The 257,122-nt window shown below is 50.7% G+C and overlaps 1 protein-coding gene across 1 annotated transcript; it reads left to right on the top strand.

The window, feature by feature from the left end:
* The first annotated feature begins 26,859 nt into the window (after positions 1 to 26,859).
* GALNT14 (polypeptide N-acetylgalactosaminyltransferase 14) lies at positions 26,860 to 217,480 on the top strand. The gene is made up of 15 exons (XM_028516309.2): positions 26,860 to 27,535; positions 143,398 to 143,567; positions 170,479 to 170,577; positions 177,944 to 178,011; positions 179,691 to 179,756; positions 179,930 to 180,051; positions 186,820 to 186,907; positions 187,620 to 187,704; positions 188,801 to 188,904; positions 198,807 to 198,933; positions 201,150 to 201,242; positions 205,619 to 205,702; positions 206,186 to 206,330; positions 215,498 to 215,617; positions 216,907 to 217,480. Exons 1-15 carry the CDS (start codon positions 27,407 to 27,409, stop codon positions 217,063 to 217,065), a joined length of 1,659 nt encoding a protein of 552 aa, XP_028372110.1. The 5' UTR covers positions 26,860 to 27,406; the 3' UTR covers positions 217,066 to 217,480.
* The last annotated feature ends 39,642 nt before the right edge of the window (positions 217,481 to 257,122 follow it).

Raw genomic sequence — 257,122 nt, 5'->3', positions numbered from 1 at the left:
CCCTGCAGGGCATGGGGCGTGCGGGGCAGGGTAGACTGGGACAGGGTCGGGGCCGAGTTGTGCTGAAGGCCTGAGTGGCAGGCATCGGCAATCCCACGGCCGAGACAAGCGCGGCATGTGCACACCAGAAGCCCAGCTGGAGGAGCGAGGAATCGGTCCTCAGGTGCCAGCACAGGTGAGGTCAGGGCATCTGGGAGGTCAGCTTGACCACCGTCCAGGCGAGCAGGCAGAACATACCAGGGTGAGCCCTGTCCTAGGCTTTCAAAACCCCGGGGGACAAAAATGACTCTCGCTGGTAAAAGAAAAGGACAGTACAAGAGTGGCTAAAATACAGCCCTGTTCAGCCCTGCTTTAAAATTTTTTTGTCCTTCTTTCATGTTTTATGTAAAAACCCAGTCACCTCAGAGAACCTTCCAGATTGCAGGCGGGGCCCGGGCAGGGCAGTCAGCAGCTGACTGCGAACAGCAGGGCTCTCCTGCTGCCAAAACGCTGGGCTGGAGAAATGGTTTTAGCCTCCAGGATTTCCAACCTGACGTTTCCCCAGTGCAGTAGAGGCCTTTGTATGCATAATGGACAAAGGAGGGAAGGCGTTTCCTGAGTCACCAGCAGGCAGACGCGGGCCTGCTCTGCCTGGCTTCAAGGAGGAGCAACCCCTGTGTCCCACTCTGGGAGCTCCGGGAGCTCTGGGAAGACAACCCCTGGGGTCACTGGCCCGGCCTGAGGTACCACCTCGTGGCCAGTGTCCTGAGGACAGAGCGCATGTAGAATCCAGCAGCAATGAAAGCCAGGAGAGCTTGGGAAGAAACATTCTGGCCGTGCGACCGTGGACCTCAGTTCACTCACTTGTAACCTGGAGCCCCCTGTGTCTGCCTCTTCGGGTCATTGTGAAGATTGGGTAACGCTGACATGCTGTCCACACTCGCTACAGGAAGCTCCCCTTTCTTCCCTCAGGCAGCATGGGGTTTCCAACAACTCGTGTTACTTTTACTTTTATTTTTTTAAAGAACATGGTCACTCACAGTGAGCGCTCCTCCGGAACACGCAAAGGCTTCATACTCCATTTATACTTTCCTCTTCTTCCTCCGCGTCTCCTCTCCTAAACGTGTGACCCCAGAAGGGCTGTCCCAGCCTCCAGTGTCAGGGACCCAGCTCCAGGGACCTCGGAGACACGGGCCATCTTGTTATGAATGCTCCTTTTAAGTCAAACAGACAAGGGACCCTGCACTCTGCTCACCGCGAACCTCAGAAGCAGCAGTAGCTTTAGTCATCAGGGCCCCAGGTGGCTAACGAGGGGCTCGGTGTCAGAAACATACTGAGAGCGATACTGCTCTCTCAGGGTATCGTGTGATAACACAGGCTTTGATTCTGCCACGTGTCAGTGTACCTACTGTGAGTTCAACCTGATTCCTCCCGGGGAGGGAGGGCACCTTCCTTTCCGCGTCTGTGGCAAGTGCTGAGGCTGTGCCACCAGTAGATGGCGCTCTGTCCCCACAGAAGGACGCCTTCAAGGCCAGCGGACTTGAAGTGACAGCTTTAGCCCTCAGCCTGGTAAACCTGGGCTAATTCGTGTCCTGACTCAGCTCAAAGGCCAGCTGCAGGCCCACACAGACTACCCTTTCCTTTCCTGGCCTCTTTTTTTTCTCCTTAGTCTGTAATCGATGCATGGCTCTTTATTCCATGCAGTGCGTCTCTGGAAAAGCGTAGACTACGTTTTGAAGCCTTGTTCTAAATGCGTCTCCTTGAGGGATACATCTGCACCCAGCCCACTCGCTCCTGCACCCCAGTGCCTAGTTTAGTCCCCGCTCACGTCTGGGATTTATTGACTGAATGAAATTTTTTTAAAGTAATTCACATGAATCCTGTCATCTGAAAAGTCAGGATTCAGTCAGTAGCTATTTGACTTGCTAAGTGAAAGTATTACAGAGACATATGACTTTCCTTAAAAAACAAAATCGTCTGATGTTGCATAAGGTCTCTCCTCACTGTGAAGCCTATTGCCGTGCCCTGGCCGAGCGGTGGGTCAGACCACCGCTGAAAGGCTCATCTGACTCCATCTGAAGACAGGTTTCAGGTCTTGAGACCCCAGGGACCTGGGCACCCTTTTCTCTTACACATTCAGAGTTCCTCCTCCCAGGAGTTCGAACCAGTGGGCCAAGCCCCAGAGCCTTTTGCTTTCAGGTTGTGAGCAGTGGAAGGTGACTCACCTTGGGCCAGACCCAGACCAAGGGTGGGGGGGTCCTGGTTAAGTCCTCGTGTCCCTCCTAAGCCTCAGTGGGCGCAGCATCTGCTGCTTGCACGAGACAAGGCCGGCTGCCACGCGGTCCCAAAGGCAGTGGGGGCGGTGGAGGCGTCGGGCCTCACCTTGTCAGGGAGTCTGGGCATTTTGGGTTCTCCAGAAAAGCTGTTCATGGAGACTTAGGCCAGCTCCCGCACTTCCCTCTCTCTCTCCCTTTTCATCGGACTTATTGGGGTGACTCAGTTCTACTCTTGAAGAGGGTTGTGTGTGCAGTTGGAGAGACTGGACTGTAGAATGTCTATATCTGCCTTTGACCGGAGACCGGCGTGCCGAGGGCACAGGGTGGCCTCAAGGGAAGATGCCTGTTTCAGTCCGTTTCCTCGTCTTAAGTCACCACGGGCAAGTCTCCCGTGTGCGTGTCTGTGGGTCCAGAGGACACAGTGTGGATCGGGTGTGATCACACGCATGAGCCTTGGCACTGAACCAGGCTCTGCTGGGGCTTGCTGTCACCTTCCACAGCCACGCTGACCCGCAGGAGGAGCCGCTCTGCAACAGCCCGGGACTCCATCAGGGCAGAAGCCGGGTGGTTTCCGAACCAGAGCAAACCAGAGGCCAGAAGGCTCTGTCGCCTGGAACCCAAGTTTCAGTTCTGCTTGGAAAACATCTATTGGAGGGCCTTTGCACAAAGGATTCATTTCCCAGACTCATTTTCATTTTGGCTGAATAAAATGCTCAAAATGATCGTTGCCTTTGTTTTGACTTTCCATTGGCCTCCCATCAAGTCTCCCCCAAGAGGGAACTTCACCACGCTTGGCGCTCCGCTCACTCAGCGGCAGGCGATCTGCTCCCCCGCAGTAACCGGAGAGAGAGGCAGCCTCACAGCCTCGGGCCGTACACGTGCTCAGCGGAGCCCCGGGACCAAGCTGTGGGCCCTTGGCCGCCCTTCCCACCCTTCCACCCAGGTGGCTACCGCACACACTCGGAGACGGACCGGTTCAGGCCCTGCAGCAAGGCCTGTGAACTGCCCCACTCCCGTCTGTGCAGCCTGGGTTCCCTGGGTGCAGCTCTGAGGGGCGACACGGAACTTTCTCTTCCTGACCTTTGGCTTCCTTGGGAAGGGAGAAGTCAGAGATTGTTAGAGTGCCCTTGGTGGTGGTGGGGTGGGGGTAGGGGGCTGGGGGTGGGAGGTGTTCAGGTTGAGAGGACTCGGTGTTCTCAGGGTGCAGAAGCTTCTCCCCTGAAACTGCTACGGCTCTGCGTGAGCTGCCCGGAGGCCCCTGTGGGCGCCATCCGGTGGTGAACATGCAGGTAGGTTTGCAGGTTTTGCCTAGAAATGGTCCTACGACCAGACTGTTGTTCAGGCCGGCTCCTTGCCGCAAGTCCTTACTCTGTAGGGTGTGTGTGCCCGACAGCCAGGCCTCCCAAGTGCAGGGTCTTCAGGTCGGGCTGTGCCAGCCCAGGAGGTGAGGGCTGCATTCCCCACGTCTTGCTGTGAGCACTGGGGTCTTACAGGGAGTGAAACTGATCCAGATGACTCGAGCTTACATCCCCTCTGCCACCAATGGGTGTGTGATTGTGTGGCCTCGGGAAAGTCACTTAACCTCTCCGAGCATCAGTGTCCTCATCCTCTGCTTTGGGACGTAACCCCTGCCTCGCAGTGTGGTGGCAACGATTTGATGGGATTGTGAATGTGAAGGAGCTTTGCAAATTGTAAAGAGGGGTTCACAGTTGGGGGTCACCGTCCCAGCAGCACACCTGACGTCATGTGCACTTGCTGGACTATTCGAGACCATGTGATTCTGCTCCGAAAACAGGAGACACCAACGAGTATGGAGGATGAATTGAACTGAGTGGAAGCAAACAGCTTGAAGGAGGCGAGACAGAGAGAAGGTGAACCATGTGCACTGGCACTGCAAGGGAGAGGAGCGGAGTGGCCCCAAGTGTTCGTGATTCACCCTAAATACACAGGAGCACGGGAAGCACCAACTGGATACATTAAACACACCTGAGTCCCACGAGGCTCTCAGTCTTCAAAGCCTCCCACTGGGGATGCCCAAATGGCCTCATTAACCCCTAGAAATGCAAATACAGCCAGGGCCTTCAGCCAACTCGTTAGGAAGCTGCAGCTGTGGCCAGCTGTCCTTGCCCCGTTGTCTCTCTGAGAGAGCACCTGTGAGGATGGGCCCTGGAACCTTCTGTCTTCTGGGCTCCTTGCCGAAGCCTTCCCTCAGGTGCTGGTGATCACAGCATTAGCAGGAAGGGCTGATGTGACAGAGGGTGGGGACACGAGCATTGCACACTCAGGATTTAGTCGTGTGGCGCCTCCACCCCCCCGCCCACACACAATATTCTAAGTGTGTTTGCTACCCCATCTCCATGATCAGAGGCTCTGTGTTCTGAGCCTCTTGTTTTGGGCTATGAGCTCTTCTGTTTGGGGGCTGGAATGATTCTCTGGTAGTGGACGTGGAGGCTACCGCTGCAACAAGGTAACTTCCCCCAGGACACCTGGGGCCAGGGTGGGGGTGCTGAAGCTACAAACCCTGGAGCTTGGCTCCTGAGGGGTGGGTGCTGTGCCCACATGCATGGTGGGTGAAGGGGGCCCTCAGGTGCCCCACCCCACCAGCCTTCAGCAGGTAGACTAGCTGCCCACAGCACGCTGGGCATGGGGCTGTCAGCATTGTTTACCCCCAGGAGGCAGAGGACAGGGCAGAGCATGGTCAGTTACCCCTAAACCAGCTAAGTCTCTCGTCCTTGGTAAAACAGGGAAGAAGCCCAGCCTGAGATTAGGGTCCTCAGATGCTTATGGCCCCCGCTTTCCACAACTGAGATGTCGTCCTTCCATCCCTTCCCCACATTCATACCCTTAGTGTAGCCAGTCAAGGACAGTCTCCTTGGACCCAGTTCCCAGGACTTCCCGTCATTTCTTAGACATGCTCAGCACCCTTCCTAAGGCCTTTGCAAGTGATCGGATGAGTATTTTTTTAGACAAATAAAGCATGTTGGAAATCCCCTCATTAGGAGGCAGTGGGAGGCGAGAGAAGCAGGCTAGCATTCTGGCTGGGCCTCCCAGGGGCTGAACCCTACGGGACCGTCACTGTTCAAGGCTGAGCTGGTCAGAATCTCCAGAAGTGACCAGTCCTGGGAGACTGGGTCACCACCAGTCATGTCATGGGCTTATAATGTGTCCTGGGAATCCAGTCCATCACTTGTCATTGCAAGATGCCCCTTTGGAGTGACCAGATGCTTACGTCCGCCCTCCAAGAATGGCCACCTCTGGGCTCCTGGAAGAGCAAACAAGTCATTAGGTGGCTGAACAGACTTACAGTCCAGGGAGTGGGACGAGCCTGGGCCGCTGCAGCATGGGCCTTCCTAGTGATTAAATGTCTGTGCTGCCAGATGCGCCCTCCTCTGTCCCCCTGGACCGCCCTCCCGACAGTGGCGGGCTCTGCTTCCTGACTGTGCCGTGATCAGCTGTCGGTTCCTTTCACCCATCTGCCTGCACATGTATGACATCACCTTCTTAGTGGGAACACATGGGGCTCTCACGGCAGGCCCCGCTGTCCAAGTTCACAGATGGGTTTATGTTGATTACGTTTTTGAGTGGCTGCTTCCTTGAGTGTGCAGGGAGGGCCCCTGCTCACCAGGGGGCGCTCACTCCCACAGTCACTCCCACAGCCCAATTTCCTCCTGGAAGGATTTCTGGTTTAGACAGTTAATCCCCATCAGGAGTTTGGATTCCCATTGGGCCTGATTATAGGGACTCCCTGTGATCTGCCCTTCCCTGAAAGCATCACATGTTTTGGTTTATTTAGCTAATAGGTGCTGCCTTTAATGTTGTTAGGAGCTCATGGGAGCTTATATAAATATCTTTTGAGCCAAAAACAATAGGGAGTGTGCAGGGGCCTTCAGCAGAGCCAACCTTTGAGTTTAAGAGTTTGGGATTTTGAAACTGAATCCTTTCCTCCCCTTACAATTAAAAACAAACAAACAAACAACAAACGTTTGTTAACAGGCATTTAAAAGAGAATTTTCCCTAAGAAACAGAAGTCTTTATCTTCGAGGGTGACTTCCCCCCTCAGCACCCACAGTTCTGAATTTCATTTGGGGACTGTCCGTCTGTGCCCAGTGGCTTGGGCTCTTCATTGTTTGGAAGATGTCTCACTTTAGAGCCCGTTTCTAAGGACACAGATCTTTAAAGGAGGCAGTTTGCCTCAAAATCGAGGTTCTTAACTCAATTGTTTACTTGATTTAAAAGAGTTGAGTCCTCTGGGGGCTTGAGTCTTTGATGGGGCACCGGGGTACCACCTCCTCGGTGCGTCTGTCCGGTGGGACTTTACGTCAGAATGAGCCGAGACAGTGCTCGACACACAGCTCCCGGGGTCCCATAGATCGCCGTCTTCATTTTAACACGCGGCACATTCGTGGCGTGTCTTGTGCATCACGTTTACAGGTGGTTCTGGGTTGGTTGCGTTTTAGAGTGGCTGCTTCTCGGCGGGTGCAGGGAGGCACCCCAGTTCTGCACTGAAATCTGAAATTCTGGGTCCAAGACATGAAGAGCTCACATGTTCACAAACGAATCTATAACATGAGTTTGATGTGTGCGCAGGTCATTATTTCAGTGCCTACCAACTTCTCTTGGTCACGTTTCATTCATTCCGTCTCTCTCCCAGACGATTCCTGTCATAGGCTTCCAGGACATACTAGACTCATACAAGGTAGCCAGCAGATGGGCACCGGCAACCCTGACCTTGGGGCGTAATGGAGAATGCCAGGGGGGGTTATACATTTCTGCATCCTTCCCCCACCCCCATACGCTGCTCTCTCAGATCCACACTTTCTCCTGAGCTCCCCAACCTCACGGGGATCTGAAGATGCTGAATCTGATCTGCTGGCAATAGGGGTACCTTGTTGAGAAGAGAGTGAGCTTTGGTTTACTGTTGCTGATGTACACACATTAACTTTAGGGTCTTCATCTGCTTTGGTAGATAAATCACAAACATTTCCATGAATAACCGCGACTGTTATGTAAATTGGTTTCTGTCTGCTGGTCTGCCGAGAATGATGTTCCATAATTACAACAGTTATTTACTTATGGGCAAATAGCTTCCTTATCACCTTCTTCATTTGAGAGATGCCTCCAACTGCTGCGAGAGCCCGTGTGTCTAGAAGGGCTGAGGCCTGAGCTTGCATGTTCCAGGGGAGAGGAGGGTCTGATACCTTTGGCCAGCGTGTGGGGACTGGGCACCCTCTTGGCTTCTCTGCGCTCAGATGTCTAGGATTCACTCCGTAATGGTTTTACAGCTAGGAAACAAATGTTATGGAACAAGCGGAAGAGAATTAAGCCCTGTAATGTGTGGTTCTGCTTAGGATCAATGCAGTAAGTATCCAGCGAGGAAGAAATTGGTGTGGCCTGAAGAATTCTGAGATAGCTTCCTGGAGAGGAGTTGTCCTGGGCTTGGGGAGACGGGGAGGATCCCTGGAGAGACCTCAGGTGGAAAGGCATTCCAGGTGCAGAGCCGAGGCCGGAGAAGACAGCTAATGTAACACGGCCTGTCTGAGCACAGGGAGGTGGGCCTCCCAGCCGGGAAGTAGCTGACATGGGTTAATTGAGCCAGGAGTCTCTTGCCGCTGTCCTGTCAGGTTCACTTAGTTAGGTGCCTGCTGACAATAGTGAGGGAGGTGGGAGCACCTCCAGATAGGAAAGCCCCGGCGGGGAGACATTCAAGTAGATTGCCTTGCATCGCAGAGCCAGAAAAGACTGGGCTGGAGAGGGAGGCAGGGCTGGGAGACCACGGAAGTGCTGGGATCCCAGGGACTGGCACCGGGACACACTCTCTCCGTGGGATTTGATCCGCGGTGAAGTGTAAACGACGTGGGGACGATGAGTCAGAGCAGAGCTGCTGGGGCGTGGGGACGGCGGTCATGCTTTCTCCTCTGGATCTTTGATTTTTCCCTCCCCAAAATGGCTTTTTCGCCTTGATTTTGTAAATTGAACCCAGTAAGAATATTATCCATATTGGTAGTTGTTATTTTTCACAGACGAGGAAAATGAGGCCAAGAAACCGTGTGGCACCAGGTATTCGCTCGTTTTCGCGAGTTAGCCGCGGAACGCCGACTCTCCTGGGATGGGGCCTGGTCACCCTGCCTTATAATTCATAATGCCACTGATGTCCGTCCCATAGTTTCAGCGCTTCCTGGGGCCCCTGGTAGAACATAGTCCTTGTCTTCACACAGCTTCCACTCCAACGTGAAAGTATTCCAAGGGTTTGTTGGACAGGGACATAGGCCAGCTTTGGGTCGCATGCTGAAGAGCCTCCTCATTTACCTGGCTGCCCTCTTGGTGGGAAAGGGTCAGGCATCTGAGAGGCTGAGTAACCCAGACAGCATGAGCTATTCAAAGAGCCTGCCAACAGATAAAACTCAAATTTGAACTTGCGGACCAGATACAGTATTTCCCCTTCACTGTCTAGTAGACGGAGGGCAGGACTTTGAAGGGAAGGGGAGGCCGGAGAGAAGGATCAGATCAGCTATGGAAAACTGAGGACAGTAGGTATAATATCAATAACTTAGTGGCCTAAGGACAGATGCTTGAATAATAGCCCTGCACCCAAAGGAAGGGCTTTTTTTTATGATTTATAATTGTCATAGAGCTTGAAAATCTTCCAGGTCTTATAGTTCTTAATTATGCTCTCATGCATATGCATCAATTACCCACACGCTCCTTACCTAGCTTGTTACAGAAAAGATATAAAAGAAATATATTTGGAACCGTTTCCTCTGCATGCATCTCCCTCTGCAAATATCCTATGAAATATTTCACCTCCGCCGCAATAATCTGCTCCGGTTGGGACCTGCTTGCCAATCTTCCCCTGCAGGACGGAATTAAACCTGACTGTCATCTGCTGTGGTCTCAGTGTCTGCTCATTCTACCTGGCAATTCTCTCCTCATTAACTCCCCGTGGCTTAATTGCAGGCCTGATTCTCTGGGTTTGTGTCTGCTTTGCTGGGGATGGTCTGCACTCCAGGAAGGACCAGGAGGTTGTGTTCGAATGGCAGTGGAGGGGAACACAGGGTGTTGATATTTTGGCTTGCTGTGTCTCCCTGTCAGAAGTGGCTCTGCAGGGTCTGCACTTCGGGCCCAAGGACTTTCCGCTGAGTCTTAGCACTGGAAAGGCAGTTTTATCTGCAAATCAAGATTGGCTGAGTGATATAGCATGTGAATTCCCCAGGGTGCCCTTGGGCGATTCCCAGTCCCAACTGGCTTAGTTGACTAATCTACAAGTTAATTTTCTTCTTCCCTGGTCCCTCCTCTTCCTCTATTCCTTCTCTCTCTGACCACCACCCCCCTCCCTTCTAGAGATGCCCATAGGAACTACACCTGCTTGTTTCTGTTGGGAAAATGACAGAACTGCATGGGCATTTTCATCAGATGGACTGATGTCATTCTACTGGGGAGCTAACAGGCGGTGGTCTGCCTCAACCTTTGACAGTCAGGCTGAACTTACAAATTTCATCTTGTGAAGAGCTTCCCTAGTATATAACACGTAAGTTGTATCCTTAAGTAAATTCCTTTAACCTCTGCATCTCCGTCTCCCTACCTGTGAAATGGAGATAATGATATAAATGTGGTTGTGTCCTGGGGAGGACTAAATGAATTAGTGTGTACAATGCTCGTCGCGTATGGAATACTGTCCCTCAAAAAGTACTCCTTCCCTCCTCTGCCCCCTCACTTCATTTGTACTCAAGAGATGCATATATTGTCCCTGCCCCCCGTCCCGTGTGCTTGCTTTAAAGAAAGATTCTGAGGTCTTAGTATGGAGAGTCAGATTCGGTTAGTCATGGGGAATCTGCATTTTGAGCAAGCTTCCCAGGTAACATGCGGGATGCAAGTGTCCTCGGCTCTGCTTGTAGAGACGGCCCCTTGGGCTGTGAAGAAGGTGAGCTTGGGGGAAGCATCCTGAGGACAGCACCTGTGTGGTGTCCGCTATGTATGATCACAGTGCCCATCACAAAGGACACAGCCAGTGCACATCGGCCAGTGTTAAATGAATACCTCTGAGCACCTTCAACATTACCTGATTGATTTTTTTAATTAGTCAGGCCATATAGGGCAATTAGAAGGCTGTGTATAAACTACAGTAGTGCAAAAACCCATCCCCTGAACCCTGAGACATGTCCCAGGGGTCGTCTGGAGCGCCTGTGCTCCCCGCCCCCCCAGCATGTCCAAGTCTAACCCTCTTTCAGTAAGTCCCAGGTCAGTGTCTACGATGCCTTCCCCAGTTAAAGCTAACACTGCCCTTCTCTTCAAGCAGTTTCTCCACGTCATTTAAAACAGGGGAACTCCACTGTGTTTTATGTATGTGCATTCGCTCTCTCAGCAGATTGCCTCCTCCTGGTGGTTTTCCCTCACCCCTTCTCAAATCCACACCCTTCTCCCACCCCCGACATGTCGGCCCAGTCCCAGCCCCATCATCTTGCTTTTTTGTGCTGTAGCAGCTGCTGCTTTGGTCTGTCCACCCACTCTGGCCCTCACCAAATTGCTCTCATCGTTGAAGCCAAAGGAGACTTTTGCACACAGGAGGCTGATCACATCATCCCTCTGCAGCTCCGTTTCACCAGCCCCGCCACGTAGAATCCTCTCATGGTCTACTTCTCTGTGCTCCTGGGATAAAACTCCACAACTAGAGCATGACCTCAAATGCCCTTTGGGGCCTGGCCGCCCTCCACCCCTCCGGCCTCCTCTTGTATTATCATCCCCTCATGCTGATCTTCTTGCAGTTCCCGAAATGCAACACGCTGCCCCTGCCTTTAGCCTAGGTAACTTTGTTTTCGGGACTGAGTACAAATCTCACTTCCTCAGGAAAGCCTTCAGTTGGGCCCCCAGTCTAAGTAAAGTTCCTCCGTTATACGATATTCTCATATCACTGTGTTCCTTTTCCTCCTTGCCCCCATCTTACTTATAATTATATACCAGGTGCTTTACTATTGGTCTCCAGGAGAGCAGGGGCTTGTCTGCTCTCGTTTACCTGTGTCTTCTTAGCCTTGGAAGGTAAGACATAACAACACACACCAGGTGCTCAGTGTGTATTTGGTGAATAAAAGAAGGAGTAAACGCATGAATGAGGAATGTGCAGATTTTACTTCCAGTGGGGGCTGTTTTGAACCTGCCTAGAAAGTGCCTGGTTTCACTAAGTCCTAGGAATCCGAATTAAGCAGTAGGCCTCTGAAAAATAAGTCCGAATTGAAAAATTTGTGAAAACTGGTTTATGGCTTAACTTGGCCTCAGGGACTGTGCTGATTGATTATGCTGTGACTATATCACATGCTCTAAGGAAGCAGGTTTTGCTGACTAAATCACTTACGGAACAGACTTTGGTTAGACAGATGGTTGTAGAGTACTATGTCTGTGTGAGTTTTGGAGACCATCGTTTCCGATGAGCAAGAAGGTGACCGTTGTGATTGGGTAAGTGGAGAGTGGGTGGCTGAGGGGGGACGGAAGCTGTGGGCTCTCTGGATTGAGATCCTATGCCGTCATATACCCTCCATCCCAAACTGAGTCTGGAATATCATGCTGGAGTAGATATGGCTGAGGGTGGGTGATGGGAAAGTAAAGGTCACGGTCAGGAAAAGGACAAGAACAAGAAGACACGTGGAATGAAGGGCAGCAGTGCACGGAACTGTGGGAAATAAAAAAGGCTCAGGAGATTTTGATCGTGGGAGCTGCGGTCATGTAGCCTGAGGTTCCTGCCTCCTCCCGAAGCTCTCCTCTCAGGCAATTAATTGCTCCCAGCTCAGGCTGGCCAAGGCAGCCATAACTGTCACCTGCAACCTGCTCTTAGCCCCTTAACTTCTCATACAATTGTTGGGTCTGGGGCAGTTTTCTGAGCAGAGCTGAGCCAATCAGGCCGTTTTCTTGAAATTTGGAAGTGGAATAGTGAGGGCCTGGGTCGTTTGTCAGAACCTGAGCCCAGGGTGTCTGTAGAGATGGGGTCAGGGTTACCCCAACACAAGCCAGAGCTGACATTACGGGAGCAGAAACCACGGGTGAGGAAGCAGGCATGCAGAGGGGAGAAGGCAGCACAAGCTAGAGGGAGGCAGAGATGCAAGACTGTTTGTGTCAGAATCACAGAGAGGAACTGCTACGTCCCTGCGCCTGCCAATCATGAGACTGGCCAAAAAGACCACTTAGCTTTTTTCTGTGAAATCAAAAACAGGTTTTTCATTTTTGCCAATAACTTTATTGGTTTGGATATTTTGAATATGTGTGTTTTCTTCCATTTTCAATATTAAAATGGCTACACAAAAATTCACCAATTTTGACAATTTTTTAAAAATGCACGCTGATATGACAGCTGTCACAATACAATGTAACAAAATTGTTTCAAATGAAGTTAAAGACAACTAACCCTAACTCCTTTTTAAGGGCTAACATAAGTGGGTCTCCCTCCATTCTCTATATTCAAAAGAAACATGGGAAGCCATCGGTGAGTGAGTATATCATGGAGTGAACCGTTTCTATCGGAATTTGAGAGGTACCCGGAAGGACCCAACTCCCCTGGAGAATGGAGCCACAAACACAGCCTCAGTAGAAATAAGGTGGGAAGGTCATGCTTGTCTGTAACTAAGCCGGAAGCTAGCTCTGTGTCTACGTGTACAGTCAGCGTTCCCTGGGATCACACCTGAGTGAGGGAGGTGTTCCTCACTGCTCATCTGACCCACCTGGAGCTGGGCTAATGTCCTGCTATGATGGAGCCCCCAAGACTGAGGTCCAAAGTGAAGAGTCTGCTGTGTTGCCTTGGGAGATGATAGTGGAAATGACAGGCGGAGAAGGAATCCGTCTAGCTTTTCCCTCTTCCCCTTCAGTAGTAGCCTGCCCTAGCAAAAGGCCTGTGGTCCCTTCCCTGCTCTTCTACATTATTTCTAAGGTGTTAGCACCATGCCGATGCCCTTTTAAATCACACTGGCCGCTGCTCCCCTTGGGCGGTGTCTCTGCCACCAGCTCTAAATGCCTTCCGATGTTCAAGTCAGCACACTCAGCACCTCCTCATGGCCTAGGTGTTGTCAGCTAGTCAGCAAGTGTGTGCCGAGCACCCCCTGGGTGCCCCTCTCTGCACCAGGTGCTCGGTGAACTTGGCTTATATGTGTGAAGTAAACAGTTAATTGACTGCTGTATGTGCTGCTTTGTTGGAAGAGTTCTGATGCTTTGGTGATCATTGCTAGGGCAACTGTACCAAGGGCCTGTTAATTAATTAATACTGCAATGAATGCACCCAACTCGAGCTACAGATCAGAGGAAACTGGTTGGGATGATTTTCTTGCTTGAGAAGGACAAGTAGAGGAAAAAAACACAACATGAATGTCACAGCATAGAACACTAGGTCCCATTTTAAACTGGGAAAAAGTTTAACTGAGAAAACTGGTGTGTGTGGGAGGGGGTGCGGAGGTTGTTGTGTATGAAAATAGTTCAACTCATAATCAAATGAATGACCAGCAAAAAACTAATTGAAGGTTTTCTTAGGAAGGAAGAGAACCACAGCATGAGGCTCTATCAAGGGAGAAGCTCAATTACCGAGTTAGGGTTCAGGTTCCATGTGAAGGCTCACTCTGATGAGGGCTTGTGAGAAGTTCCACTTGGAAGGGCTTTTATAAAAAGTTAGGAATTTATACAGAAAGTCATATATACATATGTTTTGTGTAATTTTTGGTTTTCTTTTGTGTGCATGTATGCAATAACAAAAAACTTAGTGATTTTCCAAGTTCCCCATGGGAAGGGAGCGAGAAAGACAGGGAGAGAAACATCAGTGTGAGAGAGAAACATTGATTGGTTGCCTTCTGTTCGCGCCCCAACTAGGAACCAAACTTGTAACCCAGACATGTGCCCTGACTGAGAATCGAACCGACATTTTGTTTTTTGGGACCACACCCAACCAACACCAGCTGGGGCAACTAACTGTTTTTTGATTTTACATATACGCATATGAGATTAAACAAAACAAAGACCGTGCACTACTGGTTTTTGGCTTGGGTATACAAATCCTTTCTTTCCACAGTCTTGGCTACCTTTCTGTACTTTGGGCCCCATTCTGTCACCAAAGGTCTTTGGACATAGGATGGACTCGAAAGCAATTCATGGGCAGGTTGGACTGAATCAATCAGATTCTCTCTCTCTTCAAAAATTTCACTAAAGAACTAAATTAGTCAATAATTAAGAGTTTGAATCGGAGTGGGGGTGTCCCAGAGACCTGGTTCTGGGCAGCCATTTTCTCCCATGACCTCCCAGAAGCACCTGGAAGCAGGGAACAAGACTGGAGAGAGAAGGAGAATTCATTCATTCTTCACTCATTCAGAACTACTTATTGAGCACCTTCTATGCATCATGCTCTCTTCTGGGACCAGATGATGCCATGGTGATTAAAACAAAGTCCCTCTCCTCACAGAGACAAAGGAGAGACAGAAAATAAATATATATGGTAGGCTCAGACAATAATAAGTGCTAAGAAGGAAAAGCAAGACACTAAGCCACAGAGATTGAGAGGCTGCCATTGTAGGTGAGGAGGGCAGGATGGGAGAACAAGGGTACCAGCCATGCAGCTATCCAGGGAGAAAGAGCAAAGCAGGTCGTTGAGAGGCTTGGGGACAAGGCTTCATGTGGCCCTAGAGAAACAAAGAAAGGGATTTTGGTTTTTTTGGTGATCCAGCTGTGCTTACTGTCCTTGGGTTCTGTGAGATGCCTGCTACTATCCAATGAATTATCCCTTTTTGCTTAAGTCAGTTTGAGTAGTTTTCCTTTCTTTTGTAGATAACAGATATCGAAGTCATCTACAAATCCTTGGGATGGGTCTAACACTGTTATAAACTACCTAGAATTTCTGTCAAGGCTGGGTAGGCAGAGCATGTGACTCTTTATCGCCCCCTATTGGCAATACCCTTAAGGTGCAGGGGCCTTAACAAAGGCGCCAAACACGACCAGTGAGCAAACCAGATTGTCAAGAGACAATAATTTTGCAACTGTTTTACTCCAGTTATAGCAAATTTTTAAAGTGGTAGAAATTATTCTTTTGAAAGCATTAAAAAGTATTTATTCATATCAAGATGATCCTATTTCACTTGGGGGATTTGGGGAAATATGGAGGTATGAGTCATGATCTCTTGGAGCTGTGGACCAGAGGTGGTCCCCATACTGGATTCAGTTCATACAGATCACTCTTGATGGCTCTGAGTGATTCTGCATGTAAACCTGGGGCATGGTTACCCCTGGCTCTCACTGTAGCTAAAGAATCAGCCGAAACAGTGGGATCTCTCTAGAAAATGTGTGGATTCCTGAGGCAGGCAAATACTCAAACGTCAAAAAGGAGTGTAAGTAACACAGTACTTTGAGGCTATGATGGCTGCTAGACTTGTGTTTGAGGCAAATGATATTTACTGAGTACTCTGATGCCAGACACCTGGCATCTATTTTCTTCTTCTATCCTTGAAGAATTAACCTTACTCTGAGGATGAGGAAACAGACCTGCAGAGACATGAAGGGCCTTGCCGGATCAGTCAAAATCTGGGTTCCATGCTACAGAAGGTCTTTGACTGATAAAATCAAAACAGAATATTAAAGGGATTTGGGAAGCTCTCAGCAAGCCAGGGCTAAGCTTCCAGAGGTGTTCTGAACCTCACACTGCAGAATCGGTTTCTTGCAGAGAGCTGGATGCCCGTATTTGCAGCACTGCCATTTCCATACCCCAGGTTTGCATGTAGGTACTCAGCTGGGCTGCTCCTGCTACTGCTGCCAGCACCATTCTGCTTTTGTACCAGGGATTCAGCCTTTTAGCTGTCACTGCTTCCACTGCTCTCTGTCCTCTCTTGTCCCATCAGCTCCCAGGTAAAATCTGGCTCTGGGGTCTGATTGGGAAAGCATAAATCTGGGTTCTAGCTGCAAGGGAGGCAAGGAAAGGAAGTAGCTAGCATTTCCAACTCCTTTGGGAGAGGTGTTTAGTCCCTCATTAAGGGAGAAATTCCTCAAAGAAAGAAAGTGGTTCAGATGTAGGCAACCAAACAAAAGTCACGTGCCTACCAGAGTTGCCAACATGATGTACATATCCATTATGGGGTGCAATTGGTACTCTATCTCCAGGGCCCATCACTTCACATTCCCTATTGTGGGGTGCCAATCAAGTGAAAGGAGATGCTCACTTCAAAATATTCATCGACCAAGCACAGTGTTGAGTATTTTCAATGTACTCATTATGTCACTAAGTGGTGAGGTACAAAGGTACTAAAGATGCGGTCCTTGCCCTCAAGGTGAGAGCCTTACCCATCATCACATGGTCATGAGCAGCAATAATGGATGACAAATATATTGATTACCTTCTGTATCCGATGCTTTGAATCCATTGTCTGTAAATTTTGACAAGTTTTCTGCAAGAACATATTCTTAATGCCATTTTTTTTTCAAATGATGGCACTGAGGCTCAGAAAGACTACACAACACGTAAGTTACACAAATAAGAAGCCACATGTTCTAGAGGTCTGTCTCACCAAGTCCCACCTGGGGACACTGGGAGACCGAAGGATGCGGTAGCTTGGCAGAAGTCTGCAGCTGATGGGAGAGCTGGGATTTGAACACAGGCCTCTGACTCCAGCACCCAGGAGACTAACCACTAAACTAAACTGGCTCCATATCAGCTCTGCTCACTTCACGCTGGGTGTCGGCTGGCCTACCCCTTTTTGCCTACATTGCTCTGGATGCCTTTTATTCAGTCTGAAGGTTTTTAAACTTGACCTTTCCAGTTTTGGTTTGGTGAGGGATAATGACCACTGATGATGCAGCTGATTCTAGGATGGGGTGTGTGTCAGTAGCACCAAACCACCCAGAGACCCTCTGAAGGCAGGATGGAGAGAATCAGGGCATCACCAGCTGATCTTGAAGGGCACCTCTTGGTCCAGTTCTCCATTAGGAGGGCTTGCTCCTAGGGTCTGTGACTCCTTCAGGATGAAAGCACTAGATTTTGACTCCCGTTCGTGAGACTGCTGAGCTGTCTGAGCTCAGGCTGGTCACCCTGTCCACTGGTGAGTTCCTTCCCTAAAGGACAAGGACAGACTGCTGATGGTGATTAGCTTCCTAATGAGGAAAAATGTCTTTAGAAGAAGAAGAAGCACACTTTGGTAGGGGACATAGTGAGTGACTTCACGAGGACATGCCTCCCAACGGGACAGATCTGGCAGAGCTGCGGTGAAGAAGACAGCATATTCTGAAAGAGGTCACATGAGGTTGAGAGAGACAGAGACGGACAGAATTAGAGAAACTGGTTCTTTACTCCACATCTTTCCAGACCACCTTTCTTCACTGGTCCAGGTTCCACTACGGTTATCTAGCCTTAGTTTTCATGTTGCCCTTTGAGGTGCACGGGGTCCGTAGAGAAGTGCTTAACCATGATTATTGTTACTGTGTTAGCATTATCGGGCCATTTCCACTCAGTTCCTGTAAATGGGAGTTGATGCCGCTTCCCCGCCCCCAACTCCTCCCCACACACACCAGTGAGAATCTCAGAGCTATTTGCCGTACCCTAGAGACCGCTTTATCGGAGAGTCCAAAAAGAAAAACCGATCAAGCTGTCAAGGATTTTTAATTATTTATTTTTAATTATACAAGCAATACATGGATATGTTCAGGTTGTAAAAAATTCACACAATACAATCCCTATAAAATTAAAGTGTTCCCCAAGCAAAGAATTTTAACTAGCTCTGGTGCTCGTGTGTCAGACCTCGGCTCTGCCGTGGACCAGTTCAGGAAATGTGGGTGAGCCTGGTGGGGAGTGGGGGGGGGGCAGGTTAAGGAAGCACAGAGCCTTTGTGACACTGGGAAGAATGAGGAGCTGCGGTCAACTGTAAAGTGGAATGGGAGTCTCAAGCTGAACTTCCTCCTGCGAGCCCCCATCCCATCTGACTTCCTGAAAGAGCCCCTCAGAGTTGGCTCACACCTTCCTCAGTTTCAGGGGCCTGGGCACAATTGGCCACAGCAAGTGGAGAGATGTTTGTCAAATTGATTTCTTTCTCAGCCACATTCCATTAGTCTTTCCCTATGGCTCAGTAAGCCCCCATGTCAATTTGTACAGAACTACATGGAGATGAATAAAGGGTTTTGGAGGAGGAGTCAGAAATGCATTGAATCAAGGAAAGATTGACGTGGAAAAGACCTTAGAGACCGCCAATTTAGTCCTTCACTTTTCAGATGAAGACATTGAAGACCGGAGAAGCTTGGCCCCATGTCCCAAGTCATACAGAGAGCCGGATGCAGAGTGAGCACCGGCACTCCCACGTGCAGACTCCCACCTCAGTGCTCACCCAGTACACCGGCGCCGGAACCCAAGCTGTCTCGGTGATCTCGCTGCAGGACCTGAGCAGGTCGCAATAATTCTCGGCCCCAGTTGCCTTGTCACTCTTATGGACCTTAGAGTGGTAGTGCTAACAGCATCAGATGACATAATGACTAAGTGCCATGCAAATCACCAAGCAATTTTCAAGTACAAAAGTAAACTGCATTTCAGTTATTAGGAAGACAAGCATTCTTAATTAGTCAGTCATCTACAGTAGCATTTCTCAAAGCATGATCATTACCTAAATGAACAAACATTTTTGGGAATCTGGCCAGAAAGCTCTGCCTTTTTATTTTCGTTTGTCTTTTTAAGTCTCCTAGAAACTCGATTATGGGCTGAGAGTTGTATGATCTTAGGAACTGATTTTTAACTGAGTCAGGTGTGATAATGGTGTTGTAGTTATGTCCAGAAGGTCATTAATTTGGGGGAATGTGTGCTGCGGGGGGGAGTATTTCTGGGTAATTTAAGTTTACTATTTAGGCGTGATGTGTCATGATTTCTATAATTGGTTTGGCAATTGTAGATGCATGCGTGCATGTGCCAACACATACATGGCAAAATGTTAACAAGTCTTGAATTTAGGTGGAAGGTGCATTACATGTGTGGATATTGAGCAGACTATCATTCTACCTTTCTGTATGCTTGAACTTTTTGATGATGAAAGTATGTGGAATACATTTTCTCCAGGTGATTCCGATTCTTTCTAGCTGTTCGAGATCCAGTTACCTAGAGCTGTGAACCCCTGATGAATGCCAATGTGTGAGTGGAGAAAGCTTTTAATCCCCTCTTTGACGTCTCATAAGAACTGGAGCCAGCTTTCCTTAGCAATGCTGGTGAGGTTCTGTTCCTCCTTGCTTCGTTTTGCCTGAGTTGTCGGTAAGACCAAAATCTCAAAATAGTGGACCACCTTCCTCATTTGCAGACAGGCCTAGAAGTGACAATGACTCAACTTGATTAGACCAAGGGTTCCCAAACTTGGGTGCCTGGAAGCACGAGTCATGGAATCTCAGCAGGCTTAGGGTGAGACACGATCATCTAATTTAACAGCAGTCAGAGGTATATCTAATGCACATCCAGGTTTGAGGCCCATTGTTTTCCACTATCATGATCATAAGGCCAAGGTCATGGGTTTGATTCCCAACTTAAGAGCTATTGAACTTTGCCGGACATTCTCTTCTTTAATGACACCCTGCACCTCTGACCTTGTTCTACCATTTTGAAACAGGGGTCTCACTGGGAAAAATGGAAAAATTCAAAAGAAGCAGGAGAAAGAAGGTATGTGGATCTGAGAAATTTACTATTGTGAATACATACATGACTTCCCCCCCCTTCGTATGAGAACCTGCTACCATACTTTCAATTGCAGAGGTGGCTGTGTTGTATGGATGGGTGAAAGGAGACCTTTATTCGTCGCTCTCTGATTATGAAACGTATCAACTACCGCAGAAATTTTGGATGAAGAGGTAAAAATGTTTTGTCAGCATCAGTGAATTATGATCAAAATGAATGATGTTTTTAATGAAAAACACTTGATGAACACTTACCCAGCAAGCCTGAAAGGGGAAATTGAAGCTCAGGGAACAGAAAAATTAAACACTCCCCCCTACCCGACCGTTTTTATTACCAACACTTTGGAGCTTCTTATGCTTGTTGTAGAGCAGGGGTGTCCAACCTTTCGGCGTCTCTCTGCCACACTGGAAGAAGAGTTGTCTTGGGCCACACATTCAACACGCTGCGACACATAATCACACACATGCAAAATCTCATAATGTTTTAAGTAAATTTACGATTTTGTGTTGGGCCACATTCACAGCCATGCTGGGCTGCGGGTGGGCCGCAGGTTGGACACCCCTGTGAGGGGAAGACAGGACCAGCCCGCGGATGGAGCCCCGGTTTCTGCAGCAGGAGGCAGGCTCACCATGTGGCGGCTTCCCTGGTTCTTATGTAATACGTCTTTGCAGCTTAAACCTTTAATTAACCAGCGATGTCATCAGGAAAAGTTTGCCAAGGGAGAGGATGCCTGGTTTAATTAAAAAGATCTTTAATAGTTATTAAGGAAATCAATTTGGAATTGAGGCCTGAGAGCGGTGATAGGGGAAGGAATCCCGGGGAGGAGCCTGGCCGTCTCTCCCGGGAATGGAGGTTAACCCTGGGCTCTGCATTGCCGCAAAGCCTCCGGGGTGGTGGCGCAGCGGGTGGAGGGCGCGCTTATCTTGACTCCACGCTTTTGAATCTACATTCCGGTTCCCAGAGGCGAGCCTGTCTTACACGCGAGAAGCCTAACCTTCTGGAATGCAGTTATCCGGGCAATCAAAGGCAACAGGAAACCTTTATAAATTGGAAATCACCTACCACATAAGTATAAGCTATTTTTCCCCCCAAAGAGATGCATTACTTCTCCCTGAGGATCTGTGCTTGGACTCCTTTCCATTAGCGCTGCAACCCGCCTTCTTCGGAGCCAGCCAGAGACAGGCATTCGGCTCTTTGAAGCACAAGAGAAATATTATCTTCACTTGTCTCCTGAAAATAATGACACAAAAGGTGAAGTAGCCAGAGGATGGGCAAAATAAATAGTCTGCACGGGGGAACACTGCAAAAGGGAAGGGGTTTTTATTTTAAAAAACAGCTTCCCGCCACAGGCGATAGTCTCCTGTTCCCCTGCCGGCGCAGCCCGGTTGAGTGCAGATGCTGAAAGCAAGCGCCTTTCAAGTCATCTATGTTTAATTAATATGTTTACAGCACTTAGAGAGGGAAACCGAAGACAGGAGCAGAGTGTGGCTACACGAAGGACTTTCCTGTTCCAACGTAGCTGTTTCTCAGGCGGACTGAAGCACGTCCACCTGAGACTCAGATCATTACTCAATGGAAACTCCAAAGAGAGGAGGGACCAGGTCCTTTCACACTGGACTGTGCATCCTAATCACCGGCTCACACTTTCTTGAAGAGCTGGAAATAGGCCTTATATCTATTTGTACCCTTCACAGCAAATTGCCCAGAATCTGTGCTCACAATGTATTTGTTGATTGCTTTGCTGATTACTTGGAAACTTCTGGGCATAATAGTCCCCCAGAATGTCTCAGCTTCCTGTTTCATTTGGTCCGTTAAACCTAGTAGGGAATGTCGCTTGGCGAATTGGGGTATCTGGGGAGATGAATTATAACTCGAGCGTCACTTTGTGGTTAGAAGCATGAGGGCACACAGGGAGTCTCAGTGCTTATTAAAACATTTGTGGCAGAAGCAGGGGTTGTAAACCGGCAAGCAGCAGGCAGGATCCAGAGTGCAGACGTGTTTGGTTGAGCCCACCTGATTTGGGGGGTGGGGGGTAGGAACTGAATTAGTTAACAACAGTTAAAATGCAAGAGGTCTCATAGTTATCTTGACTTGGGCTTCTGTTGAGGAGCAGGGCAACTCTGGCACCACTTTGTCTACCCTGGCAGCGGTCCGTTGGAACTCCCTCCTAGTGAGTCCTACATGGACCCCACCAATCCCTACTGTGTCCTCGACACGAAGGCTGCGTTTCAGCTCCTTCGTTATCATGGGTTTATCCCTGATCCAGTCTCATTTCACACAACCGTGTGACTTCCACAGCCTGAGTAGGTATGTGGGTGAGAGGAAGAGATGGTTGGAGAGATGATGTCAGGAGCTGCCTGCCCTCTGGAGAGACCTCTGCCGGGAACGTGACTGCTTCCTGGGGCGTGCGAGCTGCTTGGTGGGTAACACGCCTTCAGTTGGGTGGATGGGGTCAGATAGCCATTGACCGATGTGGGCAACACAATCCTTTCCTATTTAAAGCTGGCTCAGATTGTCCACATGGTCTCTTCTTTGAGTGAATGTCTTTTTTTAAAGATTTTATTTATTTATTTCTAGAGAGGGAAGGGAGGGAGAGAGAGAGAGAGAGAGAGAGAGAGAGAGAGAGAGAGAGAGAGAGAGAGGGAGAGACGGCACATCAATGTGCGGTTGCTGGGGGCTGTGGCCTGCAACCCAGGCATGTGCCCTTACTGGGAATCGAACCTGCGATGCTTTGGTTCCCAGCCCGCACTCAATCCACTGAGCTACGCCAGCCAGGGCTTGAATGAATGTCTTAAATGTCACACAGATCAGTGCCCCACACAAACATACAGGCCATCTCAAACTTGGCACATGCTCAGAAGAACTTTAACAGCAAAGATTTTTTAGTAATCATTGGAGTGGCCATGAAGTTTGTTGCCTAAATTAGAACATTTTTTAGAAGTCAAAGGGGACATTATTCATATTGATGCAGGAAAACAGGAATAAACCAGCAAGTGAACTGGGGCGTGTGGTCACTCTGCTGAATAGGCCGCATCCACGAATGACTGATTACCGAGTCCGCCACTGGCCACGGGGCATTGTTCTGGGAACCAGGTTTGTCCCATTTCCATCCCTGGCACACGCCTGGCTCCTCTCACTGTTGAAGTTCTCACCACGTTGGAGAGGACCCAGGACAGCTCTGTCCCTTCCAGAATTTCGCTCTCCTGCCCTCTCTACCTTTCGCCTCTGCCTCTAAGCCGAAGCCTACCAGGAAAGACTGCCTTTTCGGCTCTCAGAGGTGATGCAGGTGGCTGTCAGAGTCGGCTGTCTGAAACTTGGGACCTGGGAAGTAAATGACATCTGCCTTTGGGTCCTTCCCTTTCTTCTTCTGCTGTGCTCCCCTCTTTGAGAGACCCTTCTAGGTAATTCGTTCAGGACACACAAATTTCCTCTACTTTTCCTTAAACTAACTGGGTCACCCCTTCCTGCTACTAGACATTTGCATTTTCTAAGGGGGAGGGGTGGTTGTGGCTCAGGTCACTGCAGGACACCGCCATCGAAGATCAAACCACTTTCCGCAGCCATCGAAGATCAAACCACTTTCCGCAACCAGCACAGGCCTATCATGGCGGCAGTAGTAAGCTTCACACTTGGCATTTGGGGGAGGAACAAAGGAAGTCTGGGGGCATTTCAAATATCGGAAGAAAGAGGCAGGTTTTAGAAATGCAAAGATATGAGTCCCTTTCCAGGAGGCAAATTATACAGTAGTAGCTAAGATAAAAAAGGGTGGAGGGGTAGAGGGTATCGGGGTGGTGAAAGAAATTGTTTAATGGCTAGAGAACGGATCAGAAAGGTGACTCTCAGATCCCTTAGATAAAGCCACCCAGCTACTCGTCAAAGATAAGAGGAAAAGCTGGCTGGCTTTATTCTTTTGACAAAGATGCACCAAGGTGGCAGAGAGAGGAGGTTAGAAGGTTGGTAATAGCTCATTCTCATTTACAATGCATCCTAAACTATTCTATCATTCTTTATAAGAAGGCCTTGCAGGAGACTCGGACATGAGGTTTTGACAGAATTTACAGTGGCAAAGAAAAGGGGGAGAGACGAAGAGAGAGGGGGGGCCTGGTGTGTTATTTACAATTGGAGAACTTGCACAGAGCAGACTGCAAGGGCCCGCCCAAAGACTCGTGTCTGTATGACTGTGGAATAAAGACAGACATGTCTGAATTCTCACCAGGGCCATGCTGGGCCAGCCTGCGGGTGTCTCATCACTGTGCTACAGCCTGCCCTGCTACTGGTTACCTTTCCCGGTGGTCTAGAAGGGCAAAGATCTCAACAGAATGCTGCTCAGGCCTCTGGGGGTGAAATCTCATTAGGCTGGCATGGAGGGCATCTTGCTGGTGGTGACAGGTCTAATAAGCATGCGGATGGTAGACACACGCACACACACTCTTACTGAAGTCACCGCACAGTGGGCAGAGAGGAGGGATGTGGGGAATCTGATCCGAAAGGCACAAAAAAGCTGCAGCCTCTGCAGTGAGCTGAGAGAGAGTGACAGGAGGACGGCACAAGGAAACAAGAAGCAAAGTGTGAAACCCCACAGCAAAAGCCGCTGGAGAGCATATGCATTGGACTTCACAGCTTCCCCCCGTTTCCAGCTTACATTTGCTCCATATGCTGCTTTACACGGCTTTCCAGAGCCATAACGGGTTTTATTCCGTAGTTTTTATACTAACACGAATGACTCACATCTGCTCCAATACCCAATTCACTCTCTAATGTCTTCGGCTGCGCGGAGAGAACAGCTTACACAGAACTTGCCAACGACAGGAGTGGCGAAAGGAATCCTAATTCAGGGACACGGAAGGTTAGAACCCTGTGTGAGCTGGAGGGTCTGTGAGAGGGCATGGCACGACGGATGAGAAAACGGAGACCTAGGGAAATGTTCAACTAGCTCAAGAATATCAAGACCAGTGAGGTCAACTCATGCTCCAGCACCAGGATATACCTAATTAAGAGGGCACTCACTATTATTTTTTTTCTTATTTTGTGCCATGTTAAATCTTTTGCTGGGAGATTTTCCTGCCCACATAGGCTGTGATGAGAAAAAAAGTAACATGGATTAATCGCTAATGATAGCTAATCCCCAACTGGGATCAACTGTGCTCTGTGTTACTCAGGCTGGTTATTAAAGTTTTAAATATCCGCCAGAGCATGGCGGTCCCCTGGATAGACTGTGTTCTGGGGGAGACCTATGGGGCTGGGCTCGGTTGGGGTGGAGCGTCACTTGGCTTCCAGATGCTTTAAATCCCATCTGAAGTTGATTTCAATCCTAGTAACACTTGCTGGTGTGACAGCCCAGACTAATATGCCCTTTGGCCAAGATCAGGTAATGGCACTCTGTGAAACTGGATTCCCTCGAGGGCTTCCGGAGGCCGGGGAAATCTCCATCAGACTGGGGGACAAAACAGCTACCTGAGAGGCAAGCGCCTTCAAAGGCAATCCCTGCTGCCCCAGGCATGGCAGGCCTTGCATGGAGCTTCCGTGGGAATGCCAGGGCCTCAGTTTCCCCAGATGCTAAACAGTTAGAAGGAAGCACCTAGAACTTCAGCAGCAGGAAGTGCGGTGCTGCACTATCTCAAAAGCTTGGCGGTGGTGTTGTATAACTCCCCGCCATCTGTTACTCAGAAGCAGTAGTATCACAAAGCGCTGAGCAATGGACTACGGTACAGCAGCTCCTGCCTGGAGCTGACAGCGGCTCAGCCTCAGCGGCGCGCCTGGGGGTCCCCTGCAGAGTCTGCCGCAGACACTTTGCAGGCCCGAGCCTGCAGGTCCAGGGTGAGGCTCCTGGAAGAGATCCAGGCAGCTCAAGATGCCGCAGGGATGGGTTCTCTTGCTGCCATCACCCCGCCCCTCCTCACCTCATGACTACGGTCTACCTGGACCTTTGCTGGGCCAAAGGCCAAAGCGATGGCTGGGAAGCCTACACCAACCTTTCAGCATACAGAGTGCTAATGGAGGCGAGTCCTGGGGTCACCCCCAGGGTTCTGTGTGGTGGTCCGAGAGCTCCGCGAAATCTGGGGAGGAGCTGGCAAGAGCGCTCAGCTTTTCTGGGCTGTTTGATTTCCACCCCTGTTCCCACCCCAAAACTTCTGATTTACAGCCTGGCCGAGCACTTTCAGAGACGTGAGGCAGGGCTGCCGTGCTGCTGAAAGACAAGGTAGTAAACACAGTGGCCTTCGGCAGATTCCTCCATTTCAGACTCTTCCTGGGGGCCTCCATCGTATTGGAGAATGAATTCCGGAACCCCGCTTTCCGAGTGTATGGTGCTTCCCTGGTGCTGAGCTCCATGGGGAGAAGCAGGAGGATGGTGGCTACATTGGTAGGTACATCAGTCTTACGTCCTTGTGAAAGGTAACCCTCTACATCCAGTATCCGCTCCCCCCCCCCCCCCCCCCCCCCCCCCCCGGCCCAGGGTCACTTTCCAAGAACTCCATGTGGTTGGCTTAACTTCCGGCCTCCTCCCTATAAACATCCGCAAATACAGAGCTCTGATGCTTCATAAAAAATACTTAAGGGAGATAACTGCTCCTTAATTTTTAAAAGGAGTTCTTTAAAGTTAAATTTAGACCAACTCAGAGTTCCATTAAGCAGAAAAAGTTGCCAGCCACCTGCATGCAGGTAGAGAAACAAACACCCTGGGGGAGCTGGCTGAACTCAGCCTTGGCCCTGAGCTGCCAGGAGCAGGTCCAGCGTCCCAGGGCCGGCGCCGGGGGTGAGGGGCGAATGCATTGAGGGCGGGACTCGGGTTTGAGCGCCACGTGCAGCCCTCTGCTGTGAAAAGGAAAGTCTTCCTAGGCACAGCTCTGCAAGGCGCAGCCTGCCCCTTCAGTCCCAAAATGAAGCTGGCGTTGGCGGGCTCCTGAGTGCACCGTTCCCCCCCCGCCCCGCCCCAACCCAGGATGGCCCTGGAGCTGCGTCCTGTGTTCGGCGCCGTCGTCTTCAGAACAGCACCATGCGCCTCGGTCGGCGGGCGGCGGTAGCGCCCCCTGTCAGAACCCCCTGGCTCCCACCCCGGCTCCCTCCGAGTCTGTCTGTCGTGCCTTCCTTCTCCGTACTCTCCCTCCTCCCCTTCCTCCCTCGTGTTCCTGTTGGGGTGCCGGGCACAGCCTCGGATTCCTCCCTCCCCGCAGCTCGAGTCAGTTTCCCCCGCGGCGGCAGCGGCGGCGGCGGCGGCAGCGGCGAGCGAGGCGGCCGCGGTGGCGCGGGGACCATCTCGGCTGCCACCGCGCTTGTCCAGCTTGGCTGCCCTTCGGCCCTTTCCTGCTGTGCCTCAGAGGCGCCGCTCCCCCACCCCTGCTCTCTTCACTCCCGAGCGGGCGGGGCGCTTTGCAGGATCCTGCCGCCTTTGCACCGCGTTCCCGGGCTAGCGCTCCACGGAGCAAGGTGCTCTCCGAGACTCCTGCCCCGCGGACCCTGACCACCAGGGGGTGCCCCAGGGACGTAGCTCCGCTGAGAGGAAAAGGCAAAGGGGACCATGCGGTGCCTGTCTCGCCGCCTGGTACTGCCGATCTTCGGGGTGCTCTGGATCACCGTGCTGCTGTTCTTCTGGGTAAACAAGAAGAAGTTGGAGGTGTCGACGGGACCTGAAGTGCAGACCCCCAAGGTATGGGGTTTGGCGGCGCGCCGGGCACGGGGCAGCGGTTTGCAGGAGGGCGCGCCGCTCGCGCGCTGGGTTTGCGGGCTCCCGGGAAGCTAGGTCCGGGGTCTGGGTGTTGTGAGCAGGTAACCGGCAGCCGGATGAGGCTACAGGGTGTTATTTCTGGATTAAAAAAAAGCTCGGGGTTATCTCCAGACCCGCAGTGTGTGTAAGTGGGATTGGGTGTGGGTAGGGGGCAAGCGTCGCGGGCAAAGCAGAGCTGTCAACTTGGGCAACGCGCCGGGGTCCCGGGGCGAAGGAGGCGCTGCAGACCAGTGGCCCAGAGGGTGGCAGTCTGTGGACTCCTCAAGAGAGTTGCCGGTGTTTGGGTTGAGTGGCGGGGCCGGCCAGTGCTGGCGCCCGGGAGAAGTCTGGCGGCTGCGCTGACCTCCTTCTTCCCCGTAGCTGTGGGCCCCACCACCCGAGGCAAGAGGCCGGGGGTGCGCCGCGAGCGGGTGCTTCTCCCGCGAATGCCCTGCAGCCTCCCAGGGCGGTTGCAGCCGGTGCTCATCTGGCCTGCTGCCACCCCTGCTTTGTAATTGTCCCTGAACCCTTAAGCTGCATTGGAAATTGAACGCCAGTAAAGAGTCTGTAAAACAAACTCCCTGGTATTGGTGGGGAGTTGGGGAAATGAGAATTCAAGTGGCTTTTCAAACTCCTCTTGCCCAGTTGGTTCATCTGAACAGAGCCAGAAGGTTCTCTCCACAGGCTCTCTTCTACCTCTCATTCAGAGCCCCCATTCCTCGGTCTCTTTCATTTCCGCGCACCTGGCCACGGGCCAGAGAAGGAGGCCTCCGGGTTTCCTGACCAGTGAGGCAAAATTTATGAACTGGGTCCAGAGCAGAGACAAGGAAAAGCCCTCGGAAGAACTTAAGGTCCAAAGCAGAAGGCTGAAAAGAGTGGGGAGTCCGTCCCCCCAGTAGGTACAGTACAGAGGACCGCGATTTTCCAGGTGACATAGTGGGCGTTTCTTTATAAGGAGTTGTGTGAGTTGGGTGGTACTATCCTTACTTCATAGATTAGGAGGCTGGCTCAGTCTTTGAATGCCTTGCCTGAGGTCACTTTTCTGACTTGAACTCAGACCTCAGATGTTGAGGACCTTTCTCCTGTACCCAGGTTCCTTTCAGATCCCCTTCTAAGTAAGCCTTCTGGCGATATGTTTTGGAATCTTGCCCGTTTTCAGTTGTGTTTCACAAGCATTTTTTTGTGTGTGTGGATGGGCCATGCGCCATCGCTATGGGCACAGAGATGCAGAACGTACACTCTGGGGTGGGATTAACTCATCAATGGGCAGACCATACAGCGCGCTGAGGGCCAGTAGGGTCTCCGTGCTCTTGGTGGTGTTGCAGGAGCCCGGGGACTTCCTGGAGGAGGACGTCACAGAACTGAGTTGAGAAGGACAAACAGTAGGGCAGGGAGGGCATTCCAGGTAGCGGTCAGCTGCACGGAGCAGGCTCAGAGGAATGACACAGCACCTTGTGTGAGTTCGGCACAACTGGGGCGTAAAGCAGGTGGCAGACGCCAGGGATGAGGCTGGGGAGGGAGGTATATATGGGTCATGTTGGGGAGCACCTTGCAGGTGCTAGGGGGGCCTTGGAGGAGCACTAAGCAGGGAATTGTCAAGGTCGGACTCACAACTTCAAACAGCCTTCAGAGCACAGGATCAATTTTCTTACTCACCTCAGACCTGCCCCTAGGTCTAGAGAGCATTTCTCCTTTTTCCTCGGGTGGTTCTGCTCCTGGTGGTGCTGCTAATGATGCCTGTGGGGACGTGAACTGTCTTTTGCATTGGAACTCATTGCCTGAAGTTCACTTATTCTTGGTTTCCACCAGGGAGGGATCTGGGACAAGGGATATTTCCTTCTTTGTGCACCTTGTCCTCCTTCCTTATCTGTCTGTTCTCATCCTGGCGTGCGCCAGACACACACTTACAGAACAGATGCCACTACGGTCCAGGCTCTGCGCCAGGGCTGGGGGCTGCCCTTTGTGAGGGGGGGGCCGGCTCTCACAGTTCCTGGTTGAGGCCGAATCGCAAACCAATGAGTGGACAAGTAGCATTGGGAGTGGTCAGCCGCCAAGTCTGACATTGTGCTGTGTCGTCACAGAAGCGGGGGATTCCAGTTTTGAGCACTTGCTCTTTGTCTTAACATTCTATTTTTTTCTCCCCCCCTTTTCTGTATCCTTTATAACTGCAAATTCCATACACTTTAACAATCTGGGTACTTTTATTAGGTGCCTTTCTGTTTTTGTTAGTGTATTTCTCCTTCCTGTTTTTCACGTGGGTGTCCGACTGCACATCTGCATAGCTGTGTGTGTGTGTGTGTTTGTGGGTGTGTTTGTGTCTGGAGGATGCTCTCGCCCTCTGTAGCTTAGTGTGTCTGTGTCTGAGAACAGAGGTGGAGAGACAGAGAGAGAACTCATCTTAGCCCCAGAGCAATTTTAGGCCCATGATGGATCTATACACGATAGGAAATTTGCTCATCTTGCCTGAGGAAGTGCAGCTGGTTCCCAAACCTGACTGCGTGTTGGAATCACCTGGAGAGCCGGTTTACCATACTCATTTTGGGGGTTGTGACCCTGTGCGTTTGGGAGAAGGTCCTAGAGTCAGTATCTTTGCAAGTGCTCCGTGTGAGTTGGAAGCAGCCTACTGATGGATTGCCACTGGGGAGCTTGATGAGGAATACCGAGTGTGTGGATTTTTCTACAATTCCGTTGGTCCTCTGTAAAGTGTGCCCGAGTGACTTCATTCTTCTTGAGTTGCTGGTGGACTGAGCTCGTGTGAGAGGGTGCACTCACGAGAAATAACCACAGCGAGGCTTCGGACGGTACTTTCCAAATTCACAAGCCCCATTTTATGTATATTCATTATCTCTTTTAATCTTCACAGCCACCACATAAAGCAGATAATACTTCCATGCAGATAAGGTTGACTAGTGAAGTTATACAAGTTGGCCCGTGATAACAAGGCTATTCTTAGGTGGCTGCATCAGGGACAAGGGTGGAACAGGATCATTCTGGGAACTGCGCACCCATGTGCCCCTTCCATGCCACTATGCTGCGTGGACCGCCCGGGTCCACACTTGTGGGTGGTGGGGTGGGGCTAGGGATATTTATAGAGTATACTCCCCAATTCGCTTTCCAGCGCCTTCCTGCCTCATCCCTGGATGCTGGCCTTTGGAGGGCTGCAGCAGGGGTCGCTGTGACTTGTGAGGGAACCACTTCAGAGGGAAATGCCGCTCAGCCCCAGGAGGAGGCCATCTGGGGCAGGGGAGGCTCCTGTGGCTGGTCGGAGTCCGCCCTGGTGGAGAAGGGCCAATGGGAGGTCATACCCGAAAGCTGCAGATGGTTGGGGCACCTTTGGTTTAGAAATCATTTGCCAGGGCAGGGATCGTTTCCTCAACGGTAGGAATTTGGACACATCCTGAGGTATTTGAAGATTGCAGGAAACAAACACAAAAAACCCTCCTATTTTTGAGTGAGTTCCGCCGTACCCTAGGTTTTCCTAGGAAATGCCTATGCATGGCCACGCAGAGAGCTCTTGCCTTGGACACGTCAAGGCCTCGGGAAACTTTTCCCCCTGCCTGGGCCTCTTCTCGCTGTGGCAGAGGGGTCCGCCTGTTTTCTGGGGCAGGGGCAGTGGGCTCCTGGCCCTTCAGAGTCTTTACAAAAGTTGGGAATGCCAGTTGGAGAGGAGAAGGCTGTTGTGAGGGCTCCGGGGCTGGGGACCTCCCGAAATTCAGGTTCCATGCAGCAAAGAGCCTCCCTGGGGGCTGCTGCAGGCTCCAGCCCCTGGTCTCCGTTCTCCACCTTGTCGGGGAACATCCACATTCACCCAGAGGTGGGGTCTCCGAAGGGGGCCTGGTAATAAAATAAAACCCACGCCTGGTCACACTCCGCAGGGGACGGGGAAGGCGTGCTGTACTACCGGTGGAAGAAAATTAATTGAGTTTTTTTTCCCCTTCGTTTCAAGAAGGGCTTGGTTCTATTAATAGCTCGAGTAAAGATTTTTTTTTTAAGTTTGACTTTTTAATGTTGATTCTGTTCTTTTACCAGGTCCCCTACCACCGAATCCAGCAAGCTCTAATTCCTAATTGGAAATTCTGTAACAAGTCTGATGTCTTAATTCAAACTGCGTTTTAGTGATAAATATGGTACCAAAAAATACCCCCCAAATGTTTCTATTTCTTCTCTCCCCTATCACGTGTTTGCCGTTTGGAGAATTCTACAATAAACGACAGAATTGGAAAAGATAGGAAACCAGCAAATTTGTCTTCTATTTCCTAGAACTACATTTAGTCCAGGGGTTAGGCTTTAATAAAAGCAACAAAATATGTATATTTTTTGAGGCCTGAGGGTACTTTCTGAGGGAAGTATTGGAACTGTAACGGCTTTGAACGGAGTGCCTCGGGCCCGGGTGAGTGTGTTTGTGCTGCCCTGGAAATACAACACACGCTCTGAGAAAAGAACTTGCCTTTCTGTAACATTTACATAGCGCCCATGCCTTCGGTAGATGATACCGTTATTTTTCCCAGTTAGTAGGTAATTTCTTCCATTAAAAAAATAATGACTTTTAGGGAGAGACCCTATTAATCTGCTAACGCTCCGTGCATGCCTATCAGACTCTATCCAGGGAATGTTGACTCTGGCGTGACCAGAAGTAGCTCATTAGCACAAGAATGTTTATCCTCTCATTGACGCCCACGCCTGAGCTCAACGGGGGCTGTGTTTTCCCCACAAGCAGGTTCCTGGAGCAGGTGGGGAAATGGCCCAGCAGTGGCTGCTGTGAGAGCCTGGGAAGGATGCAAGTAGGAGGTTGGAACCTCAGGTATTTGAGAAATAGCATGTCTTTGCTTTCTAGAGATCAAGAAGCTTTTTAAACAAACAAACAAACAAACACACAAATCTGAGTTTACCCCTACTCTCTTACAATCCCATCAAGCTGGGGGAATGTCTCCTGGGTCATTTGGGGCCGCTCTGGGTTGTGCCCATGTTCTAGCTCCCTTTCCCAGCCAGCACTCCCCCCCAGGTCTTGGCAGGAGGTCCTGTCCCAGGGACCCACAGATCTAATTTAAGGGACTCTCTTTAATTCAGTGTGTGGAGCTCTCTCCCTCCCTAAGTCCTTATTGCCCTAATTGGCCTGGTGCTTCTGGAGACAAAGACTAGGAACCCCTGCCTCCAGTGTTCCTGCAGGTACAGAATGATACCTGCTCAAATCCGAGAAGACAAACGGGCAAAACCAGGAAGGAAAGAGAAATTAATGTCTCTGTCACAAGCCTCCCCAGCCTGTTGAGGGACTGCCCTTTCTCAAGGTTGCTCATCTGTTTGTATCATTCGGAAGTGTTAATTTCCACTCATCAGAGGTCACCGATAAACTGAACAGGGTCAGAGTGGGGCTGCGTTGGCCGATGCCCTCGGCCCAGGATTTCCACCCACCCCGTTCACCGGCCATATCACTTGCGATGTCTGCCTGTGCCCTTCCCCACACCTGTCCCTTCACAAATTCCCCAGGCAGCCTTGTCCATGACCAGGCATCCATGAGCACATTCAGAAGGTAGGTGTTGCTCTGCCCTGGTGTAGTTTCTAATGCACACAGTTCTGTCTCGGTTCCAGAGCATCTCACAGTTCCCCGTGCTTTTACTTACTTATTTATTTTTTTTGGGGGGGGGGGCAGATTTGAATTAGAAAGCAGGAACAAAGTCCCAGTACCACTCTTGCAGGGGGGGGGGACTGTGAATCCTGCTGTGGCTTTTGCACATTCCACCCCAGAGACCAGCATTCTAGACCTGCCATCTGGTTGGGGAAGTGAGTCTGGCCCTGCCCGTGCCTTCTGAAGCTGGCTGCTGCCTCTTCCACTTGCCTGAGCTGGGCGGTCAGCCTTCCTCCTCGCGTGGACCTCAGAGTTCCACACTGTCCATGAGGGGCAAGGATAGAGAGCCTGACCCTCTCCCGGTCACCCACGTGGTGTCATAATCAAGCGAGCTTTCACCTTCTGGGTTTTCTTACACACGAGGCAGCCCGGGCGTCTCTTCTTGGCATTGGGAGTGCCAGGGACAGCCCAGCTCCCCTCCTCCAGCTCAGTGACCTCAACTGTGACCTGGGAGCTGTGTGAGACAGCACTGCCCGTCTCCCGCCTGCCCTGCCCAGCAGGCTGAGGCATTTCAGGTCGCCTGTGAATGACTCTGAAGTGAGACCTCGTGGCGATCCATAATTACACCACAGATACTCTGCGTCTATTACTTATCTTTTAATTATTTTACCAGAAATGCTAGATTAACCAAAAAATAAATCAGCCTCTGAGTTCTCAGATGTTGAGCTGATTAAAAAAGAAGCCCTTTGGGATACTTACAGGCGAGCACACACACACACACACACACACACATCCACACTCATGCACGCACGGGTACGCACACTGCTACCCTGGGGAATTCTTGCAGAAGCTCCTGAAATTTGCTGGCTCTGGTATTTTGGTGTTTCAGAATAAATGGCCCGGTGTGACCTTCTGGGGCAGCAGTCTGCACTTGGCAGCAGCTGCCGCCGTCATAGGACCTCATGAGCACTAGGAAGCGGGCAGGGAGAGAGAAAGAGATCTCCACGGTGTGAGAGACTATGTGCCGCCCAGGAGTCCTCTTTCCTCCTGTTTTCTTTCCACGTGCCCCTCCTTTCTTCATCACGTGCCTCCTCCTTATTCACATCCCCCGCCAAGCTAGTGGGGTTTAGAGCAGAGCTCCCCAGAGCACTTGGCCAGGAGCTCTAGGGAGAAGTCTGGAGGGACAGGAGCCCAGAGCGTCCCTGTCCCAGAGCAGACTCCAACCAAGGGCAGGAGCAGCCTGCCTAGCTGCTGCTCTGGACACAAGGGCACTTCTTTCTGCAGGAGGAAGGCAGCCACCCCCAGCCATTCTGCTCCGATGCCCGGAGACCAGCAGGAGCCCGTATCGGAGGAATTAAGGAGTCATTTGACCCACTGCCTCCTGGGAGATGCTGATGTTCGAGCACAAAGGCTCTTCTGCATACCATTTCCGGGAGATGAGATTAGGCACTTAAAAAAAATAATTAAATTCTCCCTGTGTCACTTGTCTTCTTAACCGTAAGCGTAAGCACTACAGAGATCTTTCAAGGAAATGCAGGGCAGAGAGACACACTCCCGTGTCCCTGCCTCGGATTTGAGTACCAAGAGGAAGAAAACTCCCCCAGCTGTCTCCTTTCCAATGATCCTGTTGTTTAAGCCCAATGTGCATCTCATTCCAGTTCAGGAGAGAGGGGGAAACACCCATCAGACTGGAATGACCACCCCATCCTGACCAGCTCTCTCCAGAGAGGTGCTGTCCCTTTTCTCGGTCCTCACGAAGGCTTAGAAATTAGGATTTTCTTCCCTAGGGTCCAGGCTGGAGATTTATGTACCTTCTCTTGTTCCTTTGAGAACATTCTAATCATTCATCTCCTCCCCCCAGCCACAGAGGCTGGCCTAATCAATATTTATGCGCCCATCACTCGCAGCTGCAACATGCAGGGATAATGGACGCCCAATTCCTTGGTGGCCATTGAAAAATTAGCTGGCGCCTGTATTTCAGCCTCATTGTTTCCTAGGATCTGGGGAGCCCAGACCACGTGGATTAATTAAGCCACCCAGATAATTGCCTGTTAATAGATGGCCAACTGGTGGCTGCCAGCTGGGTGCTGAGTGGACTCCGGTCTTGCTGTTGGGCTGTGGTCCTCTGCAGGAGAGGGACGGGCGAGGAGACTTGACTGATGACAGGTGAATCAGGTTGGGAAGGTGAGAGGTAGCTTCTTTTCTCCACCACTTCATGTGATGTTTTTTTACAGTTCGCAAAGTGTTTTTCTTCACAAATACCTCATCTGAGCCTTCCTGCCACCCTGTGAGGCAGGTGTTATCACTATTCTCATTTTCTGAAGTGCGATGAGTCTGAGGTGACACAGGGAGGAGACTGGCAGGCTGGCCTAACGGGTGGGTGGCTTGGACTCGCTCATTGGGCTGTTTGCATTAGGCCAGGCTCAGCTTTCCTGCTCCAGGGAAAGCAAACCTATTTTATCTAGGTCTGTACTACATGCAAACTTTCATGTGGACAGAAAGTGAGCAAGCAGTCTTGCTGAGAAATGGCTCCTGGCCCCCCGACGAAACACCAGAATTGCCTTTCTGCCCAGTAAGGGGAACTGGGGAGTGAATTAAGGGAAATATAGAGCCTGTCTCTGGAGGGCCACTGGGGGTCCAGGAAGACCTTAGATTTTCCTCCAGGATAGGCCAAGTTTAACCATCCCCTGCAGGCCTTAGAGAGATGTCCCACGGGTCACTGCCTTGGGCTGTAGGAAGATGCTGGGCAGGAAGATGCTGTAGGAAGTGGCAGACTTGGGGTCTCGGGGGGCAAGGGAGAGAGGCTCTCCCATCCGCTCAGTCCTGTGGTGGGCACTGACTCTGCCCTCGAGTGGTGAGCCTGCGCTGGGCAGCCACGCAGTCCCGCCTGGCCGGTGGGCGGGGGGGGGGGGGGGCGGTTGACAGCAGGAAATGAGGCTGCTCAACTCTTAAGTGAACAGGATTGTGCAATTAACGCAGAAACTGTTGATTGGAATCCCTTTCATGATGAATGTGGTCCTTACAGAATCAGAAGCAATTTCTCTCCAAGAAGAAAAATGTCATTGAAGGAACTTAATGCAGCCTGTTTGAAATGCAAGGCAGGTGTGTGTGTGGGGGGGTGGGTTGGGGGAATGACTCTAGGGAGTTAATTACCTTTAGACCTAGACACTCAGCAGCATCACTTGAGAGTCTCCTTCCTGCTCAACGGCAGAGGGCGCTCTGCCTGAGTCTTGCTGTTGAGCCTTGAATGTCCACTGGGGACCGCTCAGTTCAGTCCTTTCCATGTCAGGGTGTCCACCCTGCCGCAGCCCAGAATGTCTACGAATGCGGCCCAATGCAAAATCGTAAGTTTACTTAAAACATTATGAGGTTCTTTTGTGATTACGTGTCACAATGCATTTCATGCGTGGCCCAAGACAACTCTCCTTCCGGTGTGGTGCAGAGATGCCAAAAGGCTGGCCACCCCCGGTAGATGAACTGCTGGTTCTGCCCAGTGCAGGGCACAGACGCTTCCTGGCTGCTGTGGTGGCTGGGCGTGACTTAAAAGCTGACGCTCGTGTATGTACTTAACCTTATGAAAGTGTGAAGTCAGGAGGCTGCTTATGTCTTCACGGCATTTTGTCTGCAATTCAGATAAAACTACCGAAGGGCTCACGTTCCCTGACCTGAATGGCAGAGTCGGTCTCTCCTGCAAGACCCGCAGCGGAAGTGTGACTTTTTCACTCTTGTCCACTTCTACCGATAACGGCAACGTTAAAGGGGACTGCATTTTTAGAGTGTGCTTGGAGTAGGAACGGAAGAAGTATAAACCTAGACAACCCTGGTATTTTACCTCTCTGCTTGGAGGCCCTGATGGTTTTCTAATCACTTGCTCCATTTGGGCTCAGATCAGCTCCCCACAGTCCTCCCTGTTTATTGTTACGTGAGATTAGGGTTTTAGCTGTTCTCTTAAGACCGAGCCTATCTTTTTGGAAAACTTCCTCGTGATGTCTACTAAAGCTGAACATATGTAAATGACATTGCAATGCACTCCCAGCCCCAACCCAGGAGAGATGCACACACCGTGCACTGGAATTGGAGTCGGCAAACTTTTCCTGTGAAGGGTTTTTAGGTTTGGCAGCTTCTGTGGCAAGTAGTCAGCACTGCTGCTGGAGAGAGGAAGACGACCTGGGAAGGAATGAGGGGATGTGTTCCAATAAAGCTTTATTTATGCACACTCAAATGTGAATTTCATATATTTTTCATGTCTCGTGAAATATTATTCTTCTTCTGGTATTATTTTCAAATATTTATAAATGTAAAATCCATTCTTAGTTTGCAGGCTGTGCTAGAGCAAGCGGCATGCCAGATTCAGCCCAAGGGCCATGGGGTTCCCTTTATCCGCGAGAACAAGGAGAACTAAGCTGTGGTGTTGGGGGTCAGTTCACGGTGACCCCTGGTAGGGGTGAGAGACCGGAAGGGAGCAGCGGGTGCTTTGGTGGGGAAGCTGGCACTGTTCAGTTTCTTAATCTGGGTGCTGGTGATGTAGCCCCTGCGTGAACATTCATTCAGGACATGCTCTTTTCTGTTTGTACACCGCATTCCGCTCTAATGAAAAGTTCAGAAAGAAAACATCCGAACTGTGTGTGGCTTCTGACTCCGGGTTTAAGCACCCCATTTGGGGTTAAAGTGTAGCAGTTTTCATTCTTTTTATAGCCACTGCTTTCTGTTTCCTAATAAGAGAGTCTTTGAAGAAAGGTCTGATATGTCTTTCCAATTTCCCAGATCTTATTTCCTTTTATAGACCGGGAGACACTTAACAACCAGTGTGGTACAGGCACCAGCCAACCCAAGTAGGAGTATGGTGATGAGTGTTAACCCTTTAGTCGCCGGATCACAGGAAGATGGGGGAGGCTGGGGAGAGAGCAGGGGCAGAGGGAGGGCCCTCAGGACCACGGGAACCATGAGCAGGACTTCAGCTGGTATGGCTGCCCCCAGAGTGAATCGGCACAGAAATCTCCCGATGCTGATCGGTAAGAGGCGGAGGCTTAATTGAAGAGCATGGAATTATATGGCACAAGTGCTTGGCTTGTAGAAAACCAGCTTCTATTTTTTATTTTTTTTGCATTTTGTTGGGGGGGGGGAAGCAGAGAACTAACCGTCAGAACCCCTGATCGGTGTCAGGTGCCTCCTATGTATTTCAGTCACCTATTCTGCACAGCAACCCTGGGCAGGGGGCCTTCCTCACTTTGTTTTTCAGGTGAGGAACAGGGAGGCTCGAGGAAGGGACGTGACTTTCCCAAGGTCGTGCTGCTCAGACGAGGCTGAGCTGGCTTCCCAGCCCGATCTGTCCTGCTCCAAAGCCCCCTTCCTCCCACGTCACCATACTCACCCTGCGCTTCCTTCCCTCTCCTCACAGTCGCACAGAGCCTGGTCTCTTGGAAGCGATGGCCTCAATATATTTTCCCCTGAGCAGCCAGCCTTTACAGGCCGCCTGTGTTCTGCTCCCCAGAATTGCACACACTTGTTTAGACGAGAGCTGTTGAATGAAACGGTTTTATATCGGCAGCTATCTCTTCTAGGGCAAGTCCTTTCTAAAACTACAGTCAGAGAGAAAACTTTACAGCATTTTCAAAGAGAAATATATTGGGCTTTCAGCACCATTTGACATCTCTTAGGAATACTTCTCTCCTGCAGGCGACCAGGAATGTCTCTGGCCCCTGGGTTAAATTTTAAAGAAGCCTCCATGAGTTCACATTCTGAGGAGTGTTAAGGTGCTTTGGGCACGCCTCAAGACTGACTCAAGAGGGGACAACGAGGAATTGATCCACAGATACGGAAAGTGCAAAGGCTGTAGCATGGTAAACACTCCCCACATCACCATTCGGAGAGGAATAGTCTTGTATCTATTATAGCATAATAGCACCAATTATTTGGTTGTTTGTGCTGAGGAGTTGAAAGCTATCATGTGCCGGGGAAAATACTCAGCATGGAGCAGTAATTATGGATCAGCTGATGATAACGGATGCATTGGATTGACTGCTAATTAGATTATTAGCAACAAAAACAAATACCTGCTATTAACCATAAATAAACTGCCTTTATGATATTTTCTACTTTTTAATGCATATTTTTTTGGGTAATGTGCAATTTGCTGTTTTCTTTTTCTGTGCCAAGACCTCCCAGGCTCCCCAGTCATATTAAGCGTATTTGTTTATTGAGCTGTAATCAAGTCGTTCTCTTGTTTCCTTCCAGTCTCACAGGGGGCTGAGAGAGCTGACATGTCCTGAGTGCCACACATCAGGCTCCCTGTGATGTGCGCTGGGTCTTCTCAGGCTTCTCAGGGAAGGAGTCGGGGCTATTCCAGCACCGGATCCAGGTCTTCCCAAGGGCACAGGGTCTTTGTTAAGGGTAAGGAATGGTAGGGTTTCCTGGATCGAGAGTTCATTGTCGAAGACATGACCTGGTTGCTCTTTTGTGGCACTTTGAGGTTACATCCTTTTTGTTCTGGATTCAAGGAGAAGGGGATGGGCATTTGGGGCCGCAGGTGACTGTACCTCCATTTCCTCCCCTCCAAATCGGCCATCTTCCTACAAGCAGGTTGACTGTGTCCCCAGCAGTGTGGGAGTCCTGCTGTCTTCCTGCCCAGGTGGCTATGAGTCCTGTGAGTAGGACCAGCTGGAAGAGCACTTGGGAACTCCCTGGGTTATCTGGGGAGAGAGAAGCCAGCATCATGCAGGGGCACCTCTGGCCATGACCTTGATAATTGATGTCAGTCACTGTCAGGAGTCCTGAGGAGCTTGAGTTGGAACTGTTTGTGGCCACCATTATATGCCAGGAGTGTATGTGGGGAGTGGAGGTTTCCATGGGGAGAGGGGCATGTGACTGCCTTTTGAGAGAAATGGGAGGCACTCCATGGGTGTTAAGTCATTCATTCTTTACCACCACCTCGTGAGGTAGGCGGGCTGAGAGTTAGCTGGTGCTTCCCAGTGTTTAAGGCCAGCGCCTTTCTGATTAGACCGTGCCTGAGCCATGCGGGCTGTCAAAATGTTGTCTGATGAATATTATCTCTGGATGACATGTTAATGATCCACATTTTACCAATGGGGAACTTGAGGCTCATAAGCATCCAATAATTTGCCCAAGTCTGTTGAGCTAACTAGTGGCAGAAGTAAGACAGGCCTGTGTGATGCTGGTGCCCATGCCGGAGCCACTGGGTCACTGCCAAGTGAGAAAGACGGTAAGCTCCTTGAAGGAGTTTCTCCCGTTGCGTGTCTACCCAGTGGGCAAATTCCCCCGCACAGGGCCATTGGGTCAAGCTCATCAGTTCATCCAGCACGCTGATGTGGCCATGCAGTGTGGGAAGCTCTGTGTGGGAGGCCTGGGCTCTGTTCTCTTTGCCCAGGGTGGATTCTGGGAGTGCGGGAGTGAGAGGCAGTGCTGGCCCCTGGCCACTTCTGCCTCTAGAACTCTGTCTTCCTCTTGGATGTGAAGACGTGTTGCTTTTCTCCCGAGAAAGATGTAACTGTGCCACCAGGATGTCTGTGTAATGGTGAAAGGGACTTCGAGATGGACTGAAGTCTTTTCTCTTTTGAGTCACGGTGGAAAGTGAGGCCGAGGGGATGGAAAGAATCTTTACTCGGGCTCATGGGATAAAAGTTGGAGACAATTGCTTCTGAATTTCCTAGGAGTCGTTCTGCAAGGTTGAGTTTCTTCCCCTGATCATGCCACTCTTCTGTTAGCTCAGAACACAGTGGTTGAAGTTTAATCTTCTCCTGAAAGCTGTTTCACTATAACAGGGCCCTGTTATTCCACAGGGCCTTTTATTAGAAGAGGAAGGATTTCGGGCGGTCTTTTAAAGTCAGTGATTTTTGAAGAAGTATATTTGCTGGAATCCACTCGTCCCCAAAGTGCCTGCCGTTTGAAAAGCATAGCGCTAGTGGAAGAATAACAGGAAAGGAGAACCAGCTTCGGGGTAGAAAATAGGCTGACGGAACAACCGACTTACATTTAATTAGTGTGGGCGGGAGCTGGGGGAGGCCGTTGCAGGTTCTGTACTGTTTGGGGCATCCTAGGTCAGGGCTGGCCCAGGGCAAATCCAGACGCCCTTCCTCCTGGGGTTCATATATGGCTGGTGAGCTAAGAATAATTTTTCATAGTTTTACTGCAGATTACATGAGATTCAAATTTCAGTGTCCACGGGTGATAAGGGAACGCAGTCCCGCCCATTCCTTTAGGTGCTGCCTGTGTCTGCTGTCTCACCACTGTGAGTTGGACCAGTGGAGACGGCTAGCTGGCCTACACAGCCAGAACCTGAGCTGGCCCTTTATACAAAAAGTGTGCTAATTCCTGCCCTAGACCTTTGCTCCTCAAAGCGTGCCCTCCCTTTCCACCCCCTAGGCCCCATATCCTGGTGCTGGCTTCCTTCCCCAAGGAAACTGTCCATTCCAGGACTTTCCCTCTTCCTCTTTGCTCACTTCTATGGCTGTTCTTACTCATCCTAATCTCTAGGCAACAGGCACTAAATTAAAAAGCATCTTGAGAAGCCCCTCCCCCCATTGGCCCACCAGTCCTAGCTCCTCCCTCTCTCTCCCCAACTGTCCCTAAATAAACCCCATGTCCATGGGGAAAAAAAAATTTTTTTTTAACAGGCAGTACCTGTCTATTTTGTCAGGGGCACTGACCCCTCTTCCCTTAGATTGTCAAATTAAAAAATGACAATAGCCAACACAACAATAGCCGTCCAGTGTGAATGAGTCAAAATTATACCTATTTTGGGGGGTCAGGTCAGCAGCAGAGATAATACATTTTTTGGTGTGGCACAGAGTTTCCGTAATTGCTTTATGTGTGTCAGGAGATGAAAAAGGTTGAAAATCGCTGTTCCGCCGTGTGGATGTGACATCTTGTTTAATCATTTCCTTCTGATGGGTATCCGACTTGTCTCTTATCTCTTGTCACTGCACACAGCGCTGCACTAAATATCTGTGTGCACGGATTTTTACATGTTGGTGCCTGTACGTCTGTAGAATGGATGTTGAGGAGTGGGAATTCTGGGTCAAAGGGCTTTCCTCACTCACAGACACATGTGAGGGCTGCTTTTCAAACAGGGTGGTACTGCCCGTTTCTATTAGCGAAGTATGAGAGTACTCTTTTCCTCCCGGCATCCCCTCGAGCGTAAAGTGGTCATTTTCATTTTCCCTAGTAAAGGGCATAAAATGGAACCCTATTGTAATTTTATATTCCTCTGACTACCAGAGTGGTCCTCCTGTGTTTATTGCCTTAAAGGAACTGCTCTTCTGTGAAGCGTCTATTCTCAGCCTCCGCCCGTTTTTCCACGGGGCTGTTTATCTCTTTGTTGTCAATTTTATAACATACAGAGCTCTTTAGTGGTCATAACTATTGCAGATATATCCCCCTAATCAGTTGTTATGCTGTTGACTTCATGCTATATATTGCCATGTAATTTTTTTGCTTATTTTTATATAGTTAAATGTGTCTGTTAAGAAATAGCTAACGAGCACTCTGTCTTATTAAAAATATCATCCTAACTGCTAGAGTGTGTATAAGGCATCCTAAATTTCCTCTTCTTTATGACCTTAAAAACACTTTTAAACCTTAACTCCATCTGGGTTTTATTTTCATATCTAGTGTGAGGTAGGGATTTAACTCCATTTCATTCCAAACAGATATCTATTTGTGTCAAAGCCTTTAATTAAATAAACCATCTTTCCCTCCATTAGCTGAAATACCATCTTTGTCATGTATTTATTTTCCATAAACATCGGGTTTTCGTTCTGGAAGCTCCATTTAATTCTGTTGACCTATTTACCTCTCACTATGCCAATATCATATGTTTTAGGAGAATTTTCTTATTAAATCTAGTAGTTCTTAATGAGTCCATTGGTTTTATTCAGTACAAAGTTATATCATGATCAAAATGAGTTAAATTTATCTCATTTTTTTGAGTACTTATCTTGATTATTTCATTATCTTGTTTGTCACATTCATAAGAACATTCCAAACAAATTGCAATGGCCATATAGGGCTGTTTCTTGATTTTGATGCAGTGGCTGTAGTGTTTCACTATTTACTGTTCGCTTTTATGAAATCTTCTTTAATATTTCTGTAGATTTCTTTTCCTGTATTACTTCAAATTTTTATTAGAAACTATGTTGGATTTTTATCATACTTTGATTGAATCATAGATATAGCTTTTCTCTTGTATTGATACAGTGAATTATTTTGATTTCCATACTTTGAACCAACCTTGTATTCCCGAGATAAGCCCTATTCAGTTATATTTTATTTTTATTTATGCTTCTGTATTTTATCTGTTGTAATTTATTTGGAATTTTAACATCTATATTCATGAATTAGGCTGATTTATAGTTATTTGGTACTCATTAGAGTTTAGATTTAATCATATACTGCTACCGTAATTAGGGAAAATGAATGAATTAGGGAGGTGTTTTTTTTTTTTGAACACGTGGGAAGACTTTGAATAACTCCGGCACTTCTGTTCTTTGGTGGCCACGTACAGCTGCGCCCTGGGAACACCGACCCCGTTGGCTTCTCCGGTGGTGGGGGCCTGTGGCTGTCTTAAATCCCCGTTTTTATTGTTCAGTCCAATCTGATACTGTTTGTATTCTAATAGCACTATTCAGCACATCATGATCAGTAAAATAATTGAGATATTGAATATTCACTATTTATGTTCCTTTATCTTTTTATTCCCCTCAGTATGGCCAATTACTATGTGAACTCCTTGTTTAAAAAAAAAGTTGGATCTCTTACTATAATATCAACACCGTTACCTTCCTTTTCAGGACGTTTAAATACCTATGTCTATAAAAACAAGACATCAACGAGTTTTAAAAACCTGCCAAGGTGTTAACTCATCTACCCATTATTGACTGGATAAACCGAGCCTTTCAGCACTTGACTTCCTTCCTCCTTCTCACACTGAAAGCGGGCAGATGTTTAGAAGACCTATACTCCCTCTGCCTTCCACCACTCCTAATTTCTGTGTTTTGCTAAGATAATTTAACACTTCTAGAACCTTTTGTCAGGTTTTTCTTTGCTGGATGCTTCTTCTTTGAAGCATTCTTGCTTGTCACTTCCATGTTTCCAGAATGTTCACACACTCTATTAGAGCCATCCGCGCAAACCGTGAGGTTCATCCCGCACCACAGCATTCTGTTCATCTCTCCCATGTCAGGCTTTCTTTCTGTTGGAATTCCTATTTGTACATGTACGTTAATTGGTTGATTTAAACATTTCCAATTATAGTTGGCATACAATATTATATTAGTTTCGAGGGTCAGGGTGACATTTTCTATGGACCCTTGTATATCCACAAATGCGGATACCATGTGGCTTGGGTACCTGGTCGTCTGTGGATGGTTTTCTATTGTCTTCTAGACGCCACTTTTGCAGATGGCAGGTCTACTTGAAGGCTAATTACTTTCCTTGGTAAGTGACTTATTTTTTCTGTTGGGGGGCTTACAAGGTCATTCTTGGGACTTAGAAACACCCCTTGGGCTGTGTCCTTTCCCACAACTCCTGCGAGGAGCTCAGTTCCATTTGTAGATGGTAAATGCCTGTGGACCGGGTGGATTCATGAGCTGACCGGGAAGCCGGACTCGGAGGGGAGAGTGTTGTTGGAGAGCGTAGGCTTTGGCCCAGGAGTTTCTCAGACGGCGCTCAGAGTGGGAGAGCCGCAGTGGTGTCTCTGCCCCCCGGTGCCCGGGGGCTGGCTGACTGCCCTCTGGGAGGGCACTTGTGCTGAATGGCCAGGAGTGGGGCTGTTGGCCTTGAGCTCCTGTCTGTGGAACAAGGAGAGGTACAAAGAAGAAAACAGAAGTAGCAAATACAAAGTTGTAGAGTGAGAAGGCGGCCAGCCCCTTCATCAGAGGTGACAGCTGCCTGTCGACTGTTCTGTTGGTGCTTCGGGTGGCTTACCTAAAACGTGAAAAGGTAAATAAGATATGAGGGGGTAGCAAAATCAAGGTAGTAAAAGGAGGAAAGGACCCAATGGTGACTCATCTTGCATAGAAAAAGTGACTAAAATCAGAGAGGGACCTTTGCCTGAAAGCAAGTTGTAGGCAAGTATCTACTAAAACTTCGTTTTCACGAGGCAAAGTGTGCTTATGGTGCGCCTCAGAGTCGCCGGCCCTCTGCAAGGCTGGACTCAGGGGTGGGCCCTGTGCAGTGTGTGGTGGCTTGTTGTAGATTATTTTCAGTTTGGTGGGTTGTAGTTTGATACCTTGGATGAAAGCCGCACCGGCGGCTTATAGGGCAGCTCTTCCGGCCAAAGCAGGCTGGGGGACAAGCAGATAGGGCCCTTCTCCCTGTTGCTTTTGTGAGCAAGTTAAAGTCTACACATGCTTAACAAGTATCTGCTGTGCGTCTGGCACTGCACTCATCATTGCGGACATGAAAGTATTGGGTTGGCCAAAAAGTCTGCATGGTTTTCCCCATAAAATAAGAGACACATTTTTCATTTTCGCCAATAACTTTATTGATTTGGATATTTTGAGTATGTCGGCTATCTCCCACGTGGTATAATGTCGATTGTTCTCAGTTAATGTCTCAATTTGATCGCTATCAACTCTAACTGGTCTACCCAACCGTGCAGCATTGTCCAGTGAGAAATCTCCGGCACTAAACTTCACAGACCACCTCTGAAATGTTTAGTCAGTCACAGCACCTTCTCCGTACACTGCAGAAGTCTTTTTTTTTTTTTTTTGCATTTCAGTTGTGTTTTTACCTTTCTTGAAATAATAAAGCATAACATGCTCCAAATGATGTGCAATTCCTTTCATCTTCAACATTAAATTGACTACACAAAAATTCACCAATTTTGGTAAGTTTTTTTAGAATGTGTGCTGTATGACGACTGTCACAATATGGTCTAACAAAATTGTGTCGGATGCAGTTCAAGATAACTAAGCATTACTACAGCCACCTTATGGGGAAAGAAAAAAAACAAATGAACTTTTTGGCTAACCCACTAGAAACCCTGGCCATGAGCCCTGGAGACGGGTGAAGTTTGGGGGGGTCATCACTGTGGGAGGCCCTGTCCTGGTGTCCAGGTAATGCAGACCCGTAATGCAGAACCGCGGGTCAACATGCTCAGCAGAGGCATCTCCCCAGCCACAGCTGGACACTCTCCTGCCATCCTCCGCATGATATCTTTGATGCTCGGGAGTGCTGCTGCTGCTGCTTTAAATCCTCTGAGTGTGCAGGGAGACCACAGGGGTGAGGGACGGTTTTCTAACTCTCTCTCACAAATGGGGCACGTCAGTGCGGGAACACTGAAGTGCTTGACCCCCAGGCCATTCAGGGATTTGGAGCTGGAGTCCCAGTTTCTGCCTTTTCCCTTAACCTCCTCCGACTCAGGTTCAGTCGCATCTTTGAACATCAGGCTTGAAGGATTCTTTCGCTTCAGTCGAGTGCCTGTGGGAGAGTTGATACAAGTCTTGCAGACTCAGTGTTTCCCACTCAGGGAAAAAGACCAATCCGCTTGATGTGAATTCCGTGAAAAATTAGAACAGATGGTTTTGTAAGCACTTCGGGGAAAAAACGTGGTAATTGCCAGGCTCCCCTAAAAGCAAAGCGCGTCTTCTTTTCTGTGGTCGCGCCCCGGGGGGGTCGGGAGAGAGCTGGCCGACGCCTGGCCCGTGTGCGGGCACTCCCACCCCTGGCACTCCGAGAGACGGCATGCAGTGTCCCGTGTGTCAGCATCCGTCCGCGGTTCTCATGGAAGCCAGCAACCGTGCTTGGCATTCCCCGGTACACTTTGATTTTGCTCACTAAAGATTGCCTTCTGGGTGAGAAACAGGGCTCTTTCTTTTTGTGACTTTTGAAATCCTGGGCCTGTTCAATTTCTAGGATGCCTAGTGTTTGGAAGACCTGTTCCTTGGAATCAGTACAGGTAGGACCCCCTTTGAATTGACGAACCAGTGAATCGAGTGCCCAGAAGCGGGGGCCATGGGGAATCTGTGTGCGTCTTGCCTTTGTAGGGGATGCAGAGATTTAGGAGGTAAGGGAAGAAGAAGGATATCCTATTCAGAGACCTGGCACATTGTTCCAAAGAAAGGCAATGCAGAAATTAAACCATTTTCTTTGGAAAAATGGGTCTCAAAGACAAGGAAAGAATGGATTTGTTCTTAACGATTTCAAGTAGAATTGAGCCTGTTCCTGTGATTGTTGGAAATAAAATTGGTTAGAAAATGATGTCAGCGGAGAGCGGGGATTGTGAACCAGGAAAATAAATGAGCTCTGAAATCACCTTCTATTTTATAAATATTGTTTCTGGAGCCGAGAAAATTGAGACAGATTATTCCTTTTTCTCTCTCCCAAGCTATGGGTGGAAGAAGCCCTGAGTACCCCATTTGGACCTTGTGAGGAGCGTCTCATCTTGTCCTGGCGCGCTAAGTGGCTTTGTCTGCATTTAGATACACTCCATTTCCCTTTCAAGGACCACTATCAGCAGCAGCCAATTACAAACACACCTCATAACACATTATTGAGAGACACACTGCACACAAATAAGCTGCAGAGATGTTTAATGATTGGACCGCACCAGGCCCGTTACAATCTGTCCGCAGCCCCGTGGATGAGGGGCCCAGGTCTCGGGTGTGAGTGTCTCTGGGTGTGTGTGTTTATGTAGATTTCATTGTCACTGTGTCTCAATTAGACCTAATTTGAGCCAAATCGGTTTACACTTTAAAGGAAGAGAAAAGGGCATCACTTCGCATTCTGACAGGCCCCTTTTAAGCCCGAGGTTCCTTGTCTTTGGTTTTCTGAAAATATCAGCACTATTAGCAGCCTGAATTCATCTGAGAACAAGGGCTGATGCATTTTCCGACTCAATGGGTGGCTTCCCTCTGTTATCTGTTTCTCGTGGAGAGGCGAAAGGTGGGCAATTTAGGGAAATGTTACTTAGGCTGTCACTTCCTCCACTCTTTCATCTGCTGGCTTGGTTTTGCAGTAAAAGTTTGCTGTATTTTATTTTACTGGCCATTTGCCATTGCCGTTGGTTTTGAAGTAATGACTGCATCTTGCCCCAGTACCAGCCGTGTTCCAGGCCTGGATGAAGTGGCGGCTCATTCACAAACACAACGCCTTCCCTTACAGTGTGTGCGGTGTGGGACCTAGGGATGAGATGTCAGTCAGGCTCAGGGGGCTAAACCGGAATCTCCACTTGTTGAGGCAAGAAGCCTTTTTTATTTTTTCCACCCCCAAGGACATTTTTTTTTTATTGCTTTTAGAGAGGGATAAAGGGAGAGAGAGAGAAACATCAATGTGAGAGAGAAACACCGATTTGTTGCCTTCCATATGTGCCCGGATCAGGGATTGAACCTGCAACCTTGGTATGTGCCCTGACTGGGAATCGAACCTGCAGCCTTTCGGTTCCAGGATGATGATGTTGCAACCAACTGAGACACACTGGCCAGGGTAGAGCAGGAAGCCTACGAGTTCCTCAGACCTGCTTGCTCTCTCTATATCTGAGGGTGCTGAGGCTAAGGAGAGGGAGTTACTTTCTTAAGAGAACACAGCTGGCTAGTGAAAGAACTTATCTGGAACCTGGCCTCTTGGCCCCTAGTCCAAGCTCGTTGCCCTCTGCCTGTTCTGAGCTGGCCGTGTTCTCTTCTGTGAAACGCAGAGTTCAGCGGGGAGCTGGGAGCTCCCAACAGGAAAGCTGGGGAGCCTGTGGACCCTCTGCCACGAAAACCATCACAGGGCATGCAACTGCTTAACACCTGTATCGTGCTCCTGCCCCAAGGAAACTTCACATTCTGCAGAGCATCCTGAATGAGGGCATATGATTTTAAAGGATTCTTTTTTTTAAAAAATTATTTCTTTTTAGAGAGAGAAGAAGGGAGGGAGGAAGAGAGGGAGAAAACATCAGTGTGTGGCTGCTTCGTGAGCGCCTCCCACCGAGGACCTGGCCCACAACTCAGGCATGTGCCCTGACTGGGAATTGAACTGGCGACCCTTTGGTTTGCAGGCTGGCACTCAGTCCACCCAGCCACATCAGCCAGGGTCAAAGGATTCTTTTATCAAAGGTTTGGCTTTATCTTCATTCTGTTGGGAAAATGAATGCTCCGTGCACCTACCTATGTTGTCTTTCTTGAGATTTGCTCCTGTGGTTCTGGGCTTTCCTGGAAGAGGTAGCAGAGGAAAGAGAGAACACACCCTTAAGTCGGCCAGAAACATTTTCAGCTGGACAGAAAACGCGGCTGGGTCTTCTAGAGCCTGTTTGTGTAGTTGAGCGGGTGACATGTCCAGCCTTCTAAACTTGGAAAAATTTACTGTTCACACTTCATTCGTATGTTCCCTAGTCCTTGGCAAATGAATTGCTTTTGAAGAATTTATGTTCCATCTGCCACTTCTGTTAGTGGGAGTGGCATTTGTGACTGATGTGGTGATGGTGGCGTCCTGGGGCTTTGGCGATTTGATGTCAGCCATCTGCAGCCTGAAATTCTGGGGTCGAGGGGTCAGAGGCAGCAGTGTGGGTTTGTCATTCCCCGAATCACACTGCCTGGCTGAGGGAGTGGTGCTTGCTCACAGCCAGGTGTTTGGTGCCAAGTAGTGGCACATTCCTACTGCTACTTTGCAGCCAGCAAGAGAAATGAGACAGGGCAGCCAGCAAGTTGGTATTTTGAAGAATCTGCTCTGTCTTTGGGTGGGAGTGTGGGTGTTCTGGGGGAGGCGGCGAGAGTCTGAAGTGTGGAGTGTGATTCTGTCCAAAAGAGCCAGCTGTTTCCCAGCTGGTGGACTCTAGAAGTGCAGGTGCCAACAGAGGAACTGGATGAGAGGTAAAGCGGTCAGCACCATGGAAAGCACCAGTTTTGTCGGGGGTTTTTTGCCATTTAGGACATTTTTCCTGATTGCAATGAGACATGCCGTATGTCTGTGCTTTCCATACTTTGCTTTTATTACCTTCAGAGGGAGCTGGGAGGACAGCAGTTCCTTCTGCCTAGTCTGCTATCAGGGAGCCTGAGGCTCAAGGGGTGACTGGTTTGAGATTGTGGTGAGCCGGTAGGCTCACAGGTAAATAGGACTTCCAGTATGATATGGTTGTGCCAGTCAACCTCTGCCACTTCCTGATCTTGTATAGCACACAAAAAACAACAAGGAGAACAACTGGAAAAATTTAAATGTCCTTTTCAGTGGATTTAAAGAGTAGATATAATCTGTGGGGTTTGAATTATGTGCAAGGGCTGCCCAGTCGGCCGGGTTAGGGAGAGGCCACTAGGGGGATGGGAAGAGGGTTAGAAGAGTGGCAGGAGGGCCTCAGAGCAGCAGGTGGCAGAACGCCTGTGAAATGTGTGTCCCAGAGGTGCAGGGGTGTCCCGAGGAGTCCCCAGCTACATCATTTATTTGCCAGCATTGGGCAGGGACTGGCAGGAGCACGCCTGAAGGAAGGCATCTCTCGGGCCTGTTTTGCTTCAGAGAAGCAGAGGCAGTGGGTTCGTACAGGAGACGTGTTTGCAGGAAGTCATGTCTGTGGCAGCACAAAACAAATCCTCCTTCTCTCCCTCCCTCCATTCTTCCTCCTGTTAACATTTTTCTTGAGGTATAGCATACATACAGTAAAATACACAATTACGTTTAGCTTGACAAACTTATATATGTGTACACTTATGCCACCACCATCCAGATCAAGACCTAGAGTAGTTTTGGCACCCCAAAGTCTCCTGGTGACTGCTCCCAGCCCTTACCCCTTCCCACGAAGAGAGCTTTTTGTAAACAAAGGCTACCCTGCGTCCCCCTCCCACCTCGCAGGAACTTCCTCCAAAAATCTGGTCCAAGAAAGGCCACCCTGTACAATGGTAAGGCGTAAAGGAGAAATTGAGAGTATTGGTAGGAAAGAAGCAAAGATATTCTAGTGAAACATGTCAACAGTAGCCACAAAAATTACCTGCCAAATAAGGAATATACCCAGGAAAATGTTCATAGGGAACAGATGAAAATTGTAATCAAGCATTTCACACTGAATTTAAAGAACTCAATGAAGCAATGATCTTTAGAAGAAAAACTACAATGCAGAAAAGAGAATTCTGGAAGGGATGACAAGGCAGCAAGAGGTGGTGAAACGTGAGCTATGAGAACTCAAGGAGGAAATCGGATTAAAAAGGCAAATTTATCTCAGAAATGAAGATAAAGTTGGAAGGTCCTCAAGGGAAAATAGACACTGGAAAATACAGTGTAGGATCTAGACAATGGAAATGAGACAAGCAAATAAATATGACTGAAATAAGGGAAACATTAATAAAAATTAGGGAGAACGTGATAGATATAGAAGACTGGCAATGGAAAACCACCATAAACTTAATTTTAGTCCCTGAAGGAAAACACAAAATAATTTAATAGAATGAATATTTAAAATATAAATTAGAAAAGTTTTCATGATATAAAGCAGGCTTAAATCTACATGTTGAAAGAACTCAATTTAGGTATAAAGGAAAAACCCAGAAGAGTTAACACCAAGATACGGCGTTGTATAGTTTTAGACACTAAAGACAGGGAATGGTTCTTCTCTCCTCTCCTCTCTGTCCGCCCCCTTTCCGGTGCTTTCCCCTCTTCCCTCCCCTCTCTCCTTCCCTCATCTCCTCTGTCTTCCTCTTCTCTCCCCAGCAGGGTAGTGGGCATGTGTGCAAGTGGCAGACACAGAAGGTGGCTGGAATGATTGAAAGACTAGTTACAGAGGGCAAATAAGTCACTTGATGGAGCAAGTAAATAAATATGTAGAGCATAACAGGACCCATGTTGCTCACTATTTGAAAAGAGATTTATAAACATGGAAAGTGGGAAGGCTAGGAAGAACCTGAGTGTTAGAGTGGAATTAGAGGCAGTGGCCTGTGTGTAGACATACATGTATTTCCTGACTCATCCCACTGAGATGGTCTGGAAGCAGTGGAATGGCAGTAGCAATGAGTATGCATCGAGTATTCAGACCCTGGTTTCTTAATGCTGTGTTCCACTAACTGTTACTGGGGCTCCTCAGAGAAATGGCTGATTTATGGGATAGGGCCAAGAAAGTGTAAAATGAACCCAAAATATTTAATTTTACCAGAAAGTCAGGAAAAGATTGGAACGTGTGAAAAGGACACAGAAGCCAGCTTGATGGAGTTTCCATGGGCCAAATTGAGGACAGTATGGGCATCAGAGTAAATAGTGGGTGTCAGATTATCACCTATTGAATAAAATAGGAATCCATGAGCTCATACTGTTATAAGTGGATGAGTAAATAAATAAATAAATAAATAAGTGAGTTAGTTGGGTAGAGGGAAAACTCTTCTTTATAGTAGAGTGCCAACTGGTCAATGTAGAGGGGATGATGGAAAAACATATTCACCACTTGCCAACCATTGTAGTTGGTACAGGCAAGAGTTGTCATGGATGCTAAGTGTTGTAGGTGGAGGTTTCATAAGGATCAATATATTGGTACCATATTGGAATAGTGTCCCACAAGATTGTAATCAAAGACAACGGAAACATGGGGAATTGTCAGTGGTGAAACCTGGCAGACACCAACTTGGCCAGATGATCAAAGTTAACCTCACTAGTGGGATGGGTTGACCTAAGGTGCCCCTAGACATGATGCACTGAGAGCATGATATCATTTCCATTATAGTCCTGCCTAGAATGTGTGGCTTCTGTCTGGTCATGAGGTAACACCAGATGGACTCAGGCCCTGCAGAGGGCCTGAGAAAGGTCTGCAGCTTTGAGAAACTTGAAAAACAGAGAGAAAAACTGAGGAACTCTCTCGGACCGAAGGAGACTGATGAGACTTGATAACTAAGTGCAACCTATGTTGGTGGATAGGATCCTGGACTGGGAAGAGAAAGGTGACATTGTTAGGACAATTGGAGAAATTTGAATGGGTCTGTGGATCAGGTGTGTGCTATTTGGTAGATACAGGAGAAGGGAGGCATTCACAGGAATACTTAGAGGTGGTAGACATCATGTGAAAAGGAAAATCTCGAAGTCTCATTAAAATATCATCACCTAGAGAATTTGTGTAGAGGGAGTGGAGGAGTTTGCACTAAACTTTCAGCTTTTTCTTAGGTTTGAAATTACTTCAAAATTAATAAGAGGGCCATGAATAAGAACAATACATGGAAGGAAGGAAGGAAGGAAGGAAGGAAGGAAGGAAGGAAGGAAGGAAGGATGGATGGATGGATGCAGGTAAAGAAATCAAGTTATGAGGAGAAAAATATCAGGTCAGCCCTGGTTTTCTCTGCAGCAACATTCAATGCCCAGAAGACAGTGAAACATCTACAAGATAACCCAGGAAAGCACGTGTGAGCCAAAGATTCATATCCATCCTAGCTGCCTTTGAAGTATAAAGACAATTTTGAGCATGTGATATCTCAGGGATTATTGTTCCCAGGAGCCTTTCCTGAGCAAACTAGTAGGGGATGAACTTCAGCCAACACAGAGAAGACTGAGGGTGAACACTAAATACTCCCAACTGTCAAAGCAAACTAAAACAAATATAAGGATTAGAGCAGCAGAGGAGAATGCAAATGCTCTGTGCCCTGATGCTGCAGAAAGGACACAACCAACAACTATTGGGAGGGGTAGGCGGAAAGAAGGATAAGTTCTCTCCATGCCTCACTCTGTAATGTCAGGAAGTCAAACTATATAATTTGGAGCTGACAAATACAGCAATGTAAGCATAATTATATTTAAAAATAAATGGTAAACATTAGGAAAGATAACATTGTTGACTAAAATCAGGTGGTAGAAGAGATGCAGCACAGCCAGAGTAAGTGGTCCCTAGGGACTGTGTAATGTGTTTGTCATCTCCCTGTGTGCAGCTGCCACTGTGTTAACGTCTCCATGCACTTTCAGAACTGGCATCCGGGGACACGTGCCTCTTTCTCTCTCCACCCAAGCCAAGCCTTTGCTATGCCTCTGTGGGAAGGAAGGGACATAAAGGGGAAGAAGAGAAAGCGTACCAATTTTATCTTTGCTTGTAGTATAGGATTAATAATGATGTCTAAACACATGTGTTACGATTATTACATAGCATTGTGGGTATGAATGCAACCACTAGAATAAAAACATGAACCTTCCCAGAAGAACTACCCATCAGAAACAATCACAGAAAGACTAAAAATAATGCCAAGAAACCAGAGAACATGATATAAAACGAGAACTAGGAACAAATGCATTTGTTATATTGCTAAGTATAAATGAGTGTAACTCACCCTTTAGAAAGATTTTCAGATTGGATCACAAATCACAGTGCAGTCCTTTCTCATTTGTAGAAATGCCCCTAAAAGAAAGTGATACAGAAAGGTTGAAAATACAGGAAGTAATGAATAAAGGAACACCAGGAAAATGCTTTAAAAAGTTAATGAAAAGTAAATGTAGAAATAAAAAGTAGTAATTATGAGCTGGCATCACACAAAGTTGAATTCAGACTAAAATGCATTAAATAAAATAAAGAAAGGAGCTTCCTAATGCCAAAGTGTACATTTCAGAATGAAAAAACATAGCAGCAATACTGAAAAAAAAAATGCAAGGGAAAATGGAACAAAGCACACTAGTAACAGATCACTTTAATTTACATGTTTCAGGTAAGCGGACAAAGAATAAAAATCAATATTGAAGACCTAATTAACATAAGTAATAAAGCTGATCTGATTGATAAATAGCAAACCCTGTAGACTAATGAAAAGAATGCATCTTTCAAGGGCCCATGAAACATTTACAAATATTGACCACCTATTAGGGCACAAAGATAACCTCCATAAATCCCCAGAGGTAGAACAACATAAAAAGTATTCTCTGATTACAGTCCAATTAAAGTAGAAATTAACACTGAAGCAGAAAACTGAAAGACCATTTTACTGAAAGAAAAAACAAAACAACAATAACAAGGAAGCACTCAATGCCTGGCTCATAAAAATGCAAACTGCAGATTTTCTGGAAAAAACGACTAATGAAAACACAATCAGAACAGATGTGACACAGCTAAAGCAGTGCCCAGAGGAAATGATAGAGCTAAAGCAGCACCCAGAGGAAAAATGATGGACTTAAATATTTACGCAAAAGAATGACAGCGTGTGAATTCGTTATGTAAGGCAAGGAGTTATAATAATAGAACAGATTATAGCAGAGTGAAAGCAGAAGGAAGAAGTAGATAAAAGTAAAAATTAATGCCTTAGAACACGAAACAGTTAAAATAGATTTCAGAACTGGCTTGGGGGCAAAAAACCACCATAACATAGCTAAGCTACTAATTAACCTAACCAAGAGAATGTGGGAGCAAGTATAGACACGTGAAATAAGAAATGACATGTGGGAAGTAATGATACAACAAGAAATTAAGGGACTCACGAAAGACTTCTTTCCTCAGCTCCATGCAAATACATTGGAAAGCCTTGAATGAACTATATTTTTCAAGAAAATAAAATTTACTCCGCTGACCCCAGAAAAGAATTCAGATTTTCCAAGGTGGAAATTTAAAAACAGAAACAAAACCCCAAAACTGCTCAGACATGCCTCAAAGAAGAAAGCACCAGTCCTGAGGGCCTTACAGGGAAAGTGCTACCAAACATGCGAGGAACAAGTGCACTGGGAATGGTCTTACATGTGTTAAACACATACTCAACCTTATGTCATCAAAAATCAAATTAAAACTATGTATAAATGCAACCAGATTTCATCAGACTGCCAAATTAAAAAAAGATGCAGAACAGTGTGTATACAATACTAATTTTGTATAGAAGGTGGTGGAATGGGGGTGGGGGCAGCATTCGAATGTATATTTATATTTGCATCTACATGCGTGAGAAATTCCAGAAGGATACACAGCAAGCTAACAGTGGTTTGCCTTTACAGGTGGTGTGAACTAGGGATGGACAGGGTAGAAGGGAGGCTTTTCACTGTATGCTTTTCTTCAACCACGTACATTCCTTTATTTTGGAAAGGGGTTATTATGTTAAGGTGATTCTGATGTATTCACTGACGTTTTTATATCAACAAGATGATGCACACCCTTTCCCCCCCACCTACAGAAATGGGTACAAGTGCTTCTACTTCAACAAAATATAATTTGCTCAAACTCTCCCGCCGTAATAAACCATGAAGGATAGAGACAGAGCTTCTCAGCGTCCGCTGTGAGTTTTTCAGGTAAAATCAGCATCTTCTCGAATCACTGACTTTTATTGGGCTCTGGAGTGTTTGTTTGCAGAACACAGTGCATCTGCTGAGTGTGCGGTTTGCGTCTCCCCTGGCGACGGCATGGATCTGGATCAAGTGTTACATGCTTGTTTTGCAGCTTTTTAATGGAGATGTACATTGGTGATTGATACTAGTTTGAGATTCCTCAGTTTCCAATTATAATGGGTGTTTGAGCAGCTCTGACCATGTAGAGCATGAGACACAAATTGCAGAAGTGGAATGGATTCTATTGTTTTGTGACACTCCCTCATTTCATTGGTGAGGAAACCTTCCAGCCCAGGGAGCGGGAACTCAGCTAGTCGGTGCTCAGGGAGGAGCTAGGTGGAGCCTGAGTTTCTAAGCTGGAACCTACTAGTTGTGGGGTCTTTCTCATTGCCCATTTCCCATGATCACAAAGGTCTTGGCTGGGTCAGCACAGCGTGATGCTGTGGACAGGACAGTACTAGGGAGGCTCAGTATTAGCGGGGTAAATGCCATCTGTGTTAGGATACTTTGGTGTGAACAAGGGGGGCCTGATCCAATGAACTTAAACAAAAGGAAATTAGCTAACATAGTGGAAAAGAAGTCCAGTTAATACCTTTGGTGTCTCCCTGTAACAAAAACCCTATTTCATTTTTTCATAGTCCATAACACTCCTGAAAAAGTATCTGCTTAGATGCTTTAGTTTTACTGATTTATTTATTTGGTAGCTCCATGACAGCAGGGAGCTCACCTACTCTTGTAACTTGTCTACCCTTGTATTTCCCATGCCTAGAGTACATATTAGGTGCTCGGTAAACACTTGTGGTTGGAGTTCATTTTTGACCCTTGGAGTGGAGGCTGGAGAATAGATCAGGTGCATGGTCTGAGAGTAGGGAGTGAGATTGTCGCCAGAACACTTTGATGTGACAATGGATACTAGGGGCCAAAACGTAGCAAATGTCTACTGTCCCCCAAAGACTATCAGATGATCTTTCCTCCCTCCTCCTTCCTTGTTTCCTAGAAAACGTCTTCACTGTTCCTGTTTCTCCTTGCACTGGGTTTGGCTTAAGAAGACAGGGAGAAGAATTCATAATGGCGCTTAGCTGTCCTGTCTCACTTAAGCCGCAGAGTCTCATGTCCCCAGCACTGCACAAAGGACATGAGACCCTCCCCCAATCCCAGCTAGAGGCTCATGACTTCCCCTTCATTTAGACCGAGGACTGTGCTGATAATCTCATGGCAAGGAAGGAGGAATAGGGACTAGGAGGACACTTTCAACAGACACAATCTGACAGAGTACAGGAATCTAAAGTGGCAGACCCAGAGTCCTGAGTTATCTTCAGAGATCACTTTAAAGACTTGATCCTGCTGTCGATTGTCAGCATGTCATTTGCACTCATAGTGACTGAGTTGGAATACGCCCATTGATTCCACCCCAAGCTTGATATTTACTTGGCCATTCTTTTGTATCAGTTCTTGGCCTTTCTCATTTTGATCTTGATGCTCCTGCCTTGTGGCTCTGACCTGGCTCCTGGTCCAGTCTGCTCATTGGACCCATGAGCCACTAGGGCCAGACAGGAGAAATTACCTGGATGGGGCCAAGTATCACTGGGACAGCAGTGGGACCAGAGCTCAGTGTCCCTCATTCTATTCTTTGCCCCCTCCAGTCCACCCCCTATAGTGAGTATTTAGAGGCATCGTTGCTAAACAAGATGTGCCTGTGCTTTCTAATATTAAGACTGGCCTCATGTTCTTTGGAAAAATTACTTAAACATGAACTTTCATTTTCCATATGCAAAATAGAGCAGAGAAGATGCTGAGAGACATCTGGGGAATGGTGAAGTCTGGCATGTGGAATAAGCTGGATCAAGGTAGGCCCGAGGCTATCCTATTGCCAGAGCAAAGAGTAATGGGCATGTAGCCATATATTGCCCATATCCAGTTTCTAGGACTGTCTGATCACACAGTAGCTTTGGCCTCCAAATGCGGCCAGGTTAAAGCCTACAGCTGGGGTAGATCTCATTGCACCAAAATGAATGTAAATGACCTGGATTCAGTGGGTTTTCTAGCCTATCAACATCCTTGAGAGGGGCTTCTCAAGTCCTGCTCGGGGTAGTTCAGTCTAGGATATGGAGGAACCTGGCAGCTTTTCTGTTCTGTGCTCACAGCTGCTTTTCTGGAGACTGCTAGTCTGCAAAAATGTTTTTTCAGTCCATTTGCATTCATCACCTGCTGGATGCTACAGAAATAAGGTGATGTATACATGATAGATAATAATAAGAAATGTAGCACTTGTCATTTGTTAACGGTGCTATTCATTATTCTTCATAGCAGCATGATGTGATAGATTCACATTATCCTCTCCCTAAAGAGGAGAGACTCAGGCACGGTGGATGGGAATTGATCTACCATGTCTGTTGTTCCTGCTCAGGATGCTCGGTGGCAGACTCCACAGGAACTGCTTCTAGAGGTTGTGTGGCCTCTCTTCTAGGTGGGCAAACAGGCTCTTAAATCCCCCGCACTATTATCAATATTTGAGTCTCCCTCACCCCAAAACTACACTATTTAAAGTTTCTGAGCTGTGAGTCAGAGAATCCATTTCAAGCTGGCTTCTGAAAAATGAGATTTTTTAAAAATTTTAAAACATTTCCTTTTCTTTTCTTACAAATATATTTTATTGATTATGCTGTTACAGTTGCCCCAATTTTCCCCCTTTGCCTCCCTCCGTGTGATACCCCCATTCCCTCTAGCAATCCCCCTGTTAAATCCTGTCCGCGGGTTGTGCATGTAAGTTCTTTGGCTCCTCCATTTCCTATACTATTCTTAATATCCCCCTGTCTATTTTGTTCCTACCAATTATGCTTCTTAATCCCTGCACATTTTGACCCATTCTTCCCCTTCCCTCTCCCTGCTGATAACCCTCCAAATGACCTCCATGTTTATGATTCTGTTCCTGTTGTGGTTGTTTGCCTAGTTTGTTTTTTTAGATTCAGTTGTTGATAGTTGTGAATTTGTTGCCATTTTAATGTTCATAGTTTTGATCTTCTTTTTCTGAAATAAGTCCCTTAACATTTTATGTAATACTGGCTCGGTGATGATGAACTCCTTTAGCTCTACCTTACCTGGGAAGCACTTGATCTGCCCTTCCATTCTAAATGATAGCTTTGCTGGATAGAGCAATCTAGGTTGTAGGTCCTTGCTTTTCATCACTTTCATCACTTCTTGCCTGTCCCTTCTTGCCTGGAAAGTTTCTTTTGAGAAGTTGGCTGACAGTCTTATGGAAACTCCTTTGTAGGTAATCATCTGCTTTTCTCTTGCTGCTTTTAAGATTTTCTCTTTACCTTTAACCTTTGGCATTTTAATTATGATGTGCCTTGGTGTGGTTCTCTTTGGTCTAACTTGTTTGGAACTCTCTGTGCTTCTTGAACGTGTACATCTGTCTCCTTTCCAAATTAGGAAAGTTTTCTTTCATTATTTTTTCAAATACGTTTTCAATTTCTTGCTCTTCCTCTTCTCCTTTTGGCATCCCTATGATTTGGATGTTGGGACATTTGGAGATGTCCCAGAAGCACTTTATACTATCCTTATTTTTAAAAAATTCTTTTTTCTTCTTGCTGTTCTGGTTGAATGCTTATTTCTTCCTCATGTTCCAAATCATTGATTTCAATCCTGGCTTCATCCCCTCCACTGTTGGTTCTCTGTAGATTTTTCTTTATTTCACTTAGTGTACCTTTCATTTCTTCCAGGGTCTTTTTTATTCTGTTGCGTGCTCAGTGAGTTCTTTGAGCATCCTGATCACCAGTGTTTTGAATCTGCACCTGGTAGGTTAGTTTTCTCCATTACATTTAATTCTTTTCTGTGGTTTTGTTCTTCTCCTCATTTGGGCCATATTGCTTTGTCTCCTCAACTTGGAAGCCTCCCTGTGTTTGTTTCTGTGTATTAGGTAGAGCTGCTTTGACTCCCTACGTTAGTAGCATGGCCTATTGTTGAAAAGGAACCTGTAAATTGTGTGGGGTGGAGTCTCAGGTAATCACTAGGGTAGGGCAACCTGCTTCACTGCTTTTTGGCTCTGTGTGGGGGGAGGGCTCAGAGACAGGACAGTGCTGCTGCCTGGCTTCTGGAGGTTTGCCCAGCACTCACTCTGTGTGACTGGTGCCCTTCCAGCTGTTGCCCTGGTGCTGACTCTCAGAGGGGTGGGTCTGCATACATTTAAATCCATGAGGGCCCTTTAAACAGTCTCCTGCAAACCTGGCAGTTTCTTCTGTGGCCCCAACCCCCACTGGTTTTTATAGCCAGAAGTTTGGGGATTTAGCTTCCTGGCACTTGAATACTGGGCTGTGTGCTTGGGCCTGGGGCTGGGATTGCTGTCTCCTAAGATATCCCTCTAATTTTTGTCCATCACATGCGAATGTGGGACTGCCCATGCTTCCTCTGCTGCCACTTCTACAGGTCACACCGCTTCTCTGTGCCCCTCCATCCCTCCTACCTGTCTGGATGAATATGGCTTCTTTAAATCCTTGGTTGTTGGACTTCCATACAGCCTGATTTTATGACAGTTCTGGGTGTCACTGTAGTTTATTATGTATAATGTATACCCATGGTTTTGGCCCCAACTTTCAGTTAATCTTTTGTTTTAATTTTTTAATTCAATTATTTATTTGTTTATATTTAGATACTAATTTTTTGTAAAGGAACCATAAAGAAATTTTAGCATTTATTTTTGAACACATTATGGTACAAGAAATTTTGTGTAACAAATACTTAGAAAACATGAGAATAGATGCAAGGTATGAGAAATTTTATGTACCAGTAACAAATTTACAATATTTACACAGCATAGAAGGCCAAGAACTCACCACTGTCAATGCCAGAAGTATCATCTTCTTCATTCTACATTACCAGTGTCTTCTGAAGAGTCATTTTCTGAAGAGCAACATAAATAAAAGAATTTAAAATATTTATATAGATACAGAATTAATACTACCCATGTATGATGTGCACCCTTATTTTCCCTCAAACATTTGGGCAAAAAGTGCATATTATACATGGCAAAATATGGTATTTGTTTTGAGGTCTAGTTGTAATTCTTCCTGTGACTGTGGGAGGAGGCGAAGCACGTTTGCCTACGTCTCCGTCACGGCCGGCATTTGAAGAACGAGATTCTAGTAGTGACCCAGGAGTGTGGTCATGGAAGCCAGGCCTCACGAAGAGTTTGGAGGCCAGGACACAAAACTGTTGGGAGCCCTGGGAGCATGCTTTCTCTCTCTCATTCCTCTCCTGCTCTCTGGATACCTGCTTTATTCTTCTTTCCTTGTAGTCCAACCTTCTCTGCTCCTGAGCCCACGTGGCGGATGAAAAGGTTACCCTCCCAGCCACACAGAGCACCCTCGTCCTCTCTCTCTTCCCCACCATGACCTGATCTCAAGTTCTAAGGTGAGGGAACCCCATGGGCCCAGCCCCAGACAGGAGCCATGTCTGGCCCAATAAACTGTGGTTGAATCACATCATACAAACACGGCATCCAGGGACATCCTATCCTGTGGATGCTTGTGGTGGAGTTAAGGAGGCCTTTGCAAGATAAGTAGTCTTCTAAAAGATGAACAGGTGCCGGTCATTGCACACTGCATTTTATATTCACGCCATTGTACATCCACCGCTTGGAATGGCTGCAATGACAGGGAACTCGTCACCTGAGACAGTTCAGGCAGCTGGGACGCTTCCTTATACTGAACTGAGATTGTCCTTCAGTCCTAAGTGTACTTCTTGCAGCCACAGAGAATTATCCTTGTCTTCCTTCTTCATGACAGCTCTTGGGTAATTGAAGGCAGCCTCTGAATTACCTCCCTAACCGTTCTTCCCATAGTGTGTCTGAGTCCTAGCACATCCCTGGTTGAACCCCTGAATAGGACCCATTTTTTCTACATCTCTCTTAAAGTAGAATCCTTATCAATCAATCCCTTACTCATTCTAGATCCTTCTCTAGGAGCAGCCTTGATGTTAGTACAGAAATGGAGCTACATCTGGGGCTGGTGAATTTTTTCATTAAAAAACCAATGAGTAAATAATTTGGCTTTACAGGCTACATGGCCTCTGTAGCATCTACTCAGCTGTGCTGGTGCAGAGTGAAAGCAGCCATAGGCAATGTGTCAACAGGTGACACGGCTGTGTTTCAATAAAACTTATTTATGAACACTGTAATTTGAATTTCACATAATTTTAGTGTCACAGAATACTCTTCTTTTGACTTTTTTTTGACCATTTAAAAATGTACCAACCACTGAGCCCCCCGGTCCTGATCAGTGTGGCTCAGTTGGTTGAGCATCATCCTGTAAAGTCAAGGGTCACCGGTCTGATTCCCAGCTGGGTTCATGCCTAGGTTACGGGTTCAGTCCCTGGTTGGGGCTCATACAAGTGGCAACAGATGAATATTTCTCTCTTACGTTGATGTGTCTCACCCTGTCTTCCTCCCTCCTTTTCCCTCTCTCTAAAAATAAATAAATAAAAATCTTTTTTTAAAAAAACTGTTCTTAGCTCACCGGCCATACAAAAAACAAGTGATGGGTCAGATTTGGGGAGTGGGACACAGTTTGCTGACCTTTGGGAATTAAGGGCCTTGAGCACTTCCATCGGTCAAAACAAATCCATTCCCTTTGCCCACACCCACAACACAGCTGCTGCTGAGGGAAGAAAACAGGGCTCTCCACAGAGGAGGGGAAGGGAGGTCAGAAGGTCTGTTTATAAAGTGAAAATACTCTGGCAGAGATAGTACCACCTTTATAACTTTAGTATGAATTGGTGTTAATGACTTAACCTTTGTAAAACATTTGCCAGTTTGTGAAACAATGCATTATTTAATTCTGCCTTCACAGCACCTGGGAGGTAGCTATTTCAGTGTTCCCTTCACTGGCAAGGAGAAAGCCCCTTGAAGATAATCTGACTTCCCCAGGCTCCACAGTGCAGGCCGAGCTGAGGCTTATTACAGGCAGGTCCAGCTCTCTGCCCGCCGCTGCTGCGAGAGGATAACGGAGCCTTTATTGGGCGCTCGCTCACTTGTTCCTGCTGGAGGAGGAAATACAGGTGTACGCCATACATCTCCAGTTCCCGAGAGCTCAGTGTCTCATGAGGGAAGTCACTAATGTCCTCTGATGTCCCTGGCAGCGCCTCCCTGGAAGTGAGGACATAGTGTTCCCAGGAGCTCGGAAGAGGGGACCCTGAGCTCCACGGTGGACTGGGGACTTCTCAAGGGATACTTTGCTCCAGCAGAGGAGGAGGGTGGGCTGGCTTGATGATTCTGGTGTCTGGAAATGATGCGAACTGGTGTGTGTGCGTGTGTGTGTGTGTGTGTGTGTGTGTACTGTAGTCTTTTGGGGAGGGAAGGTAAGTTCCCTCATGAGTTTGCCTGCGGCCATGCTGCAGCCAGGCAGGTGCTCTGTGGGTCAGTCCTCTGCTCACATATAACTGGTGCTGCTGGAGACGGTGGTGCAGGACCTCCCGAAACTCTCAGGTTCTTTGAACTGAGACTTCAAGGTACTCTTAGCCACCTTGGTTCAGGCTGGGGAGTCAGTCCCTTGAGAGCTCCCTCCGCTCTTGATCCGCATCGCTGGGATGGAGAGAGCATGCCGGCTGCTTGTTATTTCTGGGACCCCTTGCATGAAATACAGGCTCCCTAGCATCACCTGTCAGATACGGCGCTTTTTTGTTTCATTAAAAATAAAACAGAAAGCCCTCTGAGCAATGGCATTAAAGAACATCTGGAAAAGAACCCTTCTGCTTTCCCAGGGAAGTGTCAGTGTGTCCAAGGCAGGATGGATGAAAGAATTTTTGAAGTGCTCAAGAAAATGGATCAGGCTTTGGGGATATTGGCATAAGAAGTGAGAAGAAAATAACCCTAAACTAGATTACATGTCTGCCTCCAAAAACAATAGTTCTGGTGGCTAACTCTTCACAGCTGGTCTTGCCTGATTTGCTTTGGTCCCAGTCAGCTCTTCTGGAAGAGGAAAAAGTGACAGACAAATACTTTTTTTTTTCTCAAACTAGTTACCAAGTAATTTTTAAGCCTCTTCAGCATGATCCTCACTGTTGCACGGGCACTGTGGGGATTTCAAAAGAAGCAGACGGCATGTTCTCACCCTCCACCTCACCCCCATTTCACCAAGCTCAAGTTCAGCAAAGGGAAGATATGTGGGTCCTGCATCTCACAATGAGAAGGCTAATAGCGTATTGGGCTAGGGTGGAGATTAGGGATGCCGTAGGAAAAGTGAGGGGTCAGGGTAGGCTGAATGAGTGAGCAAAGGCTTTCCAAGAGAAAGTGAGGCTTATCAGGATTTAATTTGGTGGAGAAAATTGGAAAGACACATTTAAGGAAGGGCAAACGACAGGCAATGGGGTCCCCCTCACCACTGCCAACAATATTCTCCTGATGATCTTGCCTCTCCATTTCTTGAGAAGTTCAAGTCCATCCAATCTGAGCTCATCTTTCCTCTAGCAGACTTTAAATCTTAGGATGTCTGGAACCATCTCTTTTATTCAGCTTTCTTGACGTTGCCATCGGGGTGTCATGGTAACCCCTAAACTTAATACATCCAGATGGGATTATTTTCCCTCCATAATTTGCCCCCCTCAATGCCCACCCCTCCCTCATTCCCCCCCCCCCCACCGCTTAGCCTTAAAGGTCCTAAACAGACTGTGTTGGCCGCTCTCACAGGGCCTTTGGAAAGGCCATCCCTTCTGCCTGGAAAGCTCTGTGACCTTCTCCTCCCCACGCCAGCTCTCTGATGACTGGTGTCTCGTCATCACCCTGGTCATATGGTCAACTGTCTCTAACCCAGAGAAGCCTTCCCTAACCATATTCTCTGAAGGAGGCCATGTTCTCTATGGCTTCTCACTCTTTTTTTTTGATGTTAGGCCTATGTTTTCTACCAGTTACCATCATTGGGCATTCTTTTATTTGTTCTCTTGGATGTTTTCTGCCTCCTTAACTGGAATGTACCCTTCCTAGCAGGCACTCAGTAAATATCTGCTGAGTGAATCAGCGACCTTGAAAAGCCAGTGGAAGTGGTCAAGTGCGCTGTTTGCCAATCTGCAGGCTTGGACTCCGAGGGACTGTGGAGTTATTACTGTGGGCCCAAGAGTGTGCAATGCACTAATCATTGCCTCGCTGTCGGAGAACTGAAGGATACATCTCACACATGTGTGCACTCTTGTTTTTCAGATGATGGTGTTGCAATGAATAAAATACAAATTCATTTGAAGGTAATACTAAATTCATAGGGCCTTTTTATCTCACCTACTAGAATAATTTGTATAACTCCTATCTTTCTAGTGTAGATACAGCTCCAGAGGGAGGACAGTCCTTGCTCAAGGTCAGGTTCTTCAGCAGCAGCAAGGCCTGGAGGGGGTGGAGAGGGAAGGTCAGGGGACTGGGGAGCTACCCAGGCTGGTGATTAAGAGCACGGCCGTGGGGCAGACACTCTGAAGGTACCTGCTGTGGGGGCCGGTCCCACGTCCCTGGGCCTGAGCTGATTTGTGGGGTTGAAAGCCTGTGACTTGGAGGCAATGACTTGGAGTAGCAGGTGGACGGGTGGAAGAGCTAGCAACTCTCTGTGCGTGAAAACTGAGGTTTAGCCTGGAGACTGGGCCAGCCCAGACATCTGGGGATGTAGTGAAGGCCTGATGGCCAGGGTGGGGGTGACAGCGGCAGATCAAGGGTCACACGTGGGCAGGAACTGAGCATTTCAATTTGAGAGGCATCAAGAAAGCACAAGAGAGCCAAGGGGTCCCGGCAACGCACAGAAAGGAAATGAGTGAGTTCTGATGAGGGAGAAGGGGAGGTGAGACTGAGGTAGCCGAGGTCAGCGTGGGGTTTCCCCCGAGCGTACGTCAGTGCCCAAGCCAGGGAGCCGCGGAGCTGACTTCCCGCCTCGCCCAGGGCCCCCTACCCCCTCCTCACTGCCTTCCTGTGGCTAAGGCTGCCTCCTGTCTCCTGCTGGAAGCTGAACTCGTCTATGGCTGTTCTTGGGAGCATCTTCTTGAGACCCTGAGGGTCATGCTTGAGGGAAGAGAGGGAGCAAGGAATGGAGACTTTGAGTCAGGCTCCTAGTTAGACGAGTCTGTTGGCATAGTTACATGCCATCAATGGGGAGCAGGATAGCTTCTGTTTGGCTTGTGGGCCTGGCACCCTGGCAGTTAGTAAAGGTTTGCCTAAGATAATGTTCCTTGTGTGTGTGGGGGGGCTACCTGCACCCCATGCAATGCAAAGTGTGTCACACTTGCTGTCTATCTCTGATACACCAGCTCTGGGTAAGCCCGGTTCTAAACGAAGAGACTGAGGTTCAGGGAGGTTAAGTGACTCGCTGAAGTCTGCTCGGCTACCATGGAGCAGAGCCACTATTGCAGTCCTGGTTTGTGGGTGTCTAAACCTTTACCATCCCACCTGAGCAGTGTTTCCAAGGACGAGACCCCTGCCCCTGTGACCCTGACATGCTGAGCATCAGGTTAGGGCACTGAAGTCTTAATAAAGGTGGAGGAGCTAGACACATCAACCTAGGGCCTCGAACGCCACAACGGACGGCTTGCCCAGAGGAGGCCCTTCGGGTCCTGACATGGCTGGTGTCTGGCATCAGCCATCACCCGCTCGGTGAACATTGCCGGACCCGACCCACATCTTCAAGTTTGCAAAATCGGCTGCTTCAGCTTTAGCCAACAGCGAACCACCAGCAAAATAGCTTTGTTGTCTTGTATAGTTCGCCTCTCGTAGCCTCAGATATCTGCTTTCTTAAACTGATTTTTTCATAAAAAAAGCGGGGGGAGGCCTAGCAGTGCTCATGTTGCAGTTTTGTGGTGAGGATTAGAGGAGGACAAACTCCGAGAAAGCGCCTTGTGCAGGAGCCGCTCCCAGCGCCCGGCTGGCAGGGGTTTGGTGAAGCCGAAATAGGAGGGTGTGAGGCAGGCAGGTTCTGACGGCAAATCCAGCACACTTGTTCCCCTGCTGCGCTCTACATCTGCAGCCTCTAGAAGCCGTTTACCTCAATCCAGCCCCAAATCCAAATGTCCTGTGGGCCCTTCTTGCTCCTAGTTTTAAGACTCACCAGCAGCAGAAGAGGGAGTAGGAACCCAAGGCTGTGTAACTGCCCTTCCCTTGGGTCAGGGTTATGGGCGAGGCCTTTGGCCTGGGCCACCTGGGACAGGGAGCAGGACCTTCCCACTGAACCACGGCTCCCTGGTAATAATCCCAGCCAAGCGCCTAGGCATTTCTGCAGACACACGTCCGAGGAGGTGGCAGATTGGGATCCCAGCCCCACCACCAGCTTACCAGATGCGGGTACACATGGGCTGAGTGCCCGCCTGCTGTGCTCCTGAGTGAGGCACTGGGTGGAGGTTCAAACTTGGTGAAGGGTGAGGATTTCCAGCTGAAACGCAGTGATTCCTGGCACGGCCAGGCCTGGCTTCCTCACCATCCCCTCCTAACCCTTTGTTCTGTTTTGTTTAACTGGAAGTGACTGGAGGAAACGATTAGCCTAGACAGCTCGTTAATGGTCATCGATTCACTATGTTCCTTTCACCAGGTGAGGAGAAAAGCCAGACCGTGATCCTTGAATACCTGTCCACCTAAGGGGTTGTGGTGCCCTGCTCGCTGCCTCCACTGACCTCTGCTCCCCAGAGCTCAAAGCTCGTAAGCCCACCTGTAGTGTCTGTCCCACCCCCTGGCTCTGTGATCAGTCTGGGCACAGTGCAGAGAGAGAAGGACCAGCCATCCTCATTTGCCTTACTAGTTTTAGCACTGAATATCCTGAATCCTGGGAAACCCATCAATCCTGGACAGACTGGACACCCAGCACCCCCAGCTCATGATTTTAGCATCCAGTCAGCCTCCTACAGGGACTCCTCTAACCCTGTGGCTCTAAAACCTGGTTTCTCCCACACTACTGCCTTGTCCTGATCTCCGGCTCTCCACCTCTCTTGTGGCTAGGACCCACTGAGTCCTGCAGTCCCCTGTGGCTGAGGCCAGTCAGCCTTGTTCCTGACCTCCACTCCAGACTTCTACAAGAGCCTGGCGTGTTGCACTTGAATTTGTGTCGCTGAGGCTTCGCCTTTGCACCCTCACTCTGGATCCCTTCTGGCTGCCTTGACTTGGGCCTGCTCAGTTGCTTGGTAATTACAGTTGGTGCTTGGTCGGCCTTACTGGGATTATCTGCAACTGGCCCAAGTCTGCAGAAGCCTCTGCTCCTTGCTCTGTTGGTATGGCAAGGGGAACACCGTTCTATTCATATCCGTCCAAGCATTCTGTAACTAGGAAGACAAGTAGAGCACGGAAAGTAACAGCAGGCACTGCGAAGGCATGTATCTGTGACTTTTGGATAGGGTGGGGTCCATTAAAGTCAAATTGATTCAGATCATGATTTGAATCACTAGTCAGGAAGAGTCGATTAAATCAATATTTTCCCTTCAAAAATGCATTTATTTTTGATATAATTTTAATGCACGGCCTCCACAACTCTGACAGAGATAGATGTGGTTTTCATTTTTAGGAGTCACATACCATGCATTTTTAAGCTGTGATTTATTTTGACATTTCGTTGAATCAATTTTGCAGCCACATCTGAGCCTTGAGTGATGACTTGGTTTATTTTATTTACCAAAGCTAATCAAACAAATGTGTATAATTTTCCCAACAAAATAAGCATGTGCACTTTTGAATGTTTAAGTATTTGAGGTTTTTGGATTTTTTTTTTTTGCTGTAAATGTAAAAATGTGTTTTTGCTGAAATGAGTTAGACTGTTTGGGGCAGATTCAACTCAAAACACTTAAAATATTCTATTTTGGAGTTAACAAGAGTCTTTACCTTTTATTTCTGCTTAATTATATATTAGAAAAGAAAGGTAAGCTTTTCTGCTTTCATAGCTGCCAAATCATTTTTTAAATTTAGACTGAACTAATCTTCTTTGGAAGACACTCTTGCATGTATAGAAAAGGAATAGCTGTGATCATACCACCCTGATATTCCTCTTAATCATCGTTGAGAATCCATGTGCCTGGCTCTGCCAGGCAGTGGTGGGAACTTTCGGAAGCCTTATCAGCATCTTTTGTGATTAATTGGGCCTCACTATGTATCTGAGGCCAATTGTCTTCACAAGGATCAGTGGATTGTAGTTTAAGAAAATATTTTCACAACAACAAAATCTTTTAAGACTCAACATTTGGAATGGGTCACAGTCTCAGCTATGGTTGTCTTATGGAAAGACAGCTTCTCTTTCCCTCTCCCAGCTTCAGAATATTTGAGACGGACCCCATGCCGAGTTAGAGCTCCAAATAGCATACTTGGGTTAATGAGTTTACCTCGTTCCTTTCGGAGCCTGTTTCTGGCTTGACCATGACATCACCTCCACAGACATCTTTTGCCTGCTGGGAAGTCAAGTCATTGTCTATAGACGAATGGATACAGAGAATGTCAAATCGATCCATGCACACATACACACACTGGAATATTATTCAGCCTTTAAAAATAAGGAGATCCTGCCCTTTGTGACAACGTGGACGAACCCGGGGGCCTTAGGCTGAGGGAGACAAGCCAGACGCAGGAAGAGAAAGAAGTACAGCGTCATCTCACTTTCACGTGGGATCTAAAGCAGTCAAACGCACAGCAGCAGAGAGTGGAATGCTGGTTGCCAGGGCCGGCTGGGGGAGGTGGAAATGGGGTGACTTTGGCCAAAGTGTCAGTTAGGAAGGATGAGTGCATGTTGGAAAGCTAACGTACAGCCTGGTGACTATAGAGATAATACTATATTGCATGCCTGAAATTGGCTAAGAGAGTAGATCCTAATTGTTCTCACCAAAAAATAAAAAAGTAACAACGTGAGGTGATTTGTTTAAAAAGATAAAATAGTACCTGCATCTTTCAGGTGCCCCCTAGTATTTTTAGGACTTGGAACATAAATACATTTGTGTTTACCCTGTTCATATAGTTCTAGTTGAAAAGAAAATTATACCATTTTAAGGTTGGAAGGAACATAATAATTTCCTTGTCCCATCCTCAAAATAACTCTTTAATGTGAAAATAAAGTGACTTGCATATATCCCAAGCCTGGGACAAAAAAACCATGTACTCTGAGGCCCTGGAACAGGGCTTTCCCTGTAATAAATCATGCCCGGATTTGGATATTTTCTCCTTGTAGTCTTCGTCTTCTGGAAAATAGTGATTTTTTTTCCCAAACATCTTTAAACAAACAGCTAACTTTTGTTCACTTACAGCTCTCCTTTTCTGGGCTTCCTCAGAGCTGCTGTCAGGGTCCAGGTGTGGACTGGGCCCCACCCGCTTCTCTAGCAGGGATGCCAGAGTTAGCGAATGGGAACAGAGGACACCCAGGTAAATCTGAATTTCAGATAGACAGCAAATGCGTTCTTGGCATAAGTATGTCCCAAATATTGCAGGAGACATACTTATACTAAAAACTTAACTGGGCATCCTGCTGTATATCTGGTAATCCCGTTCCCCCTCTTATCCAGGGTAATGTGTTGTGTTTGGTTTCTCATGTGTTTTTAAGGTGTCAGGTCATGTACATAATTCACCCTATAGGTGGCCAGATGCGCCTGAGTTATAATTGCACTGTATACTTTACTTCTCTGTTTCTGTTTCATTAAATATACATACACACGCACATTAAATACACACACATGTCTCATTTTAGCTGTGATTTTGCCCCATGCACCATTTTCATTAACACACACACACTGCATCCTCTTCGAGAAAGGATCCTATGTTTACAGAGCTCATGCCTTCCTAAGCCAGCCTGTGCAGCACCAGGTTGCAGGGGACTGGCCAAATCCCGGACTGCTGGAGGCTGGAGTGGAGCCCTGAATGCACAGGTGACCACCAGAGGGAATAGCTGGGATGGGGGCTGAGAGACAGGAGCCTCACTGTGCCCAGAATGGGACATGTAGACCCTGTGTGACTAAGGAAGCCTGTGCAACCCTCCTGAGGATGCTGCCACTTTGCTGGTTGGTGGCAGCCTCACCCAGAGGCCAGTTATCCCTAGATGTGTGGCTTTCTAATTGGCTGGAGCAGTTCCTCCTGTCCGCCGGCTTCCCTCCTGACATGGAGCCTGGGCTATGGCTCTTGGTTCCTACAAGCTGGTTTCCCAAATATCATGGCATGCACTTCTTATTTTCTTATTTCTTTGTTTTCTAGAAGTGAGAAAGGCCTGCAGCAGCAGTCTGGGCCCACCCATGTCACTCAGAGCCCAGCCCCAGTACTCCAGCGTAGCTCCCCTGCCCCCCCACTGAGGCCCTGAGATGGGCTGGTGCAGCAGGGGTCCTGCCTACCCCGCTTCCTGCTCCCGTGGGCCCGACGGTGCCTGGGTCGGTGGCCCTGGTCTCCTCTGGTCTACAAACCAACGTTGCCCTGAAATCTCTCTGCACTCAAGTTCTCCCAGGCCCGTGTCTTGTGCTTGTCTTGATCTCACGCGCCTGTGTCTTTCCCTGTTGCTTATCTCGGTGGCCTCGCCATGCTGTCCAGCTTGAGTGACCACTCTGTCCCGAGTGGGAGGCACAACCCCCAGGAGCCAGGCCTGCAGTCTCCCTGGTTTTGGCAAACCTGCAGGCCTGGGCCAAGAGCGCTCACGGCAGCCAGGTGTGGCACAGGGTGGGGGTGGGGGGGGACTGGTTTGAACAGGGTCCAATTGGGGAAGAGGAGTCTCTAGTGGGCTGAACCCTCCCAGGACCGCTTGGATGAGAGATTCAGACTTAGATGTTTTCTCCTAAAGGCATTTAGTTGGCTTTAATCCTGGACACAATTTTCTGGTAACCTTTAAAACAATGAGGTTTTCTTGTCAGTTCGTGTTCCTTTATTAGGGGATGGGCTGATTTAGACGGGAGTCCGGGGCAGACCAGGGGAATGTATGATGGTCTAACATTATCAAACCTAATTACCATTTGCACGGCCTTGCCGACACCCTGCACGTTGTTGAGCGGGATCATTACCACGCCAGTTCTCCCTTTCTAATGAGCCTGAACTTTCGCTTCCCTTTGCCTCCATCGCTTCTGCCCGACGCTTTCCGGCGGTTGTCCCCATTGACTAATGACCAGAGTTGGTCCTGGCCCTCTTCCCTGCCTCCTCATTTCAGAGTGAGCTCCGTCTCCCCTGGAGCCCGTCTGATCTCAGGATGACGCTTCCTTTCGCTTTTTCTTTTTTGGCGTTGTCACCTCTGGCATGACAGAGCAATGGCCTCAACTCCTGACTTGAATTGTTTGCTTCCTTGTTGCCCCAGCCTCTCGGCCGGCTCCCCATCTCTCCTGACCCCTGGTACGCATCTCCCTATGGTCGCAATGTGAGAAATCTTGATAGGGCTCCTCGGCCGGTCTTCCGCAGCCTGTCCACCTGGGCCGCACCTGGGGCGCGGTGCTTGTGCAATGGGAAAGAGGCGGTGACGCGGCCCCCCCCTGGAGATTGTGGGGAGGAAGCCAAAGGTGATGAAACTGAGTGAGAAATGTGTCTGTGTTGCTGGGACTCAGGGAAAAGTCAGTTTAATTAAAAACAGATAAAGAGGTAAAGATTTCTGGGGATGGTGAAAGGGGACTTCTGGGCACATTTTATGTCATTATCGAATGGTATAACTGTTTATTATTTTAAATTTAATTTTGCAACTTAAAGCTTTCATTTGCTTACATAGAGGAAGCCTTAGGCTTACCCAACAGGATTAGCTAGCGTCTCTGGAGGTTTGAAACAAGAATGGAGATGGGGAAAGAAATACTCAGCGAGAAGGACAAGTATATTCTGCGATAACTGAAGGGGAAACGGACAGATGTTAAAGAGGGAGATGCGCGTGACCACGGAGAGAGAGGGGAGCTGCCTGAGACGGCAGATGAGCTGTGCGTGGTGAAAGGCGGGGGTGTGTGCTGGATTCAAGGCCTCCTCCTGGGACGCAGCTGAGCGCAGACAGTGAGAGGACTGACAGTTTGCAATGAAGACGAGGTCCTTCAAATTCAGTCCTAGCTTCGAAGACCCGCTCTTGTGGCCACTGATCATGTCGCTTAACCTAAGCTCTTTGTACCCTGTTTTTACTCGTCTGTGAACTGGGTTTAATAATGCTCCCCTCTTACCGTCGGTGAGGACGGAATGAGATTATGTTTTTAATGGCTCAGTGGAGTGCCTGGAATCACCAATCAACAGAAGCTGCAGTTATTGTTAAGATTGTTACTATAGTAATGCAAGGAACATGAGTGATCGTTAGTGCTGATGTCACAAGGCACAGGGCGGCACCTGCAGGAGTGAGCACTTGCATAGGACAGGTGGCAGCTGAGTCTGCATAAGGTCGGCTGGGGCTTATGACCTTCTAGCTACCTTAGGCGACCTTATGTCCTGGGTCACCTTGGCCAGTCGCACTGACATCTACTGTCCCAGGGCAGTGGTGGGCAGTGCCTGCTTTCCTTCCTAAGCGTGTTCCAGTTTGGGTGACAGATCACACAGTTACCCGGCATATGGTTCTTAATGTCTAAGTCAGTAAGACAGCATTATTGCATTATTTATTTCCCTATTTCTCAAATACACTGAGTTTCCTGAGGCCACTGTGTATGTGTGTGTGTAGAAATCTGTGTGAGTATGCACTTGCATGTGCGGGCACACACACACCCAGCACTTCTTTTGCATTTACATCAGTCCTTCACAAAGAGATGTGGTGACCTCCTCCTACGTGTTCATCTGTACAGAACCCATCCCCTCCCACCGTCTGCTACGCAATGGGCCTCTCACAGAAAGGGGGTCACCAGGGGATGGCGAGCTAAGGGAAGAGGTGAGGGGAGGGTGTTCATAGGGGCAGAACTGGTTCTGAGTTGCGGAGCTGCGGACAGACCCTGAGTCTGCATCCTCGCCTCTCACCTGGAGCTCCGTGCTCTTGGGGCACTCACTGAACTTCTTTGTGCTCGTACGGAAAAGTGGGTAAAAGATACATCTCGAAGGGAAGGATTGCATTGCAAGGGGCCTGACTGTAGTGGGCGCTCAATGGATGGGAGCCTTGAAAAGGACAGTCTTCTAAATAGATGTGGGTGGCACCAGGGCCCTGCCTGCTCCTCCTCAGCTCCTCCTCCCTCTTGTTTGTCCAGCTGTTCTTTGTACACCGTGGTTTTCAGGTCTTTTGGTGACCCCAGTATGCTTGAGTTCAATGGCCAGGTGGATGGACAGACCAATGCATTCATTCAGGAAGTATTTATTGGAGGCTAGGCACCGTGCCAGGCACGGGGAATTCCCTGGTGGATGCCAGATGCCGTCCTGGTCCCGCGGAGCCGGTGGCTGCCGGAGCTGTTTGCGGACTGCTTTAGAAAGATTTCCCTCCGCTCTCATGAAAGCGCGTGTAGAACCTGCCAGAGTCCCAGAGCCCAGAGTCCTCTGAGAGAGGTGTTTCTACCATGGGCTTTGAACTTCCTGCCTGCCTTGAAGTTAAATCATGTTATTCAAATGGGATATTTGTGATTCAATAATCAATTCAACAGCGAAAGGCAGAGGCGCAGCCTGCCAGTCCTGGCTGAGTAAATCATCCCGGAAGCATATGAAGAGCAGCAGCCCTAATAGCTCTTGTAAACATGCTGTCACTCTCGGGGCTGGGCCCGGTCCAGCCCACCCTCTCCCTGGTGTTCATTTCCATTTCTCGGAAACCGTGCGAGAGCCAGCTGTGGCACACATCCCGCAGCAGCCCAGGAACACTGTTCAGAGATCGGTTCTGAAGTTTGCATACCAATCAGCGAGTCTTGTTGGAGTAGCTTCTCGGTGGGTGGGTGGGGGGGCGGGGTGGAGAGTGGAGGCTCAAAGATTCAGTGAGACACATTTGCAAGTGAAAGAGGTGTGGGGATGGTGGAACCCCTGCTCTGTACCAAGTTCTGCATACCTGCTGTCACTAATGCTCATAGCAGCTGTCCCTTGTGGCTTTGTTTTATAGATCAAGAAGCTCAGACTTGGGCAGGGGTGGGGTTAAGTGACTTCTCCAAGGCCACACAGGGGAGGGTTGGCCCCAGAACTGAGTGCTGGCTGTGTTCTCTGCTCAGTATAGCAGGAGCTGAAAGTCTCCATTAGACTTCTGTCCTCCCCGCAAGTGACATGTGGCCCTCCCTTACCTGCTTCCCCTGCAGCTTGGTGTCATTCCTCACCCACGTTTACCTCTTCCAAGTCCGAACCTCACAGGCAGCTGTTTGCAGTGTGAACCCCAATGGATTCTTATGTGCAGAAAACTCAGATAACTTACAGGTAAGTACGTAACCAGCCTGGGGTAAGGCAGAGGGCCCTGTGTGGCCATGGAAAGAGGGGGTTACACCCCAGCCAGATGTTGCCTCTCCTTTGCACGCTAGCCCCCGAATTTGCTTTATTTTTCTTCGTAGCAGAAACAATTTATCCATGATTTGTCTGTCTCCTCCAGTGCATTGCAAGCTCCAAGAGGGCAGGGTCTTTGTCGGCTTTCTTGACCACTCTGTCCCCCATGTCTGGGTCAACACCTGCACTGGCGTGCAACACTCGTACTTATTGCACCCCCTTCTCTGTAAGTAACAGGTGGTGAGGGCGTGTACTGTGCCAGGCACGGGGGGAGTTATTTATGTTATCTAAGCCTCGTATGAATCCCACAGAGCAAGTCCTATTAACATTCCCTTTGGCAGATGAGGAGTCTAAAGCAGAGAGTGCTTAAATATTTTGTCCAAGATCGTGCAGCTGGTTAGTGTTGGAGCCAGGGCTGATTGGCTCCTGATCAGAAGCCCAGAGACACTATTCTTGAGCAACCACTTGCTGCCGTCACTCAAGCAATTGGGGGAGGGCCTCTCCCAGCAAAATATTGCCTGGCCTCTGCAGTTTCTGGTATTTCCTATGAACTTGACTGTTTTCCTTAACCACATCTCCCATGTTCCTAACACTCAGCTGTTTCAGAACAGAAGCCCGTTTATGATTCTGTGTTGAGAATTTAGGGCTTAAATAAGACATAGAGACAACAGTGATGCGCGGTGCAGGGCGGAGGCCACCCGTGGTCATGGAAGGAAGCCCAGGATAGACTCTGGTGGCCTGTGTCACCCCGTCCAGGAGGCACACATCTCTCTGCATGGTGTCCTAGCGTGCATAGTTTCCCTCACCCTCTTGCCCCATCTAGAGGGCGGAGAAGGAAGTCCCTTTGTCCCTGTGCACTGAGGTGAGGGATCCTGCTGGAGGGACGGCTGTGTCAGTGTGTACTGGGACCCATGCCCTCCAGGTCTCCTTCAGCTCCGGGAGGCCCAGTCTGTGAGCCCGTGAGTGCAGTAAGGGAAAAGCAAAAGAAGGCAGAACTTCCCGAGCAAACAAAAGCAAGGGGTTGTGTAAGGAAAAGAGAGAAGAGGCAGGGCAGAGAGAGGACAAAGAGAGGCCAGGCCAGGGGACCAGAGGAGGGTGAGAATGAAAGACAGAAGAAAGCAATGAAAGAACAAAGAAAAAAGAATGGGACCAGGAAGGGGAAAAATGTGTATTTGACATGTATGTATGTATATGCAGGGGTGTGTGTGTGTAAAATAAACGTGGTGGAGGAAGGAGACCAGAAGTCCGGGATGGGGAGTGAGCTCCTAGCCTGAGCTGCACCCCTGCTCCTCCTCCCTCCACCCAAGCCGCTCTGCACAGCACGTGCTCAAGACCTGCCTCCGGTGCTTCCATCCTGAAATGCTCCCCTCTGCCCGGGTTCACTGTGTTCTTCCGTGTGTCTCCGTCATACCTCCCTTTCTGGCCCCTCCCCCATACCCTCTCCTTCCTCCCCCACACGGTGGTGGCCCCCCTCTGCCCACACCCCACACGGCTGCAGTCCTTGCTGTCCCCTGGGCACTGTCTCTGCTGGTGGTTGCTGATCAGCACCTCCAGTCCCCAGAGTGTCAGGGCAGCCCCCAGAGCGCACGACACCTGGGCAGGCGGCTCCTGCATTTGCACGGTGCTTGGTCTCATGTCTGCTGTTGCCGTATTGAAATTCTTCAGGAATGTTGAACAAGGAGCCTGCATTTTCATTTTGCACTGGGCCCTATCAGTTATGTAGCCAGTCCTGACTCAGAGTCCAGAGACCCTCTGGGGGGTCTGAAGAGAGAAGGAAGGAGATTGCAGAATTCAGAGGACGGCAGGGGTGAGAGGGAGGGGGACGCAGACAAGTCAGGTCAGGCAAAGAGAAGGTAGACCTTGGCTGCTGTGGGGAGCCTTCTGGGACCAGGTGACCCAGGGAATCAGGTGAGGCAGGAGAGGCCAGCTAGGGATGCAGAGTCGGCCTTCAGGGCCTTGATCACTGAGGCGATGCTGCTACTTTGGGTCCGGCTGCAGGGACCCCTCCCTGCCTGGGGGACAGGGAAAAGAACAGCCGTCATGAGTGGCGATGTCACTTGACACCAGTTTCTGAACAAAGCTGCTCTGTCCACCCTTGATTTCAGACCCGAGTGGCTCTCCATTATGCTGTAGTGTCCTCTGGATGTTGTTCAAGAAAGAGCCGTAGAAAGTCCTGTCCAGGGAGAACTCAGACTCATGATGGGCATCCTTGGTTGACCCTGGTTCCACCTTTCTTCAAGTCCAAGGACACCCTGCTAGCTCGCTGCTAGTAATGACCTCTCTTACTGCTCCCGCAAGCCCAGTGCCCAGCCCCATGTGGGGCCAGCCTCCCTGTGTCCCTCCAACATCAAATTACCCAGACTTCCAAATCTGCGTTTCTGCAGCTGGACCAAGGATCTCAGATTGCCTCGCCATCTCCATGATTTGGGCAATGGCTGCACCCTAGATTGTGGATGCAGCTGAAAGAAATTCAGACTTCAGGATGTAGGACTTCACATTAAAATAGGAAGTATGGTTCCCATCATGGCTTGTTTTGGCTACGCTGGCTCGTGCCTGGCAGCCGCCTCCCCTCCAGCACACTGACAAATGGCGACTGAGCATTTTTTCAGGCTGGTAGAAATGAATGGGTTGCAGGGCTCCAGGAGCCTAACTACAAGCTCGCTGGAAAGTTCAGCATAAAACGGGCGGATGGAAGAGATGGCTTTGGGGTCAGGGGCCCACTGGGGGTCTAGAGGCGTCTGTTCCTGAGGACAGGACAGCCTGGGCAAGGCCTGCGTGGCGTTGCCATTTCTAGGTTCCTTCCTTCTTCAGAGGAACTTGGGTCTTAAATGACCCTATTTATCACATCCAAACCGGTCTCCTAGGTGTGTTCAGGATGCTGGGCAATGCTGCGTGCAAGCCGAGCTCCTGGCAGGTGCTTGCAAATGAGTGGGTGGGCGGGGCGGGTCCTGGCTCACCCAGGGAGGAAGCACTTGGGGTCAGCCTGGCACCCTGCCGTGGAGTGGCAGGGCCTTTCTGGGACTTCACTCAGGTGGTGGCTTACGGTTCATCTCTTTCCTCCCGGAGGTTCTTGGAGGATGCTTTGCAGCATTCAGGGGAGGTGCAGGAGGGTGGAGGGAAAGCAGTGGCTTTGCGTTGGCCGGTTGATTAAGCCATCTCCTTCTCGTCACCCTGGTTCTGGCCAGCGCTGATGGATTCCTCGCCTCCCTGTCACAGCGCCTGCTCCTCACGGAGTGAGGCAGTTCATCACCCCCATCGGGATGGGGAGACAAATGACAGCAGTAACGGGAACTGAGGAGGATTAGATAAAACCAAAGAGCTATCACACACAACAGCGGACAGTCATTTAAAAGGAAATCCATCTCGTTGTTGCCTGAGGCCTCTCGGGGAGAAAAAGACATCTTCCCTATGGTGGGTTCAGTGTTTACTGCCGGGGTCAGCCCCCAGGAAGCTCGGGCCCTGCTCTGGCAGGGCAGGTTGGCTCGGCCCCGAGGTTGCCCCGTGTGAACTCTCCCAGGGTCGGGGCAGGGAGAGGAGGGAAAGTTCTGGAGAGAACTTTCTGGAGAGAACGATGACCGAGTTCGCATCCCAGCACCAGCCTTCGGGGTCTGCCTGTCCTCGGAAGAGGAATCGCAGTCAATCTCTCCGTGAGTCCATTCTCTCATTTGGAAAGGGTGGGTAATGAAAGCATTTCCTTCACACAGACACTGTGGAGAATAAATGAGGAGATGCATGCAAAGCGCTTGCACATAACCAGGATGCCGTACACGGTGAGTGTGGTGATCACAGGGCAGGAGCAGGCTGCCTGGCCTGCACACAGACAGACGCCCACTGGCACCGACTCCCCGCCGCCCCCCCCCCCGACCCCCTGTGGCCGTGCGGGAAATAACAAAGAGGATGTTTAGCTCTACTTCTGAGATGCTCGCCTTCTCCCTGGCCCTCTCTGAAAAGGAAGATGAAGGGGATAACCCTAGCATCTTATTTTTTCAAGACAGCTCTTCTGAGACACCACTTACGTACCATGCAATCCACCCCTCTGAAGCGAGCGGCTCGGTGGCTGTAGTGTGTTCATGGGGCTGAGCAACCGTCGCCATAACCCAGTTTCAGAGCTTCTTCATCCTCCCAGAAGAAACCCCGTACCCACCGGCCGCCACTCCCCAGGCCCCTTACCCAGTCCCCGGCACCCACTCATCTACCTTCCGTCTGTGGACTTGCCTATTCTGTGCGTTTCATATACATGGAATCGTCCAGTAGTCGTCCTTTTGGGTCCGGCTTCTTTCACTCAGCATAATGTTTTCCGGGCCCACCCGTGTTGTGGCATGCATCTCTCCTTTTAATTGGCCGATCATAGTCTCTTGTATGGATGTGCCTCCTTTTGCTCCCCCATTCGTCAGCTGGTTGGGTGTTTTGTTGTTTCCACTTTATGATGAATAATCCAGCATCGCCTCAAACCCCTAAGGGCCCCACTGCTGTGCTGGCGCGGGGGCCCGAGGTGCTGCTCTGTGCTGCTCTGTGCTGGATAGTGACCCCTGCCTGCCTCCAGAGTGGGCCCTCTGGGTTGGGAGGGCAGCGCTGGGGGCGGGCGGGGGGAGCTCTGCACTTTCTGTTACTACTGAAGCGGTTTGCCATCAGTTGGGGGCCTTCCTTGGAGCATAGCCTTCTGTCTCCCTTCTAAGCAGCCAGAACACAGGTGCCTGTGGGGCCGGGTCCCTGGGTCTAACCAGAGATTCTAGTTTGGGGAACGACCTGGAATCCCTTTCTGGGCAGAGCTGGGTGCAGGCTGGGAGGTGGAGGCCCCCGAGCTCGGTGGCTGGTGTGGACGGGGAGAACCCACACCCACAGGAGGGGAGAGCAGGCTCGGGGTGAAGGAGCTGCACCCACAGCCCTTCTGCCTGCGTCTCCCGGGGCTGTAGCTCCTGGGAGGAGTGCTCCAGTAGTCCCCTCCTATCCTTAGCTTCCCGCTCCGCCGTTTCAGTTACCTGTGGTCAACTGCAGTCTGAAGGTATTAAGTGGAAAACTCTAGAAATAAACAATTCCTAAGTTCCAAATCACTGCACTGTTCTGAGTAGTGTGATGAAATCTTGCGCCGACACACTGTGTCGCACGGGACGTGAGTCAATATGCCTTTGTCCGGCATCTCCACGCGGCATACATGTCCGGCCCGTCAGTTACTTCCTGGCCGTCTCAGATATCAGATCTGTTATTGGGGGGGGGGGGGGGACAGAGAGAGAGGAAAGACCATGTGCACATAACTTCCATTACAGTACATTGGTAGAAGCGTTCCATTTTGTTATTAGTTATTGTTACTCTCTTCCTGTGCCTAGTTTATACATTGAGGGAAAACATAGTATTGACATTTATAGGGTTCAGTACTGTCCAAGGTTTCAGGCATCCGTGGGGGGGTCTTGGAATGTATTTCTCTCAGAGGGGGGATGACTGGACTGCGCATGTCCAGAAGGCCTGGATTCGGCTCGTCCACATGGAGCAGGTCACTGTGCACCCCTGGGCCGGTCATTGTCTGAAAACTGGGGGGGGGGGGGGGGGGGGGGGGGGGTGCTCACTTCGTGAAATGTTTACGGGAACTTAGCAAGTGGATGGCACTGGAAGCAGAGCTTTGCCTCTGGACAAAGGTCATTTTTATTGCACGAGAAGTTCGGACTCCTGAGCCCTCTGCCTGTGAAGCTGGGTAAACTGAGGCATGGCAAGCAACCTCAGTGTCATGGCCATGCGGGGCAGAGCTGGGGACCCCGCCCAGTTTCATAACAGGTCCAGTCACCTGCGGACACCCCGCTTTCCTGTGGTGTCGGCCCCTCCCAAAACCTGCGGGGAGGAGAACTCCAGGCGAAGCCCCTGTGTCTGAAAGCCCTCGGGGTGTGGGGTAGAAAGTTGGGCCCTGTGATTGGGTGCCTCCTGTGGGGTTTCAGGGCGGGCCTCTGCCTCGGCGGGGACACATGCCCCTGCGTTGGGACTTGCTGTGCGGTCACAAGGCCTGCGCTCCTTCCTGCCCTTTCTCTCCTTGGCACCCCTCCGTAGGTCTGGAGCTGTCTCCCCACTTGCCTCCCTTGTTCTCGTTTGTGTGACACAGGAGGGACCCAGGCCAGGGAGGCCCGGTGGCTGGGCGAAGGGGACAGGGCACCTGGCTGGCCTGGGGCCGGAGGGAGGTAGTGTCAGAGCAGGTGGGGAGCCCCTGAGGGAGCGGTGATGCCGGGACTGTGTGGGGGGGGCAGGATGAGGGGATGCCTGATTGAGCAGGCCCAGCGCCGTCCCACTGCACCACGGGTGCAGCTGGGGTGGGTGTCCCCGGCCCCCCGTGTGTAGGGCTGGTGTCTGGGCACCCTGAGCAGCAGGGGTGTGGGTAAGGTAGATGCTCCTCCCCCGCCCCCCACTTCTCATCCTGCCTGGGCCTGGGACTTGGGTTTTCCACGCTCGCGGCAGCTTCCTGCTATGATGCGATTTCCCTTCTGTTGCTGGAGAGTCGGTCAGCCTTTGGGGGGATGGCAGTATGTAGCACCAGTGGCTAGGCTGGCCTGGGAAGGGCCAGCTGGCCTCGAACAGGTGTCTGGGGCAGCAACAGGGTGGCTCCCTGCCCCACCTGCACCAGGCCCTGCAGGCTGCTCTGTGTCCTTCCCGCATTTGCAGCCGATGTTATTGTCCCGCTGGGATCCCGGGGATGATGATGTTCTGGCAGAGATGTAGTTCCAGTCCAACCCACGTCAGCATTTCTGAGGGAAGAGCTCTAATAACAGGCTTCCCTGCGTGGCCCCCTCCCTGCTTGCTCAGCTCCAGTGACATAAATAAGCCCCTTGTTTCTCTTTCACAGGCAAACAGGGACCCTTAATGGTGGCTGGACGCCACTTCCCCACCCCCCGCCCCTCGCAGCCCCTGGGAGTCCTTGGGCAGAGCCGGTGAATAACAGCTGCTGTCGAAGTGGCAGCCTCGCTCCTGTAGCTTCTGACAGGGTCCTGGGTGCTTTACGGCGGGGAAGGGCTTTATGAATTCTTCTTCCATCTCCCCCTGATGCTGGTGCTTTGGACCCTGGGGCGGCCTCGAAACAGCTCAGCTGAGCAGCCAATGAATGAAGAGCAGGTAGCAGGGGCTCTCACACAGTGGGACCTCCAGAGGGAAGCAAAGGGGAAAGGGCTCCAGGGGAGGGGGCACCTGCTGCGTGCTGTCCTGCCCTGAGCTCAGCACCTTGCAGCGATCATCTCCTCTCTCCTGCGTAACAGCCCTGTGTGCAAGCTGAGGGAAGTAAGCCTCAGAGACGTTGAGCCACTTGCTCTAGGTCACACAGCTTGAGAGAGGATGGGGCAGGGTTTTGAACCCTGAACTGAAGGCCTATACCCTGGCAATAGGCCGGTGTTCTACTGACTTCCCATGGGCTGAATATTGGGGTGGTTTGTGGGGATATTTGAGGAAGTTACAAGGCATAGATGTATCAAAGCTGGAACCCAAAACCCACATCTGCCTGCTGCCTTGGCCCTGCTGCTGGGCTGTGCCTGGGAACCCGGGGAAGACCCAGGGTGTGTTGGGTCCCTAGGGAGGACTCAGAGGAGAGTTTGTTCTAGTCTTTCTCAGAGTGGGAAGCCCGCAGTGCAACTGGGAGGTGATTTCTTTCACAACGTTCCAATCCACATGTCATTTTTAAAGTCCCAAATAGTGAGCGGTGCCTGTCAATCTGAGACCCTGGAAGGTCTGTTACCAGGTCGATAGGGCTGAAAGGGGTGTAGTAGCATCCATCCATCCATCCCAGGGCCTTTCTTCTGACCCTGAACTTGTCTGCCAACCCCACCCACCACTGTGCTGGTTACTCCCTTGTCTTGTCCTCTAGGATTTGCCAGGTACCGAACCGTGCGGTTTACCGAAAGCATCTGTGTCACCTTCATCCTCACCACTCTCCTAAAAAGTGTTCTCCCCACTCTTCCAGTGCAGAAAATGGAGCTCGGAGGGTGTCAGTGACTTGTCAAAAATCACATGGCTGTGACATAGACAGGAGGGATTTGGATTGACTCGCCATCCCCACGATGGTCTCAGCCTTCCGTGGCGGGAGGAGACAGGGAGGGGGAGGCCCGAAGGCAGACTGTGAAACATCAGACGTAGTCTCTGCCCTCAAGGTCCCAGGAACTCCGTGCATCCGTGCAATAGTTAAAAGGATAAAACGAAAGAGTAGATAAAGGACCAAGACAGAAGCATAGACTAGAAATTCTGTGCGGACCCAGAGCTGGGAGGTCTCCAGGGCTGATCTGGAAAGGAGAGGTCAGTCTGGGCCTTGCTTCCAGCCACTCCTCCATCATCCCCGCTGCTCCCCTCTCCCCCCAGGAGGAGTGCAGCCAGCCTGAAAGTGTAAGCACTTAACGTGCCGGCAGTGGAGGAGGAGACGAATCTCTTCAGCTGTATAACAGTTTTTCACCACTGTCTCCCTCCTCGTCCCTGTTTATTCTGGAGATCAATATGAAGGAGAAGTTATTCCCAGGAGAGGACCTGGCTATGTAGCTTCTTAAAATATATATTTTATTGATTATGCTATCACACTTGTCCCAATTTTCCCCCTTTGCCCTCCTCCACCTGGTACCCCCCTTCCCTTCAGCAATCCCCTGCCTTAGTTCATGTTCATGGGTCATGCATATCAGTTCTTTGGCTTCTCTACTTCCCATACTATTCTTAACACCCCCCTTCCATCTATTTTGCACCTACAAAAATATCTTTAGTCCTTCCCTGGTCCTGCTTGCCTTTCCCCATCACACAGAGCAGCGCAATTTCTGGGGACGGACTCTGGGTGGGGGTGCTGAACTGGACAGCTCTACTGCTGCGTGACTGGCGGGGGACCGGAAGCCTGACCTGCACAGACACCCAGCGCGAGACACTCATCTCTCTTGTTTAGACAGGAATGTTGACTTCCTGAGCCGGAACCCTGTGCAGCAGAGGGGACCCAGAGGCAGAGGAGACCCAGTGGTGAGTGGGACGGCGGCATGAGTGACCTCCCACTTTCAGAGTTCACAATACAGGAGTGTCTGGCAAGATCCAACAGGACCTAAATCTAAAGCCTGCCACTCCAGTAGAAGCCAGGGTCCTCTGTGCCACTGACACGAAAACATACAGTCTTGGCTGTCGTCTAGTTGAATGACCTCGGGAACCAGATGTTAACTTTCAGACATTTCCCCCAGTGGAATCCTTACAGTTTGATTGAAATCTGTGCCCGGTCCCGTACATGAACTGGGTGAAAGCAGAGCTCTGGTTTTCGGGGGCCAGGGTTTGGGGTAGACTCTACCTCCTTAGTCGCTCTCTACACCTCCCTAGGATCTGGGGGTCCCACCCGGGTCAGGAAAGCCCGGAGGGTTTGGCTCTGGACTTGTTTCAGATCTAACATTCTAGAAGTGGCCTATCTTGCCTTCCTCTCCTCTCAGTGTTGTGCCTGAGTTTGGACTCTCCAGGGACTCGGTGAAAGCTGTGGTGCAGACACACTACCTTCCATTTGTGTCCTTGCACACAGTAGGGACATGAAGGCGGATGTGTGCACAGTTGGGTTTCCATCTCTATTCCCACTAAACTCAAGTGCTTGCAGCACGTTATCTGGGGAAGCTGGCCACTCGCCACCAATCCAGACGTGACGTCCACCCTGAGTCCCGGTGGAGTTGGCTGGGAGCCTGGCCATTTCTCATCTTGCAATCAGTAAAAGAGGACGCTGCCCATTAGGATAAAACGAGAAGGAAATCCTCATTTTGGAGGTCCCCTCCTGTAGAATTGTCTTTTCAAATCTTTTTCATTCAGGCAAAATTATTCTTACTTACTATGTCAGGGATTCAATTCATTGTCAAGATCCTATTGAAACCATTTGGCTCTGGCTCTGCATTAAATGCTGGGGTATGAGTAAGCTTAAACTATGATCCTATTTTCGAGGACTATTCAATGTGGGTGGTGACAGTAGGCACCGGTGGGCAGATGACAGGGTGATAAGATGTAGTGACAGGAAGTCGGAAAAGAGGAAGGTGTAGAGTAAATTGCAAGACTTTATTCTGAAAGGGCCAGGGCACCAGGCTTAAAAGGTGAGGAATGAGGGAAAGAACACTCTAGGCAGGGGAAAGCAGGAGTGAACACTCGCAGGCATTGCGATGCTGTTTTCTGGAGGTTGCGTGGTCGTCTGGGGCAGTTGGAACATCAAGTTTAATGGGGAAACTTGCTCGAGGCGAGACTAGCCAGAGAGTTTGGGTCCCAAGGAGAAAAGGCCATACAAGCTACAGGACAGAGAGTTGGTTTCCGGGAGGAGACAACTCGTGGTCATTACTCAGTTTGGGGGAAGTCCCCTGATGACAGTTTAGAGGCTGCGCATTGTCCTTGGGCGTAATGATGGAAGCACAGACTGAGATGAGATGATCCCATTTAAAATGAGCGCGGAAGGAGATGGGCACCAGAGGTATCTGGTAGTAGAGTTAATCAGCCCAGCAGTGGGTATGAGGGTTGAGAAAGAGAGATTAAGGAAGAAGCCAGATGTTTGTTTTGAGAAACTGGGTGCAGAAAGGAAATTGCTCTTGAGATGGGAGGTGAGGGGAGAAAGAGCACATTGGGTGTGGGAGGTGGAGAGAAGGTCGTAGCTGCGTGGAGTGTGAGGGGTCTGCGGGACATTCAGGAGGGATGCTGGGTGGGCGGTCTGGGCTCGGAAGAGAGGCCTGGTGGAGTCTGGGACCCTTGGCCTGGGGATGACGGTTGATTGCCTAGGTGTGAACAAGTGATGAGGGACCCCATGAAGGGTAGGGAGAAAAATACCAACACTTAAGAAGCCATGGGAAAGGAAGATAAGAAATGCAGCAAGAGAGCTGGAGGAAGGCCTGCCTTCCTTTAAAAGCCCACTGGGAAGAAAGTCTGCAGTTCCTACAGCAGACGCCTCTGTTTCTCAGAGACCTGTCCCATGGTGGCAGAAGCCCTGGGGCTTTCCCACGAAGGTCCTGGCTGGGTGGAGTGCGGTCACGACTCGTGACACAGCAGAGCCAGGTGGTCCTACAGAATTGGTCGTCTTCCAGGCTTCTCCGACTTCCCTTGGAGGGGGGTGACCCGCTGGGCCCAAAGCACCGAAACTAATCGAGAGAGCTGTTTAACTTAAACATATCACCCCGGCTGTGCTGGCTGGGCCCCAGGTGTCACGTTGACAAGCCGCTGGCCCGTTAAAGATGCAGCTAGCCTGATGAGGCACAGTTCTGAGGAGCTGCTATTAACAGCATTTAATAGCAGCAGTGTAGTTAATGGTTAGCAAATGTTTTATGAACAGGTTCCCTCATGCTCTGGGAAGGAGGATTCAATTATTCAGAATGGATTTGCTTTCCCCTATTAAGCTCCAGAGTGTATAATCAGCTCCATTCCTCCAGCAAGGGCTTTCTCTCCGGTAGGAGTGAGGTCTGTTTGACTGTGGTCCTCCTTAGGGTCACTAAGAGGCTCTGGGTGGTCAGCCTGTGCGGACTGTTGGCAAAGTGGCGACCTGACAGACTGGTTTATGGTGGGTGGAGAAAGGCATTCTGGAAAAGCTATGTGGTCATAATAGAGTCTTCCAAGACTGGTAGAAGACCCCCTGACTTGGGAGCTCCTTAGGGACTCCCGGCTGGGACACTGTTGCCCTTGTCACTCTTGGGCGAGCCGTTTAACCTTTCTGCTTCTGCTCTCTTCATCTGTGAAGTGCACCCCATAACACCCCTCTTCCTCTCTGGAGTGCTGGGGGAACTAGTGACTCTGAAGCATTTCAGGGTTGGGGGCGGGAAAGGGCCTGGGGTAGTGTCCACGCTAAGCAATCGAGGAGACTCGGGAAGTCCCATTAAGGGGAAGGGAAAGACAAGTTGGCCTTTCTGATAAATCGTACGTTCAATTCAATTTCTGATAGTTGTTTGTTCAGGGCAAGTCACATTTTAGAACAACAGATAACATGAGGTGTTGATCTGTTTTTGTCCAGAATGGAAGTGGGCTGTGGCTTTTGTTTTTAATTCAAAGAAAACCTAACACTGTTTTGTTTGTTTATTTATTTTTTCATTAATGCCGGACAGGCAAGGAGGAGGGCAAGGCCCCCAGCCTGGCTTCGCCTTTTAAGGCACAGCGGAAGAAAATGTTGTCTCTCGGGAAATGAGGATGTCGAGATGACACTCCAGCTCTCTTACTTTTACTTAAATGAAAGATGTTTCTTGTATTTCTCTTTTTTCCCTAAAACCAATTCTCTAGATGACACAATGAAACACGCACACTCAATGACCAGTGGACAAACGACTGTCCCTTCGACGCCAGTCCTGCTTCTCAGTGGCAGGGCCTGTCTCTCCAGCCCAAAGACCACGGCAGCAGGAGGGTTTCATCGAGTCATTTGCACCTGCTTTCTTAGGTCTACCTCCTGGGCTGGGATTTGAGACGTTGTTTAGGCTATTGGAGAACTAGGCCTGGTTCTGGCACTTAACAGATATATAACTCTGAATAAGTCTCCCAATATCTCTGAACTTTGTCTCATCCAAAAACTAAGTAGTGTAATAAGGCCCAGTTTCGTAATATCATGAAGATCAAGTGGGATTGTCCCCTTGCATCTCTGTGCACCTGTCAGGTGTGGTGGTTCACTGCCAAAGTAGGAAAGAAGAGGCAGACGAAGAGGAAATCTAGAGGGTGTTGTCCCTTAAGCCAGATGGCTCTCCGGGGCCAGCCTGGCCTCCTTGCTCCTCCGGGGAACGGCCCCCAGCTGCTGAGTGCCCCCACAGAACAAGAGGCCTCCGAGTGCCTGGTGCTACTGGAAGACCTGCCCTAGAGCGATTCTGGCCGTTCTGGACAAGGGACCTGCTGGGGCTGTTGACCAAGAACAAGGCACAGAACAACTTGTCTGCAGAGTTCATCACCAGCTCCAAGACAAAAGGAGACTTTGCGACAGCTCCCAGAGATGGGACCCCGCTAATCCCTGTATGCACGCTGACCACTGAACCCTCGCAGCCCCTGCTGGCCAGGGGGGAGCTCTGGCTCCCCTTCCACGGATGAGGAGGCTCTGATTGGCGGGGTCACCTTGCTCAAGGTCACATGGCTAGGGAGCGGTCATATTGGTAGGACTCTGGCAAGAAATGGCTGGCACACAGAGTGGGGCTGAGGAGACCTTAGTGAAGAGAGGTTATAAAGGTCTGTGGGCAGTGGGGAAGGAGCCAGCAGGGCAGAGAGAGCCCCTCGGGGACTAGTGAAAGCAGGAAGCCATTACCCACAGGCCTGGAGGGGCAGGGGAGGGATGTTATTGCTGGAGTAGGGGGCCACTGTGGAGCCCTGGCAGAGCATGGCTTGGTGTGGTCGGCTCCCAGGGCGCAGAGCAGGATGGGGAAAGTCAGAGGCAGTATATCTGGCGGAGAGATGGAGAGTAATCAGGGCACAAACCCGAGCCTCTGACATCAAACTCAGGGCTCATTACTACTTTGCCAAGCTGAACGGGAGTTACACCCAGGCTCCCACATGCAGGGATGTGCCATGTGACCTAGGGCTCAGGGACAGGAAAGTGAAGCACCTGGTGATAGCTGTTCCTGGTGACCGTAAGAGGGCTGTTGCCTCTCCTTCGGTTCCAGAGCCTGGCCCAGGGCCGCAGCAGCCAAGCTGGGTTCCTAGCGTGGCCCCAGCTGTACCCTTAAATGTGTAGCCGGTATTTTAAAATAGGTATTTAAAAATTTTTTTCATTTTTCATCTTGTTACTACCATGAAATGATAAGTTATTAGCCTGCTGCTAGATCTTGTTGCTGAAGATATTAATAAATGTATTATTATATAATTGTTTTTAAATTTTGAAAAACTATTTGAATATAATTATTCTTTGTAATACTATGCATTTTGTTTTATGCATTTATAAACATTACTCCGAGAAGGGCTTCCCCATGGCTCGTACGCACACGGAATGTTCAGGATCCCTGGACGGCCCGGTGTTGACCCCATGCACATTGGTATGACCACAGGTGCTGGATTGTGGCAGGTGACGCCTCGGAGGTCTGGGTCGCGGGGCCTGGCCAGGGGCTCCCCAAGGCCAAGGCCCTTGGTCTGAGTTCCAGGAGTGTCCCTGGTATTGTTTTCACTCTTCCTACCTCTGGATTCAGGGACTTAAACACCGATCCTTTCTGAGGATCGTGCCTCTGAGGCTGGTGCCCTGGAAAGCAGCGTGGGGACAGGTCAGTCTGACCCACCGAGTGGACCAGGGCAAACGGGAAGACCATCCCCTTCCACGTGGAGTTTCCCCACGGTGCGGTTCATTCATCCCTGCCTGCCTCGGAATCGCTTGGGGAGCTTATGAAACTGGAGACTCCCAAGACCCCACCTCAGGGCAACTGAATCAGAATTTTGGGGGGGGGGCAGGGCCTGGGAATCTGGGTTCCACGAGCTTCTTGGGTGGTGTGCAGGCATGCTGACATTTGAGGCCCGGGACCACTGCTTTAGAGTCTTGGGCTCTTAATTTGACCTGAAGTTCAAAACTTTTTTAAATCATTTTTTTATTGCTCTTCTATTACAGTTGTCCCAATTTTTCCCCCTTTGCCCTCCTCTGCCCCCCACCCCATCCCCCATTCCCACAATCAATCCCCGCCCTGTTGTCCATGTCCATGGGTCATTCATACGTTCGTACTTCGGTCCCTTCCCCTTCCTTCCACTGTTATCCCCTTCCCCTCCCCTTCCGGTCACTGTCAGTCTCTTCCATGTTTCCATGCCTGTGGTTCTGTTTCGTTCATTAGTTTAGATTCCTCTTATAAGTGAGATCATATGGTACTTGTCTCTCACCACCTGGCTTATTTCACTTAATTTTAACTGAATTTTCAAAAAGACGTCTAATCTCTAAACCAAGCTACATTTGGTTTGGATGAAAGCGTGCAAGTTAGGAAACCCCTGGCAAAATTCTCACAGTGTACGTACAGGTCTCCTCTTGCTCTGTCTGGCAGAACTAGAGGTCTTCTTGCCAGGCTAGGCTCCCCTGTCTGGCTGGGCCGCTGTTTGTCAGTGAAATAAAAAAGCCAGTCACTGTACCAGCAGCCCGTCCGTCACTGTACCAGCAGGCTGCCTCATTCCCCGCTGTCCTGCAAGGCAGGCGAAGTACCAGACCCACTGGACAGCCCTGCAAGCGGCCCCTGTTAGCCACGGCCTGGCCAGTGGGGAGCCTGTTTGCTTGGCTGTGGACCTGCCTGAAGCCCCCCTTACACAGGAAGCCCCTCCCGGGACCCAGTGCACTGCAGATGGGCGGCAGGTGCTCGGTGTCAGGGGCAGGCCAGGGCTCAGAGAGCAGATAATGGCATAATGGCCCCTTTGGCCTCCAGCAGCTGGAATCCCAGCTGACCTGGGACTGTTGTATGTTGACCCCGAAGCCTTGCCAGGCAGTTGATCAAGTGAAATGACAAGTCTGTGGTTTATCCGGCACCTTTAGTCCCAGCATTTAAAGCACTATTCAAAGGTCAGCTTCCAAGGGGTAAGTGCCCATGTCATTTACGCGTTTAAAATATTAGAATAATGAAAAGCAGTGCGTTAGCGCCTCGCTAATGGGTGTGCCCTTTCCAAATTTTCATTAGCCTTTCTGAAGATTGCCAGTGTTATGTGGATGATCTATTTGATAGCAGTGAGCCTGAAGATACTGTGTATCTGTGCTGTGAATAATAATTTTTGCTTTTATTTAAATCACTCCTTTTCCAGAGCGTGATTTCTTCTATGAGCAATATTTTCATGGCTGAGTCTCACCCTTTTTCGCTCCAATGCTATACAGTTTTTTTTTTTTACCGATGGCTCTGTGTGGCCTCTCACCTCAGTCTTACCACCCAGAAAATAGACGGGTACCCCAGAAAATAGGAGAGGTTTTGCCAGTCTCCCCTTCCACCGTGAGATCCTCGAGTGCTTTTTATTTTGCTCCATGGTCTCTAGTCTTGAAAGATGTTATTCACTAAATAAATGGCTCTGATGTTATAATGTTTTGTTTTCCCACTTTTAATATCCAAAATATACTTACTAATGAAGAGCGTCTGATTAGCATGGGGGCCAGTAATACTGCGTTCATATCATTCTAGTCAACGGCAAAGAAATACGACATTTTATTTCTCCTGTGGGGCTTTATCAAGGGTAAGCAAACACATAAAGACTGTTAGGCTCTGGAATATATTAGGATAGCTCGCAGTGCCTTGTTATTCCATTCAAGGGCCCCTGGAGCTTGGGAAGCAGTGGTTGTTATTCTTTCCATTCATTTAATTGTTCATTCATCTGTGCAGTAAACATCGGTGGAGTGGGCACTGTGGTGCTGGGCGCTGGGGGTGCAGCACCGCACGAGACAGACAAGAGTCTGTTCTGGGCGGAGGATGGATTAACAAATCAGGAGAGGTCGGGCAGAGATAAATGTTGTCACAGCAGCAAAACAGCATGATGGGAGGGAGGACGACGGGGCCGCCTCCGATCCGACAGTTGCGGAAAGCCTCTCAGAGGAGGGGGCGTTTCCGGTGGGACCCCAAGGACAGGGAGGAGCCAGCCACACCAAGATCACCCCTGATCACGCTGACGCCATGGCCAGAGTAAGTTCGCACACATGCAGATATGACCAGTCTTAAACTATTTTGAAAAAAAAAAATCAGAACAGCCATTAAGTTGACAGCTCACTCCGGGGGATTGAAGGACTTGCCACACTTCCTGGCAGTGGCCAGCGTACTTGTCTCTCTCTCCCTAAGTAACGTGTGATTTCCTTGGAGGCAGGGATGCTGACTTGCCTCTGCCGTGTCCACGGGGCTGGAAGCAGTGCCCGGCTTAGGGGAGGCCTGCAGTGAGCTCAGCGGGTGGATGGATGAATGAAGGAGTGAGTGATGTCTGTTGTCACTCTCCTCAGGCTTTGCGGGACTACAAGTTGGTGGGGTTGTTGCCGAGAATTGACAGGGCTCAAAAGTGGGCAAGAACTGGTAAGAGGGGTCTTCCTAGCCTTGATCTGATCCGCAAGCCCCTCAAACACTAGGATCTGAAGACCACAAGAGAAGGAAAGGTTTGGTCCTTAGTAAAACAGTTCTCTTTGTTATGCTTCTTGTGAAGAAAGCACGGATGCCAGGACAGCCATGAAGCCAGTCCACTCGGAAGCACCGTTGTTTTTGGACCAGGCTACCAGTTGGAACAGGGGCCTCAGGGGAAGCCGTGGGGGTTCTGGTGGGAGCCCGCTCAGGGACGCCACCTGGCTAAGATCCCATCCATGGCTCTCAGACTCGGTCATTGGCCGAACAGCCGGGCGTGACAGGGCACGTGGGGAAAGGCGGGCTGAGAAGGTTCTCACTCCCCTGGGTGCAGAGCTCGCCCAGCTGCAGGTGCTTCGTGGGCGAGTTGACACCGACGGCCGCTGTAGGGGTTGGGGCTGCAGCTGCCTTCAGTCACAGACCCACCAGGGAGCGTGGTGGTGCCCGAGGGAAGGGGCTGACGATCCTGATTACCCTCCCATGGTGCTGGGGTGCAGGCCCTGGATCTGAGGACAGGCGAAGGGCCTGACATCATCAGGCAGGTCCTCAGGTTTCGGAGTGGTGCCAGGCAGAACACAGCCCAGGCAGGCGGTACAAGTGGCATGTAAGCCTAGGGGCTGGGGCTGGGCAAGGGCTGGGTGAGGGCTGGGACCTGGTGAGGGCTGGCTGGGAGCACTGGGGCTCGCCTTTGGTGTGTGCCTGGAGCTGGTTAAACCCCTCTTGCCTCGGGCTGGGGCTGGGCCTGAGCTGAGTGCGTGGGCTCCGCTGTGAGGAGCAGGATGGAAGGCCCAGATGGAGGCCGGTGACCACACAGGCCCTGATGCCGCAGCTCTCACGGATCTCCGCTGTTGGCAGTGGGGTGCCAGATGAGATACAGGGTGCCCAGTTACATTTGAATTTCAGAGAAACAATTTTTAAATTATAAGCATGTTCTACTTCTTACATGAGAGGTATTTGCAGTTGATATGAAATTCAAATTTAACAGGGCATCCTGTCTTTTTAAAGATTTTATTTATTTTTAGAGAGAGGGGAAGGGAGGGAGAAAGAGAGGGAGAGAAACACCAATAGCAACCTATTGTTTCTCGTGTGCCCCCAACCGGGGACCTGGTCCGCAGCTCAGGCATGTGCCTTGACTGGGAATTGAACTGGCGACCTTCCACCTTATGAGTTGATGCCCAACCCACTGAGCTACACCAGTCAGGGTGGGCATCCTGTATTTTTATTTGCTAAGCCTGGCAACCCTAATTTGAAGGCAAAAGTCAGAAGCTGCCGAAGAGGCCACTGATTTCTCAAGCATCGGCTGTCTGGCTCATCCTCTGCAGTCGAAGCCGACGGGGCCGCTGTTCCCCTCCCCCTCCCCCAGCACGTGTTCTCTGGGTTGGCAGCTGAGCTGAAGGAAGGAGCTGGCGTGGCCGGACTGGAGGCAGATGGCAGGGGTGTCGTGGGTGGATAGAGGAGGGATGCCCCGGTGTGTCCCAGGAGGCCAGGATTCCACAGACAGTAGGCCGTTGCTCCCTGCTTCTCCTTCCTGAAAAGTGTCCCAAGTAAAAATGCCCAACTTTCTACCTTGTTGCTTGACCTTGAGGATGTTCTCTATTGACACCTAGGATGTGGCCCCTAGGACGTGACCCACCCAAATGGATGGGTCACCAACGTTTCTGTTGGGTCACAGAGCGGGGGACCCAAGGCTCACAGGAGTACGGGGGGATGGGTGTCTTGGTGTTGTGTGGGGTGCTGGGGATGCCACCCAGATCCGTAGATTCCCGTTCAGCTGAGAGCCCACAGGCCCTGGGCTGCTCCACAGATGCTGTTCTTGTCCTTGATGCGGGGAAAACTGCAGGTCCAAGGATAACTTCAAGGACTAGTCGCCTATCCCGGCGAGATGGTCTGTTGTGTGCTGTTGGTAACTCAGCACCTCGACGAGTGTATCTCCTTGGCAGGTGGCACATTTTTTCTCTTCACCGAGGCAATTCTGTCATCCCAGGGCACGTGGGACTGTGGCGGGGGGCGGGGCACAGGGGCGCTGAGCGATGTGCTGTGCTTTCATTTCTGAGTTGGCAATGAACGGCTGTCGGGGGAATGTCCACTAAGCTATTTCTGAAATGTTTGTCACTTACTGTCACTTGTGAGCACAGGGAAAGACATCCTCTTAAGACAATCAATATGACTCTTTATTTCACTGACTGCACGGCAGAGCTGTGGATGCACCGGTGACGGGGTGTCACAGTGTGTAAACCCACAGAGCGATGTCAACAGGACAAAGAACGGAGCGGGCGCCTCTGACCCTCCGCTCTGCTTGTATTAGTCAGGAAAGCAGAGCCGTATGTGTCTCTGTCTCATATCTGTCTGTCTGTCTATCTGTCTATCCAGATGAATTTTGAGGCACTGACTCAGGAGATCGTGGTGGCTGGCAAGCCCAAGATCTGCAGGGTTGGAAGCTCAGACAAGAGCTTTTGTTGCGGCCTCGAGTCCGGAATCCATAGGGCCGGCCAGCAGGATGGAGGCCCCGGCAGGGCGTTCAGGTTTCAGTCGGGAGGAGAACTCCTTCTTCGGTAAACCTCACAATTTGATCTTAAGACCTTCGATGGAATGGATGAGGCCCACCCCCATGGGCTTGACTCAAAGTCTGTTGAGTTAAATGTCCATCTTTACTCAAAGTCCCGGGCCAGGGGGGTTGCACACCCTCTCCTCAGGCCTGTGAGGAGAAGTACAAGCATCCCCGGGCAGCAGAGGGACTCACACACCCCGGCAGCAGCTCCCAGCCATGGGCTGTCCGGGGCCAGCCCGGAGTAGGCCGTGTGGCATGAAGCCTTCTACACAGTTCGTTTCCCTGTCTCTGTCCAGTGCAGTGTTCTGGCAGTTTCAAGCTTTCAGGGCGGTTTCTCTGCAGCATCCTCCTGCCTGTTGCCTTTGCTTCCATCTCTCTGCAAAGCCTTTCTCCTCTCCTCTCCCCCTTTGCCCTTCTCCTAGTTACATTACAACCTGCCTGTCACCTGCAGGCTCTGTCCAGGGGGAGACCCACACAGAGCATACCCCTCTTGGTGTTTGGCTGACCCCACCCCCCATAATTGGGAACCCTTTACCTCCAAAAGGCCTGCACATTCAAAGTGAACTTCTTAATGTAGACTAATTTTAGATTTACAGAAAAGTTGCAAAGAGCACAGGGAGGCCCTGCCTACCCCTTACCCGGTTTCCTCTAGTGTTATCGTCTTACCTTACAGGGAACATTTGTCGTAATTAAGAAACCGACACGGGTAACTGCAGTACTATGAGCCCACCTCCAGACCCTGACTTGCACAGGTATTTCTGCCTCAGGGGCTGGCCCGGGATGCCCCAGTGCGTTTCAGGCTCCTGCACGGTCCAGGCAGGCTTGGTCTGCCTGCCACGTGCTCCTTCTTGCCATGCTCCTTCCCAGTCTCCCGTCTCTGGTTCACGGTCACTGACCAGAAGCCCACCACCAAGTCTGTTGATCTCTATTCAGTCCTCAGAGCTTCTTTTGCATGCTGGGAGGAAGGGAGCCTCCCTGGCCGCTTGGTAAATATTTTACAACATCTAATGGAATCAAGTTGTTTACTCTGCAGGAAATAGAAAGGCATTAGTTAAAGAAAGTAACAAGCTGGCTGGTTGCTGACTCTTCAGATGTAGAGAGAGGCCTGAGAGCCCCAATGATTTCCACTTAAGTAAGGAGTGTTAGTGCTGGCAACTAGAGCGTCTCAGACGGGATTGGCTTCTGCTGCCTCTGGGGGTGGGGCCCGGCCCCCAGACCCCCCAGGGGCCTGGATTGCGAGTCAGGCTCCCCTGCAGCCTCAGGTTCTTGCTGGGCTTCTGCTCAGCTCTGCCCCATAATGCTCCCACCCCCAAACCTCATCCCCAACAGCTGTCTACTTGGCCTGTTCCTCCTCAGCTTGACTCTCCTGGCCTGTGCCCTATGGGGTGTCCGTGTGGGTCTGTGGACCACGTCCTGAGCCTGTCCTGTCTGTGTCCATCATCAGGGCCCCTGGGCCGCAGGATCTGGCTTCCTGGTCTGGAATGAGAAAGGTGGTGCTCATGGTCTCGTGGCCCCTAGACCGTGGGCAGGGCCGTTGGTGCCGCTGACAGTTGGGGAACTCCCGCTGTACTGCCGGCCACCACGTTTGTTCCTGCTCCTGCCTCACCTCCCCCACCTCTTGGTCCTACCTCTGCTTTTTCATACTTTGCTTCCCAAGAGTTTCATTTCACAGGAGAGTGAAATAAAAATGTTTATTATTTAAACCAAGGCAGATAAAGGCTGTAGCAAATTGTTTTGATGCCATTTACAAGCTGTGCATTGTAGTCAAGTTTAATGTGAAGTCAGAAGGGATTCAGAGAAGGAGGTCTGAGCAGAATCTCGAATGAAGGGGAAATGGATTTTATAGACCCACAGGTTTGCAGGTTGGTCCCTGCCTGGCCTGCCCCTTGAAGAAGACTGCTGTCTGCCTTGGTCCTTCCTGCTAGCCCTGTGGCCTCCTCTCAGCCTGTGCACCTTCCCTTCACCCCTCACCCCATTCTGTGCCCTCACTCTTCCCCGCTTCTCAGCCCCTGCCACACACACACACACACACACACACACACACACACCACAGTTCTGGGGTCTCAAGAACCCAGAGCGTGAGCTACCAGTGTGGATTCGTGGTGCCTCAGCCCAGAAGCCACGTGGCCTGGGTGTCCCCCAGTTACCTGGGAGCCAAGGGGTGGAGCCAGCTCAGCTCTGGCTTGGAGCATTCAGGAGGCTTCTCTGAAACCTCAGCGTTCCTGTGTCCCCCAGCCAAAAGCCACAGAGCCTGCAAGGCCCCAAGCCTGTGGTCCCGAACAGAAAGCTAGACACCAGTACAGGTTTCCTGCCCCTGCCCTCCCACCTCAGGTGGGTAGCACATATACCCAGGAGCTCTCCTGAGGGTGGTGAGGTTATTCCTGACTCTGGTCACACCCCTTTGGGCCCAGGGCAGGAGGTTTCGTGACCCCCGGGTCTGGGTTGTTTCTCTCAGAGAGCTGGGAGCTGACTCGCAGGTGTTTGGGGGCACCCCACATGTTCAGCAGCTTTGGATTAAAATGTTCTAAAGCTACCTGTTACAGACCCCAAGGTGGAGCCCCAGAGGCCCGGTGCTTGGCTGTGAGCAGATGCTCCCCAGTACAGGTTGGACCCTGGCACTGAAAACACTCCTGGAGAGGAGGTGGATGGGCAGCCTCAGCCCCTGCAGCTCGTCTCTGGCTGTCTGTGTCCTCTTACTGGTCTCGGCTGGCAAGGAGGCTCCGTTACAGCTTTGTTTCCGTATGGCATGCGGCTCCCCTGCAGAGCTGGTTAGCATGCAGACTCCAGGGCCTGCTTGCGGAGTTCACAAGTCTGGGTGTCTGGGGCATGGCCCTGGAATCTGCATGTTGACCGAGTTCTCCTGGGTGATTCTTCCTGCAGCCAGATTTGGGAACCCTAGCTCCAGCCCAGCTTCTTCTTCAAGGAAGGATCCCTTCAAGGTCACCAGCCCAGACTCAGATATGAAAGGGAGACTGGGGAGCACTATGGACCCCCCACCCCTGGCCCTTGCTTTCAGTTACTGAAAGGTAAGAGATCTTACCTCTAGTGCTCCTGATTCTCAGGGTCCAGAGTCCTTGGGAAGAGCCAATTCTGAAGCTATTCAGAGCCCGGCAAGTGGCTACAAATGGAATCTGGGCCTCGGGGAATGATAGCCAGCCTTACAGTAACGTGGAAGGTCAGGGGCAGCACAAGCAGATGGGGGCTCTCGGGATGGATGACTTAGGATCTCCTCCACAATATAACCTGCTTCCCCAGGGAATGATGCCAGGCCACAAAAATGCCCATAAAACATCCCATGTGCTGACTTCATGTCAGATGTTCCCATTGGCCTTCCCTTCTTGGCTTGCCAGGTGTGATTGGGGATGGCAGGTCAGGTGAGGCTGCAAGGCAGGCCTCCCCTCTGCTCCTCTCAGCAGCCTGGGGCCCGCAGCTCAGCCTCCTGGACTGGCCAGGCCCTGCTGTTTTCTCTTGGAGAAGGAGTCATCTTCAGAGATGCCTGTGGCTGGCCTCAGGGCCCTTGTGTTCTTTGGGGTCCTGACGGTGACAGTGGTACATGCTGTGAGATACCCCTTCACAAGGAAACAGAAGTCCTGGATGGAGTTTATTTCCAGCCACGACGCTTCCCGGCCTCCCAGCCCAGGCGAGGGGGCTGGGCTTCCCTGAGGCTTAGTTTCTACATTTGCAAAAGGGGATTTTGATTTCTTTCTTGCCTCCGTTATGGAAACATTTCAAAGACCCAATGAGCTGAGAGATAGACGAAATCTTGCAAATTCTAAAGCAAGATCTGTGGGCTTGAAGTGGGTGACATGAATGAGTGACCCTGGCAGTGAGGAATGGTTGGGAGCGCTGGAGAACTGGACGACGAAATCAGATTTGCCTAGGAGAAAAATACTGCAGCCTCCGAATAGCTCATCTCTAAGGGCTGAACTTGGCTTCTGGCCAACCACTAACCTCCACTGGAAAGTGTTGTTCAAAAGCAGGAGTCATCGGTTGCCATCCCACGTTCATGAACTGTGATGCGGCGACACTCCGAACAAGGCCCTGCCTGCAAAGTGTTTCGTGCCTGGATGTGTCTGCACATAGAGGCTCTGTGGGCACGGGCTCCGGAGTCAGGCTGCTTCGACGCTCGCCTGGTCTCCGCTTGGGCTTGTTATTTCAGCTTCCTCCACTCTCATTTCTGTAATGTGTAAAATGTGATCATAATAGCACCTCCTTGTTGGAATCCCGTGAGGATGAATTGAGATAAGCCATGAAAAGTTTAGCCCAATGACTGCGCCTAACTTAACTTTCTCAGTGAACGTTCATTATTATGTTTTCATTGTGTCATTCTTATTATTCTCTGCTTTGTCGCACAAAGGACTGGAGGGACGCAAGCAGCAGTAGCAACATGATGACGATGCAGAATAAAAGAGGGAGGTAGGAGAGAGTCAGAACTTGAGAGCGGACAGAGAGGACCACAGGGGTCTCCTGTGGCGTCTGTTGGGAAGTTTCACACTTGACTCAGCTCCCTGATGACTATAGAGGACAGGGTGAAACAGTCAGCTAAAGCTTCTTGTCAAAAAGGAGGAGGGATCGTGGAAGTTCCTCCTGGATTTGTGTTTGTATCTGTTCAAGACAAGATGTAGAAAAGACTTTCATTCTTGGGTAACCAGCTATGAATGTCCCTGGATAACTCAGGTGGGTGGAGTTTGGAAACAGGTGTTTTCCCATGGGCGTGTCTGACCTCAGCTTGGCACCTTGGCGGTTGTTAAACCTCACCCGGTCTCTGGATTCTGAGATGTTGAATGGCCCCCTCATGGCTAGGGCTTCAAAGTTCAAGGTTTGGGCCAGTGTTTTTATCTTTCTGATTGAGCCAAGATAGATCATGGATGCTACTGGATGTTTCAGCAGTCCCATCCTTGCCTGCACTTTGTTCCTGAGCTACCTGCCCGTCCTTCTCTTCCCAGCATGCAGAAGGCTCGTGACACCTGCCCCCTACCTCCCACCAGGAAGCCTTTTGAGGTTTTCTACAGGCTGATTTCTTGTGAGCATATTGGTTTGAACTTCCAATGCCTTTGGTGAATCTGATGCCCCATTCTTCTGAGCAGCCGAATGCACCTGGGATGGAGTGCAGCCAGTGTGTACTTTCTAGAAGAATCCTGTCTTGGGTTGTGCACTGTTAATATGTAGTATTGAAGTACGTGTTTCTGGAGTGCGGAGACCACACGTCTGTCTCTCTGCTCAGAATCGCATCCTAGGCACTGAAGGACACTTACTAAATCAATGGCCTATTGAAGACAGTGGTATTGTTGGTAAATGATAATGCCTGGGAATGCAAAAGAGGACAATGTTACTTGATTTGAATGTAAACCTTGGGTTTGGGGGAGGGGGGAGAAACCCTCTGCAAAGTGTTTATTTTAGGAGGGCAGCGTGTTGTGTTTGCAAGCACCGCACTGTTGCGGGGTGAAGAGATCAATGTGTCATTTGACGGTGGAGCCCTTGCAAGTATTTCTGGGAACTCCGATGTGTCAGGACAAAAGGCTTCTCCTTCCCCAGTAATGTGTGGCTTTCAGGGGCTTACTAATGGGAACATGAAGAAACAACTACGTGAAAAAAATTGATCTTCGAATGATTTAATGGTCTTCAAAATGATTAGGTGGTCTTATCATAAGTTGCTATGTTGTTGTAGAGGGCAGTACATGAACTTGGCAGTCAGGAAACTTGACAGCATTCACTGAGGGTGCCTCCTTCTGGTTCTTCTTTGCAAGATGCAGGGAGGCACCCTGTAGCCCAGCAGGCCCATTCCCTGGCCATCCCCAACCCCCGCCCACCCCACCATAGATCTCATCCCTGTTGCATCTACGATCCCATGGCCCTTTGCTTAGACATCTGATATCACATTGGATGATAATTCTTTGTTCACAGCTTCATCTCTCTGCACAGTGGGGAGGGACCATGCAGTGGGATGTCTTATTAATAATCCTCATATGCACAGGACCTAGCAGGTAGTAGGCCCTCAGAGTGTATTTGTTGAATTAATTGAGTAATTTTGAAAACACACTAAAAAATAAAAAGTCATTTAGTCCATCCCTTTCTGGTAAGGTGGAGTATCCCAGAGAGTTTTAATACCTTACCTGGAATTCCGCAGCCAGACTTGTGGACCCCGCTGGGACTGGGTCCTTTGCCTTCTGTCTCCGAGTGCAGCGTTTTTGGCTGGAGTGTGAGTTGTGGGTTTCTCTCCCACTTGCTTCTGTACATCGTTTTTCCTTCTTCACTTATTCATGCATTGACTCGTTCTTATGTTATTTATCAAGCAGCTATAATGGGCTAGGTATAGGTATAAAATAAAACAGATAAAACTAATGGGCTTTTATTTTAGCCGGGAAAGAGAGCCAATAAATAATAAGCATAATCCATAGGGAAGGTATATGGTATGTTCAAAGGAAATCAGTGCTGTGTACAAAAATGGCAATAATAGGAGAGTAAGGGGAGGGACTGGAAATATTGAGAAGGGGCAGGCAGTAGGTTGCAGCATTTCATGGGGAGAGAGGGAGAAAGTGAGGTTGAGCAAAGGTTTGAAGGAAGTGGAGGATTTAGCCTTGTGGATATCTGGGGAGGCGTGTTCCCAGCAGAGGAAAGAACTGCAGCACAGGCTCCAGAGTAAAAGTGTGCTCGGAGAGCCTGAGGAACAGCATGGGGCTGGTGGGGTGGAGCGGAGCGGAGTGGGCAGGGTGAGAGCAGGGTGAGACAGGTAACCAGACACAGATCAAGTAGAGCCTTGTAGGGCATAAAAAGGACTTTGGCACAGATTCAGAAGGAAATGGAGACCCACTGAGGGGTTGGAGGAAAGGAATGGTATGATCTGAGCTTTCCTTTCAGAAGGACCATTCTAGCCGATGTACTGAAAACAGGCTTTGGGAGGGAAAGGGTGGAGGCAGTGTGAGCCACTAGGGAGCTATGGAAATAACCCAAGTCCAGCATGGTGGTGGCCAGGATCAAGACAGCAGCAGTAGTGCAGATGGCGAGAAGAGGCAGCTACTGCATGTATTTCAAATCCTGGAGAGCCACTGGGACTTCCTGGTGGATTAGATGCAAGCGGACGCGAGTGAAGGATGCCCCAAGGTTTTCACCCAGACGGATGGAAGGAAGGAGTTGCCATCAGCAGAGAAGGAGAAGGCTGTGGATGGAACTGGATCCCACCCCCCAACCAGCCGCACGGATTCCTGCAAGGAGGAGGAGCGGGGACCGTATGGGAGGCTTCCGTCCCAGGGAGACTGCAGCTCCCACTCTGGAGCCCTCAGTCTTTTTTCTTTTTACTGAGTCAAGTGCCGCCCTTTCAGTACTCCCGTTGAGATGGATCACCCCCTTCATGACATCTACCTTGATTAATTTTACCTGGCTGAAGTCTCCCAGTTCATTCCATATTCATACATAGATATGCTTTACTTAACACAATAGATGGGTTTTTGAAAAGAGAGGTGTAAGTCACCTTTCAAAAAAATATTAAAGCCTATTTTATATTCACCAGGGGAGCTAACTATTTGAAGTACCCTATTATTAATGCTTTTGTAAGGTGAAGATTCCTTTTGTTAGATGACTATGGAGCTCCACTAATTTATCAGTTATGAAAGATCAGGTTGTAAATGTATCAAACTGAGTGCACACTTATATACTATGTCTCTGTACCTGAGACACCTGCTAAGCCTCCCATCAGAGGGCCCACAGGGACCTCAGGCTCAGTGTGTTCTCACTTGAGCTCATCCTTTTCCTCCTAAACCATCGCCTGTGCTCTCTGTTCCACCCAGGGCTGAAATCTCAGAGTCATCCCCCGCCCCCAGCTCGTCACTTCTTCACATCTGCGAGCTCTCTCGCATCTCCTGCATCCTTTCTAAGACCCTCTGCCTCTGTTACAGCCCAGGACATTTTAATGGGCTCCTTAACACTCCTCCTGCACCTACTTTATCTGTGTTCTCTAACGTATCATCCCACATGCAGCCATTTGAGCAAACTGCCCAAAGCATTTTTCTTATAGTGATTTTTCTCTGTTCAGAGATCTGTAATCTCCTCCTCGCCTTGGCTATTGCTCACCATCGAAACACCTGACCCAGCATGGTATCCAAAACCTGTCTGTGACCAACCTGCACGCGCATTTCTGGCCTCCACACCACCGCTTATCTATCCATCCTCACACATCGGAGAGGCATCGTGATGAAACAGGTGCTGCACCCCCCACAGCCCCGAGCGCCAGCAGGCGTGCACCCCACCTTCCTCACCCCTGGCCTGCAGTGCCCCTCAGGCCCCCTTGCTCTGTTCAGATCCTTGCCATTTTCAAAGGCCAGCCAAGTGCCCCCTTCCTCTTTGAGTCTTCTCTTTCCTCAGGCACAAATGACCTCTCCTTCCATAGCACTTTATACAAAGCACTCTCTAGCCCGTCTCCCTCTCCTAGTGTAGCATCTCCTAGATTCTACCTCTCATGTCTTCCTCACCAGCCTGTATCCTCACCTTTGTTTCTTGTGCCTTATGTGTGATGAGTACAGAATGTGTCACGTGGCTGTATGGCTGTCCTTTTCCTCAGTAACATTTTATTGTTGACATCTGCTGCCTACATTAAATTGTAAGTTTCATGAAGGCTGGAACTGTCCTTTTTTTTTAACCTCCATCCCTTGCCACACAGTCCCTGCAGATGGTATTTATTGTGCTAGGTGCCAAGTTCTCCATTAGCCCTTGAAAGGTTGCTCAACCCTAATGGTGGAAACACGGCAAACTAGGAGTTGATCCCAAGCACTCTGGCCTCTGCTCTGTTTACTCACTCATTCATGTATTTATATCCCATGTGGCGTATATCAATTTCAGGTCACAATAGTAGGGTGTAAGAGATGTCCCATTTCTTTATCTGAAATTTAATCAGTGCCAAGCTTTCACTTGCTGGTCTGGCAGGAAATTCAATCTGTCTTTTAAGACACCCCCCCACTCCTAACCACTCCCTGAGGATTGTGCAAAGGCCTCAGTGTTCTCATTAGTTCTGAAGGGCTGGGGGAGGACCCTTTAGCATCCCAGCCCATGTGACCCATGGGCCAGTGGCTCCTCTGCTTCTGTGCCATGAGAGCAAGAGGGTCAGGGCTGGAGGTCCTTTCTGAGATCCTCCTATGGTCCCAGGATACTGCAAGGAGAAGAGGGCAGACATCCACCAGCCATGGTTCCTCCAGAGCTCAGGCTCCATCCCAGCTTCAGGGGACATTCTCAAAACTTCTTCCAGATGAGAGAGGGGAAATACTTCTTGCTCTTTTACCCTCTTTCTGTATTCCTGAAAAAAAAAATTGATATCAGATTGATTTTCCTGTCACACATCTTAATAAACTGATTTATGCTAAGTGTATGTCATAAACCCATGGCAGTATAGAAATAAAGAATTTGGACCAGGGAAAGCACCCAGAGTTGCAGGGACTATAATGGCTATAGTTAAGCCTCATGTTTGACTTTAAGCTGCCTGGTTGTCCAAGTGAAAAGGGACATGTGATTTCATAACCCAAATATCAGAAAAGGAGCAACAATCAGCTTTTCAAGAGAAGCAAAGATTTTTCTATTACTTGATTGTAAAATAAAATTTTCATGTGAAGCACTATAAAGGGGATATGAAGTCTTCTGAGGTATTCCCATTGGACTCCATTTCCCAAAGCCTGAGCCACTTGACAACCACTTGTGCGGATAAGTACGTCTGGGAGCCTGCACACAGACACACTGACCACAGACACCAGTCTCTTGTCTTGCTATCTTTATCTCCTAACATAATCATATATTATTGATAGCACCACTACATGACAGCCTAAACAGAACAGGGGCTGAAACAAATGTCTATTAGAGGTTATAACCTAAGTAACATAAAAGTGTGGCCAGTCTGAGCAAGGAGGGTCTGCCCTTGATGTTGCCTTCGCCCGCTGATGACCTTGGCTGTTTCCTTCTCCTGCTGAAATGCCTTTGAGCTGAGACTCTATTCATCATTGAACTACCATCGCCAAACGTGGGGCCTAGTATTTAACAGGCAAATAAATCATTGTGGAATTAACATGCCTGCTTTATCCTCTCTTTCATGGCTGAAGCATGGTCTTTTAAGTTTCCCTCCTCTGTTGCAGAAGTAATTGGAGCTAAATGACAAAAGAGTCCCTCTAAGGTGGACCCTTCTCCTCATACCTGATGGGACTAAGGAGATAGGCCTGAGGATCTGTCAGTGAGTTAGGGGACATATGGAAATTAAAGGAAAGTATGAGGAAATTGTTTCATTAAATATAGAATATCAATAGTTTGAAATTTTATATGTAGATATTTCAGTTGTACTTATTTAGTATATTTTATATATTTTTATATATATTAAATAAACGTTCACTAAAGAAGCTCAGTAGCCTATTTGGTCTGGCAAAAGAAGGACTCGGCAAACTTGAAAACAGGTCAGTTAATATCTGGACTGAGAAACAGGATGAAGAAGACTTAAGAAGAACTGACACAATGTCTGAGACCTGTGATACACCATGAAGCAGGTCAACATCTGCATATGAGGAATTCCAAAAGGAGAGGAGAGAAAGAAAGTGGCAAAAAAATATTTGAAGAAACAATGTCCCATAACTTCCCAAATTTATGGAAAACAATCTACACATTCAAAAAATTCAACAAATTCCAAGTAGAGTAAACTCAAAGAAATCCTCACCCAGACAGTCCTCATGGTTAAACTGTCGAAAGTCAGCGACAAAGAGAGAACATTTAAAGCAGCGTGAGTCCTGGCTGGTGTAGCTCAGTGGATTGAGCTCGGACTGCGAACCAAAGTGTCACAGGTTCGACTCCCAGTCAGGGTACATGCCTGGGTTGCAGGCCATGACCCCCAGCAACCGCACATTGATGTTTCTCTCTCTGTCTTTCTCCCTCCCTTCCCTCTCTAAAAAATATATAATAAAAATAAAATCTTTAAAAAATATATTCTTCTTTAAAGCAGCGTGAGAGAAGAGGCTTGCCACGTGCCAGGGAGCCTCCATGAGACTGACAGCTGACTTCTCACCAGGAAGCATGGAGGCCAGGAGTCAGTGGTATGAAATAGTTACAGTGATGAAAAAGAAAGACCGTCAACCAAGTATTTTTCTATTCAATAAAAACTAGCTTTTGAAAGTGGAGGAGAAATGAAGACATTCTCAGACAAACAAAAACTGAGAAAATTTGTTGTTAGAGGACCAGCCCTATAAGGAGTACTGAAGAGTATCTTTCAGGTTGAAATGAAGGAACACTAGATGTAACTCAGATTCACAGGAAGAAGTAAAGGACAGTAGGAGAAGTTGCTACAGTGTGAATGTATTTTTATTTGTTATGCCTTTATTATCTGCTTTAGAAAGCAACTAAAATTATAGGCCTATAATGCATAAATATGTAATTTGTATGGCATTAGTTGGGGGGAGGGAATAAAGCTATACTGGATTAAAGTTTTAAATACCATTAAAAATAAATTGGAATTAATCTGAACTAGATTATTATAAATTAAGACGTTAATTGTTATCTCCAGGGAACCCACTAAGGAAATAACTCAAAAAAGAGGAGAGGATAAAAATGGTACACTAGAAAACATCTGTTTAACATAAAAGAAGCTAGTAGTGGAGAAATAGAGGAACAAAGGCATAAGTCACACAAAAAACAAATAGCAAAATGGCAGACCTAAATCCTACCTTATCACTAATTACACATTGTATTTAAATAGACTACTACAATCAAGAGGCAGAGATTGGCAAATGGATTTAAAAGAAACATGATCCAACTATAAGCTGTCTACAAGAGACACATTTTAGATTCAGAAACAAGAATGGATTGGAAGTAAAAAAGTAGTTAAACATATAACGTGCAAACAATAACCAAAAAGAGCTTTACTACTACCAGATATAATAGACTTAAGAAACAATTTTAGTAGAGGCTTAAGGAAGACACTTTATAATGATAAAAGGGTCAAATTATCGGGAAGACATAAATATAAGCATATAATCACCTAACAGCAGAGCTCCATAATACATAAAGCAATAACTAACAGAACTGAAGGAAAAATAGACATATCACAATAATAGTTGGACACTTCAATACCCCACTTTGAATAACTGATAGAAAAACTAGGCAGATGACCGATAAGGAAACAGAGGGCTTGACCCTCCATAAATCAACTCAGAGAACACCTGTAGAACATGGCATCTGGCAACAGTGGAACACAGGTGCTTCTCAAGTGCACATGGGGTTCTCCAGGTAGACCACATGGTGGCCCACAAAACGCCCTCAATAAATTTAACAGGATTTAAATCATGCAATGTAGCTTCTCCAACCACAGTGGAGTGAAATTGGAAATCAATTGCAGAAGAAAATTTGAGAAATTAACAAATATGTGGAAATTAAATAGCATGCTTCTAAATAACCAGTGGGTTCAAGAAGAAATCACAGGGAGACTAGAAAATACTTTGAGAAGCATGAAAGTGAAAACACAATAAAAACTTATGGGATGCTGCTAAGTCATTGCTTAGAGGGAAATTTATGGCTGTACATGCCTGGTTTTTAAAAGAAGAAAGATCTCAAATCAATAAGCCCAACTTCCACCTTAAGAAATTAGAAAAAGCAGATCAAACAGAAGGAAGAAAACTAATAAAGCTTAGAACAGAAATAAATCAAACAGAGACTAGAAGAACCATCAAGTCTAGGAAATGATCAAAAGTCAGTGACTGGAATAGCCACAAGCAGCTCAGGGAATTCATCAGCCAAGGCTGCAAAGGATGCTGGGACCGTTTTGTGAAGGGCCCCGTGCCAGACTCAACACTGCGTTTTGGTGGGTGAGCTCAGAGGAGTCCTTGGAACTTTCTCCTGGAACAGTAACAAAGTGAAATGAGCTCTGAAGGATTATTTGGTGTCGGTGTGTATTGTCTGGAAGTGGGGTTCAGTGCATTATAAAAAGATCAAAGAATGAAATCAGCAAGATGAAGCGGGAGGCCTCTGCAGTGAACCAGCCAGCAAGGGGCGGGAGTGGAGTTGTGAAGTGGAAGGACAGGGTCAGTGTAAACGGATTAGGGGGGGAAGAAGACTTCGTGGGATTTGCTGGATGTTTGGATCTCTGATCTGAGAAGTAAGAAGGCATAAACACCCACTTCAATCTTGCCTCCATAATTTACTAGCTGTTTGATCTTAGACCATTCCAAATTCCCAGTTCCCTCACCTACGAAATGAGAATAGCATTGCTTCCCTGGCTTTTCTTTCAGGATTTTGGGTATGTTCTACATGGAGTAATGGGTGTCAGTGGGTGTCAGAGATACTTGTGAACGTTCAAACTCTTGATGAGTATGAGGTCTTGTTTGCTGTTGTAATGAGTTCCGTTTCTGACTCATTTCAATAGTGAGATCGTCCAAGTGGAGATGTTGGACTTGGACGGTTGGAAACATGGGAGGGAATTCTGGAGAGACCTTGGTGCCAGAACTAACATTTGGGCACCACCAACTGCCTTGGGGAGAGGGGTGGAGCGTGGAGTGGGATGGAGTTTTGAGTGAGCAAGGATGCAGCCAGGGAAGAAACTGAAGTGCTTAGGAGCAGAGGAAGGCCAGGGTGGGAAGGGGTCGGAAATTCAGGATGCGGTTTCCCAGAGTTGCAGCTATCGCCCCTGAGATGAGAGAAGACAGCGGGACGGGGGACCAGGTTATGTCTGTGAGCTGCACGCAGGCATTTCCTTAGAAAACAGTGGAAGCCTAAGTACCATTATCAGAACCTGAGATTCATGCGTAAGGCAAGGTTGGCAACCCTGTTCCTTTCAAATGGTTCGCTTGGGAAGAGGGAATGGGGACAATTTCAGACTCTTGTGTTGAGATTTCATGGTTCTTTATTTTGTGATGGAAACTGTGGTGCTTCTGCTGTTACAAGTGTCAGGCCATGAGGGAACACAGGGGACCCCTTGTTATCCCCGCCTCTGGTGCGGGTTTTGCAAGTAGGAGCCGTGCCACACGTGATAGATGGGTGGGCGCCCCTGTCCGGGAAGCTGGAGGGAAATGCTCTGCAAATCAGAGATGCCCTAAGGCCCTTAGAGCTCATTTGCTTTTCAGTGACTCTGCCCGAGCACCTAGAGAAGCAGCCCACCTGAGCCAGCAGAGTTCATTTCGGACACCTGATTCTTGTGCTGCCATCTGTCCCCATGCCCATGTGGCACCAGCCAGATTACACCCAGTCTGTTCCCCAGCCCAGGGCTGTTCACTAACCACAGTGTGGCCCCAAGCGTGGGGTGAGGTGTGACTCCAGGTCTCTCCCAACTCAAGGGCTGCTTTGAGAGTTGACCAGTGCAGTGGTCCCCTTAGGGCAGGGATGCAGCCTTTCTGGCTCCTTCTCGCACAGAGCCAGCTGTTCTCCAGTGTTGAGCTAAGTGCCCCCTGAGGCAGGGCTTCCTGGCTGCCAAGTGCAGGATACATCTTCAGCTCCTCTCAGCAGCTCTGTGGGAGGTTGATGTGACCTTACTGGCTCAGCAGTGCTGCTGAGGGGCTTCCTGGTTGGGGGGCGGGGGAGCATCAGGGGTGGAGGTGGTGGGAGTGTTCTCAACAGCTACCCTGGCAGGAGCGAGTTGTGCACTTGCTCGCTCGGACCTCTGGGCTGCAGCAGCCATTTCGCAGCCCCAGGATGCCTCTCAATACACTTGACCTTCAAAGGCACCAGAAAAGTAGAAGCAGCAAGTCAGGCCCAGCTACCCTGAACTGCCGGCTTCGTCTGCTTCCTGCAACCCGGAAATAAAAGTGGCCCTGCCTTTGGTGACTGTTCAGGACGTTCAGGAGCCCCGCACTGTGGTCTGCCTGCCATACCACTGCTCCTGACTTTCTCACTCCCAACCCTGGGCTCAGGTGGGGATGGAAGTTCTGGGGTGTCAGTGGCTGGGAGGTTTCTTGGGAAACCTCCCAAGGGAAACCTCCCAACCTGCCTGGGAATAGGGGAGTCCTCTAGGGCCCATGGGCACAGGGGGCTTTCAGAGAAAAATCACACTTTCATAGGTCAGGGCTTTGGGCTCAAGCCTCGTTGGTCACCTACCCCGGGGACCCTGCTTCAGCACCATGGGCCTCGAGGGCTCCATTGTATCCACAAGTCTGGTCCCTGTGTGGTCCTCCCAGAGTCCTACCAGTGGTTCCAGTGTGGGCTTCCTGATGGACAGAAACCTTCTTCCAAGTGAAGGAAGGTCCTCGGCAGATTAGTGTGGCAGCTACAAGGAGTCCCTAAAGGTGTAGGCAGGGACAGCTCAGTAACACCAGACACCGAGGCTCCGAACAGAAAGACACTTATTGCAGAGAGAATGTGTTACCCAGTATTGTGTGTGTGACTCATGCGTGACCCACACACGGGGGTGTGGACGGACAGGGGAAGCCTCTACCTCCCCCTACAGGTCGGAATGTATTGCCGAGATTCTGCACCCAAAGCCGCATTACTTTATGGAATTCTAAAGGTGGCAGCTATTTTGAAGGTTTAGGCAGGACATTTAAAAAGTCTTCCTGTTTCTCCATATGATCTTGTTTGGCTGGATCCTGATGTGAATGTAACTGGGCACTTGGTTTCCTTAACTTCGTGCGTTGGGGGAGGGGAGAGGAAGCGATGAGCAAAGTAGGAGGCGGGAGGTGGCCCTGGTGGGTGAGGCCAATCAGGATTTTCAGGGCAATGCAAAGGTGGGCTGGATCACACGTGTAAGTTCAGTCACTTTAGTGGGTCTAGAGATCATTTCCTCATGACCACATTACCATTAACAAATATTAGTATCACATCCAATCATGATTTTTAAAATTTCATTTATTTATTTTTAGAGAGAGGGGGAGTGGGAGAGAAAGAGAGGGAGAGAAACATCAACTTGTGGTTGCCTCTCACACACCCCCTACTGGGGACCCGGCCTGCAACCCAGGCCTGTGCCTTGACTGGGAATCGAGCCAGCGACCCCTTGATTTGAGGGCCAGAGCTCAATCCACTAAGCCACACTAGCCAGGGTAATCATGATTGTTAAAAACAATGGTCTGGTAATCTGAGGGTGGTTTTTTTTTTTGGTAAGTGTTTCTAGTCACCCACTTGAGATCATGTTAGGCAAGGGTCAAGGGGACTTGCTCCCCAACCCTGGGGCTGCTTACACCCTCGAGCCACCTGATGGGGCTCCCGTGGCTGTCCCGGCATTCACCTGTTAAGTGATCTCATGGTGTCAGGACAGGACTTGAGATGTCTACAATTTTGAGAAAGGACATTTAGTCTCTTAAAGGTCATGGAATTAACTTCTCTAAACACAGAGTGACCTCCACTCTAGGAAACTCCATTCTTATTAGAGTTGTACCGTTGGGACCGGCTAGTTTCGTACAGTTGCTTTGGGGTATGTATGTATGTACATGAAACGCAGTCTCATGATGCTTGAATGTTAGTGGCTTTTGGGCCAGCAAGTGAGAATATCAAGATCCTTCCACCCCCAGTGAATCCAAAATGCGGCAGCAGGCACCTTGAGAGAAAGAGCTGCTGGTGGACCCATATCTGAGTTCAGGCTGTGACTGGCTACTGGTGCTCAGCACCTCCTCCATCTTCCTTGGTTCTCATCTACAGGTCAGGGGCTAGAAGCCCGAAAACTACATTTCTCAGACTCATAAAGGTTCCACCGACAAGAAGCATTTGCCTACAGTTTGCAGGGCAGGAGGGAAGCAGAAGCTCAGTGAGAAGGCTCATGGACTTCAGCAGATGGTGCACCTGAGGTTTCGCCGGGGTTTCGGGGGTCCTCCTGTGAATGGTGACAGAAGTGCCTGTGCTATAGGCCACTGAGACAGTCGGTTGTCATAGCCTACAGTCCCTGCACTTTTTGATTTCCTGAGCACTGGTGACTTCCCTAACTTTCACCCCTTCAGCCTTTTTAACAGTTTTATAAGCTTCTCCGTCCTTCCATTTCATTCTTCTCGCTGAAAATACCTGCAGTGGTTTCTGATACACTTTGTTTTTCTCTTCTTTTGTCCAAACCTGGTACCCAGCCTTAGATTTGTGTGATTTCTCCTTCCTTTTAAATCCTTATCCGGGAGATATGTCCCTTGACTCCAGGGGGTGGGGGAGGAGGCATCAGAGTGAGAGAAGCAGCCATGGGCTGCCTCCACAGACCGTGTTGGCATCACTCCCAGCGTGTCCGTTAAGTCCTGGAGGCTCGGCTTGCCTCCTCTTGTGCTGTTCTAGAAACTCAGCAGGTCAGACCGTTCCATGCAGAACTGAGTCCTGACATAGTTTGGCAGCAGCGCAGACCCTTGAAGATGTCTTGAGAGAGTCTGATAGGAAATTTTTTCATTTGTTTAACTATAATTTTATAACCATTTGCTACAGTAAGTCCTCACTTAACTTCGTAGATAGGTTCTGTGGCTCTAAGTGAAACACGGGATAATGAAACCAATCTTCCCATAGGCTAATTGACAAAAACGAGAGTTAAGTTCCTATGGCATTTTGCCAACACTGTGACCGAACAATGGTATTTGAAGACGTGCTGTGCCTGGTAAACACTTTCTTTAGGCCCTGGTGATGTCAGAAAGAAGGAGGCACAAACCCTGTTCTCCAGCTGCTCGCTGACTAGAAGACACACGTGTAGTAACCTCATGAGGTCGACAATAGGTTCTCGTAGAGGTTACCGCGGAGATGATGTTCTGTGGCCGCACTGCTCAGAGACAGGCTCAGTCTTCCCAGAGGGACAGTGGAGGCACATGAGTTAGGACACAGACTGTGCAGCTAGAACAAAGATACCCAAAATGATAGTGGTGAGAGCAACGTAGAGGCTTCCTCTGCACGCTCTAGTCCGAAGGTGGTCCAGGGAGGTAGTATTCTGCAGTATGAGGTCATGTGGACAGCCGGGCTCTGTCTTGTTATTTCTCCATGCCTTAGAGTGTTGTCCCCACCCACATGGCTGAGACTGGCCATCAGCGTCGCGTCCATGTCCCAGGCCAGGGGAAGGGGGAAGGAGAGGAGTGGGGGACAGCCCGTCTCCTATGTGCTGTCTATATCATTTCCACTCACCTTCCTTTCGTTATGTGGTTCCATCTGGGAGCAAGGCAGAGAGTGGGAAATACAGTCGCTAGCTGGGTGGTCCTGCCCAGCTCAGTCTCAGGGAGGGATTCTGTTACCCAGTGAAGGAAGTGGGGGAAGATTCAGGGAGACAGAGATCAATCTTTGCCCGGATGGCTTCCCTGGGAAGGGACGCAGGAAGTGCTGCCACCGTGTGACACCGGCTCTGTGCAGGGCCCGAGAGACAGATGCTGGTGGTGAGGACCAGGCGTTCGGGCGCAATGGTGGTGGAGGGGGTACAGAGGCATCCGTGACAGTGAGTGGGGAGCTGGAAGTGGCGGAATGTGTGTGACAGGCAGCCTGGCTATTCCTGGCTTCAGTTCTTTGTATACAAGTCATGGAGTTTACTGCACCTGTTATTCTACAAGTGACAAAATGGATCCAGAGAGCTGGAGTGACATGCTCAAGGTCCCACTGTTGGTGAGTTGCTGAACAGAGTCTCAACCCCATGTCTTGGGTCTCCTGGGCCAGCACTCTTCCCTCGACACACGTTAGAATGGAGCAGTTTGATACAGGGGAGCCCGGGGAGCGCCCAGAGTGCTGAGGGTGGTAAGAGCATTTGAGGACTGCTAATAAATGCCCTCATTCCTGGCCCTCAGCCTTCGTTGTGAGGAGCAGGGCTTTTGTTTTTGTTTTGCATTTTTGCAGCCAGTCCCACAACTGCAGGCACCCCTCAGCCGTTGCTGCCCGTCCCGGGAGCCGGCCTCCTCACCTCACCTCACCTTCCCTTCCCCACCGGATATGGAGGCGATGAAATACCACCGCGGCTGTGTCGGAGAATTTGTCATTTTTACATCTCCACATTCTGGTGTCTTCTGCTCCTGGTGACAAATAAATCCTTGGGCTGATGGCTGGCCCCGGCCATTCATTAAGCAAATATAGCCCCAGCGTGCGAGTGGGAGACTCGTAAATAATTCCCAGTGTTTTATCCCCGTCGCCTGCTGCCTCCCAAGCTTTGCATATTTATAATCTGGGAGCAGTATTTCTGACACAGACTGTTACGTGTGGGAGCCTCTGGGGAGAAGGACAGACGGAGGCGGCTGTCACCTGGGTGGAGAGCGGGTTCACTGGGCCTGGCTTCAGGCAGTTGCCCTGAAGCTCGGGATGTGGGCGTCATCCTCCAGCAGGGGTGGATTAGGGCCTCTGGTGTTCGGCCTGGAGCCAGCTCTGGATGGGCTGCGAGGTCTGATCTGGTTCCAAGTTGAAGTGGGCTGGAGGGGGGTGACCTGGGGCATTCCCAGGACAGACCAGGCTGAAGGTGCCACTTCCGCCAGGGAAGTGCTTGGCAATAAAGGACACAATGCCCTCCGAAGAGAGGCCAAGCACGCTCCCACCTGTCTCCATGGGCAGCCCCGTGGGTGAGGGTGTCAGGCTTCCAGCACTGAGGAGCAAGAGGAAGATGAGAAAGAGGTCCTGCCAGGACCAATGAGAATGATGAGAATCACTGGCAGGAACATTTACCACTAATGAGGGGGTTCAAGTTTACAGGTGTGTTCATGTGCATTACGTGCCTCGTTATGCATGCTCGTGACCAATGGACTCTGCAAACCTCATTCACCCGAGCAAGATGCCCCCTGCCACCCTGAGTGTGCATGCACACACATGCACATACACACATACACAGGAACTCTTCGCATGTCACGTATCTCAGGCAACAATTGCTGCCTGAAGGCTTCCAGAGGCAACAACTTGTTTTCAGAGGTGTCCCGTCTACAGGGGTGCACAATGGTGGGCGTGAATTTCATTCCAGTTTCTGTTTAACTGTATAGGGCGGGCACATGAAATTGGGGTGAAAAACAGGAGCACAGATAATGGGCAACTAACACTACATACCAGTCCTAAGAGGAATGCTGGGGACAAACTCCTGTGAGCCCACTGATGTCCGTGTGCCAGGTCTCCTCCAGGAGTCGCCATAGTCAGCTGCTCTCACACATGCCCCACACTGTCTGGCGTCTGTGTGCACCATGCTGGGGCCCCCGAGGGTGAAGGTTTGTTCCTGGACTGAGCCCTGTGACTTCTCAGAATAAGAAAATGCAGAGAACAGAGCCTGCCTTTTTTTAAAAAAAAATATTTATTTATTTTTAGAGAGAGGGGAAGGGAGGGAGAGAAACATCAATGTGTGGTTGCCTCTCATGTATCCCCAACTGGGGACCTGGCCCACAGTCCCAGGCATGTGCCCTGACTGGGAATCGAACTGGCCACCCTTTGGTTCTCAGACTGGCGCTCAATCCACTGAGCCACACCAGCCAGGGCCAGAGCCTGCCTTTAAGCCTGGTGAGAGCACGTGGACGTCCTGGTTCTGCACTGTGCCTGGTTAGTGTCAGGTGGACCAGAGTGGTTTTTAAATATGCGTTATTATGCATCAGTGGATTGCATCTTTTTTAAGATACAGGACAGAATGAGAAAGCAGTACGAGCAGAAAGGGGGCCTTCCATCCCTAAAATGCTGGTCTCTGTGGTGTTCCTGGGCTGTGTGTGTGTGCTATGCGGGTGTGCTGGTCACATTATGAAATGTATGTCTTACCTTGGGTTGCACTCAGATAAGAGGGCTGTGTGGGGAAGACCGGAGAGGAAAGGGCTCTGGACTCAGAGTTGACAGTCCTGGGGTTAGTTCCCAGCTGTGGCCCTGAAATCCTTGAGCACATGTTTGCACCTCCTGCCTCAGGCCAGTCCCCTCCCTGCGTACGTGAGCATGACAGGAATGACCCACCCTGACGGCACGACAGGCATGTCAGAGTGAGAAGACACCTTGGAGGCTAGCTAGGTCTGCAGGGAAACTCGAGGACAGGGATCGGGAAAGCTGGTCCATGGTCACTTGGCACATTAGTGGCGGAGGCAGGACTGGAACCATAGTGACTCCTGGGGCAGCTTCCCTTCTGGTACGTGGGTGAGAGGCACAGGAGCCTCGGGAACCTTCTTAGAAGCAAAAGTCTCTAGGTAGCAGCCAGGATGACCTGGCGTCACCCCATTCTAGGTCTCACTCATTGCTGAGCCAGGCCGGGGCAGCCGCCTGAACTGTCCCAGGCCACACTCCAGTGTCTGTCTGGAGAGAGAAGACATGATACTCTGCATCCAATTAAAAGCAACAGGAGTATGTAAGGGAAACAGAAAGTAATTCTCCTTCTTGGAAGCCAGCCAGGGCATCCCCGTGCCAAGATTAAGAAGGATAATAACAACAGCCATAATAGTGGGAAAGAAAAAGCTTCTACAAGGCCTTAGGGACCTGGCGATGTAAAAAGAGGAGAGAGGGAAATCAGGGTGAACCCTCTGACCTTTGCTAACCTCCGGCAGAAAAGCCGATAGCCCAGCCCCTTCCTGGAGAGCAATGGCCTCTTGGCAGCGCCACACACCCACCTGGGCCTCCCACCCGCTCCGCACATGCGGCACTTCCGAGGACACGCTCGCTGTGGTGGTTCATGCTGTGCGTCAGCTGGGCGAGACGACGGGGCCCAGCTGCTTGGTCAGCACCAGCCTGCATGTTGCTGTGAATGTGTTTCAAGCAAGTGACAAACATTTCAGTCAGTAGCCTATAGTTAAGGTTAACATTTCAATTAGCAGACTTTGAGTCAAGCAGATCCCTCTTCGTAGTGGGGGTGAGCCTCATCCCACCAGTGGGAGGCCTTCAGAGCAAAGGCTGAGGTTTCCTGAAGAAGAAGAAGAAGAAGGAATTTTTCTCAAGAAGGCAACATCAACTCTTGCTGGAGTCAGTTCCTTAAAATCAGTGACACTCTCTGTCCCTCTGGTTGGCTGTTTCTCTGGAGAACGCTGACCGCTACCACTCAGCACCTCATCTCCTTCCTCTGTGTTGCAGGCCCCTCCAGCCTCATGCCCAGCCAGGTTAGCGCTCTCCCAGCCGACCTCAGCTTGGGTTTCGTCTTCCTTCCTCCACCCACGTCCGATGGGCCAATAAACCTGGGTGTTTTCTCACCATCGTATTACTTTCCTCCAGGCACAATTAAAGTGTTTGCCATTCCTTTAAACATGCCTTTCCCCTCCTCCATATAGTTGTTTTCCAGACCCTTAGATATCTTAAAAACTTTCTCCTAGGTTTCAATTTGTTGAAACTGTATCCGTTCTTCCAGGCCTGTCTCCAATGCACCCCCATCCCAGGGGCACCCCCATCTGGGTGCTTTACTTGGTCTCTCCAGGGCACTTCCGTCCGTGCTGCCCTCCTCACTGAGCAGACTGAGGGCATGGCCACCCATGGGTGGGGGGTGAGAGAAACAATTCCGCTTCCATGAACTTACACAGAAGTGTGTGGTATTAGAAAAGCTACAACAAGCTTCTGTTCCTTTTAGTGTACTTGTAAATGCTATGCTTTAATGTGGCATATTGTTCTTATTCAGAATTATGTGTGGCAGAGGGCACCATACTTTCTTCTGCGCTTAGATCCAAAGATCCCTGAAGATTCTTATCTAGTCCTGCTTCCCCCCTCCCTACCCCACAGGGAGCCATAGCACCGTGAGCAGGCATTCTAGCCCACCAGCCTTGGGGCCCCTGCTGCACCCCCTTAGCTCCTAAATGCACACTTGCTGAGTGTAAAGACACTGTTCTGTAGAAGCATTACCTGGTTATGTGAGGCCCTGCGCAGGGTGGCATTCTGACTTTGAGGAAGTTAGAATGTCGGTTAAAAGTGGCCTTATTCCAGACCTGGGAGGAGAAGAGGACAGTGGGGCTGAGTGTGGGATCGAGATGCATAAACTCAACCTAAGGAGAGGCTGACCCTGAGCCAGGTATTGGGATTGGCCCCGCATCTCCCCCCCCCCACCCCCCACTGAGGGACTGCATGGCCATGGTTTATGTATGGTAGTATACATATTTTTTTAAAGGGAGGCTTTGATTAGTCTGCTTTTCAGTATTTTTCCTGGAAAAATCAAGAATAACTCTCCCTCCTTCCCTCCTCCCCTCCCCTTTCTGACCCACACCTCTCACCCATACACATGTTCACAAAACACCTGCAGGGTCCCTGAAAATATCTAGCCCATGGAGACTGAGATGCAAAGCTATATTTCAGAAGAAAGAATCTCCGTTCCAATTACTCAGTGATGCATGTGCCTTCGAGGCCTTCACTGCACACATAGCTTATCTCATTTTCACTAATTGTGACAACAACCCTGTAAGTAGACAGTATATCCCCATTTTATAGACGGGAACAACTGACCTCTAGAGATGTCAACCCTACCCAAGGCTATACAGCTAGGACAGGACAGAGCACATGGTTAACCTCAAGTCTCCTGACCTCCCGGCTCCAGCTCCAGTGCTCTTTCTACTCCATCAGGGTCGGCACACCTCTTCTCTAACAGGCCAGGTGGTGAGTATGTTAGGCTTTGTGGCTGTGTGGTCTCAGCTCCGCTGTCGTAATGAGAAAGCAGCCATAGTGTATAAACGGTGGGTGTGACTGAATTTCCATCAAACTATTTATCAGAGCAGGTGGCCAACTGGATGTGGCCCACAGGGTGAGGGAGAAGACCTCAGACCTCCTCCAAAGCCACCTGTTACCCCGATGTCCTTTGGTGACCACAGCTTCACATGGCCGTCAATGTCCCTTTCTCATCTGCCAGCTGGCCCACGTGCAGTGCTTGCTGGCTTTTCCAGCTCTTTCATGAATCTCTCAGCTCCGGGATGAGCGTTTATGCTCCTGCCTTCCCTCCAGGCCCATTGGCAGGTGATTAAGAGCCCAGCTATACATTTCTGACAGCAGTGGCTGGCAGAAGGGACCGCGTGGCTGAGATAAGCGAGTGTGCGCTGGGGAAGGGGACTGGCCACGTGGGATGTGGGTTTCATTCCTGGAGAGGAGTAATAAGCATGTAATTGGCTTTTCAGAAAATGTGCAGGCTGCTGGCAAGCCTGTTTCTCCCGCACACCCTGCTCTTCAGAGCGGCTGAGCCTGGCTCACCCTGAGCGGTGATGAGCCAGATGAATTCTGGATCAGCAGGTGGGAGCCGCCTGTCCCAAATAATCACCGTAAGCTGCATGATGTTTGGGAGCCAGGAGGCAGATAAGAACAAGACAGAGGTAGGTGGCTCCCACCAGCAACACACTTCCTTACCCCAAGGGAGCAGAAGAGATGGGCCTGGGAGGGCCAGTCCTGGACACAGCATGATCATTGAGTAGAGAGTTAAGTAGCTTCCCCAGAGTGCCAGGAGCCGTGGGCCTGCAGATGATACCATCCTTCTGTGATTCCCCAAGGCCACCTTGAACTCCAGGCACTTGTGGGAACTGCATCCCTCCAGCTATGTGCTGCCCAGTATGCTGAGGGTGCTCTGACTGTCTTTAAGTGGGGAGATGAGGAGCTGCTGGAGGTCCCCTGTTTCTTCTAATCCTCTCCGTTCTCTGGGGCATCATGGACCCACATGCCGTATTAAAAACTGGAGCCGTGTTTTCGATAGAACAGTTACAAGGAAAAATCAGCTTTTGCTTTAGGTTCACTTGAGGTTCATTCTCCTTTTAATGAGCACAGTTAAAATGTACGGTTTTATAAACGGAGTCTATTTTCACGTCCTGGATAATGATCCACCCCTGCCTTGCTGTGCTATAGCAGCAAGACACAGCTGTCTAACGTGTATGTTTCCAAATCCCTTGTACTTAGCAGTGGTCTGTTCAGCAGAGAGATGCTGCTTGTAGGGTAGACCTCTTGCCCCTACGCTAGTACAATTCTATACATAAATTCTGGCATAATAATCTTCTCTTAAACTTGTAGCGTGTGTTTTAGGTTGTCAAGAAACTTTTACATGCATATTTTTTACTTAATTCCCACAATGACCCTGTGACCTAGGCAAGCTAGGAACCATGATGCCCATTTTTACAGAGGGACAAATGGAGGCTCCATGCATGGTCTTTTGGGGTTGCACAGGGAGTAGGTATGGAGATGGAGCTAGACTCCAGTACTCTTTCCTCTGCTCCAAGTTGCCATTCACATGAGGGTCCAGGTTCCAGGCTGAAGCCAGGGTACCAGACTCTGGAAAGGGAACAATAGATACAAGGTCTGTCTGGAAAAAGTCCAGCCATTGTTACTATAATGAGAATGTTTGTGTGACATTGATGTAACCTGGCAGCCAAGGAGAGTGGACTGGAATGCACATGTGTGAACAATGACAACTTCACTCTACTAGTCAGTGGGGGCGGTAGCTGCTATTGAGTGAGCATGTGTACTGTGTGGCCATCGCATTTAAAATGACTGAGCAAGTAGAGCAATGAATCTGCATCAAATTTTGCATTAAGCTTGAACATTCCTCCATAGAAACTATTTGGATGATTCAGGAGGCTGCAGCTTTGGGCAACCGGTGATTGGCAGCTGCATCACAACAATGTCCCCACTCATGCAGCATGCCTCATGTGGAGTGTTTTGGTGAAACATCAGGTCATCCAGGTGACTCAGCCCCTCTACAGCCCAGAATTAGCACCCTGCAACTTCCGGCTTTTCCCCAAACTAAAATCACCTTTGAAAGGGATTTTAGACTGTTGACGAGATTCAGGAAAGTATGATTGGGCAGCTGGTGGCGACTGGGAAAACCACGTGAGGCTTCAGGGTGCCTACTTTGAGGAAGACTGAGGCGTCTTTGTCCTATGTACAGTGTTTCTTGTATCTTGTATCTTCTTCAATAAATGTCTCTATTTTTCCTAGTCCATGGCTGGATACCTGCTGAACAGACCTTGGACATAACCTCTGTGTGGAACCCTTGCACCCCTGAGCCTACCCATTATAACCCTGCTGACCTTTCAAGGTCAACTGCAGGCCCCTGATGCAGGACTGGGTAGTGTGGTTGTGTGGTCATGCGGAGTACCCTCGGCCTGTTGCCTAGCCCAGCCCCTGCAGGACACGGCTAGATTTTGAGTGAGTGGTCATTAAATGAGTGAATGAACGAGTGACTTGGGACCCTCACAAAAGAGTGAGGTGGCCAGTTAGGTGCCAGACACTAGGCTCTGCCATTCCAGAAAGGAGAGTTCTTAACAATCGAAACGTAAAGCCAAATCCACCCACAAAAAGCTCTGATGTCAACAAACTCTCGACCCAAGTCAGGTTCTACACGAGGACTACGCTGTTCGGCGTGGGTGTAGAATTGCAGCTGAAGGCCACGTGGAGGAGCGGCAGCGTCTGCCCTTCCCAGGAGGGCTCTCGGGCTTCCCTCCCCTCCATTGTGGGAGGAGGCGCGCAGGCTACTGATTTAGCACACCTAGATTTGAGGCCTCTCTGGCTTCTACCAGCCTGTGGCCTTGGGGACATGACTTAATCTTTTCTACCTCGTGGAGCTGTATGAGAATTATGGGAGATGATGCCCACTAAAGCATAGTACTGCGGATACCGAACTCGCCATCACCAGCCCCTGTCACACTGTCATTTACTCATTTCATGACCGCTCACGGAGGATCTGTCTGCCCTGCAGGGCCTGGGCTAGGCAGCAGGCCCCGGGGCTCCCCTGCACGTCCCCAGGGCCTGCAGGTCACACCGAAAGGCCACGAGGCCGTGAGGGCCACGTGCTGAGTAAAACTGTGTGTTTGTTGTTGCCATCCTCAGCATCGTGCTCTCATGTCCTGCAGACCCTGCCCCAATTTCCTTCCGATTCACTTTGTCCCTCCCTAGAAGCCTTCACTCTTCTAGATGTCGTCTTGCTCAAATACTTTTTTTTTTTTAAAAAAAGAGCCCTCTGCTCTCGTCTCTTTAGCAAGAAGGGACAGTGGGTGGTAGCTGTCCCTCTCCAGTCCTCCAATGCTGACACTCCCGCCCCTGGGCCGTGGCCTCTGTGCCGATGGCAGAGGCAGGCCCGGGCCTCCTCCCTCGCACACGGCTCCAGGCCCCCGCTTCATCTCAGGAAAACCGTCTCTCCTGGGGCCTCAGAGCCGCTGGCGGCTGCCCCCGACCTTCGCGGGAAATGAGTGGAGCGCGGCCCCAAGACCCAGGGCCTGCGGGAGGGTAATTCACCCTCGTCGCTGTAACTACTGACGCCCTTACTGAGCACACAGGCGGCTCGCCCTTGTTGAACAACATATTAAACCATTAGTTTCCATGCCAGTGGGTTCACTTAGTTCAAAGTGGCAAAAGCTGATCATTAAATTCTTTTTCCCCTGCTTAATCTCTTTTAAATTGGTTGCCTTTTCATTTCATCAAGTGCCTCCTTTCTGAACCTGTGCAGCAGCACCGGTGGATTCACAGCCGCCAGGAGCTGGCTCTCTGGGTCTTCCCTGAGTGGTCTCTGTGGGTGACGAGGACGTGGGGACAGGGGCTAAACAGGGCCCTCCCCCTGCTGAGTGGGCCCCTCTGAGCGTCATGAAAGGGCTATTGGTTGTGCTTCTTCCTCTCTTACCTCTGATACCTGTGTCAGAAGATTGTAGTCTTTGAACCCTTTGCTTCACCATTCTGTCCAAGAACCGGGGCTCCCTGTAGGTAAAAATTAAAATCCTGTGTTTTCTCAGGAGAAAATGGCAATATTTCTTAAAATGGATACTGTGTTCTGTGCATTACTTGCATTAAATTCAAATGTCATTGAGGTTGTAATAGGAGACTTTGGTTTGCTAGGCCCCATCAGAAATGCTTGTGTGGGTGGGGAAAAGGGAGGTGGGAGGGGGATGCTGAGGGTCCACTGTCCCCGCTGGCAGGTCTTATGGGCTGTGGGAGGAGAAGTCCTGGCTTTCAAGGTCAGGTCGTCCCTGCTGAAGGCCACAGGGATGGAGGGAGATTAGAGTCTTTATGAAAATGTGGAGACAGAATTGACATGTGAAACCAAAACGGCATTAACAGAATGGCTACAGGGACAGACAGATTGGGGCTCAGATGAGAAGCTGGCCAGAGCTAGCTCTGAGGGCTCGGCTCATCCATGAACCGGGCATCCTTTATTCACATTGCAGGGTTGCTAGGAGGCGTCATTGGGTAACGAGTACAGGGCACCTAGCCCAGAGCCTGGCGCACTGCAATGATGACAGTGTACTGCCCTCTCAGGGCTGCCTGTCCATGCTGGTGCCTCAGCAATGCTCAGGGGGCTGGTGGCGTCTGGATGGCAGACCATGTTTTAGGACCAGTGGATCTGTAGTTGTATACCCACCACTGTACTCCCTTTACAGAAATGGGTCCCTTGGTACAAAACAGTGCTATGGGTGGGCGGGGAGTCCCCTGCTGATACATCAGATTTTGTATGAGCCTTTCAAAGGTGGTACCAGCTCAGGGTCTGGCAGGAAACATGAACACATACCTGGAATATGTGTTCAACAGGGAGGGATGAATCACTGCTTTTCCCATCATGGGCAGGCCCAGTATAGTCCACTTGCACCCAGTGGCTGGCCGGCCTCCTCAGTGGATGGTGCTCTTTGGAGCTCAGCACTGGTCTGTGTTGTTGGCAGGTTGGCATGTGGCCTTGGTGGTGGCTGGATCACACTTAGTGGAAGGGAGGCCGTGCCCCAGTCATTGTAAGGGGCAAGGGGGTGGGTCTGGCCACCTGTTCGTGCAACCTTCTTGTGCTCTCTGGACACACTCAGCCCATTCTGGATGTTCCAGTTCCACTTTCTGACGGCTTGCCCCCAGGCCTGCTCAACCTCGTGACATGGTAGGTCTGGCGATTTTCAGTTCGTTTTGAGTAGTCCTGGCTAAGTTCTTGCTTCACGTTCCATGTGCGATTTCCTTTTTTAAATGCTCTTTCTTCACTTGATATCTCAGGGTGTAGGGTGTGTGTGTGTGTGTGTGTTCTGTCTCTCCCAGGCCCCAGGAGCATGCCCTGGTGTGGAGTTCTCTGCCTCAAGGGACATAGGTCACCTTGCTGCATAACCCTGAACTACAGACCTACCATGAACCGAACTGCAGTTTAAAACCCTGCCACTTTTTCCATTAATGTCCTTTGTCTCTTCTGGGAACAAGTTCAGCTGTTATAGCTTCTTAGTCTTTTCCAATCTGTGACAGTGTCTCTGTCTTTCCTTGTCTTTCATGACCTTGACACTTTGAAGAGTATTAGTTATTTTGCAGAATGGCTCTCAGTTGGGCTCGCCTGATGTTTCTCCTGATCAGGTTGAGGTTAAGGGCTTTTGGCGAGGACGCTGCTGTAGAAATGATGTCAAATCCGTTAGTGAGTGATTTCAGGGGATATGTGTTATTGATACGTCTTATTACTGGGGTGTTGACCTTGATCACATGGCTGAGGTGGTACTGGACAGGTTTCTCCATAGTGGTATTAACATTTCCTCCCCTTTGGAATTTATAAAAATCTTGGAAGAATGTACTTTGAAACTATGCAAATACCTATTCCTTCTCCAACTCTAGCCTACCAGTTTTAAGACAGATGAATGCACTTTCTGTGGCTTTTGTGGCCTCCTTTTATAGAGTGGAGTTGACTTCCTTCTGCAGTTCTCCTATCAGGAGTGGAGTGTGGGGTCCTAGGCATGCAACTTGCAGCCCTCACTGGCAGGCCGCTGACACTCCTTCAAGGCTATTGAACTTGGTCTGTCGTAGGCCACAGCGCTTTAGCTCTTTCCTGCTTCCTTTTCTCATCCGCTCCCCTGCAGATTTCCACTTCCATCTCACGCTTCCTTTGCCTTTCTCCGTTTCCTTTGGTTTGCTTGTGGAATTAATTGCGGCCACAAAGACTTCACGTAGAGGATGCAACCAGCTCAGACCTCAGCACTCCACACTCAGGGTAGGCCCACAGATCTTGGAGAACGCCCACCCTCCTGTTCCACTGATGAGTAAACAGACACAGAGCACTTGCGAAGAAGGGGGCAGGTGCCAGAGCCGGGCCAAGAACTCAACTTCCTGACTCTGTGTGCTGTGTTCCCAGGGGTGCTCAGTCCCTCCAGGCTGGTCCTACAGAGATGTCCCCAGGCTGTCAGGAGGAGGTGCCCTCTGGCCAGCAAGCTGGGGCCACACCACCTGTCCCTCTGCTCTTTCCTGAGAGGAATTCTGGCTTCCAGTCCAGTCTTCAGCTCCTCCACCCCAGTTCTGGAAAGGGGCCTGCTCTCAGCCTGGTTGGAAACCGGGGGTCCCGTGCCTCTCTGGGGGACAGGTGTCTCCCCACTCTGACTTGGAGCACTGGCCACAAGGACCTTGAGAGAGCCCAGACCAGTGGTTGCTCCTCTTGCCTTCCTTTGGAGGGGAGGGGGAAGGGAGTGGGGGTGCTTGGAATGCTCACTTTCATTCCCATTTTCGTCCTCATCTTTGGTCCCTGTCACCTCTTAGCAAACAGTTACTATGAGCAGGTCACAGCTTTTTACAAATATTTTCATTTAATCCTTCAACCCTGAGAGAGACATGATTCTTCCCATTGTACAGGTGAGGGAACCGAGACTCAAGTAGACTCAGTAGCTTACTCCAGGTCACATAAAGAAAAAGTCTTCAGGTCGTTCCCACAGCCATTTAGTGTTGATTTCCTAAGTAAACAGATCCAGTGCCCTACTGGTTCTTGCACTCCATCCCCAGGCTTTCATCATGAACCATCTCTGCGCTCTCTGGATGTTCTCTAGCAGACTCTGCAAAACGGGCTCCCACGTGCAGCAACCCTGAGCTCCCCTGGAACGGGAGCGGCAGTCTTTCCCTTTCACATCTGAACGCAGCCCCACCAGCTCAGGTGCTCGGGGCGCACTTGGAGTTGGCCTCAGCAGGCTGTTTCCTCACCGTCCTCTGACAGCCTGGCTGTGGGGAGGTTTGAGGCCAGCACATGTTTTCTCCTTCGAGGTGACTTATTAGTTTTGCCTGGATGCTCAATCATTTCTGTCTTGATTTTTTCCAAGTTCAATACCTAAACCAGGAATGTCTTCATGCCAATTGTTCTGTGTCCATTTTTTTATGGAACACAGCCCACTCTTTTGATGTGCAGATTTGGAGCTTTTTAAAAAATTATTTGATTGTTGTTCAAATCCCCATCCTTCCCCATCACCCTCCCCCACCCTGCCCACCACCCTGAGTGAATACCTGTCTGTGTGTTCCACCTGTGTCTCTGCCTCAGCTTCACCAGTTTTCTGATGTTGGGCCACCTTTGCTGTTTCCACATGTTTTCTCTCTTCCAGTTGCTTTAATAACTTGAGCCTTTCTCCTCTGCAGTCACAGCGACTCGGCCAAGGACCCGCCACCGCATGGCGGACGGGGACGGGCACCCCGCAGCTGGTGTCACTAGTTAGCTTTTCTCCTGTGTCTGCTCCGTGCCTCGGAGTGGGCTCTGCAGAACTGTTCTGTGATTCTCAGTGTCATAAGCCTTCATTTCATTTCTCTGCTTTGTCATCTCACCTTTCAGCTCTTATTGGATGAAATCTGTGTTCTTAAATTGTTCTATACCATGAAGCATGTTTGGGTAACTTCCTTCTGTTCCTTAGTTTACGTTTTCTTCCACACTGGGGAGTTTGTTTTAAGTGTGTGTGTATGGTGGTGTTTTTAATACATTCTTTACCCTGTACTCCATTTCTTTGTTTGTTTTTGTTTTATTCCCCCACTGACATGTCTGCCTCATCGCCATGCAGTGTGTTCTCATCTTGTCTGGCCCCCTGACCCTGATGTAGGGCAGGTCGGTTCTGGCTCCTTTCCCTGCCTGCCTGCCTGCCCTTGTCCCTGTGCTCCATGAGGCCGAGTCTGGGGGCCAGGTGCTCTGTGTGCTGTCCACGGTTCTGCAGCCCGAGAGCCTGCCAGGTGGGGGGTGGGAGGGAGAGCTAAGGCTGTGAGCAGTCTTCATCCGGACCCCCGGCCTCTCTATGAGAGGCCAGGATTCAGACAGAAAATCCACACTTCCCTAAATGTGTTGTTTAGGGAAGAAGGCCCAATAAAGACGTAATTATAGTAAGTGCCGTGACATAAGAGGAGGGGACACTTTTAGACTGCAGGGACCAGACGTTCTCAACTTACTCCCAGTACTGGTGGCAGTTTAAGGATATCCATGTGCAGGGACCAGGATGGAACTGAACCAGATGAGGCTAGAAGTTCAGCGAAGAACTTGCGGCCCCCAGTAAGGAACTCGGCCCTTACTCTGTCAGCAGGATCCACCTGTGTAAGCTCACTCCGGCGGCAGTGGGAACAATTAGGTACAGACCTAAAGATGAGTCCCCGGAGCCTGCCTGTTGGTCAGCTCCGTCAAGGGGCCAAGGAAATCTCTTTCACACTCGGAGCGGGGGCACCAGGGAGTATACAGGTTCCGGAAAGAGGCCGACACCCCCACTCTTCTTCGTTCCTGCCCTGTTTAAAACACCCTCGGCTTCTGTGCAGCAGCTGAAGAACACACAGCTTTTTCTCCTGGTGACACTTCCTCGTGGCCCTCTGGAGATGTTTTTGAGGGTCACCCAGATGTCAGCCAGGGCCGAGGACTGTACACCTGAGTAACATATCTCACGGTTGTTGTCTTTTTCCAGCACAGCACACAGCAGGAGCCAATGATAAGGTCCCCCTGCACAGCGCGCCTTATTGCTTTGCTCTGCATACGGGATGGCCAGAGACTGGCAGAGCTGGGGGACCAGCCTTGGCCCTTTAAAGGGCAGCTGGGAGGGGAGGAAGGATGACACTGATTCCGTCCCTGCCAGACAGGTCTGCTCAGGTGAGCTCACCTTTTCAGGGAGGCACCCATTCCTCTGTCCCCGACTCGGTGGCACTGGGTCCTTGACACTGCAAGCAGAAATTCACTTCTGTTTCTGCAAGGACATTTCCCTGGGGGAAAGGGCCATGGGTTCCGTCACATTGAACAGGGAGCCATGTTTCCTCAGCATAGTTGAAAATGCCGGCTCTGTCGAACCCTGCATTTCGTAGGTGGGGAAAGTGACGAAGACCCAGTGAGCAGAAGGGATCCACCCACGGACCTGAGATGGTGGCAGAGGCGGACCTAAAGGCCACAGCTCCTGGGTCCTCCGATGACTCCTCGCTGTCTGGCTGTGAGGTCCCTGTCTGTCCCGTGGACACACGGTGTTGTCTTCCTTTCCCTAACAGACTCAGAGATGCTCTGTAGTGAGCGCTCAGTGCTTTGCTTACATCGGCTCACTAGTTCGTGAAACAGAACATATCAAGATTTTACAGGACAGGCAGCTGTGTCACTCTCAGGAGAGAGGAAGAGGATAAGTCACTTGCCCGAGGGCATGAAGACAGTGACCGGAGGACAGAGATGGCACGCTCGGCTCGCTTGGGCAACCACCCTGCCCATCCCGACCTCTCACTGCTCTGGACTCCTGTCTCGGTCCGTCCGTCTCAAAAGGCTCATGTCAAGTCCGGTCTGTTCCTGAAGTGCCCTCTGACAGGGCCGGCCCTCGCCGCCCTATCTGCTCCGGTGGGTGGGGCCATTGCAAGCTCTTTGCAGGCAGGTGATTGTGGTTAAATTCGCATCCCGCTGCCTCGGGATGGCTGCCCTTCTTTCCCCCCCAGCCTCTGCTTGGATGCGACATGGGAATAGCCATCTTCCAATCGTGGGGCTTTTAAGAGGATTAAATGAGATCCTTAATGTCCACTGACTCATGTATTCAGCAAGTAATGGAGAATCTACCATGTGCCAGGAACTGTGCCAAGGATACCAGTGGTGCCTGAAACAGACACAGTTCCTGTTCTCAGAAAGTCCCGGAGGCAGACGGGAAATTTATAACTAGACAGAGGTCCCTGCTTTAGGCTGGGACCGCCAGATTCTACGAAGGAGATGCACCAAGTTCTAGGAGGGAATAAGGAGGGACTCGATTCAGCCTGAAGATTCGTGGAAGGCTTCTCTAAAGATATGATAACACTGTGTCTGGGGGTGGATGGGTGAGTAGGGGTTGACCAGAGGAAGAATATTGCAGGAAGGCATGGAGTCTGGAGATGGTGTGTTGGTATGCTGGCTGCCGTAACAGAATACCACAGGCTGCGAGGATTAAACAACAGACATTTATGTTCTTGAGGTTCTGGAGGCCTGAAGTCCAAGATCAAAGTGCTGGCACTGTTGGTTTCTCCTGAGGCCTCTGTCCGTGGCCTGCAGAGGACTGCCTTCTCACTGTGTCCTCCTGTGTCCTTTTCTCTGTGCAAGGGAACCCTGGGGGTCTCCACCTCTTTGTATAAGGACACCAGTCATGTGGGATGAGGGCTTCACCCTGGTGGCCTCATTGTAACAGTCACCTCTTTGACAGTCCTAGCTCCAGGCACAGTAGCATGGATTAGGGCAGGGGTGTCAAACTCATTTTCACCAGGGGCCCCATCAGCCTTGCGGTTGCTTTCAATGGGCTGAATGTAATTTTAGGACTGTATATAAATGTAACTACTCCTTAACTAGGGGCAAGGAGCTCTACATTTGACTCTTTGAAGGCAATAGCAAGGCTGGTATGGGTACTGGTGAAAATGAATTCGACACCCCTGGATTAGGGCTCACCCGTATGAGCTCATTCAACCTTAATTACTTCTTCAAAGGCCTTATCTTTAAATACAGTTACATTCTGAGCTACTGGAGACTTCAACAAATGACTCTTGTGGGGGACACAATTCATCCCCTAACAGATGGAAAAGGGCTTGTCTTGTTTTACAAGCCGAAGGGCGGCCAGTGCGGCTGGAATATAATGAACAGAGAGGGAGGGAGAGTGGAGGGAGGTGGGAGAGTGTGCAGGGCCTGGAGGGCCACCATGCAGTGAGGACAGTATTCCGTGTGCAGTGAGGACAGTATTCTGTGTGCAGCGAGGATGGCATTCCGGGTGCAGCGAGGATGGTATTCCGTGTGCAGTGAGGACGGCATTCCGTGTACAGTGAGGACAGTATTCCGTGTACAGTGACGTGGGCATTCCGTGTGTGGTGCGGAGCCGCTGCAGGGTTTATAATCCAGAATGGGAGAGGATCAGGTGCCATTTTTAAAAAGGCGATTCTGGAAAATGGATTTTGGGGGTCAGGAGTAGAAGTATGGAGTTGGACCCACTGCGGTCTGTAATCCAGAAGGGAGTCAGTGGTGGCCGGGCTAAGTTGCAGAAATAGGAGAGGGCGGGTGGGTGGGTAGAAACATGTTTCGGGGGAAGAATGGACAGGACATGGTGATGGGTTAGACGTGTGTGGGGGAGTTCAAGTGATAGGGGCCAAGATGCGGGTTAGAGAGAAGGGCTTCCTGGCTGAGCGCCTGCATGGATGGCGGTGCCGTTCTCACCTGGGAAAGACAGTGGAGGCACAGTTGTGATGGCAAGATCAAGGGCTCCAGCTGGAACCTACTTGGAGTGAGAGGCTTGTGAGACGCCCAGGTGGGCCTGGTAAATGGGCATATGTCTGATGTAGATGTGGAATGCGGGCAAGAGGCCTGTGCTGGAGAGCTATGTTGGGAATTATCCACCTGTAGAAGGTTTTCAGGACACAGAAATGGAAGAAATCACCTATGGTGAGCATGTCATGAGAGGAGAGGAGAGTTAAATCAACATTTGGAAGCCAGAGAGGAGGAGAGAACAGCAAGGAGATAGAGAAAAAGGCCAAAGTGTGAGGGAGGCCAAGGGAGAGGGCTGGGGGAAGCCAGGGCCCAGGAGCACCTGAAGGGTCTTCCCCAGTGGGGTGAGGTGTTGCTCAGAGGTCAAGGTTGATGAGTACGCCAAATCACAGCTCAGTGCTGGGCAGCCAGGAGGTGTCCATCAATGTGGGAACCTTTTCTTCGCCCCTCTCTCCTTCAGAATTTTTCTTATCTCTGAGGCTGGCCCCTGGATTACAGAAAGCACTCAGGAATAATGAATTAATAATGAATGAATGCAGGCATTGAGCGAATGAAGAAGCGTATGACCGGTGCAGCTGTTAGGGACGGGTTTCTGAGGCAGGCTGTAAATCCCCTCATCTCCCTGCCTGCAGCCTGGGCATTGGTTTCGTCCAAAGGCTCGACTCCGTGCAAGGTTCCTGGACACCGTTGGCTCCAGCCTGGCAGAGGGCCCTCTGGGAGCCCCCATCTCCTGCTTGTCGGGCATCCCGGCCTGAGCAGGACCGCGGCGGTCCCCTCAGCTACCTGTGCAGGGAGCCGCCTCCCCCAGCAGGTCACCAGAGTCCCTGCCATCTTCCTTCCCTGAGCAGCGTTGCCTGCACTGTAATCACACAATCATGATGCCATTAAAATGTCACATTTGGAGAAATCCGTATAAATAAAGCATTAACAATCGCTTGAAAATTGTAGTCTTTACCACTAATGACCTACTTTCTCTACACGTCATGCGCACCCCTCCCCCGCCACCCATCCTCAGCAGCCTTTTTCCCCCAGTCTCGCTTCAGACACAGACCAGGAGTTACGGCCATCTCTGCCGCCTGGAAAACCTTCCTTTTCAATGTGTTGGGAGAGGTTTCTTGATGGGGCCCAAGACGTCCAGGCCAGGGGAGCCCAGCACTGAGCACTTGGTGAAGGCGGCAAGAGAAGGCCACACCCAAGCAGATCTAAGGTCCTGGTGCTGGACGGCCCTCGGAGAGCGTCTGGTCTGTGGGAAGTTGAAGAAAGTGGATGGTGTTGAAAAATCTAAGGTGTGGATTCAGTCCATGGGCTTTGACTCCTTCCTTTGGGGAAGAGATGGAACCTGAGACACAGTGGTCTTGGCGTCCTGCCCAGGGGCTGTGGGCCAGAGAGCGTGGGATCCCCACGGCCACGAGTGGAGGGTGAGAATGTAGGTAAAGGTTGGTAGGTGGGCAGAGACCCCTGGGGCAAGACGGCTTTTGATAGTTTTCCCCTCATTGCCCAGCATAGTGCCCTGGAAAAGTCCAGCTGCTGAATTTTCTTTGTCATCACAATTGAATTTTAATGCACTAAGGAAGCGACTTTCACCCAGTGTGCCATAAGAATCTTTAAAACATGCAGTACCTGACTATTTAGTCAGCGGCACTGACCTCTTTTCCCTTAGATGGTCTAATAAAAAAAAATGACAACAGCCAGCACAACAATGGCCATCCGGTGTGAATGAATCAAAATTATACCTATTATTTTGTCAGATGCGCAAAAAATGTATTTTTTGGTGTGCTGCAGAATTTTAGGAAATTAGTTTATGTGTGCCGCGAGATGAAAAAGGTTGGAAATCGCTGCACTGAGGAGGTGGAGTATTTAAAGGAATCTCGCAGGGAGTGAGCCCACGAAGTAAAACACAAACCAAAACAGCTCCGGTGAACTGATTAACCTCTTCCCAAAGTATCTGAATTGCAAATCTGGATTCCCATACAGCCCCAGCTGTGATGAAAGCGAGAGCGCCTCTAATTCTGAAGCAGCCAAGAGAAGGCCACTGCGGATGAAAAGACGTGGAATGAGAGTGGAGGAGACATTGGAAATACCACTTCTGCACCCCACATGCCTGTAACAATGGGAATGATCAGTGACAAACACATCATTTGGGGAGCCATTATTGGTGGTTCCTAAGGTGGGGGAAACACCCTCACGGGTCTTGTTTGCGTAGCAAATGCACATAAACCCCCTTTTATAGTTCGTGCAAGACTCCCTGGAGTTGCTTCCTGCTGTGCTGTAAGGACGGTCAGTCCTTAGGACGGGCTCAAAGGGTTTCTCCCGGTTTCTCGGCCCGCTGCCGCCACCGCTTGCTGTATCATCCTCAGTACTTAATTTGTGCTTGGCTGAGGCGGGCACCCCACCCCCACCCCGATTCAGCAGGCATGACAGCGGGGACTGTGGGCCTGCTTTTGACATACCAGCCAGCAGTCCCTATGGAGTCCTGTGAGATAAAGTCATTTCAAAGTCACTCACTCTCACCCCACACCTACACATTCAGCAGCTGACCTAGTTTTGAGGGAGCTGGAGGATAGCTGGATGTCACCGTATTTACAGAGCCAGTGGAAAATGCGCTAAACTCTGGGCACAGCGTCTGGGATCTCTCGCGCACCTCGGAGGCGGAAGGAGACAGGGACAAATTTATCTCAGCTGAGAGCTTGAGACTTCTCACTAATGTGACCTTATGGGATGAACGACAGGGCTCAGGGGACACTTGACTCTGAAACTCTCTGTTCAGCCAGATCCCCATTGACACCTCTGGGGGTGTGGATTGGGGAAGGTGGTTCCGTGCTAACTTTAGCAGAAAGTGTAAGACTGAGCTTCCGGCAGGCGCCCCTCCCCCCTCCTTCCTTCGTCCTTTTCCGTGCTGCGGCTAGGTTTGGAAGTCTCCTTGCACCAGCGACCCTTTGCCACTGCCGATCCCAGTCACGAATGTGACAGAGCCCACCTGCCTGGGTTTAACCCCAGCGCCTCCACTCACTAATTGTGTGACCTTGGCCAAGTCTCTTTAGCTCCTCAAACCTCAGTTTCTCCTTCAGTAAAAAAGTACGGTTCATAACAGCACTTGCTTCAGATTTGTTCTCAGCATTTAATGAGTGACATGTTCAGGACAGAGCCTGACACAAAGTACGCTCTACAAAACTGTGAGTTGTGGTTGTTCTTAGTTGTATCTGGTGTGAGACCTCATCACCCTTTCTAGTCTGTCCTTTCCCTGGGCTTTCCACAGCCATCCCCATCTGCATCTCTCTGGTCACCTCTCCCAGAGGGGCACCCCGAGGGAGATGTGGCCCAGCCGAAGCCCTTGCGGAGCACACTCCTGGCGAGTGCGGCTGCCCCACAGACCCTCCCACCCTTGGCAGCCAAAGCCCCAGGAGCCTGGGGAAGCCCCTCGGGCTGATGTCAGGGGAGGGGAGAGAGCAGCAGTTGAGCAGGGAGACCTGACACGCGGGCTCCTGGGCCAGATGAGAGACTTGAGGTCTCCAGTAGGTTCAGGTGTCTGACCCCAGTTCCAAGGTCTCCAGGTCTCTCCCCTGAATAGCCCCACCCGGCCTCGGGCCCCGCCTCCACATGCGTAAGAAGGGGTTAGCAGAGAGGCCACGCAAAGCTCCGTTTCTAGCCGTCTAACTAAGCTGGTGACAATCTTACATATTATGCTTCTTAAAGCAGTCTTATCATTTGCATGGCGCTGGGCTCAAACCCACGTTTGAGATGGAGCTTCTGGACCGAAAAGCCCTGCAGAGCCCCAGGAAACACTGGTGTTGATAATGACCAATGGCTTTCATCTGGCCAGTGCGTGATGTGTCCAGTCGCCCGTGGACGCTATCAGAGATCCCACCCGGAAAGAAGAAGTTAAACATAAATTGGCTGACTGTAAATTACATTTTCTCCCCATTAGCATTCAGTCCCCAAGAGAAATAATGGTAACCACGAGCAATGTTGACGATAATAATAGGTTACACGTGCATTATGTTTTGCCAAGCAATTTTTCCTGTCTTATCTCATTTTTGAGATCTCCTTCTGTAAAACTGCATGGGGTGAAGATTAGTATTGTCCTCAGGATGGGGGGAGAAACCGACCACAAGAGGTGAAAAGGGCACGCACAGCGGAGGAGCCAGGCTCAGGACCAGCCTTCCAAACTCCTGTGCTCTTCCGGTGTCGATGGGACTGTGGGGAAGAATCACAGGGCCATCCTGCTGTTGAACTCCCCCTTCTCTGCCCATCTTTACCTTCCCACACAAAACCACTCTGCCCTGCATTTCTTCCAGGGGAAATTGACTTAAAATGTACAAGGGGCCCCTTTGAAGAAGAAAAGAAGCCACAAAAGCATAACACATAGGATGAGCACGTTTCCTTTGGTGTCATTTTCCCTCCTTTCCCACCTCTTTTATCTTTTTCCTTTTAATCCATTCCTGTCCCTGGGTTCACAGTTTGCTGTCCTGCAGGCCCAGGTCAGCCCACAGGCATATGTTTTTTTCACCCAAGGGGAGGTTTAAACCGTGTACCTGGGCAGTTATTGGGCAGTTACCTACAAGACACTGGCTTTCATTTGGCTTCTCCGTGACCCTGCAGGCAGGTTCATTTGTGACCCCTGCTAGATATCCTGGTTCAGTAATGCCCCTTGGAAATTGCTTGCCTCCATCACTGTTCCTGCGGCTAAAGAGCTTCCCGATGACGCCTGAAGACATTCCCCGGGCCTGCCCAGGCGAAAGAGGAGACAGGAGACTGCTTGGAGGGGAGCCACTCCTGTCACTGAAAAATCGAAATCTTGTTTTTAGTGTCTTCTTCCTCTTCTAGAAGTGGCTTCCAGTGCGGTGAGCCTCTACCATGAGGTCCCATCTCTGTCCTGCTCGAGGCCACTCTGGCCACATTGCTGGGCCACCCCCGGAGGAGTTGGCCTCTATTTCTCTTGCACCCCTGCCCTGGGAGGTGCCACAGCACCCCCCTGGCAGACCTGCCTTCAGTCCGATGAGGGGACCCTGAGCCCAAGACAGCTCAACTGCCCACACCACGGACAGCGTGTTTCAGTGCTCAGCGTTGTCTGGCTGGGTGCCTCCCTTCCTGCGCCCACTTCTGGTGCTTCTCTTCCCAAGTCTAAGCCCTCCCTTTGGTCTCTCCCGAGCACTCGTTCCGTCTCCCAGTGCATGCTGTCCTCCAGTGTCGGCAAACCCACCCTCCTGGGCCCCTCTGCAACCCACCAAACCCTCTTCCTCCTGAGCCCCTTGTGGGTGCCTGGTTCCCTTCCTCCTTGATCTCCTGTTCTCTCGGTTCCAGAGCTGGGACAGATAGAGGCTTCTCGTGGCCCAGTGATCAGCTCCAGTCTTTGAACACAGAGAAGAGGGTGCAGAAATAAATGGGGGGGGTGGAGCCCACTCTCTCTCAGTCCTCCTGCCCCCCAGCAATGGGGAGGTGCTCCTCAAGCAAGCCACAAGCGACCTGAGGTGCCCATCTCCATCAAGGGGCTCTGGGTTAGCCTTCGGTGGTAGAATCTACAGGGTTTGGGGTAGAAAGGGAGCAGGCACGTCAGCGTTAGCGCTCACACACCCTGGTGCGTGCAGGGAGCCAGCCATCGTGCCCAGGCACGCTGACTTCCTCTTCCCTGGCACCTCCCTCTCATGCTAATTAGTTAGCAAATTAATCTCTCTATAGGGTCCAAATGCTGTGAGTTTCTTTATTTCTATTCCAGAAACAAAAGCTGGGCTTCTGTCCATTCTGCTAATCACATTATATTATGCGGTTGGAGTTTTCAGGCAATTATAATTATCAGAACTTTTCTTCTCCCAGAAAGCTTGACGCACCCCCCAAAGCTGTGTCTGCACATGTGGTGTGCAGTTGGGATACGGGTGGGGAGCATGTGTGTGGCGGGGATGGGGCGGGGAGGAGCGAGTCCGGCGGTGGCAGCTCTTGCTGTCAGAGGCTGAAACCAGGGGGAGGAAGAAGCCAGCATCCTGGATGCTCTAGACACGGCGTCCGGGTGGTCAGACCCTCCGGAGCCTCAGAGCGGCCACAGCAAGCCGCTCCCGGCAGGCCTATTTTCTAGGCACCTGGCTCCGGAGGGAGGGCGAGGGGGCGAGAAGGGACGTGGAGAGAAGGCGCAGAAGAAGGTAGAATAGAAGAGTAAACTCAGCCCCGCTGATCACACGCTACCTCATTTGGTCTGAGAAATAGCCCTTTCCCCCTCTATTATATGTCCATTTCATCTATCAAACTCTTTGAGGAGTGACTTTCATATAATTAATACTAACCATTAAACTACAGCGTTGAAGAAGCAATTGCCTAATTCTGAGGAAAATTTAAATTTATTAGCAGCACCTGAGATAAAATGAATGCTAAAGAGAAGGAGAGAAAACCCAGCAGAAGATAAATAGAAAGCCAAGTGGGATATTGACTTGATCCTTCTCCAGTGCTGGGTAATTTGGCTTCCAAAGTGAGTTAGATCATAATAAATTAAATTTAGATTTCTGCACATCAGTTAAATAACTCCCAAGACAGAATTACAGTGAGATGAAGAGGTGCTAATACATGGTGAAAATATTAAAATGAAGATCTTATCTAATAATCCATAATTGATGTGCTGTCCCCAGATGAGGGGAAAAGGATTTTTCAGCCCTTTGTCATGAGCGCAGGTGAGGGAAAGGCTGGCCTGCCCCTCATTATTTGTTTGAGTTTGTCTTGCATGCTGGGAGTGTCTGCTACCAGCATTCTTTTCCCAGGCCGCTCGCTCTAGGGAGGGTGTACAGAGCAGGGGTTATGCGGTACTCTTTCTAACTGTTTGACTGGTCCTGGGAAAAATAGGGTCTCTGCCCAGCCAGGCAAACAGTAGAACAGTATAGGAGTAGGAGTGAGCAGATACTTCTGCATTCTCGTGACTGCCCAGCATGGGGAGAAAGGGGCCCTGTGGATGAATGAACCATTTGGTGATGGCACATCTGATGATGTGGAAGGAACACCAGCTTTAAAGGCAAAAGTCCTGGGTTGGTGTCTCCATAGCAAGCTCACTACCTCTGTGGTTTCAAGCAAGCTCCTTGGCTTCTCCAAGCCTCAGTTTTCACAGCTGTGGAATGGCAACAGTGTAGCCGGCCTGCCTCCCTCATGGCGGTAACACAAATGAGACATTCCAGGGAAACCCTTTGTAGGTTACACGCACCTCCCTTCGGCCAGTTTGGTACGGACTTTCCGTTGACGGACTTTCCGTCATTATTAGACTCTTGGTTTCTAAGTTATGCCTGTTCTGTCTCAAAGAACCTTTGTTCTTCACTAATGGTCTATTCCATATTTTAACCATTTTATCTACGGTTATGCTTTATTTGGAATCTATATTTCCTGTATCTGAAGTCCTTAGGAGATCAAAATACCAGGTCCAGGAGAAGTAACACCTGTTTGAGTGTGGTTAGTAGGGTAATAATATGGGTGTAATAATTTACAGTTTTAATTGGAACATTGCACCTAAAATGTCACATGGTGGGCTTGCATGTGGTATTGTTATGTCACAGAATCGCATGCTCATGATTTTGTCATGGAAGATTTTGTAAGCAACAGGGGCGTTATTTGTGCCGGACCCTGTCTATTGGTTCTCGTTTCTGCTGACTCTCTCTTCCAGTGCCTTGTTTCTTTGTGTGCCTGACCGCTCTTTGTGGTGATTCCATCTTTTTGATCTGGGACCCTCGCATCCGCCTTCTTGGCCTTCCTTACGGAGAACTTGGGCTTGGTCTCCCCACCTTGTGCGGCCTTTCCCCTCAGGGCAGCCTCACGTGCCTTTACTCGCCATTCCATCATCACAGCCCAGATTTCAGCACCTGTGTTTTCCCCAGTTTTATCACTGCTCTCACAGTGAAGATTTTCCTTCTAGAAAACCCAGGCATGTATTTAAAGGCAGGATCTAGTCATAGTTTAGTGTGAGTTCCCCAGAGTGTCTGCTCTGTGCTGGATGCAGAAGCCCCGGCAGGCACATAGCAGGGACCCTGGGGGTGGTTTGGGGAAGCCAGAGGCTGTGGGCACCCGCGGGTGAGAACCCCAGGACCGCACAGCTAGCTTGGCAACTGGTCTGTGGGCTTTGGGGCAGGCACGGCTCAGCTGGATGAACTTTGGCAAATCACATACCCTCCTGTGCCTCCGTTTCCTCATTTGGAAATTGGGAAGACAATCTTCTGTTGCATGCCCCGTGAATTTGTGTGCCCATTTTAGCACAGATGTAGCATTTCCCCTCAACAGCTTCCATCTCGGAAACCCGGACACACAAGTTAGACTCCGTGGTGAGCAAAGTCTCCCTGGTCACACCGCTCGTGTAGAAGGCTTGCCAGGGCGTTTGAATTCCTTGATGAGCCCCACCTGCCTTCCGTTGGTCTTGTTCTCCTCGACCCCCAGTATATGTTTGGCACTCTTCTGTGCCACTTATTCTGAGCTGTGAGTCTCAGCTGGTGGTACAAGAGGTCAGAGGGCGCAGGAGGCACAACAGTTACCACTAACTATTTGAAACGTGTAAGAAAGATTAGACTTGTATCATAGAACTTAGCGGATAAAACCAGGCCCCAAAGGAGAGATTACTAGGAGACAGATTCTGGTTCAATATTAGAAGGAAACTTCTAGAAGCTGTAGTCCTTTGCAGCTTGGAGCGGGCTACTTGGGATCTCTGTGTCCCTGGCTGGACCCAGGGGGCCTGCCCACTGGACAGTGGAATGTTGTGCTGGGGTTTCAAACACTGAATGGATACATGAATGATTTCATCTTTAATTATGACCTTCTCCCGAGTGTTGCCCTAGCACATTCCCACCTTCCTGCAGGAATGTGGCTGCCAGCTTTTTGTGCTCTGGCTGTCAGGAAGAAGCCTGCTGCTGGGAGGGAAACTGCCCAGGAGGGGAGTGAAGAGCAGGTGGGGTGACGGGGAAAGGGGGGCAGACAGCCTTTGGGAGACGCAGGTCCCTGAGCAAAGAGAGAACTTGACTGAGGAAAATGACGGAAACACATAGACGGTCTTTGCAGACGCCTCAAAGGAATGATATTGAGGCTGCGACACGGCAATGCTGCCTCACGGTTGAGAGCCTGGGGGCTAGAGCCGGGCTCCCTGGGTTCAAATCCTCGCTCTGGCTTGGTGGGCAAGTCACTCCATCTCTCTGTGCCTCGGTCTGCCCATTCATAAAATGGGAAGGGTGCTGTTGACATCTATCATTTCGGGGATCAGATGTGAATATTTATGACACATGACAGATACCCCCAAGGTGTGAGCTGTTTTACTATATTGTTGGGCAAGTTTTTGAGAAGTTTTGTTCCAGATGATGCACAGTTCGGAGTTGGAGAGAAGCCTTATGAAGAGACAGAGATGTTCTCATTGTAAAGGTGAAAAGGAGAGAATTAGGACAACAAGAGAAAACATGGAGTATCAAACTGGGGAAAGGAGGAGAGAGTGGAAATAGTGGAAAGTGGAGGCAGCCACAAAACCTAGCAGAAGGGAAGTCTTCCACCTGTGACCCCTGAGCCACGCATCCGCTTGAAGCCAGGGTGAGAGGGAGCAGGCTGGGCAGGGATGCGGGCAGGGATGCAGGCAGGGATGCAGGCAGGGATGTGGGCAGGGGAGCTCCAGATTCCTCATGGAAGAAGCATGGTGGGAGGAAAGGATGAAGCAACTCCACAGATGTGCTTTTGAGCTTTTGCTTTAGGTGCCAAATTATTTCAGCAACGGTCTTGGCCAGGGGTTTGGCTGACTTAACCAGATGGTTCCTATTTAAAAGATTGTTATCTGTGTGTGGCATCATTTTGACTCCAGATTGACTAAATTCTGGTCAGAAAGTTAAGCAGGGACTTGCTTGGGGGGAGCGTGCATGGTAGTGAGGAGCAGGCTCAGCCCTGGGGCGGGACCCTCTGGAGGCACCTAGGTGTGTGTTCTTGTTTCCAAGGGGAGCATGACCCCTTGTGCCGTGCAGGTTTGTGAAGGTGCCAATGTGCGTTCAGTCGCTCTCCTGGATGGTCACACGAGCCAGGAAGCGAGCGGGTGTAACACACTGCACTCTGGACCCCAGACCTGGACATGGGACTTGAACTGTAGAGCTTGGAAGCCACCCCCACATCCGTACTAGAAGTGTCTGGGGAGTCAGTGACCTTGCAGAAATCCTGAGAGGCCCACGGCTGGCCTGTGCTGCGGGCAAGGAAGAAAAGAGTGTCTGGCCCTTCCTGTAGGCACGCCGCCCCCCACTCCTCATGACGGGTTGTTGTCTGCCCACTCAGCCTCAGCAGCGGAGACGCCCCTCGTTACTGTCCATGAGGAGACAGAGCAGACCGTGGCCTTGGGAGGCTCTGGGGAGAATTCGATCAGCTGTCCTGTCACTTACTAGCTATTAAAGCCACTGAACCTCGGTAAGCCGATCCCTCCCTGTGCAAATGGGGCTGTGTGGAGATTCTGTGACAGTTGCACATGCTGCATGGTAAAACAGAAATTGCTATTCCGATGGTAGTGCTATCATTTTAAACACAGATTCATCATTATTTAGTGTGTCCAGATATCTCGATAGGAAAGCCAAGCTCCCGGTGCGGGGCGTCCTCCCGCCCCCCAGCGTGGACCTCAGAGCAGAAATGTGTGGGCCAGCTCCGTAGTGTGACCGTCTGAGGGAGCGGTCCTGTCTAAGGACAGCCTCGTGGCCTAGTCTTGACTGTTCTCGCCAGCCTGGCCGCTGCTCTGGCTCCAGGCTCTCTAGGGGCCAGAATGCCACTGAGTTCTCCCGGCACCATCTCCAAGGAGACGAGTCTGTCAAGGAGGCTCAACTGCTCCTAGGATGGCGAATGCCAGGCTGAGCAGATCACCCAGCCTCAAGCCCTCTTGGCCCTGGGCCTGGTCTAGTGGGAACAGAGAGTAGGGGATGAAGCCAAGAGGTTGGCTACCTGCCCCCTCCACGGGTGCCTGCCTCTCCACCTGCTTCTCCCGCCGATGCTGGAACCATCCATCTGGGCCCCAGCAGGGCCCCCAGTTCAGGCTGCCCTTCCCACCAGGCCAGTTGACTGAGGTCACCTCCCCGCTGGCCGCCTGCCATAGCTCCCCTCCCCCCACCCTCCCCTACATATGTGGCCAGGGGCGTTTCCCTCCTGAGCTGCTTCCTGCAGGCGCAGCTGCGTTCCAGAGTTTTCTTTCACTCACGCCTCTCTGCGATCCCACTCCGGCCTCCCCATTCCTGAGCTAGCCATTCCCTGAACAGGTTTCCCTCCTTAGGCTTCCCTGCCTTTTGTCTGGATTTTCACTACACACCTATTTGCTCTCCCCACCTCCCCTTAAATGAAGTAAAATTCCTGCTCAGACTTCAACTTCTAACTCACTTGCCACTTGTTCCAGGAAGTCCTTCCCGCTTCCCTCACACCTCTGTTAGCTGTGTGAGAGGTGTCTTCATGCATGTCTCTGAGCCACACACTAACCCCCCGCCTCGAGGGCAGAGGCCTCCCCTCTCTGCACCTCCCTTCATAGCACAGAGCACAGTGGGGTTCACAGTTTATTTACAACAATGCAATGAATTAAGCTGGAAATGAGCCAGCAGGAGACGGTGCAGGACCCCATGCTCCTTCCCTGGAAGATGCGGGGTCAGTTCATCGTGTGGTGACATTCTAATCACAGGTGACAGCTGTCAGGCTGTGACATTGCACGGCACAGGCTCAGGAGTTTTGCACACCCCTCCCTGCAACCAAGTTCCCCCTGAGTAGCAGTAGTATCACAGGACATTAATAAAATCAATTATTGGATAAAAATCACTGGTTTCTAAAGCTTCATTTTGTGCTATTAGCAGGAGAATGCTGTTGCAAAATGAGATAACGTGAAAGAGAGATCAATTACCAGATAAGACGGAGGGGCGCCCGAGCGGAAGGGTGCCCGAGGTAGTCACACACCGGCAAGCGGCCCCTCACCTGCCCTGTGTGGGCGGGGCACCTGCTCTGCTGTCTGTGTGCCTTTCTGTCAGGCTCCCCAGGTGGAGAAGGGCATCCTGCTCAGTGATGGGAAGGGCAGGGACCAGGCAGCTTGCATAGCAACTAGGCTCAGTAACACATGAGTGAGCATCTCATCCTCGGGGAGGATGCCAGCCCCAGGGCCCTGGTCCCGGATCCCGCATCAGACCCTGGTCAGTAGGTTCTTCCCAGAGGCACAACATTCCTTTGGCTTTGATGAACCTGAAAGGTCTGAGTGTGGTTGAATACAGACCAGCTGTCACCTTTCCCGATGGCAGTGCTAGCATCCACTGGGCAGTGGTCGCCAAGGGATGCTTATCCTGTGGGAGAGGCCCTGAAGCCCCGCCTCCTCGCTGGCTTTGCAGAAGGGCTCTGTTGGCTGTGGAGCTGGTGTGGGTGGGGCTCTGGGTGAGGCCCCCCTCCCTGAGTAAACCCTCCCTCTTCCTCTACTGTGTGAATGCCTGGAGGGCACTGGGGCACGAGCTCTGCTTCAGGCTCTGCCTCTGTCCACTGGGCGGCCTCAGACAAGCCAGTCACCTTTGCGAAACCTTGATTCCTGCCTCAGTGCACAGGGTTTTGGGGAGGGCGAAAGGAGCTCATGAATGAGGAAACTACCTAATACCTTGTAAAGTGCTGTCTCCCCGGATGGTGAGGGTTATGACTTGCTTCCCCACTGATGCCTTATAAAAATAATTGCAGGTTCTGGGGTTGGAGCAGGAAAGGAACGCTTGGGGTGCCTGTCCAGTGGGAGCACAGCATCTCAGATGGACCACCTACTTCCCGTCACTGCCTTCCTATGGGGTGACGGTCATTGTATCCCTACTATCTGCCGGCTGCTGTGCTGGCGATTTCAGTTGTGTGTCTTCAGATTACCCTGGAGTCAGGATACTAAAATCCACTCTCGGATTGTGTAATGTTGAGCAAGGTGCTTAGCCAGGCGAGGCCGTTGCCTTGCCTGTGTAATGGGAATGTGAGCCATACGTACCTTGCAGAAGCACTGTGAGAAATACACGACATCCCAGGAGGGACGGTCCCGGCACGCGCCTGGTGTGTCGTGCTCAGTAAACGGTAGCCGCCGTGATGGTCGTTCTGTTCACTCGGGTGGCTGATGGTTTTATTAGCGTCCTACCTCTGGCGCGTCTCTGAGCCACACTTGCCGGAACAAGCGTGGTCTCTGCGGTCGGACGCTGAGGGATGGACAGAAGGGCTGGTGGAAGGCCAGGAGCCATTCTCACAGACTTCCTGTTCCCATCGCACAGATTTTGGAAGCTGACTGGGATGACCTGTGGGACCAGTTTGATGAGCGGCGGTATCTGAATGCCAAAAAGTGGCGCGTGGGTGACGATCCCTATAAGCTGTATGCTTTCAACCAGCGGGAGAGCGAGCGCATCGCCAGCAACCGGGCCATCCCGGACACTCGCCACCTGAGGTAATCCCCTTTCTCTGCTACTCTCTCCCCCGCCCCTCCCTGTGGCCAGGACACTTGATTTGTGCGGTGCCCAGTGCCAAGTGCCGGGGCAGGCAAACCGTTTGTTGCCAGCTGGTTGATAGAGGGTTTACAATGTGGTCATTCACACTGTCTGTGCTGGGCTTGGTTGTGAGCTACCCAGTGGAGAGGGTGGGAGGCCCCTTTCACCAGCAGTGGGGACTAGAAGTCACAGCCCAAGACCCAGGGGATGGACCGTATCTAGAACACTTCCTGCTGCTGGCCTGGGAGCTTGTTAGAGTCAGTCTTGCATTAGTCCCATGGAAATGCCCCAGCCCAGGTCCTGGTCCTTGGCATCTGATAGAATTTTATTTAAACATTAGGCTATTTTATTTCTGTGAGCAGAGGTTACATGTAGGAGAAGAGGGAGGAGACAGAGTGCTGAGGGGCCCCACTGGGTCTCAGTCTGGTGGCACCTTTCTGCTCCTGAGACCAGGGGCCAAGCCCTCCAGAGGGACAGAGACACCTCCTGGCCGGGAAAGGAGCTGGCACGTCTGGGTGAGAGCTGTGGTCGGGGAGGGCTGGGGGATGTCCCTGGACGCTCTCCCCTGCAGCGGCGGGGGGGAGGCTTCAGGAATTCCCTGAGCAGGCAGGTTCGCAGGGATACCCTGTGCAGGATGAATTTCTGCATTCAATCTACTCTATGAAAGAGGTTCATAAAGGCCGGATGTCCCCAAAGGTCCAAGTTCCCCTCGTCCAGTCCTGGGCTCTGCAACTAACCCGGTGAATTCCATCTGTTCAGTAAGTGTGATCTGCTGGGATTGCAGCAAGAGGGGAAGAGAGAAAATCCAGACACCCTTTGGGAAGACAAAAAGGGAATGTGTACCAGGCATGCGTCTGCCTCAGGGCACTGACCTTGCCCTGGGGAGGTGGGGGGAGCTGGGATTGTGTTTCTCAGAGCATTTCACGTGTATGGATCTTAATCTGAAAGAGCAGGAAGGGGAGAGGCCAGGGGATTAGGAATGAGAACAAGCACACGGGACCAGGCAGTCAAGGCATTGAGCACCTACTGTGTGCGAAGCCCCAGGCTAGCACCACGAGAAACCAGCGATCGGATCAGCCATCTCCAGGCTGAGTCGGGTAGAGGGCTGCCCCTGTGCCCACCTCACTCTTGTGCTGTCGGGTGTCCCAAAGACTGCCAGCAAATCCTGGTGTTCTCCCCTTAGATCAGCCCCATGGCGGGGTGACCTTCGGTCTATAGGGGCTCCCACTTCCAACCCTGTGTCCATGAGGTCGAAGTCGCCAGCTGATTCCCTGAATCCCTCTGTGAGTCCAGCCCCCACTGTGCACTGGCTTCCTCCCGTTGTGAAGCGTGGGGCCTGGCGGCCTGGCCTGACAGAGCCCTGCGGCCCTTCCCAGCCCTGCCTGCCCGGCTTCGACCAGCTGTGGCTGCTGCTGACTCACACACCCCCTGACTAGAGATTCTCAGCAGAGACCGACCTTTGGGGTGGGTAATTCTTTTTCGAGGGGTGCTCCTGTGCACTGTAGGATGTTCAGCAGCATCTCTGGCCTCTACCCACTAGATGCCAATAGCACCCCCAAGTTGTCAAAACCAAAAACATCTGCAGACATGGCCAGATGTCTCCTGGGGACAAAACTGCAATGAGAACCACGGCTGCAAAGCCAGCCCCTCTTGTTACCTGAGTTCTCAAGAATGGAATGTAAACACTTGTTATTGGCCCCAGCAACGGGACGAGGCCACACCCTCCCTGAAAGGCGGAATCAGGCAGAAGGCGGTACATACAGCCCAGGGGGTTAAGGTGTAGACTCCGGGGTCAGCGGGTCAGATCACCCTGCTTTCCGTCCTGGCTGCGCCACAGACACAGCGTAGGGACCTCACATCTCCTGGCTGCTCCGGACTGCAATTGTTGCATCCAGCAAATGCGAGAACAAATGTTGGAGACTTTCAGGGTATCAAGGATGTTACTTTATTGGCCAAGTTTAACCTGCGCAGGGGCGAACTCTCAGAGTGTCCAGAGACACGGTACCCACAAGGGGCTGCAAACGAGAGACGCGCCAAGTGCGTACAACTACGTCCTTATATAGGGGCAGGCAAGCAAGCGTTATACAGAAGCAGATGTGGCAGTTAGCAATTCGCTTACAAAGACTGCGCGCAGGAATTTCAAACCAAGCATTCTTGTACAAGGCAGGAAGGCAGGGTGTTTGTTCATTAACCTAGTAATCTCCTGGCTCTAGCTAGCTAGGTTCCTATTTTCTCATGGTCTAAGTTTTTCCCTACTCCTTACAGCAATTTCCTGTTTTAACAAACAGGGATTCAAACAAACAAACAAACAAACAATAACGACACCCACCTAATGTGATTTTTTTCTAAGAATCAAATAAATTCTATGTAGAGCACAGGGTAATAAATAACATGAGCCGGCTGACAGTGCAGGGCCGGAATGGGAGGCAAGGGCCCTCCTGAGAAAAGTGAGGACAGACGCTCAGGCAAAGAGATGCAGCCAAACCCCAGGCATCGGGAAGGGACACTAGGAAGATCTCTGAGTTGTCAGGAGTGGTGGAGGGACAGGGAGGGACAGAGGAGGGTTTCAAGATTAAGTCCAATGCTAGAGAAATGGGAGCGTTGGAGTCAACTGTACATGTGGGTATGGAGTGTAGGCATGCGTATGAACCTCAGCAGTTCTCAGTCGAGGCCTCGTTGAAGAACCACCTGGGGAGCTTTTTAAAAACGATGAGACCCAAACTCCGACCAGCTGAAGTCTCTCTTGTCTAAGCTCCGCAGGTGGTTCTAATGAGCAGTCAGGCTTAAGAGCCACTGCTCCAGCTCAGTGTTTCTCAGACTTAAACAGGCGAGCTGACACGTCACGGGAGGACCTGACTCACCTCTGATGCAGCAGGTCTGCGGTAGGGCCTGTGCTTCTGCATTTCTCACAAGCTCCTGGGCAATGCTGGTGCCAGCTGTTCATGGATCCCACTCTGAATAGTAAGGGCTCAGAACAACAGTTCTCCACAAACTAGCAGCTCAACAGCGACTGGCATCATTTGGGAACTTGTTAGAAATGCAAAATCTTAAGCTTTACCCTAGAACTACGGACTCAGAAACCCTGGGGGTGCAGACGAGCAGTCTGCATCTTGACAAGCACTACAGGTAATTCTGACGTGTGTTCGAGTTTGAAACCCATAGGTCATCGGCTTATACTTGCGCTTGCTTTTGTGAACCAGATGAAGTCCACGGGCTGGTTGGTCCTGCTGGAAGACTCAGGGTTTGAGTAGAATGGAAGGCCACCCTGCAGCCTGCATGCTGCAGCACTCTCCCTCCATCGAGGAGACAGGACTTCTGTCTCAGGTCCTGCACAGACCTTTCACTTCTCTGGTTCCTTCCGGCTCCTCCCTTCTCCCAGTTTCTTTGAGCACAGAATCTATATGAAGCCGCCCTCCTGGATTTCATCCTACTGTGGAGCACTCCTAGGCCAGTGGCCACTGACCCACACTGGACTCCTGGCTCCTTTGTGGAATCCAACCCCACGGATACAGGCTTCCCTCCCACCGGTCTACTTTTGTGTTCCCATCATGCCTTGCAGCTAAGGCTCTACTAGTTAATGACACCAGTTGCCCTCTAGGGCAAGTAACCTTTGATAATATCTACTACAATGTGCCTGGTGTGTGATAGGAACTTAATAAACGTTGTTGAACCAACGGAAGGGAGAGTAAAACTGGAAAGACACCTGACTACTCCCTCCCATCTGCCTTACATGCAAAGAGGAGAAGAGGAACTGGAAGAAGCTTCTTCTGTCTTCCTTCCATCCTCAGGGCATTCAGATGAGGGATCTGAACAGACTCAGTTAAAGGAAAAAGGCTTTTTTCCCTTAAAGATTTCTCATTACTGAAAAGAGAAGAGTGAAGACACAGCCTGTGGGAGGGGTCCGAGCTTATTAAATTTACTTCCAATTTTCTTACCACAGTAATTGGATTCTGATTTACAGGATGCGTGTGGACAGCACCTGAAACAGAGAACAATTAGCCAAGCATTAGAACAGTGCCGCTGAGAGGGCTGCTGCTGGGGTGAGCTGCCTAGGAATCCAGAGATGCCGCAGGTGGGGCGGGGAGGGGGAGAAGGAGCAAGACTGTGGAAGCTGTCACCCAGCTGGCTGCTATCCTGGTGTGACAGCAGTGTGGAACACCCCTGCCGAGCAAGCTACAGCGTGGCGCCATGGGATAGACGAAGCCCCAGAGAGACTGAGGGCTCAACTTGTTTCGTATGGAATAGGACAGAGTTGCCATTTTCCTCCGGGACCTTTACCCCGTGGAGCCCACAGTATGTTGGAGGCAGCTGGTTTGCCTGGAGCGTGCACGGTGTAACTGAGGAGAAGACTGGAGAAGATAAGACTGGGGCAGGCTTCGAACTCCACTTTCCCAGGGTTTATAAGGTCCAGGGGGTGAGCAGTAAATGATGCTCACACCCAGAATTATTTGGAAAGGGGGTGTCCGCAGTTTCCAAAGGATCCCCTATTCATTCACCCTTTGGGGTTAATAACATCTGCCAACCCCCACTCCTTCCATACTGTTTAACATTTCCACGATCTTGAGATTGAAACCTGGTGCTGTTGGCCTTTCGACATGTGTTTGCTGCAGCTCGGTATCCTCCTCTTCCCAGTTCAGGTCCTGGGAGAGGAGTGGGGATGCGGTGACCAGTCACGGCCTTCCACACACCCCTGCTCCTCTCTTGGCTTTGTTTTCTCCTCTGCAGTTGGCCTCGAAGCTTTGTCATTCTGTAAGGCGCCAAGCAACTGGAGATCCATTCACCCTGCCGCTGTCGGTCTTCCCCGCCCAGATAGGTGCTCAGGTGTGCACTCTGCTCTCCCGCCCCGCCTCCGTGTGGACAAAGCAACTGCACCTGTATCAGGGCATCCTATCCCTCAACTTCCCCCCATGAGGCCCACCATTCTGTTAACACTGGTGAAAGCTTTAACTTCCAGGACACTGCCTAGGTCCTGTGGGATCACAAGGGTGAATAAGTCAGGGCCACCTATATCAGGAAGAGGGGCTGGTGTGCCATAAACAACTTACAATGTAAGGAGAGACAGCAACTAGCTGGAGTGAGTCTGAGATTTCCCACAGGGGTTCTGCTGTCTGTAAATCATCAACTGGCTCAATACACAGTCTTTGCCTTCCTATTGTTTTGCCCCGACATCCAGGTGACGACAGCTGGGTCCACCATCATCCAAGGAGCACATAGAACAGCTGGCAGTCAAGAGGCCCTTAAATGGGGACACACCTCTCTAGAAGGGGGGAAATACTTTGATGAAACAAATGCATGTTTTCACTGTCACCCAGCACCACTTATTACAGGGTTGCTTTGCTTGCAGGGGAGCAGGGAGCAGGGTGGACTGAGCCCAGGGACTGTGGGCTGGAAGGAGTTAGAGCTGGGAGGCCCCATTAGGTCAGGTCCTCCTGGCCCGGTAAGATCGTTCCCCTCAGCACAGTCCCCGGGCCTTCGTCCAGTGCCCGGTGCCATGCTAAATGGTTCAGACAGTGGGATGCCTATCACTTGCCTAGAGGGAAAATTCCACACTTCGACACATCTCACCAGGAGGACTTTTTTCCTTTGCTCCTTTCATCCTAGGGAATAAAGGGTCAGCAGCCTGGTCTCGGCTGGCATTTCTCCTTCCTCATATTTACTCAGTTGGAATGACTGCCGAAGATCATCATCATTTCTCTCCTTGTACTCCTCACTTAGCAGTAATAGGATAAAAATCTTTACGGCTGGAATGGCTAAGCATAAAAAATGTTCATACTCCCTCAGAGTCAAGGCTATTCCACCAGCTCAGCACACAGAGCTGGTGATTCCACATCAAGGCAGCGGGGCGGGGAGGGGCAACCCATCACAGACACTTAGCTTTTGCAAACAAGCTCCCATTTGCTGTATCCTGGTCCCTCCTGTGCATCGTTTTTCAGTACAGGAGTTTGTGAGCCTGTTGATGGTGGTGCCGAGTGTACTTCCCCGCAGAGCATCTCAGACTTTCAGGGAGCTTTGGAAGGGGGCAGCAGGAGGAGTTTCTGAACATGCTGGAGATCTGTGTCCGCTGCCCTGGGCAGCTGTTCAAGTGCCACCAGGGCCACGGAATGGGTCCTCACTAGGGTGGGGCAAGAAAGACCACAGAGGCTGAGAGAGCAGGTGCCTCGGGGCCAGGATTCCTTTTATTCCCAGTCCCTGGGTCCTTGTGTACGGCCCCTCCTGCCATGGCTTGCTCCGTGAATTTCAGACAGATATCTCAAAGAGGCAGCTCCTCAGCTTTCGAAAGGGAACCAGTCAAGAAAAATGTGCTGATGAGAATTCATCTAGGCAAACTGCCTCACTAATGAATGTTTTCTCACACCTTGTTTCCTAGTTAATTCCCACCAACTTTGACATTGCATCGTGCACCTCATTCATTCATTTATTCCTTTTCCTATCATGTGCTCATTCATCTGCTCAGCACATTTACTGAGCACTAACCACGGGACGAACTCCATGCCAGGAATGGGCCCCCACTCCCCAGGAGCTCACAGTCTTGTGAGGGACGTGCCCATGGGACCAATTCCTGATGCTCACGTGTGGGTCACCCTGACGCCACATCCTTGATTCTGGAGTTAGTGCACAGACGTCCTGCCCTCAGTTTCCAAGCATCCATCTCTTGCCCTGCCCCTGATGTGGGTGCAGCTATCCCTCTCTCGGCCATTGGGCAACCCACAAGAGTTAGGAACTTTCCTGTAAGAAAGACAGAACATCAGAGGGGCCTATGGACAAGGACTCTGCATGTGGACAGGAGGCAGAGGCTTGTCGGAGATGGCATCTGGGCTGGACCTGGGGGAGACAGGTGGGGTTCCAGCCAGCGGTCAGCGTTCCCAGTTGAGGGAACAGCATACACAAAGACAAGGAAGTGGAAAGCCACAGTGTCTTGTAGGAGTCAGCCCAGCTTCCTTGGGCTGTGGGGTGATGGAGTGGAGGGAAACATTTCTGGAAGGAAACTTGGGGTCATGTTGTGGCAAAGTCTTGAATTCAGGATAAGGAGCTTAGCGTTAACTCAGTAGGCGTTGGAATGCTTTGACTTTCATACTGTCATTGCCTCATCACCATGACAACTCTGAGAGGTGCCCTAAGCAACATACTCCTGGCAAGCACCACATTTTGAACACTCCTACCAGGGGATGGGGACAAAGTTGGACCGAGCAGAACTGTGCCAGGTGGCAGTGATGTCCCTGCTCCCACAAGAGGAGGGTGGGCAACAGCACAGTACCAGCTTGGCTTGAGCTGGGTGCCACCCTAGGGGGTAGAGAGTAATGTGGGGTCTTGGCTTTAAGGCATTGGCATCCTGAAGATGGAGGTGTGGGTCTTACCCTGGGGAGTTTGTTCTCAGGTGAGGCGGAAGGGATGAGAAGCAAGAATTGGTCCTGAAGGAAAAGGACTGATGGGAACCTAGAAAAGGGGTCTGCCCTCCACCCCTAAACTGAGTGCTGGGTTTTAGCACTGAGCACTAGTACTAGCCGTAGAGACGTGGGCAAAAGACCGAGACTACTAGCAGATTAAGCACATACCTTAGATACGGAAATTCAGGCTCAGAGAGGTTAAGGGACTTGCCCAAGGTCACGCAGGAAGTCAATGCTTGGCTCAAACTCCAAACCAAGTTTTCAGATTATATAATTCTGTCACACACATGGAGTGCCTATTATGTCCAAGCCCACCGAGTGAGGGAGTGTGTATGTATTTGACTTGTGCCTGTGGGACAAGGAGAAGAGGTGACACATGACAACTCTGGGTTTCCCAATTAGGGTAGTTTGATTCTTCTATCTTAGCTCTGCTTGGGGACACAGATATAACATAGATCAGTTAGCCAATGGGGTCAGTGATTTTTTTTCTGGGGTTCTATCACCAAGACTACGTTCTAATGGGCAGGTAATCCAAGAAGAACCTGTGTGCCTTTGGAAGGTGCCAAATGGCCTTCATTCTGGGGCAAATGTCCCTTCTTCCACCCTCGGTTTGCCTCCTTGAGTACGGATCGCCTGAGGAAAGAGGCAACGGGAAGATGTGGAAAGAGATAGTGAAGTATCTGCCCAGGGGGGGAAACTGATTTGGAATTAAATAATTGCCATGACAATTCATCCTGAAAATTAGTGAATATGAGGCTGTTAGCGCTGGATCAGTAAACGAGCCCTCCGAACTCTTGTTCTCACAGAGCTTATATTCCCCGAGTGGGCAAACCCCCCAGCTGGCACCTGGGAACTGCCCCAGTGCCCTCCACAGGCTGCCAGCACCTTCTGCCCTGTGGGCCACCCCAGGAAACCATGTTCCCCTGAGCCAGCCTTGAAAATAAGCCCCATGCACTTAGGGCCAGTGATGCCAAGGGGAATGTGGTATCATTTCTCCCTCCTCTAAATTACCTTTTTAAAAAAACTGTTTGGGGGATGTGCACAGTACAAGGTGGACGGTGGAGGGGGAGGCCCCGGCTCTGCACTCTGCATTCTGGGATGTCCTCTGTTGCGCCGTGGGTCTCCGGGGGAGCTGAGGGTCTAAGGGGAGCAGAAGGCACAGCTGAGCTTGTTTTTGCTCCTTGCCTACTTCATGGGCTGTATTGAATTCTTCCAGGTCTGAAGCTTTTGAAATATTGCTACAAGGCTGAAATATACCCCAGGATAAGAATCTCTCTTTATCTTTTCTTAAGTAAACTTTGTCTGGAAGTATAATATTCATACAAAAGGTTCAAGCACCATACACAGACAGCTTAAAGATTTGTCTAAAGAGAACACAGCCATGTTCCTGCATTAAGTACCTTGTTCAAGGACAAGACAACTCTCAGTTTGCCAGCAGCCACCCTGGTGTCCCTGCCCCTACCCCCCAGCACAGGTAACACCGCAAACCTCAAACGCCACGGGCTAGCGTCACTTGTTGTTGAACTTCCCCTAAATGCAGTTACACAGTATGTGCTCTCGTGTGTCTGTTTTGCCTCGAATTATATTCATGAAATCCAGCCACAATTTTGCAAGACAGCATGTTCTTCCTTGTTGCAGTATAGCACTCCTTTCGGCAACTACATTACAATGTAAGGACCTAGTCTGCTTGGAATGCACATGTGGGGTTTTTCCAGAGTGGGGCTCTTAAGAGCAGAGCTCCTGTGATTAATCTGATGCTTGTCTTTCAGGGAACAGGTGTAAGTGTGTCTCTAGGGTGTGTCTCTGGGAGCTTTTGGAGGTCCTGCCGAACATGTAAGGGAGTGGTTTTACCCAGCCCCAGCCACCTGCAGGGGAGGAGAGTTCCAGCTGCTCCGTGGCTTTGTTATCAGCCCCTTGCTATTGTCTGTCTTTTCCCTTTTAGCCTTTTTAGAGGCTGAGTGGTATCTTATTGTGGTTTAAATTAGCCTTTCATAAGTTTATTGGCCACTTGAATACCCAATCAAGTGTTCCGCCTCTTTTCTGTTCATCTTCCTGGGCCCTTTGCCCAAGAACCAAGCACAAAGCCTGACTTTTGGTACTATTTTCTCTTCTGATTATTCTCATTTTGTCCTGCATCTTGGCAGCCCGATTAAACGGTCGGGGGGGGGGGGGCGCGGGGCCGCTAGCCCCAACCTGAGAAGACCTGCTTCCTGTCTAGGATACTGCTTCAGCACCCTGGTGTCTCCTTTGTCCCTGTAAGAAGAGAGAGGTAGCTCAGAGATGGTTATTAAGGTCACTTCCAGCTCTGTCTGCTGGTTGAAGATGCCTCTGCTGGGAAGGATGTGCGGGAACTGACTTAGGAACTGAATCCGATTGGAAGCTATTTCCAGATGCGTGACTCCTGCAGCTCAGCGGCAGCTCCCCTCCCCCACAGCCCCGGCTTAGTCTTTCTCCTCACACGCTCCCCTCCCCAGTGGGACGCAGGACCCGCCGAACCGTCAGAGCCACCCTGTCTCACTGCTGCCTCGTCCACTTCCTTATGCAGCCTTCCCCGTGGCCCTGCTCCCCCCAACCGTGCCTTCCACCTGGCGGAGGTCACCAGACCCGCTCCTGGCTTAAGACACGCATAAGCTGGTGTGACACTGTCACTGAGCTTATCTGAAGGCCCAGGGTCTACTAAACGTGAAACAGCAAGCTGCTTGCTCTAGGGGTTGGCACATCACGTGGATGGCAGCCTGGCTGCGAATGAACGGGTGAGCTGCTCACTTTTTTCAGCCTAGAGAAAGGAGTGGGAACGGATGGACATCTCCCCTTTAAAACAGAGAGCACCGTCACGGTCAGTTCCCGTTCCCCTCCCCCAGGGCTTTGGGGAACCCTTGGCTTGCTGTGATACACCCCACGGGGCTCTACTGCCGGAAGAAACGGGGCCACAGAAGCAGCGTGGGGAACCCCGAGGTGGCTCAGCATGCCGGCGTGATTCCTGAGTAAAAGGCCGACCCTTCCGGGACGTCCTCGAATAGGAATAATCACACCTGATACACCTTACAATTAACGTGAGACTTTCCAAAAAATGCACTTACATCCCTCTCACGGGAGGTCCTCAGTAGATGGTCTTCCCTGCCATCACTGTTTCACCGGGGAGGAAGCCAAGGCCCAGGCAACTGGCTAACAGGGGACCCAGCTGTGTGAGCTGCGAGGTCAGGCGCCTCCACCAGCTACTAGCTGGTCCTCGTGGACGTGACTCAAACTCCCGGAGCCTCGTGGGAATGACAAGGGTTGCCGGGAGGGTGCGCAAACCTACAGTCCACGTCAGAGGCTGGGCACAGTCTTTATCCTCTGGTGACACCGGGTGACTGTGAGCTGTGGCAATGAGTTAGTCAAACAGGTATCCGTGTCAGGATCAGCATGAGCACACAGACCCTGTGATCTCCTCCTCAGGGCTTTGCAGCTGTGGGTAAAAGCAGATCTGAGAGGCAGGGCAGAGAGGGGGACAGCTCCAAAGGGGAAGGGGGTGGTGGGAGTGAGGCTGGAGAGGTCCTGGCGTAGCCCTGTCCCCCACCTTTGAGCTGGGCTGCACTCTACGAGCCAGGTGGGGCAGAGTTGGAGGGAGCACAGGCACAGAGCTTCCCGCCTCGGCCCCAGCTCCCGGCACTGAGCACCGAGCACCTAACGTGCCCAAATGTCAAACTTACTTTGAAAACCGAAAGGCAAAGTAAACAACGAGGCGGTCATGATGCCTGGTCTGCTGAAGTCCGTACTTTGAAGATGCTGGAGAAGGAAGGCAAGGGCAGCGGGGAGAGTGATTTAAGGGCCGGGGGCCAGGAAGTACAAATGTGTTGACAGGAGATGAAAAGAGCAGAGAGGCGATGACAGCTGTGGGTGGAAGAAGCGGTGGCAGGGAGGCTGGCAGAGGTGACAGACAGTGGGAAGGAGCGATGCGATCGGCTCAGCAGGGCCCGCGGCGGCTGCAACACTAGGAAGACTGTGATGTGACAGGAGGAGAACTTGGCTGAGGGACCTGTGGAGGCTCGGAGACGGCCCCGGTTCCCGCAGCGCTAGCAAAGGGCGAGAGCAGCAAAGGTCCCTTGTGGTTGTCCTTGGCGTTTCTGATATAACAAGAGGAGACCCTTATATTTGATTGGAGGCTGTTGTGTCCAGACAGGTCTCACCTTCTGCCCTCACCTGACCCTCACCATGACCTTGAAGCCAGCCAGAGCAGACATCGTTCCATCCTTCACCTGCTTCCCCACTCCTCCTCCCTGTCTCTCCTTGATTTAACATACAGAATACAGACACGCCATTTATCCCTTACCTGAATCCCTCTGGGCCTGCCTGGACCACCTCTCGAGACGACAGGTACCCACGTCGCTCTCACCTGCCTCACCTCAGTGCAGGCCCCGCTGTTCACCCTTTGATGTAAGCCCAGACCTTTGGAGTTCTACTCCTCTCTCGCCTTCATTTTGTTGAGTCTGCCTCCCAGAGAGCTCTTGGCCCTTGACCTTGCCACCATGTGCATCATCTGTCCCCTCTCACCTGGGTGACTGCAGCAGACCCCAGCTGCCCTCCCAGCTGGCTCTGACCCCGCACCAGTGCGCGCTCCACACCCCCTCCACGGGAGCTTTCCAAATGCGGTCCCATCGCTCCTCATCTACAACCCTTCCGTGCCGTCAGCTGGCCCCTCTCCTGAAGGTGTGTCCACCGCAGCCAGGCCCGGGGTTTGCAGCTGCCTGTCGGTACCCAAGGGTTCACGCCTCTTCACCCTTGCTGCTCTATCAGCACAGGCCCTTGCATCTCCAGAAAGATACCTCATGTGCTCTGACTGAGTTAGGTCACTGCTTGCACTCCCATGCTCACCCCCTGGCAGCACCTGTGCCCCAAGCTGCAAGCACCAGTTTGCTTTGCCTCTGCCCTCTGAGACCTTGAGTGACTTGGGGCCGGGACGCTGACCGGCCGTGCTGTCTCCCTTTGGAGCCCCGCCCAGGGCCTGGCATTTGGACTGCTCACTGGTATGCGCCGAGTCGACATGGACTTGAAAAGCACGTCACTAGATTTATCCCCAAACTACCTTCTGAAAACATCAGGGCTTGGGAGTATGCACATGGGAATGAGTCCTCAGAACAGTGAGAAAATCAAATCACAGGAAATTTAAAACCACCTTCACTCAACAAAGAATTCTCTGTGTTAGCACATAAATCTGAGACCATAATCAGCCAACATTTATTGATCAAACTATCTCCCTGACATGTGGTAGGCACCTTATATATGTTCTCTCGGTTAATCTTCACAACAGATTTGCTGTGATCCTGGTTTTAGAGATGAGGAAATTGACTCCAGTCAGTTGAGTAACTTGTCCAGAGGACCTGGAAGGTGAAAAGTGGTCCCTGTCCACGGGGAAGACAGCGCAGCAGCCGTGCAGAGAGGGGTGTCACTGCGGGCGGCCCCAGAGAAGTGCAGCGGAGGAAGCCGACTTGGGCCAAACACTGCACAGCAGTTACAGTTCAGGCAGCCCCAGAAAGGACGCTGGCAGGGCCGGAGGCGCGTGGAGGTTGTGGATTAGGGCAGGAGCAAGGGTTTGCAGGGCCAGAGGGCTCAGGCTAGGGAACAGGGTGGCGGGGCTGAGGGCTCACCTGGTGGCGGAGGCCTTGAGATGCGGCCAAGGTTTAGCTTCCGGTAACTACCGAACACAGAGTTGCAGGTGTGAAGCAGTGTGTTAGGAAGATGAACGTGGGAAATGGGTGTTGGCCCGATGGAATTGAGACCAGAAGGAGGTGGCAGTGGCCGAATTGCATGCAGGACTGACTCGGGGCGGATTCACTGACCAGAAGGGTGCAGGGAGGTGTGAGAGGCCTTTGCTTTTTTCCTCCCACCTCGGACCTTCCAGAGGGGCACACCATTGTGTGTGTCCTGAAGAAAAGACAGACATGGGACACTTGGCCCTCAGCCAGGCTGTTCCTGAGCTCGGTGAGCTCCGTCTGGTGACATCCCTGAAGTCAGTAGGCTACAAGGCCTATCTCAGGTCCTTCAGTTTGAGGAACTTTTCACCCATCTGGCAAAAGGAAGGAATGACTCTTCCCTAATCCCTGAGCTGGGAGGTCTGGAAAATATCAGGAGATTGCTCAAGGACTGTCAAGGAGACACAATCGTTCTGTAGCAGCTGATGGGTAGCCCAGAGTCGTGATTTTCTGTCTTTCCAGAACCTTCCAGGATGAGGTCTTCAAGACCAAAGACAGAGAGAAAGGTCAGTACGAAATGAAGGTCTTCAAGCCAGTGAGTTGAATGACCATCAAAGGTTGTTCTAGTGGAGCGTGCGAGAGCACCGAGTTGGGCGCCAGACCATCTGGTTTCACACCGAGGTTCTGCTGCTCGCTGACCGTGACCTCCCAGTCTTCTCCCCAACGGGAGAGAAGGGATTGCAACACTTACCTCTGAGAAATACTGTGCGCATTCAAAGCTCTTGACGAATGCCTGAGACATAGCGAGGGTTCAATAAATGTTATCTATTATTACTACTGTGGGATATGATTCAAGCACGGCTAAAATAAGAATTGGAGGCGCCCTGGTCTCAGACACTGAGGGATCTTTTTCAGGAAACATTCGGAAAATAAGCCTTGGCGCACCTCCACAGTTGGGGCCCCGTCAGACTCAGCATTTGCCTTTGGAAAACACTCTCCCCTGTGCATGGACACCCATGCCCGTGTGCACGTACATGCATGCATGTGTGCGTGCATATGCACAGCTGCTATCTGGGGGGTGCTCGGTACCACCTAACACAGGTCCTGCTGGCGTCCCCAGAGACGCCTCTTTGCAGCCTCCCGGGGGCAGCTGATCTTCCTGGAGAGAAGGTGCTGCTGTCTCCACAGTCTTCACCAAAACTCAGCGTCCCGCTCACCTGGAAGGGGCTGGTCCACAGAAGAGACTGAAGTTAGTTTTCTGGAAAAAGAAAGGCGTTAGTGCAGACTAGAGCAATGGTCATTTCTAGGCGGTCTCAGTGCACACGGCCATCCGTGCTCTGCAAGCCCGGAGGGAGCCCAGAGCGCATGGGCAGCAGAGGAGCCTGAGGAGGCCTGGGGCCATAGATGGGAAAAGCCACAGCGACTCACTAGCATCAGCAACACCAAGGACAGAGTTGGGGCTGCTGGTTCCGGAGCAAAGAGAGGAGACAGCCCCGTCTTCTGGGTTCAAGGTCCTGGCTGTCGGCAGAGGGTGGTCAGACACAGGCTCATCATGATTTAGTGGAATAAACCGTAGGTGCTGGTTGGTGCATTAGTGCCACTTGGATCCGTGGGGTTGGGGAAGGGGCGGGGGAGACTACGAGGGAGGTTTTCTCAAAGCTAACATTCACAGTGAAAGGGTTTTCAGCTGTTCTGAGATAGCTTCCTTTGCTGGTGTTTAAATATCCTGCTTTTTATAAAATAATGATGATACTAGATGATGGGTTTTTTATAATATATTCTTTTCTGCAGAGTAAAATGTTGCAAGCAATGGTCTCTATAATTTTTGAATTGTATTCTACTTCTAGAAAAGAACCCGACATCTATTACTAGAAACCAATGTCTGACACTAATGTTGAAATGTTAAATCGGCTCAGGAATTAGGAATTCTAAGGCTTAGGAATGACCTAGGACCACAGTGTCCAATAGAAATTGATGTGAGCCTCCTATGTAATTAAAAATGTTCTAGCAGACACATTGTTAAAAGAGAAAGAAATAAGTGAAGTCAATTTTAATAATATATTTTATTTAACCCAATATGCCCATAGCATCATTTCAACATGTAAGCAATGTAAAAACAATACTGAAATCTTTTACATTCTGTTGTATACAAAGCCCTTGAACTCTTGTGTATATGTCACACTTACTGCTTGTCTCCATTCCAACCAGACGCAGCTCTGGTGCTCAGCAACCACTGTATCTAGTGACACCGGATTGGACAGAGCCAGTCTGGGGAAGGCAGTGTTGAGCCAAAGTCCATGGTCCTATCAGACAGGATTCAGCCTCTCTTGTCCTACTCAAGGAAGCATCCGTTACCATCCCTGGGACTGCGGTGTGTGAGGGGAGCATCCCAGCCGTTCAGCACAGTTGAATACTCCCAGTGCAACACAGAATGGGTCGGAGCTCTTCGGAGGCACCATCTGACTCTCCCAGGTGTCTCCCGGGGCAGCTGTAGCCCCAAGCCCCCTGTTCTAGCCACCGTGCCTTCACACTCCAACTGCAGTTGTGGTGAATTGTTTGGCCTTCCTTCTCCGCAAGACTGACCTTGGCACCTCACTGAGCTCACAGCTCTGCAGCTCTCTTGAGTGGGTGTCACCCATAAGTTAGCAGGGGACATTTTCTCCTGGGGCTTTGCCCCCCTGGAAGCCTCACCTGCGTGCTCCCTCACCTGCTTGCTCCCCCACTCGTTCTCCAGACACTTACTGTGTGTCTGTTGTGCTTAGTCACTGTGCTCGGTGCTCACTGAGGTTGCAGCTACAAAGAAGGCTACAATGAGGTGCCTTCATTGCAACTAGCAGTCAGCAGAGGAGAAAGAAATGTAAATTCACAAGACTTGGTGATAACTTGCAGTGGTGAGTTGAATGCAGAGTCCTAGGGGAGCCCTTTGGAAAAGTCTGGAGAGATTAAGAGATGCTTCCCAGGGGAAATAATTTCCCAGCTAGGATTAGACGAGGAGAAAGTAGCCCAGCCGTGGAAGAGAGGAGAGTGCCTTTCAGACAGAGGGGAGGGAGGCGGCGCCTGCACAGGTCCGGGGGGAGAAAGCAGGTCGGAACCTGGCTGGAGCGCGGAGGGTGTGCAGAGAGGAGTCGGAAGTGGTGCTGGGTCACGGGACGGTAAGCCGTGGTTAGGAGTTTGAACTTCATTTTGTGAGAAATTTGGGCGGCGCTGACAGGCGTGAAAGATTTGCAGTTTGGAAAGATCATCCGAGCTGCAGTGTGCAGGATAGATTGGAGGGGGATAAAGCCAGCTGGAAGCTGCTGCAGTAATCCCTGAAGACGACGGGACTGGTGCGAAACGTCCAGGTCGGGGAGGAAAGGACAAAGGATCGGCAGGACCAGGTTTAATTAGACTGGGTGTGGGGGAGGGAGGGGCAGCACTCGAGAGTGCCTCTGGGTTTGGACACCCAGTAGGTGGTGAGGGTCACCATGAACGCGAAAGGGTCGGCAGACTCGGCTTGTATGGAGGAGATAAGGGCGGCGAGGAGGTCACGGCAGGAGGACATATAAGGGAAGATGCTCGTCAGGATTAGGGTTAGGGTTGTGGTCGTTAGCAAACAGATGGGAAGCTGAAGCCTTGAAGAAACAACTTAGAGAATTCAAAGAGAGGGACGACTGAGAAGAGGATGGCATAGAAGAGTCTTTTTTGGGAAACAGGAGAATTTCAGATGAGGGAAAGAAAAGGAAGACCAAGAGGAAACAGCCCAAGAAGGGGATGGCCATGCCAGGGCGATTTCAGCAAAGCCAAGGGGAAAGAACTGAGCATCTCATACAATGGATGGGCCTCAGTGTCAGGTGCTGCAGAGATGACAAGTGGGAAAATGACTGAAAAGTTTCCATTGGGTTTAGCACCGTAGAGAAGTAATAGGGAACTTGGTGGGTATGTTTCTTTTCGGTGGGGGGCAGAGAGGGTATTAAAAGGGCACTGGAAGGCCGAGGTGGCCAGTAACCCTATGTGGACTGGGGCTTGCGGCCTCTCTGCCATCTGACAGGGGCTCCCAAGCCTCAAATGCTTTAAGGAAACAGCAAGTTCAATCCCAAGAACTAGAAGATCTTAGCTCTGCCAGTAACTAGCACGGCAACCTTGGGCAGGTCAATTCACTGTCTGGGCCACGGTTTCCTCATCTATAAAAAAAAGAGCTGAACCAACGTGTTCTAAACCTGTGTCCCACCCATTCTGTTTAGTAGGATATTACATGCTAGGCTTGACTCAATCTATATTCAATAAATATTTGGGTTCCCATTAGGTTCAAGGGATTGTGTGCTCGGAAAGAAAAAGTGCAAGGGTAGGGGAGGGGATAGGTTTTGAGGCCAAAGCTGGGTAAACAATAGGCTAGTGGAAGTCTCAGAACTTTTAACAAGTTACTGTGCATTGGTGGGTCACCAGAAAGATAATATGGCCCAAGCTGGTGTGGCTCAGTGGACTGAGTGCCAACCTGCAAACTAAAGGGTCACTGGTTCGATTCCCAGTCAGGGCACATGCCTGGGTTGTGGGCCAGGTCCCCACTAGGGGGCATGCGAGAGGCTACCACACATTGATGTTTCCCTTTCTTTCTCTTTTCTTTCCTTTCTCTCATAAATAAAATCTTAAAAAACAAAACAAAAGGTAATCTGGTATTTTCCCAGTATTTTTCATTTGCAAAGTTATTTGACTCTTGTACACTTAACACAGCATGCACAGACTGCTCCAGGAGATGCCTCAGCAGCTTACAGCGTGGGGACTGCCTACCTAGATGATCGCTGTGGTCCCTTCCAGTCCAGAGTTGCAGCAACATGGGAGTTTGCTGCCAAAGAGAAAAAGGTCTTCCAGTTGCTGTGGGCTGCAAAGTAAAGTAGAGGCAGAGACGGAACCTTTAGGGGAGTCTGGACAACATGGCCTTCTATGTCACAGGGCCCTCCCTTCCCTAGTTAGCCTCCCAGTTTGTCAGCAAAGATCCCGTGGGGCATTCTTACATTGCCAGGAAAGTGAGCTTGCAGAGCTGACTTCTGGGATCGGCATTCTGATCTGCAGCCTGCAATTAATTGATCTGATGGGGAAGTGCCCTAGAATCATCATAATGCAGATTTTCTTAGAAATCAGATGCTTCTGGAAGTCTGTGGCTAAGAAATCCAGAAGGGTCTTTTGAGGAGCAAGAAGTGAACTGTGGACCCTGACCTCGTCTGACAGATCCAACCAAGACTGTGGTGGTGGTTGGTACAGAGAGATGCGTTTGTTGATCTAAATAGGTCCACCCTGAAGCCAAGTACCCTGTCGGATGGCCCTGTGTTCACAGAAAGGGGGAATGTCCATGATACCATCTAGGTCTGGTCTTTTCTTTTCTCTTTTCTTTTCTTTTCTTTTCTTTTCTTTTCTTTTCTTTTCTTTTCTTTTCTTTTCTTTTCTTTTCTTTTCTTTCCTTCCTTCCTTCCTTCTTTCCTTCCTTCCTTCCTTCTTCCTTTCTTCCTTTCTCTATCTCTATCTCTCTATATATCTCTCTTTTCCCTTCCTTCTCTCCTTCCTTCCACTTTTTAGGCTGGGTTATTTTGTTTGTTTTTAATTAATTTATTGTCCAAATACAGTTTTACAGTTGACATATAATATTATATTAGCTTCAGGTGTACAACATAGTGATTAGACATTTATGTCATTTACAAAGTCATGGCTCTGGTAGGTCTAGAAGCCATGCGACACCAGACATGGTTATGACAACATTGTTGTAGGTCAGCCTTCCCTAACGGGACTTCCATGAGAGAATTAAGCCGTAAAGCCCTAGGATGTGGATGGTCTGAAGTGAGTTCACTTCTATATGCATGTGGAAAGGTATTAAGTATGTACCATCCACAGGAGAAGTGAGAAGACAATCACTCAAATAATGTCCTAAGTATTATGTTTTATATTAGGAACCTGGGAATTGAATCTTTAAAGAGTGGAACAAACCCCAAAGGTACTGCTGAAGGGGTTTTTTTTGTTTGGTTGGTTTTTCTTGTAGCTAAGAGTGCCTGTATTCATTGCCTATTATTGCATAACAAATTATCCCAAAACTTAATGCCTTAAACCAAGGATAATGTTTATCATCTGACAGCATCTGTGGGCCAGGAATTCAGGAATGGCCAGGTGGGTCCTTTACTTCCGGGTCTCTCTCAGGCAGCAACGAAGGTGTTGGCCAGAGCTATAGGCATCTCAGGGTGTGACTGGGGTGGACCCTCTTCCAAGCCCCCTCACATGGTGGTTAGCAGGATTCAGTTCCTCACAGGCTGTTGACCGAAGTCCATGCTCAGGTCCTTGCTCCCCTATCTGGCAGCTTGCTTCACTAAAGCATGCGTGCCAAAAAAAAAAAAGTCACAGTCTTTGGTAACTTAGTCACGAAAGTGATATCCCGTCACTTTAGCTGCATTCTGTTCCCAGAAAGCAAGTCACCAGGTTCAGCTCACACTCCAGGGGAGATCACACAAGGAGGTGGGATGGGGGCCATCCACTGCCGCCACCGTGCCCAGCCAACTTCCTGAGCAGTTCACGTCCCTGCCCCACGCCCTCCCAGTGTCCTGGAATTTAATAACATGTTCAGCAATTCAAAACATGACAGTGCAGTGGAATGGCAGCTCTCACTGTCATTTTAAGTGTCTTTAGGAGATGGAGGATTTCTGTAATACTAAGTGAGGGCAGCTACTGAAGCAAGAACTAGGAACAGTGTGTCTTTATAAGGAAGAATGAATTAACCTGCATGTGAAATCCCAGGGAAATTGACATGGAAAAAAATTTCATGCCTTACAGTATATCCCATGAAAGCAGATGAAAAGGAATGTCTGATTTTACAGCTGTCACACATTTTAGACTGCTTATGTTTTTCTCTTCTAAAGAGTTGAGTTTGCTCCTAGAGGCCAGTCACAGGTGCAGCATTTTGTAGTTTGTGGGCATCTTCCTTTTCCCCTGAGCGGAGAGCAGGCTTCCTTAGACAGAACTGAGCGGGGAATGCATTAGGTGTCCTCCGCCCTAAGGACTAAATCAATTCTAAAAGCTGGCTGCAAGCCCACAGTGCCTGTCCTCAGGGAACTGACATTCTGGGAAGATCACTGGGCCCAGAGCTGTTCCCTTCTCATTCTTTCTTCCTCATGCACACGTCAGTTTTGGTGGCAGGGGAAATGAGGGGAGGAGAGGGTAGTCTCCACGAGGCTGCTTCAGGGCTAGAGCAGTGCCACAGGGAGACAGGTGGACGTGTGTGGGGGGGTGTACCCCACCCCCTGCATCTGGGAATCCACAGATGGTCCCTCTCTCGGGGACAGGCACTGCTCTCCCAGGAAACTACCCCACTTTATGTCTTGTGTCTGTGTTTCCCTCGGTCTTTCTGGCCGTGGGGGTTCAGGAAGTGGAACACGTGGAAACAATAACCCATTTGTTTCCTCTGCCTGGGTCCGAGGTCTGCAGCTCGCTGGAACTCCAGGAATCGGAGGGACACAGCATGGCTTTCTGTTTAGGAGAGCTGCTCATTAACCACCCCGAAAAATGGGCCTCGTGGAGATCCCACCTCCACTCACCTCTTCTGGCTCCATCTGGGCAGTAAGCAGGAGCCCCTGTTAGCACGTCCCTAGCGGCTGCTCAGCCAGCAGTGTCCCTGTCTTGTTCCTAGTCAAGGGTGGCAGCCTGTCCCTCCCTTCTGGGCAGGTGAGTGCCACTGCTGGGTTCCAGAGCTCAATAGGAACGGCTCTTGGAGTGGTGATTCGAGCATGGGCACGTGGGCCCATGCGGTGTGCAGGACACCGAGCGGACCTGAGGAACAGCGGGGTGCTTGAAACGGTGCCGGCAGGGTGATGCTGTGGCATGGTGACGGGCCTCCAGCAGGCCTGGGGTCGCTAGCTGCGGGGAGTGCTTTAACCTCCCTGAGCCTCAGTTTCTTCATGAGTGAACTTATTGAACAGGAGCTCCCCCCCTACACAGGGCTGTTGTGAGCGTTAAAAATGCCAGGGGTTCAGGACAGTGCCTGGCAGGAGGGATCCCTAAGGAGGAGGCTGAAGTGGACATTTTCACCTCTGTAAACCAGGGTGCTGAGGCCGAGAGAAGGGAAGTCACTGCCAGGCTCCCCGTGGCCGCCTGGGTCCCACCCAGGCCTGCTGGATTTCCACTGCACCGTGCCACGTGATCTCTGTGCGACCTTCCCCTTCATCTAACTGCCCTCAGTCTCCCCTCTGGATCGCCAGAGCCCCTTCCAGAGTCTGTCTTCTCAGACTCGGAGCCATTGCCGCTTCTGGGGGAGCCAGAGTGGCTTTGCTTCACACGGACATTGTTGTAATAATAATTACGCTTTCCTCTCTGCTTCAGAGTTATTGAGGCTGCCTCTCCACCCCTCCCTCCTGGTTTTATGCTCGAGAATAAAATCCCGTATGTTTACACTTTATGACCATGTCTTTTCTTCCCCAAGGGCAGTGTGCTGTGGGAGGAAGACCGTGTATGGGAGTCGGAGGACCTGGGTCCTCGCCCCAGCAGGCACGGCCTGGGCCACCAGGGCCCCCCCTGCCCACTGAGAAGGTGGGGATGATGATCATCATAACACTGTGTTTACGGGTTGCTGCCCGTCTAATGAGCTTGTGCAGTAAAATGAAAGGCATGTGCACAGCATTACATTTCTATGATAACTGACAGTGATCCTTGCTCGGTGAGTTCCTGACATGCCTGAGTTGGCGGGTGTTCAGGTGCAGGGGCGGGCGGGGGTGGGCGGGGGAGCAGCGATTGGCTGGTGGAGAGATGGGAAGAGAGGAAAGAGGGAGACGCTCCAACCCCCGGCCAGAGGTTAGCATCTCAGAACCTTCTCTTGGAAGCAAGCTCAGCCCTGGACACTCAAGAAGAGGGCTCAGGAAGCACTTTGAGACCCAGCTGAACTTGAGGAAATCAAGAGTCTTAGTTGAATCTTTCTTTAAAGGAAAAAAACCAGCTCGGAGGAGCATGCATTATTCAGGAGCTGCTGTGGCAATCAGGATGGCAGCCCGGGGCTGGCGTCTGTCTCTCAACACAGTCCGCGGTGGGCCCGTCCTGCCTCCTGGTCCCACCCCCACGCCCATCTTTCCTGCTCGCTAGCTCTTCTCTCCCGTAAAACCCCCGAGTCTTTAATAAATTATAAACATGCTTTCTGGTCCGTCTGCCGGCGCCGGAGCTCCGCGTTGGCAGCCTTTTCCATCCCCCTCGTGCCCCTAATAGATCTCGCTGTTTGATTAATTTTTTAGATTGCTCTCTCCGAAAGCCGGCTCTCTGCACTGTGTCCAGTTTTAAGGATTTTTCTCGGTCCTTGGCCTTGTTGCCGCCATGTCCAGTGCTCGTTCCAAGGCAGGGCGTCGCTCCCTCACTCCCGGCCTCCAAGGGCAGGTGGCTGTTGCACAGGGCTCGGGCAGGCAGGTCCCTCCAGCTCTTGTGCCTTAAGCAGGGTGAGTTCACAGTGGGACACTAGAGACATAAACCGGGTGAAAAGTCACAGGACTTGGGTTTAGCTCACTCTGCAGGTGTGTGGCCTTGAGCGAGATTCTGAGCCTCAGTTGTGCTCATCTGGGGAGTAGAGGTTCTCAGAGGCTGTCATAACGGTCAGATGAGACACAGGGTAACCCCAGGTACCACGAGCTGTGAGCAGGGGCAGAAGGCAGATGGTGCTGAGTCCCGTGAGCCAGGATGCCTATGCTTTTGAGGTCAGAGTACCGCCCTACTGCCTGCGCTCCCCAAAACCTGCTCATGCTTGCGTCACTTGTAGGGTGCCTGCCCAGCCTGGAGGAACAGCCTCTGTCCTATCTATGGGCACAGGAAGCTGGAGGGGACTAAGGCCCAGGAGCACACCTGCACAGGCTCCAAATCCCTACCCAGTTGGGGAGATTGGACTGGGCCATCTCCAAAGCCCCTTCCTTTTCTGAACTATGGGTTTGTGGTTCTAAATCAGGAGTACTGACTGAGCATGGCATGGAGACCGCTTCAGCCTCAGTCGTGATAATAATGCTAGCTGCCTGCCGTTTACTCAGCAGCTGTGAAACACCAGGTGTTTTGCCTGCAGTATCTGCGGTCTTCAGAACAAGCCTGGAAGGGAGGTATTTGTCCACATTTTGTAGGTGACAACACTGAGGCTTATGGAAGGCACATGACGCAGTCAAGGGCACACACAGCCAGCGTCTGGCAGATCCAGGATTCACATGGACATCCCAGCGCAGGTTCCTTTCTCTGACATCGATGCAACCTCCTTCGCTCTTACCTCGTCCTCTAGCCTCCCAGCACCCCTCACTCACTATTGCACTGGCCAGACCACTCACCCAAAACACCCTTTCAGCCCATGCAGGATCTGGTTCCACCCAGTGGAGGAGGGGTCTGCAGATTTGAACTTGATGTTAAAAACAAGTTACTCTTTGTCAAGCATCTGTTAATAATCTTGGAGTCGGGGGGCGGGGGGTGGGGTCTACAAGTTAAAGATGCTCTCCACTTTCCAAATGAAAAAATTGAGGCTTAGAAAGTAAGTTCAGATGTCCAGCTACAGAGTTGAGCTTCAGCTGCAGAATATTTGACATTCCACTCAAGTCAACCATACTTACTGAATGCCAGGCCTCATCAAAGCTTTTGACCACTGATGCTGTGAGAACCTTGAACAGGAGAGCCCTGTCTTACAGAGGAGCACACAGCAGCCTGGGGAGGTGGGTGGTCTGCCCATGGCCCCACAGCTGGTTGGTCGTGTCCAGGCCTGCAGGCCAGGGTACCGTGAGCTGCCTCACTTGGCATTCAGCCTGTGGGTCCAGAACTGAGCTGTCACTGGGAGGCTGTACCCCATCTGCCATCTGTCCAGGTCTGCCTCATCTGTGAGATCCAGCTCGTCCTCCTCCAGGGAGCCTTCTTCACCTCCCCAGGTGGAGGCATGCCCACTCTCCGCTCCCCCAGCCCCATGGGCTGCATCACTGTGGGTGAATACACCTGTCTCCCGGCCGGATGCCTACAAGGCAGGAAAAGTGTCCCTTGTTCCCTAAAGCTCTCTAAACCCATTAAGTCCCAGTACCACCTTCCCTGAATAACGTATATCACAAAGGTTGGGGGGGTCCCATTGTCCCCCAGGGTGTGGAGGGGAAGCCATCTCCAAGACAGTGTGCAGAGTCTGACCCTTGACACAGGCAGTGCTGGCCTCCTGAGTCACTCTGCTTGGTCTCTGTTTCTCCCCGTCTCCAGTGGAGACAGGGAGGTTCTGCTAAGTCCTCGGCTTTATTACCGTCCTGTAAAGGTGCTGACCATGTGCACTGCCACCTACCCCACTCTCCGTGCCTCTCCATGCCTCATGAACCTGGCAGCACACCCACCAAGGGACCCCCACATCCACCTTGACCAGCCACCTGCCCTTCCCCCTCCCTACTGCTCCCACCTTAGACTCAGGTCTGCGTCCAAAGATAGCTAAGTCCAAGGCCTCGTCTCATTGGGGGCCCTTTCAAGGCATTTCTCTTCCCTTTTCATAATGCTTATCTAATGTACAACAAATTACTCCCCAAAATTAGTGGCTTAACATAACAGGAATCGTTGATTATCTTCATGGTCTTCATGGGTCAGGAATTCGGAGCATCTTGGCTAGGTGGTTCTGGCTTGGAGCCACTGGAGCCACCATCTTCTGGGGCTTGACGGGACCTGGCAGACTCACTTCCAGGCTGGCTCCTCATATGGCGGGCAACCTGGCGCCCGCTGCGGGCCTCAGTTCCTCTGCACGTGGGCTGGCTTCACTCCAAGTGGTCAAGGTAGAGCCTGAGGTGCTTTTGTGACTTAGCCTTGGAAGTCACACTCTGTCACTTCCATCACATTCTATTGGTCATATAGCTGAACCCTGGTTCAGTGAAGGATGGAGCTATACGAGGCCTGAGGACCAGTAGGTGAGAATCACTGGAAGCCATCTGGGAGGCTGGCTACTACCCCTTTTAAAACCGTAAAAGGCAAAGTCATCGGCTGAGCTAGAAGTGCATTTCCTGAATCTCTCCCTTTCTGTGTGAATGGGCACCTGGTACACTTACTTCCTATTCTAGGGATAGGGAGATGGGCAAGGGTCCTTCCTCCCTAGAGCAACTCACAGCCCAGTCGGGGAGACAGTCCTATCTCGAGAAGTACTAGAAGAGAGAGATGTGTACAGAGTTATGGGAGCACAAGGGACAGGTTGTTACCTATCTGGGAGAGCATAGAATACCTTCGTCGCAGAGGGGACGTTTGCTCTGGGTCTTGAAGGATGTGCAGGAGCTCATCAGGTGGAGAAGGGAGGAAGGACACTGCTTCATGCAGAAGGAGCAGTGTGAGCAGTGGCAGAGAGTGATGGAACTATATTAAGGAGCAACTACGAAAGGTCTTGAAGGCTGTGGTGGGAAGGCTGGACGTTACATCAACAGCCACCGGAGGGCTTCAGCCAGAGGAAGACCTGGGCAGAGCTGTGTGGTGGACAGGAGATGACTGCCAGGGGCAGAGGCTGGAGGCCGGAGGGCCAAGGGGAGGAGAGAGGAGGATAGATTCAGGCGTGTTTTATCCACAGGTGGAGCTGGCAGTATGGGGTGAGACCTTGTCTCCGTGGGGCAAGCACAGACAGGCCTGAAGGGCACGACTTACCTTTTCCACAGTGTCTTCCCCTGAGGCCTTCCTTTCCTGATTCTCGGCTCCTCGTGGGTAAGCCAAGCCCAGCCCGTGCTTAGGTGCCGAGCAGCAGAACAGCCCGCCTTTCCCGGAACAAGTTCTCCGATTCAGCCTTTGCTCTCATAGAAGGAAGTGTTCAGAATTATCAGGGAGGCCACAGGGACATCAGGCCCACTGACCTGGGAATGAGGTTCTTACGTATTTTCGGCCACACAGACTTCTTTGAGCGTCTACACAAAGCTGTGAACCATCTTCCCGAGGCTGGGGTCGGGGTGGGGGAGCGGAGAGGCAGGGATGCACATTTGCATATACAGCTTTGCAGACAGTTTCAGCGGGCTCACCGTCCCCTGGATGTCCATCCTCGGGTTTCTGCTGGACCCTAAATTAACAGCCTAGGAAGCAATGGAATACGAAGAAAGGAAATATTTGACTCACCAAACGTCTGTTATTTACTTCCGTGTTTAATGCCCGTCCTTGCACTTGGACAGCCCCCCGAAGAGCACGAAACAGGAGGGAACACTCACTCAGGGACAGCCCCTGGTGGCACCAGCCTCCCGTGGCAGGTTTATCTTCATTATTACAGTAATTTTCAGGCGGCGGGCTACAATTTTCACTTGCAGCAAGGTATTAAATTGAAAGTACCCTAGATGTAATTGTTGTATGAAATGATCCTGGACACGTGGGAACAAATGATTTTTCAAGACGGGTTTTACAAGTATTGTTTATGCCAGGGTTTGGGGGCTCTGCCTCTTTAAGCCTGGCCGATTTGGGAGTGTGGGGGCAGGAGGTCGGTGGGGTGTGGTGGACTGGAGCTGCTGGCCCAGAACCGGTGCAGCCTCTGCCAGCTGGAGGGGCACAGACTGGGGGCGGGTTTGTGCGGCCCCTAGGAACCACTGGGCACTAACTGGGGCATGCGAGGAATCCCACATTATGTTCTGTATCTCAGCTTAACTTGGCGCCAAGCCTGTGTTCCCCCAGGTGATAGGAAATTGAACTTTAGTTATTTTTGGAGTTTCCCCACCCCACGGAGGGTCCAGGTGAGGCCCTGGGGTCTTGCCCAGGACTGTGCAGCTAGGGCGGCCCCATCGGATGCCAGGCATTTGTCCGTGCTAGTGACCACCATGATGCCCTTGGTTCCAGCCCCTGACCCCTGCTTTGCCCCCAGAGGCCTTAGTGGTCTCCTGCCTTTTCTTCCCCAGGTGCACCCTGCTGATGTACTGCAGGGACCTCCCTCCCACCAGCATCATCATCACCTTCCACAACGAGGCCCGCTCCACCCTGCTCAGGACCATCCGCAGGTAAGCTATCCTTTAGCTTAGCTGGTCGGGCAGCCCTCCAGGGCCAGCACCTGGGGAGGGCCTGTGTGCTTGCTGGGGTTGCTGGCCTTGTGATGAGGGTATCAGGTGTTCTCAGCCCCTGCCAGGTGCTGTTCATGTCGTACATGCATCCACTCCGTCTCTCCTCACACCCCTGCAAGGGTGGCTATTCTCCCATTTTACAGGGGAAAGACAGAGGCCTGAGGTGCTGGTAATTTGCAGAAGGTCACTGAGCATCATAGAGATCCTAGCAGAGCCCTTGCCCTTGACCACTATGTAGACTGCCTCTGGAACATGAGTTCTAATTTCACCACTAACAAGGGAGCTGAGGCCCTGAGAGCCTGAGGTTGCCCCCCACCCCCAGAGTCAGGCCGGGATTAGAACTCTGGTCAGCAAAGTGCTGCCTCTTCCAGCGCCTGCCTCTCCACAGCCTCCTGTGCGCCAGGGCCCAGGGCACAAATCAGAGCAGCCCAACAGTAATGGCTGGTGTTTGCTTTCTCGGCCACCACTGTTTCAGCCCTGTTCCCCCTTGGGCCTCTTGACCCGCCCTCAGTGCCTAGTCTGGGCCATGCCATTGCTCTGACCGGCAGGCCCTTTTCTGTGGCCTGCATGCATTTTTGATATGCAAAAGTGCCAGCGTCAGCCCCCAGCAGAACACCCCTTAAAACACAGACAGGCCCCAGAGACATGGCCGGGAATTTTCTTGCCCAGGTTCTCAGAAGATGCTGGTTGTTTTGGCTTCCCTTCTCTATGCCATGCCCCCTTCTCCCCTCTGGACCCCCTCTGCCCAAAACCCCCCTTTCCCCGCAAATCATCTGGCCCACCCTTTTGTCACTCATGTCTCTAGCCACATTAGCATCTTAGATGGTGCTAACAGCAGCCACCAGCCCCTAGGTCCCCAGGTCCCCTCCAGTGCAGACACCTGAGCTCACGCTCTCAGCTGGGGAGGCAGGAGGACAGCACTATGCACATGTGACAGCTGAGAAACTGAGACGGGGAGGTGCTGACTTAAGGCCTCCGTTGCTCAGCTAACAACAGGGATGCAGGGCTTGGACCTTGCGCTCTCATCTGAGTTCTTCTCAGCAGCCTCAAAGGAACCAGGCTATTCAGCATGGGGGTGTTGAGTGCCCCGGGGGGAGGTGTTGGGGCTGCAGGTACGCTCAGCCATACATCCAGCAAGAGAGGGGCTGGCCTTGGGGGAGGTGCCTGTCGGACCTCCACTCCCCGGGCACACGGCCCGTGAGAGCCCTTTCAGATCTGCTGGGCAGCACATCGGGTGGGTTCCAGATCCCACCGAGAAGGAGATTAGATGTGGGCCAAGCAGAGGACAACCAAGCACAGCAAAGCGTCATCATTCCCATCAACAAGCCACGCCTCTCCTCCCTCCCTGACGCACCTGCATGGCTGGGGGCAGCTGGGGAAGCGCCAAGAGGCAGGAGGAGATCAGCAGTAGGGCCCCTCTGACGGCCGGCATCCAGTCCTCTGCAACACCTGTCACTCTTGATGAGTGTCCGCTGTGCAGGGTCAGTGCGTCCCTCAGAACTGCAGGGAGGGACCTGCCCAAGCCCACGGGCACCAGCCTGGTGTTCCTCTCTGTCCATGGGGCAGCTCTGTCTGCTGCCCAGATGTCCTTGGGGACTGGCTGGCCATGCCCTTCCACCTGCCACTTGCCTTGTCTGCCCTGGCTTCTGCATTCACCCCACAAGCCACCGGATTTGAATTTAATTTTCCAACAAGGCTTCAGCTTTTGACAAGAAAAGGTGCTGAGTCACTGTCGGATGTCACTGTGGGTCTCCCGGTAGACCAATAATGTACCTTTCTGATTTGTAAACCGGTGTGGGTCCACATGGTGGGTCGGGGTGAGGAATGGCCCCACTTACCTGGGTCGTTTCTGGTGAAGGGAGAACAGAGTTCCGAGGCCCCGCAGGCAGAGCAGGCACACGGCGGCAGAGGTGCTGGTTCCAAAGGGCCAGCCACAGCCCCACCACACAAGGTCATGCCTGTGCATGTCCACCGGATGCTTCCCCGAGGACGCTACAGCATCCTAGAGAAGCTCCTTGCCTTCCAGGCTGGCCTCCCCTCCTCCTTCAAGGAGCCTTCTGATGCCATGCACCTCCGTCCCCCTCAACGCTCAGTGCACACACACCCGTGCACACACACACGCACACGCTCACCATTAGGGGGCCGAGAACTGCGGGCACAGAGTAAGCTCTTGATCAGCGTTAGCCGTCCCTGCAGCTGCACAGCCGGGGAGCACGCAGACGGAAGGAGGCTGTAGGGTACTTAAAGGCACTGCACTTGGCGTCTAGGGACCTGGGGTCAAGTCCCCACCTGCCACTTCCAGCCCTGTGACCTTGGGCAGGTCACTAGCCACACCGTGAAGACAGTGGTGAAAGTATACTAGATATCTCAAGTTCCGTCACATTTCCCACAATGAACCTTCCTCAGGAATGCCTCAGAAACATTTGGGGGGCATTATAATATGGAGGCCCCAGCACCCCAAGCTTCCTTCACACTGTGTTTACGTTCTGGGGGCCCTTCAGCCACTGCCCTCAGACTCGTCCCCTTCAGCTCTAAGACACACTTCTCCTCTTCCGGCTGCTCCTCCGTCTCTTCATAGTAGTGACAATGACACTTTGTAATGGCAATGGGTTAAACCTGTGCTGAGTTTTAAGTCTGCAGACCCCTCGCTCCAGTCGGGGCCCCAGGGGGAGTCTGGGACGTTCAGTGCCCATGGTGAACGGAGGACAGGAGCCACAGTGGGTGAGGCAGCACGGGGGCCAAGGCTCGGGCTCCCGACTTCCTGTGTGCAAGTGGGGGGCAGCCAGGGGTGTGGGCCCAGCGCCTCTGTCCTATGGCCTGCGGGCCTGTCTCTGATACCCTGGTGCCCTGCTCTCTGGGAGGGGCTTGCAGCCCGTCAACATTGTCCTTCTCAGAAGGTATCCCTGCAGTGCCCGGCTCCACACCAAATTGTTGGGCCTTGGGCTGAGAGAGCCCTGGGCCTGGGTCCTGCCTCTCGGGGACTTCCCATGTTAGCCAGGCCCCCGGCCCAGGCCCAGGTGTAATGCAAAAGGTAGCAGGATGGGGGCCTGGAAGCCGCGTGTGAACAGACCTCTGTATACGTCCTCAGCGGGCTGGATGGAAGTGAGCTTCAGGGTGGGGGGAAGGAAGATCAGTATTTCTAGAAGCTTCCGCAGCCAGGTATCATCTGCCTCGGGACTCTGCGCCTCCTTCCCTTTCCTGCTCTGTCCCACAAGTGAGTCACTAGCTCCTGAGCGGGGGCTGAATGAGAAGCTCTTCCTATCGTCTCACCATTGATGAAAGGATCTTTTCTAAGGTATCTTTCATCTTTAATCTTCTAAATTTTGGATGGCTTTGCTGCCAGGCCCTGGAAAGCAAAAGATACTTGAGGAACTGGGGGTGGGGAGTGGGTGACTATTCCTCTCCTCCCTCCAGCCCAGCACTTGGCCGGCCTTCACCTCTCTGCACCATGCCTGCCCACGCCCTCTAAGCCCCTGAGTCAGCTGGGGGCTGGGGGCTGCCCACACTGGGGGCACTCAGAGCCAGGCAGAGGCACGATGGGGTGGGCGATGGGGGGAGGGAGAGGGAATCACGACCTAGATGAATTAGGGCACTTTTTTTCATTTAAGGAGAGAGAGAGAAAGCCCCGAAAAATGGTTTATCTTTGGCATTGCAGTGGGTCCCCGAGTATATGTGAGACCCGGGGAGGGGGCACCTTTAGCTCCACACCTCCCGGGGGGGCGGTGCTCCAGAGTCCACACTGTTTATACGTTTATGTCCTGGGTCTCCTTCCTGTTGCTTCTTGTAAAGTCCTCAATTTAGAGGGGCAATTTTTCAGGTTGAGGTGGGTAAGAAACTGGACTCTGGGGCCAGAGTTGCCTGCTCAGCCCTTACCAACTGTGTGACCCTGAGTATGCCCCTTCACCTCCCTGCCTCCTTGTCTTTCTCTGCAAAACAAGGGCTACTGGTAACAACTACTTTGCATGATTGTGGAGGAGAATGAATGAGCTTAGGCAGGTAAAGGCCTCAAAACAATACCTGAGCCCATGCATGGGACAACAGGTGATGTGCCTCCAACAGGTAGGCAGCAGCATCCTAATGCAGCTCCAAACTGGAGCAGGGGTCAGGATCTCCCGGAGGGGTTGTCAAAATGCAGTTTGTTGGGCCCCCTCCCCGGGTACTCTAGCTCAGTAAGTAGCTGGGGAGGGGCCCAAGAAGACACATGTCTAACAAGCTCTTAGGTGACTGTTACTGGCTCCAGGGTCACACTTGGAGAACCCGTCTCATTATCAATACTCAGATCCTGAGAGCAGCCGCTGTGCGCCACGCACCTGCTAGGGGCCTGTGGTGCGGCTGAGGAAGTTGCGCCGAAGGCTCAGGACTTACTGAAGCTCTCCATCTCGTGAATGGAGGGCGGACAGGCACGGTGCCTCCACCCGGGCCGGTCTGGCTCCAGAACGAGTCAACTGCTCTACCAGCCGGGGGTCTTCATTCAACTGGCATTTATGAAGCGTTTGATAAACCCTGCCTGCGTATAGCACCACGGAGTTCACAAAGCAATTTCAAATACATTTCCTCATTTCCTACGCACAAAAGCCTGTGAAGTAGGTCAAGTATTAATATCGCCCGCCTTTACAGAGAAAATGTAATTACAGCTGGAAAGGAAGGCAGCCCGGCGTCTCGCTCGGGACTGCACAGGTAGGAGGCGGCAGTGGAGGCTGCCTGGCCTCCCGTGCCGCCCACGCCGTGCTGACCGCCACCTCTCGGGGCGCTCCGTGTGGGCCTCACAGTCAAGGCAGCAGGCAGACAGCAGAAGGTGTAGCGGCTGCCCGCATGGCCGCCCGGTCCTCCAGCATAGATGTGAGTGGTGTACAGGAGACTCAGTTGCAGAATGATTCCCAGGCGCCGTGTGACCTGGATATGCCAGTGACATGAGCACTCACTCCCATGCTGAGGCTGGGTAAGGAAAGGGCATGGAACAGCCCCAGGGACTGAAACAGGAAAAAAAAACATGCTCAGCTGGGCCCTGGGGAAAGGGACAGTCCGCTTCACTGTGGAAGGGGCTGGTGAGAAGTGCTGGCCGAAGTCATGAGAGCAAAGGAGAGGCCTGAGAAGTCGGGGTGGGGGGAAGAGGCGTGGGGGGTGCTAAAGAGAGGGCCCCTGGGAGGACCTGGACCCTCCTCCTTCACCAGCCACTCCAGGAGCCCAGAGCCCCTTCTACAGAGCGGAGCGGGCCCCCTCCCCACCTCCCCCACCACTCCAATTGCTCTGATTAGAGGAGCAAAAACAAGCCAGGTGTTACCAGGAAATGGTCTAATTAGCACTTACTGCTGACGATTCCTTTTTTTCTTTTTTAAACCCTGGACATTTTTTATTCACTAATCATCTCTTAGTTCAACCAGTGCAGAGCCACACGCGATTTACCTTTTGATGTTCGCAGAAGAGAACTCTTGAATTTCAAAGAGCCGGCAGGGATTTGGGGAATCACATGCAGAAGCTGGGAGCCGTAATCAAACCTCATTAGAGGGTATTCTTCAAGCAGGTTTCCCCTCTCCTTCCGCCCCCCTGTCTGATGAGAGGGCTGCTTGTTGAGTTTGCCCGTGTTTTCCCGGGACGGTCACGGTGAGGGTCTCCTTACTTCACCTCCTGCCCCTCCTGGTTCTCACCTCCCAGCGGTGGACTCAAGGCTTGGTGTTTGGGGCTCCTCTCTGCCTCCGCCTTACACACTGTGGCCGTTGCCATGGTGAGAATTAAGGCCTTCATAAATAAAGGTAGCTCCAGGCAAGGTTCTGCTGGAGAGTCTCTGCAGTCTATTTAGAAAAGCCCCTCACCTGAAACAGGGCTCAGGACGGTCCTCCGGAGAGAAGGGACGCACGCAGCACGGGGGCCCCACCCCTCTGAACCGCCTCCCCAGCCCGAGGCGGCTCTGGGCGTCCCTTGGTGGGCGGTGTGGCCCACGAGTGTTTCTGAGGGAACATGCATTTTGGAGGTTTTTCAAGGAGAAGCGGGATCCAGCCGTCTCAGTCAGGCCTGACACTCAGAGTGGACTCCAAAACCCAGCCTTGTCCCGGTAAACAAAGTCAATTCAGAAAATCATTACGATGCACAAACAGCAGTTGTTGCTACTGCGCTTCATCAATGGGTGCCAGACAGCCTGCTGAACGCTTTGGATACGCTTTCTCCTTTCATCCTCCCAGCAGCCCTGTGGAGTGCCTGCTTGTCTTATTGTCCCACTTTCTAGATGGGGAGACTTTACTGCGCAGGGCAGTAAAGTAACTTAGCCAGGCTTACACAGCCTACAGTAAGTAGCTGCTGGACCACAAGCCTCTGGAAGGCAGAGCCCGTGTCTCCTTTGTTCCTCATTGTGTAACCAGTCCCAAGCACATAGTAGGTGTGCACTAAGTGTCCCTGGAGGGGATGGTTACGGGCCAAGGAAGGGGCTGTGCTGAACTCTGGCGATACCTAGGGAACCCGACAAGGATGTGATCCGTCCCTGGGGGTTTAACCATCTACAGGGTCAGCAAAACCAGCCCGCAGAGTCAGGCAGCAGTGGAAACCGCAGGAAGCTTCAGCTGCAAACTGCTGAGGAAGCCCGAGGAGGAAGCAATTAATTCTCACGAAGTGGGGTGGAAAGCTGTTAGTGAGGAAGTGACATTTGAACTGGTCCTCGTGGCAGAGGATGGGCATTTCCAGCCGAGACAGACAGCGGGGCAGGGAAGCAGGCTCCGGGGTGGGAGTGAGCAGGGTGTGTCTAGATAAGGACCTTGAGCGTGAACGGGTGGAAACAGGAGCTGGCTGCATGCTGTGACAGGCCTTGAAGAGCACCCCGAGGGTTTGGGGCTTAGATAGTGGGGAGCCCCTGGAGGAGACTGTCCAGTTATATATTTGTCTCAGTGAGACAAGTCACGCAATCCGAGATCAGATCTGTGCTTCGGGAAGCTCACCCTGGAGGCCACGGGAGGGTGGCCTGGGCAGGTCAAGGCCACTGTAATAAACTGTATGAACAAGGCTGGAGCAGGGATAAGAGGTGAAAGTGACCTGGGTGACATTTTCAAGTCGAACCAGCTGTTTGGGGCACTGACTTGGGGTGGGGTGTCAGGGAGCGGCAGGGCTGTGGAGGACGGCTCCTGTATGTCTGCCTGGGTGCCGGGTGGGTGGTGGTGGGTCCTCACCACCACAAAGCAGCTTTCTCTGCCAGGGGGTCCCAGGGACTCGGTGGGCCTAGACAAGCCCTTTGGCTGCTCTGAGTTTTAAAACTCGATTTAATGCACATATATTGTACTTGCCACTAGAAGTCATGATGATCTTTCCTCTTCCCACCTCACAGTGTATTAAACCGCACCCCTATGAGTCTGATCCAGGAAATCATACTGGTGGATGACTTCAGCAATGACCGTAAGTAACATCGCTCCCTTGCTCTGTAGACACAAATGTGTGTTCCAGCCCCCGAGTGACAGCCAGAAGCGAGCCCACGGTTCTCTGGGGACGGAGGAAAGCCTGGGTTGATGGCAGGAATGGAGACTTCGAGTTGTGGTCGGTGTGTGCACGCGTGTGTGCATGTGTGTGTGTGCAACTGCTCCTTGGCCTGCACTCCTGGGCGTGGGAACTGCACCTTCAAAGGATTGGCCCTGATGCCCAGGAGCAATGACGTCACCGAAGATTCCTGTCCGGAGTGCTGGGATCACCTGCGAGCCTGAGCTGAGGCTAGCACACCCTCTCTGTGCGAGGGCTGGGTGCGCTCTCTCTGTCTTTGGGATCTCCAGGGGGACATCCCATCACCTGGCCATGCCTTCCAAACCTGCAACCCACCGGTCATCACTGTCTCCTAGTTGTCGTATCGAAGAACCTGGGTGCCACCCAAACTCATACTCCAAATCCTGTTTCCCCAAGAAAAGTTTGCAGGTGTTTTCAAGCGGCTGTGTGTTCAGTTTGACAGGTACAATACTTACAGAAGCATTGTTAGACTTCCAGTATTAACAGTGCCGACACCTCTTCTGAGAGCCATGGGTACAGTTCCAAGCAATCAGCCACACCCAGGCAGGACCATCCCTTCCTCAGTGATGACCAGGGGAAGCAAACAAGGGTCCCTGGGGACAGCTCCACGTCCCGGGAAAGCGCAGTCTGTCCCAGTGCTGACGCTGGAGGCTGGGTGTGGGAGGCACTACTGTACTGGGCTGTGCTGTAGGGAGTCTGGTACCCCACATCCGTGACAGAGCCTGGGAACCTTGGAAGGAATGTGTACGTGGGCCATGCAGGAGGTCCACGCCAGACCCGAGTGCAGCACCTCAGGGACCTGATCTCCTTTCCCTTGTGAGGAAGGGGCTGGAGGTAGGGAGGCACTTGTCCTGCTGGGAGGCAGCCTGGCACTGAGGCTGCGGGAGGGGATGCTGCTAGAGTCACAGGGAAGCAGAATAGGCTGGTGGACCCTGGAGCCAGACTGCCTGGCTTCAAGTCCTAGACCTGTCACTTATCTTACTAGATGCGTGCCTTGGGGAAGTTATTAATCTTGATGTGTCTCAGTTTCCTCGACTATAAAATTGAGATTATAATGATAATAGATATGGCTTATCTAAGGATTTAACTATGTTAACACACTCAAAGTGCTTAGAACAGCACCTGGCCCCAGGAAAGCTCTCTGCTGTCACTCAGGAAAGTCCCAAGCCAAGCAGAGAGTCTAACTTTGGTAAACTGGTGAAGCGATACCAGCGCAGTGGGATCGCAGCATAGAGTTCGGAGCCAAGGGGTGGCGAGCCGGACAAGTGCTGGGGCAGCGGGCAAGCTAGAGGATGACCCCAGGCAAACACCTGTGGCCGGGTCCCCTGTGCATCCTGGCACGTTTCCTGCGAGGTGGGAGTCGGACCAGCTCCGTGTGGTGGGAGACACTGTGGACAGACCCGTTAACACACAGGGTCTCCTGTGTTAAGAGTTCATGGTCCGAAGCTCCAAAATTCATCTCAGCCATCCGCCGGCCTCTGCGGTCAGTGGCAGGGATGGCAGGCAGGGCTGCCCTATCTTCTCCCCAGGTTCACCTCCATCCCCAGGTGCTCACTTCACATAACCTTGTGTCTTTGCAGCCGCCGACTGCAAAGAGCTCATCAAGCTGCCCAAGGTGAAGTGCTTGCGCAATAACCAGCGGCAAGGTGGGTCTGGGCAGCTGGCGGGGCCTGGGGAGGTGAGGTATGGTTTGGTGCTGTGTGTGTGTGTGTTTGGGGGCATGTCCCACGTGTGGGGAAAACGCTGAGGGGTTCTTCCGTGGGCCTGTTGGAAGGTGGAGCGACTTAGGCACCCACTTGGCCATCTGTCCCCTTTGCAGGTCTGGTGCGGTCCCGGATCCGGGGCGCCGATGTTGCCCAGGGCACCACTCTGACCTTCCTCGACAGCCACTGTGAAGTGAACAGGGACTGGCTGCAGCCGCTGCTGCACAGGGTCAAAGAGGTGAGTGCGGCCCACCGAGAAGCGGAGGGATCCCGTGCCCCCACTCTCTGCTGACTCAGTACTTTGCCTAGGCCCCCGGTCCCTCTGGGATGGACCCAGAGGGACAGTTGGATGGGACAGAGGGCTGTCCCACTTTTATAGGTGGGGAAACTGAGGCAGAGCAGCCTGCCCAGGGACACACAGCAGGCAGCGGTGGGACGAGGCCCAGGGCCTGCTGTGTCACACTGTCACACACAGCTTCCTGGCCTAGCGAGCCAGCTGCCCAAAACTGTCTCTCCCAGATTATAGAAGGTTCCAGAAAGGAAGCTCTGAGGAGTGCCTTTGTGAAAAGGAGACAGCGGAAGTAACCGGGCCTCATCACTTCATCTGTGGGTCTTGTCTCTACCCACACGTCACCCCACCCCGGGACCGAGGCAGGCCCACTGGCTGCAGGGACCTTAATTCCTTGCCTCTGTCTGTCCTTAAATTACTGTGGAATTTTGTATTCTTTCTCTCTCCGGGTCTCAGTCATTCTTCCTGAAAGTGAAAAAAAGTTAGGAATTTTCCTATCATTGTTTTATATTCCCCCAAATCTATCCACCCCCATCCTGATGTGCAGAAGACACTATTGGGTGCTGGGGGCCAGTGCCGGCGGTGAGCACCCATGGTACCCACTTTCTACCGAGTTACTGTGTCCGACAGCCGTCCTGAAACGTGAGGCTGGGTGTTGTTGACATCCCCAGGTCACAGATGAGGACCCAGTCCCGGGGGGAATATGTAACTTGGGCTGATGTTCCCACCAGAACCCTCGCTGTCACCTGTGCTGTGGTTCTTTCTTCCCCGCGCTGCCCACTTTCTCATGGTGTGTTCTGCACGGCCTGCAAAAGGGCGGTGTGGCGAGGGTGAAAGAACTGGGTCGTGCCGCCTGCCCAGAGGGCTAGGAAATCCTTGCCAATGGCCTTCATTCCTGGGAGGGAAGCTCGGTGGGTTTACGAAGTTCTCGCACGTGGGCCTAGATGTTAAAACCACCCGTGACCACTTTCCCCACAGTTGGGGGGGCGGTGTTCATACACTGAGTGCTATTTGCAAACCCCCCTCTCACCACTTTTGGACATTATCTTGGCAGAGGGGTCTGCACTGAGAAACAGTAGGTTAGGAATGGACCACTCAGGGAAGGGGCTTTGCCTGGCTCCGGAGGCCCTTCCAAACCCTCTCTTCCCTTTGGGCTCAGCCTGCAGCCCCAGCGCTGCCTCCCCAGACTCACCCTGGGCCGCTCCGTCCCTCTGAACATGCGCTGAATTCCTGCTGCTCCGGCTCTGACCACGCCCTTCCTGTCCCTGGGAGCCCTTCCCCTCCTCTGCAAACCTCGTACTCTCCAGGGCCTCTCCCGCGTCACCCTCTTCCAGGAGCCCTTTCCCAGCCCTGGCCAGTTGGGGTCCCTCCAGGCAAGAAGTGCCCGCTGGCCCTGCAGTTTCTTCTCTGGGTTTAGTTTTCTGTCTCCCCTGATAGCCTACAACCCACTGGGGGCACAGTCGCCTCCTGTGGTCACCCTGCCTGATGTCATGTCGGGGCCCAGTGTTCAGAAATGACCATGAGACGGGGAGGAGATGAGGTAGCAGTGGGAGGAAAGCCGGCTCACTTCCTGCCTCGGAATGAGCAGGCGTTTACTGAGCACCTGGTTCAGGCAGAGCCGCCAGGGAGGGAGACCCCGTCTCAGGCAGGCCCTCTGGGCTGATCAGCCCAGAACTGCTCAGAGCCCTGTGCTCATGGGGTTTACAGAGGCTTCATCACACAGGGATGACTGATTATACCATTGGCCATTGATGATCGAACTGGACCTTCCAGTAGCTGTCCCCTCACTGAGGTGGGGGTGGGAGGAGCTTGGAGGGAGAGGTGAGGGGGGCAGAGGTGGGGTGAAAGTTCCAGCCTTCTAATCAGGCTGGCTCCTCTGACAACCAGCCCCCATCCTCCAGGAGTGTCTAATTAGCATAAACTCAGGTATGTGAAAGGAGCTTAGGAACAAAAGATGCTTTTCTCACCCCATTGGCTCAGGACGTTATAAGGGTTTTAATAGCTGTGTTTGATGACCCAGGAACAAAGGCTAACATGTATTTCTTATTATATCACATCTTCACAGTATATGCAGCACCACGTTTTGTTTATCTGTCCCGCTGATGCACTTTTGTGTCGCTTCCCCATTCTACTATTGCAAATAACGCTGCTGCAAACATGGGAGTACAGGTTTTTGTTGGGGTGCCTGCTTCCAGTTTGGGGGTGGGGCACAGGGTGGAGTTGCTGGGTCATGTGGTAACTCGGCGTCTGACCTATAGGATCCCTCGGGCTGACGTGTCCCTGCAGGATGTGTTAAGGGGGCTTTGCCTTCCCCAGGCAGCCTGAATGTACCTGCCAGGCCCTTTTCATTCCCGGGGTCTCAGTCCATCTCAGAAGCCCTGTCTGAAAAATGCCCCCATTTCTGTGTCCGTGGCCGGCCTTACCTGTAGACAGGGGAAGCCTTCACCTCCTCCTTCCTGCCTGTGAGTGTTGCCTGCCGCCCAGGGCCCCTGCTCTGGGGGTCATTGGGCCCCAAGACTGAGCTCAGCCTCCCAGGTGAGATGCTGGTCCTCACTGCTGTCTGACCTAAGGCTTTTGTTGAAGAGAGTTGGTCAGGCAGACCCTGGCCGGTGGGCCTCGCTCTGCTCCCACAGAGGTTGTCACCAGGCCCTGACTCTTGGTGACTGAATGGCTCCACTGGGACATCCCGTTCAGTAAAATGGGTGTGGGGGAGCGCCACCCTGCATCTCCACGTGTCTTCCTATGTGTCTCATCTCAGAGGAAAGTGCGATTTGATCTTCCGAGTGGAAGTAGAAATTTTAAGCTGTAATTGGGGTTTGGGATTTTCAAAAATAGAAAAGAGATAAGAAAGAGGCTGGGCTTAAGCTGTCGGAATCTGTCCTCGGCTGGTGTTTTCCACATGGAAAAACCTTGGTTTCCCTTCTGTCCCCTTCAATGACACGGTGGTGCTTGAAAAAGCACCAAGCTGGCTTTTGAAAAAAACGTAGGCTTCTTTTTTCCCTTCCTTATCTACATACTTTTTACTAGAAAACGATATTTTTAAGAAATGTAAGTCCTGTAGCATCTGGTAAATTGATATAACAATGGCTTACATGCGCTTCAAACCCTCAATTATCCCAAAAACCCTGTTGGGAAGGCAGGACAGTTTTGCAAAGACTCATTTGTTCCCGCTTCATAGAGGAAGAAACGGTGCCTCGCTGTGTGCCGATCTGCTTAAGGTCCTGTGTACCTTAGATGGCAGAACCCAAACAGCAACCTGGGTCTCCTGCCACAGCACCACCTCCTGAGGGTCCTCTCCTGACCCCTGCCCCACCCTCCAGGCTAGCTTAGAGACCTCATCGTAAAACTGCTCACCTGTGCACTACCTTCCCTAGACTGCAAGGCCTTACTCATCCTTGTACCTGCCACAAGTCCTAAACTATATAGTAGGTGCCCGGTAATGTTGGTTCACAAAGTGAAGGAATGATAGTCTCCAGGAGTTTTTTGATTGCCCATCCACAATGTGGTTTTAATTGTATGAATGGGTAGAGAAATGAGAGGCGTGCCTGCAGGGCTGATCCATGGCCATTGGCTCCCGTGGAGGGGCGGGGCTTAGGTGTGGATTTGAATGGGGGAGAGCAGAAAACGAGAACTTTGTTCTGTGACTGCCAAGGATCCCACCAGCTGCCTGCTTCGCCTACCCGTGGACATAGCCTTAAAGATACAGCCCCCTGGGGGACGCAGGTGGGGATCCGTGATGGGCATGAGTATCTTTACAGAGAGCCCTTCCATCCCTTAGCCTACAGGGGGGAGGCCATCTTGCTCAGCTGTGATTGAGCCACCTGTGTTGCCTCCAGCCATGACACAGAGCCTTCAGCAGGAATTAATAGAGGGCCTCTCTCAGCCAACACCAAGTGAGCACCTGCCGCCCACCCGGCTCTGGGCTGGGGCTGCGGGACGTGACATTGGAGCAGGTACTGACCCCTCTGCCAGGGTCACTCAGACAGATGTGTGTCCTGGCTTTGGTGGGTCACTCAGAAAGCCTCCTGCAGCCCTTTCTCAAGGTCATGGCCCTCCACAGCACTTAGCCCCAAACATCTCTCATTGCCTGTCTGGTCTCCATGGCTCCAAGCAGATGCTGTTATCAAAATGTCCCGGGAATAATAGGACAGAAACCCTCAGAACTTACAGGGAGCGTGCACCAGAGCCTGCCGCAGCCCCGGAGGCAGAAGCCCGTGGCTGGCTTCTAGGGAAGCATATGGATGATGTAAGAAACCTGCATTTTATTTTGTATTTCAACTTCCAAATAGTGAAGAAAGATTTTTTTTAAAAAGCAGGATTGCGGTTTGGGGGTCCTCAAGACCACCCTCAGCTTCAATAGTTCACTAGAAAGACTTGACACTTAACAAAGCTGTTACAATCATGTAAGCTGTTACCGCTTATGACAGAGGAAGGATGCAGATTAACATCAGCAGCAGGGAGAGGTACAGAGGGAGAATCCCAGGCACAGATTCCCGGTTGTCCTGTCCCAGTGGTGGTACGGACCCTGCTCGCGTCTCCCAGCACACACGTGTGACGTCACGCAGAGAGTATTGCCAAACAGGGAAGTCCACCTGAGCCTTGATGTCCAGGTTCTTACTGGGGGTCCATCACATAGATATGACTGATCACCCCCATGGTGTCCATGTACCTCCAGAGGTCAAGTTGAGTTGGTACCACATGGCCAAGGCCCTCACCCTAAATCCCTCTGTTAGCATAGACTATCTGGTGGAGCCCAAGGCTCCACCAAGTAGAGATATTGTTACAGGCGAGACATTTCAAGGGCTTAGAAGTTCTCTCAAAGGAGCTGGGCAAGGGCCAAATGTATCTTTGGGTAAGGTTAATCCTTTCCTGCACAAGGGTCTATATAGGACTTAATGAAGCTGCAGAATCCACAAAACTCAGCAAACAAAAGCAAAATGAGGATGTTATCAGACCCACAGAATAAGGTCAGATTCTGAATCCCGGAGAACATTTCAGAATTCAAGTCACAGCAATGTCTTGGGGGTACGTCTGTGTAGATGTTGGTGTGGACAGCAGTGTGAGTGTGATGTGCACACACACACCGATGCACGATGACCGTGGCCTGCGAGGAGCCCCAGAGGATGGTGGCAGCTGGGCAGGGGCTGTGTTGGCCACGGAGGAGGCAGCTGTGCGCATCCCAGGGGTGGAAGCAATGCATTGAAAATGAGCATTTGTTTCCACGTGGGCCGATTGGCTTCAGAGGCCCCTTGTCACTGTCAGGATGAGTCACACAGGGAGGCTGAGGGCCAAATCAAATCTGTGAACGTAACAGCAGGCATTTGGTGGATCTGAGCTTAAAATAAGAAGACAGCCTCATTCGGAGGGAAGACTGGCCCAGGAAGTTAAAAGGCTGCAAGGAGAGACAGAGGTTCCCACCTGTGCCAGCCAGGGGTGGTGGGTGCAGGGGGTTGGAGAGGTGGTCCCGTCCGGCCCTCTGTCGCTGCAGGATTCCATATACTTAGCTGTCAGCCCTCTGTGTTCACGTGCAGCACACTCTGCCCGTGGGAGTCCAGCTTCCCCTCCTACACACCAGGTACAGAGATGTTCACTCAGAATTAGCAAGCATTTACAATATTTAATGCCTTGGTGGCCCCCAGGAGGTGGTGAATCTGTCTTGTAGATTTTGAAAATGTCCTCTGGATGACTTTGATGCCTACAAACAGGGTGGCCTGCGGAGAGGGGCCAGCAATGAGGCTGGAAAGCTAGCTACAGGCCTGTTTTTGATGGTCTCGGATGCCAGCTAAGGAGTTGGAACTTTGTCTTGGAGGCAACCCAAGTCTTTAGCTGTTGAGCAGCAGAGTGAGATTTGTATGCCACAGAGACAACTGTGTCAGCCACCTGTGGACTGACAGGGAGAGGGAGAGATGGGGTGGGGCGGGGCTAGGGGTCCACGGCAGGTGCGAGGCTCTGAAGGAGAGGCAGGATTCATTCAGATGAGCAGTTTTGATTGATGGGCAGAGATGAAGCTTCTGAATTTAGTGCTGGGGAGGAAGTGGGGTATGTCCTGACTGTGAACAGAAACAGGGAACTGAGGGGAAGGAGCCCATTTAGGGAGGCGATAACGAAGCCGCCACTGAAAGGCTGTGTGACATCCACATGGCGGTGGTTCTCGGCCCACTGGGTCTGAGCGTGGGAGCGAGGAGAGTGGTCAGGGCTGGAGGTGCAGATCTGTGAGTGCCACAGGCAGCAGCTGAAGGCAGGAGGCTCTGAGAACACTCTTGCCTAGAAGCATAAGCACAGGATGAAAGTATTTGGAAATCCCAAGAGGTTCCCTCTGTGGGTAAGTGGCTCTGCTTCTTGGGGCTGCAGGCTTGGGGTCACCTTCCCAGTTGAGTGCCCCCTGATGGTGAAGGACTTCTGGAGCCCTCCCTTCCCGATGTCCCCCTTCCCAGTGTGCATCACTCTTGAGCCAGCCTCCGCGGTGTCTCCACCACACTTAGATGGCCGTCATGCTGGACATCAGGAAAAGGGTCTCAGCATTTTTTGGTATTGGAACTAGAGGGGTCACAGTGTCCGGTGCCCCATTTTATAGATGGGAAGGAAAATTGACACCCAGGAAGGAGAGTGTTTGGTCAAGGCCCCAAAACCAGTCTCTGGCACTACCAGGGGGTGGCCCTACTGAGCTCCCTGGGGTCTACCACCCCACACACTGAGCGCGGGGTCTGCTGTTGACAGGACAACACGCGGGTGGTGTGCCCTGTGATCGATATCATCAACCTGGACACCTTCAGCTACATCGAGTCTGCCGCAGAGCTCCGAGGGGGTGAGTGGGGCCAAGGCCGTCTCCCCAGAAGGACTTGCTTTTTTCCTTTAGTCATTGCCGTCAAGGGGAGAAGTGACAAAATCTTTCCTCCCAGTGGTTTGTCTGGAACTTCCAGCCCTGCATCCTGTAATTCCTGTAGCTCCAGTGTGGCCCTCACCACTGGGCCTGAATGGAGGGGCCAGGGGAGGGCGAGCTCCAGCCCCCAGAGCTCAGCTTTAGCACCAGGCTCACTCACTCCGGGGCCTGGTGGTGAGGGAAGCAAGGCCCCCTGGCTACGTGGGCCCTGAACTCTTCTGGCATCTCAGCATCGGACACCACCCTCTCCTCAAGGCCCACCTCAGCTCTCTGCCCAGGCCCCCACCCCAAGACCAGCCACTTGAGGTGATTCAGCCCCTCCAGACCTCCTGTTTCCATCTCCTCGAGGGTCCTGGCCGAGGGCCACACTCCATTACTGTCCATCTTGTCCCCATCATGTGTCTCTATCCTCTACCCCTCATTCCTAACTGCAGCCAGCAGGGAAGGCACAGAGAGGTGGGAGCAGGCAGAGAAAGAGAAGGAAGCTGTGATCAGTGGGGGCGAGACTTGATATCCCTGGGACTGGCTTCCCCGGGAAACTGGGTACACCCACGGACTTGCAGAATAGGGACAGGATGAGCAAGCTCTGCAGGTACACCTGAGACACCAAAGCAACCGAGTGCGCGCTGTGTTTCAGGGTTTGACTGGAGCCTCCACTTCCAATGGGAGCAGCTCTCCCCGGAACAGAAGGCTCGCCGCCTGGACCCTGCTGAGCCCATTAGGTAGGTCAGGGCAAGGGTGGGTGGGCTGACTCATTCCTGCTGGGTCCCTCCCGCTGTCGCACGGCATAGCAACATTAGATGCGCAGAAGTTTGGGCAGAGACCAAGAGAGCCCATGGCCAGGCCTGCACCCCGTTTCCCTTCATTTCAGGAGGTTTCTGTCCTCGGGGAGACTTCCATTAAGGGGACGGGGTTCTGGTGGAGGGAGACCTGTGCTGGGGAGTTGCCCAGTGTTGTTCTCACACAAACACGCCGTGACATGCTCACGCTTCCTGCTAAACGTGGGAGGGTCCCAGATGGTCCCGCTTGAGCCTCCGACAAGAGGAAAGGTCCCTTCGTGCCAGGAGCAGAGCGCCCAGGTCTCAGATGTCAGGATTCAGCCCAGGGAGGTCAAGGCAGCCGTGGCAGTAAGTGGAGGCTGATATCAGGGCAAGGGCACTGCTGCTTTTTAACAGACACATCTGCTCTGTTCTGTGCGAGAACACGGCAGTGGCACTGCCTCTGGGCTGCTTCTGCCCTGTGTGCATGGCTTTGACCTGATCTGTCGTCTCTCTGCTGGCCCCATGGTGACCACACTAACGATTGCACTGTAAGTCACTTACCTCTGTAAAGACCCTCTGTCCAAGTAAGGTCACATTCTGAGGTACAGGGGGTAGGACCCCAGTATGTCTTGTAGGGGAACACAAGCCATAACAGAGGGGTAAAGAGGGAAGAAAAGGGAGAGAAGCCCAGTCTTAAGAAATGGATGTGTTGTTGTCAAGTGAAGCCTCAGCCTTTCTTCTCTGCCGGGTCAGTGGCCCCAAACAGGGAGCCCCCCAGAGAGCCGTGCTGGGCAGGGCTTGGTGGGGTGGCCAGTGTCTAAGCGAGTCTTGGTCCCCCACGGGAGGTGTGCTGGGCTGTGTGCATGGTTTTCCATGAAAGGGAAAACCCCGGGAGCATGTTCGTGTTGTAGGTAAGTTGGAAAATGCTCTGGCTTTTCCCTGAAGAGGAGCAAAAATGGTAAGAAATGACATTGAGTTCCAGACGGCTGGGGCAGAAGAATGTGGCCGAGGTCCCCTCCCATCCCTGGCCCTCCGCCTCCCCCTTCTCTCTGCACAGGACTCCAATCATAGCTGGAGGGCTCTTCGTGATGGACAAATCCTGGTTCGATTACCTGGGGAAGTACGACACGGACATGGACATCTGGGGTGGGGAGAACTTCGGTGAGTTACTGTCTCTGCGTCCTGGAGCCGGGGTGGGGATCTGTGACCATGGACCACATGTGCCTGGGGGAGGGCCAGGGGATGGGGACTCAGTCTCCCCTGGGGGGGGAGGCTGGGTGGGGCACCAGAGGAGCAGCTGCTGGGAGGGTGGAGGCAACCAGGGAACTGCTCCATGGGACCAGGTGGCTGCTGAGGACTGGGCAGACCCATAGCAGGTTGTTGACATCCAAAAGCCAGGGAGACCAGGGAGGAACACCAAGGGCCAGGGGCAGGTGTGAGCTGGGAGCACTGCACTTGAGAATCTGGAGTTGCAGCGAGACTGGAGATAAAAGAGAATGAAGAGCAGGATTGACGGTGACACTGGAAACATCTGGGTCACCTGTGTCGGCCGCTCGAGGCAAACAGCACTCAGCACTGAGTTAATGAGGAGGGGCCGGGATGAGCGCTGCAGAAACTCTGGGGGAGATCTTGTCCTTATCTGTCACTGGGGGTGGAGGGGCTGGGCTCCAAAACCGCACAGGCAGAGGGCCCCGTGCAGCTAGAGGTGCAGGGCTGCGGTTTACAGAGAGAGCAGTCAGAGGCCCGTTCCGTCGGCTGACGACACCTTCCAGTTTCCTTGTGTGTTTAAAAGATAATGTGGGGAGGCTTCTTGGAGTCATTGTGAAAATCAACCCTTTGACGTGAGTCTGTAAAAATCTGGGCACCACACGGGCACCAGAAATGTCAGCTTTCCTCCCTCCCTCCCTCCCTCCCTTCCTCCCTCCCAGCAGGTGGTGACTGGAGTATCAGCCACACAAGGGCAAGGGTTGGGGTCTGGTGTCTGCCATGAGGAGGGCTTCAGTAACTCTGTGGAATGAAGCACAGTAAAGGAAGAGGAAGAGTCCCTAAGTGCTGGGCCCCGTCTCCTCCCTGTGCCCGGGGCACTATGTCTGGCACGGGCTCCCTGAGCAGGAGCTCGGGCCAGGACGGCGATCCACGGGGATCATCTGGCATTTAGCGGTAATCCGGCGCATTGTCCTCTGCCGCTGTTCTCTCCTGTCCCTGCCTCCTGAGTGTTTTATGACTTTCTTCCTAGTCACTAAGAATTATTTCCCAGAAATTTATGGCCACCCATCTGACCCAGAGCATCTGTTCTCCCAAACTGGGCAGTGAAGGGAAATCCATCAGAAAAGCCAGTCTCCTGCCACGTGGGCCTTGGATCGGGAGCTTGGCAAGCAGAGCAGAAAACCCCAACACCCACCAGCCAAACCGAGTCCCCTTCTTGGACCCAGCCCTGGGACGTGAAGGGATGTTTGCTGTGGGTTTGGGGTCACAGCTGCCCTCGCGGGCCCAGGAGGACTTGGAGCTGGGTCCGCCCTGGGCGTTCTCAATGGGGAGGAGGTTTCTCTGTCTCTGGGTGGAGCTAGTCAATGTGGTGATGACCACAGCCCCTCTCACGGTCCTTAGCGACGTGCTGTAGCCTTTCTCTCCAGCCACCATGTGAATTCTTTCTGCAACACTCTTGACAAACAGCAGTCATTGACCTCCGCTCAGCTGCAGCTTGTGCTGGTTATATTCACTGCTTCACGACTCAGCGTGTTCTGTTGTTGGGAGTTTTGTGGAAAGTGTTAGAAAATTCTTCTAAGTCAAAGCCCATCTCCCTCTGGCTTTTGCGTGCCAGGGCTTGTGCCCTCTTGAACCCTGCAAAGTGCGCATGTCCCTCCTTCCACAGGGCAGCTGCACGTGGACTCAGAGAGCACGTGACTGTTAACGGTGGCACATCTGGTCCAACCTTCTCTTTACAGCTGTGAGGACACACCTCTGCTCACGTCAAGTGGTGACCTCATTCAGTCGACTTCCGAGTCGGTTGCACTACCAAGTACGGGTTCCAGTAGGGAAGTAGGGAGGGGCTTCTGCAGAGCTTCTGCTTAGAGACGTTTCAGAATCCACCACGACGCTTTCAGGCCACAGAAAAAGCAGTGCCGACAGCTATCATGGAAACACTTGCTTTTCTCCCATCCCAACATCCCATGATGCAGTAGCCGGCTCCCAGCACTTGAGTTTCCTCCTCTTCGAGTTTTATGTGAGAAAATGCAGTGCTCGTCCGATGGTGGGTACAGCGTGTGAGCAGCACCGGTCCTGTGGGCGAGGACAGCTGGGCACCTGAGTGCGCGAAGGTGGGGATTTGGAGGAGTCCATGCAGGGTGGGGCAACAAGCAGGGGTGGATGGGGTAGGAGAGCGAGGCTTCCGCTGCAGAGGAGAGATGACGCTGGGGATGGAGGAGGCTGCGTGTCCCGAGCAGGTCCCAGGTCCCACACCAGGGTGTGGCGAGAGAGGCCTCCCCACGTCCCAGGTCACCAAGTCCTGAAGGTCTGCTCCTCCTCACCGTTGTTCACATCTGTTCCCCTCTCTTCATCCCCAGTACTCTCCTGAATGACCCGCACCTCCAGTCTACGCCCCTCAAAGCCACTCTCCCACCCGCCTGCCACCAAAGTGCTCTCTCTAAAATGCTGGTCTCTCCCACCTGCCCAGGCCTGACAGCCACCCACTGGCGGCTTCTTGTCTTCAAGACAAGGTCCACACTCCTCGGCTGGGTGGCTCCTTGGCCTCGCTCACCCCTCCAGCCTTCGGTCCAGAGGCTCTGCCTTGACTCGCCCATGCCCTGACAACCTAGTGCTGTTTCTCCACCGAGCTGAGGAGCATGGCTCTGGGGCTGCCCACCCAGCGCATGGGCGCCTCCCTGCCCACGCTGGCACCCACCTCTCCCTCACTCCGTGCCCCTAGCACCCGGCTGTCCTCTGCATCCTGGCACCGAGCCCTCTCGTGTATTTGTGATACATGACATTCATCTGTGCCTGCTGCCCTGCCTCCTACCAAACCTGGAACAGAGGCAAGAGCCTTCCTCCGGCTTCCCGTCCTTAAGGCCTGGAGCGGTGGAACCCACTCCCTATGTGTTCAAACTCCAGAAACGTAGGAAGAGGCGTCGGGGTAGGGAGGTGAGCACACATCCAGTCCCCGAGGCTCCGTGTAAAACAGGTCTCACTGCAGTAAATGGAGCCCGTGGAGGAAAATAACAACAGCAGGGACAGGTGTGTTTCCCTTCCCAGAAACGGGACGTCTGGGGGCTCCAGACGGGTCGGCCTGTGTTGCACTGACCGTGTTTCACAGAAATCCGTGAGGTTATTGGAAAAGGGTCTGGCCCGGGCAGCCACCAGGGTCCTCAGTGCTGTCCCGCTCCTGCCGCCCCACCGCACTCTCATCTGTTGGAAGCAGCCTCAGCTGCCCCGGGAAAGACGACCCCCCCATGCACTCACCCAGCCTGAGCCTGCTGTGCCGTATTCCCACAGTGTTTCTGGCAGGAGCTGAATAGTTTTGATAACTTGGTCTGCATTTAGCATAGAAGCAGGCTTTAGGGAAGGAGATGTGGCTTTTAGCCTTTTTATTCCTCCAGAAGTTGTTTTGCATTAAAATTGTACACTTTAACTCTAATTTGCATAACACAGGCCACCTGATATATCTGATGCATTTACTTCTTCCCAGCTGCATCTCACTCACAGCTTTTGGTCTTTAGAGATAAAAGGAAGCTATTGCCCAGTGAGAAGAGGGTATGTGTGTGTAAGGGGGGTGTGCACATATCTGGGGGGGGGGGAGGACTTAGCACATGCATGAAGGGTGAGCATGGGATCTCTGGATTTAGCCTGGGCGATTTCTAAAGCATAGCAAACACAAAAGACAGGGCTGAGGAACAGAAATGAGGTGAGGCCCAACGAGGAGCTACCACCACCCCCGGCCCTGGATGCAGTCAAGGACAGCAGGCTGCATCAGGCTTGGCACACACACCTGCGCGTGCGTGAACAGGGGCTGCAGAATCGGAAGGGCCTGAGTTTGAGCCCTGTTTTTGTAACTAGCTCTGTGTCCCTGAAATAGTTACTTTACTTCACTGGGCCTGTGTCCAAGTCTTTAAACTGGAGAGAGTGTTTTCTGAAGTAGGGAGAATGGCCTCCCCCCCAAAAGATATCCACTCCCTCATCCCCGTGTTAAAGTAAAAATTACTCTGAGTCTTGTTAAGATGGTGAGGGAGACACCATTCAGGACTATCACAATACGTGTCAAGACTGTCGCCACACGGGAGGGAGATGGGGCTCAACTTGGAGGACCATGAGAGCAAGTGGGGACTCTGAGCCAAGGGCCCGGGTGGGGGCCGGTGGGTGAAAGTTGCTAAGAGAGAACATCACAGGTGAGGGATTCTCTCTCAACCGGATTAGCAGAATTCTTGCTACAACTGCAGAATGGAGGCTCAACAAGGACAGGGGCCAAGATCAAGGCCTCATCGAACAGAGCTGGCTACAACTTGGTCAGGGAGAACACACCAAAAGGGACTTTGCAGGCGTGATCAGGGCTGTTGACTGTGAAGATGCGAGATGATCCTGGGTCATCCAGAGGGGGCCAGTCTAAACACGTGAGCCCCTAAAAGCAGAGAACTTTCTTCGCCTGGAGGCAGAAGAGACGGAACAGAAGGAGTCGGAGACATTGGCAGCCCGAGAGGGACTGATCTGGCCACTGCTGGTTTACAGGTGGGGGGGCAGGATGGACGTAGAGAGGCTCCTGGCCTACAGCCGGCAAGGAAGAGGGACCCTCCGCCCCACAACCACAGGGAACTGAGCCCTGCAAACGACCTCAGTGAGCTTGAAGGCAGACTCTTCTTCAGGGCCCCCAGAAAGGAACAGGGTCCTGCGGACACTTTGATTTTGGCCTTGGGAGGCTCTCAGCAGAGGCCCAGCCAAACCCACGCACTAGGTTAGAGTGGTAGTTTGTTGCAGCAGCTATAGAACCTGACCGCCCCGCCGTACCACAGGGCTGCTGTGAGGATGAACTAGGTAACGTGCGGCGTCTCTGCGTCCCCTCCCGGCTCCGTGCGAGCCGCATGGGTTAGCGGAGCGTGCGTCAGGCCTGCCGCAGCAGCTTCTCCCCGCCGCTTCCTCTTTCAGCCTCACTCTTTCCATGCTCAGTGGTCCAAGGTGAGGGAAATGGCCCCGTCTGAGGACACCTGAGTCTGACGAAAGTCACTTTTCCCCCCAAAGTGAAAGCAGGCCTCTGCCCCATTCCTTGTCTGGGCTGCTTGCTAAAGCCCCGTGCCCCGGTGAGCTTCCCTGGAGGCCATTCTCTCCCACTGGGAATACAGAAACGCGAAGGGTGCCACCGTGGCTGCATTTGCAGTTGTATGGCCCTTGGTGGCCGTGGTGTGACTGAGGCCCACATGTGGCTGCAATTGTCCCAGGCGGCGTAAAGCAGTTTTGCTCAAAGATTCAAAGCTGCCTTTTGTGGGCCAATTAGATAATCCCTCCTCAGTCGGTGTAGTCATTAAAAAATAGTAACAGGGATTTCTGGTGCAGGAGACCCTGGGAGTGTGACGATTACTGAAAGGAAAGGTCCTGGGACCACATTTGTGTGTGTGGCCTTATGAGTAAAAATAGCCAGGGGAGCGTGTGCCACTTTCTGCCCGCCACTGTCCGCCCGCCTCCCTTTGATCTCCATGGTTTCAGCTGGCCAGAGGTGGGCTGGGTAGAGGGACGGTGTGCACAGCAGATGTGGCCGCACTCAGAACAGCCCATTGCACTCGGTGGAGCCCACGTCTAATGCTCTTCCTGCCTCTGCTGAGAAACCAGGCTATAAAATGAAATGAGAACCTCGACCAGCAGAGGTGTATGAATAGCTGTGGCTTAGTTCCCAGGGAGGAAGCTGTCCCTTTTACCCCTGAACTCCCGTGCGCCGTCATGGATTTGTCAGGTGGACGCTGGTTCCGGCGGAGAGCGGGGGGTCCATGCACACCGGTAAAACGACTAGGAGCTCGATGAGGAGAGAGAAGGAGGCAAGAGTGGAGGGCGGGAGGGGCAGTTTGCTCTCAAATGTCACTTTAAAGAAAACTTAAAGAATTAAGTTAAAAATAAGTTTGAAGGAAGTTGAAGAAAATAAGGATCCGTGTCCCCAATGAGGATGGAATAATTACACATCTCCCACCTGGAGTTCACAGCAGACTTGAGACCGTGTGACGTTCCTCACCAGGGAGATTGTGTGGGTTACTCAGTGACAACCCCCTACAAGCTCCCTGCATTGTCTTTTTGCTTCATTGTCCTTCACATAAGAAAGGGGTGACGTCGTGGGGCCAGAAGAAGCGGAGAGCCAGGGACTAGGCTTTGTCTATGAGGGACACATGCTGATGTCCCGGACCCCACTGCCTGGGGCCGTGGGGTTACAAGACTTTCCCAAAGCCTCTAGCAGATATCTGTGAACCTCTGGGCCTGGCTTGCAGTCCTTTGAGGGTAGACATTATTATCTTGGAGTTAGTGGAGTAGAGAAAGGAAGGGCCGCTCTGTGTCCTAGGTCTTAAATATTCCACACTCTAGTACCTGGGAATCATCACGCTGATCTGACCCCTCCAAGCTGCATCGCCCAGACTGCCCGACCCCTGCAGCAGCATAGCCGTGCACGCCACCCGCTGTCTCAGCTCCACTCAGACATGACAATCTGGCCCCCAGGGAGAGGAGCGCCTACGCTTCTAAGGCCACAGGATCCTCTGGGTGGCATCCACTAGCCTGGAGGAGATCTAAGACAGGCATTGATGAGGCTTGGGGGAATGAGTGGATGGGGGAGAAATGTAACCACTGGTTATAAACTTGTCTCTCTTGTTGGTGAGCATGGAGAAGTCGGTATGTTTGCATCCGTGGCTGCACTGGCGGATGGGAGGTATGCAGTGGTGAGGGAGGGTGGAATGGGGCGAGAGCATGTGTTCTGGAGTTGGGGGATGCGCTTCGGTTCCCAGCTACTCACCATCAGCTGCCTGATCAGAACAGCTTCTGCATCAGAAAACAAGACCAAGCACAACCATGAGCCCTGGGATTGTTGGGGTGACTCATAAAGCCACCACCTGAGGGAGGACTGAGCAAAGTCCAGCCAGAAGTAAATGAAGGGGTTGTTTTCCTCCTGTGGATGATGTTGGCAGAAGTGAGATACTCAGAAGGTTTGGACAAAGGCACCGGACACAGGAAAACGAGGAGGAGGAAGAGGAGAGGAGGCAGGCTGGCGGGGGGTGGGGGATGCTGATGGGCCAGAAGACACACTGTGTCCGAGGGGGTCCAGTGCACCTGGACAGAGCAGCAGGCAGCCACTGCGAGCTGGGGCTGGAGCCCGGAGGTGAGTCCTCGGTGTCAAACGAACATGGGCATCGGAGAAGGAGGCAGCGTCGAGAAGACACACAGAGGCAGCCTTGGAGCGCAGAACGCTGGGAGGCCAGAAGGAATGTGGAGAAGGACCAGGACCAGGTGACGGTACTTTTGAAGGTGGGGACCTGCACGTGACTGTGGCAGAGGGGAGGGAGGCCAGCAGATTCAGGAAAAAAGCAAAGTGCTGGGCCCAGCAAACACTGGAAAAGAAGCAGGCTTCAGGGGGCTGGGGGTGGGGGATGGGCTTGAGGCCTAGGTTGGACGGATTCACTTTAAAAATGAGTAGGGAGCATATGTCTCATTTGAATACATGGAAAGGAAGAGACCATAGCCAAAACATAGACATATTTTTAAGAAAGCTGGCACAAAACTGGCTGGTTATATCTAGTAAGCAAGGCTTCCATCTCTAGTCTTGAGGGATTAGCACATTTTCCTTTTTAGGAACAGGAACAAGGCGAGTTGATGGGAACACAGTAGACTTGAGACCTGTTACGGAAGACATCTCCGGAGACTGAACTTACACGTGTACCAACACAATTCCCTGGGCCAAGGCCTTCAGCCCCTCGGCACGTTCTCTGCAAGGCGGAGAGCGCTTGTAAGCTGTCGGCGAAACACACTCATTGTTCCTAGTCTCCTGCGAACCTCAGCTGGGGCACACGATGCTAGCAGTGTCCCTGAGAGACTCCGGATCACGATGCATCCTAGACCTTGATGGAGAGTAGAAATCTCCAATGTTAAGTCCATGAATTTCAAATGCCTTTTATGGCAGAAGAAGTTGCAGGTGGGCACAGGTGGCCCATGCCGTCGGTGGCCATGTTTTTATTAAAGACACTTCAGGGCTTCAGGGGGACATCTCTTCACAACTGTGGCTGATCTCTGCATCGCACCGGAGGTTTCAGTTACTCTCAGAATCCTATTTCGTTGGATGTCAGCAGCAATCCTGCACAGCGTTTTTATGATTTTCATTTGACGCACAAGGAGACCCAGCCTCAGCAAGGTCAGGCAGGCGTCCCCACAAACGCAGCTAGTAGGACACTGCAGACTCAGGGCCACTGGCCCCAAAGCCAAGCTCCTCTCTGTTCTCCCCCACTCCGTGTCTCTGCCGTCATTCGGTGGCACCCTCGAGTCCTTTCCTCGTCCTCGTGTGCATGTTGTCCCCACTCTGAGAGGCATCCGAGCTTCCTGGGAGTGAGGTGTAGTCCATCCGGGACAGCATCTGGGCAGATGTGGAGACAAGGAAGTCTTGTTTGCAACTCTGTGGCCTTTCCAGGGACACATGGCAGGAGGAAGTAGGGGACAAGGATGGCTGCGGACCGGTGAGGGAGAGAGCAGGTGAGGATTAGGGTAAAGAAGAGGTCCAGGCGCCTGCTTGGGTCACTGAAACGAAGGGAGACATAGAGCAGGAAGTGGGAGGGACAGAGAAGAGACAAAGGGAGGTGGAGCCCGAGGTGCTGGGTGGTGCAGGGCACCTGTGCGGTGGGAAGGCGCTGGGATATATACATCCTCATTCCTGCCCATGGGCACCCAGCCTGCTGCCACATGGCACCTCCAAGGGACAGTCACCAACGGCATAGGTTTTTCCTGAGCCGGCCTGTCCTCCTCATCCTTGCACTTGACTGTGGAAGCTAGGGCCAGGCAGGAATTCCCCGGTGGGAAGCTGGCTCTTCCCACTCGTGGCGTACCTAGTAATACCTAGCAGAGTGCAAATGGGCGGCCTGCTCTGGGAGCAGTCAGCAAGGGGGTGCACTTCTAGAGAAGTTAAAAGCAATAATCAAAGTGCCTAACAGTTATTCTGCTTTTTATTATCAATATGTGCTGGCAATTCTGAACAATGGCAGTGGTAAGATACACCCCAGCCATGTTGGTCTGCTGCTGCTTCCTTCCGGGGCAGAACCACTGCCCCCAACCCGCTGAGAAGCAGCCCCAGGGAGAAGTGCACAGCCCAGCCCAGCCCAGCCCCAGTCTGCTAACTCCACTCTCCTCCCCGAGGTTCCTGAGGTGGCGGTAGCAGCGGCAGCAGCCAACCAGGAAGAAATGGGGGTGTGTGCAGAATCCCCACCTGATGGAGCACGCCCAGCAATAGCTTTGAGGCTTCTAGCACATTCTGTGGCTGCTCTCAGTCCTCCTGGGAGGGCTACAATTCAGGTGCCCTTGCAGAGTGGCAGGATTGCAGTCTGGGTATTGGGAGGTGCCCCCTGGAACCAGCCATGTGGTTTGCTAGCCTGCCAGAGTATGCAACTCCCTATCTCCAAGTTGGCCACTTCTGTCTCGACCTTGACTGTCAGCAAATTTTTCCATATTTCCTAATGGAAATTCTTTCTCATCAGTCCTGGCTCTAACCCTCTGGGGTCTTGTGAGGGAGTCTGATCTGGCTTCCACACTGACAACTTCTGAGTGTCCAAAAGCAGCCCTCTCGTGGCCCGGAGCCTTCTCTTCTACAGACGAAGGCATCGCAGCTGGCCCTGATGTGTCCCGGGGCTGATTTAGGCGCACGCTCCTCCTCCTTGCAGGCCGCTGCTCCCGTGTTAACTCAGACCACCCTCCCAGGTCTGAGTTATCTTCATCCCCATTTGTGCATGGGGGAACCGAGATTGCCCAGCCTGCGGAGCGCACAGTTGGCTGTGAACTCAAGGCTGTCCTGTGTCCCACCCCCTCCTTGTCCAGGAGGCGGGGCCGTGATGGAAGGCGTGGCTTTCTTGCAGAGATCTCCTTCCGAGTGTGGATGTGTGGGGGCAGCCTAGAGATCGTCCCCTGCAGCCGAGTGGGCCACGTCTTCCGGAAAAAGCACCCGTATGTTTTCCCAGATGGAAACGCCAACACGTACATAAAGTAAGTGTGCAGCCCAGGGGCTCCCTTGGAGCCTCAGCGGCGGAGGGCTTTCCTGGGGATGGGCTGCGGCTGTCTCAGGTTCTCCGGTAGGTTGCCCGAGCGTTCTGGGTGGTCAGGAGCCGCATGTGGTGCTCTCCAGGCCTTTTCCTACGCAAGGAGGTCAGGCCTGCCCGTCCAGTACTAGGCAGGGGCCCCCAGGCTGGCAAGGTCCCACGTGGGGCCTTGGGGATTTTAAGTCACTGAGCCATTCTGCAGGGCCTAAGGTTCCAGGTATTCTGTGTTGTTTGGGGATGGGGCAGGGCAGCCGTTTTGGGCCTCTGAGTTCTGGAAGATCTGCTGCTCCTGTGTTCAGGCTGTCACCAAGGAGAAGGTTCACGGGAAGATTCGGGGGTGGGGAGGCACAGTGGGTTCAAGGCCCTTGGCTGTTCCAGGACCTCGCCTGTGCACAGAAAGGGTCCAGGCCGGGGCAGGCCCTGCGGCTAGGGCTCCTCTCCCAGGGTGCTCTCGTCTCCTGCTGGGGGAAGGACAAGACACCAGGGACTCAGTGACCCAGTGGTGCCCACGGGCCTTTTCCTGCTCTCTCCCTGCCTACGGCCTCCTCCTTTGCTCCATTTTTTCTCTTTCAGCCTTTCCCCTCTCCTCTAAAATGGACTCATGTGTAATGTATTCCTTTTCTTTCCTCTAGTATCTTCTCTCCTTTTCCCTAATCCTCTTGTCTTTTCTCATTTGAAAGGTCCACTCACCCATTTCTTCCACTTTCCCCTATCATGTTGTCCATTTAGGGGAAGGAGGACTAAACACCTCATTTGGTGGTTTTCTTCCTTTGGGTGTCACTTTCCTCCTCCGTGTTCTTCCGTCCTTGGTTTTTCACATACACGAACAGGTATGGGTCACACGCTGACACGGCAGTCTCGCAGGAGACGTGGGTTTGAGCCATGGGAAGGTTGGCACCTTTTGTGGCAACGTGGAGGGTGAGGGTGGGGCGGTGAGACTCCCAGCTGGCAGGCAGGAGCAGCAGCAGGGAACAGAGGTGGGGCTGCCTCAGCTCTTGAGTCTTCAGAAGGGACAGACGAGCTGACATCTGGTGTGGGAAAGCGACGTGGCTGTGATGTAGCGTGGAGACAGCCCCGGAGTGAGAGGCGCCACCTGGGGCTCCAGAACACCCACCGCCCGTGAGACTGGACCCCGGCCAGTCGACATCCTGCGTGCTACCGGTGGGCCACTCCGTGGTTAGAGAAATGGGGTAGAGCTGTCTCCTGAGCAGCTTCCGGTTTGCTGATGGTTCAGCCAGTAGAAGGGTCAGCAAGGCAAGAACGGCCTTCATGGCCCCCCAAACGGGGCTGCGTGTGCCTGACTCATTGCTGGCCCACCACCTTGGAAGGGCTTGCCATGCCCCTCTCTCAAATGCCTCTGCTCCAAATGGAACCAGAAACCTGGAGGCACGCACCGTCTTTAGTGAGACCCCAAGTTCACTGCTGAAGGCCTCAGCGGGTGCTCCTCCCCCCACTGCCCCGGCATCTGGTTGTTTTCTGGGGTGTTTTTTCTGCACTCCGGGGCTCCTCCTGAGAGCCCTGCCTCTCTGACGGCTGAATGGTGACATTTGTCAGTGCCTCTCTTCCTCCCGGCCTTTTTTCTGTGACCTTTGGAGTCAGACTCAGAACAATTCCCGATATAAAAAAAACGCCTGAGTGCTGGCAAAATATCTGAGACGGTTTGATTACTTAATTCTTCACACCTGCAAGAAGCTAGTTGCTTAGATCTCCGGGAAGGCTGGGAGAGCTGGGACCTCGGCGTGTGTTTTGTGAAAAGAGGGGGGGCACCTGGAGCAGGGGCCCGGGGATGGCCCCGGGGGGAGGCGGCCAGCGCACCGCTGTCTGTCCTCTCGGCTACTGGCACCACACAGATGCGCCGGACTGTCCTGGCTCTCTTCTCCCTGTGACTCCTTTTTTGGGTCCTAGAAGTTCAATATATGGGCCATTTTTCTGGTGCGGACCTTTTGGGGACCAGTTTGTCATCACCACTGAAGTCCTGGGTAAAGGTCCCGTTGGAGACTGGGTGGGACCTGGCTCGGCTCAGCACCCTGGGGAGAGGAGTGTTGCTGGACCGTGGTGGCCTGGGGAATGCTGCCCGCTTGCTCGCACGAGTACCTGAACTAGATACGTCACAGGTCCTCTCGGATAACACCACCCTGACACCCCCATCCCCCTCCCTCCCAGGAACACCAAGCGGACAGCGGAAGTATGGATGGATGAATACAGGCAATACTATTACGCTGCCCGGCCGTTTGCCCTGGAGAGGCCCTTTGGAAAGTAAGTGCCCTTCCGGTTGATTTGCACGGAGAGTCCAGAAGGGCCCCAGCTCCCAGGCCCAAGGCAGACGGGCCCTGACGGGACTGTCATGGAGCTGTTCTGAGCTGTTCTGAGCCACTTTGAGCCACCAGGCCCGTCCAGGCCCCAGGCTGCGGCTGCTCTCCTTCTGCAGCCCTGCTGTGCCCACCCCGCACTGGGTGTGCAGGGCTCTGGGTGGCTCGTGTGGAAGGACTGCCTGGCAACCCGGACCACCTGCTCCAGTGGGGCTGTCCTTGTACAGTGGACGGATGTTTCCAGCTCTTTCCAGAAAGGCGGGCTGTGGGACTGCAGCACTATGCCTGCACGTCGGAGCGCCTTCCTCCCGGTTCTCAGCCACCCGGGCCCAAGTCCTTCTCCTTCCTGGGAGGCACGGGGTCGCACAGATGTCCCTACAGCGGCGTTCCAGCTTCATGGGGGTGGGGGAGGACAGGGGAAGGGAGGAAGTTCCAGATGACATTACAGAAGAAACCTATCTCACTAGCACTTCCCAGACTGTAAGACGTGGCTATAATTACCCGCTTCCCAGTGAGACGACTGAGGGTTCTGCAGGTTAAGGTACTTGTCCTGGATCACACCACTGTAAGAGGGGACGAGGCCCAAACCACACCCGTCCGATTCTAAAACTACACGAGGTTGCACTCCCCAGCCCAAAGCTGGTTCAAGCAGGGAAAAGTGGCAGCTTTGTTTATGTTATCTGTCTCTGGGGGGCGGGGGGCAGCCAGTGACTTTTTGCTATGTTAGTGTCACCCATTGGTCAGGCTGAGGCTGTGGAGCAGGTGGGTTTTTTGCAACCTACACTTCACAGGCTGATCCCATCACTGCTCCAGGGGGTTAAGTCAGACCCTGACCAAATGAGCTGCATGTCTGAAGCCATTAACCCATTAGTCCCTCACTTTCCCTCCAGGAACTTCCCAAGGCCTTCATCGCAGCCCTCACCAAACTGCCAGTTCATTGGCCATGCCCATCCGCCTCTCCTTTCTCCACTTCCTTCCCTCTCCAGCTTAGACTCTGTTTTCTTGCTTAAAAGGAGGACTAGAAAGACGTCCTCAAATTTGTCGCCCTGCTGTGCCTCTATCAACACCCTGGGCAAAATCTTCTCAGCCCTGGATGAACCCGGGTCTATACCTTTTCCTCCCCTCTGCACAGGCTGCCGAATGGTCCTGGGAATTATCAGCTGGGACTATTAGCGCTCTGCAGCCATCAGCCTCAGGGAGGCCCTCTCTGTGCTTACTGGTCCCGCCCCCTCTCCTGGCCAGCGTTTCCTCTCTGGCTCCTTCTAAATCTTCTCCACTCTCCCCAGCCACTGAGCCCACGCCCCTCCTGTCACTCACAACGGACGACATCTGTTTTAGAGATGACAGAGATGGCATCCACTTCCTAAAACGAACCAAACTATACACTGCACTGTATCTGCACCATCCTTCTCTGTCCCCTTCATCTCAGAGGACGAGGTGTGCCTCCTGCTGGGGCAGGCCAGCCCTCTACCTGTACTCCAGACACACCTTTCATTCCTGCACTCATTTATAAATCAACATTTATTGAGTCCCCACAGCCTGGATTCATCTCCTCCTGCCTCCTGGCTCAGAGCTTATCAAAGTTTAATGTGCACACGGATCTCCTGGGGATCTCGTTAAAAAGTGCATGCCGGTTCGGCAGGACTGCATTTCTAATAAGTTCCCAGCTGATACGGCGTTGCTAGTCAGAGGACCTCAGCCCCAGGAGCAAGGTTCGAGGGGGGGAGTTCCCAAAATAACCAGCTCACTGCAGTGTCACCCAGGGAGCTTCGGAAGCTACTGAGGCCTCTGCTCCACTCCCAGGGGGTTGCTGTACTCCGGGATGTGGCCTGCGCTGCAGGATTTTTCTTTTAAAGACACCCCCATCCTGGTGATTCTAAGGTGCAGACAGTGTGGGAACCACTGCTCCAGGGGGCGTGGCCCTCCATGTGTCTCCACTCTCTCCCTGATTGCTCATCCCTCCTCCACGGCATGGTGCCCACCACCATTTGAACTTATTCAGTATCTTCCATCTTCAAAATGGCATGAAAAGGAAGAGGAAGAAAGAAAACACTACCAAACTGTCCTTCACTCCTGCTGTGCTCATTACCTGCCCCCTGTCCTCTCCTCCTTGAAAGCCAAGCTTCATGAAACAGCTCCCTGCCCCGCCCCCTCTGAGTGCTCCCCCCTGCTCACCCCTGACTCCCTTGGACCCCATACCGTTCTCTGTGTTACCGCATTCGTGCGAGTCTTCTCCCACCCCGCCCCCCACTCTCAGCACACCTCCGGTCTCTGGAGTTCTGTAAGGACTGTCCGGGCTTTAGTCCTGCCGCTCAGGCTCTGCCTTTGTGGTCTCGTTTTCAGCCTCAGTTTTCTCTTGCCGCCCTTACGTGTTGATCTTCCCTGAGGGTCTGTCATAGCTGTCTTCTTACCGTGAGGTCTCTCTGGCATCCGCCACCCCTTCAATGCTGCTGCTACTCACGTGTCCCCTCTAACCCGGACCTCCCCTCTGAGCTCCAGTCCCTTACATCCAAGTATCAGCCAGACATCTCTGCCTGGGTGTCTCCTCCAACTCAGGTTCCAGCCGAACTCATCCACTTGGCGCCCACACTTGGTCCTCAGCCCCGGTCCCCCATCTCAGTGAACGCTCTTCCTTGCATCCTGTGGCCCAAGTCAGAAGTCTGGGTGTCAGCCTGTACTCCTCCCTTCCCCCTCACGTCCAAACAGTCACCACGTCCTGGCATCACTGAGCACCCAGGTCCCTGCTAAACACTGAACATTTAGCATTTTTTTATTTATTCATTTTAGAGAGGGATGGGAGGGAGAAAGAGAGATAGAGAGAAACATCAATGTGCGGTTGCTGGGGGTTATGGCCTGCAACCCAGGAATGTTCCCTGGCTGGGAATCGAACCTGGGACACTTTGGTTCCCAGCCCGAGCTCAATCCACTGAGCTACGCCAGCCAGGGCTTAGCATTTTTTTTTAAAGCCATCCCTGTCCCTGTGTTGCTTAGGGTCTGGTGACAAACTGTTGTTAGTGCTATATAAAAAGTCTTGGTGCTAAGACAGCGCCTGGTGCGGGCTTGGGTGGCAGGAGGCATCCCAGACAGAGCAGGGCCACTCCGTGTGGATGCCCAGGAGCGACAAGGTGCAGATGGAACTCAGGCGGGGCTGGTGGTGCAGCTGGGGAGAAGTGGAGGGACTCAAACCTGTCACTTCTCTCCATTCCCCGACTTTTCTACCTGAAATCATGATCAGCACCCAGGTTTCTACAACCACCTCCTAATTGCCCTCGCTGCCTCCAGCTTCGCCCCATCAGACCCATCTGTGATCCACAAGATGCTCTTAAACTGCAAGCATCATCACGTTGTGCTCTGCTCAGAACCCGTCTGTGACACCACTGCCCTAAAAATAAAGTCCCACCTCCTCCACAGAGCCTCGCCTCACAAGACCCTGTAGGTCTGTATCTTTGTCTCTCATCCCACTCGTTTCCTCTCTCCCATCCCCGCCCCCCCCCCCCCCCCCCCCCCCCCCCCCCCCCGCGTACATTTGCCCATACACATTTGTTCCCTCCCACAGAGCTGCTCCTGCCCACACCCTCTCACTTCTTCACGTGCTTTACTCCCTGCTAGTCCCCGCCTCTCCCCGGGCGCCTGCTTTACCCGCTTTCTGGTTTGTCTAGGTAACGTCCACTCCTCCTTCGGCGTTACCACACTGACCACCACAGAACTGCCGAGCAAGGGCACACCCCTGCAGTGCTCCCGCAGTCCGTGCCTGCCCAGCCCCCGTCCTCATCCGGTTGGGATCGCTTATTTCATTACCTTTCTCTATTACTCAAAAGCTCATCATTATATCCCGCACTGGATACATGCCTGGCACATAGTAGTAGGTGCTCAATAAATATTTGATGAGCAACTAGATGATGAGGCCCTGAAACCAACCAAAGAAGAGGATTCTTTGAGGCTGGGGTGGCCTGGGGGTGGTATTTCAACTGCAGAATCCTAACAGGGATGTGTGAGTAAGTAGTTAGTCAGAGCCCCAATGGTGAATTATTACAACACACTGGCTGTCCTTGTAGCCTCGTTTTTAGTGAAAAGTCAAAATACCCTCCAAATCCATTTTGAAGTTAAAGCACAAGGCCTTGGTGTCATCACCGCACCATTGAGAGGTATTACTCAGTGTTTCCGTAGCTCTGCCTGGGGCTCTAGAAATGTCTCCTGATTGATTCTTTCAGCACCCTCCAGACAGAGGTGGGCGCAGGGCGTGGGCACAGGCTGTGCGTTGTGCCACCCAGCCTGGTACCTGCCCGTGACACGGCTGTGTTCTACCCTCCTGTTCACCCCCAGCATCGAGAGCAGAGTGGACCTGAGGAGGAAACTGCGCTGCCAGAGCTTCAAGTGGTACCTGGAGAACGTCTACCCAGAACTCAGGTGCCTTCCCTACTACGTGAGCCTTTGGTGGCTGCCAGGAAAGGCCCTCAGCCAACTTGGTCTGGAAAAGGGACAGCCTGTGGCCAGCGGGATGAGGGCTTTTTAGTAGGCAGAGGTCCGAGGAGTCCAGTGAGCTCCCTCTGACCCGTGACACCCGAAGAGGAGTTACACTAATCGGTAGCATCAGGGACTGAGGTTAGCTCGGAGCAGTGTCTCTCAGCTGCTGGGGTCTGGCTGCCATACCCCAACCCCCGACGTGACCCAAGGACATAGATGGGCAGCCTCTGGCTCCATTCCAGCTCCATCTGACCTTTGAATCCTGGGTCTTTCCTTGCTGCCTTGTTCCTAAGGGTATTCTCCTCCCCAGCAGGGCCCAGGAAAAAATGCCCCTGCCATCCTCAAAGCACTGCCCCTACCTCTTAGCTGCTAGTGTAAACATCCCAAGAGCCACGGATTCTCACCTCTCCCGTGGCTTCTTTCTAGAGTTCCCAAGGATTCCTCCATCCAGAAGGGCAACATCCGACAGAGACAGAAGTGCCTGGAGTCTCAAAGGCAGAAAAACCCAGAGATCTATAACCTCAGGTTAAGCCCATGTGTCAAGAGCAAAGGCGAGGATGCAAAGTCCCAGGTAAGTGACCGGTGGGGGATTTGCAAACGTGTGCATGGACTCAGCCTCTGTCACCTGCTTTCCTGTGACGCCAGGTGTCCAGTTATAGCCAGAGCTCAGCATCAGAGGATGAGAAGCATGCCTCCCCTCAGTACGAGGCTGGGTTCGCTCTGCCGAGTTTCCAAGGGCACGGGATTTCTCTGAAGGACACCTTACCAGACAATGTCATGTCCAGAGGAAATTGCCATTAAATTAGCAGTTTAAGGAGTATGTCATCGGTGTCCAACCCGCTGGCAGTGCATGTGGGCTGGGCCAGGCAGGGCGGGTAGGACAGCTACTCCCAAATATGAAATGCAAACAGAAATGCATGTCGTTGATTGTCGCTACTCCAGCCTGAAATGCTTGCTCTATGAGTCTTTCCACTGACTTAACCCTGACTTCCAGGTAGTGACCTCAGATCTGCTAAAGCCATTAGCATCCTCTGCTCCTCCTGTCTCTGAGGAGGGCCCTCGTTCACCCCACCCTGTCCTCTGCTATTTCTTGCTTCCCCCAGGTCTGGAGGAAGCATGTTGCCCCCTCTCAGAAAGGTTGCCTGGTGACTTAGTTGATTCGCCGACATAGCGTCCCCACGTTCAGTGGGCCAGTGCTCTCCCTTCTGGTGATGGAACAGCTCTTCAAAGGTCACTGACAAACACGTGGCCTGCTTCAACCCCTGTGACATTTTGTCCTGCTGGATGCACTGAAGAACACCCATCCCGTAAACTCCCCCGCTGGCCGTGCTGGCTCTGCATGATCCTGATTCTCCCGCATTTCCATTCTCCCTGTCTCTCTTTTCTTTGCTGGATTCTTTCCCAACTCTCTTACACTTACAGTGAACATTCACTAAGAATCTCAGGTCACTGCTCTTTTCCCTGTAAGTGGTTTCTTAGAGACTTTATCCATGCTTCCGGCTTTGGCAACCTTCTGTATTCACTGATTCCCAAATTCTGTATCTTCATTTATGAATTCATTCATTCAGTCATTCACTCATTCAGCACACATCTGTGTTCTCTGCTAGCTGTGATGATGCAGAAATGAAAGGCCAGGCCACTTTGGTCCCTCAATGGGTCTAATGCTTATTGCTGCATTAGACCCATTGAGGGACCATGGAGGTCCCCAACTGTGGTGTGCACATGTGCGCACGTGTGCACCTGTGTGCATCTGTGAAGTATGCACCTTGTAGGACTGGCTTATGGCACCTTTCTCTTCCTTTCAGCATCTGCTCCTCCTTTCTACATAAACCCACAGTCCTGTCTTTCTGCTAATGCATCGTGGCCTCCAGGCGTTCTTGCCTCTTCCCTCCTACCTCTCTCTTCTTGACTGGCCTCTTGGCCTGTCTAGAAGGAGTCCTGTCTGCCCCTCTGCCCTTCATTGGATTCATACATCCCTCTTTCCTGCTCCCACCTTTTCTGTCTGAGAGGCTCAATCAAGGAAGTGATACAAGAACCCTATAAAGTAGGTACAATAGTCCCCTTTATCCACAGTTTCATTTTCCATGGTTTTAGTTACCCATGGTCTAAAAGTATTAAGGAAAATCCCATAAATAAACAACCCATAAGTTTTAAGTTACACATCATTCTGAGTAGCGTGATACAATCTAGGGCTCTCCTGCCTCATCCTGGATTCGAACCATCCCTTTGTCCAGCATGTCCACACTGTACACGCTCGCCACCCTTTAGTCACTTAGTAGCCTGCTGCATTATCGGATCTGCCGTCACAGAATAGCAACACTTGTGTTCAAGTGACTTTTATTTTACTTAATAATGGCCCCAAAGCACAACAATGGGATGCTGGTATTCAGCTATGCCTGCGAGAAGCCATAAAGTGTTCCCTTTAAGTGAAAAGGTGTGTCTGCAGATGAAAGAAACATAGTATATATGGGGCTCAGTGCTATTCAAAGTTTCAGGCATCCACCAGGGGGTTTGGGATGTACCCTCCAAGGATAGGGGGGCAGGACTACTGTGTGACTATTGTCCTCATTCTATAGACGATGGAACCCCAAGGCCTAGAGAGATTATCCAAGGTTACACGCCAGTCAGTGATGAAGGTGGATGTAGAAAATCCGGCCACCATGCTGTAGCTCTGCTATTATCACTGTCGCCAGACTCACGGCTGGTTTTAGAACCCGTTTATTCAGATTTAATCACAGAAGCTGTCTGTCCCTGAGATCCTCTCCCAGGTTGTAAATATTAAAGCTATAAATCAGCTCTACTTTGACAGAAGAGAGCTGGCAAGAAATTCTCCTCCTTGGCCACTTCCCAATGGCAACCCCCATGAGGAGGGAAACAGAGGTCACACCCATTGTCAGGACTGGGCAGGGTGCAGACCAGAGAGGGGGCCCCTTCCCTGCCATCAGTGGGAACTGGGCATGTAGGAATGGAAGCCACACTTGGGGGACTCCACACCAGACCAGGGGGCTTGCAGAGCTCTGGCTTCCAGCCTGCACTACCCCCTTTTCTTCCCACCCTTGGCTCTGTCCCCCATGGTGACCTCCATGCCTGCATGTCCAGGTGTGGTCACACCCCTCTCCATGGTCCCCCTTGGGTCTGGGGGTGTGTGCTGGGGACACACTACACCTCAGGAAGGCCAACCCAGAGGAGACATCCACACACGTCCTGAAATCAGACTTGGGCCATTTGGGTCCTAGATGTCTAGAGTGGACGATCACCGTTTCTGAAAGCCAAGAGCTCTGAGTCCTGCTTCCCACTGGCCACTCACTGTCCAGGTCACATGTCGCCAGGCACGTGGGTGTCTTCATTGTTGAAAGGAGGCTCTCAAACCACGTCTGTCCTCTGGCTCTGATGCTGGCTTGTGTCCCTGCTTCGCCCCCAGCCCCATTCGTCCTTCTCCCTGCCTTAGCTCCCTTTCTTGGCTAGCTCATCAACTTGGGAGCAAAATGTTTTATCTGAGTGTGTATTGAAGACATCAGTAAACCGATGCCTTAGGTGGAAGGCAAGAGAGAAACACCATGCGTTTGTAAATGTGTGAAGCCTGAACAGCCTCCAGGTTAACAAGTTCCCTCTTAACTGCGTTGGCTTCCCTGGAAAAATATGTATTGGATTCCCTAGAAGGAAGACAGATGCACCAATCCAGTTTCTACCCCAATTTAAAGAAAAGGAAACCACATCAATGAAAAACTTCTGAGGGTGTTCTTCTACCTGGATCCCAGCACTTCAGGCTACTGGCTCGCGGCACAAGTGTGCAGATAGCTGGGAACCCGGGCGGGGGTGGGGGCGGGGGGGGGGGGGGAGGGGGGCGTGGTTAGATGAAGAGAAAAGCTCTTCCCCGGACCCAGACTCATACCGGTTCCTCTAGGTGAGCCTGCCAGTGGGACAGGTCGCCAGCATGTCACCTTCCCCACCTGATACCACCTTTCCTCCCTGAGTTTTCTCAATACCCCCTTGGGAGTGGACCCATCGCAACTGCCACTCCAGCCTCTCCTGGGAATCAAAGCAAAGGCAGATTTCTAAAGGAAAACCTCTAGGGCAGGGGTGTCAAACTCATGCTCACCAGGGGCCACATCAGCCTCACGGTTACCTTCAAAGGGCCAAATGTAATTTTAGGACTGTTGTAACTACTCTTTAACAGTTAAGCGAGAGCTCGGCAATGCTGCCAGGTAGAAACAAGGTGCTTAGCAGATAAAACAAGGTGGAGGGCCGGATTCGGTCCGCGGGCCTTGTGTTTGCCACCTGTGCTCTAGGGCCATGTCTTCCTCTTTTCCATCATTACAGTCAACATGCAGACGGTAACTAGCACTGGTTCTGTAGCCAGCACGCTTCTGGACATGGTTCTGTGTTAACCCATTTATTCCGGACAGTGACCTTCTGCAGTAGGTGCTGACTCTATCTTCATTTTTCATCTGAGGGAACTGCAGTGCAGACTTAAGTAACCCACCCAAGTTTACAAGGGTTCATAAGTGGGCGAGCCGGGGTTCCAGCCCCGGGAAGTCAGTGCATTTGGGTGGTCCTTCAGGGATCCAGGTGCATCAAGAGGTCAGCTGAACTCAAGTTTCACTTGAACCCACCACCTCATTCCAGACATCTTATCTGAACAGCTTCAAGGGAGTGTTCCATGGACTAGTGTGCTGCCCGGTGTGGCCTTAGAGGTTCAAGGCCAACTGGTGACCCCGGTTACTCTCAGCTCAGATCCCATCTCACTGAGGAGGTCCCCCATTCACCACTTACCCTGAGGTCTGCTCCTTGTGTTGCCCAAAATAACGTTGCCTTCAGTAACAGGTTTTCTCCATTACATTGTACCGACCTCCCAGAGGTAGGAACCTATGACGATTAATTAGACAATGAACATGAAGTACCTAGACGGGACGTGTCAGCTCGGAGTGACTAGTTTGGCCACCCAACCACAGCATGAGCCGTGGTGCTGCCTTGTTTCAGTGTTTCTTCTCTGTCATTTCCTACTTCCCACACAGGAGAGGTTTTGAATGGGAAACACGCCACCACTGATAAATGCTGTGCGTGTCTGCATTGATGAAAACACAGCCCCCCCGCTAACTTTTCTCTCTGTGTCAGTGTTTCTCTAGTCTCACCCAGCCACTTCTCCTTCCCACGTGTCCTTGAAAGCGCTATTCCCGGAGACTCTGCACCAGGGGCCAGGCACCGGGCTAAGTGTGTCCACATGCTTCACTGTGTTCTTCAACCCCCTGAACTATGTCCCGTTATTGCTCCCATCTCACAGATGGAGTAGATGAGGCGTAGACAAGTTGGCCAGTGCTCCCCAGGCGATGAGTAATACCAGAGCAGGGTGCAGACACAGAGCAGCTGCCCCCAGAGACCGAGCCCTTAAAACTAGGTGAGGGTTTCTCAACCTCAGCACTGCCAGTGCTTTATGCCAGGTAAGTCTTTGTTATGGGGACAGTCCTGTGCGTTGTAGGATGGTTGGCATCCCTGGCCCTACCCACTAGGTGCCAGTAAGTAGTCATAATGATCAAAAAATGTCTCCAAAGCCAAATGACTTCGGGGAAGGTGGACAGGGGCAAAATCTCCCCGGTGAGAACTGTGGCCCCAGACCACTTGTTTCTGGCCTCCTGGAGGGGCCCCTGGACCATTTGAAGTTCAGCCACTGCGCCCCAGCTCATCTTCATGCATGCACCTCTCAGAACTTTGCTCCTTCAGTTTACTGCTCTAGAGAAAATCTCTGATGTGCGTCTCCATCCAGTGCAAGACCGTAGGCTCCAGGCGGAGAGACCTGTTTCATCCCAGCTTTCACAGCTGTGGCCAGATGCGCATCTACTAGAGAGGGGTCTGCTGTGCCCGCTGCCAGGCAGCCTCTTCTCCCACCGCAGTGGCTGTCTACAGGGACCTCCTCCAAGCACAGAGGGCCTCGGGGCTGTCCATCCTGGACCATCCTGCTCCATCATCAGCTCCCCTCTTCTGGCAGAGAACCCCCTCCTCCCCGGCCCCTTACCAAAGGAGGCAAGGCCACCCACACCACCTCCAAGAAGGCCTCTGGGTTTTCTCCCATGGGTATGGCTGTGCCTGTGTGCCCTGTGGGGGTCTGAATTAGCTAGTCCCCCTGATGGGACCCTCAGCAGGGGCCCAGCGCTTACCAACTGGGTCCAGGCCAGTCTGAACAGCCACTGCCGCCCTCCCAAATCCATTTCTGACTCTGGGATTTGTTTCATAAACACATTCATCACCGGCCATTCCGGGGAAGTCTGACCGGCTGCAGGGTGGGAGTTGGAAAGCCCCCCCGCCGCTCCTGTGCCCGCTCCCGTGTTCTGCTCCCCAGCCTCCTCTCCCGAGGACGAGGCCATCGAGCAGCGCTCCTCTGGGAAACTGAGAGGCCGAATTATTTCAGTGCCAGTAAAGCACCAGCTAATGGAAAATCCATGTAGTGAAAAGGCTTCAACCCCTATCTGTGCAAGACCCTTGGGGGCCTTGGGGTGGTTTCCTCAGGCACTAGCCCCAGGCGTGGATCCTGTGTATTCCTTCCCAAAAGGCATTTGTGGGTGGGGTGCCTCTCATGTCAGAGAACCTCCCTCCCCACACGCCCCCAGCACCAGCCCCAGCACTTTCAGTTCTCAAAGCCACTTGGTTGGCACTTTTTTTTTTCAATTCTTTTCATCTCATGGCACAAACTAATTACTAAAATTCTACAGCACACCAAAAAATATATATTTTTTGACAACCTGACAAAAAATAGGTATAATTTTGATTGATTTACAAAAATAATAGTAATTACCTGTCCTTTCTGCTCCAAAGTGACTTTTTAAGAAATCAGGTGCCTATACTTTTATACAAGGATTACTGGTACCAAGAATTAACCAATCAGATGCAGCCTTATTATGCTATGTGACCAATAAGATACGACTCTAGGGTTCAAGACTGAGCATTCACACCAGACGGCTATTGTTGTGTTGGTGTTGCCATTTTTTTTTATTTGACAATCTAAGGGAAAAGAGGTCAGTGCCCCTGACTAAATAGTCAGGTGTTGCATGTCTTAAAAATTCTTGTGACACACCAGTTGAAAATCAGAGATTATGGTATATTTTTAAAGTTGTTGGTTAGGGTTAGGGTTGGTGATAAGATAATTGCAGGGTGATAGGTAAATTGCTGAGGCACAGTTCCCTGCCAGCTGGGGGGCGGGGGGTAGGCCTGGGTCCATGGCTCCCTGGTAGCCTTGCCCTTGAAGCTGGGCCTTTCCTCCTTTCACAACAGAGCAGGGAATTCCCTGCACAAAATCCGGGCTCTTCTCCCACCTTTATGATAAAGATGGGATCCCGAATCCCTCACCCAAGTAGTCCAAGTCTGATTTCAGGACGTGTGTGGATGTCTCCTCTGGGTTGGCCTTCCTGAGGTGTAGTGTGTCCCCAGCACACACCCCCAGACCCAAGGGGGACCATGGAGAGGGGTGTGACCAGCCTGGCCATGCAGGTATGGAGGTCACCATGGGGGACAGGGCCAGGGGCGGGAAGAAAAGGGGGCAGTGCAGGCTGGAAGCCAGAGCTCTGTGAGTCCCCTGGTCTGGTGTGGAGTCCCCCGAGTGTGGCCTCCATTCCTACATGTGCAGTTCCCACCAATGACAGGGAAGGGGCCCCCTCTCTGGCCTGCACCCTGCCCAGTCCTGACAATGGGTGTGACCTCTGTTTCCCTCCTCATGGGGGTTGCCATTGGGAAGTGGCCAAGGAGGAGAATTCCTTGCCAGCTCTCTTCTGTCAAAGTGGAGCTGATTTATAGCTTTAATATTTACAACCTGGGGGAGGATCTCAGGGACAGACATGTTCCATAATTCAACGAATGAAAGGGTTCTAGAACCAGCCGTGACTCTGGCAGTAGCAATAGCAGAGCCGATGGAAAGAGTGTGTGCAGGGGCCACTTACGAGGACATGACTCTGGATACCCTCTCTGAGCCTTACTTTCACCATCTGTAAAATGGGGATAAGAATAGCAATCTAATCCGATCTTCACGAGAAACCTATTCATCTGTGTAAAGCGCCCAGAACAGTCCTGGCGCACAGTAAGGGCTCCACAGGTACTAGCCATCACTGGCAGTCCCATCTTGGCTCTGCAGCGCCTCTGTGCATACAGACGTCTTCTCCGTTTCAGCTCGTTCTGGAGGAAGGCAGGGCATGTGTGGAATGGTGACGTACCCAGGCCGGGGGGGAACTTGATCTGTCCCAGGAAGTACATTTCACAAGGTTTTACTAGGAGAAAAATTCAAACACATATAGATCTGGAAGTAGATGGAAGGGTGTAAGAACCCCCAGGTCCCAAGTTTTCTCAAGTCATGGCCCGTCTTTTTTCATCTACATCTCCATCCACTTCCCAGGGAGTACTTTCTGGTCTGGGTCTTCTCCCAACACCAGCCACTTAAGAAGGGACAAGAGAATTCACAGGCATATCCCAATCCTTGGGGACAGAGGCTCCCACTGGGCCGGTGGCCCTGTCTAGGTGTGAGAGTCAAAGGAATGTCCCAGATCAGGAGAGACAGCAGTCAGCATCCTGTAGGGACAGCAAAAGGACCCAAGCCTGTGGGAAGGGAGAGGAACAAGCCAAGTCACAGAAGGCATCGAAGATGTTAGTAGACAGTGGAGGTCGGGAGAGAACAGGGCCAGGAGGTAGCTGCCATGAGCTAGGGAAGGTGGAGAGCAAGAGGCAGGTAAGTACTGTATCAGCTTATGAGCCACAGGGTCCTAGTGTGCTGGCTGGCCGGCTAAGGACCCTGTTTTCATTCTTTGGCCAAGGAGAAGTGGCCATTGAGGGGCGTGGTCTAGATGCTGAAGGTCATCTGGTTGGCGGGGGTGAAGTGAAGGTGAAGAGATTGTCCTCTTTGCCCCATGATCAAGGCAAAGGGCAAATCTCCCCATTTTCCAGCCTGGGCAAAACCTCTAGGAGGTTCACATTTTGATATTATTATGCCAGTGCTTTTACCCCTTGATGAAAGAACTAGAAAGTATGTGGCTTTTTCAGCAGTCAGTTGCACTCCGATCTCTGGCACTTTGGAGGAAATACTGAGGAGCGTGCTTCTTAACGAACCTCACAGAAAGCCCCTTTCCCTTTGTCATCAGGACTCTGCTTGTCCGTCCAGCTTCTCAGCTTCCCTCCCTGCTGCCGCTCGGGGGCCAAGAGACCTACACTGCCGGGAGTGCTGGCGCTCATGCGCCCTCCAGAATAATTTTAGTTCTCATGTCTTTCCTCCTTCCCTCTACACTCCTCTTCCACTAGCTGCCTCGGGACACTTTGTCCCTCTGTCTGCCTCTTGTCATAACTCTCATGTTCCCACAACACTGAGTTAGACTCCTTGTCAGAGAAGAAGGGACATTCTAAAGACAGCTGAAGGGTGCAGCCTGCCAGGTAGCTGCTAGAAACGTCAAGTACGGAGAACAGACACCTACCAAAACACAAATCAGAGACCACGCAGCTTGGCAGGGGTGTTGCTCAGCTCCCCCCCGAGGTGGCCTGCGTGCCCCAGGCCAGTCCCCATTATGGGGTGTGGGGACAGAGACTGCAGTGGGAGCATGACCAAGTAGCATTTTCCAACTGATGCTTGTTGACAAATGATTTCTGCTTGCCCCACCCCCACTGCGTTTTACCAAGCTGTTATGTTATCACACGTGAGCACAGGAGTATCCCACCAGTGGTGGCTTCTTCCAAGGATCCTAATGTGACCCTTCCTGGCCTCTGCCCCTCCAGATCTGGGCCTTCACATACACCCAGCAGATCCTCCAGGAGGAGCTGTGCCTGTCAGTCATCACCTTTTTCCCTGGTGCCCCAGTGGTTCTTGTCCTTTGCAAGAATGGAGATGACAAACAGGTAAGTGCAGAGTGGGTGTGCCCTGGGGCGTGGCTGCCTACAATAACCTGATGGCCTGTGTAGGTCTGAGTCTCCTATGCAGGAAAAGAGAGAACCTATAGAAGAAGAGTGTTGATAAGAAAGAGGCCCTTATGGTTAGGACAGAGGTGGATGTTGATAAGAAAGAGGTCCTTATGGTTAGGATAGGGGTGGAGTGCTGCCTCTGATACCCTCCCTGAGGCCAGCCAGCAGCGGTGGTCAGCTTGCCACACGAAAGCTTACCGACATTGTCAGACCCCACTGTGTACGTGTATCTTGTACTATCATGTCTTGTCCCGAGTCCCACCTGGGATCCCAGAGCAGGAAAGGACTGGGACAAAGCCTCGGGACCACAAGGCTGAGCAAGGCTCAAACCTTTGCCTTCAGGAGCCTTGGGCTCTGGCAGGATGTCCACCAAGCTCGTAGTACTCTGGGTACACCACCTGTTCCATTCCCCTAGCAGCAAGGTACTAGCTCCACCCAATTTCCTGCCAGTTGCTCACTGGCATTAGGGAAACTGAGATTCAAATGCCCATTTGTGTCTCACTCACTGGCTGTGTGACCCATGGCAGCTTATTGGATCTCTCTGAGCCTCAGCTCCTTCTTCTAGGAAATGGAGCCCATGGTGCCCAACCACATAGGGTAGCTGTTTACAGAAATTAACTGACATGGCCCATGGCCTGTGGTCAGTGGTGATTTTCCAACACACGTCCATTCCCGCCCTACTTGTCGTGCAAGGTGACCTCTGGGAAGCAGCAGCATGAGACGCACCCCCCCCCCCTCTGCTCGGGGGGGGGGCCCCCCCATGTGCTGAAGCACTTTGGAGGAGCGGAGGTTTACGTGCTGCCCAGGAGGCCCACCCACCCCGACCCCTCTTGCGTCGGCATCCTCCAGCTCACTCACTCCCACCCTCCGAGACTGTGCAGACACTGAAGGTGGATCATTTCTTTGGTTGCTTCTGTGACTAACTCGCTTCACATTTTCTGGCCTATTGCTTGGAAGGTTACTCCCTTCTAATGAGTTTTCCTAGCAAACGTATTGATTTTGCTTTTACTTTTTTTTAAATCTGATTAAAAAAAGAAAAACAACAATACCTGGTAAAGCAATTAGTCGCAGTTTTATTTCTCCATGGGACCGTGAAGTCGAGTCTCAAGGGGACCCTAGCCATGTGGTTAAGCATTTCTGATTCTGCCGGACCTCCTGGTGTTATCGCTAGGACCTGGCCTTGGCCAGAGAATCCGGTTCATCCTCTCTCCTCTCCGCCTTCTCAGCAGTGGACCAGGACCGGCTCCCGCATCGAGCACGTGGCGTCTCACCTCTGCCTAGACACAGACACGTTCGGTGATGGCACGGACAACAACAGGGAAATCGTGGTCAACCCGTGTGAGTCCTCACTCATGAGCCAGCACTGGGACATGATGAGCTCGTGAGGACCCGTGCGGGAACCAGCGGGGACTGTGGGGCGGCACGTCCCCGGAGGAGAGCAGACTGGAACTCAGGCTGCGAGCCACCGGCCCGTGACTGTTGCAGACGCCCTGACCTGGGAGGTGGAGGCAGAGCCCCCAGGGCAGGAGCGGCTGTCTCAGGGAGGATGGAGGAAAAGTTATGAGCAGAGTGGAGCTCCCAGGCACACCCCGCCTCTTCTCAAGGCCGTGAAGCTCCAGTCCCAGCCTGATCTGCCCCTGATTTGTGTCTGGAGACAGATCTAATGGGAAGCGGTCGTGTTTTTCCCTTGCTTACATGAGAGGCTGGAGAGAAAAGTCACTCACTACTAGGTCAGGGCTGAATTGAAAGTTAAAGAGTGGAGGTTGGTTGTTTTCTAAACAAATAAAGAAACTTAAGAAGTTTTCCGTGTGCTTCTTACTTTGCTTCTACTTGGATTAGCTCAGGGCTGGGCCAAGTTCTCCACCGAGTGGATGCCTGGGGGATGCGGGGCCTTGGGGGCCTTGTGGCAGCTGGATGAAGCAGAGAACAGGGAGGTGGGAGACCTTGGCTGCCACCAATGTGCTGTGTGACCCTAGAAAGACCTGTCACTTCTCTGGCCCTTCATTTCCTGTTATGTCAACTTGGGGTGTAGGTGCTCATCAGTGGTCCTTACCCCGGGATACATGGTCTGTGTGTGTCGTCTGAGGAATTTTACCTGTTCAAGGGGCTCTGGGTTCTGCCCAGAGGGGGCTCCCCCTTCAGTGGGTCCAGGGTGGGGTCCAGGCTCAGCTGATTCCAACACCCTTCCCTGGTTTGAGTTACTGCCCTAGATGGGTGGCTGTGTGGGCCCTTATGGCCCTCTTGTCAGTGGCCACTAACGCAAAGAATTTCCTACCATCATCAATTCCCTGCATGTTCTAGGTTCAGTGGGTGTCCATTCATAACTAGAGTTTAAGAGAAGAACCAGTCTGTGTTGTTCAAAAGTTCCCCAAACCTGCCTGCACATTCTCAGCCGAGGTAAGGTCACCACATACGGATTAGTTACAGTCTTAGTTACCGATTGCTAAGTAACAACGTACCACAAAGCTTAGCTGCTTAAAGCAACACACATTTATTCTCTCTTGGTTTCTATGGGGCAAGAATCAAGGCGCAGCCTCACTGGGTGCCCTGCTCCAGGGTGCCTTAAGAGGCTACGATCCAGGAGTTGGCTGGGGCTGCAGCCATCTCAAGGTGCAACAGGGGGATCTGTTCTGAGTTCACCCAGCGGTGGTTGGCAGGATTCGGTTCCTCAGGGGCTGTTGGTCAGAAGCTTCCCTCTGTTCCTTGCTACGTAGGTCTCTTCAATGCAGCAGCCTGTTTCACCGAAGCAGGCAAGCCAGGGAGGCCCGGATCTTTTATAACCTGGTCTCACAAGTCCTTCCCCATCACTTTTCCCATCTTCTACTTAATAGAAGCAAGTCAGTAGGCCCAGCCCCCACACAAGGGCAGAGGGTCACACGAGAGCTGATGCCGGGAGGTAGGGATCCCTGGGACCCTTGCAGAATCCCGCCACAGTAACTGTGATGCCCTGGACAGGTGTCCGTCTCCCCTTCATCCAGAAAGTCGTCCATGGCTGGCAGTTGGGCAAGCTCACAGTATATAGGGTTGGCCAAAAAGCCTGTTTAGTTTTCTCTGTAAAAGATATTTTTCATTTTCACCAATAACTTTATTGATTTGGATATTTTGAGTATATTGACTATCCTCTATGTGGTATAACATTGATTGTTTCTCAATTAAATGTCTTGATTTGATCGCTATCAACTTCAACTGGTCTACCCGACCGTGGAGCATCGTCCAGTGAGAAATCTCCGGCACGAAACTTCACAAACCACTTTTGACAGGTTCGATCAGCCACAGCACCTTCTCCGTACACTGCACAAATCTGTGTTTTTGCATTTCAGTTGCATTTTTACCTTTCTTGAAATAATAAAGCATAATATGCCGAAAACATTGCATATTTTCTTCCATCTTCAGTATGAAAATGGCGGCACAAAAAATCACCAATTTTGATAACTTTTTTAAATGCATGCTCACTCATATGACAGCTGTCACCATACAATCGAACAAAATTATTTTCAATGAAATTCAAGACAACTAAGCACTACTAGAGCTATGTTACGTAAAAAAAAAAATGAATTTTTTGGCCAACCCAATAAAATGCATGACTGGCCAACTGCAGATGTGGCTGTATTTGGTCGCACTCTTGCCTTAGTTATGATTTGGCTCTTTGGGGAACTATTTCAGTCCCCACTGTGAAAAGGAGGGGAGGCCCTGGAATAAAGACATCTGAAGGAGACGTTCTCATGTCCCCTTAAGCTGTGTGTCCACAGACTTCAAGCCAGTCTTGCTAAGAAGAAAGAACAGAAGGGGCATCAACACCCTTTTCCCTAAGTGGGGGAGTCAGGCACTGCACTAAAATAACTAAAGGAGCTGGCCTTGTCCCCATCGGTCCCCTTGTCTCCCTCTGCATATGCACCTGTCCCTGGGTTCCCCGGTGGCAGGAAAGCTGTCTCTTGTCTTGCTTCATTGCCAGCCCTGGGCTGGGCACATCAAGTGCTCAGTGAATGTTTTCCTAAACAGATGATTGAAACAACTATCCTTGCCCAAGACGACGTGACTCTACTTACTTTTTACTACCCCCTAAAAAGTCACAACGTGCAGGTGGCTGTAGGTCTGTCTCAAACATCTGAGGAAATGGGGAAACAGGAGTGGATGCCTCTGCCCCAAGGGGGCCTTTTTAAAAATCTCGGCTGCTTTCCATGTGGCAGGAGAACAAGCACTCGCCCATCCCACCACTTCCCACTTGCTAGAGAAGGACTCGGGGCTGCGAAGGACGTGGAGGGTCACCTGCTAGTGGAGGTAGGGATGGGCAACATGCAGCTGCTGGGCGTGCATCTGTTCTTGTATTTACTGAAGTGTAATTGACCTGTAACATTAGATTAGTTTCAGGTACAAGGCCATGTGTCCGAAGGCCTCCCCAGTGGAAAATACAGGTTAAAAACTCTGACGATGCAAACAGAAGTCACTACAACTGTGTAGTTATCCACATGTCCTCTGTCCACTAAGCCGGTGATGATGAAGCTGAAGCAAGAGTAATTTGTGACTTAAAAGCAAGAACAGTAGCCATTCAAACCCTCAACCAATCCAAGACAAAGCTAATGATACCCTGATAGGACAGCAACCTGCTCCAGTGTGAGACGCCTATGACCTGCACACGCACAGCCAAACGAGTGTGACCTGGTGGTCAGGGTTTCTCTGATGGGCGCTGAGTTATTGGCCTCAGTTAACTCTAATCACTGAGTTTGAATTTCCATAACCTAGAGTATGTAGCTCAGGAGGCCTCCCGTAGCTGTGGGTGAAAGTGAAAGTCTTTCAAATGACATTGACCTATGAAAACAAAAAGAACCCATACTCTTCAAATTCCTAGGGCTCACAGGACTTAGACTCCAAACTGAGGTTAAACAGTCACCACCCAGGGAGCACAACTGGCTCATGGGAACTCATGTGAACAGTATGGGCTCCTATGTATCTTAATGGTGTAACGTACACATTACATGAAGGAAAAGTTATACATATATGTGAGTGCACATGTGTGAAAAGGAGAGAGGCAGGGGTCCCGGGCGCTCTCTAGCATCTGGATGAGAGTCGGAGTGATGATGGTATTGAATGGGTGGGAATGGGAGTTTTTAGGTCATTCTGGGGCCAGCGTGGGTGGCCCGGCCGGTGCCATATTGAATCTGAGACTCGCCCCCTTCGTTCTCTTACGTGCTGTGTAATTTCTGTGCGTGAGCGCCTCTTCGGTGGTAGTTATTTCCTCTGGGCCCCCTGGTTACGGAGGCATGCATGCCTCAGGGAAGGTTCGAGTTTGTCTCTGCTGGGTTCTGTTGATTTCAAACCAATCTGTACATTAATTTCCCCATTTGTGCTTCCCACGCTGTGGGACGATGATACAAATTTAGACCCCGCGTCTGTGCTTGGCACAAGTTTGGATTTTGATCTTTTGCAGATGATCTTTCTCCACCCAAATTGTCTTCTTGCTTTTGTGCCATCGCCGCTTACCTAGCTGGGTGGGGATCATCTGGCCCTTCTAAGCACCCAGCCCTGCGTTGGGTCCACCGCCAGCCGCAGCCACCCGCAGCCACCCGCAGCCACCCACGAGGCTGGTCTTCAGTGTCTGCCTCTGCGAGGGCGTTAGAAGCCCAGCCCGGATCACACACATCTGGTCACAACTCCGGCTTTGAATTCCCACTTGTTTTTAAAATCTGGAATTTTTCCTTCCATCCTTCTGCATGCAGCTGTGATGTCAAGTTGTTTTATTATGTTTTATACAATATTTATATGTCGGGGGGAAGGGAGCTTCCGTGTCAGCTCGGACCAAAATTCCGTAGTGCTGTAATTGGCTGTCACCACTGTCTTTCCCACCTGCTGTGGGCCCATATCTTAGTGTAGACACCCAACACATTTCCATGAATAAGTGAGGGAATAAGCCTGTGATTCTTTAGTACCATTTCCTAATTACCCCCTGGCTACAGCTATCAGACATTACAGTTTTAAAAAGACAGCAAAGGCAGAAATGTAGGGCCGAGAAGACAAATTTATAACAATGAAACCTCGTTATAATATACATAGATTTAGAGATCATGCATATTTTACTTTGTAATGACAGAGTTTAATACTGAAAGTGCTAACTGGAAAGAGCTATCAGTAATGGAAATCTTTAATACTGCAGTGGAGCCCAGCAAGAGAGAATCTGTTTTCATAAACTCTGAGGGATGGTGATGCATTCACGTCTCATCTGCAAGCGTCTGGGGCAGGTTCTCTGGCACCTGGCAACCTGAGTCCTGGCTGGCCTCGTGGAGGCTCTCACCTTTCATCTGCCGTCCACCTTAGCTGACCCACAGGAGAGTTAAACGCCCTCCCTTCCCCCACTCTGCACTCTGAGCCGTTGTCCACTGTGTCCCCGGAGAGACCTCTTTGTTCCTTTGGCGTGTGACAACACCTAGGGCAGCATCTGGCATGCTGGGGAGCACAGTGAAGGTTTGCGGGTTACGGCAGAGGTCGAGCCTGCGCGCACACGGTGGCCTCCGGGACTGCAAACGGCGGGTGGAAGCCTCGTCTACCCAGCATGCAGAGCCAACCTCCCGAGCTCCCTGGTGGTCTAAGGTCTCAGGCAGCCCAACCCAGATTAACAAAATCGAAAGCTCCGAGCGCTTTTTCATTTGCCATGGAGCTGGCTAATTTAATGAAGCCGTCACAGTGCAAACCTCGGGGCTTATTGGAAAAGGACTCGAGCACGACATTATTTCACAGCAGTAGATTGCATCATTTTCATTTCACAGCTTTCCAATGGGAAATAATAAAACAAAATTACAAACATAATGAAGAAAGAAAGGAGGCAAAAAAAAAAGAAGAACCCTTGGGTGAGAGACACATCCTCTGTGCTGTGACAGGGCTGGTTACCTTATTCATTTGAGCCAGTAAATATTACCTGGCTTCGCTCTGCAGGAAGGAGCCCAGGATGCCTCCACCTGCTGCTGAAGATAACAGGCTGCAATAACTCACTGTCCAGCACAGCCGGGAGCGGTGTGCGCCCCTGCAGAAGGCTCACTGGGTGGCCTTCTGAGAAATTCCAGCCACCAGGCGCACAGCCCCGCCCCCGGGCTGGCTGCAATGCTGGGGTGGAGGGCTGCCATTGGAGGTGCCAGGGCAAGCTGCTGGACTGTGGGTGGGCACTGTGACCCCCTTCTCTTGGGAAGACAAAGTGACTTCCCAGTAGGGCTTCCTGGGATGGAGGAAAGGTGATGGCTGCCTATCCCCATTTGCGTCTGCAGGGTGCTTCTGTGGTGACCAGGTGAGCTGACAGCCAGGGGCTAAATTCGAGTCAACCAAGAGACAAAGCTCTTTTCCAAAGCTGTTCCCAGTCACAGCACTGAGGCGGAAGATCATGGGACAGCCAGCCCTGCTGGGCTTTTTAACCTATTCCGCAGGCCTGTCCTTCAGCCCAGGGGTGCCCCGGCCTGTCCCCACAGCGAGGGGCCCCCTTCCTCTCACCCGGGCCCCAAGCCCTCTCCTGCCTGTACTGAAAATACCACTTTTCCTCTGTCAGCAGGGAGTTGGAAGCCTTCTGGAACAGTATCCCGATTTCTCCTCCCCTGGTGTACAGAAGAAAAACCTTCCCCTGAAGCTGGGCCCCGCTTTTTCTGTGGCCACCTGCTCCTCTAACGTACCTAGTCCCATGGACGCAGGGCCAGATCCTGGCTCCTCCAGCTCCTCGCTGTGTGGCCAGGGGCGAATTACTTAACTTCTCTGAACTTAATCTCCTCCTTTCTAAACCTTAATAATCTCATAATTTTAGTGTGAAATTCAAAGAGATGATTCATGTGACTTTCTCAGCACAGAGCCAGGCACGTATTATGTCTAAAAGTGTTTGTCATCATTATATTTTGTGTGTGTGTGTTTGTGTGTGTGTGTGAGGTTCAAACATCTGTTTCCAGAGCAGAGGGCAGGGACTGGGAATGTTGAGGACTGACCTCCAACCTCAGGGGTCACTTAGAAGTCAGGCAGGGGCCTGAGACTCCCCGGTGGGGCTGTCCTGGTGGTGGAGGACTCGAGCCCCCTGCAGCCCTGCTCTCTGGTTCCAAATTGGTGATGAGCAGGGCAGGGGGGAGGAAGCAGAGGGGAGCCATGCGGAGTAGCGAGGGAAATGGCAGTCTTCCGGCTGGTCTTGGCCCTTCATTGCCTGCATTTCTCTGCCACTTGCCCACTGGGTGCTTCCTCAGCCTTTGTGTTCATTCCCCGCCCGTGCACACTGATTGGGCCTGTCACCCGCGCGGAGCCCCTGTGTGTGCTGTGGGGAAGCCACGCCATGCACAATGTAAGTGGTGTCATAGACGGAAACAGGACATGCATGCTAGCCATGGAGGCCTGCAGAGACAGTCCAGCCTGGCCCGGCACCCCAGAAGCTCCCTCTTCACTCATAGGGATGGTCACGTCACTCCCCGACAATGTCTGCAGTTCGGCCTCTTATCCTATTTGAATCACCTGGTCTAACCTCTGAGTTCAGCTCTCATGCGTGAATTAGGCCCCTTTTAGCTCCTCAGCAGCCTGGCACCTGCATGATTTTTGCTTTTGGAGCTCCTCTTGGGAGCTGTCAGAACGCCATGTTTGTCTGGGCTGCCCGCACCCAGGGCCGGGGCTTCCGCCTGCCTTCCGGCAGGGTCCCCTGCTCAAGCAGTAGGGTCTCACCTATCTCACTAAACCAGGTGGTTTTACAGGACACACGGCCCTGAGAAAGCAGACAGGATGTTAAGATCCCAAAGCAGTTCAGCCAGAATGTCTTGGCAGAAAAAAAGTTAAAGAACTCTGAGGTTCAAAGGAAGAAAAGTCCTTGTGTGAGATGAACTTGAGGGATGAGTGAGACTTCAGAAGGGTGGAGATGGGGACAAATCCCAGATGATAACAGCCGAAGCAAAAGCAGAGACTTTTGCATAGGGCAGGACTGGCCTTTCTCCGTGAATGCGGAGCAGGTCAGCCAGCCTGAGGTGTAAGAGAAATGAAGGAGAATGGGTATCAGGTAAGGCCAAAGAGGGGGTTTGGAATGCCAGGCGGAAGATTTGGAACTTAACTGGGTAAGTAGTTGTGAGCCACTGAAGGTGCTGGAGCAAGGAGGTAACACTGACCAGATCCTGAGAAGGGGAAGGGAGAAGGGGTAGCAAGGCGTGGGAAGTGAGGTGGTTTGGAGGTGGGGTTCTGGGAAGAGGACCCTGTCAGAGGCCGTGTCCAGGAGAGACTATGAGGCTGGGACCATGTCACCAGAGCAGAAAGTAGCCCATGGTTACGGGAGATCGTGGTGGTGGGGGTGGGAGGAGAGGAGATGGAGCAAGGTGGGAGAACGGCCTTGATGCCAAACAGATCCTGCTCTGTCTACCTAGCAAGCGTCTTCAAGGTCCCACATTTAATTGTTCTATTTGAGTACCTGATAATTATTTAATCATAAAGCATTTTAGACACACGCAAAAGAAGAACAGTAGCTTAGCAACCACTTACACCGTGCTTCCCTACACTCGGTATTGTTCTAACAGCTTTAAAGAATTTAACTTAGTCAATCCTCATGAAAATAATAGCTACATAATAATAATTACTACTGTTCCCTCCATCTTTCAGGTAAGGAGCTTGAGGGCCAAGAAGGTTACAGAACTTGCCCAAAGTCTCCTAACTGATACTGGAAGTGAGATTCAAGTCTAAGTTTACTCCTGAGTTCTGGGCTCATAACCACTAGGCTACACTGCTCCTCACGTTGAGGTTGGAATAATGAATGTGTGTTCTTGCCACAAATATAGGGAAGTCCCTGGTGCAAAACTCCCTATGGGGATGGCTTTTCAAATCAAGTGGTTCTACATCTTTAACCACTGGTTAGCCACATCGATGTTCAAATGCGTCCACTCATTAGCCATTTGTTAGGTGAGGAAAGGAGGAGGGAACTAGCATTTAGTGAGCTACTCTTTTGCACCAGCTGTGTTTATGTGCTGCACGGTCACCATGGCGCTGAATGCTAACAGCTTTCTAATGGGAGAGCTGTTATCTTCATGATTTGACAAATGAGGAGCATGAGTCTCAGAGAAGTTAAATATATAACTGGTGAAGGTGGCCCCACCGATGGGTGGCAGAACCTCTTCTCAGTGACCACGCTGCCTCACAAAGTGCATGGTGATTCAGCCCCCCTCCCCACTGCCATATGCATAAATCACTAAGTAACAAATATTTACTAGACACCTGTTACATGACAGGCACAATGCCAGGAGCTGGCCACCAGCCCTTGCCTCCAAGGACAACAAGCGGGGGAGAGAGCGGGATCTTATATTAGAGAGTCCGGGGAGAGGAGGAGAGCAGGTGGGAAGGACGATGTGTCGGGTATGATTGTGGCTGTCACAGAGGTCACCTGGGTACAAGGAGCACAGAGGAGAGGACGGAACAGCTTCACAGAGAAAGGGTGGCTGAGGTGTGAGGCTGAGAGGACAAGGGGAAGAGAGGGCAGAGTTCCAGACCCAGGAGTCCACGTTTGCTTCTCCACAGTGCCTTTGAGTCCCTGGCTCAACCCTGGCCATGATACAATGGAGGCATTATCCTTACGTACTTCTGAGGGTTTGTTTTGACACTGGATAAGAAAATGGGACTGAAGGAAGCTGAGCCATCGCCTAGGAAACCCTTTCTGGACTCCCAGCGGGATGGGGTGCCGGGACGCTAGGTGTCCTTGGGGCAGCCTCTGTCCTCACGGAACACTTTGGGTCCCTGTGTCCTTCTGTGGGAACGGCACCCTCTGCAGAGCCCACTTAGCGCTTTGTGACCTGCACCTGTTGGTGTGTCTGCCCCCCCACTTGTTCCTAAGCCCCTCACAGGGTGGGACCCCCTGTGTCTGGCAGGGCTGGTGCTCAGGGTGCCTGATGAACTGAGCCACCCTAAGTGGACCAAACCAGATTTTCCAGATTAAACTGCTCCTTCATTTGCTCTCATGTCTAATCAGCCGGGCCAGGGCCATAGACATTTTTCTGTCCAGAATGGGCCCTTGCAACCTGAGCAGCACAAATAGGCCATTAGTTCATTGTGACTACAAGCACTCTTTCTGTTGGATCGTGAAGCAAATGAAAAACTCTCAGACTGTTGCTTCTGTTGATGGGTAATCAGGTACTTCTGCCCTGCGGCCCCGGGGAATTGACAATATGCAGTTAATGGGAACTTCGGAGCATTCAGAACTGCCTTGAGGGAACTCCTGCTGTGCTGAGGTTCACCCAGCCACCCTGAGCAGGACTGGCCCTCCCGAGGATGGCAGGGCACAGCTCAGAGGGATGACTGCTGACTGACCTTCCTCCTTGCCACAGTTGGCTGTGGGACATCCAGACAAACTCAGCTTCTGATAACAGCCAACCTGTGAGGCAGTGCCTGGGGAAGGGAGCCCATAGGAAGGCACAGTGGGCACCAGCAAATGTGTGCCAACCACAGTCATAGTTCAGACTCCAGAACCAGGGGCTCCAGTGAGGGAGTGTGGCTTGGAGATTAAGTCCTTGCGTCTGCTGGGAATCCAGTGTAGTGCAACATGAATGCTTTATTGTAAAGCAAAGTTGCCCTGGTGGGTGTGGCTGAGCTGGTTGGAGTGTCATCCTGTAAACGGAAAGGCCGTGAGTTCAAGTTCCAGTCAGGGTGCAAACAAGAGGCAATCAGTTGATGTTCCTCTCCCTCTCTCTCCCTCCCTTCCTATCTCTCTACAAATCAAAAAGCATGTCCTGGAGTGAGGTTTAAAAAAATAAGAAACAAGATAAAATAAGGCCAAGTCGTTCCTGGGAAAACAGGTGTGATTACCTCTGCCTCTTCCCTACCCCTTCTTCCTAACTGCAAGAGCCCGACTGCATTGCCTTAAATTGTGCATTTCTATGGTAGAATGAAAGAAAAGTCTAGAAGGCCGAGCGTGAACAGAATCTTGAAACAGCATTTCAAGTCCAAATTCAGCTTTTTGGTAGGTCTGCACCCACGTAATAGCAGCCACTTGCTTCTGTTTTCAAATGTCTTTAGAAATCACTCCGTTTGCTCTAACCAAAGCAATACTTCGTGGATGCCTGCTTCATGCGTGCAGCCAGGCCACTGAGGCTGCAGTAGTAAAAGGCCCAGGCCTGCCTGTAGCTGCCCGTGAAGAGGGCGGCGTGTGTTTCCTCTGCAGGGCAGGAGGCCGCCTTTCAGAGCAGTGCAGTGACTCGTGAGGACACACGGCAAGTCACAGGGGCAGGCAGGGCCGCCACCCACGTCCCTCGGCTCCGCATCCCGGGCCCCTGTTCTCCTTCTTTTCTTTTTTTTTTTTTTCAAGAAAGTTTAACTTCAAAAAAATCTTATCAAGAAAAACATGAAACTGAAGTGATATATAGTGTAACTAAGAAGTTCAAAATGGAACACATTGTAAAAATTGCCTTTTCGTGATGAGAGAAAAGGGGGGAGTTTTGACTAGCCCAGTCTGGTAATGACTAGCTCTTTTTCTGGCTGGGAAAAGGTTCGGAAACTAAAGGGCTGTGCAAGCTATCTTTGTCATTTCTGAAGACTCGAATTTCTATTTGTTGATTGTTTTTATCAAGTAATACTTGTTTGAAGTAATGTCTGCCTTAGAAATCCCCTGTCCCACGTGCACTTTCTCTCCCCAGACATAACATCCTTCACACCTCCAGGGCTCTCCCCTGGCCATTACCCCTATCATTTAAAATTCTACTGCTGCTTCATGAAATCAGTCTTATCTACTTTGTGCACGGTAGATAAGGACTTAGTTTTTCCATACCAATGCCCACATCTTTCTCCTTTTATCCTTGTAACATATTTATGAATTTATTTTTGGCAAAATGAACAATCAGCACTTACATAATGAGCCAATAGTAAACCAAGCATTCTTTTCTCGTACAGTCTTTTGTTTTTCCTAGAATCATTAATTGCTTCTTTTTTTATTACCCTCATTTTCTGTGGATCTTTCAAACTCTTCTCCAAATTTTTCTACGTGTTATAATAATACTTTTCACAATACATGCTGACATCCTGGGAATGTTTTTCTCCAACTCTAATTTTGCTTCTCCTCTTTTTTTTGGATCATAAACCTTTTTATTTCTTAATTAATTTATTTAGTTAGTTTTTCTAGACAACCACCTAGAATCCATTCCTAAGGATGGGTGCATTCACTGCAGGTAAATTTTTTTTAATTTAAGTTTGTCAGGATAAAAATTAAAAATTTTAAAACTCTCTATTCTATTTCACATTTGTTTTCTGCCTTGGTCATGCATGAAATTCTAAGGTGAAAGTGATTTTCCTTCAGATTTCTGATGGCATGGCTGTCAGGAACTGTGAAGAGTGAGGTTTTGCTTTACTCATGAGCCAGCAAGCTGGCCTGGCCCAGCACTGTGGAGGCTGGTGGAAGATACAGGACTCCTGGGTCAGCCACAAAGGACAGTTTAGTCTTTGTACTCACAGCACTGGGAGAAGCCAAAATGTCAACATTTTTGCACCTGTTTCTCTAACCCCAGTTCTCAGAGGGGACATCAAGAGGGCCACATGACACCTGCACACACACAATGAGTTGTGTTACAAGACAGGAACCCTGAGCTTAGGGAACCCAAATCTTTTATAACGGGCATGCCTGCCTTTGGCTCTGGAGGGAAATACTCTCTCCGTCTTCTAAAGCTGCTCACCGCACGTGCATGCCCGAGAGGGGGGTCCAGAACACAGGCAGCCAGTGCTTCTCTTACAAGATATTCAGGATGCAAGACACATGTGGTGACTTGTCTGCCCAAAATTGTTTCCTTGCCTCGTAGCTACCCCCACTGCTCCTGGGCTTCCACTGATGACAGTGCAGTCATTTTCTCAGTTTAGCCAATTTATTTTGCTTGCCTTTTCCTCCCCTATCTCTTTATACCTGGCATTTTGACACTTCCATGTGCCAATTTGGAGATTCTTGTATCCTGCATTTCTGGAGACTTGTCTTATATGAGTTCTTTGGTTGTTAGATGGCTTCCTGTGGAATTTTTCAGTTTCCTGTGGATTTGTTTGTTTCCTTTGTTCCGTCATTCAGTTTGGAGGCTTTTCCTCAAATTTCCAATTACCTATGTATGTACAGTATATTTAAGAGTGAGAGACTAAAGCAACTAGAATCCCTGGGAATGGGCAGGGCATTGCCACTTGCCGAGCTGAACCACGGGGTGATGGAAGGTGATGTGGGGCCTTTTCATTGGGGCCTTTCATTCAGTTGTCAGTATCAGAAAGTGTTTGCTCTTGGTTCCTCTAGTGTCTCTAGGACACAATCTGTTGGTTTCCTACTGGGGAGATTTATGCCAGGCATGGCTTTCTGGATATAAGGCAGGGGAAGAGAGCTGGGGGCTACCAATTTCAGCAAGCATGTTTTTATCAAAGAGAGGAAATAAGTACATTTGATAAACCAATGCCTCTTGACCCTCATGGTCTCACAGAGGTCTTTCCCAGCCTCTCAATGGGCCTCATCTTAGAGCCTGAGACTCCTCATACAATGTCAAGGAAAATACCTACAAGTTCATGTAGGCAACAGGGTGTATGATTGAGTATTTACTGTGCCCTCTTAGACATGCCGTTCCTAGTGGGTCTGTCTGAGGGGGGAATCTGAGGCAGGACATCCTGAAGAAAGGACCTGGGATCCTGGTGATGATGTGGAACTATCTAAAGAAAATAATTGCTTTTTCTTTTTCTTTTTCTTTTTATAAAATTTGACCTTGGTTTCTTGGTCTTCCAAATGGTGTGTGCCTTTCTTTTTAAAAACCTTTTCTTCCTAAAGTGCTTGTAAACTCATCGCACTTTCTGAACATCTGTTTCACATGCTTTGAAGACCTCCTGCCTCTTGGTAAAACTTTTTAAATTGAGCTCAAAGTCACTGCTATTATGAGGCTTTTTGGAAAAGCATCACCTGGTAAGCACATGCACTTGCAGAGTGGGAACGCTCATAATCTTCTCTGACAGTGCGTCCGACTTACTCTATCAGAATCTCAGTGGCTGGAGCATGGGAATCTGTATTTCGAGAAAATCTCCAAAGTGATTCTAGTGACCTGCTTACTAATTGACAGCACACTCTTGCCTCTCTTGCCTACTGCCTTCATTTGGACCTCTGATCTCCTAGGCCACACATCCCTGGTACAAATTTCCTGCCCATTTGAATCTCTGCCAACCCACTGCCCTGCTTGGCTGGATAAGACCTAAACCCCAGACCTTAACTTTGCATCACCACTCAGCTCTGGTCCTCCACCTGGTTCTTCTCTGTCCTCATGCTGGCCTCTGGTCTCAGGCTGGCTCTACAGGCTCACTTTCCCCGTCAAGACTCATATCCTAACCCTTCACCCACTACTCACCACCCAAGTTCTGGTGTTTTGTTCCACTCTGTCTGGACCAATCAGCTCGGTCTGTGCCTCAGACTCTAGAAATAGAAAAGGTGTTATTGGGTGTTGCAGTATTGGGTCTAATATGAAATTCAGACAACACTGAGGAGGAAGGGATGACCTCAGACTGGTATGGCAGGGAGGTGTCACACTACAATGAAGTTCAGCAGGACTTTTAGTGGAAGAGCATTTTTGTATAGTCATAGAGAAGGGCCAAGTCAGACCTAGGAAATGCTTAGCCAAATGCCTCCTGCTCTTACAATACAGGGACTGCTACTCTGGCTAGTCTTACTAATAACCAGATATGTCATCATTGAGTCCCTACTCTAGTACAAGCACTGCATTTTTATGTCTATAGACTTACATAATTTATATGCAGCATTTGAGACTTTTCAACAACCCTACAAGGGAGGCATGATTATTCCCATTTTAGAAACGTGGGAAATGAGGCAAAGCAGAGAATTTTTCTCTCCAGACCTCAAGACTCGAGTGTGGAAGGAAGACTGCAGGCCCCGTCTCCTGACGGGTCTCTTCTCCAGGCTCCTGCTGTGTCCCTATAATTGAAGGCTGCAGCTCTCTCCCCTGGGAGGAGCGGCCTCCTCTGTCTTCCCTGGGCAACTTGTGCAAATAAAACTCACATCAAACCACCCCGTGTCTCCCCCTCAGCATGTAGACCGACAGGCTCCTCCCTCATCTGTGTTCATTATTCTGGCAAGTGAAGTGTGGCTAATTGTGATACCGATAATTTGGTGGCCACAGGAGTTGTCTGAAACACAAGGGGGCATCGCAAGGCTGCAAGCCCTTTTCTTTCCACACCCTCCGTTTTCATTCTCCACAGCTTCCTAAGACATTTGCTCTGAGACTAAAAACATTCATGGTTCAGTGCAGCCCCAGATCTGAATTACTTTGTAAAACTTAAGTGCTGTTAGAGTTAGGCAAGCAAGAAAACATTTTAAAATATAGGAAACAACCATACTTTTGCACTTCGGGCGCCAGTATTTGCCAACGTGCTGCAGTCCACAGCCCGTTAAGTATACAATACATGAAAAGCTAGGTTTACAGAAAAGTTGAATTAGAGATTGTGTGTTTACAAGGATGCCTTTGTACAGGGATTCCAATAATTCAAAAGCTCGAATCCTGGTGTGCACTTCAATGTGTGCCTGTGTAAATGGGGGGAGGTCACAGCAAGCTGTTTCATGTGTCCCACGAGGCTGTCATGAGACACAGACTGTAAGCCGAGAGGTGCTTAGAAAGGTAAGGCACCTTCAGTGAGAGAAGCAGAGAGCTGGGGCAAGGAGAAAAGGAAGTCCCTGTCCAGAGGCGGCGCTCCAGGTTGCTGGGGACCAGTCTAGATAAGGTTGGGAACCTTCCAGCCCTGGTTGTTACCGCGGAACGTGAGCTGTTCCAGTCCCATTATCCTGCACAATATCAGCCTGCAGCCCTGCTAATCAGTTAAACACCGTATCTCCTGAGTACATTTTAATTTCTGATCATTAGTTACAAGATTTTCTTGTTAATTCTGATTCAGCAGATTTTGCTGAGACAGCTCTATTTTTTCCATTTTATTTTGGTGCACTGCACAGAGCCTATTCAGACAGATAATAAATTCCAGTGGCTCACCTCCCTCGGGGATGAAACATCCGAAACTCTGGAAAGGACACAGCCGTGGGGGTGGAGACAGGGAGGGGTCCTCTTCCCAGGCTTCTTTGCGGGGGACTCTGAGGGAGCCTTTAAGACTCTGGCCTCAGGACACAGAGCTGCCTCAGGACACAGACCTGCCCATGGTGATTACATCAGGGATAACAAGGTTCCCCCCAGAGCTCCACAGTGGGCAAATCAGGGGAAAAAATAGAACAATGAGGGAAAACTCAGCAAAATCAGTTCCTGCTTTCTGCTGCTTTTATTAGATCACGCATTTGCTATAGATTTATCTAACCTGGAGGCACCAAGAAATTTTGCAACCAGCAAGACTGGTTTTGAGCCCTGTACCGTCCTCCTGTCCTTCCTTCCTGCGTCTCGTTGTTCGCCAGAGCCATTGGCATGAACAGGTTTATTCTTCCCCTTGGTCTGGTAGGTAACCCACTCCCAACCTCGGACCTAGAAAAGCAATGAGCTCATCATGCTAAAATGTTGTTCTGGTCAATGGTATTACCCTTCCCAGGGACCAGTGGTATTTTCAGACATTTTTAACAGTCACAGAGTGTTGGAGTTACCATGTGTTGGAGGCACTCTTCTTAACCCTTTTAATGTCTTCACTCTATTGCCACATCAACCCTGTGAGGCAGGTGTAATAATTTCCCCCATTTTATACATGGAAAAACTGAGGCACAAAAAGGTTAAGCAACTCTCTGTAGTCACACGTGTAGTATGTGGCAGAGCTGGCATTTGGTCCCCTGTTCCAGATTCCGTGCACTTTATCGATGAAACTGGACGTTGTCACAAGATACTGCTGGCGAGGCCTGATGCTATAGCTGAAGAGTTCAGTCTCAGAGGAGGGAGAGGGCCTGGGTTACGTCTGCAACAGAAAGGAAGAGATCTGGCTGAAAGGAAGTCCTGTTTAATGGAATTCAATCCAGGGCAAAAAGCAGCAGCCTGGACAAGCAGCCCACATCATGAAGGCTAGCATAGGATGGAGCCGCATCTCAGACCGACAGATAATCCGGGGCAAGAAACCTGTAGCAGTGCAGGCATCGGGCACCACTGCCAGCAGGCTAAGGGACCTGGGTTGGACCCCAGGCTGAAGTGGCACTGGGAGAAGGAGGTAAGAGTAAATTAAGGAACCCTACCTCATTCCATGTACCAAAATTAGCTCGAAACCAATCAATGACCTAAAGATAAGGGCTAAAACCATAAAGCTCTTAAAAGAAGACATAGTGGTCAATCTTGATGACCACACAGTTGGCAATGATTTCTTGGATATGACACCAAAAGCACAGGCAACACAAGAGGAAAAAACAGATAAACAGGACTTCCTCAAAATTAAAATTTCCGTGTATCAAAGGATGTTTTCAAGAAAGTAAAAAGACAACCTACAGAATGGGAGAAAATGTTGGCAAATCATCTATCTAATAAGAGTCTAGTATCCAGAATATATAAGACACTCTGACAACTCAACAATAAAAGGACAAACAACCCAGTTAAAAAAAAATAGATGAAGAAATTGAATAGACATTTCTCCAAAGAAGACATACAAATGGCCAATAAGCATGTGAAAAATGTTCAACATCATTAGTCATTAGAAAAATGATAGTCAAAACCTCAATGAGATACCACTTAATATCCACTTGGATGGCGTATTAAACACAGAAAACAGGTGTGGACAAGGATGTGGGGAAACTGGAACACTCATGCTGATGGGGATGTAAAGGGTTCAGCCACCGTGGGAAACAGTTTGCTTGTTTCTCAGAAAGTTACGTGTAGAGTTTATCCTGTCCTTCCACTTGTAGGTATATGCCCAAAAGAAATGAAACCTGCTCAAACAAATGCATGTGCATGCATATTTATAGCAGCATTATTCACAATAGCCAAAAAATGGAAATAAATGTTCACCAATGGAAGAATGGATGAACAAATTGTGGTACACGCATACAATAGGCTATTATTCTAACACAAAAAGAAGGAAGTACTGATACATGCTACAGTATGGATGAACCTTGAAAACATTATGCTAAGTGAGGGAAGCCGGATACAAAAGGTCTCTCATATTGTATGATTCCGATGATACGAAATATCCAGAATAGGTAAATCCATAGAGACAGCAGACTGGTGGTTGCCAGGGTCTGTGGGGAGAAGAAAATTTAAAGTAACTGCTTAACGGGTATGGGGTTTCCTATTAGAATGATGAAAATGTTTTGGAACAAGATAGTAGTGGTTGTACCACAATATGAATGTGCTAAATGCCACTGAATTGCTCACTTCAAAATGGTCAGTTTTATATTATATGAATTTCACCTCAATGAAAAAATCAATCAATAAGGACCTTAGGACAGCCATGGCACCAGGCAGGGACCAGGCAGGGTCTCCAGTATTTGATGGGAGGCATAAATGATGTGGGGAGCAAGCACAGTACAAGGCAGCAGCCCACTTGCTAGCCAGAGGCCTGGTCCTAAGCCTCAGCACTCAGGGCCAGGGCTCCCTGAACAGGAGCAGCCCTGGAAGAGGGTCAGGGACAGAGCCAGCAGGGGAAATGGACTGTGTCCAGCTGGGCACAGAGGGACCTGGGATCCCCTTTCTCAGTGGGAAGTTACCAGCAGCAAGGAGAGGCAGAAGTGAGAAACCATGGGACGTAGGATGGCCTCCTGTGATGTGGGGGTTTCTGGACTCCCTCCTTCAAGTTGTCTGATCTGGGAGGTTTATATAAATGCATTTGCTGATAATAATTCTCATACACAAAGGAACAAATGGGAGGAGTGGGGGAGGAGGGGATGTTCTGTTGTTGTTTAGAAAATGAACGGAACAGCTGGAGGTAAAGCTTTTGTTATAGGCTGCCATCTCTGATTTATGCATCTGTAATCCTGTCTACAGTATGAGTGAGACAGGAAGGTGATGATTACTCCTCCATGCTGCACCCACCGGCGTCGGGTTTATCAGAAGTAGTATGCAGTGTCAGGAACATGCTTACCATTACACAGAACGGGCCACTGCCTGAATGGAGAGCCACGCTCTTCAGATGCCCAAGGCCCCACTGAGAAACTCTGAGGCTCTTAGGGGAACCCCAGCTGTTAACATGCAATATGCATGGGGGCCTCAGCCCAGACTTAGCAGAGCCTGGCTTAGGGGTCAGTGAGTTGAGATCCTCCAACCTCCCTTGTCACCAGCAGCTGGGAGTAGCAGGAAAAGGGGAGGAATTTGTGAAAAGGAATAAGAGGTCTTTGACACCTCCGCCATGTTTCTGTCCTCTTCCACTTCCTTCATAGCTACACCTCCCCCTCCTGTCCCCTTAGGCTGCCTGTTGCCCACAAAGGTCTCCAGACGTGTCAACTTCCTCCGCACCCAAACTCTAGGGCCAAGCTCAGCTCCTCCCTGGGGTGAGTGTCTCATCTCAACTTAACATGACGGCTTCTGATCGCTCTGTATTGGTCCATGCCCTCCATTCCTATTTGTGGCCATCTTATCTTGCCTGGAAAGCCAGTTTGTATGTATGCTCTGTGTTTAGAAACCTTTCTTGATTGCCCACCCAGATATGTGCTCCTTACCTCTAAACAACCTAGGCTCTGTGTGTGTCTCTCTTGAAGGCTTGTTCTATTCTGTTTCCCGTTATGGTTATTTCTGGCCTTGACCTAACCCCCTTACTAGATTACATGGGTCTAAATCTGGATGACCTCACACCAGCGCAGGGTCCAGAACATGGGAGGCAATATGTGTTTGAGGAAGGAAAGAGGGAAGGAAGGAGGGAGGGAAGGAAGGAATGAAGGAAAAAAGGAAGGAAGGAAGGAAGGAAGGAAGGAAGGATGAGAGGGAGGGGGAGGGAAGAGAGTCTTCAGGCATTGCTAAGCCACCCAGGAGTCCCTGTGCCACCAACTGTGACTCCTCGTGCATAAAGCCCATCTAGACCACCCTGTTGAGAACGTGTGTGGGGAGGAAGTCGGGCAGAGGCTCCAGACCAGGCCCCTTGCCTCTCTGGGGAGTGCCCTGCCTTCTGCCATCTCAAGAGGCCAGGCCCAGAAAGCAAAAGCAAAGGAAGCATACAGATCCCTTTTTATGAGATCTGAGATTGATACAGATCTAAGCACATCGACACCCCAGGGACACAAGCCAGGGAAACCGGAGATAAGAGGACCAGGTTTGGGAGTGGCAGGTAGCAGGAGTGGCAGGCATGCCACACTTACCGTCATCTGCCCCGTTGGCATGGAAATGCCAGGGAGGACCGATGTCCAGTGGGCAGGGCGAGGGCTTGCAGGACGTTGGGCCCCCGCCAGGTGAGCTGGGCCTCTTGACAGTGGTCCTTTCTTAGCAAAGGGCATAAGGCAGAGGCTTGTCCTTCTCGTGAACTGAGCAACCCCAGTAGGCCCAGGAGGGACAGGCCCCAAGAGACAGGTCCCAGACATGGCCAGGGCAGACACCTGATAAATGTGGCCAGTTAACCCCTGACCTGGGGGCACTGGAGCAGTTGTAATACAGGGGAGGGGCGGGGTGGAGGGCTAAAATGCCCCCTGGAAGCCCAGGCACACCCTCCTCCCACCCTCTGTATTTCTCTCGTTCGTCTCTGAAAGCCTCACTGGGCTGCCCAGGCTGCCTTCCTCCCTTCCATCCTCCCACCAATCCCAATTAAAAAATCCATTCTCTCTTTCCTGCATGCAGCACCCTTAATATTAGGCCTGAAAACAATTTGCAATCAGTTGCACTAATTAATCTAATTGAATTTAATTTCCCTTTCTTGGTGTTAGGGGTGAGCGAACTCCATATGCTGACTTATGTAAAGCAATATGCAAATTTGTATCTTGAGCCCAGAGTTCTGCAAATGGTTTTGATTACAAAAAAGGCTCTGCTGAGGCCCTCAGGAAACACCAGCCACTTCAGTTTCAGGTCTGACACCCTTGGCTTCCAGCTGCCTAGACACAGTGTCCCCTTACGGTGCCAACTGTGACTCCGTCACCCTTGTTCCTGCCCTACACTACTCTGTTGGGTCCCTCTAAGGGGTCCCTGGGAAGCTGCATACTATACTTTCTACTTTAACTCTTCAGAATCTGTCTTCCTTCCCTTTGTTTTGCTGCTGTTTCTTCTCTCTCAGGCCCTCTTTAAGCCAAGGAATGTATCTTCACTTTTGCTGGGAAATCTGATGAGCCCCCTGTCGGTGAGACATCCCCGACTGGGCAGGGGGTGGGTAGTGCTTTGCTGGCTGCCCAGATCCCTCCAGCAGAGTGCAGCTGGGGGGTCTTGGATGGGGAACCTGGCCAATGTGCAGGGGTACCAGGCATGTGGTCCCAGCTACTACTTCTCTCCATGCCCATGCAACGGGGTAGCATCACCCATGGATGACAGTGGAGCAGAGGCTCATGAGCCTCGGTTAGCAGGGCTGAGTCCCTGGGTCCCTCATAGAGCCCTGTCCTCAAGAGGTGCCCTGCAGGGAGGTGCCAAGAAAAGGTGACCATGGGCACCAAGGTTGTCTGTCACTCCCTGCAGGGCCTGTGCCCCTGGTGGGCCTGCTCTGTCAAAACCCAATGTCGTAGTTTGGGATTTGCTTCAAAATAACCCAGGGTGTGGAGAGAAGTATTGCACAGAGTAGAGAAGATACAAGTTTGGCCATGAGTTAAAAACTGGTGGTTGAACCAGGTGATAGCTCATTGGGGTTTATTGTATTTTTCTCTCTATTTCCATATATGTTTGAAATGTTCCTCCATAAAAAAGATGTTTTTTTAAAAGTCCTAGTTCTGAAGCTGGTTGAATGCCAGGAGCTGGCATTTTGCTTCCAGTTGAGTGGGAGCTTGGAGAGCGAATGAGAAAAACCACAGGAGGCTCTCCTGTCAGCTCCTGACATGCCTAGACCAGCGTGGATGCAGGCGGCACCCTCCCCCCACCTCCCAGGCAGCGGAAGGCAGTGAAACAGCCGATTCCTGGTGGTCAAACCACAGAGACATGGACCGGGGCAGACTGGAGAAGAAAGAGGCTGAGCGGTGAAAATCCATTGGAGGGCTTTGCAATCATGTTGCAAAATTAAAAAAAAAAGCAATGTGAAGATTCGAATTGGATCAGGGATAATGGATACGGTGAGGAGAGCACAAATAACTGATATTCCCAAGGACAGCCCGTAGCATTTCTGTTCATCTGTATGTGAGAGACGAGCAGGCAGGAAACTTCAAAGATCGCCCCAGCACGCTGAAACTGATGGGGAAATCATTCATTAAGATGAGGACTCCAGGTCAGGGAGAGGGGAGCAAATCTTTTTCCTCAGACAAATTTCATTTCAGATGCAATACGAATCCAAGCGGAGCTCCCCAAGGAGGTTGGGCGTTGTTGAACCTGGAGTCCCAGGATGAGGTGAGGGCTGGAGAGAAGGAGTGGGAGTCGTGGGGACTGACATGGCAGGCCGGCACAGGGGACAGCGAGCTCGTCCTGGGAGAGAGTCCCAGAGAATTCCAATGTCGAAGGGGCAGGAGGCGGGAACGCAGAGAGCAAAGACTGAGACAGCAAATGAAAGGAGCATGTCAAGGAGGAGGGAGTCGGAGAGGGGACCGTGGAAGCCTGGAGAGGAGGGGATTCCAGGAGGCACACTTAACCATGCCGTGCACTGCAGGGAGGCCGCGTAAAATGAGGAGAGCGAAAGGTCTCATACCGAATCGTCTGCGTGGATTTCCCACAAAGGGGTCCCCACCCACTGTGGGGAGAGTTCGAGGAATTTGTGTGAATGCGTATCCTTTGCCCTCAAAAACTATATAATACTTAAGAAACTTTTTTTGTTTCAAGTAAAAGCAATTTCCAAGCCTAGGTCTGTTATGCATGACATCCATATTCTTCCCTAAATCCAATCTTCCGTCCAGTATATTAAATGTACTTCAAACGTGATTCAAAGGTCTTCAGGAACAACGAAGAACTTTCCAGTTTAGCTCTGATGGGGGGAAGAGTTTATCGCTAAGGATAAGTCCAGTCGAGAAGGCAGAGGGTAGAAGACAAGGATTGTTGAGTTGAGGAGAGTTTAAGGGACCCCCGGGTACATCCAGCCCTCCCCACCCCTGCCGTCCTTGGCATAGGACTTCACATTTCTGGTTTTTAAAAATCTTACATATCTTTCCACCAGAATTTGTTAAGGGCATAGCTGTGTGCTAGGCACACATCACATGCGGAGATAAGATTTTACTTAGTATTTTTTAAAAAATTTATTCGTGAGAGAGAGAGAGGGAGAGATTTGTAGCTTTTTTTATTTATGCACTCACTGGTTGATTCCTGTATATGTGCCCTGAGCGGGGATCGAGCCCACAACCTTGGACTATCGGAATGATGGTCCAACCAACTGAGCTTCTGGAGACAAGATTTTAAAAACTGCCAAACCCAGACCCAGCCACGGACGAGTCGGTGCCCGGTAGGGAATTAGGGAGTCTCTCTGGGGATTTTATCACAGAGGCACACAGGCGTGAACCAGGCTGGAGGTGAGACAGGGCTGAGCCCTAATCCCCTGACCCAGCCGAGGCTTGTCCCACAAGACTGGCTGCCTCCCAGGGCCCCTTGAATAGAGGCTCTTGTTTCCTGGGGGAGGCTTACTTGGCGCACCATCAGGAAGTGCGGCGGCAGGACTTCAGGGGTAGCCAGACAAAGGCATCCAAATCCGTGCTTGGCTCCTGTGTCAGCAGCTACCTTGCTGGGGTTAGAGCTTCCCAAAGGCCCTGTATTAAATTTTCTCATTGTTCTCTGCCCTTCTCCAGACTCTGTCGGTTCCCTTATCTCTTCTGGGTAGGAAGCAAAGTCTCCTTTTAAGACCGCAGTGCCGTGAGTCCCCACTCAGGGCATTTCAGCCAGATCCATGGGGCCACAGAGTGGGGCTCTCCTGCCAAGTGTCTGACAGTTTGGATTCTTGCTCGGCCTGCTTTTCAAGCCCTCCTGGGTTGCTGGTTTCTGGGGACAGCTGTTATTACCCAGCCCCTCGGCGTTTGAGAGAGATTAGATGAAGGAGAAGAGCTGTGTCTCTGAGCGCCCTGGCTGGTGTGGCTCAAGGAATTGAGAGCGAAACTGTGGACTAAAGGTCGCCGGTTCGATTCCCAGTCTAGGGCACATATGCAGCTCTTCTCCGTGCACACCTGATACCACGGCAGAGAAAGGTGCAGAGGTCAGGGAGGAGTGTTCTGAAATCATGAGCAGGAAGTAAAAGCTGTGGCATCTCCAAGACCTTTTGAGCCGCATCGGAAGGAGGAGGGTAAGGGCCTAGAAGAACGGAGCACTCACTCCAGGCACAAAATGTAAGCAGGCACCAAGAAGTCAATAATCAAGGTAAATCATATTTTAATGCAATATTATTTAAAAAAATCAAAACTAATGCAAACATTTCACGATGAATGATAGGAAATGAAGACTCCTAGGGTCAGTAGGGTCATTTAGGTAGCGAGATGGGGAGTGCCGAGGCTGTTGCGGGCCATGCACTTCTCTCTGACCCTAAAACCCATCGACTATCCTTCCCTTCCTTAAAAACCTCCCCTGTTCCCAAGAGCAGCAAGACAGCTCTTGACCACGAGGGTGCAGTCTCTCCTGGTGCCCAGCAGACTCTCGAAACAGCAGCCCCCTCCTGTACCCAGGACACATGACCCCTTTTCTACCGCAGGACCTTTGCACTCGCCGATTCCTCCATCTGGAGCTTGCACCAGCTCTACTTGTAAGAGAGTTATCACCATCCTTCAAGTCTCAACTCAAAAGCCCCCTCCTAAAACACCTCTTCACCCACCAGGTTTAAAACAGGCCTCCCCCGCCTATGGACAATCACACTACCCTCTTTACCTCTTCCAGAGCACGTTTTACCATCCATACTTACCTTGTTGACTCGTTCATTGTCTCTAGGGCTAGAGTGTAAGCTCCATGAAGGAAGGTCCTTGGCTGCCATCTCCATGCTATGGCAGACCCTAACACAATGCCTGATGCAGGGCAGGAGCTCATTAGATATCGGTGATCTGAATGGCCGAATGAGACTATAGTTCAGGGGCTGCCTCTTCTGGCGAGGCTCCCAGGGTACATGTCCTCACCATCGCTACTACAGAAGTCAGTGCTTGTTCTCTGGCACCTTGGGACAAACCAAACACCCCAAAGTCACACGGTAGAATGGAGCTGGAGCCTCCTCTTTCCCTCCCTCTTGCCCATTCAGCATCCCCTGCCTCCTGGTCTGGGCCCTGGGTGGTAAACTAAGGGTGTTCTTGGTCCCCGGTGGCTCAGTTCCCAGAAGTGTGTGCATGCCCCTTAGCAAGTGTGAGTGCTGCAGTGATCCAATGAAGCTACAGTGAGTAATTGTTATTTTCTTCCACAACATCCATCAGGAAACAAGCCCTGGCATTTATCTAGCGGGAAGTGATTGTTATCTGGGGGCAGTGTTCTTCCCACTGACAATATCTTCTAAATTAGGGTCAGTCATCCAGTGGTCTGTCTGCCCCTGGTTTCCTCCCATGGGATAAACCACATTCAAAATAAGGCAGTGGGGGCACTGAGGTAGGGCAGTGGGGAGACCGTAAGAGAGAAGTTTAGGGAAAGTGGTCATACCGCAGTTGAGCCAGAGAAGCTGGCCCGAGCTTTGGTTCTCACGTATGTTTGATGAACAAATGTTGGAGAGAACACAGAACACAACACCAGGGAGAATCCTCATTTCCACTTGAGTAAACCTTCATGCCTAAACACAACAGGACACCCAGAAAATGACCAGGGTGGTGAACTTCTGACTGTGAAGGAAGTGAAAGAAAAGGCTCTTGTTGCTCTTGATATCTGCTGCTTGTCTTTCTACCATCAGACCAGTGGGTTTGAGTCAAGGAGCTCAGAATGAACTGTCATCAAAGTAGGCCTAGACCGGGCATCAGAAGACCTAGGTTCAAGTCCAGACCCACCAAGTCCCGGTTCTGGACTTTAGACAAGACAGACTCATTACCTATACATGGCCCAAGGGTATAAAAAGTAGGACTGAAACAGGTGTTTGTAGACTCACTCTCACAAGAGCCAAAAGGAGAAGGACAGCTCAAGTGTCCATCTATGGGTGAATGGACAAACAAAATGTGGTATATATATATAATGGAATATTACTCAGCCTCAAAAAGGAAGGACATTCTGGCACAGGCTACAGCATGGATGAACCTTGAGGACATTATGCTAAGTGAAATAAGCCAGACACAAAAGGACAAATACTGTATGATTCCTCTTATATGAGATACCTGAAATAGTCAAATTCAGAGATAAAAAGTCAGACAGAAGTTACCAGGGACTGAGGAGAGGGGGAAATGGGAGTTACTATTTAATGCATTCAGAGTTTCTGTTTGGAAAGATGAAAAATTTCTGGAAATGGGTAGTGGCGATGGTTGTACACCAGTGTGAGAGTACTTAGTGCCACTGAATCATACCTAAAACGGTTAAAATACTAAATTTCATGTTACGTATATTTCACTGCGCTAAAAAATCCTCAGGCAGAAATTCTCCACTTCAAGAAAAGGAATGTTAGGCTATCAAAGTTCCTTTTACTAGCAAGTCGAGATGATTATGTTTATTTAAAAATCATTAACAGCTCTTCAAAGAAGGGGCAACCAAAGACACTCAAGACATGAAAAGGGAAGAGAAACAGCTCAGCAATGTTAATGTGCGTCGCTGGGAAGAGAGGGTTTGATTTACAAAGACCCAGTTGTTACCCAGTGTCCTTCGGAGCCCACCTAATTGCCCAAGGCAAAGGAGCCTGCCGCAGAATTCAAAGGAGCTGAAAGGAAATGTGGTGGAATTTGACCACAGTTCCCTTTCAGTCATTCAGTGATGAACACTTATGCCACATGTTTCCTGGGCTTTTAAAAGCCAATGTTCTGTGCTGATGGTCCCTCCGGCGGTATGGATAATTGTAAAACAAACTCCATATTCCACTGACACCCTTTCTAATTACATCTCACCTTCATTAGGCTATTAAAGTGATAGATGGTAGCAATTACATTGAACCCCACTGAAAACTCTCTATCTGTGACGTGCAGTGATGGGAACATGAGTTATTTACCCAGAAGCCAAGAAGAACTTGGCTGCCTCGGCCAAGAAGGGGAGTAAAGAGAAATGCTGTGAGACCACCAGCAGCACAGGGGTTCCTGGAGCAATGGTGGGAGGCAGGGTGGCAGGTACACAGTAGGTTCACTTTCCTACTGGCCTCGCCAGGTGGTGGGGCGTGGGAAACAAAAGCTATATTCAGGTGTTATAGAGTTACCGAAAACAATTTGAAGATAGTCTGCAAAATTCTGAATTACTCCTAGCTAGTCCATATGAAGTCTAGTTGAAGGAACCACAGTTGAACCTGGAGAAGAGAAGACACAGGAGCAGAGGGTGGCCATCTCTAGGCGTTTCAGTATCAGTTAGGCTTGTCACATCTGTGTGGCCCAAGGAGAATGAATGAATTAGTGCAGACAGCAGGACAGCCTACTCTAAATAACTAGGACATTTACTAGTTTGTGTAACTGGAGGCCTAGAGGTAGGTGGTCTTCGGGGCTGGTTGACTCAGGGGCTCAGTGTTCCCACCTAGCTCTCAGGTTCTTTCCACTCCTCCACTCTGCCATCCAGTGTTGGCCTTACCCTCGTTGGTTACTCTAGTGTGCTTAGGGCGACCACTGATAGCAATAACGGCTGCATGCTGTCTTGTTCAAATCCAGTAGGAATGCAAGACCTGACCCCCCCCTAACTCTCAGAAAAATGAGGAAAGCTCTTAGAACCCCCCGGCACACACCTCTGATTACATCTCACTGGCTGAATTGGGTGACACACTCATTTCTAAATTAACCACCTTGGTACAGAAGATAGAATTGCGCTGGTTGGTTAAGACTAATCATGACCCAACTTGGAGCGGCTGCAGGTCAGCTTCTTCTGGGGCTTCACGAAGGGGGGACAGGGGGCAGTGGAAACCTGAGCCATATTGGGTTCTCTTGGGAAGAAAGAAAGGGGAATTGAGATTTGGCAGGGCCACCAACAATGTTGACCATAGCGGAAAATAAGGACCAATAAAGTAAAAGCAGAGTTGACCCATAGAAAGAAGAGCTTCTAGCACCAGGGGGTGGGGGGGGGAGCAGATATGCTGCATCCTTTGCACAGCTGCCCTCTTCCGTACCCATGGCAAATGTACGATAGTTAATCATTCCACCGCTGAGCCTGGCAGCATCTACCTCCTCCCTAGCTAGCTTGTCCAGGCAGTCACTAACAATAAATTAGACAACTCTCAAAAAGAGCGGTTCATCCTGCTGTTCCATCAGCCGGGACTGACCAAAGATGGGCTAGGCAGGCTCAACGGGCAGTGAGCTCTTGGTCACCGGCAGTGTCCGAGCACCGGCCACGTGATCAGTGCACAGAGATTCTGTCACGGGGATGTGATCACAGGGGAAGGCTGAGACCCGACTGTCCCTGAGATTCTCAGGATAAAGATGGCTGGGGAAGGAAGCCGGGCATTAGAGCAAGCTTCAGTTAGCAACAGAGGAAGGGTTTGGGAGCCTTCTTTGCCTTTTCTCCATGGCCCTGAAGCTCAGATTCCTTACATGGGACATCGCTGCGGGCATCAGTAGCTCCCCAGAGCGTCCACGCTAGTCACAGAATATCAGTGCCTTTGCCTGGGGCTTTGATTCATGCATGCTCTTTCCTTTTAGCTCTCAATGTTTGGTTCTCATTAAAAACCACATAAGACTTATGGTCATTTCACAGATGCATGCCCCTCAGAGGTGGTTGCCTTGCCCAAGATCACACAGCTAAGGCTGAGACAGAACCTTGGGTATCTTCTCCTCGAGCCCAGAACACTCCTCTGGAGGCACAGGCTGTGGGGCTGAGGCGCCCTCACCTGGGCATACACATGACAAGAGACACAGACAACACTTGATGTGGGCAGGAAGGGCCGGACAGGTCTCAACATGGGGAATGTCCTTATGGCCTGTTCAGGAGGCCTGAGTACCAGCCGCTGTGAAAGTGGGTGAGTCCTCTATCCTGTCTGAGCATCGGTTCTCCCATCTACCTCCTCGCCTATGTCCTGTAAACAGGAGATGCTAGTGTGGCTAAGATGCCATAGGGCCAAGGTGAGATGTGGAGGCAATTCCTCCAGCTTCTCCCTTAAGAACAGATACTCCAGGTTCATCTGAGCAGATGGGAGCCCCTGGGGTTGCTTCTTTACATTGGTTCCGAGAGCCTGTAACCTCCCTGGGTAGCGGTGGACGTGGCCTTGGATTAAGGCCATCCCTTGTCCAGACACCGGCTTCTGGATCACTGCTCTGTCTCTTCTCTCAGTCATTGTCAGCTTGCCAACATGAGCGAAAGACCAGCAAAATGTGAAGGGAGAACCTGAAAGGAGTTCTCTTTATCCTCATGGCTCTGACAGCACAGTGAGACAGCGTATTGACCCCTCCTGGGTGCCGCGCCCAGTGGGAGGCACTCAGGGCGTATTATCTGGGTGCTTCTCACTGGCAGTGTTGCAACACAGCAGTGTGTCTCCCTCAGCTCTCAGGGACGCTGCTGGAAACTCAGCAGAACCTGCCTTGATGTTCGCAGCCTATAGCACAGTGTCTACTCTCAGTAGATATTTGAAAAAATAATCAGCTTACAGACTGGATGAATGATGAAACCCATTTTATAGATGAGAAAACCAAAGCGCGTGAGGCTTGGTTGGTAAACCAAGGCCGCATACAAGTTGTGGCAGAGCTGGGACTGGAAACAGGTCTTCCATCGTCTGGTCTGGTTTGGAGCAAGACCAGACTGTCTCTCATACCCCTCTGTGATCTCCGATATTTGCAGACTCAGATTCTGGACCAGCAAACTAGTCTCTAGGCCAGTGCTGTGCAGGAGAACCCTCTGCAATGATGGAAATGCTCTCTACCTATGTTAATAGAGAAGCCGTTGGCCACACGTGGCTGTGGGCTGCCTGGAAGGTGGCTCGTGGCTCCCATACTGGACAGCACAGCTCCTGCGTTGTCCCTTCCCCGAGGCCCAGCGCCGCCACCTCCGCAGACATCGATGCAGTGGACGATGGCGGTGGCGGTGGCACTCAGAAAGATTTTCCAAATCCCTCGGCGAAACACCCGAGGTGTCTCTCAACAAACCAGTCATTCGTCAGTAGCTGTGCTTCGTCCTACAGGAGGGATATGAAAACAAAATTGAAAGAGTTGAAGCAGAAAGAGTATTGATTTTTAATCCTTTTTTATCATCTAAGACTTTCAAGGTGTATTCCTCGCGTCATTCTGTTCCTCTCCTGGGAGCAGGCAGAGACTGACCCGTAAGGCCTGGGCAGCCTCAAGTGATGTGAATTAAACACGCTTTAGAGAAAAACTCTCCAGTCGCCATCATTTTTTTTCTCTCAGCGAAATGTTTAGATCTTTACTATTATTTTCCTTGGGGTTCCTGCCAGGAGAGGATTTTTAAAAATAGATTAAGCCGTGAATTCATTAACCAGTGATTTAATTTCTAGACCCTCATTCTTCTAAATTGTTTTCTCATCACATGGAGGAAGCGTGGCACATCTGAGCTGGAAGACAGCTTAGGGAACCTCCAGTCCATAAAATTAATGAGGACAAAACAGTTACTACGTGTCCAGGCTTGCGCAACCGTGGGACTGTGCCCTCTACACCACACCACGGTATCATCATCACCGTGATCCTATGGGGTATGTATACCTCTCCCCAGTCTGCAGATTGATAAGTAGCTGAGCTAGCATTTACATCAAGGCCTATCTGGCTCTGAGACCGGGACTCTTCCTCTGTGCTCTAAGCTGTCCGGTCCTTTCGTAGGCAAGGAAGCAGAGATAAAGAGAGTTGTAATAACGGCAGCAATCAGCACCTGACCTCGTATCTTTTTATTCATTCAGCTCTGTCTTTTGACCTCAGATGTAGGATCTTGTACTCTGCTTGCCCACATCACCTACCCTTCCTTGTTAGCAATACCTTTCTTATTGCCCAGAAAAAATTATATATATAAATACCTGCACTTGCTACTCAAGCCCTTTCACAATTTGGTGCCAGTCTTCCCTGCACCATCCCCCCTCAGCCCCACTCAGCCGAGGAAGGTGTCTGGTCAAGCCCAATGTCTTCCACAGTTTCAGGATTCAGCCTGTGTTCTTGCTGTGATAATAAGATGTATAAAAACAAGTTGCACACCTGTACACGGACAGGGATGGTTTGGCGTTCAACGAAAGATGTTTACAGTACAGTGAAATGTGACAAGTAAAAATGACGCACGTAGCCAATCATAACAGAAATGTTGACAGGAAAGTATTTTGATTGTGTAGATTTGGGTAAGGCCAATGAAATCGAGGTAGGGGCTCCTGACCTGGGAGCATGGGGCTCCCTCATTGGGAAAAGCCGGAGGAGAATAGGTTCTGTCTCCCTGAGGCCTCGTGGGCATGTACAGCTTTGGGCAAAACCAGAAACGGCTGAACTGGGTACATAACAACAACAACAACAACAAACAACAAAGTGATAATGCAGGCTAATTACGCTTTGCGTTAATTTATAAGTTAAAGTTTTTGGCACTTGCCAGCTCCTCCTTGAAGCAGTCCTCGAGAGTCCCCGGAAAAGTCAAACCCACAAGGGACCTGCAGGCAGAAACCATTCGTTCGAAGCCCTGCCCAGTCGCTGAGAGAAGTTTCAGTGTGCCTGTCGGTAAAACGGGCTGGCTTCCGGCCACTGCAGGGAGCTGCGCTGAGCACGGTCTGAGCTGGCAGCATCCCCACTTGTCCATCTCTCTGCTGCTCCTTTGGCTTTGTCCAAGCTCAGGGAGAGCGAGGGCAGCTTCACAATGGCACCCCAGAAGAAGAGGGGGCCCACCATTGCTCTGCTTGGACTTGCTGGCCCATCGGGCTCTTCCCCAGCTTGAATCAAAGCGATTTGCAGCGATCTGTCCACACGGTGGCAGGAGTGGAGAGGCAGGGACCTGCCGCGGCTCCCCTGAAACCCTGCTGCTTGTGGATTCTGTGGACACACAACGTTAGGACTGGGCCTATCAGCAATGACGGTAATAGCCACACATGTCTCGGAGGCTTCCCGCACTTTGGCAACCGCTCATAGGACATTTCCAGACCCTGGTCAATACACAAGGCAATTACTATTTCCATAGAGGATTATTCTTGCAAATTGTTTGGTTCAACCAAACGTGCTAGTGGAAGAAAGGATTATGGAATGACTTGGGCGCTTACTGTTACACTTAAACGCTCACTCTGAAGTCTTTCCTCTAGGGCCACATGGGTTGAACTGATTTGCTTGTTAAGCTTCTAATTCAGAATCACATGAGGCGGCTCAAAGCAGTGGCATTCAACGTTTTTAAGCAGCAGAACATTTTTTTCCCCAAATGAAATTTCATCAGGAAATTTTGTGTTTATTTTGTAATTTCTAAATTCATGATATTTAATTTTTTTACAAGGTCTATCGGTGACAATAATGAGATGGGATTAACAAATAAGTTTAAATCAGGAACAATGGATGACGGTGGTATTTTTTTATATCAGCTTCTGTGCTGATTGATATCTGTATCTTATTTTGGTTGTATTGTATTAATAACACACAATAACAAATACTTCGACACTTCTCTGACTGCTTCAAACATTTTCATTTATGTAAGCCTCAGCACAGACAATCTTATCATTCCCAGGTATGGAAACAGAGGCCCAGAAACCTGGATAATAGGTAGAGCATCATCCCAATACACCAAGGCTGCAGGTTCAATCCCCGGTCAGGGCACATATAAGAATCAACCGATGAATGCATACTGTATTTTGCCATATGTAATGTGCATTTTTTTGCCCACATTTTTAAGGGAAAAATAAGGATGAGAATTACACATGGGTAGTACTAATTTTGCATTTATATAAATGTTTTTAATTCTCTTATTTATGTTAATCAGTTAAAAGTGTAACTCTAGAAAGCAATAACAATATTCATATGCAAAACAATACCCTGGAATACAATCATCGGCTTTGTTTCTGAATATAAATAAATAAATAATTGCATCGAAAAGTTGAAACAAACATTTTTTCCTGAAAGTTTGGGCCAAAAATGTGGGTGCACATTATACATGGGAGCACATCATACACAGCAAAATACGGTAAATAAGTGGAACAACAAATCAATGTTTCTTTCTCTCTCAAAATCAATTAAATGAGACACAAGAACCCTGGATAAGCGGCCCGAGAGCACACAGCTGGGGGCCGGCCCGAGCGGGGGTTCAAACCCAGGCAGAGAAGCTCCACAGCCCTTTACTGAAATAACTGTTTCCTTTTGCTGCTCCCAACAAAAAGCCCGATATGTATATAAATAATATTACAAACAACAGCCTTCTAATTGACTGGCCTGCCAACCCAGGCTATTCTTTAATTAAGCTGGAAGGGCAAAGTAAGTTTTATTCCATGTTCTAATGCCTGAAGCACGCCCACTAGGGTTCAGGGAACAGTTTGAAAATTTCTGACCTAGAGCACAAGGGACCTATTGAAGGGACAGCCCATCTGTCCAAACACACGTGCAGAGGACCCTCGGGGTACAGTAGAGAGGAGAGGCACTGGCTGGCATCTCACCAGCGGAAGTCTCTTGTCTCCAGCACTACCTATATTCCCCACCGCAAATCTTCCAGCTGGTAAACAGAATGACGCCACTGACATTTAATTGAAATGTCAGCACATTTAGACAGAGCCCCGATGAAACTGCCAAGTTAAAGTGATCACTGATGACTTAAGCTAAGTGGAAACAGAAAATCGCCACTAACACCCACCCACCCCCACGCACACACTCATACATGCACACATTATAATATCAGATGGAGAGAAAGCAGAGAGCTTCAGCTGTCCAAGAAAAATTTACAGATAAGTTTGAAATGGAATTTTAGTCTAGCTATGAGAAACTGTGGAGCGATGGGAAAAACTTGCGAAAGTAATCAGGTCTGAGACAGGGCAATGCCCGTGTAAATCAATGCAACAGGCACCCACTGATTAAATTGCCTTTGGGTGGTAACAGCAGCTTACACTTATCTGCATAGCTACAGTCTATAGAGGCCTTGGTCGATGGCAAAAACAGCCGATTCTTCACCGCCCCCTGCACCCTCGCCATATGCAACGCCTTCCCACTCTGCCGGTGTAACCAAGTGGCTTGCTTTGGCTAATGGGTTGTTTGCTAATGGGTTAGTAACATGACTTGAGCAGAGGCTTGAGAAGCACTTTCGAGTTTTCACTCCTTCTTGTCTTATGCCACGGCCATTAGAAGAACATGACCATGAATGGAGCCAAGGCATCCCCATTGTCCCAAGGCCATCCCAGGCCAGCAATAGTGACCAGCTCCCGGGCATATGAGTGATCCCTGCCCGTATCAGCAGAGCCATTCAGGTGACACGCAGCTGACCACAGCCACATCGGCAGGCAGCCAGGAGCGGCTGGACCCTGATCATCTGGACCCTGATCATCTGGACCCCACAGACTCACGAGCTAATTCCGTGTTTACTGTTTTATGCCACTGTGGTTCTGAGGTTTTGCTTAAGCATCGCTGGTATGGCAACAGCTATCTGCTGCAGAGACTTGCCTGGCCTGACCTCTTATGCCCCCTCCTTGGGAAGGAATATGGGACAGGGGTGACAGCCCCCATTTCATAGCATTTTATAGATGAGGACAGTGTGGTTCCTACTAAGTGGGTTGGCTTTATTTCCACAGCTGCTTGTGCGATGCCTGGCTCTCTGATCACGCTTAGGTCATGCAGCCTCTCTGAAATACCTAGCCAACAGCATTAACCTAGAGGCTGAATCCATATTTTTTCTTTTAGATCAAAGAGACAGTTTTTACAAGTTGAAAGCACAGAGGGAGAGCAGGTGTTTTAGAAGTTCTTGGGCCTGAAAGGCAGGTGCGGCACAAACACTTGTCTTTGCGGGCCCCTCTCGCTCCCTCACGCTGGGATAGCGCGCTCCTTCCCTGGGTTCCACGCTGCTTTGAAGAGGTATGCGCATCTGTCCCTGTCGGATGTGTGTTCTCCTTGCCATCTCTCTGTGGCTGATTCCACACCCAGACATTCTTCAAATGCCTCACAGAAATCCCTGCCAGGCAGTAAAACCACTGGGGAGTTAGGAAGAAATGATCAAAATTAATTTTTCTGACCTTGCAACATCTGTCTTAAAAATCTACTCTAGCTTCCAATTTCACCAACCAACTAAAGCTCAGACTCAGGCAGGATCTTTTACAACCTGGACAAACCTACAGTCTGAGCATCACCATCTCCTCCACCCTCCTGTCCCCCAGTTTCTCTCTATTTCAGAATTAGAAACACCCTGCTCTTCCCGGGTAAGTGGCCCCCGACCACACATCTAGGGAGCGGCAGAGTTGGGGCCCCACCCAGGCAGTTTGCTCCCTAGTCCACGATCTATGACTCCGAGCCTTCTGAAATCTCGCCTCTGCTCACACACCTCCGTCTGTTCAGGTATCTCTTCTCTTCCTTTTTCTTCACCTGGTGACGCTCCATCTTTTCTGTAAGATCACACTCATGTCCTTAGATACTTTAAAGACTCACGTGCTTAGTTTTGTCAACTTGAGGCTGGGACGTGTAGAAGCCCCCGCTGCCAGAACCCCGTGGTAGCCCAGTTTCTGCAGAGCCCTCGGGAATCGGGGAAGTGCTGGCCGGCTTTGTTCTCCTTTGGGCTGCCCCCAAGTTCAGGGTGAAACATGATGGACCCCAAGAAGGCAGGCTTTACCTGCTCAGAGAGACAGGATTACTCCTGTTTAGAAACAGGGATGTCTACATAGACCCATTTACTTTAAGTGGCTCTTAGACTCACTGGAGCCTCCACAGACAGGACGAATCCGCAGTTCCTCTGGCCGCATTGATTGTACCAGTCGTGCTGATTGTAAAGGCCTCATCTTACTCATCTGCTCCCCCATTTGCTGTGAGTTCATCAACCCTATTTTGTTCATCTGTGGATTTTCACATCTCTCCTCTCGCTTCCTCATCCCTGACTCCAAGCACCTACTGTAATGCCCGGCACATACTGGATGCTCAGTAACTGTCTGCAGAGAAGTTAAAACTAAAACAAGCTGCTGGGCATTGGACTCCTATGGTTCCTTTGAGACGTTAAGGAGCGTGCTCGGAGTCTTTGGTAAATTCTCCTATGAAGTTGGGAGCACGGCAGAGAAAGCGTGTGCTCTGGAGTCATGAATCCCAGGAATATCACTTAGTCTCATTGGTCTTCAGTTTCTTAATCTGCAAAATAAAGACAGAATGTGGTACCATCTTAATACTGTTAGTAAGAACAAACACACACACAAACTCATTTCTCCAGAACCTGTGACACATGGGGGAGGGAACCAAGGTGGAGAGAGAGTCAGGCATGTGCATTTTGAAAAGCTTTCGCCGTAGGAGTCTTATATACGAACCCAGCCCCAACACAAGGATTCCTAGTCTAGGCCTGAAGGAAAGAGAGCTGGGTGGGGATGGAGGAGTACACAGATTTCTGGAGGACTCAGACGCTCTAGGCGGTGAAGAAAGGAGTGGAGCTGACTCCCAGAGGAGGGATAAAGACAAAACATGTAGAAGACCAGACAGAGGCGAAGGAAGGTTCACAGCTGGGTGTCTTTATTACCCATTTAGACCAAGGATATAGAAAAGGCCATTAGGATATCATTGTAGATGTCTTGTTGACCCTGTCTGGTTCTGTTTTAATCTAATGGTCCAAATGAATGGGGAACATCAGGAGGGTAGGAGAGCATGCTCACGACAATGACTGGGGCAAGGATGGGGGTGGGGAGAAGCTGTGGAGATGCTCTTGCTGGGAACTGAAAACCCAGGAGAGAGGGATGGGCGTTGGCCCAGGAGCAGGAAACCAGCAGGCCTGCCACCAGTCTGCGGGGCAGAAGGCAAGCAGGGACGCTAATGTCCAGAAGACGGCCCCGGAGAGGATGTCCCAAGAGAACGTCTGAGAGATGCTCGATGCCCTGGGCTCTGATGTAGATGTAGCCAAGGTCCTCATCCTGTCTTTCCTGGACTGCTTGCTGTAGGGGCCTGCCCCCTGCTCTGTGTACCATCATCCATTCGTGCTTCCATTTAAGTATCTTCAGCACGACTACCACCAGAGTGGCCTTTCCCCCTCCTTTAATTGGTATATGATATATGTGTGTATACGTGTATTCTTCTTTGTGATTACTTTATTAAGAGGGGATTTATTATATTATATATACTTTCTGTATCTTTTCTAATCCAATGAAACACATGGAATTCCCTCTAAAATCTGGTAGTTCTCCAATTCGTACTTCTTTCTGATTACCTAACATTCCACAGTGTAGCTGTACCGTGGTCTGCTCAGTTGGGGCCCATTAAAAACACCAATAACCAATTCAGCAAATATACAGGGGTGGGCAAAAGGAGGTTTACAGTTGCTTCTATGGAAAAGAGGCATGCAGGTTTTATGCTTATTACAATAGCTTTATTTACTCAAAAGAATGTCACATTGGCCCCTTGCACTTACTTTTGCCCGCCTCTGTGTGTGTGTGTGTGTGTGTGTGTGTGTGTATTTCTATCGTCTATGTCCTTAGAAACCATTCTTTTTATTTCAGTGGGATAGATTCATTGAAGTGGAGTTGCTAGGTCAAAGTATACATGTACTTTGAATTAATAATTGTTGCTTGCTAGCTTCCAAAATAGCTGTAAATTTATCACTATCCCAACCTGCAATACATTAAGAATGCTCTGCTTCTGACATTCCTGCCGGCAATAGATAGGACAGTTCTTTTTAATTTTTGCCAGCCTGATGGGTGCAAAATGATATCTTATTGTTATTTTAATTTAGACTTCTGGGACTCTCAGTGAATTGAGTATATTTTGTGCCATTTGCATATGTCCTTCTGTGAATTATATTTTGTTATAATTTGTTCTGTTTATTGTGATGTAGTCTCTTGGTCAATTTATAATTTCTATTTGCATAGTAGAGGAATTATCTACCATTTCAATTACAAACACTTTTATGGGTCTTTGTTATGTCTTTTTTAACCAAAATGCATAAACTATCATAGATTTTTTTATTGAGATATAATTCAGATACCATAAAATGTACCTTTTAAAGTACACAACACATGGGTTTTGCAGCCGTCACTGCTATCTAATTCCAGAACAGTCTTCGCCTGGAGAAACCTGTGCCCCTCACTTGTTCCCCGCTTCCCCCGGTGCCTGACGACCACAAATGTGCTTTCTGTCCCCATGGACTCGCCTGTCCTGGGCATTTTATGTAAGTGGAATCACACAGTATGTGGCCTTTGTGTCTGCTTCATTCACTTTCATAAGGTTTTTAAGGCCCACCCATGTTGTAGCATGTATTAAAAAATCATTTCTTTTTCTGGCTCAAAATTCCATTGTGTGGGTATCCTATTTTGTGTACTCACTAATCAGCTGATGGACACTTGGGTTGCTTCTACCCGTGGGCTATTGTGAACAGTGCTGCTGTGGACATTCATTCAAATACAAGGTGGTTTTTTTCTTCAAACATGAGTATTCACTTAGGAGTATAATTGCGGGGTCATATGCTACCTCTATGTTTAATTTTTGAAAAACTGACAAACTAGTTGTTTTCCAAAGAAGCTGTATCATTTTTACATTCCCACCAGTAATGTATGAGGGTTCCAATTTCCTTCCTCGTCTAACATTTTAGAAGGCTTTGTAAAAGGATTAGTGCTAATTCTTCTCTAAAACTTTGGCAGAATTCACCAGTGAAGCCATTTGGTCCCGGACTTTTCTTGGGCATTTTTCGATGACTAAATCAACCTGTTCACTTGTTTTAGGTCTGGTCAGGTTTTCTATTTCTTCTTGAGTCAGTGTATACCTTTCTAGGAACATGTCTGTTTTATCTAGTTCATTTAGTTTGTTGGCCTATAATTATTTATAGTATCCCCTTATAATACTGCTTCTTATAAAATCAACAGTAATGTCTCCTAATTTTAGTAACTTAAGTATTTTTATTTTTCAATATGGTTAGAGATTAATTAATTTTATTGATTCTTTTTAAAAAACTAACTTTTAATTTTATAGATTATCTCTATTTTAATCAATATTTCACTTATTTTCATTCTGTTCTTTATTATTTTCTCCCTCTGCTTGTTTAAAGTTTGGTTTATTCCTATTTTTCTAGTTTCTTAATTAAGGTAGAGGGTTAGGTTTTTGTTTTTCAATCTTTTTTATTTTTCAATATTGCTTTTTAAAAAACATTAACATTTTATAAACTTTCCTTTAAGCACTGCTTTTGCTGTATCCTATAAGATTTTTTAAAATTTGTCTTCATTTTTACTCTTCTCAAAATATTTTCTAGTTTTCCTTATGATTTCTTCTTTGACTTACTGGTTTTTTAGGAGTATGTTAGTTAATTTCCACAAATTTGTGAATTTCTCAAATTTCCTTCTGTTATTGATTTCTAATCTTATCCTTTGTGGGTGGAAAATAGACTGTGTGATTTAAATCTTCTCAAATGCATTGATGGCTGTCTTATGGACTCACGTATGGTCTGTCCTGGAGCACACCCCAGGTGCATCTATTCTGCTCTCGTTGGGCAGAATGTTCTACAGACGTCTGGTAGGTCGAGATGGTTTATGGTGTTGTTCTCTGCATAGAAGTCTTCTATTTCCTTATTGATCTTCCGTCTAGTTGTTCTACCCATTATTAAGTAGAATACTGAGGACTCCAACTATTGTTAAATTGTCTGTTTTTTCCTTTAATTTGCCATGCATTTTGCTTCATGTATGTGGGGGCTCTGTTGTTAGGTGCGTATGTGTTTTTACTTGTTACATCTTGTCTGTACTAACAATTTTGTCTTAAAGTCTATTTTCTTGGATTAGTACAGCCATTCCAGCTCTCTTCTGGTTACTGGTTGCATGATATATTCCCCTTTTTTTCTGGATTTGGTTGGCCTTCGGGCAGCATTTACCCTGTAAAACCCTTTCATCTGTTTACTTATTTCTTTTACTCTTCTCTAGGACGTCATTCTCTTGAGTGTTTATTCCAAATTCCTTCACTTACCCCCTCCTGGATGAGTTTCATTAGTGTGAGTTAGTCCTCTTCTCCATTCTTTCTCTGAGTGGCCTCGCGCATTCTCATGGCTTCAATTTATGAATCTAGACTGAAGGTTCTCCAATCACTAGCTCCAGCCTGGACTTACGAGGTCCAAGTGCTGACCTGTAGTCCTCTCAAATTCAAATGCATGATTTTCCTTTAACCTCCTCTTTCGTCTGCCTTCCTTATCTCCGAGAATGGTATATATACATTTCCAGTCACTCCGTCTGTAAACAGCCTCATCTTTGCCTCTTTCTCATTCACTGCTCATGTTACCAGATCTTGTTTGTGCCTCTGTAATGCCTTTCAAATCTCTCCCCATGTCTTCCTTTGCACAGATGTGGCCCTGCATTTATTCTCGTCATCTTTTTCTTAGATTATAGTAACGACACTGTGTTTGCTTTCTCAGCATCCAGTCTCTTTCTCGCTAATGTATTCTTTACTTGGTTTTAGTTCTAAAA

The sequence above is a fragment of the Phyllostomus discolor genome, chromosome 6 (assembly GCF_004126475.2).
Source record: "Phyllostomus discolor isolate MPI-MPIP mPhyDis1 chromosome 6, mPhyDis1.pri.v3, whole genome shotgun sequence".
In the NCBI taxonomy this organism is placed as follows: domain Eukaryota; kingdom Metazoa; phylum Chordata; class Mammalia; order Chiroptera; family Phyllostomidae; genus Phyllostomus; species Phyllostomus discolor.
The sequence above is the reverse complement of the archived record's forward strand: the minus strand, read 5'-3'. Positions and strand labels throughout refer to the sequence as shown.

Excerpts from the sequence above, each read along its gene's own strand:
- GALNT14 (XM_028516309.2), top strand. The coding sequence starts at position 27,407 with ATGCGGTGCCTGTCTCGCCGCCTGGTACTGCCGATCTTCGGGGTGCTC. Across the intron at positions 187,705-188,800 it reads GACCCTGCTGAGCCCATTAG|GACTCCAATCATAGCTGGAG; the intron begins GTAGGTCAGGGC and ends CTCTCTGCACAG. Across the intron at positions 201,243-205,618 it reads CTGGAGAGGCCCTTTGGAAA|CATCGAGAGCAGAGTGGACC; the intron begins GTAAGTGCCCTT and ends GTTCACCCCCAG.